The sequence below is a fragment of the Pleurodeles waltl genome, chromosome 11 (assembly GCF_031143425.1).
Source record: "Pleurodeles waltl isolate 20211129_DDA chromosome 11, aPleWal1.hap1.20221129, whole genome shotgun sequence".
NCBI lineage: Eukaryota > Metazoa > Chordata > Amphibia > Caudata > Salamandridae > Pleurodeles > Pleurodeles waltl.
This window is the reverse complement of record NC_090450.1, coordinates 137,354,448-137,642,805: the sequence shown is the minus strand read 5'-3', so window position 1 is coordinate 137,642,805 and position 288,358 is coordinate 137,354,448. Positions and strand designations below refer to the sequence as shown.

Here is a 288,358-nt window from a genome sequence, read left to right as displayed (position 1 = left end):
TTAGCATCATAAAAAATGGCGCTAATTCAATGCAAACTAAGTATAAATTTGCCCCTCAATGTCTCAAACGCCTATGGGGCATTTGAGACTTTATAAGCTCTGCAAATGAGCTTATGCATCATAAGCTTTGCAAAACAATAGCACATGCTCAATAGTTTCAATACTCCTCACATTGTACAAGTTGCAAATTGCAAATAGTATTTCTCAACCGGTCCAATTTTCCAGTATATGCCTTAATTTGCAGGATTTCAGACCGAAATTTAATGTAAAGTATTTTTGCACGCCTTGGATGTATTACATCTAGCCATTCTTCAAAGTTGGGTTTTGGTTTAATATTTAGAAACTGGGTGGTTAATCTTCCCAAATTCACATTTTGATGGAGGTTAGAAAGATAATGCTCCCAGTACACTCATTTCAGGAGAACCTTTGAATGCACAGTAAGAGTATAAGGATCGTCCCAGAAGGATTTAAACCCTAGTTTAAGAAACCAAAACCTCACATGGCGGAACCAAGGGAAGGATCCAGATCTAGCTAAATCGACTAGCTCCATTAGTGCTTCTCTGTAAGGAGCCAAATCTGGTACTGCCCAAAGCCTGCACCAATACAGCATAGGTCTTAATATTGCCAAATGATCAATTTGCTTTATATTCAGGAACATTGGGATCAGGGATGTTGAGGCAGGTAACCCTAATACACTTATCATAAAAACAGCAGGTGGGGTGATTGCAGTGGTTCCATATTAGCCACAAGATCAAGGATTCCAGTTCTCAAATCTGTAGCATTAAGCCAATCTTGGAATTTTCCTCTAGTTCCTTTGTCCTTTGAATCCATCCATCTTTCTTTTTCTTCTCAAAGTCTCAAAGTCGGTCTGTCAGAATGGAAGCTGAAATGTTGAAGCCCCAAAGAAAAGACCTTCCTTTACACCTTGCTAAAGCAATTCAGGCTCAACCTTGAAATCTTATTCTAGACTCTACCATTTTTAGGAATACTACAGTGAAGGGTTTTGGCTCCGCCCACATCTTGGTAGCCAGGAGTACGTTTTGATTGGACAGAAGATCTGTGCTTCCACAAAAGAGTACTTGCTATCTGCACAGCAATGATTATTATGTTTTATTTGTTTATAGAGTTGCCTAAACAAGCAGGAGTATGGCTGCCTAGAGAAGGCACACTAACAGGTATAAAGTATCAACCTTACAAAGGAAATGAGACTGATCTTTCAGAGGGCAGAGGTATGTCACTTTAATGCTGGTAAAGTGTCTTAGACAAGGACATAATTTATGTGCTGGTATTTCTCTTGCAGCGTCACAGAGGGAAGGAGGGCAGCCATGAGGAATGTATCGCTGTTTTTCAGTTCCAGCACGCATAGAAAAAGCAAAAAATGAGGAGGAATAAAAGTATTCCTTCTTGTTGTGCCCTGCTAATGCCACCCCTGGAGGTGGCGTTAGGTTTTGGCACTGCCTCAGGTTTATGAGATTTCATTAATCTGAGGCAGCGTCAAAATGCAATGGGTATTGCTGTGGCATGCCCACAGCAACACCCATTGCACGCCCATTCCACACACAGTGCTGTGTGGGAAGGGGCAGTATTTACAAGGTGGCCACCTTGTAAATACGGCGATGTGCTTAGCGTCACAGGAGCGTCGCTAGGGGCCTATAGATATGGTCCAATGTCTTTAAAATCCATGAATTGTGCTCAAGCATCAGAGAAAGGACTCATGTCTAATCAAACTGAGACGAGGAGCTATAGTGAGAACATTTGGTTGTCCATGTTGGTCTTTCCTATAGCATCATAAAGCACAGACGCAAAGGTAGTGGTAAAATATCCACACATATGTGATATGTCTTACCACTCTGAGCCATTACAATTAGTAACATCCCTTTCGCTCAAGGCCCTATTAAATAGAACAGCCTTGCGGCTTATCCACCGGAGGTGCTGGTAAGTAGCACATATTTTGCTCTGTTTCCAGACGTTCTGTTAAATAGCACATACTTTGCACTATCTATCCAGACGTTCTGTGAAATAGCACAGGTTGTGCAGTGTGTGTTTTTTGCAAATGTTCTCTTAAGCAGTGTAGATTCAAAATTAGTTGTGTGTTGCGTTAAATATCAAACATGCACAACATTGTTTATTGGCTTCCTTGTGAAATACATCGGATGCAGCACAATCCTGCCAGATAGCTGGTTATATAGCAGATTTTGCACTCAATACCCCGATGTTCCTTTAATTAGCACAAATTCACCTCTAACATTTTAGGCATTCGATTAAATGGGACAGATTCTGAACTAGTTTTCAAGTTACGCACGCTGATTCTGCACAGTTTACACACATAAGAATGCGTTTTTAATTTACCACACTTTTGGCATTGCAAATTGTAAATGACAGGTTTAACTATTACCCAGTTTATAGGAATTTGAGACGCTCCGTTAAAAACACAGATAATTTACCATGACTGAATACATATTATAATACCAGCAGTACAGACACCAATAGAGAAATGGAAAAATACTTTTTGAAAATTAATGCTTCAGCTGCTCGAGTGAAAATGCCATTACCACATATCCATGATAAAACTTAAAATATCACTGCCTACATTTCTGATCTACCCCAAACATATAATATCTTCCTATTCCTCCCTACATTTGGCGCTACAATAAAAAGTTGTTGGAATTTGCTGGAAAATGAACATTACATTTAATTTGTGAGTATTTGTCATGAAAAATGTATTTGTTACACAATTGTCTGGCATAATGTAGTAACGTAGGTTAGTATGTCTTAATAAATATGGTGCTGAAATTGTGTGGGAGCTGTAGGTCACACAGTGGCAAATGTACATTTATTTTGCATAGATGGAAGCAGTGATTAAGTTGTTCATTATGTCTTCCGAAATTGCCTATTCTAGTCCTTACTTGCCCACATGATCCTGGGCACATGACACTCAATTCTATCTTTCACAGTCCTGTCATAAATGTTGTTAAATTGTAAGCGCTCCACTACAAAGGCACTGCCTACGCACAACTGCTCGTTTTAAGGGTGGTTTTAGTTTTTTTTTTTTTTAAATGCAAACACCACTCAGTTATAGTAACATGGCAGTGCCTGCCTGGCATTTACTATTCATTTAGAATATTTAGTAGGCTGGAAGAAACGTTAGAGGCGATACGGGGGGTCCATACTGGGCGCAGCAACCAATAAGACACCGGGGAAGGATGGATTCCCAATTGAATTCTGCAAAGCATAAGAATACCTTTAACCCCGAAGTTGGTCTAATTCTACCAAGTTGCCCAAAGGGAGGGTCGGCTCCCGCCAACCCTCCGCAAATCTCTATTAGTGTTGCTTACCAAGCCGACAGAGGACCACATAGAGCTTGCCTCTTACTATCGGTTACCTATGTTAGGGTCTGATCCTGAGCAAGGGTAAAGTGGGCCTGCTGTATAAGCACATGCCACGCCTGGTACACCCAGACCAGAATGGAATTTGTGCCTGGGAGGACCACCACCTTGAATATATACCACTTTCATAAGGTATTGGAGCTCTCCTCGGTCCAGGGGCCTGGTTCTGGACTTGGAGAACGTTTTAATTACAGTGATTCGGGATTACCTGTTTTTGACCCTGACTGCCTGTGGCATCGAAGGACCACTACATAAGTTAATTTGTCTCCTGTATAGTGAACCCACAGCATGGGCGAAAATTGGCTAATGTATTTCTCCCTCTTCCCGAGTGAGCAGGGGGACGCTGTAAGGTTGCCTGCTGTCCCCATTACTATTTGCCCTCGCTATGGAACCTTCAACTCAGATGTTTCGACAACGAGGACAAGTCTTGGGTATCCCATTGTCCATGGAGAACCATGTCGTTTTGCTATATGTGAATAATGTGCTAGTCTACATCCGAGACATACGGGAGGGTATAACGGAATGTCCAGGATATAGTGCAAGAGTTTCCCACTGCTTCTGGCTTGGGGGGTGAGTTGAACCAAATCGAGCCTGTTCCCGCTGCATTCAGATTGTCCTCAGAAACATTTTTTTTATAGATTCACATTGTTGGACCTGGCTTTTTGACAGGGTCATCCCCAAAATTTTTGTCTCCTTCCTCCTATTTTTTCTGACCTGCTGTTGTTGGCTTTTGAACTCTGGGCACTTTACCACTGCTAACCAGTGCTAAAGTGCATATGCTCTCTGTGTAAATTGTACTGTTGATTGGTTTATCTGTGATTGGCTATCTGATTTACTTGTAAGACCCTAGTAGAGTGCACTATATGTGCCTAGGGCCTGTAGATTAAATGCTACTAGTGGGCCTGCAGCACTGGTTGTGCCACCCACTTAAGTAGCCCCTTAACCTTGTCTCAGGCCTGCCAATGGAATGCCTGTGTGTGCAGTTTCACTGCCACTTCGACTTGGCATTTAAAAGTACTTGCCAAGCCTAAAACTCCCCTCTTTCTACATATAAGTCACCCCTAATATGCGCCCTAGGTAACCCCTAGAGCAGGGTGCTGTGTGGGTAAAAGGCAGGACATGTACCTGTGTAGTTTATATGTCCTGGTAGTGTAAAACTCCTAAATTCGTTTTTACACTACTGTGAGGCCTGCTCCCTTCATAGGCTAACACTGGGGCTGCCCTCATACATTGTTGAAGTGGTAGCTGCTGATCTGAAAGGAGTAGGAAGGTCATATTTAGTATGGCCAGAATAGTAATACAAAATCCTGCTGACTGGTGAAGTTGGATTTAATATTACTATTTTAGAAATGCCACTTTTAGAAAGTGAGCATTTTTCTGCACTTAAATCTTTCTGTGCCTTTCAATCCACGTCTGGCTAGGTTTAGTTGACAGCTCCTTGTGCATCCACTCAGACACACCCCAAACCCAAGGTACTCAGCCTCACTTGCATACATCTGCATTTTGAATGGGTCTTCCTGGGCTGGTAGGGTGGAGGGCATGCCCTCACACAAAGGACTGCCACACCCCCCTACTGGGACTCTGGCAGATAGGATTGAACTGAAAGGGGACCTGGTGCACTTCTTAGCCACTCTTTGAAGTCTACCCCACTTCAAAGGCACATTTTAGTATAAAACAGGGCCTCTGCCCTACCACATCAGACACTTGCTGGAGAAGAAACCTGACCCAGAAGCTGCATCCTGCCAAGAAGAACTGCATGGTTGCTCAAAGGACTCACCTGACTGCTTTCTACAAAGGACTGCTGCCTTGCTGTTGGCCTGCTGCCTTGCTGAACTCTTGTCTGGCTGCAAAGGTGCTTTCCAAGGGCTTGGATAGAGCTTGCCTCCTGTTCCCTGAAGTCTCAGGACCAGAAAGACTTCTCTTTTTCAACTGGACTCCTTGTGCCCCAAACATTTTGACGCACAGCTTGCTCCACGGTGAGAAATTCACAGCACGCCGATCCAGAAAGACGGCGCTCGACGCGACGCCTGCGGTGCGACTGGAACTTCGACGCACGGCCTTGCATGGACAACGCCGCCCGACTTCCAGAGAGGAAATTGACGCGACGCCTGCCGTGGGAAAGAAAATTCCACGCACAGCTCCCCGGAACGACGCGCAGCCGGATAACAAGCCGAGGAATCCACGCACAGACCCTGGGACATCTGGTAATCCCGCGATCCACAGAAGGAGACGGTCTGCGTGCCGCAAAACGACGCACGTCTTCCCCGAGTGAAAAATAACGATGCAAGTCCGTGTGTGAAGGTGCGAAACCGACGCACACACCATTTTTCTTCCCATAGAACGACGCACGTCTCCCAGCGTGAAAAATAACGACGCAAGTCCGTGTGTGAAGGGGCGTAACCGACGCACACACCATTTTTCCACGCATCTCCTCTTCGACGGCCCTCTGCGGAGATTTTCCACTCCAAACCAGGTATTTTGTGCTTGAAAGAGACTTTGTTTACTTTTTAAAGACTTAAGACACTTCATATCACTTCTCAGTGATATCTTTACAAATTCATATTGCATCTTTGATCGTTTTGACCTGCAAATACCCAGATAAATATTACATATTTTTCTAAACACTGTGTGGTGTATTTTTGTGGTGCTATATTGTGTTATTGTATGATTTATTGCACAAATACTTTAAACATTGCCTTCTAAGTTAAGCCTGACTGCTCAGTGCCAAGCTACCAGAGGGTGGGTACAGGATAATTTGGATTGTGTGTGACTTACCATGACTAGAGTGAGGGTCCTTGCTTGGACAGGGGGTAACCTGACTGCCAACCAAAGACCCCATTTCTAACACACATCCACTGCATTCAGAGCCCTGCATGTTCTGCTACCTTGGCATCAACATCTACCATGAGGCGAAAGATTTAACAGATGGCAATCTTACATCACTGGATCCCCAAATGGCATTTTGGAACACTCTGCTGCTTACATTGCAAGGTAGAGTGTCCCTATCTAAGATAATAATGATTCACAGCTTACTCTATTTTTTTCAAAAACTCCTGGTCGACGTACCCATATCCACATTCTACACCCTGCACTCAGTCCTGGAATAAGGGGAGATGCTGAATTGCACCCTGCAAGCTGAAGCTGCCCGTAGACAAGGGAGGTTTGGGGGCTCCAAATTTTGAACGTTATTATTTAGCAGCACAGTAGTAGTGGCCCGTGAGCTGGCTGGCACGAAGCCTCACAGAGGAATTGGGATTGCCCACGTAGCCCAGGGCAATGTGGGGTTCAACAGACCTTTCTTCCCCATGCCAGGCTGCCACAATATGCTAATGGATTGTTGCAGATTTCAATTTAGAGTTTTACTCGCAGCTTGTGACTCATGGCGTGGATTTCACGCTTTTCCCATGAGATACACCTGAGTTTCATAACTTCATTCAACGACATGTTAGGGGAATGGGACAGAGGCAGGCATTAGCACATTAGGTGCTCTGTTTCAGGTGGGTGCACTCTTGCCCTATGACTGCCTACAGGAGGAACACAAACTTCAAGCAGGTCATTTCTTGGCATATAGACACTTGATGGCTGACCTGGAGAGGCTCTGGGGATTCACAGACACTGAGCCTGAACAACACTCTCTCATACACGCACTATACCTGGGCGGAGGTCATAAGTTTGTCACCTGGTTTGTTCGTGCACTTGTATGTCTTGCACAACCCCTTGAATACGGTTCACAGGGAGTAGGAGAGGAATTTGGGCCGTGCATTGGCAAAGGAGTGGGAGAAAGCACTTACATACCCTAGGAAGTTGTCACTGAATGTTAAATTCGAGTACATCTGGCATAATATCTTGCATAGAGCTTACCTCACACTCGCAACTCTGTCCTAAATGTTTGGGTCTTCCTCCAGCTGTCCGAGACACCAACAAGCTGGAACTGGCATGGTACACATGTTTGGGAGCTCCTCGGAGGCCGCAGTTTTATAGGCGGCAGCAACCGCTATGTTAGGGTAGGTGACTGGCCGCATAGATGTATGCAAGATGGAGGGTGCATTGCTGGAACTGTTTCAAAAAAGATAAAGCTGCAAACCTATTCATAGATTTGGCATTATTAATAGCCCACAGGCTTATAGCTATGCATTGTAAACGCCTAGGTGTTGCTAGATATAGGCCACTGGTGTGCAGTGATGCTGAAGAGGGGGTAGGTTGAAGCAGTGGCGCTAAGGGGGGAGGAGGTTTATGGGTTGCACAAATACCTCCATAGCGATGGACTGGGAAACTCTATTACTTGACTTGCAAACATACAAAGGAGAGTTGGGCGATCAACACTAGTATTTAAACCACTGGAATTGTGTCCCTCCATGTGGACCCCTCCTCTCCACCCCTGCCCCTCCCTGTTGTTATAAATCCCCCCAGTTCACCTATGTTTAAGTGGCAACACCCTCTCCTGACTACTGAGACGCCCCTCATGTAGCTTTCTAGTGACCACTCAAATGGCTTTAATGTCACTTTTGAGTTTCAATGTTTGCGCTATACACCTGAGATAGAAAGGTTATATCCCTACAGCACGAAATGAGTTAACACCTCAACATGACTTGTTCTCTGCTGTTGTTTGTTCTTGTCTGTATGGGCTGAACCAAGAACTCCTATTTCTATTTATGTGATAGTATGTTGTTAATGGCTGTCTGATGGGACTATTGATTTTGCTACTATAAGTGTAACTTGCATGGCCTAGCCGCCGACCGTAATGGTTCTGAAGCTCCGACGGTGAATCACCTAACATTGGCGATTGAAGGCACCCAGGACCTCCATCCGGGCAGATGACGCCCGCTTTGTGGTGTGGAGCATGGGGGGCACTAAGTGGGGGGCCACGGCAACACATTCGTCGGGCGCGGCTGTGGTATCCGTTGCAACCCTCATCTGTTGGCCTATGCACCTCCGAGGCCCCGAGGCGACAGGGGCCTCGGGTGAGCCAGAGGTGGCTGGCCGCCTGGTGGTGCAGTACCACCAGATGGATGACCAGCTGCAGGCCCCTTGCCTCCCCACCCCCCCTGAACAACACAACACTGGTAAGCTGATCCTGGCCGTCCTGCCTCTCGGCTGAGAGGATAACCATGTTGTTGGGGCCTGTTGAGGCCTACTTCAAGACTGGCTAATTTACCCTCCTCCATGTTGGAGAGTTGCCCTGCATACCGGGGCCAGCTTCCCCACTACTCTTCCCCGGCACCTTGCTGACCTCCTGCAGGGGTTATACCCCGGTTTGCACTGGGGCTTATGTGCATTTATGTGGACCGGCTAGAGGCATTATTGACACAGATTCCAGTGGACCAGACGGCCCGTGCTTTGTGCCTCCTGTGCATTGTACTATTGGGGTGCTGCCATATATGAGGGTTCACTGAAGCCCTTCCCCTTTGATCTGGTGGTGTCCGGCTGCTGTGGTGATAATTGCATCAACGGCCTTTTGAGGATACCGCCAGCTACAGCATGGGCATCACCGGATCTGTTGTGTGCTTGTTGGGTGGCCACTGGTGGCCATGGGCCGTGGCAACCCAAAACAATGGAGACTCCTGTTTGAGAAAAAACAGCAAGCAGACATGGCTACAGCTCTGCTACGAGACCCAGAGGATGGCTAGAGTGGTCAGATTAGTGATCCATCGTTAGGAGCGGCAGTCATATAGATGGAGGTGAGGGCTGGACTTCGCGCCATCCACAACAGATTTGAATCTCTGACCACCAGACTCGATAGTATGAGCGGTCGCCTGGACAAACAACAATCACACCTGGAGGCTGCGGAGGGTCAAATTTTCGCCATTGAGGATGACACAATGTCACTGCTTAAGCGTCTTGAGAAGGTGGAGGGCAGACTAAAGACTGTTGCCATAAAGAACAAAGATTTGGAGACCAGGGGGCACCACAACAACTTGCGCATTGCCGGAATTGCTGAATCTACTAACACCGGCCGGCTTGACCTATTTGTGGGGTAGTTGCTGTTGGATCTACTAGGGCACCAAGGCTTCACTTCAACCTTTGTGGCGGATAGAGCACACAGTACCTTGGGCCCAAGACCACCCCAGGGCTCCTGCCCACTTGATAATCACCTGTCTGCTGAATTTCAGGGACCAAGACACCGCCCTCTGACTTGCCGGAGAGAAATCTCCTTTATAGTATCAGGGTGCCACACTGTCCCTTTTCCCTGATTTTACGCCTGCGATGCAGGATGGCAAGCGGAAATTCACTGAGGTCAAAGCTTTGCTTCATAAAACTGGTGCACATTATGGCATGATCTATCCAGCCTGGTTGAGGGTTGAGGGCAACGGTAAAACGCGGTATTTTGACAATCCCAAGGAGGCCATGATGTTTTGTAAGCAACATCTACGGCCGACCTGCTCGCCCCATGACTCTCCACGAGGTAATAATGATCCAGATGTGGGCCCCACCTCGAGCATGGAGGTCTTCCCGTCTGACTAGACGAGTCTATTTGAATCCACTCTGTACCATTCTCATGACCATGCTATCTATCCTTTGATTGTTTTACCCCACTACTGCTTATGACTTCTCATTGGTTCATTAACATGTCCTGTTTGGGTCATTTTCACTCATATTGCACTGTCAAGTTTATCTGCGTTCTGGGAGATTCCTGTGGTTGCGTTGCCATGCTCACATGGTTTATACCATGATCCCTTTTCTTAGTCTTAATGTTCTTTGTTTAGGGTCCTGTGGATTTTGCCTGGTAATTGTAGCCCGGGTGTGGGAGGGGGAGGGGTGTTTTCTGTTCTCAATTTATGCACTGTAATGTAGTTTTGTTTTGCAATACAGTCCATTCTCATTCACGCAGTTTATGCAGATGACATCACATGATCCACACAGAGGAATGGCGGCCTCCTCACACACAAATGCCCTGGGACTTACTTCCATGTTCTGGAACGTACATGGTCTAAATAATCCTCGTAAATGCGGGATGGTGATGAAGTACCTTCGCAGGCATGCAGTGCAGGTTGCTTTCCTGCAGGAGAAGCATCTTGCAGCTGGTGTGGTGCCCCCATTTGCCACCACCTGGGCCCCCCACCAGTACTTTACGAGTTACAGCACCTACTCCCATGGGGTTTGTATTCTGGTCCACAAATCTGTGCCTTTTGACTGTTGACCAGGGTGGATTCCGCTGGAAGATATTTAATGGTTGCTGGGCTGCTAGAGAAGCACAGGATCTTGTTAGTAAATGTGTATGCACCCAATATTGAGGCTCTTGAATTTTCCCAAGACATTCATTCCCCTCTTGAACGCTTTGACATAGATCATATTAGATCCTGTCTTGGATACCAATTCTCATGGCCTGTCATCGAACCCTGCTCCCTTAAGGCGTTGAGGGATCTTTGTTCTGCTTTCGCTTTTCAGGACCTTGGCGGCCATATGACTATGGAGCGTTAGCATATACTTTCCGCTCTGCACCACAAGGCACCTGGTCCCGTATTGATTATTGGCTCCTTGTGGGTGCTGCCCACTGTGGGTCATGGCAGTTCAGCATCTCCCGCAGACACTATGGGCCTCATTACGACACTGGTGGCCGGCGGTAAGCTGGAGGTAACACCACCAACATGCTGGCGGTGTTCCGGCAGCTATTATGACCGCCGGCCCCTCCAACATACTGCCAGACTTCCGACTGGCGGTCATAATCCCCAGGGCAGCGGTGCAAGCACCGCTGCCCTGGGGATTATGACTCCCTGACAGACAGCTGGTCCACGGCGATAAACACCGCCATGGAAAGGCTGGCAGTAAGGGGAACTCGGGGTGTCCCTGGGGGCCCCTACACTGCCCATGCACAGCCCCATCGTGAATTTCGGGCAGTGAAATGTGTGGCGGGTGCTACTTCACCCGCTGATCATCAACATTGCCGCCAGCTCTATTATGAGCTTGCTGCAATGTTGATGTGACTTTTCCGCTGGGCCAGTGGACGGAAACACTGTTACCATCCACTGGCCCAGCGGAAAAGTCATAATAGGGAGCCAGATATACCGCCAGCACTGGCGGTATACTGGTGCCTGCAGCTTCGGCGGTCTTTGTGAAAGACCACCAAAGTTGTAATGAGGGCCTATGTGACCACACCCCGGTATTCTTAACTCTTTCTATACCGGTCTGCAGCAGCAGCAAATTTTGAAGGTTCACAGACATGGCTCTGTTGGATGCACCATTCTGTTCATCTTTGCATGAGTCAGTGCTCGACTTTTTTAAATTGAATGAAGGATCGATGGACACTTGGGCGGTGCTATGGGATGCCTTCAAGGCATGTATCAGAGGCGTTTGCATTTCAACATACGCTGGTGTTCTACTTGACATACGTAGTAGTCTTACATGGGTCAAGGTGCAGCTTGCTGACTTCGACCGTGAATCCACTGATGTCGAGGCTGCCTCCCATCTGGGTCCTCGCAGACTTCTGCTTGAGGAGTTTAATGACTTAGCAGAGTGAGAGGTAAAATACATGAGCAAGTATACTAAAGCCCATAGATATGGGGAGGGAGACATACCCGGGAGACTATTGCCAGATTAATCTGGCCATCTTGTCCTGCAGTATTGCTGCTGGCACCACTGAGGTTCTGGCAGAGTTTTTGAAATATTACTCCGGTCTTTATACTGCTAGAAATGAGCCTTTGGGATCAACATTACAGGACTATTTTGATGATATTGCCATGGTCTGGTTGTTGTCTGCCCAATTGCTACCCAATCTTTGGCACACCGCACTTTGTGCTTCCACCGTGTTCTGCGGTGACTCTCACTTGAACACTCTGGAACATTTCGACAGCTGGATCTCTACCACTCTGGATCTAGTACTGCCCACCAAACAAAGAATAAAAAAACCCTACCTTAAATCTAAGCCATGGTACTCTCCCTCACTATTAGAACTTAGAACTAACAGTAAAAAATTAGAAAGGACTTGGAGAAAGGACTACAGCTCTCTAGCCAAAGAAAACTACAAGCAAGCCATCAGAAACTATCATCAGAACATTAAGGCAGCTCAAACTAGCTATTATAGCAGGAGAATAGAGAACCCCTCCAATTCTCAGAAGGAAATATTCCAGATTTTTTAAGAGCTTACTACTATTCCTATGGCGGCCTCTCCGATGGAAGCTTCTGTTATACGTAGTAACTCTCTAGCAGCTCATTTCCAGGACAAGCTTATGAAGATTGATACTGATTTTTCGTTGTCCCCTTCCCAGAAGTAATCTGATGAGCTGGCAGTGAATCCCCTACCGGATGGTCCTTCACTAACTATGTTCTTACCGCTCACAGATGTGCAAACTCTTAAATTACTTAGTACTATTAAATCTGGCTCCCCTTTGGATCCTGCCCCTCCGGCTATTCTGGTAAAAACCGCAGACATTATTATCTCTCCTTTGACTAGAATACTTAATAATTATCTTATCTCGGGCTTCTTCTCTCAATCTCTTAAACACACCACTGTAAAACCCCTTCTTAAAAAGCCTAAACTTGACCCCTCTGTGCTGGATAATTACAGACCCATTGCTCTTCTCCCCATCCTAGCCAAGATACTAGAGAAACATGTAAATCTACAACTGATGGGCTATCTGGAGAGTAATATGCTCCTTCGCCCCACTCAAATGGGTTTTAGAGCACAACACAGCACTGAGTCTGCGCTTCTAACGGTGACCGAATCTGCCCGTCAACTATTAGACCAGTGAGGACATGCAGCCATTATTCTCCTGGATCTTAGCGCAGCCTTTGACACGGTTGACCACTCTCTTCTCTGCGACAGACTCTCCAAGGCAGGCGTAGGAGGCCTAGCGCTCTCCTGGTTTTCTTCCTTTCTCACAGGAAGAACCTTCCAAGTTCTGGACCGCTCTTTTCTTTCAGATATCGTTCCTCTAACTTGTGGAGTCCCCCAGGGTTCCTCTTTAAGTCCAACTCTTTTTAATATCTACCTATCCTCCTTGGCTAAAGTAGTTACTCCCTACAATCTTTCACTGGTCACCTACGCTGATGATACTCAATTAGTGGTTTCCCTCTCCAGTACTGGGAACTCTCCCTCCCTCAATCTAGCTGGCTGTACGAGGGATATCGGCGACTGGATGATTCAATCCAAACTCAAATTTAATTATGGGAAATCTGAAGTACTCATTTTAGGCAATGGCTCTCCTGCTTCCCCTTTAACAGGTTACTCAGAGGCCTTCACCAGTCTCCCTCCTCCTAAAGGACAGGTAAAAAGCCTAGGTTTTGTACTGGACTCCCGTCTCACGATGGAACTACAAGCTAAGAAAATTTCCTCAGTTTGTTTTGGTCTTATTAGATCTCTCAGGAAGATACTCAATCATCTTCCCGCCTTGTCCAGAAGGATCCTGGTCCAGGCACTGGTCCTTTCCCGCCTGGATTATGGGAATTCTCTTTATCTTAGTTCCCTGGAATACGTAGTAAGGAAGCTGCAGATTGTACAGAACACGGCAGCTAGGCTCCTTATGAACTGTCCCAGACATCTATCTGCCAAGCCGGCTCTTGCAGCACTCCATTGGCTGCCGGTCAAACAGCGCATACATTTTAAATCCATGTGCATCACCCACAGAGCCCTACATAACAAAGGTCCATCTTTCCTCAGAAAACACATTTCCATTCACGCTCCTTAGAGACACCTTAGATCTTCTTTTGCTCGGCAGATTCATATACCCCGCATCAATAGATCATGGGGTGGAAAATCCTTTATCATCAAGGCTGCTCATCTCTGGAATGCCCTACATCTTGAGCTCCGCCATGAACGCTCTGAATCTCTTTTAAGGAAGAGGTTGAAAACCATTCTCTTTAGTCACTAGCCTGTCCTTCCTGTTTTCTTCTGGAACTTTCCTGTACCTTCAGCGCTGGGATGCCCTAGGGTAGCTAGGCGCTTTACAAATGCATAAAAACTAAACTAAACTAATAGCAATTCCTGAGTGAGCCCTTCTTTGTTGAAGAGATATCACAAGCGATAGATTCTTTGGCCGGGATGTGCACTCCGGGGTTGGATGGGTTTACTGGAGCATTCTACAAGCAATTTCAGGACAATCTTAGCCCTCACTGCCTCTTGGTGTATGCCGAGGTTGTTAAGATTGGGGCCTTGCCGGAATCAATGAGAGAGGCGGTCATCGCTCTGTTGCCATAATCTGGTAAAGACCCTCTAAATTTCAGGTTCTGATGGCCTCTCTCCTTGATTAATTTTGACAACAAGACTTGAGCCAGTATGATAGCCACATGTCTATCCCTTTTGTTGGAAACAATCATCTCCCCCACTCAGTCTGGCTTTATCCCGCACTGCTCCACTCCCATTAACCTACGCACTCACTTGTCAGTGCTAAATATTGTGTCCCCTGAAGTTCTGGCTGCGGTTACCTTTTTAGACACTGATAAAGCTTTCGACTCGCTCGAGTGGCCTTTTCTGCACACAGTCCTTCGAAAGCTCAGGTTCCCCCTAGGGCTATACCAAATTGATCTCTCTGCTCTATTCGTGGCCCACGGCAGCTATACAGCTTAATGGCGAGTTATCTCCTTTTTTCCCTGTAACATGTGGTACACGGCAGGGTTGTCTCCTATACCCCTTGCTTTTCATTCTGGATGTGGACCCTTTAGTGCACCATTTGTGCAAGGGTCATGTGCACAGAGGGCTACGGTGGACTACAGGACCGCTGTTGGTGTCATTACACCTGGACGATATCTTGCTGTTCATCCCTCGTCCCAAGATCAACCTTGCGCCAATATAGGAATAGGTAACTCGTTTTGGTGCATTCACTGGGCTCCATATCAATTGGGCTAAAATAGAGCTTTTCCCATTGACTGATGCTACCCAACCGCCTGTTACAGGGTTCCCCTTGCGCTGGTGCCCTGACACACTATTCCCTTACACAGAGACAGGGAGCAGGTACTGTGGCTCAAATATGGGCCTGCGGTAAATAGACTTACTGCCCAAGTAGACAGATGGGTAAAACTACCGATATTCATGGCGGGCCGATTAGCACTCCTTGAAATGGTGGTTCTCCCACAATTTTTACATCTGTTTCTAAACATTCCAATCCCACTTACCATTCCTTTTTTGCAATGCTCCGTAGCCTGCTACCTGTCTGATGTGGGCTGATCGCCATCCACGCATTCATTGGGAGGTCTTGGCTATCCCGTATGAGTGCAGTGGATTCAGTGTTCTGCACTTCCAGCTCTACTACCAAGTGGCACAGTGTCACTACACATACCATTGGCATCATCCGAATGCTCGTCTCCCGTACTCTATCCCGATGAGAGATCTTTCTGCCCCTGTTTGGCTGAATGCCCTCCTGCCTGGGGGTGTCCGGTTACATAGCAGCAATATTCAAACTCACTCTACCACCAGCTGGCCATGGCGAAAGCTTGCTCGTGTGCTTCACTGTGACATGCTTTATTCTCCTGCCTTGACACTCATAAATAATCCATTTATATTGATCACTCAAGGGACACTTGTCCAGCACACACTATGCACTTTCCATCTGGATACCTTCGGGAATGTTGTCCCGGATGACCGCATATTCTCAAGCACCACAGACATTTGATTCAATGATGACACACACTTACAAAACTTTGTACTCTGCCGGCTGCAGCGTGCTGTGTGGGCACGCTTTGCCACGTATCCTTTGGCTCCTGCAGAGCTCGCTCCTCTTACCTTGGTAGTTACTGCGGACTCGGCAGCACACTTATCCAAACTTTATTTATCTTGTTTTATAGCTCTCCTGATACTGGACCCTTGACTCAGGGAATCATGGGAGAGGGATCTAGGTCGTCCATTGTCGCAGACGTTGTGAGACACGTGCTGCATGCAGACCAGATTTGTCTCATCCAATCAGCATCACAAATTAGTCCACTTTAAATTTCTTCGGAGAATATACATCACGCCCACAGATATTGCCTGTATTGACTCGAACTGCTCCTCTGCTTGTTCTAAATGCAGTGCCGATTTTATACATAAGGCCTGGACCTGTCCGGGGGTCAGTTCTTTTTGGGGCGAGGTGTATGAAAAATTGTCAGCTATTGTCAATTGGCCTATGTGACCCGACCCGCTGAAAAAAAAAAAGTAACTTTCATACCTGATAGTATGTATGACCATGATAATGAAAAACGAAATAAACATTGGTTAAAAAATTAGTAGGCTGGAAGAAAGGCTGCGTGGGTGCTGCAGCACCGTCAAAACACCCATGGTGGAGTTCAGAAGGTGATTGAGGATTAAATCTGCCTTTACTTTGTTATCTTTTGCTGTGTATTCAAAGACAGAGGTCAAATGTTAGGCTACTTCTTCTATCAAATTGCTGCCTGTTCTTTAGACGTGGAGATTATTATTTAATTATTCTTCATGGACTGCAAAGTGAGATGGTTTTTTAAATTCAACTAACTGGCAAACTTTCTGGGTTACACAGTGTAAAAAGAAATGCTGTGGGATGTTAGTTTTTTTCTAAAACAACAAATCTCTGCACACACATTCAAAAATATATCAGCAGTTAGAAGAAAACAAATGAAGCATTTTTTGTAATTGTGGAATTTGATTTCAGATTTCATGGAATCAAAACAAATTTAGACACTTCACTTAGTGATATTTAGGGGCATATTTATACTCTGTTTGCGCCGAATGTGCGTCAAATTTTTTGACGCACAATCGGCGCAAACCCTGCCCCATATTTATACTTTGACGTCCGACCCCGCGGGTGTCAAAGTTCCACCATGTGCGTAATTTTTTGGAAGGGGGAACCAGCCTTGCGTTAATTATATGCAAGGTAGGCGTTCCCTTCCAAAAAATGATTTTAAGGCCTGTGCCCCATATTTATACTCTGACGTCATTTTGACGCACAGGAGGGGGCAGGCCTTAAAAAACGGCGCCCAGCCTGATGGGTGCCGTTTTTTAACGCCTGGGTCAGGGCAGGCGTTAAGGGACCTGTGGGCTCAGAAGGAGCCCAGAGGTGCTCTCCCATGCCCCCAGGGACACCCCCTGCCACCCTTGCCCACCCCAGGAGGACACCCAAGGATGGAGGGACCCATCCCAGGGAAGTTGAGGTAAGTTGGGGTGAGTATTTTTTTTCGTTTTTTTTGTGGCATAGGGGGGCCAGATTTGGGCCCCCCTACATGCCACTATGCCCAATGACCATGCCCAGGGGACATAAGTCCCCTGGGCATGGCCATTGGGCAAGGGGGCATGACTCCTGTCTTTGCTAAGACAGGAATCATGTAAATGGAGGTTGAGCGTAAAAAAAAATGGCGCAAATCGGGTTGAGGCCTGAATTTTGCTTCAGACCTGACTTGCCCCATTTTTTGACGCCCAACCTCCATTTTCCCCTACGCCGGCGCTGCCTGGTGTGAGTCATTTTTTTTGACGCACACCAGTCCGCAGCGCCGGCTAAAGTCATTCAATAAATAAGGCGCCCGCATGGCGCTTTGGAATGGCGTTAGCCGGCGGTAAAATTTTTGATGCACAACTGCGTTGGCGCAGTTGTGCGTCAATAAGTATAAATATGGGCCTGAATTGGTAAATATTCGCTGAAAAACGATTACCACACGTTATTGTTTGGAGTTATATAGTTTTCCGAGTAAAACTTCACTTCATGCAAATTTAATATTAATTTCAATGGAAAACGTTCTATCTGTAATGGAGGGCGCGGTACCATACTGTGCTTTAAAAATATATTTGTGAAAATATGCTCTAAAACGTACCTCCTGCTACATTCCACACCCTGACTACTGAATGGGTGTGGCTCATTTGCTACGCTTATTCTTTGCAGTGATGCTGGATTTTACAGTTGACAAGCCCCTTTTCTGTTGTTTATTTCTAGATGTAGATGTTAAAGTACTAGTGAGGCCTCCCAATTCCCAGATAGTGTTTAACACGTGTAAAAATGACAATATATTAAAACATATTATCACAAGATGGGCTGCAATTTGCCTCATAATTTGCCTTTCCTTGTTGAATTATTTAGTCAACTCTGTCACATAATTTGTCCCCCTTCTGCAGCATAATTCCTGTGGCACTGAGTATTATAGCAGTAAATCACTGGAAACACATCTGCCTCTTTTATTGTGCTTATTATTTTGGGCCTCATTTTCATCTTGTGAAATACGTTTCTCATACAGTAATACTGTTTATGTAGTATAATTTGTGCACTTTTTATTTTATTTTATCTACATCACCAACATGCAATGATTGAACTTTTTATTTCAGCGCACCTTGTTCTGGTTGTAATTTGCGTCTTCTAAATTGAAGAGCACCTCTTTTTTTCTCACACGCTCAATGCAACAGTCTGAAAGGAGACTAGTGATGAAATAGAAATAATATATTAATGTGATTTTTATCGAGCAGAGAAAGTCACACTATCTGGAAGGGAATAGAGACCTGTTACTGAGTAGAGTGTGAGCCCTGTCTGTGCCAGGTGAGCGGTGCTTGAGTGCTATAGTAGCAATGCCTGATTACAGGGTGAGCAGTTTGTGAGTGTTCAGGTTGTGTGAAGTGTGAGTTTGTGCAGGATGAGAAGTTTGCGAGTGCAGTGCCAGAGGTGTGTGAGTGCAGAGTAAGTGGTCAGTGTTAGTGGTTTGTGAGTGTAGAATGAAATGGATGTGATCGGCATGACTGCAGAGGGCGAGGTGTGTAAATGATCTGTGAGTGCAGGGTGGGTGGTGTGCAGAAGAGGTGTTCATGTGAGCTGTATTTGGCGCAAGGTGAGCAATGTTGGTACAGCTTGATTTGTGTGTGAGTTGTGGCTTGAGAATTGTTCAGGATGTGGTGGTTGAGTGCAGTGCGAGAGGTGACTGAATGCTCGGTGAGTGTGAGTGAATGCTGGTTGAGAGTTACATGAGTAGTGTGTGAGTGCAAACTCAGATACATGTGAGCAGTGTGTGAGTGTACAATGAGTGTCCAGGATGAAAGGTGCCTTTATGAAGAGTCTGATTGGTGAGCAGTGTGAGTGAGCATGGTGAGCTGTGTGTGAGTGTGAAGGGCGAGAGGAATATGAGTACAGATTGAGCGGTCAATATTAGTGATGTTAGTAAGGTGAGTGAAACGTGAGAGGTGTTCGAGGAATGTGGGAGCAGGCTTACAGGTATATGCATGCAATGTAACAGGTGTGTCAGTGCTGGGGGAGAGGTGTGAGTGGTTCCTGAGTGTACAGTGAGTGTGCAGGGAGAGCAGTGAATGAATAAAGGGTGAGTGGAGTCAGTGCGGGGTGCATGGTGAGCACAGGGTAAACAGTGTTCGAATGTGTAGGGTGAGTGGTGTAAGGACTGGGTGAACAGTCAGCATGAGTGATGTGTTAGTGATGAAAGTGCAAACTGAGAAGTATGTGTGCAGTGTGATTGTAAGGTGATTATTGTGAGTGTGGGGAGAAGGATGTGTGAGTGCAGTTAGTGATTTGAGGTTGGAGTACGTGAGGTATGTGAATGTGCAGAGTAAGCAGTGTGTGAGGACAAGATGAGTGGTGTGTGTGATTAGCATGAGCAGCTGGAGGTAAGTATTATACACAATATATACACTAGCAACCAAAATTAGGTAAGTAAATAGTCATAGAATAGTGCAAACAGTACAAATACAATAGATTGCAATGGGCCTAGAGGCAACACAAACCATGTACTAAAATAGTGAAATGCGAATAACGAATTCCCCCCTAGGCAGGTGTAGTGTCAAGAGGGGCACTGGGAGTGAAGGAAAACACCAAAGGTAAGTAAAGTACCCCACCCCAGAGCCCAGGAAAGCAGGAGTGAAGTACAACAAGGTTCCTAAGGACACACTAGAAGTCGTGATAAGAGATTTTCTAAGAACCAAGCAAGACTGCAAGCAACAAACAATGGATTCTTAGACCTGAAGACCTGTGGAGAGAGGAGACCAAGTCCAGAAGTCGAAGAATAGTCCAGGAAGGACAGGAGCCCCCGCCAACCTAGAAGAAGGTGCAAAAGTGGATTTTCCGGCCAGAATAAAAGTACTGAAGAGCACCAAATAAGATGGCTGCGGGTTCCTGCGTGGTGAAGGATATGTCCCACGTCGAGTTGTTGGATGCAGGCTGTTTGCGTCGCTGGATTCCACCAAAAAGACTTGGTTCAAGCAAGACAGAGGGGGCTCTCAGCATTTCAGAGAGCCCCCAGAAGACCAGGCAGCACCCATGGGATTCCCAGAACACGGGAACAAAAAGATGCAAAGTGCGGTCGTCGTAGCACTACACTGGAAGGTCCCACGCCACCGGAGAATAACTCAGGGAGCTGTGCGTCGCAGGATGGAGTGCTGGGGACCTGGGCTACGCTGTGCATGAAGAATTCTTGGAAGAAGTGCACAGAAGCCGAAGGAGCTGCAGAAGACATGTGGTGCACAGGGGTACTGTCGCAGCACGGGGAGGCAAGCTCCTACCACCACCAAATTTAGACAGCTGGACCTTTGGACAGTCTGGGTCACTTCGGTCCACCACCTGTGTTCCAGGGAGCACGCTAGTTGTGAGGTGAGGAGTCCCAGAGTACTGGCTGTTGTTGTGGAAGGGTGCCTGCAGAAGCAGGAAAGTGACTCAGTCACTCAACGGGAGAATCCTTCGGTTCTTCTGTTGCAGGGCGAAGACAGGCAATCCTCAGAGCGTGCACACCTTGGAAACTGTTGCAAAAGCTGGCTGGAGCTGAAGTTGCATGTCACGGGAGTCATCCTGAATACTTTGTTGCAGTTACAGTGGTTCCTAGAGCCATCTGCAGTTGATCTGACTGTCAGAAGCTGAAGCAGAGGATGGAGAGAAGTCCTGGAGGAATCTTGCAAACCGAATCTGAGGAAACACCCAGAGGAGAGACCCTAAATAGCCGTGAGAGGGGGATTGGCTACCTAACCGGGGATGCACCTATCAGGAGGGGTCTCTGACGTCACCTACTAGCACTGGCCACTCAGAGGTCTCCAGAGGGTCCCCACACCTTGGAATCCAAGATGGCTAACACCCGGGACCCTCCCGGAGGAGCTCTGGGCACCACCCCTGGGGTGGTGATGGACAGGGGAGTGGTCACTCCCCTTTCCTTTGTCCAGTTTCGTGCCAGAGCGGGGACTGGGGATCCCTGAACCAGTATAGACTGGATTATGCAACGAAGGCACTGTCTGTGCCCTTCAAAGCATTTCCAGAGGCTCTTGGAGGCTACCCCTCTGAAGCCTATAATAACCTATTTCCAAAGGGAGACGGTGTAACACCCTCCTCCCAAAGGGAATGCATTATTCTGCCTTCCTGGGATTGAGCTGCTCAGTCCCAAGGAGGGCAGAAACCTGTCTGTGAGGTGGCAGCAGCTTGGGCTGCTGTGGAAACCTCAGAGAGCTGGTTTGGCAGTACTGGGGGTCCATGGTGGAGCCCCCAGGGTGCATTGGATTGGCCCTCTAATACCAGATTTGGATTGGCGGACAATTCCATGATCTTAGACACCTCACATGGTCATGTTCGGAGTTACCATTGTGAAGCTACATTTATGTATTGACATACATGTAGTGCACGCTTATGATGGTGTCCCCGCACTCACGAAGTCCGGGGTATAGGCCCTGGACAACATGGGGGCACCTTTGCTAGTGCAAGGGTGCCCTTACACACTGTAACTTTGCACCTAGCCTTCAGTAAATGAAGGTTAGACATATAGGTGACTTATCAGTTACCTTAGTCCATGGAAAATGGCTGTGAAATAGTGTGTGCACTATTTCACCCAGGCTGCAGTGGCTGTCCTGATGAAAGGTTTGTATGAGCTCCTTATGGATGGCAAAAGAAATGCTGCAGCCCATAAGGATCTCCTGGAACCCCAATGCCCTGGGTACCTAGGTACCATATCCTAGGTACTTATAAGGGGGGTCCAGTGTGGCAATTAGAATTGGAATATGGAGTCACTAAAGTGTGGTGACAAATTTGGTAAGTAGAGAGGGCATAAGCACTGGAGTTCTGGTTAGCAGAACTTCAGTGACACAGTTAAGCATACTGGCAACACACATAGGCCACAAACTATGAGCACTCGAGTCCTGGCTAGCAGGATCCCAGTGAGACAGGCAAAACACACTGACAAACAGGCAAAAATTGGGGGTAACATGCCAAGAAAGGTGGTACTTTCCTACATATGGTCATGCTGCAAAAGATATGGAAACGTTCAAAAATAACTTTAAGCAGATGATGAAAGACACTATCTTGCTGGACTACACCGAGCAACAGGAGCCAGCCACAGGCATTGTACAGGGACAATGGGAATGTCTGTATATCTGGCGGTGTTTCAGGGAATTCCCCTCCGTGAGATTTATAGAACTGGACCTTGAGACACTGACTCCTCAGTCATTATACTTTGTTGTCTCTGAACTATTGACAAAAGCTTTGGTTCAGAAGTTTTTTTTCAATCTATAGCAGAGTGTGTGATTTCTTGGTTTGAAACAGTCCTCTCTTTTACTAACTTGGGGTTGCATTCACCTAGATTAAATAGTATAGGAGTTAAATCATACGATGTATGACTTCTTTGAGATCAAAAGTCTGCCTTGCTTAGGTATACTTTGTGAAGAAATACCAAGGGACGCAGAGGCAAAGGCCTGATTACTTACAGGTAATCTTCATTCCTCTTACTCTTATTTAGCATCATCACAGTGATTACGGCCAACACCCCCCTATATTTCCAGGCCTTTGATAGGGCTTTTGGATACAAGAAGAGGTTGGGAATGCTATTTCCTTATATATCTCCCAGCTGAAGGTGAGCAGGTTATAAATTTAGCATTTCTGTCTTGTTTCCTCTCTTCAGAAATGGGTTTATCTCATGAAGTAATGACTGGGGCAAGGATGAGTAGGCAGAGACGTTTTAAGGCATGGGGAAAGTGGGCTCTGGCCCAGGGCCCCAGCCTTTCAGGGTCCCCCCGTACAGCCAGCTCTGTTCTGCAGAGCCTTGCCTTGGTGACCTTGAATAATCGTTAAACAGATTGTTTTAAATATTGGCTTCCTATAATTTATTTTTAATGTGGGTAATGTGTGAAAATATATTAAGGTAATTTTGCAGGTTTCATGCAACATCCACAAAAAGTTTCTTTTACATCAATACAGGACCTCCACTTAAGAGAAATGGGATGGTGCCACATAGACTATTTGCAGTAATATTAATGATCTGCTGTTGTATTACAATATTGAAAACAAGCCACTATCTCTGAATATTCGATGTAAACACATTTAGAATTTAGAGGAGTGTGTCTGTTCACTGACAGTGACTTGGCCCAAGAGGGCATGAAGCAGCTAGCTGAAATTAGATCATAAATTGAAAGCTGTTCAGAACAGGGGCCCCCAAAATACATTTGGCCCAGGGCCCCGGAAATCCTTAAGCTGTCTCTGTGAGTAGAATTAAGTGTAATGAAGACCACCAGTAAGTTTTTGGGCCATTCTTTTCTTTCAAGATTTAGGGACTGATTTAAAGTTTGGCAGAGGGGGTTCCTCCTCATAAACATGACTGCCATCGTGTCCGCCATATTACGATTCCATTATATCCTAAGGCCATCATAATACTGCGGCCAGGATATCTGTTTATGATGGAGTAACCTGTTCACCAAAGTCTAAATCAGGCCCTATGTCTCCAAGGGAGGTAGCGAATCCAGGTCCAAAGTGATGCTGAAGCTCACTGGGTGGAAAAGGAAGAGTGAATGTCCAATGAGTGCAGTGTTGGCAGAGAAATGCTTAGTGGCACTGCAGCTGCTGCTGAACTCTAAAACATCTCCCCGCTTGACCTGCAGCCTTTGGTGCAACTGCCTGCTCCGTGTAGCTGCAGTAATCAGGGGAATAGAGCTGGCTCAACCATCATGATGAGCAGGCGTCGAGGTAGCTGGACTGATGGCAGGTGTGCAGTCATACTGCACTCAGCGTGCAGAAGTGGCCAGTCCCAGGGCAGTGCCACACGTCTTGCATGTTGTGACTTGGGATCAGCAGCCCATCTTAAGGAAATAATTAAATTTGGTGCGGTTCTCAGCATGTGGAAAGAAAGAAAAGAACCTTAAGGACTTTTTCAGTGGTTTTGCCGCTTTCCATGTAGTTTGCTTCAGGATCGTCGGGACTGATACCCACAGGAGAGGCAGATAAAGACCAGCCCCCCCCCCCCTCGAAGAATATCAGCCAAGGGAGCCAATTGGCACAAATTAACCACTGAGAATGGCACTGCTGGAGGTTCTAAAGAGGGAACTGCCCAGAGTTTTTACCTGTTCATCTGTTAATAGTGTTGGATTATGACACGTTTGTGCTTCGCGGCTGGTTAAACACGCCAATGTGTAATGAACGCGTGAACCACAATCAATTTACTGTTAACAAAAAATACAACAAGCACCTTTTATTTTCTCAGTGAAAATTGCAGTTTTTCAATATAGCTATCAAATAGCACACGCTTATTTAAAAGTTTAACTTTCAGTTATGTTTACACAAACTATCCCCTTTAAATGTTGGAAACAGGTAAATCATAAGTGATTTACAAAAAGTAATAATAAAACACAAACATTCTTTTATATTTGAGTGATTATTTTTATTATTTACGTAAAGCATTTGTTAGAAATGGGGTCTTTGGATGGCAGTCAGGTCACCCCGTGTCCAAGCAAGGGCCCCCATTCTATCAGGGTAAAGGAGAATCCCCCTCAGTTAACCTACGCTCACCCCCTTGGTAGCTTGGCACGAGCAGGCAGGCTTAACTTCAGAAGCAATGTGTAAAGTATTTGTACCAACACACAAAGTAACTCAGTGAAAAAACTACAAAGTGACACAATACAGGTTTAGAAAAAAATGGTAGTATGTATCTAAACAAAACAAAACCAAAACAACAAACATCCAACATAGAGAAGTCACAAATAAAATTTTAAAAAGAATAAGGGTCTTAAACCTTAGAAAACAGTGAGAACGCTGTTAGCACACAAAAGTACCTGGGTAGCATCAAACCAAAGCAGCATGGGTGAGTGTGCGTCAGAAAAGGCCAGCGATGCATCGATTTCTCACTCGCAAGCGAGACCGTGCATCATTCCTCCTCCGGTCGGGTCGTTGTGCGTTGTTTCTTCTCTCCCGCAAGAGAGCGATATGTCGATCCCTGACGGGCACCTCGGGCCCAGGCAGGCTTTGTGTTGATTTTCCACGCCCAGCGATGTTGGTTGAAATCCGGTCGCATGGTGTCAAGAAACCGCGCTGCGTGGGGCTTGCGTCATTAACAGCCGCCGCTGCAGGTGCCGTGCGTCGTTTCTCCAGCTGCGTTGCATTGATCGATTTTAGCTGTGAGGCAGGCGGCACGTCGTTTATCAACCGTGAGGGTAGTGGTGCGTCAAAAGTTTCCCCGCACAGTGGTCTTTACGTGGATTTTTGTCTTTTTCCACCAGCTGCACCTTTCAAGGGCCCAGAGACAGGTTAGGGCACCACTTGGCAGGCAGGACTCAGCAGAAAGGCCAAGTGATGGCAGAGAGAAGTCTTTGTTGACCCTGAGAATTCAACAACAGGAGGCAAGCTCAGTTCAAGCCCTTGGAGATTCTTCACCAGTGGGAAGTCACACAAAAGTCAGTCTTTGTCCTCTCTCAGGTAGAAGCAGATACTGCAGGCCAACCCAGCAAAGCCTGTCACAGGCAAAGGAGGAGTACTCCTCCTCCAGCTTCTTCAGCTCTTCTCCCGGGCAGAGGTTTCTCTTGGTTCCCGAAGTAGTCTGATTTTCATGGGTTTTGGGTTCTCTTCTTATACCCTTTTCTGCCTTTAAAGTAGGACTTACTTCAAAGAAAAGTCTCTGTTGTTTTCAAGTTGCTGCTGTGCCCAGGCCTGGCCCCAGACACACACCAGGTGTAAGGGCACATTGTGTGAGGGCAGGCACAGTCCTTTCAGGTGTAAGTGACCACTCCTCCCCTCAGCCCAGATGGCCCATCAGGATATGCAGGCTACACCACAGCATCCTTTCTGTCACTGTCTAGAGGAGAGGTGCAAAAGCCCAACGGTCAAACTGACCCATACAGAGAATCCACAAACAAGCAGAGTCGCAGAATGGTTTGAGCAAAAAAAATCCTACTTTCTAAAAGTGGCATTTTCAAACGCACAATCTAAAAAACATTTTCACTAAAAGATGTATTTTTAAATTTTGAGTTCAGAGACCCCAAACTCTACATGTCTATCTGCTCCCAAAGGGAATCTGCGCTTAAATAATATTTAAAGGCAGCCCCCATGTTAACCTATGAGAGAAATAGGCCTTGCAACAGTGAAAACCGAATTTGGCAGTATTTCACTGTCGGGACATGTAAAACACATAAGTACATGTCCCACCTTTAACATACACTGCACCCTTCCCATGGGGCTACTTAGGACCTACCTTAGGGATGCATTACATGTATAAAAAGGGAAAGTTTAGGCATGGCAAGTCGGTACACTTCCCAATTCAAACTGGCAATTTAAAACTGCACTCACAGACACTGCAGTGGCAGGTCTGAGCCATGTTTACGGGGCTACTGATGTGGGTGGCACAACCAGTGCTGTAGGCCCACTAGTAGCATTTGATTTACAGGCCATGGGCATCTCTAGTGCAATTTACAAGGGACTTACTAGTAAATCAAATATGTCAAGCCTGGATAAGCCAATGTACACATATAATTTATACAGGTAACATTTACACTTTAGCACTGGTCAGCAGTGGTGAAGTGTTCAGAGCAAACAAAACTTCAAAAACAGAGTTCAGCACACAGAAGCAACCTGGGAAGTAGAGGCAAAAAGTTAGTGGAGACCATGGAAATGATGGCAAGTCTAACACTTGTCCCCCCAGCTGAAAGCGGGGTGAAACTACTGAGCCTCATGGGAGTTCTCATCACTAAAGAGGAAGAATCTGGACAGACCATCAGCATTGGCGTGGTTTGTGCCAGGGCGGTGTTCCACCGTAAAGTTCATTCCGTGTAGCGAGATGGACCACCTCAACAATTTGGGATTCTCGCCCCTCATCTGCATTAACCATCTGAGGGGCCTGTGGTCTGTCTGCACCGAGAAGTGAGTCCCAAAGAAGTAGGGTCTTAGCTTCTTTAGTGCCCACACCACAGCAAAAGCTTCACGCTCAATTGCACTCCACCTACGTTCCTGGGAAGTAACCTCCTGCTAATGAAGGCTACAGGTTGATCTAGGTCCTCTTCGTTAAGCTATGAGAGTATTGCTCCAGTGTCATGCTCTGAGCCATTTGTTTGCACAACAAATTCCTTTGAATAGCCAGGTGCCTTCAGCACAGGTGCTGTGCACATGGCAGCCTTCAGGGCATCAAACGCTGTCTGGCAAGACTCAGTCCAGATCACATTTCTGGGCTGCTTTTTGGAAGTTAATTCAGTAAAGGGAGCAACAATTGTGCCATACCCCTTGACAAACCTCCTATAGTATCCAGTGAGACCTAAAAAGGCTCTCACCTCAATCTGGGTCTTGGGGAGGCTCCCTAGCCAGAATGATTTCAATTAGTGGCTGTAGGGGGGCCACCTGGCCAACCCCCACCTGGTGTACACCACAGAACCCCTGCCCTATTTGGCACTTGCTCACCTTAATAGTGAGGCCTGCCTTCAGCAGGGCCTCCAACACTTTACAGAGGTGTTGCAAGTGTTTCTCCCATGTGGAACTAAAGACAGCAATGTCATTTAGGTAGGCATCACTAAAATCATCCAGTCTAGCCAACACCTGGTTGACTAACCTCTGAAAGGTGGCAGAGCATTCTTCGTCCCAAAGGGCATCACCCTAAACTGGGAGAGTCCATCTGGTGTGGGGAATGCAGACCTCTCCTTAGCACCCTCAGTTATAGAAATCTGCCAATAACCAGAGGTAAGATCAAACGTACTGAGGTATTTGGCAGCTCCCAACTAGTCAGTGAGCTCATCAGCTCGAGGATGGGGTGCACGTCTGTCTTGGTGACTGCATTAAGTCCCCGGTAATCCACACAGAACCTGATTAGTTGAGTGGCACCCGGAGCAACAGGCTTTGGGACCAAAACCACTGTGCTGGCCCAAGGGCTGCTGGAAAACTCAATAACCCCCAACGCTAACATTTTAGAAACTTTGCTGGGCATTATGAACATTGTGGGCCAACCAGCCACATAATGAACACCGTGAGTGCCACCATCGGCAGCCCTCACTCACCGGCAGGCTTCCTCAGTCAGGCAGCCTGGCGGCGGGTGGAAACATCATCCGACAAGGCAGCCGTGCTACCCTTCGGATAATGATTCAGAATCCTCCAGCCTTTCCCTGGTGGGTTTCCCCGCCAGGGAAAGGCTGGCGGAGGTGGTGCCTCGGGGCACCCCTGGGGGCCACTGCACTGTCCCTGCACTTTGCATGGGCAGTGCAGGGGCCCCGGTGCAGTGCCCCATTGCGCAGGTCACTGACCCAGTGATCTGTGCGACGGGTGCAGCTGCACCCACCGCACAGAGGCATTGGCAGCGGCTCCATGTGAAGCTGCCGTCAATGTCCCAGCCAGGCCTTTCTGTAGGCCGGTGTGTTTCCGCCCGCCAGCCCACAGGAAGGGTCATTATTTGTCCGGCGGGGATCCAGGGACGCTGGCGGTCAGTGTTTTGACCGCTAGCGTGAACACGGCAGTTGTTACCGCCGTGTTCATTATGAGGGCCTTTATCTTTAATGTTAGCCCTAACCCTGTTAGTCACTCTGTAAACTTTGTGTTTAACAGGAGAACTGTCTAGATCAGGGAGAACAGTGAGGCGAACTGACCCAACTCCTGGTGACAGTCCCTCTGCTGCTCTGGGGTCAGGGAGGGGGAGAGGATCACTCCCTCCACAGACCCATCTTTTTCTCCAGCAGACAGGAGATCAGGAATAAGCTCACTCTCTTGCTCCACCCCATCATCTGTTGCTAGGAGCATGGACAATTCAGTCCACTCAAAGTGTGGCTTGAGCCGGTTCACATGCAGGACCCTCACAGGGTTCCTGGGGGTCCACAAGTCCACCAGGTTGCTGACTTCACTCTTGCGCTCCACCATCTCAAAAGGGCCAGTCCACTTGTCCTGGAGAGCCCTAGGCTCCACTGGTGTCATCACCCACACTTTCTGATCAGGTTGAAACACAACCAGAGTGGTATTCTGGTCATATCAGTGTTTCTTGTCTTCCTGGCTTGCTTCCAGGTTCTCTTGTGTGAAAGCTCTGAAGCGGGCAGTTTGGTTTCTCAGAGCCAGCATGTAACTGAATACATCCTGGGGGGGGGCTTACTAGGGTCTTTCTTCAAAGCCTCCTTTACCAGACTCAAAGGCCCCCTCACAGGGTGGCCATACAACAGCTCAAAAGGACTAAAGCTAAGCCCTTTTTGAGCAACCTCCCTGTAAGCAAACAGAAGGCGTGGCAAGAGGACGTCCCACTTCTGCCTCAAGGGTTCTGGCACGCCCATTATCATGCTCTTCAAGGTTCGGTTGAATCTCTCAACCAGGCCATTACTTTGGGGGTGGTAGAGGGTGGTGAACTTGTACATTACCCCACACACATTCCACAGAGACTTCATCTAAGTTCATATGAAGTTCGTACCACTATCGGACTCCACCTCCTTGGGGAACCCCATGCGGTTAAAACCCCCATCAATGCCCTGCCCACCACAAGGGCAGTGATCGATCTCAAAGGAATGGCTTCCGGGTACCGGGTGGCATGGTCCACCAAGACCAGGATAAACTTGTTGCCCATGGCTGTCTTGGGATCCAGAGGCCCCACAATGTCAATACCAACCCTTTCAAAGGGGGTACTAACCACAGGGAAAGGTTGTAGGGGATCCTTGCATTTCCCCCCACTCTTGCCACTTGCCTGACAAGTTGGGCAAGACTTACCATGAGATTCTGAGCGCCTGCACATTAGGGGCCAGTAAAAGGGAGCGACAAGCCGTTCAAAGGTCTTGTCCTGCCCCAAATGTCCAGCTAAAGGCACATCATGAGCCAGAACCAGTAGGAAGGCTCTGAAGCACTGGGGTACCACCAGCACACAGGCAGACCCAGGATCAGGAACTTCAGGCTTGCTATATAGGAGTCCATCCTCCCAGTAAATCAAATGTGATCCAGGCTCCTTGCCAGACGCCTGTCCTGCAGCATGCCGCCCTAAACCCTCCAGAGTAGGGCATGTTTTCTGTGCCTCACAGACAGCTCTCCTGGTGGGTACCCCTTCCTGCTGCCACTGTGACAGCTCAGGGACCTCACCCAGTTCAGCCACCTGTTCCCTTATAGGCTCCAGGGCCTCTCCCTCAGGTTCAGCCTCCACCAGGACAGTGGGAACTTCTGGTGCCGGTTTCCCATGCCCCTTGCCCTTCCTCCTTCTGGCAGACACCTGGGCCACTCTTTCAGGCTCCAGGGTCACCTGATCATCCTGACGGGCTACCATAGACCGGGTAGACACACACGCCCACCCAGGCAGACCCAACATTTCCAAGTGTGACCTACGTTCCATCTCCAGCCAAGGGGAATCTTCCGGGTCATTGCCAAGAAACATTCTACAGGCATGGCTGGACACACAGCTACCATCAAGAAACCTGAGACCCCCCCCCTATTCAAAGGGAACCTGTCCCACTCTGCACAGGCGCTGAGTTGTCCACTGCAAATACTTGGTAAAGTACACAGGGATCTATCTGCTCTTCAGACACCAGGTAACTCCTCAATGTGGTCACGCTGACTCCTGTGTCTCTCAGAGTATACATCCTCTGTCTATTGATGGTCACCCACCACCTGTACTTCTTAGTGCTATCAAGCAAGAGGGTTCTCTGGACCATCTCACTGTTCCCTAGAGAGCCAAGGGTCATCTCAGTTGGCTCCTACCCACCTGGCACCAACTCCTCCCCAAGCGCTACACTGGCCAAACCCTGTGACTGAGCACCTGTGGGTGCCGGTGTCCACTTGGGACATTTGGGGTACCCCCTCATATGCCCTCCTGATCACATGCAAAGCACTTGAAGGATCCCCGGTTTCTTTTCTACTGGGGGCTGGGATTCTTTACCCTGGGAACTAGGTTGGGGCACTTTAGAGAACTCCCCCTGTTTACCCTTACCCTCCCACTTCTGATGGGAACCCTGCCCACCTTTGGCATGGTCTCCCCATACCTCTTTTGGACCCTGGTGCTCTCCCAACAGTCCGCTTCCTGCGCAAGCTTCAGTCTGCTTGCTGTCAATTAGGTGCTGGTGCAGCTCTGGGAAACATAAACTGTACAAGTGCTCCCAAGCAATCAAATTGTAAAACTCCTCATACATTGTTACCTTACTGTCTTTCACCCAACCATCCAGAGACCTGAAAAAAGAATCAACACATTCCAACCATGTTTGGGATTCCTTCTTCTTATAGGACCTAAACTTGTCCTTATACTGATAAGGGGTGAGACCATGCCTTGTGATCAGGGTGTCCTTCACAATAGGGTTGGTGAGCCTCTGGGGATCCCCTAACGATGTCAGAGTATCCCTCCCCTCTAACTCAAAGTGCTTCCACAGACCTGCACCCCAATTACCTTCAGGGACCAGAATCATATGGAGAGCAGACCCTTGAACCACAACAGTATGTCATCCTCCCTTTTGTAATCCTTGACAAGATCCTTAGGAATGTGCACCCTCCTCTCAGTCTGCACTGTGTTATTGCTGCCACCATCCCTACTAGACTGGCTTCTCTGATCCAGCTTCCTCAAGCTGAACTCATGAGCCAACAATAACTTTTTCTCTTCTATGGCCATGCTCATTTTCTCCAACTACTTCTGGTGAGCCCTCTCTGTCTGTCTGTCCTGCAACTCTTCAGGAGTTGAATGACACACTACTACCTGCCCTGGAGACCCTCTTCATGGACATAACAGGCCCACCTACTACACCATTGTGGATGGATTGCTCTTCCTCCTCCTCCTCCCCTTCTGTGTGCCCTTCAACTTCCTTGGCTGTTACCCAGGCCCTCAGTGCCTTTTGCAGCTCCTACTTCCTGGTGGAGCCCTTAATGGGACAAGCAATGTTTTTACAAAACTGCCTCACCTAGACAACTGTATAGCTCTCCAGTTTCCCTAAATCAAAATCACCTCCAACTGATGCATCTCCAGATTGAGACATGATGACGAGTTCAAAGTGCAAAGTTCCAAAGGCAGAAAAACAAGTTCACAAATGAAGTTGAAAAGTCAATAAAGGATTACCCCCAACTGGAAGTAAGGAAAAATCAAAAAAAGAGAAAAAAGTAAAAATCACAAAGACAAGGAGTATGTGGTCACGTAATGGTCTGCCCTGAAAACAGTAGTGTGCACTTAAGTACTGTATGTCAAGTACAAATACAAGTTAAAACCCAACCGCTGATCACCAATGTAAGAAATGGGGTCTTTGGTTGGCAGTCAGGTTGCACCCTGTCTAAGCAAGGACCCTCACTCTAGTCAGGGTACAGGAGATCACCATCAGTTAACCTCTGCACTCCCCCTTGGTAGCTTGGCATGAGCAGGCAGGCTTTACTTCAGCAGCAATGTGTAGGGTATTTGTACCAACACACAGTAACTCAGTGAAAACACTACAAAATGACACAACACAGGTTGAGAACAATAGGCAATATTTATCTAACAAAACAAAACAAAACCAAAATGACAAAAATCCAACATACACAAGCCAAGATATGAATTTAAAAAAGAATAAGAGTCTTAATCCTTAAAAAACAGTGAGAACGCTGTTAGAGCACAAAAATACCTTGGTAGTACCACAATAAAGCCGCATGGGCGAGAGTGTGTCGGAAAAGGCCAGCAATATGTTGATTTCTCACTTACAAGCAAGACCGTGAGTCGTTCCTCCTCTGGTCGGGTCGGCGTAATTGTTTCTTCTCTCCTGCAAGAGAGTGATGCATCAATCCCAGACTGGCACCTCGGGTCCGGGCACGCTTTGCATTGATTTTCCGTGTCCAGCGACGTTGTGTTGAAATCCGGTTGCACGGTGTCAAGAAACCGCGCTGCTTGGGGGCTTGCGTCATTAACAGCTGCCGCTGCAGGTTTTGCGCATCATTTCTCCAGCCGTATTGTGTTGATCTCCCGGCTGCGATGCAGGTGGAGCATCGATTTGAGCCGTGAGGCCGACAGTGCATTGTTTATCAGATGCAAGGCGGGTGGTGCATCGAAAGTTTCGCCGCACTGCAGTCTTTGCGTTGATTTCAGTCCTTTTCTACCAGTTGCACCTTTCACAGACCTAGAGACAGGTTAGGCCACCACGTGGCAGGCAGGACTCTCAGCAGAAAGCCCAAGTGCTGGCAGAGAGAAGTCTTTGTTGTCCCTGAGACTTCAACAACAGGAGGCAAGCTCAGTTCAAGCCCTTGGAGATTTTTCACCAGTAGGAAGTCACACAAAAGTCAGTCTTTGTCCTCTCTCAGGTAGAAACAGCTACTTTGGGCCAACCCAGCAAAGCACAGTCACAGGCAAAGGGGCAGTACTCCTCCTCCAGGTTCTCCAGCTCTTCTCCCGGGCAGAGGATCCTCTTGGTTCCAGAAGTGATCTGATTTTCAGGGGTTTTGGGTGCTTTTCTTATACCCCTTTCTGCCTTTGAAGTAGGTCTTACTTCAAAGAGAGGTCTCTGTTGTTTTCAAGATCCTGCCTTGCCCAGGCCAGGCCCCAGACCCACACCAGGGGGTTGGAGACTGCATTGTATGAGGGTAGGCACAGCCCTTTGAGGTGTAAGTGACTACTCCTCCCCTCCCCTCAGCCCTGATGGCCCATCAGGATATGCAGGCTACACCACAGCTCCCTTTGTGGCACTGTTTAAAGGAGAGGTGCAAACAGCCCAACTGTCAAACTGACCCAAAATGGGAATCCACAAACAAGAAGAATCACAGAATGGTTTGAGCAAGAAAATGCCTACTTTCTAAAAGTGCCATTTTCAAACGCACAATCTAAAAATAACTTCACTAAAAGATGTATTATTATATTGTGAATTCAGAGACCCCAAACTCCAAATGCCTATCTGCTCCCAAAGGGAACCTGCAGTTATATAATATTTAAAGGCAGCCCCCACGTTAACCTATGAGAGAGATAGGCCTTGCAACAGTGAAAACCGAATTTGGCATTATTTCACTGTCAGGACATATAAAACACATAAGTACATGTCCCACCTTTAACATACACTGCTCCCTGCCCATGAGGCTCCCTAGGGCCTACCTTAGGGTGCCTTACATGTATAAAAGTGAAGGTTTAGGCCTGGCAAGTGGGTACACTTGCCAAGTCAAATTGGCAATTTAAAACTGCACTCACAGACACTGCAGTAGCAGGTCTGAACCATGTTTACAGGGCTACTAATGTGGGTGGCACAACCAGTGCTCCAGGCCCACTAGTAGCATTTGATTGATGCCCTGGACACCTCTAGTGCACTTTACCAGGGACTTACTAGTAAATCAAATATGATAATCACGGATAAGCCAATGTACACATATAATTTATACAGGGAACACTTACACTTTAGCACTGGTCAGCAGTGGTAAAGTGTCCAGAGCAAACAGAACAGCAAAAAGAGTCCGGCACACAGAAGCAACCTGAGAATTAGAGGCAAAAAGTTAGGGGAGCCCATGCCAATGATGCCAAGTCTAACAGCATTTGTGCAGTAAACAGGCCAGTGCAAGCAATGCCAAAATATAGACATTATCACAATCCATATTGCACATTTTCAATGTATCTCAAATTGTTGTCTTTCATTTCATATGTCACCCTTGATGTCAACTCAATGAGTTCAAATAAAACCAATCATTCCAAGAGTGGATAGAGCTTTTTTAAGAAACATCTACATTACTTAACCCATATTTAATTTCATGGCAGGTATGTATGTTGTTAATTATATCATAAAATGCAAAAAACGTTTTGCAAATTCATGTATTAATCTTTAACCATAGGTATGTGTAGTGCTAAACATATTCACTCGTTCACATTCACAGATGACACATAGATTTTATATCCATATGTACATTCAAATATACTATTTAACAATCACTATATCTGAACTTTGATGGTAATATAAGTCCGTTTCGTTTACTGTGAGGAATAGGGTAGGACTGTCACATCACTTCCAGTGACATTACTGTACTTCATTGAACACTGCCTTCACTAATTAGTCACCCAACAATTTTTTAGGACCTGATTAGCAGTGACTTGCCTTTTACAGGTCTGATAGGCCATATTTAGGCAGCAAGAAATGAGTGGCAGGAGTATTAAGGAGAACTTAAAAAAGTGGTTTTCTACCGTCATTTCACCTCTGCAACAATTGCTCAAGGCTGGACCTGTCCTTGATCACACAGAGACGGGAATTCATTAAAGGAGGTATATGTTCCTGCTCAAACACCCCAAATGATGAAAGCTAATGGGAGTGTCATATTTCGAGGCAGGTAGCAAAAAATCAGTAAAAAAACGTAAATATATGTTCATAATTCATTCGCACACCAACACTGTGGTAATTTATTTGCCATAATAGGAGCCACCTCTGCAATGATTCCTGTGACGGCACTGAAGGTTAGGCCCCCTGCCATAACTGAAGGTAGATTTCTGATGGTTCAGCCAGCGAGGGCACCGCTGTTGAAAAACTGATGGACAACTGCTAGTTCATCAGACTCAAAATTAAGCGGGCAGACAGGGGGTTCGGTGGACAAAGTACTTTGTTCGCCTGCCTCTAAATCATACCTTAAGTATGTGACTGTCTCTTCATCAATATTGACAAAGATATTCAGGATGGTGCCTTCTGCTAGTAGAATCTTGAACTTTTTAAAAATGAATGGTTCTTCTTATGCATCAGCTCTTCCTGCTATTGCTGCCTTTGACATCTCTTAATAGGTTTACAGGTACTCTAAAATCATTTTCCAGGTTTTTAGACAAATGTATAGTACATTTTCATGCAAGACCATATCAGTTCCTAACTGAAGCTTCTAAAGTCTCTTTTGTACTCTTTCAGTCTAAGGATGCCTTACCGTGGGTCAATTCTCTTACATTAAGAAAACGTCTTAACCATTGTCAATGCATTTCTGATTCAAGTTCAGACTATCTTTGAAAGGAAAGAGACAAAACAAGAAGCTAAAACAGTATTATTGACACTTTGTCAAGGTTCTCAGAATATAATATGGTATACTGCCCACTTTCAAAGACCATTGTCAGAGACAGCTTGATCAGTTGAAGCTGCTGCTGTAGCTTTTCACCAAAGACTTTGTGAGTATTTGCAAGATGTTGTATCATTGGTTGCCAATAGACAATGACTACAACTGATCCAATTGATTTAGTATTACAGATTGATCAACAGCATGCTCAAAATAGAAGAGAAAAGCATCTGGCTGAAAATCTCCATCAAGATTATCTATTGCATCCTTCAGTGTAATCCAAACCTACTACGACTGAGCCTGAAGAGCACATGCAGATTAGCGGTTTAAAAAGGAAATTATCAGCCATTGAGATCAAAAGCAGATGAAAGGATAATTTAAGCTTATATTGTGGCATCCGTGACCATTTTGTAATATCATGATCGCATCTACTGGAAAACTCATTTCATTGAGTGCTGGGCAGTGGGCATACCCAAGCTTTAGGAGTTCTTTAGCTGCTGCAGAAAACACACATTTTTTCTTAGTATTCTTCCTGCTCTACCTTAAGAACTGTTTGTTAATTGAGCTTCACTGGATTATGGAGCCTCAGGTATCTTTATGGATACCCAATTAGCAAAACAAAAACAAACAAAACAAACAAAAAGAAGTCCTACTGTATGTGGTAGACAGTACTTGACACATCAAATACAACCTGTAATCATGGTCTCACTCAAGTGACACATCAAATCTTTGGTTTTTGATATAATAGATGTTCAATCATTTGTCTCAGTTTTGGTACCTCTTGGCTTAGGGAGCACAATCCTCCAATTGATTGGGCACAAAATACTATCCGTTTGTCATCAGGTTTTGGCAAAAACCATTGCTTCATGCAAAAAAACCATGAGTAGCAAGCCAGCGACAGTCAATTACGAAGCTCAACTGGTGACAACACCATAGAAATACTTCCACATTATCAAGAATTTGCTGATATTTTTTATGAAAAAGAGCACAAAGTTCTAACACCTCATAGTTGTAACTGTGCAACAGATTTTGTTCCTCCTGTCAAAATACATCATGCAAGAATCTATGATTTCACGAAAAAGAAGAAGCAGAATTGAGAAAAAATAAGATATTCAACCTCTTCATTTAGTGCTCTTGTATTTTTCATACCAAAATCCAATGAGGAATTAAGACTCTGTATTGATTATTGCAAATTAAATGTGATTAACTTTAATTTACTTTACATCTTAGTTCTGTTTTCTTAAACTAAATGAATGCAGTCCATTGATTCACCAAGTTCGATTTAAGAGGTGCTTACATTCCAATTTATATAATAGGAGGAGATGAGCGCAAGACTGCATTAAATGCTAAATAGGGTTACTTTGAGTTCTTAATGATGCCTTTTTGCTATGAAATATCCCTTTGCTGCCTTTCAACATCTGGGTAATCATGTTAGCCAAGGCATATTAGATAATTTGTTACAGTCTATCTTGATGACATGCTAATCTTTTATGAAACTTTACATTAACATCTTCAAAAGGTACATGAAGTACTTTCCCAGATGGCCCAAGAAGCAGGAAGTAGGTGGGGGAACATGGTGTAGCTGGGAGCTCTAAGGCAACCCTGCAGCACCGTACTGAGAAAGTGATGCTGATTGCTTACGAAGGCTCTCACCTGTAGCTGGTGGGAGCAGCGTGTAAGGTAAGCGGAGGAGACGCTGGTGGAGATGGCTTGGGGAGGAGGTCGGGACGGAGGGACGCAGGGAGGCTGGTGCGGCTCGGGAGGCGGCATGTGGGAGGACACTGCATGGAGCGTACACCGGGGGAGAACGTTCTCGGCCTGTTGGAACCTGGGAGGAGCAGGGGGCATGAGAGGCCTTCTCTCGCCGGTAGAGGAGACAAGTGGAGGCCGAGGGGTGATGCAGGTCTAGAGCTCGGCAGGCTTGGAGCCAATGACGCCGGTCTGTGGTCAGAGGAGTGCACACAGTGAGGAGGCTGATTCTGTCCCCCATTCCACCACACAGTGCCTACAGGAAGGTAAGGGGGCCTCTTTTAAGAAGGCAGGGATGAGAGGTCACCCACAAGTTCTCAAAAAGGGCAAAGGGGGGCGAAAGGCGGATTGAGGAGCAGAATGTCAAAAGGTCCTGTTTGCTCGGAAGAATGTCAACAAGTGACTGTTAATTTTGGAAAGATGCAGCCCATCAAAAGAAAGGGTACTGAGCTGCAGAAGAGACTGACAGGGGACAATAATACAATGCCACTAATGTCCTTGTTTAACACCCTCCCCAAGCCAAGTAGTGATATAGAGACGGTGAAAGCGGTCATAGAGGTCCCCATGTCTGGTTTGGAGGATCTTGGCTCGGAGGTGCGGAAATTAGAAATGAGCAGGAAATAGTCTCCTCTACCCCAAGATGACTTTAATTTCTCTGTTATACACCTAGAAACTGTTCTGCTGGCCTCCCCTGCGTCCTCTGTACCAATGTCGCAAGAGGTCCTTTTAAGACTGCATTACTCAGGAATTCAAAAGCTCCTGATCTCTCTAACAAAAGAGATCAGAGGAAAGTTTGAGGTCTCTGAAAACAATCAAGGGAAAATTAAAGAAGTGTGTGATGCAATGAAAAGTAAGATAAACTTGTTGACAAAGAGAATGTCTAGGATGGAAAATGGTGTGAATGAACAAGAGAGACAGGTATATGTTAATAGTCATGAAATCTCCCAGCTGAAAGCAGGAGCAAAAGCTATTCAAGACAAGCTAGAAGCATTGGAAAATCATTTGAGAAGAAATAACATTAGATTTTTTAATGTCCCTGAAGACTTGGCAGGGGATGATATCAAGAAGATTTGTAATTTAATTACTTTGAGATTATGGCCCTTTTTGGAGATTGGCGGTAAAAACGGCTGCCAAAAGACCATCGCCATGGCTACCAGCCGTCTGCCATATCATGGCCACAGCCGGATTTCCACCACAAGAAGGGCAGAAATCCGGCTATTGCCATGCCGAAGGATGGCGGTAAGGTGGCACTGCTGCCACCAGCAGCGGCACACCAGTAAACCGCCACCAGCCATAATATGACCAATAATACAGCCTGGCGGTGTTCTGCTGGCGGGCGCTGCTGGTGGCAGCAGTGCCCCGTCCCGACTCCTGCCAGAGGACCCTCTGAACACAGGTAAGTCGGGTCTCTAACAGGGAAGCGGGCTGGGGGGTGTTGTGTGTGTGTGTGTGTGTGGGGGTGTGTGAAAGTTTGTGAGTACGTGGATGGGGGTGTGTGTTGCGTGATGAATGCGTGTGAGCATGTATTGGGGTGTGAGTGCATGTATGTTGTGTTATGTGAATGCGTGCCTGCGTGTATGTGTGAAATTGTGTGCGGATGTGTGTGTGAATGGATGTATGCATGCGGGGATGCATGTGGGAATGGGTGTGTGTATGCATGTGTGTGTGTGTGAAGGGGGTGTGAATGTAGGGAGGTCGGGGTGCTCTGGAGAGGTAGGGAGGTGTGGGGGGCTAACTGGAGAGGGAGGGGGAGACCCCATCAGTCACAGGGAGGAAGCCACGGAAACCATGATAGTAGGCGGGATCATAATCCACCAGGTGGGACAATGACGGCCGCTGGGCTGGAGATGGATTTCTCCAGCCCAGCGGCTGTTACCGCCATGGCGGTCAGAGTGGTACATTGGCCAATGTCATAACATGGCGGTAAGTACTGCCAGCCTGTTGGCAGTACTTACTGCCATAATAACACCGAAAACTGGGGTCGTAATGACCCCCAATATTAAAAAAATTGGGCATCTCAGCCTTGAGGAGGACATTCAAAGAGTGCATCAAGATCCTTTTAAGAAAAACGCTGCTTGGAAAGCCCCCAGGAGAATTCTAGTTACTTTGGAACATATACTATATAAGAAATTATTCTTTCAGAAGCACTGAAAATTAGTAGCTTTTCAAAAGGGGACTGGCTTTTCGGTCTGATGTTTCCAGTTCCCTACAAGGAATTATACTACCATTTGTTAATGTCTGAATACCCAGTTATACTAGGTGGTGATTTTAATGTACTTCTAGACCCTAAGTTAGATAAATCCGCTTCTAGGAGCACTGTAAATCATAAAAAACTCGATTTTGGGTGAAGCAGGCTATCGAGGACCTGGGATTTGTCGATGTTTGGAGATCAAAAGGGGGCAAAGGTTCCAGATTCACCTTTTACAACAAGAAGTACGGTCACCACTCCAGGATTGACTTCTTCCTAGTGCATAAGGGTTTATGTGGAAGGGTAAAATTTGTGGGTCATGCCCCAGAACATCTTTCCGATCACTCGGCGGTAAAAATACATTTTGCTTCTGAAGCTCACATAGTTAGCCCTAGATGGATTGTGAATCTGTTTTTATTTTTAGATGAATTGGTAGTTGTGAGTTTAAAGCGGGACACTATGGAATATTTTTCAATAAACTATGGATCCACTTCCCTACAGGTGGTTTAGGATGCATACAAAGCATATATACGGGGCAGGTACATACAGGCATAAAGGCATAAAATGTACAGGCATAAAGCGGAGAAGGATCACATAGGCAGACTCAACTCCGCAATAGGCTTGTTACAAAAATCCCCATACTCCACCCGGATGTCGGACGATAATCAACTACAGATGTCTGTGGATTCCCAACTGAAAAGTGCTAGAGCAAATTTAGAGAAGTGTTTAGAAATTAAAAACAGAAGGTGGGAAAGTAGTCAGTTTTCACACTGAGTATGGAGAAGGGTGTAGTAAACGTTTAACGTAGAAAATAAAAACAGATCGGTCAAAGAACTACATTGCCTCTATCAGAAACACAATTACCGGTTTGAATTGCACGCAGGAATATGATATAGGGGACACTTTTACGTCTTTCTTCCAAAACTTTACACAGAAGACTTAAAAGCTTCAGAGGATCAGATCAGAGATTTTCTGAAGGGTATTCGTCTTCCAAGTTTAGACAGGATGCAACTACAGGAGCTGGGGGCAAGGATAGAATGGAAGAGGTGAATAAGACGATTAAGAGTCAGAAGAGGGGGAAAGCTCTGGGTCCCGACAGCCTGCCAAATGAGTTATATACTCAACTTCAGGATAAGCTGGCTCCATATATCTTAGAGTTATTCAACCAAATTTTTCTTGCGGCTATGGAGGCGCCAAAGTCGTGGGAAGAAGCTATAATGAGTTTGATCCTGAAGCCTAGGAAAGATCCGGCAGAGTGCGAATCATACAGACCCATCTCACTATTGAATTCAGATTACAAACTGTATACGCATATTCTGTCCAAAAGGCTGGAGAGGGTGGTTAGTACTCTGGTTCATGAAGATCACAAAGGCTTTGTTGAGGGAAGACAACTTCATGAACTTACACAGGCTCTATTAGGTGCAATTGACTTAGCACTTTTTTGAGAACACCTCTTTAGCGGTTCTTACCTTTGATGAGGCTAAGGCCTTTGACTGGATTAGCTGGCTTTTTCTGCAGAAGACGAAGGAGGCCTATAAGCTAGAGAATATCTTCATTAGAGCAATACAAGCCATATGTAAGAACCCTACTGCCAGAATCTTGATTAATGATAAACTATCGGGCGAGGGACCCGGTAGGGTTTACCGCTCTCACCCCTTCTTTTTGATCTATATATTGAACCTTTGGCTGTGCTGATTAGGAAGAATAGAAACATTTTGCCCTTTCAAAGTAATGGTTGGGAGAAGAAAGTGGCACTCTATGAGGGTGATTTAATGGTATATACTAGGGATATAGTGGGTTCCCTTCCTAGTATATTATTCTCTCTAGAGGAATTTGGCAGACTTGCAGGTTATTTGGTAAGTTGGGAGAAAACAGAAATCATTTGTTGGAACACCACTTACAACAGCCCATTAGTTAAGAAAGAAATAAGGTACCTGGGGTGCAGATAACAGCTAACTTGGAGGAGGTTGCTAAGGTCAATTTAAATAAAATATGGGCAGAAACAAGGAGGTTGTTAAAGACATAGTCAAGCCTCCCTTTATCTTTTATATGGAGCTCAAATATCATCAAGATGCCCATTATACCTAAATTAACTTTTTTGTTTAATACTATCCCCCTTGAATTTAAGTCGAGTTGGTTCAAAAAACTGCAGGGGTATTTTACCTCATTTGTGTGGGCCTCAAAGGGTGCACGCATCGCATGGAAAACACTGTGTAGGAAGGAGTAGGGGGTATTCAAACTCCAGATTTGTTTAAAAATTGTCTGGCCTTCCAATTGAAAAAAATGTAAGGCCCTTTTTAAATGATAGTTCAAATTATAGCCCTCTTGTTAGGGCAATGACTTATTTCTTAGCAAGAACAGGAGATACTTTTTGTTCAAGATTGACCACCCAAAATAATTCCAAAAGATCTGACTAAAAAGTTTGACTGCAGCCTCTAGAGTCAGTGGGCTTGTAGGGATTGCATACTACAGTAATATAGCTCCCATATGGGACTCACCAGGTACACCTGAGTGCCTTTTAGATAAACTAGCCGTCCCTCTCCGGGAGAGTGGGGTGGTAAAATGGGTTCAAATTATAGAAGACAGTTCATTGGTATCTTGATCTAGGTTTAAGGAGCTATCAGGGAACAGGACTTCTAAATGTAAGTATTACCAACTGGCAAGCTGGGTTAATTCCCTGAAGAAAGATCGGACAGGGAAGAATATCTGGAAGGCAAGATTACTGCAGAGTTCTGTTCATCAGAAGGAGGTGGCCCTGTGGTACTGGATGATAATTGAAGCAGGGGAAGAGTTTCCCCCCTTCTTGTGAGGAAGGGGGAGAAATAACTGCCTACTTTAGACATCTTTCATCTTTGGCAAGACTCAATGGCTACACTTTGGGATACAGTCAAATCAGCCCCCCTGAAGAAGACCCATTTGTTTACCCTGGATCGGGCATACTGGTTGCCGGAAAGGATAACAGCTGTGGGAAGGGTTAAAAAATGCTGCTCTCGATGTACTGAGGAGGAGGCGGACGATATTCACATGTTCTGGCAGTGCCAGAAACTGGGGTCTTTTTGGAACGTGGTAGAAAGGGTGTTAGAGAAGATATTCTGTTCTGAGCTGGAATTAAGCCTCCTAATGATATCTTTGGGAAGATGGACAGGGAAAGCCAAAACAAGTTGCTTACTAGGCATCAAAGTAATTTGCTGTTCGTTCTAATATTATTAGCTAGACGAGAAATCTGCTTAAAATGGGTCACTCCATCAGCCCCTACTGTACAGGAATGGTTGAGGTAATTTAATAAATTGAGCTGTTTAGAATGCAGTGGTCCACCAAATAAAAGAGATGAGTTTTGGCTCCTCTGGGAGAATAGTTGCCGAGAGAAAGGTTTTAGGGGTATTCGACAAAACGGAGTCCTATGATTATGAGAACCCACAAAAGATGTTACCAGTCTTTGAACTGTGTGGTGAGGTCTTAGGCTGGTGATGTTCTGAGGGGGTCTAGTAGAAACCGTAAATAACATCACCTTGGCTGAATATGGCAGGAGGGTGGGGGGGGGGGTTGCCCCGGGCAGGGGAGACTAACAGTGATACAGTGTGGTCTCCCCCTCTAGGCATAAACCTACGTCCCCCTTAGTGGAAATCTATGAGGACAAAACAAAATGAAGTACTTTCCCATTTACACAAACATGCCATGTGTTCCAAACTAGAAAATGTCAATTCAAAATCAATCAAGTCCTTTTTCTGGGATATGTCACTTCACCACATGAGGTCATTATGAACCAGTACAAAGTAAGGGCTATTTTTAGTGACCTAGTTGCAAGAATGTGAAAGATATCCAGGGATTTTTGGGCTTAGCCAACTTTTTAAACAATACATAGATGGCTTGTCCTCACTGACCTCTCCTATTTTGAAACTAACCAAGAAAGGGATATTTCAATGGGAAGAATAAGAACATGTATTTCCTCTCTAAAATATGCTTTTACTACTGTAACTATTTTACAACATCCTTATGTATGTCTGATTTTATCACAGAAACAAATGTTTCTGCTCTAAGTAGATGAGCAATACTCTTACAGTGGCATGCTAACACAAAAGACCTTCAGCTTGTTTCTTTCTATTCTCAAAGTCTCCCTCCAACTGAAAAACATTATACCACCTATAATCAAACATTACTAGCTGTTAACCAATCTTTTGCTCACTGGTGACATTACCTTGAAGGAGCAATACATGAAATTCTAGTTTGGTCTAATCATAAAAAATTGGGATCTTTGAGATCCACCAGGTGTGAAAACCCTAGACATGTACAATGGATGCTTTTAGTCTCCCATTTTTATTTTGAGATAAATTATACACCAGGAAATAGACATTGAAAAGCACATACTCTTTCAACATATAAAGAACATGTCTACAGCCTAATTCCTTCCACATATATTCTACCTTTGGCCGCTACTCCACACTCATTCAAAGATCTATACAGAATACATGTTTTGAAGACTCACCCAGAAGAATTTCAAGAATGATGGCAAGTTGAACACTCACAAGAGATGCAAGGATTTCAATTTGAAAATTGCATTTGTGTCATAACACACCTGCAGTTGGCCATCCTGGAACTCGATGTACTAAAGAGTAAATAATCAACTCTTGTTGGTGGCCTCAGTTTTTAAAAGACTTTGTGCATCATAATAAATCATGTCTGTAAGTAAAATAATCTCACTTGAAACCAAATGGCATTTTTACGACAATTACCCATTCCAAATCATTCTTGGTCAATGATATCCATTGATTTTACTGTAAATGTACCAAATGATGCACTATTATGCATTATTATAGACTCATTTATTAAATTAGGGTTTTTCACACCTTTTGCTAACATACCTAAAGTGACACAACTTGCAGATATCTTTACAAAAGAGATATTCGGATTACACACTTTATCAATAGATGAAATCATAAATAAAGAATATAGTTTATATACAAATTCTGTCCTGCAATGTTACTAATTCTGGGCATTCAAGAACAAAAGTGCAGCAGTTACCACCATCAGACAAATGGATGGACTTAGAGAGCAAACCAAACTTTTGAACAATATCTACAATACTTTCTAACTCAACATCCTCACGGATGAGTACGATGGCTTGCTTTTGTTGAGTTTGTTTATTATAATTCCTTGCACAGCTATCTTAGATCACATGGTTTCCATCCACACATGCTGTAAATTATAGTTCCTCACAGTCAAGTTCTTTCAACCTCTGTACTACTTTCAAATCTCAAAACCCATACACAAACATGTTTTATCGCATCTTATGGCTGTTAATGCTTCGAAAGATAAGCTGATACTTCAACCTGCTCCAGACTATAACACTAAGCATAAAGTGTGACTATCTTCCAAATCTTTATATTTAGCTGTGAACTATGGCAAATGTAAACTTCATTTTGTGGAGCCTTTTCAGGTTAAGGGCCTGATTTATATGCTGGTGGTAATGGTCCTGTCATCAGTTTTCTGACTGAAAACCTGTCTGCCGCCATGACTATCCGTCTGCCGGATTTAGATGTTGCCGGTCCCATAGATGATAACATGCCCAAGTCCCACCAACTCCGCAAAGGAATTCCATCAGCCGCAATGGCACCCTAAGAAACAGTGGCTGATGGCAGGACTCCAGCCACACCTAGCGTCAAGCAGATTTGGAGGTCCGAACTCCACTTCTGACATGGTGGGTTGGGGAGAGAGGGGTGAAAACTTACCTTTTCTCCTAATTAAACTTCCGCTTAAAGCTAGACACGACCCTCAGTTGCTGCTGCCATGAGACCACAGACTAAAACAGAACCCCCCATCACTGGACAGGAAGATAGATAATCCGCATTGGCTGTGTATGTTGGGGGACATGACATGCATATGTCAGGGACACAGGTGGGTCAGGCATGGACGGGGACACACTGATACTAAACACATATCACACACATACACAACTTTCATTATAGTGCCAGTATTCATTGCCAAATGAATGTTGGCACCCCAATAACAGTACATTAATGATTGTATACTGTGCTCATGTTTGAACATTGCGAGAGGACCTGTACCTGTCGTGTCATGTTGTGCTTCGAGTTTTGTGTGTGAGACTCAGTACATGTATATGTGTGTGATGCGAGTGTCTGGGTAAGGTGGATGGAGGTGTAGTGGGTGATGTGGTTGGGTCAGTAAGGGTGCCACTTGAATATGGCGTGGATGTTTTTGTGTATGTTTAGTTGTGTGTTGTGTTGCTGTGTGCCACATTCAGGTGCATGTTGTTGTGTGGCCGTCGCTTTTATTATGATGGGTGTAGTTGTGTGTGTGTGTGTGTTTGTGTACATGAGTGTGTAGTTGTGTTATTTGTGTTGTGCATGATGCGGGGCACGCATATGTGAAGAGTGGAGTGTGTGTGTGTGTGTGACTTACCCCTATTCCATAGCCACTGCCATTGTCTGATGTTCATTGGGTCCAGCGATGTCCTCCCTTCATCAGAAAACTGCCAGCAGGACACCTCCTTTTCAACTGTAACTTCTAAATATAAGTGGTGGGAATCTGCCTGGTTGAGGAAAGGAAGAGCACCCCATTGTGGTTGTCTGCGGCTCAGCAGCAATACATCTAAATACAGCGGGTGGAAGACCGCAGATGTGTTGGTCTTTTCAGGCGCACGTTTGATGTGGCTTGGCAGTGCGAACACTGACATCTAAATCAGGCCCTAAATCTGTTCTAAACCTCGTGGCTTTTAGTCTTCAATTATCAGATCACAGGCATGTATATCCCACCTTTCATGTTCCATTACTCCAACCATACCCTTCTGTACCTTTACGTTCATTAACCATTTCACCCCCCAGAAGAGGTGAATTAAAACCTAAAAGATGAGGTTGTGGAGATGTGTAATTCCTGTTTTTCCAGAGAGAAGCTTCAAATACTTTAGAATGGAAAGGCTATGGTCCTAAAGATTAATTTTGGAAATCTGCAACATTTATCCATCCTCGTTCAGTCAGGTCCATTTTGTAAATGTCACCCTAATAAACTAGTAGGTTCCTTTGTGGAGAGGGGTGCTGTCAGAACTTACTGATGACTTAGGGGTCTGCACACATCACAACAGACATAGACATAGAATGGAGAGTTCCAGTAATCAAAAGACACTGGGGAAACTGGAGGCCATCACATCTAGGACATGGTTGCAGCTTGGGTACACCTGGCCAGTTTTGATTCCAATCCAAGCTGTCGGACTTCCCTTTATGGTCACTAACTGTTACCAGATGCACAATCCAAGATGGCACCCATCATCACTTGTCATGACATTGCTTCCTCCTCTGGGTCATTCTAGGGTAGAGGCACTACAAAAGGCAGTAGGATGCAAACACTCATCACCTGGAAAAACTGCGTCTTGTTGGGTCTCTGACACAAACGATTTTGAACCCAGCCTTCACCCTTGCTGCACTTTTCTTGTTTTCTTGAGTCCTATTTAGTCCCCCTACATTGTACTTTGCTTTGCTGGAATTCTTGCTTTTTGTCTCTCTGCAAGCTTGGGTATTCTGACATTCCCAGTTTTCATGTAACCTCTGGGACAATATAGCCACACTTTGAGGTGCAAGAAAACTTATCAATATTCATATTGCAATAATACAATAGCAATGCAACTGTACATGTTGTAACCAATTCATCCATTAGATGGGATTGTTGTGTACAGTTGTAAGTCAATATCCATTCTACATTTCCTTGTTTTGTTACTCTGTGCCCGAGATAATTCTGCTAGAGCACGGAATTGTTATTAATGCTCTTGAGACTTAGGGTTCATGATTGCTGAAGGGGTTATGGCTGGAAGTCGATATTAGCACTGGTGGTCATGACAGCAACCTGTCAAGGGCTTGACAACGTAGAAAACAGCCTTTGTAACGCTGCTATTACCAAGCAATTCCTTACCACAAATCCTTTAACATGCAAAACTTTACCACATATGCCCTTACCACACAGATACCTTTGCCACACATATGCCTTTACCATACCTGTTAAGTATATTTAAGGTAAGTGTGGGAGTATGTAAGTATGCAAGACCGTCATAGTACGATTGATTTCGGAAATCCTCACGAAATCGGGTGGAATTCCGACACCAGTCATGCTGGTGGTTGGCGGTGAAGAGGCGGTTCCACCTTCAGCACCACCATGCCACAATGATACCATATGCCGTATTACAATCCGTAATATGGTGGGCGGTGTCCTGATGATGGGGCGCTGCTGGCGGTGGAAGCGCCGGGACCCATCCCCTCCCGGACGAACTCCTTGGCGGACGAGGTAAGTGGATCGTCTGACAGGGGAGAGTGTGTGTGTGTGTGTGCATATGTGAATGTAGTGAATGCGGGGGGCTGTTTGTTGGTGCATGTCTGCAAGTGTGAGTGATAGCTTGTGGACAGGGTGAGGGGTGTGTGTGAGTGTTTATGGATTGAGGATTGGGGTGCGTGTGTAAGTGGATTGGGGGTGGGGTGAGTGTGTGTGTGTGTACAGGTGAGAGCAATTGAAGGGGTGAGTGCGATTGAGTGGATGGAATGGGTGATTGCGTGTTTGTGGTGCAGGGGAGAGAGAGGGTGTGAGTGTATGTATTCGCTGGGGTAGAGGGGGAGTGAATGTTTGTATGCGCTGCAGAGGGGGACAGGGTAAAGTGGTGTGAATGTATGTTTGCGCTGAATGGGGTGGAGGACTGAACGCATGCGTGAGTGTGGTGTTTGTGTATGTATGTTAGTGTGAATTGAGGTGTATGACGCGAGTGCGTGGGTGAGTGGGGTGTGTTTTTCATGTGGGTGCATGTCTGCGAGTTTGTGGATGTGTGCAGGATTATCCCTTGACCAGAATGCACATTCCTGTCCCCGGGATACAAGACCGCCAGCTTTTTCTGGCGGTGCAACTTCCAGAAAAATGCTGGCATCTTCCATGTTATAATACCGCTAGTGGTCACCTTTAGCCCAGTGGACTACATTAAAGCAGTGGGATGGGCGGAGTATTGGCAGTTTGGCTCAGGCCAAACTTCCAAACTCATAATTTGGCAGTCTTCACCGCCGGCCCAGAGACAGTGATACCGCCACTGCGGCCGTTGTAATGAGAGCCTATGTGTGTAAGGCGGAGTTACATCTAAATTCCACCACCCGGTGCGTGGCACATGTGAGACTTGTTCTGCCACTTGCTGGCCAGTGCCACAATACTTTTCACCCACTAGTGAGGGATCGCAAGAACTGTTGCCTGCCAACACGCCTTACGGCTGAGTTGGTTCCTTTAAGTGCCTTATGGTGATACTGGAAATTGTGAGCCACCACGGCTACACCCAGAGGAGATACCTGACTTGAGAATCTACTCGAAAAGACATTTTTCAGATGATATTCTGCTCCAATGGACCCTTCAAGTTGTTTTTAGTGCGAGAAGTGTTTTTTTAATTTTTTTAAAAAAAATTCAACATGAAGGAAGGGCCCCAGAGACTCCAACTTCCTGTCCAACAGTCTCCTCCCAGTGCTCTGTCCATATCCTGGTCACTTTTTACTTTGAGGTAGAAGAATCACTCTCTTTGCCTGCTGCACATATACCATTGGGTTTAAGGTCTTTTGGCTTTGGGTGGGTCTCAGAATGTTATATCACAAAAAAGTTCAAATACTCTTGTAGAGGGCATACACTAGTATTTATTTGAACTAGTGGGTGGCCTGGAGTTTCAGTAGGGCCTAGTTACTTTTTTGCATTTAATTTTTTATCTTTTGTAAAGGAAAAATGTTGCACAGTTGACTACATTTTCTCCATGTTTGTTACATTTGCAATATTCATTTATTAGGGTTGAGCCTGCAAGTGCATTCGCTAGCGCTCACGTCTCGCTTGCAAGAACATGTTATATACTGAAAAGGGCTTGGAGCCCTCCCATCCTTACCATTTAGGTGCTGCAGCTCACTCTTCATTCCAGAATCCCTAATTGGCCAATTCAGCTGAAAAGTCACTACCTATGCTTGCAGCAGAGAACTAGCTAAGTTCAAATTGATTAACTCTAATCATTGCTTGTCTGCTGCTCCTGACACAATTGAGGTTCTACGGTGGTCAAAAAAAATTGCAATTACGACCGAGGCGGATACCACCAACAAAGACAGCCACTTTAACACTCCGACCGCCACGGCGGTACAAACAAACAGCTCGGCGGTCACCGCCAACAGACAGGTGGAGGACAATGTACCGCCCACAGTATCACATCCGCCACCTTTTCTGGGGCGGATTCACCATGGATAAAAACACGGCGGAAACAGGATTCCGAAGGGAAAATGCTCACCTCTACACACCCCACGAAGAACTAGGACACCATGGACCCGGAACTCCAAATTCTCCACCCAATAGTCTTCCTGCTGCTCTACCAGGAGCACGAACGGTGGGGGCGAAGACCATGGTGAGTACTGCACCTACGACACAGGGGAGGGGGAGGGAAAAAACAGGGACACACACACGCAACACGCAACACCCCCATCCCCACCCTCACCCACGACAACACACACACTAATACATATTTATACATCACAGTTACACCCCCCAACCCCTCGGAAGAATGCAAAGACAAAAGAAAATGAGTGTAACCATTGTAATAAATTAAAATCAAGTGGGCAAAAATATATATATACACCATTAACAAAATATACACCAACCATAGTAGTCCAGGTAGTGCTCCAATTAAGTCCGTGGAACACTGGGCCCACACGGTATGGGCGAGGCCCACACAAGATCCCCGACCATGACGGAGAGAACACTGCAGGGGCATCAGAGAGCAAGAAAACAGGCTCCTCAGGGGGAAGGAAAGGGGGAGCACCTCAGACGATCGAGTGCACAACGCCAAATCCACGAGAGGGCCACATGCCCACTGTTCAATTCTGGGGAGTGCAAAGCCACAGTCTCTCAAGTCTCACAAGTGGGTGGTCTGCCCACTGCCATATCCTGGGGAGTGCAAAGCCACAATCTCTCAAGTCTTTCCAGTGGGTGGGTTGCCCACTGCCATATCCTGGGGAGTGCAAAGCCACAGTCTCTCAAGTCTCTACAGTGGGTGGGTTGCCCACTGTTCCATCCTGGGGAGTGCAAAGCCACAGTCTCTCAAGTCTCACAAGTGGGTGGGTTTCCCACTGCTTTATCCTGGGGAGTGCAAAGCCACAGTCTCTCAAGTCTTTCCAGTGGGTGGGTTGCCCACTGCCATATCCTGGGGAGTGCAAAGCCACAGTCTCTCAAGTGTCTACAGTGGGTGGGTTGCCCACGGTTCCATCCTGGGGAGTGCAAAGCCGCAGTCTCTCAAGTGGATAACAGTCTCCACTGGTTCTGGAGGGGGCCTTGTGCCCAGAGTGTTTCATCCTGCTAAGGACAGAGGTAGTGGGTGGATCTCTCCACTGGTTCTGGAGTGCTTCATTCTGCCCGTGACGGACTCAGTAGCGTCAGTGCCCTTGGCGCTCATGGGCCAGCGGTGCTTGAGACGGCGGTTACCCTGTTCAACGGTGCTTGAGATGGCGGTGCCCTGTTCAGCGGTGCTTGGAGCGGCGGGCTCCTTTGCAGTGACTCAGCTGCTGGCGGTCCTTCATGGCCCAGCGGAGCTTGTGCTGGTGGTCCTCTCTAGCCCAGCGGGGCTTGTGCTGGCGGTCCTCTCTGTCCCAGCGGGACTTGTGCTGGCGGTCCTCTCTGTCCCAGCGGGGCTTGTGCTGGCAGTCCTTCATGGCCCAGCGGGGCTTATGCTGGCGGTCCTTCATGGCCCAGCGGGGCTTGTGCTGGCGGTCCTCTCTGTCCCAGCGGGGCTTGTGCTGGCGGTCCTTCATGGCCCAGCGGGGCTTGTGCTGGCGGTCTTCTCTGTTCCAGTGGGGATGACGGCTGTGGCCTCCTGGGCAGCAGGGCTGGTGGCGGTGGCCTCCTGGGCCGCAGGGCTGGTGGCGTTGGGCTCCTGGACAGCTGGGCTGGTGCTGGCGGCGGCCTCCTGGGCAGCAGGGATGATGGCGGTCTTCTCCGCCTTGCTGCTCTTCCCAGACTTGCTGAGTTTCTTGTGCCCCTTCCCCCCTTGGAAGATGTCGCAGCTGACTCCACACTCCCACCTGTACCCCTGGGAGCGGCTTTGGTGGCTGGAGTCTTCCCCCTCTCCCGTCGGGCACTGGCCAACTTCTGATGCTTCACAGGTGGGGGACTGTCTGCGCTGTGGCTCTGTGCCACACTGGCTGCCCTGGTGGCCGGTGCACTCCAGATTCCGGTGACTACAGGCACCACTGGTCCCGGAGATGTTGTGGCTGAGGTGCTAGTTTGGGACCTAGGAGACGGACGGGGTGGGGGAGGTGTGGGAAAGAGGTCAAGATTGGACAGGAAAAGTTTGTTGGGAGGCCATCCCCAGCTGAGCCTCCGCCGTCTTCTTGCTCCAGCGGCGAATGTCCTCCCATCTTTTCCGGCAGTGGGTGCTCCGTCTGTGGTAGACCCCCATGGTCCGTATGTCCTTGGCGATGACACGCCAAATATATTTTTTCTGGTGGGCGCTGACTTACATGAGTTGTACAGGGGGAAGAGAAACGTATTACCAACTGCACCGTCAAAGTGATTGGCCCCCATCCCTACCCTTGCCATGTGACACATGCACTCATCGTAGTTTCATGCACGCCGCACTCTCCCCCTTCCTTCTTACATTCACCCCTCTCCACACAGGTATAGCCCATACAGCATGCTCCCAGTGTACTTACCTGTTTGTCTGGAGGACCGTAGAGTACCGTGTACTGGGGGAGAACCCCATCCACGAGTTTCTCCAACTCCTCCGATGTGAAGGCAGGGGCCCTTTCCCCAGACACTCGAGCCATTGTCTCTTCCAGACCAAGGTCACAGCAGCACTTGCAGTGTAGGTCCTCTCCTGTCGAAGATCAGATATCAAGTGTTCGAACAGAACGAAAATGGCGGTCACGTCCTCGGCGGTGGGTACCGTCACCGCCGGCGTACATCGTCATTGGCTCCTGGGACCCATAGGGTCCAATGTTAACCAATGCAGCATTGCGCCGCGGTCTTCGACCGCCTACCGCAACGGTGCACAACCCCAGTGCAGTTACCTCACATCCCATTGTCCCACTTTACAGGTCAGGCAGCTGCCATTTCAGTGGCCCACATGGCTTCATTTTCAACTGCATCACACATACCTAGGCCTAGACTCAACACACATACAGGCCACTTTTTGGATTATGATTGGTGTTCTGTGTAAGCTGTGGGTACGTACCTCTGAGTTGTTTGACTCTGTGCTCGCTGTTGTCCTTCATAGGCACCGTCCGCTGGGACATGTGAGGAGATGGCGGCATCCTCTGGGTGTACCAACCGTTGGTGGACCTGTCGACAATGGAGGAAAGACATGTGATAATCACATACAGGCTTGACCGTGCCACAATCCAGGAACTGTGTACCCAGCCGGAGCCAGACCTGATGTCAGCTATCCGCCAACCCACAGGAATCCCCCCTCAAGTGCAGGTGCTGTCAGTGCTCCATTTCCTTGCAAGTGGGTCATTTCAAACAACAGTGGCCTTAGCATCAGGGATGTCCCAGCCCATGTTTTCCAACGTGTTGTCCAGAGTGTTGTCTGCCCTGCTGAAACACATGAGGAGCTACATCGTTTCCCTCAGGTGGAAGATTTGCCTACAGTGAAAGGTGACTTCTATGCCCTGGGACATATCCCCAACATCATAGGTGCCATTTATGGGACACATGTGGCTTTGGTCCCCCCCAACAGGAGTGAACAGGTGTACAGAAACCGGAAGAGTTATCATTCGATGAATGTACAGATGGTATGTTTGGCCGACCAGTACATCTCCCATGTTAATGCCAAATTCCCTGGCTCAGTGCATGAAGCGTACATCCTGCAGAATAGCAGCATCACTTATTTGATGGGTCAACTCCAGAGGCACTGTGTGTGGCTATTAGGTGAGCACCTGGAAGCTAGTCAGTGGGAATGGTTGTCTGGGTCTGGGGATATCCCTCCAGGTTAGTGTGTGTCTAACAGTTGTCCCTCGCCATTTGCAGGTGACTCTGGTTACCCCAACCTGTCATGGCTACTGACCTCAGTGGGCAATCCCAGGACAAGGGCAGAGGAACGCTACAATGAGGCCCATGGGCGAACTAGGAGGGTGATCGAGCGGACCTTCGGTCTCCTGAAGGCCAGGTTCAGGGGCCTCCATATCACAAGTGGATCCCTATTCTACTCACCAAAGAAGGTGTGCCAGATCATCGTGGCTTGCTGTATGCTTCACAACTTGGCTTTGCGACGACAGGTGCCTTTTCTGCAGGAGGATGGTCCAGATGGCGGTGTTGTTGCAGCTGTGGAGCCTGTGGACAGTGAAGACGAGGAAGCAGAGGAAGAATACATGGACAACAGGGACTCAGTGATCCAGCAATATTTCCAGTGAAACACAGGTAAGAATACAAACCTGCCTACTACATGTACTTTAACACTACTACCTCTGTACTGTCTGTTGTTTTCACCCAGTGTATGGTCACTGAGTTGTCACTTTCCCTTACGATTTCACAGATCTGGGTCCCACAGTGTGACATCTGCTTTGATTCCTCATGGACTAGAGCTGTGTGACATAGATATGTTGACATTACAAATGAAAGAGCTTTTTGCCACAGTAATTGCTAATACACTATTTCAAAATCCCAGACTGGCTCCAGATTGTTTTGTTCTTTAAGGGTGTTTATTTTAGTGCTCAAAATTGGAGGGGGTAGCAAAATGGTGAGGGGTGATGGCGGAGGAATGTCCATGGCAGAGTCCAGTCTATTAGTCTCACAGGTGCATTGCCCAAATGGGCATAGGAAGTGGAGCTGGGGCAGTTTAAGGATGGACAGGGTGACAAAGTGGGACAGTAGGATGACAATCAGGGTGGTCTCATTTCTTGGCGGGGTCTTGGCATCGTTCTCTGTCTTGTTCCTGGATCTCAGGGACCGTTTGCGAGGTAGTTCTTCCTCTGCAGTGGGTGGGGTGCTGGTGTGGTGGTTCTGTGGCAGTGCCTCCTGTCCACTAGCGCTGGCGGAGGTGGTGGGCAGTTCATCGTCCAGACTAGTGTCAGGGGCCCCTTGTAGCGCCACAGTGTCCCTCCTGCTGTTGAGTAGTTCCTTCAGCACCCCTACGATGGTGCCCAAGGTGGAATTGATGGTTCTGAGTTCCTCCCTGAAGCCCATATACTGTTCCTCCTGCAGGCGCTGGGTCTCCTGAAACTTGGCCAGTACCGTTGCCATCGTCCCCTGGGAGTGGTGGTAGGCTCCCATGATGGAGGAGAGGGCCTCGTGGAGAGTGGGTTCCCTGGGCCTGTCCGCCCCCTGTCGCACAGCAGCCCTCCCAGTTCCCCTGTGTTCCTGGGCCTCCGTCCCCTGGACCGTGTGCCCACTACCACTGCCCCCAGGTCCCTGTTGTTGTTGGGGTGGTGGGTTAGCCTGGGTTCCCTGTAGTGGTGGACACACAGCTGATTGACGTGTCCTGGGGACGGAGGTATGGGCCCGCTGGGTGGGTGCTGTGCTGGTGTTTCCAGAGGGGAGAAGCTCTGTGGTGGCCTGTGACTGGGTGTGGGGAACCGACTGTCCCGAGGTCCCCGATGGGCCGGGCTGGTCATCTAGATCCAGTTGGACAGAGGTGCTGTCATCACTGTGGGCCTCTTAGGTTGGTGGTGTGGACATGTGTGGACCCTCCTGTCCGGTGACATTGGGTAGGGGTCCGGCAGGGGTATAAAAGATTGCTTATTACACCTGTGTGTGGCATGGTGTGTAATGGGTGGGTGACCGTGTACCCCAGTGCTTGCATTCCTGTGTGAGACCTTGTGTGATGATGGTTTAGGGGGGTGTATGGGTATGTGCAGTGGGCATGCTTTAGTGATGGGTGTCCATGCTTTGTTGTTGCATGCAGGGCTTGGGGTTAGGATGTGTGGTTTGTGATGTTGGGACATTTGTGAGGAGTTAGAGTGATGGGGGTGAGGGTGAGGTTGGGGGTATGTGCTGGCATGCAGGTAGGGTGGGGGATGTAATAGTTAAGATTTGACTTACCAGAGTCCATTCCTCCAACCACTCCTGCGAGGCCCTCAGGATGCAGAATCGCCAAGACCTGCTCCTCCCATGTTGTTAGTTGTGGGGGAGGAGGTGGGGGCCCGCCGCCAGTCCGCTGAACCGCCAGGTGGTGTCTTGAGACCACGGAACGCACCTTCCCCCGTAGGTCGTTCCACCTCTTCCTAATATCCTCCAGATTTCTTGGGTGCTGTCCCACTGCGTTTACCCTGTCCACTATTCTTCGCCATAGCTCCATCTTCCTTGCAATTGAGGTGTGCTGCACCTATGATCTGAATAGCTATGGCTCTACCAGGATGATTTCCTCCACCATGACCCTGAGCTCCTCCTCCGAGAACCTGGGGTGTCTTTGCCGTGCCATGGGGTGGTGTAGGTGATGTGTGGGGTGCTAAATGTCCTGATATGTAGCGGTGTGTTGTGTGAGGTGCGTGGAAGTTATGTGGGTGATGGTGTTGTGTGCCTGTGGATGCTAGTATTGTTGATGGTGGTGTCTCTCTCTGTCCTTCGTTCGTGATTTTTGGTCGTAAGGGTTTGTGGGTAATGTGGGTGTGTGTTATATATTGTATTGGGTGTGTAGGAGTGGTGTGTGTATGTGTATCAGGTGTGTGTATTTCGAATTGTCCAACGTGGCTGTGTTTTGTAAATGTGTGTGTATTTTAAGCACAGCGGTGTGTACCGCCAATGGAATACCGCAGTTGAAAGACCGCCGAGTGGATTCGTGGGCCATGATAGTGTGGACGTATTTCTGTTGGCGTGATGGTGGATGTTTTGTTTTCGCCAGTTTATCACTGACCTTTGGTGTGGCGGACTTGTGTGGGTGTCTGAATTTTGGCGGATTCCGTGCTGTGGGTCATAATGGCTGTGGCGGTTTTCCGCGGCGGTGTGTTGGGGGTCTTCTGCACGGCGGTATGCAGCTTTTACCGCCAATGTTGTAATGACCGCCTATATCTTCTCCTCTCCTGCTACTCCCTCTTTAGCGTTTTGTTTCTTTTTATTGCAGTTTTTATATAGGTCAAACTTAACCCAGAGGTATTAAAGCGCTTTACATGAGCATCAGTTGAATTATACATTTTTGGAATGCACAGGAGATAATTTTTGGAATGCACAGGAGATTAAGGGGGTCATTCAGACCTTGGCGGACGGCGGAGGCCATCCGCCAAGGTACTGCCGACAAATGACCGCACCGCGGTCAAAAGACCGCGGCGGCCATTCAAACATTTCCGCTGGGCCGGCGGGCGCTCTCCAAAAGAGCGCCCGCCGGCCCAGCGGAAATGCCCCTGCAACGTGGACGCCGGCTCAGAATTGAGCCGGCGTAGTTGCAGGGGTGCGACGGGTGCAGTTGCACCCGTCACGTATTTCAGTGTCTGCAAAGCAGACACTGAAATACTTTGTGGGGCCCTCTTACGGGGGCCCCTGCAGTGCCCATGCCATTGGCATGGGCACTGCAGGGGCCCCCAGGGGCCCCACGGCACCCCCTACCGCCATCCTGTTCATGGCGGGTTTCCCGCCATGAACAGGATGGCGGTAGGGGGTGTCTGAATCCCCATGGCGGCGGAGCGCGCTCCGCCGCCATGGAGGATTCAATGGGGCAGCGGTAAACCGGTGGGAGACCGCCGGTTTACCCTTTCTGACCGCGGCTGAACCGCCGCGGTCAGAATGCCCTTGGGAGCACCGCCAGCCTGTTGGCGGTGCTCCCGTGGTCGGTGACCCTGGCGGTCACCGGCCGCCAGGGTCAGAATGACCCCCTAAGTGATCTGCCCAGAATCACAGGAGGTTGAGCCAACTCTGAGACTTGAACCTGGTTCCCCAGCTCCAAAGTCAGCAGCTCTGGCATTTACACCGCATCCTCTCCCAATCCCTTGATCATAGGTATTGATGCTATCACATACTCTTTCATGTCAGGTGCAATTCAAGCACTACAGCCCTCTGGAAATATAGCATGGTGCTCAATCCACTGACATTTGCTCGCTCTCCACCCAAACTCTCCCTATCTCTGCCTGACGCCTTTAATCACCACACTGTCTTCCAGTAAATGAGTGGGCATGTATACTGTCAAAAGCAATTTGAAACACTAGGTGCTCTTAGGAAATACACTCTAAATCAGCTCTGAGATACTCTGTGTGCACCTAACCTTCGAATTCCAAGGTGCAGTCACTCTGAGTGGCAAAGCAATAACCCAGGGCTGCGCCCTGACCAGTAAAGCTGTCAGGACAAGACATTGGCATGGCTCGAACAGACCCTGTCCCACAGTGAAGCAGGGCGGTAATGCAGGGACAAACGCTCTGTATCTTGGCTTAGCCACGCTTGTCGCGTATGGCCATACTAGGTCGGAATAAATTAGTCCCAGGTGCACAATGTTTGTGACTTACTTGAAAAACTCACTTTACTATATAGTCGGCTAATAAAATCGACATCTTGAAAAAACAATATTCTCACTTTAAAAAAACACTAAAGCAGGAACCGCACATACACTTAAATAGTTTTGAATCGGATTTAGACAATCATATTACAAATGTTTTATATGTATTAATCCGCATTTTGTGACTTATATCACATTTTTCATGCATACAACATGCCCAACACTAAACCATAAAAAGGGGATTCAAATAAATAGTTATAAAAAATATTGAAAAGGTTTGCTCTATAGTTTCTTGACCTGAACTTTACTGAGTTCTTTGACTGATTCTGTATTTGAACTGAGCTTTGCACTCTGATGCATTGAATACCTTACTAAATTCAAATTGTCATTTACAGTGCTTAAATAGACACTGGCTCAGTAGGTGCACCAAATTCTGATAATAGATTAACACTACTCCCTGTCTGTCAAGTCGCGTAAAACATAAAGATAGCGTGTCTTGGCAATGGCATGAGGTGATACAGTGTCAGAAGGAGTGAGTTCCAGATTCTTGTAGTGCTTCCCAAAAATGATTGGTTCATGTATCATTCTCGTTTGAAGATTGAAGGCTCCAGGTGAAGGGATTGTGAGTTTCTTGGCACTAAAGCAAGCAAGGAAATAACTGCCACTTCTAGTATGCGTACCTCTGAGGGCTGTGGTATTTTTTCTGATTGACCGCAAAGTAAAATAAAAAAAAACACACCTACTGCGAGAAAGCACAGAGGTTCTCCCTTTACACGGTACACAATATATTTCAGATCGTTGCTGTTGTCAGTACATTACGTGTATTTAGACTGCAGAGTCTGTTTCCACGCACAACCCTGACGTGTCCTGAGGAGTCCACAAGTTGTGAGGCTGAAAGGCGTCACCCATATGCAAGAAAAAGTCCACTTTGGATAGTCAAAAAATAAATTAATTTCTTGATAGCTATTAGAAAGCTAAGAGGAATAATTACTCATATAAATACAGCAATCTGTTGTGTTTTTGAACTATCTACAGGCAGACCGTGCTCAAGTTGTAGGACTGAATATCTTATTGTGTGCACTTATTGTGAACTGAACGTAATGTAGAATAAGTATTTATTAGATGAAATGCGTATAAATGTTTTGTTCTGACTTACATTCACTCAACCAATATGTGAATTTGAAAGGAGGACTATATATATGAAAGAAAAGTTTAGTCCAACAATAATTCATGTGTTATTAGTGACACTAGACCACATGCGTATTTGTCCCGCTAGAGTTCCTTTATTTTGTGTAATCGAAGTGGCTAAACTCTAGAGGGTTACATGGGCCTTCTCCACACCATACATACATGATGACAGTTTTACAGCATAGCCTGAGTGATTTTAGACGCTCGGATCTGCAGTCGCAGTCAGTATCAAAACAGTGTTTGTTTCAATTAGGGAACCTCACAAACATACATTTTAATTTTAAGTAGAGGGCTTTATGGATGTGATTTTTTATTAAGATTCTTAGCACATACATTTATATTAATCCGTAACACATAAAAATATATAATGTGTGATATTCGTGTTAAAGTTGACCAGCTAATGTACGCCTTAATTTAAAATTGCTTAAGTTAATTGCAATGTTTTCTGCCTGATGTGTATTTGTATTCTTTCTCCTGACAGGAGCTAAGCTGTACCAGCCAATGTATCATTTGTTTTAATTTTCATGTGAATGTTTATCTTTGTAAGTTCCTCAGAGATTGTTAGCCGTCGGACCTTAATAAGTAAACTTTAAGATGTTCTCACCATAGCTCTAGAGCAGAAATCATTTACTCAATAAGCAATAATCAACAATCATTAGCAATCAATAAAATCAATAATCAATGGAGTCAGTAAATATCACTCACCTTGATCTTTCAGTCATGAATAACCACACCTTCAGTAAAGTTTAGTAAGTTTATTTCCTTTATAATAACAATGCTAAAGTTGTGTAAATGAATCTCAGAATCAATTGAAACACATATATGAACATAACTGGTTGTCCAAAATGACAGAAGAAAATCAATTTAATCAAAGCTTGAATGACAACACATTCTAAAGTTACGGTATCTATTAAAAGCAGAGTCAGATGCAACAAAGTAATGACATACATAGAATTCAGCAAGATAACTCGTCAAACATTAGTCCCTGTAATTCATCAGTCATTACTTGAATTCCCTCATCTAACTTCAGATTAGCATCAGCATGTTGGGCTTGATGCAAAATAATTTAAATACAAAATTTGGAAAAACATTTAACTATGGATCTTGCCAAAACACAGCGCAGTTGGTACCTAGAAAGAAAGGCATAAAATGCATAAAAGTCACATTTCGTCATATCTACCTACCCATGGTATGGGTCATCAAGCAGAATCAGTCTTCGTCCTCAGGTCATCAATCGATCAGTGAAGCATCAGGCTCTCAGTCAGAGAGTATGAACCCAATGACAGAATGAATCTCGAATCTCTTCTTCTCCTAAAGTCACTCTAGATCTCTGGTCTCATCATCTGAATAATTCTCCTCTGTCTCGTTGGTATATCAAAGTCACCCAAACTATCCCCTAATTCCCTATTGGTCAGTCAATCGTACGTTTATACACCACCCAATAATATTTCCATACCAAATCTATGAATTCTAATATTTTGCTCTTCACATGAAGTTGATTGGTTCACTTTATGATGTCCTCATCATCCGAATTGTCAGGTAACAATTTTGTTGCATCTTCAGCTCCAGTCAGTGTCTTCATTGTTATCGTCCAGGGAAAATACATCTTACACACATTACACACAATTTGTTACACTGCTAGGAGCATCATCTCCTGTTAGTCAGTTCTCACGGAAAGCTTTGGTTAAGCACTTTTGACAAGACAATGGACATTTCACAGTTTAGTTCACTCTGACAGCATTTTATCAGCCGCTAAAAAATACAGCTTCTGCATGAGGCCTGGCAAACTAGGCCAAGACACTCGCTAAGTTAAGGCCTACAATTAATAAAGCTAAGACATACTTCATAACCCTTAACATGACATATTACTACATTAATCTAATAAATTTTCAATATTTCATAAGTATTAACCATTAATTAGTACATTTCATGAACATTGGTGGCCATTCTCCGAGGTTACGTTTTCCAAACGCATGCATTATTTTTCTACGTTATTTCATTTTTTACATAATTCAATTCAATTAATAATTTCTAGTTAAAACACCTGCTTCTTCTCCACACCATACATACAGTTTTTTAAAAACTTTGTTTCTTGGTTTTTTCATATAATTTAGTAATCATAAATACATGTGTACGTTCTTCTCTGCATGCCGTGTATTCAAACTTATTTTATGCAGACCGCAAGCACAGAGTGATTCATTGAGATATTCTGTTGGTCACTGTTGAGACCATCCACGTGTGCAGAACATTGACACGTCACACTTACTCTTGTTTTCAATTTCCATCCACGCACTCTGTGTCCCCAAATAAACTTTGAACTAATTCAACAACAAAATGGAAAATAAGGCAATTACTGAAAACAAAAAAGAAACAAACTATGCGCAGGTTAATATGTTGTGGCACGTTGGGATTAGGTCCTGCCAGTATATCTAAGTCGCTCTGCCGGTAGGGTCACCCCAAACGTCTTCCCGCCTCTTCTTCATTTGTAGGGTCTATCCTATTCCACTAGGGTCCCTCCGCCTCTCAAATATGGTCACATCTCTTATCTATGAATATTAGCATCTCTCATCCTGCCCCAGGAGCTGTCCACAACCATGGGGTAAGGAAGCCCCTTTGGCACATGGCCCATGATCCTCCTGTCCTCCCGTCCTCCACCTGCCCCATCATCTATCCCCTTGGTCCCCTTCCACCAGCGTCACTGCTTCTCCACATTCTGATGCCCCCTCTTCCCCCAGCTTCCGGTCTTCCCAAGCCTCCATTATTTCTGTCCATAGTGGGGCTATAGGTCTCGCCTGTATCCCCCTTGCATCTTCTCCCTGCAGCGTCTGCTGTTCGGCCTGAGCCCATCTCGAGACATCATTCCTCCAATCCTCCTGCCGTGGGCCTGTCTGAGACTTCCAGGTCATTGCAATGCGGCGCCTGAACAGGACAGAGCAAGATCCAGGAACCTGCTTCCCATACACTTGGATGCCGGTCTTTCATGTAAACCCACCAGGCACAGTAGAGGGTCTGGGTCTAACCGCACCCCCAAAGTCCCCCCCAAGTCCTTCAACACTCCCATCCAGCCTCTCTGTATGTTGGGGCATTCCAAGACCATATGACCAAAGTCCGGATCTGCCGTCTGACAGCTGGGACAATCCCTGGGCTCTCCCCTTCATATCACCCTAAGTCTGTGTGGAGTGAGATACGTTCTGTGAACATAGTTGAATTGGATATATATGAACCTTGTGTTTCTGGACACGTTCCGAGGATACACTAGCACTTTCTGCCACTTTGCATCTGTCAATTCTCTGTCCGCTGTCTCCTCCCATTTCGACCTCAGAATTTGTAAGGACTTTAATGTAGTATTGGTAAAGGCCTTGTAGAGTTTGGTGACCAGGTGGTTATCCTTTCTTCCCATTCATAGTAAATGTAGCATAGCATGTGTCTCTGGCTCTGCATTTACTGTGGGCCATAATCGTCGTACAGCAAGGACCAGAGTCTGGTATGTCAGAAACTGTCCCCCTGGGACTCCATCCTCTTCTACTAATCCCGCAAAGGTGCGCAGAACCCCCTCGCGAAAGAAGTCTCCCTGCGTCAACACACCAGCCTGTGTCCAAGCCCCCATCTGGTATCCAGCCAAAAGGCGGCCCTGTACTCCTAGCGGTATACCAGTCAATGGCAGCTCAGGGGAGTAGGGTACCGGAACCCCGGTGTGCCTCATGCAGTTTTTCCAGCAAGAGAGGGCCACCCTCAGTAACCCAGACCTCCCAGGCAGAAGGTTCGCAGCCACCACCAATCCTGCTATGAGGCGATCCGGCATTATTTTGTCACCAGCTATGCTCAATCCCGTTCGGTGTCTCCCCGATACCCAGCGAGCCACCCACTGGTGCTGGCATGAGAGGTAGAACAATTCAAAATCTGGGACCGCCAACCCCCTCTAGAGTAGGTCGGCATAGGGTGGAGAGAGACGTCCGCTGACGTCCCCCATCCCATAGCAGTCCCCTAAGGAGCACGTTCCGTTCCCTGAACCAGCTCTTCAAGATAGTCACAGGTAGATTGGTGAAGTAGTATAGGAGCCGTGGTAACATGACCATTTTAGACAGGGCCACTCAGGCCATCATTGGGAGTCTCAGCGAGCACCAGAACATCACAGAGGATCGTAGAGAACGAAGAGCTGTTCCAAGGTTCCCGTCGCGTAAGTCACTTAACTCATTGTAGATCTGAATACCCAAATACTTGAAGGAGCGAGGTGCCGATGAGAGATCCTCCGGGCATGTGGGTGGGCATCTAGTGCCCTCAACCAGCAGGAAGGAGTACGCTTTTCTCCTGTTAACCCTAAGACCCGACCGGACACCGAACCCCTCAAGTAGCACCAGCACCCAGGGAATCCCAGTCACGCCACTTCGTAAATAGATCAGCAGGTCATCTGCGTAGAGCGAGATAATGTGTTCCTCCCGACCCAATAACACCACCCACCCCGCCCTTCCATCTGAAACTGTGCTGCCAGGGGTTCAATAGCAATCGCAAACAGTAAGGGTGAGAGCGAGCAGCCCTGTCTAGTGCCACGGCATATGGGGTAGGAGTCCGACACCACTCCCCCCGCACGCACCCGAGCCACTGGGTGATGGTACAGCAACTCAACCCATTGTATCCAATTGTCTCCCAATCCCATTCTGGTCATCACTACACTGAGATAGTCCCACAGCACTGAGTCAAATGCCTTTTCTAGGTCTACAGATAGGAGCAAAGCCTCCGGGCTATGCTCCCCAAGTGGTCGATGTAATAACGTGAACAGCCACCTTAGGTTCAAGGAGGTGCTGCGTTCGGGTACAAAACCATTCTGGTCCTCTTGAATGAGGTGAGGGATATTTTGTAACAACCTATTAGCCAGTGCTTTACTTAGGATTTTGAAATCGCCATTCAGCATAAATAGGTGGCGGAAGTCAGTCACAGATGCCTCAGTTGACTTTGTCTTAGGTGGTGGGACCACCAACGCCTCCTGCAAGGTCCCCGGAAGGGCGCCCGTCTCAAAGGCCTCAGCATGTAGATCAACCAGCACCGGCGCCAGAATGCCCACATATGTTTTATAGAACTCCATAGGGTGTCCGTCTGTGCCCAGTGTTTTGCCCGCAGTCAATTGTGAAATAGCAGTTTTCACCCGCTCTAGGGAGATCGGTTCTCCCAAAGGTCCCCTGTCTTCTGCCCCGAGTGTGACCAACAGGAGAGATTCCAAATAGCTTCCCAATGACCGCGATAGATCATCTCCAGGGTGCCTATACAGGGACGTATAGTAGGATTTAAAAGCATTATTTATCTCAGACGGTGTGTAAACATGATTCCCAGTCACCCCCGCAAGCTTGTTATTGGAACCCTACCTCCCTCAGGCCGCACCAACCACGCCAGTAGTTTGCCCACTCTACCCTCTTCCGCCTGCAAAGATGTCACGTGCTTCCGGTAATCATGGCATGGCAGCCTCTCTAACGTCTGATTGAACGATTCTCTAACCTTGAGAAGCCTACACTGCGCATCTGGGTCTGCTCCCTGCTCAACCTCCCTATCATGAGTTCCCTCTCTATCTGATTCAGCTCATTAGTAAGAGTCCACCGATTGTCCCATAAAGTGACCCCTCGTCACCTCCTTAAGGGCCTCCCATTCCGAACTGCGTGACCCTGTGGAGTCCTTATTAATCCTGTTGTGCTCCACAAGGTGGGACCGGAGCTCCTCTCTGTTCACTGAATCTTCCTGGGCCCTCAGCTGGAGCCTCCATGTCAGGATCGGTGACCTCTCCCCAGACCCCTGCCAGGTGATGAGCAACGGGTTATGGTCCGACAACGTACGGCCCAAGTACTCAGAGTGGACCATCTCGTGGGCGACGATCCAGAACTCATCCTGCGGTCTATTCTGGTGTGTAAGTGGTGGAGTCCAGAGTAAAAGGAATAGTCGCTGATTTGTGGGTGCTGTAACTGCCATACATCTTCCAAACCCCAGTGTCTCGACCAGTCCCTGAGGTTCTCTGCCATTTTGTGCACTGCCGCCCCAGGCATGGGGGGAAGGGAGCAGTCAAACCCAGTGTCTAGCACGCAAGTAAAGTCTCCCCCTATTATGAAGTGACCCCGTGCGTGCCTGGCCATGCGCCCAGAGAGCGCCCGCCAAAAGGCAGTTTGTTCCTGGTTAGGTGCATACACACAACTCAGCACTATAGGCATGCCTTGCAACCTGCCCTCCACAATAACATATGGACCGTCTGGGTCCAAATCTGTGGAGAGGGTCTCGAACGGGACCCCAGCTCTAACCCAAATCAGTGCCCCCCTCGCAAACACCGAGTGCGTGGTGGTGAAGAGTTGCACCCTCCACCTGCACCTCAGTTTATCACCCTCCCCGGTGGTAAGGTGTGTTTCCTGGAGCAATGCTATTTGTACCCCCCCTTCTCTTTAGGTAGGACAAGATCTTATGACGTTTAGCAGGTGACCCCATCCTCCGGATTTTCCAGGTTATCAGCTTACAGTCCATCTGCATGTATAAATTAGAGCAGTCAAGATCACCACCCTCTCCCGGTGACCATCAGTTCTTGTCCCACTCCCCCACCTCATCTGTGCCTCTAGTGCGAATTCCATTATAACTGGTCTCCTGCGCATTATGTGTAACAAAAGCATCAACCCCTAACTCCCTCTTCCCAGGGCCATACCGCAACAAGCAGTTGCCCAGCATACGCTGAACAAACAAAACAATAGCGCTGAGTCATATAGTGTTCTCGCCATTTGGTGGTTTGTGGTCAGGAATCCGGACAGGAAAGCCATGTTCGCCTGCAGACCCCTGTCTAAATCGTGGCCCTGAGGTAAACTCATCTCCCTGCCCCCTATACTCCCTACAAGTCATCAGCTGTCTGTGGGGTCACTCTCGGAGCCTCGTCCGACTGGTGGGAATCCTAGTCCATGGAGTGAGTTTGGTGGTCCGAGTCCCCACCGCTGGCCTCCTCAGCCCTATTCCCCTGCCGCAGCAATGCCACAGCCTCTAGGGCCGATCGTCTATCAAGATCCCTCTGTTCTGGTGTTGGTTTGGTTCTCGGGCGAGATCTGTTCCAGCGCTTTCTCTCTTCCCTGTGCCTTCGTCTGCGATGCACTCCCAGTGGGGCACCGGAGCCTCCCTCTGATAACATGCGCTTACAGCCACTCCCAGGCCTCCTCCGGTGTCTGAAAGAACGTGCTGTGCCCCTCCTGCATTACTCTCATCCGGGCTGGAAATAAGAGCGAATATTGTATACCTGCATCCCTCATGGCCCTTTTCACCGCCATGTAGGATGCTCGCTTGGCCTGCACCTCAGCAGTAAAGTCTGGAAAGAGAGTGACCAATCCATTGTCCACCCTGAAGGGCCCATCCTCCCTGGCCCGTTGCAACAGAATGTCCCTGTTCCTATAGTGCAGCAGTTTAGCTACCACAGTCCGTGGGGGTCGTCCAGGTGCAGCTGGCTTGGCCGGTACTTGGTGGGCTCTCTCCAAAGCAAAGAATGGGGTGAGTAGGCCCGGGGCGACATCCTGCTGAATTCACCTTTCGAGGAAGGTTACCGCGTCCGTCCCCTCAGCCCCCTCTGGCAGACCAATGATACGCACATTGTTTCTCCGATTTCGGCCTTCAGCGTCTTCGGCCCGGCGCTCCAGTCTTTGTACCCGGTCTGTTAGTCGCGTGATTGTGGCCTGTATCTCTTGGTGTGCTGGAGCCAGGTCTGTAAGCGTTGTCTCTGCACTTCGGACTCTATCTGCCAGTTTCTGGTGGTCTGCTCGCAGTAGGCCTAGTTCAACTGATACCTGGCCAATTTCTCGTTGGAGAGTGGTTTTAGACTTCTCTATAGCCCCTAAAATTTTGTCCAAAGTTACTTGTAGGGTATGTGGCACCAATTTGGCCATTTCTGAAGCACTCTGATCGCCAACGCGGTCTTTCCCTTGTATCCGTCCCTTCTTGCATTTTTTGGCACACATGCAGCCGCAGGGGTCAAGGTGCCCCCCCCAAGCCAACAACAGTCGCAGCGTTCACCCACCTGTTCGCTTCTCCGCCAGGTCGGGGTAAATGCACTCTATGGAAGTTCACTCACCCGGTGGAGGTTCACTCCCAGCAGCACATCACCGTTGGTCGCTTCTTCCCCTTCTCCGGTTGGGCCCAGAAGCCCGGGTAGTACTATCAGCCTGTCAAAAGGGCTGGGTCCCATCAACGCGCCTTCTCTGCTGTATAACAGCCGTGGCCAACTCATCAGCCTGCCAATTGGGCCCTGCTCTGCTGCCAGATTCTGCGTTCTGTCAGTCTGCCGAATAGGTGAACTCGCCAGGTCCAGCGGGGTCGCTACGTCCCCCCTTCAGGTATGCCGCCTTTTTCTCCCGGCAGGGTCCCTTCCACACCATCTCCTAGGTTCCCAATGCTCACCTCGGCTCCAGTGCGGTTGGCACGGCACCACGGGGCAGGCGGCAGCGGGCCGAGAGCCTCCTCAGGTAGCCCCCGCCAGCTCACTCCCAGCAGTGTCCCCTCTCTGCCTACGAGCAGTCGTCCGCTGCCCGGGACCACCACCTCTCAGCCGCTCCTCTTCCAGCGTACTCTCTCTCCCTGCGGCACCGCCGCAGCCTCAGGGCCATCTACCAAGAGCTTGCTGTTACCAATCGGCCTCCGATCTGCACCGCCTGCCATGTGGCCCGTGCTTTCACCGTCTCAGCACCCCGTTCTTCAGGCCACCTCTTCCAGCGCACTCTCTCCCTGCAGCTCCGCCGCAGCCTCAGGGTCGTCTCCCAAGAGCTTTTCGCTACCAATTGGCCTCCGATCTGCACCGCCGGCCGCGTGGCCCGCGCTTTCACAGTCTCAGCATCCTGTTCTTCAGGCCACCTCTTCCAGTGCACTCTCTCCCTGCAGCACCGCTTCAGCCTCAGGGCCGTCTCCCAAGAGCTTGCTGTTACCAATCGGCCTCCAATCTGCACCGCCGGCTGCGTGGCCCACGCTTTCACTGTCTCAGCACCCCTTTCTTCAGGCCACCTCTTCTAGCGCACCCTCTCCCTGCAACACCGTCGCAGCCTCAGGGCCGTCTCCCAAGAGCTTGCCATTACCAATCGGCCTCCGATCTGCACTGTCGGGCGCCGGCCGAGTGGCCCGCGCTGTCACCGCACCCCGTTCTTCAGACCAGCCGCTGGTCGCGTTTTCCCACCAGGCCGCATTCCGAACTAGGCTGGCGGTCCCCCTGCGGCTCCCCGTTCAGGGCTCCAGGAGGTCGCCCACGAGCCTTCGGGCTTTCCCTCACTGCTCCGCCGTCCCCATTCCATTGCGGGATCCCTCCAGGGCCATAAAAGAAAGGATATCTAGTAGGCCTTGGCGGAGCAGCGCATTTACGCGTCTGCCATTGCTTCCGCTCAGGCCACACACCCCCACACCATAAATACATGATGACAGTTTTACAGCATAGCCTGAGTGATTTTGGACGCTCGGATCTGCAGTCACAGTCAGTATCAAAACAGTGTTTCTTTCAATGAGGCAAACTCACAAACATAAAGTTTAACTTTAAGTAGAGGGCTTTAAAGATGTGATTTTTTTATTAAGATTCGTAGCACATACACTGATATTAACCTGCAACACATAAAAATATATAATGTGAGATATTCGTGTTAAAGTTGACCAGCTAATGTAGGCCTTAATTTACAATTTCTCAAGTTAATTGCAATGTTTTCTGCCTGATGTGTATTTGTATTCTTTCTCTTGACAGGAGCTAAGCTGTACCAGCCAATGTATCATTTGTTTTAGTTTTCTTGTGAATGTTTATCTTTGTAAATTCCTTACAAATCGAATTAATAAACTTGCACCTGGGAATGAGAAGCTCCCAACCAAACTGTATCATCACGCTGTAGATATCTTGCTAAAGGTCATGCAACAGTATCTCTATTGTGCCCTAGCCCTGGAAAAGAACTGGAGATTTTATGGCAACATGCTCTATCATGATTGGCTCCCTGCATGGGAATCATGGGGATGAAGGTGGGCAAGTACAATACACTCCAATAAACAGAAGCACCATTGCATGCATGCACCTCCACGTTGCGAAGCCAAACTGCATACCAAGACGACAGAAATCCAAATGAAGCCATAGCGCAGCACGTGGGAGCGAATCTGCAGGCTTGAATCCCAGAAATGCTCAAAAAGCGTCCCAGAAGCCAGAGTGGGCATAATCGCTGATCGATTTCTAAATTTCTAATAAGGGTCCAGTTGCACCCCAGAAGCCATTGCAGCTGCGCCAGAAGACCAGAAAGATACACAAGATCTCGCAAGATTTTCTGGCCATCTTGAAGTCTGGCAAAGCCCTATTCAATGTAATCGGAGCAGCCATCTTGGAATCTGGCCATTCAGAGACTGCATAGAAAAAGAAGCCAGCCATCTTGAGGTCAGGAGAGCACAATCTTCCCATACAAGTCAATGGGAATTGCCATTTCAATGTCAGGGGACCCATTCTAACAACAAACAAAAGCACATAAGAGCCCAATAAAAGTGGACGCAAGCAGACTACAGAGCTACGAGCATTACCAGGTCTGTGGAAAATATCTCATCAACGTCCTCTGCCCTTTGGCCTCTCTGACTTTCAAAGGGCACTGTGTAGGAAAAGTAGATCAGGCCTTTTTAACATAATTTGAGGGCCACATGCATAAACTACTCAGATGATCTAGCCAGAGATCTGTTCCTCAACCTCATAGGCGATGACGTGGAGGATCTGCTTGTTAATTTCCCACATGAATCAATAACCAGTTACACAGCTTGATCAAACAGTCCTTATTTAAAATGGTATGCAAAAGAGTGGCAGAATCCCTTGACTATTTTGCAACCTGACAGCAAAAACTAATGACCTATTAAGAATTTGACAAATGTAATAACAAGGAAGCAATTAGACTACATATTGTTGAAGGGTGCTATTAAACTGCATTACGAATGAAGATCCTAAAAGAAATGTACATAATAGACAAGATACCAGCCATGGCGAGAACAGACACCAAAGCCACATCACATGTCATCAATATGGAAAGAGGCAGAACATAGGAGCAGGTCCACCTCATGGCAGGAAGCAGCAACAAACATGACAAGCAGACACTGACACTGACCAAGAATGAAAGAACATGCTATCATTGTGGACTACCTATGTGTTGCCACCAGCCCGGCCATTGAACAGAAGTGCTACAAGTGCGAAAGAAACAATCGTTTTGCAAATGTCTGTAGAGACGGGTCTATACAGCCAGAAAGAGGTAGGTCTGACAGACCAAGGACCAACTCCAGTTGTCATGTAAGACACATTGAAACATGCAATCGTAGCTGTTCCTTGGCTCCAACGCTACCTCGGTGTGAGAAACTAATGAACACCTGTATCTCATGATGGAAGGCGTGGTGCCAGAAAGACAATCAGAAAACAATCAGCTAGTAGACAAACAGGACATCAAGAAAACAGCAATGGTGAACCTCTGGGTAGGGGGTCACGTAGCGCGATTTGTGCTCAACAGCGGAGCCATATGCAACAGTATGTGTGTGTCGGAGTACGACAAAATGAACCCCAAACCACAACTGAGGGCCTTCAATGTTGAGGTCGTCACATGGGGTGCAAAATGCCCGGTAATGAACCTAAGAAAATTTGTGGAGATGCTGACATACAATGACACGTCGGTGCAGGAAGATATACACGTCCTACGAGGAGACATACCAGCACCATGCTTGCTAAGCAATGTCACAGGGATTTCTGCCCATTATGTATCATATGTCAGAGCATAACAGCATCTTGGAGCAATACCCAGCGCTTTCCAGAGTTCTTGGAAAGTTGAAACACTCGCAGGTTACTCTTCATATCAATGAAGCAGTTAAACTCTTAGAATCTTCTCCGAGTGCCAGTACATCTCCAACCGCAAGTGGAGGAAGAACTCAAGAGTTTACTGACACAAGACATCATTGAACCGGTCAAAGGGCCAACTCTGTGGGTGTTCCCCTTTGTTGCCATGCCAAAGAAAAGTACACAAAAAATACGTCATCATGTGTGTACCAAACAAGGCCATAGAAAGGGAAAGACACCCAGATCCCTACCTAAATGACATGTTCAGCTGCCTAAATGGAGCTTACATATTATCTAAACTAGACCTTTTCAAAGGTTACCACCAGTTGGAACTCCACACACTTGGGGCTGTTTTGCTACAAATGCCTAAGCTTTGGGGTGTGAACCACAGCCAACATTTTTGGGGAAATGGTGAGGAGAATATAAGGTCCATAAAAAATTGTCTGCGCTACAGTGACAACATTTTGGTATTCGGCCACACAAAAGAAAAGCACCACATAATACTAAAGGAAGTACGCAGTCTGCTGGAACAAGCTGGGCTGACGCTAAATGAAGACAAATGTGAGCTGGAGAAGGGGAAACTCATCTTGTTTTGACACATTTTTTCCCAGAACGGAATGCAGCAGGATAGGAGCAAAGTCGAAATACTGCACAAGACAATGACTCCCATGGATGTTGCTGCAGTGAGGTAATTTCTAGGGTTAGCAAGCCTCTGTTATTGTTACATCAAAGATTTTGTCACAATGAGCACCCCACTCTCGGAACTCAACAAACAGGGGCAACCATTCATGTGGACCCCTGAGTGTGAAAAAGCATTTGAGGACATGCGGCATACTGTCACAACTGTGGATCACTTTGCTTACTTTGACGCTTCCCTCTGCACTGACCTCACGGTGGATACTAGCCCAGTGGGGCTAGCAGATATTCTAGCCCACACAGCATGGTCGAGGTTCACTGAGGTGCATTGTTGTATATGCGAGCAGAAGCCCAACAGAAGCGGAAAGGGCATACTCTCAATCAGAGAAAGAGAGCCTAGACATGGTGTGGGCTTGTGACACACTCATGTACTGCACACAGCCACAGAGGCAAGAGGAGTATTGGGGTCTCCAGCATCCATGTACTGACCACGACCAGCCCACGCATAAAGAACCAGCATCCACATCCTCCCTGTCTCAGAGTGCTTCTTCTGGGCAAGGAATACCCTTGTATGTAGGTGCAATGGTTTGAATGAGAAATTATTTCAACCATGCAATGCTGAATTAGTTAGAGTAGAAGGTACTTTTCCACTGTACTTAGAGGAGATACTTTTCTTGCTCCTTTTAGAGATGATGTACTTTCTTTTCATCCAAAAGATTTAAGACTCCTGGACAAATTCACAAGTTCATATATGGAAAGCCATTCACAATTGTGACAGACCACCAGGCACTAGATACCATATATGGCAAACCGAGTGCACAAATTCCACCACTCATCGAGAGTCTGATGGACTATGACTTCAAAATTTATCACAAACCAGGGAAGGACCGCAACCCTGTTGATTACATGTTGTGACACCCACTGCTGAATACAAACCAGAAACCTTTCTTAGCTGAAGAATATATCAATTTTGTGTTGTGGCAAAATTCTCCAACACAGATTATGGTGGAGGACCTGTTACAAGAAACAATAAAAAATGTCACACTGGAAGCAGTTAAAAACATTATGAGGCAGCAGAGGTGGAGACACATGAACAATAACAGCTAGGTCAGTGAAAGAGTCAGCAGAGAGCCAGGTCTTGTGTTCAGGCATGTGCAGGAAGAACTGTCCGAAATGGAGCTAAGGACACTTCATTGAGGCACCAGAATAGTCATACCGCAGACTCTTCGTCGACAGTCAGCCTCGCACATGAGAGCCACAGTGGAGCGGTGGCCACAAAAAAGATGCTGAGGGAAAAGGTATGGTTCCCAGGTCTTTTACAAGTTCATGGCCTGTGTAGGAATATATCCTCAGAAAATAATGCCACTATGGCCAAAGGCCAATGGCATGGAGGAGTGTTTCATGGGCAACATAAAGAAAGCAGTTCAAAAGCCAAGATGATGCAAATTTCAGTTGGTCAAGCCCTGTACCAAGTACGTTGGGACTATTGCAAAACACCCCACACAGGTCCACGGGGCAATGCCCATCGGAACTGGTACTGGAAAGGAAAAGAAGAACTCTTTTGTCTCAGCTGGAGGACAAGGGCCCACCAGAACATAGCGCCATAGTTGCCCATGACCAGTAGGCCAAGGAAAAAAAAAAAGGTAGGCAAACACACAACGCCAAGCGATCACCTCCAGGATAAAGCCCAGAGACTCAGGCCCTCATTATGACCACCATCAGGCTACACGGGTGGCCTAAACCCCGCCGACCCTAATTTGAGTTCCCGTTGGGCTGGCGGGGAACAGGGCCTTAACATTGCAGCCGCCGGCAATGTGGCGGTGCAGCCCCATCCGTTGGGCATTACAATGCCCGTAATTCAGGCTGTGGAATGCATGATGGGGCTGTGCATGGGGGCCAAGTGTATGGGGGCCAAGTGCATGGGCAGTGCAGGGGCCCAAGGGGGCCCCCCATTCCGGTGGATCGAGACTCGTAATCTCCAGGGCAGAGCTGTTTGAAGCGCTGCCCATTGTGGATTACAATACAGGCTGTAGGCTGGCGGCAGCCTGGCGGTGTCGGCAGTGGGACCGTGGTGGCCCTGCCACGGTCATAATGTGGTGGTCGGACTGCCAAAACCGCGGAGGTTCGACTGCCACCATGACCCTGATAGTCTGGTGACCGCCAGGGTCATAATGACACCCTTAGTCTTCATGCGCCAGTGTCAGTCATGGAAGTTGGATGGTCCTTTCTCAAGCTAGCCACTGATGATAACGGATGTCCAAAGGGACAATGATCACAACAGTGGAAGGGCCCTATTCCATTAACAGAAATAGCTTGCATTTAAAAGAGTTTCTGATGTCGGAAGATGGTGAAGGAGGAGGGAACAAGGTTACTCGTATACAGACTAAGAGTGACACCACCCCAGGAGCGGAGGAATCGGCTCCGTTCAATGGTGAGGAACCATTTTGTGATGAGGAACCCGAAGATTGAACAGGCAGCCTGTGACGCCAGACTTGAGAGAGCTCACGCCCATCGCAAGTGATTCAGAAGCCCAAAAGACTAATTAAAGAAATAAAATGTGTAGTTATAAGGCACAGCCGGTTTTATTATTTGGCTACGACTCTCATTTATTTATCTCTTCCTCTCTCTTTCTTCTTCTCATTCACTTCCCTCTCACTTTTTATCCAAGGGAATGTGCTTATATGTTTACAAAGAGGGAAGATGTCGCAGTGACAGAATGTGGCAGTGCACTAGGACTTCGCACATACTGGACACTGCACTGGACACCGGATACTGATTCCCATCAGCAGGGGCAGAGCAGGATGAAGAGGGGTCACCCTCGAGGACACACACTTATAGTGCACGTAGACAAGGAGGCGAGAGGAGTATCAGGGTCCCCAGCATCCATGTACTGATCCCGACTAGCCCACAAATAAAGAACCATCATCCACAACTGACCTGTCTCTGAGTGCTTCTTCTGGGCAAGGGATGCAACACTGTGTAGTACAACAGTTTGAAAGCAAAATAATTTAACCCCTTCGCTGCCAGGCCTTTTCCCCTCTTGTGCCGAGCCTTTTTTAGGCTATTTGGGGCAGTTCTCGCTTAGGCCCTAATAACTTTTTGTTCACATAAGCTACCCACGCCAAATTTGTGTCCTTTTTTTTCAACATTTTAGGGATTCTAGAGGAACCCAGACTTTGTGGGTTCCCCTGAAGGAGACCAAGAAATTAGCCAAAATATAGCGAAAGTTTTGTTTTTTTTTAAACAAATTTGAAAAAAGGGCTGCAGAAGGCAGCTCGTGTTTTTTTTCCCTGAAAATGGCATCAACAAAGGGTTTGCGGTGGTAAGATCACCATCTTCCCAGCTTTCAGGAACAGGCAGACTTGAATTAGAAAACCCCAATTTCAACCCAATTTTGACATTTTACTAGGACATACCCCATTTTTACAATTTTTTGTGCTTTCAGCCTCCATCCAGTTAGTGGCCGAAATGGGTGAGAAACTAATGCTGGATTCCAGACAGCTAAACATTTCTGAAAAGTAGACACAATTCTGAATTCAGCAAGGGGTCATTTGTGTAGATCCTACAAGTGTTTCCTACAGAAAATAACAGCTGAAATAAAAAAAATATTTACTCTGTAACTTTTTCCTGTGATGTCAGATTTTTTAAAGCAATATACTGTTACGTCTGCTGGACTCTTCTGGTTGCAGGGATATATACGGCTTGTAGGTTCATCAAGAACCCTAGGTACCCAGAGCCAACAAATGAGCTGCACCTTGCAATGGGTTTTCATTCTATACCGGGTATATAGCAATTCATTTGCTGAAATATAAAAAGTGAAAAATAGGTATCAAGAAAACCTTTGTATTTACAAAATGGTAACAAGATAAGGTGTTGAGAAGCAGTGGTTATTTGCACATCTCTGAATCTTAGGGTGCCCATACTAGCATGTGAATTACAGGGCATTTCTCAAATAGACGTCTTTTTTACACACTGTCTTACATTTGGAAGGAAAAAATGTGGAGAAAGACAAGGGGCAATAACACTTGTTTTGCTATTCTGTGTTCCCCTATGTCTCCCGATAAAAATGGTAACTCACTTGCGTGGGTAGGCCTAGCGCCCGCGAAAGGAAATGCCCCAAAGAGGGGCTCTCACCAGGTTCTGTTACCCAGAATCTTTTGCAAACCTCAAAATTTGGGCAAAAAAACACTTTTTCCTCTCATTTCAGTGACAGAAAGTTCTGGAATCTGAGAGGAGCCACAAATTTCCTTTCACCCAGCGTTCCCCCAAGTCTCCCAATAAAAATGGTACCTCACTTTTGTGGGTAGGCCTACTGTCCGCAAAAGAAAATTTCCCAAAACGCTATCTGGACACATCAAAATTATCAAAAACAAAACTACCTGTTTTTGCGGCGGGACCTGCGTTTTTGGTCCTGGGCTCAGCAGCCATCTAGGGAATCCTACCAAGCCCAGACATTTCTGAAAACTAGACACCCGAGGGAGTCCAGGGAGGTGTGACTTGTGTGTCCCCCAATGTTTTCTTACCCAGAATCCTCAGCAAACCTCAAATTTAACTAAAAAAACAAATTTTTCCAACATTTCTGTGTGGGATTACTCCACTGGGACAAATTTTATACCACTCAACGTTCCCCTCAGTCTCCCGGTAAAAATTATACCTCATATGTGTAGGTGGGCCAAGTGCTTGTGAAAGGGAAGAGACAAAAACATGTCGATATTGAGGGGGAACCAAAGGAGGTCCAAATGGGCAGTTTGCAAACAAACAATTTTAGGCTGACAAGTGCAGCAGAATTTTTATCGGTATAGATGAGACAATGCTGGGTGGTAGGAATTTTGTGGATTCCTGCAGATTCCGGAAGGTTTCATCACAAAAACGTGGGAAAATGTGTGATTTCCAGCCAAGTTGGAGGTTTGCAGGGCATTGTGGGTACAAAAATGGTGCGGGTACATATGAAACACACCACCCTGGAATCACCCAGATGTTTAGTTTTCAGATGTGTCTAGGTCTTGTGGATTTTTCTACGTGGCAGCGTCCCAAAGTCCATAAAGTGTAGCCCTCACCATTCCAAGTGGGACGATTTTGAGGGTTAGCCAAGCACTCATGGGCCAAATGTAAAACCAAAACCCAAAATAATCAAAAGTCTTCTTGCTTGCTGTGGGATAAGATGTTTTAGAGTGAAGGGAGAGCTGAAAGACTGTTACCCCCTTCAGTTGGGGTGGGGGCATAACCAGGCCCATACTGGTTGGTAGCCACCACCCCAATATATATATTTTTTTTAATTCCCTGGCATCTAGTAGACTTTCTGCCCCCCCGGGTGTGGATCAGGGGTAATTGCCCCATCTGCCCACTGGTTGGCAGAACAACTTTGGCCCCATTTATTTGGGGTGGGGGTACGGCTTCCAGCGAAATGGGAGGAGGCCTCTGTGAGGTCAGCGCACTGACGTCACAGGGGGTGTGGGGGGGTCGGGGGGGTTGGCGGGGGTGGAAGGGGAAGGGCTTCCCCTTCCATCCCTGCCTTTGGGGGTTGGGAGGGAAGACCACAGAGGGAGCGCTAGCGTGCCCTCTGAGCTCTGTGCCCAGGTCGTAATGGTTACGTCCTGGGCACACGAGCACTGTGCCGCAGGACGTAACCGTTACGTCCATGGGACAGAAGCGGTTAAACTACACAATGCTGAGTTAGTTAGTGCAGAGGATACTTTCCCACACTACTTTGAAGAGATACTTTCCTTGCTTCCTTTGGAGATGAAGTCTTTGTTCAAATGTTTTAAGACTCGTGTACAAATTCCTTTCCTAGTGGCTTGACTGTATCTATATTTGATTCATGTGTTTCTGCCTTATGATGCTTTATATATGCTGACACCTTCTGTCTGACTTTTCCCCAACTCTTCCGACCTTTCCTTGGCTTAACTAATTAAGGATTCTCCCAATAACATAAGTTGAGGGTTGAGAAATAAAGCAAATAAAATTGGGACTTCTGAAATCTCAACCGCAAAGCTGCTGCAAAAGGTCGAGAGCTATCAGTAGTAGATGGCAGCTATAAACTGGGTGTAATGTACCCACTGGGCACTGGTGCCAGAGCACCTGCCGCACCATTGAAAGCTCCACCCGAGCAGGCACCACTCACTTGTGTCTTTATTTATTTACTTTTTTTACAAACTAGGCACTGCCTCACCCATTTCTCCCTCAGATTACCCACACCATTACAGCACGTGACCCACCCATTGCCACCACATCCTTTTCACACCGTCCTCAGTATCACTCTTGTAGAGATGACTTGGAAGTGGGTAAGTCTGTTTTAAGTATTTATTTGCAGAGAGCAAACCTCCAACAAACCTCTTACTCTCTACTCCAACAGTTTCTTCCCCATGTACCCATATCGAACGTGGTGTCCGGTCACTATGGAAATAGTAACCTAGACACCACATCTCCTCTCTTTAATAACATCAAAATTTTTAGACAAATCTCTTTTACACAAAGAAGATTCCGCTGATGATATTCATAATGAAAATAACTTATCCTTAAACCTTTGGCTAAAACATTGCATAAAACATAGCTGTAACATATGGCTAAAACATTGCATAAACTGTAGCTGTACGTTGCACAAAATCAACCCCATCCATTCCTTTCACATGACAAAAGCTTTGAATTTCTTTGGTAATATAACTTCCCTACCCTTACTGGTAGTTTTACAAGAATGAATGCCAAATTCATTAACAGATTGTTGTAAATTACCAGAGGTATCCACCTGAATACCTAAAGCTGTAATCCTGGATACAGATGTATAACATTGATGTGTGGTTTTGTTTATAATATCATCCCACAGCCATCCTGTGTTGTCATCATGTATCTTTCCCTTTTTTTGTAAATCCTGAATCATCGAATCATCACACTAAACATTCTTCTGAAATGCCCAATCTTTTTATCACTCAATAAGGCTGACAAATATCCCATTTAATATTTTCAAAATCCATTTGTAATTGCTCATCCCAAATGAAATCTTGCTTATTCTTTAATAATTGCCTCAATTTGTGTGTTTTCATAGCAAAATGTCCACAAACTTAGCATAGGATTCTGTAAGACCTAAAAAAGATCTCACAATATCCTTTGATGTAAGTGCTGGTGCATCCCTAATTGCCTTGATGATATCCTTCTTAGGTGTGGTGCCCTCACAGCTCACGTCATGGCCCAGATAAGTTACCTATTGCACTGCAAATTTACACTTCTTTAGTTCAGCTGTTAATCCAACCTCATTTAGATTCTCAAATACTTTATTGAGCTTATGGTCATTTTCCTCTCTACTGTGACCCATAATCAATATGTCATCTTGAAAGAAAACAACCTTACCAATTCCTCTGAAATGCTTAAACATCAGCCGCTGGAATACGGCTGCCGCTGACACCAACCCAAACGGCATTCTACCGAACCTGTAACACCCAAAGGAAGTGATGAACGCTGTTAAATCCTTGCTAGATTCATATAATTGAACTTAGTGGCATGCTGAAGTTAGATCTATCGTAGAGAACCATTTTGCGCCTTTGGATTGGGACAATAATTTATCAATTTTAGGTGGAGGAAACTTGTCAAATAGAATATTTTTATTAATTCCCTCAAATCAATGCAAAGACGCAACCGTCCATCTGATTTACGAGCAACCACCAATGGAGCCAACCATTCTGAACTTTCTATTGGTTCAATAATCCCTTTCAATTCCAATGCCTCCAATTCTTTCATGACATCATGTAAGGAAATGCCTCCTTGGCATGGTTGCCCCCTGACTTTTTGCCTTTGCTGATGCTATGTTTACAATTGAAAGTGTGCTGAGGCCTGCTAACCAGGCCCCAGCACCAGTGTTCTTTCCCTAACCTGTACTTTTGTATCCACAATTGGCAGACCCTGGCATCCAGATAAGTCCCTTGTAACTGGTACCTCTAGTACCAAGGGCCCTGATGCCAAGGAAGGTCTCTAAGGGCTGCAGCATGTCTTATGCCACCCTGGAGACCTCTCACTCAGCACAGACACACTGCTTGCCAGCTTGTGTGTGCTAGTGAGGACAAAACGAGTAAGTCGACATGGCACTCCCCTCAGGGTGCCATGCCAGCCTCTCACTGCCTATGCAGTATAGGTAAGACACCCCTCTAGCAGGCCTTACAGCCCTAAGGCAGGGTGCACTATACCATAGGTGAGGGTACCAGTGCATGAGCATGGTACCCCTACAGTGTCTAAACAAAACCTTAGACATTGTAAGTGCAGGGTAGCCACAAGAGTATATGGTCTGGGAGTCTGTCAAACACGAACTCCACAGCACCATAATGGCTACACTGAAAACTGGGAAGTTTGGTATCAAACTTCTCAGCACAATAAATGCACACTGATGCCAGTGTACATTTTATTGTAAAATACACCCCAGAGGGCACCTTAGAGGTGCCCCCTGAAACTTAACCGACTATCTGTGTAGGCTGACTAGTTTTAGCAGCCTGCCACAAACCGAGACATGTTGCTGGCCCCATGGGGAGAGTGCCTTTGTCACTCTGAGGCCAGTAACAAAGCCTGCACTGGGTGGAGATGCTAACACCTCCCCCAGGCAGGAATTGTCACACCTGGCGGTGAGCCTCAAAGGCTCACCTCCTTTGTGCCAACCCAGCAGGACACTCCAGCTAGTGGAGTTGCCCGCCCCCTCCGGCCAGGCCCCACTTTTGGCGGCAAGGCCGGAGAAGATAATGAGAAAAACAAGGAGGAGTCACTGGCCAGTCAGGACAGCCCCTAAGGTGTCCTGAGCTGAAGTGACTCTAACTTTTAGAAATCCTCCATCTTGCAGATGGAGGATTCCCCCAATAGGGTTAGGATTGTGACCCCCTCCCCTTGGGAGGAGGCACAAAGAGGGTGTACCCACCCTCAGGGCTAGTAGCCATTGGCTACTAACCCCCCAGACCTAAACACGCCCTTAAATTTAGTATTTAAGGGCTACCCTGAACCCTAGAAAAATTAGATTCCTGCAACTACCAGAAGAAGGACTGCCCAGCTGAAAACCCCTGCAGCGGAAGACCAGAAGACGACAACTGCCTTGGCTCCAGAAACTCACCGGCCTGTCTCCTGCCTTCCAAAGATCCTGCTCCAGCGACGCCTTCCAAAGGGACCAGCGACCTCGACATCCTCTGAGGACTGCCCCTGCTTCGAAAAGACAAGAAACTCCCGAGGACAGCGGACCTGCTCCAAGAAAAGCTGCAACTTTGTTTCCAGCAGCTTTAAAGAACCCTGCAAGCTCCCCGCAAGAAGCGTGAGACTTGCAACACTGCACCCGGCGACCCCGACTCGGCTGGTGGAGATCCAACACCTCAGGAGGGACCCCAGGACTACTCTGATACTGTGAGTACCAAAACCTGTCCCCCCTGAGCCCCAACAGCGCCGCCTGCAGAGGGAATCAAGGCTTCCCCTGACCGCGACTCTTTGAATCCAAAGTCCCGACACCTGGGAGAGACCCTGCACCCGCAGCCCCCAGGACCTGAAGGACCGGACTTTCACTGGAGGAGTGACCCCCAGGAGTCCCTCTCCCTTGATCAAGTGGAGGTTTCCCCGAGGAACCCCCCCCTTGCCTGCCTGCAGCGCTGAAGAGATCCCTAGATCTCCCATTGACTTCCATTACAAACCCGACGCTTGTTTCTACACTGCACCCGGCCGCCCCCGCGCTGCTGAGGGTGAAATTTCTGTGTGGGCTTGTGTCCCCCCCGGTGCCCTACAAAACCCCCCTGGTCTGCCCTCCGAAGACGCGGGTACTTACCTGCAAGCAGACCGGAACCGGGGCACCCCTTCTCTCCATTCTAGCCTATGCGTTTTGGGCACCACTTTGAACTCTGCACCTGACCGGCCCTGAGCTGCTGGTGTGGTGACTTTGGGGTTGCTCTGAACCCCCAACGGTGGGCTACCTTGGACCAAGAACTAAGCCCTGTAAGTGTCTTACTTACCTGGTTAACCTAACAAATACTTACCTCCCCTAGGAACTGTGAAAATTGCACTAAGTGTCCACTTTTAAAACAGCTATTTGTGAATAACTTGAAAAGTATACATGCAATTTTGATGATTGGAAGTTCCTAAAGTACTTACCTGCAATACCTTTCGAATGAGATATTACATGTAGAATTTGAACCTGTGGTTCTTAAAATAAACTAAGAAAAGATATTTTTCTATACAAAAACCTATTGGCTGGATTTGTCTCTGAGTGTGTGTACCTCATTTATTGTCTATGTGTATGTACAACAAATGCTTAACACTACTCCTTGGATAAGCCTACTGCTCGACCACACTACCACAAAATAGAGCATTAGTATTATCTATTTTTACCACTATTTTACCTCTAAGGGGAACCCTTGGACTCTGTGCATGCTATTCCTTACTTTGAAATAGCACATACAGAGCCAACTTCCTACATTGGTGGATCAGCGGTGGGGTACAAGACTTTGCATTTGCTGGACTACTCAGCCAATACCTGATCACACGACAAATTCCAAAATTGTCATTAGAAATTCATTTTTGCAATTAGAAATTTTTCTAAATTCTTAAAAGTCCTGCTAGGGCCTTGTGTGTTAAGTCCCTGTTTAGCATTGTCTTTTAGAGTTTAAAAGTTTGTTAAAAGTTTGAAATTAGATTCTAGAAACAGTTTTAGATTCTCTAAAAAGTCTTCCAACTTTTAGCAAAATAATGTCTGATACAGAGATGAATGTGGTGGAACTCGACACCACACCTTACCTCCATCTTAAGATGAGGGAGCTAAGGTCTCTCTGTAATATCAAAAAAATAACCATTGGCTCCAGACCTACCAAAATTCAGCTCCAGGAGCTGTTGGCAGAGTTTGAAAAAGCCAACCCCTCTGATGATGACCTCACAGAGGAAGAAATTAGTGACTTGGAGGCCAATGTCCCTCCTCCAGTCCTAAATAGGGAGAACAGGACCCCTCAAGTCCTGTCTCCAACTGTGTTAGTCAGAAATAGTGAGTCCCTCACAGGAGGGTCCCACATTTCTGAAATCACTGAGGATGCTCTCAGTGAAGATGACCTCCTGTTAGCCAGGATGGCCAAAAGATTGGCTTTAGAGAGACAGCTCCTAGCCATAGAAAGGGAAAGACAAGAGATGGGCCTAGGACCCATCAATGGTGGCAGCAATATAAATAGGGTCAGAGATTCTCCTGACATGTTAAAAATCCCCAAAGGGATTGTGACAAAATTTGAAGATGGTGATGACATCACCAAGTGGTTCACAGCTTTTGAGAGGGCTTGTGTAACCAGAAAAGTGAACAGATCTCACTGGGGTGCTCTCCTTTGGGAAATGTTCACTGGAAAGTGTAGGGATAGACTCCTCACACTCTCTGGAAAAGATGCAGAATCTTATGACCTCATGAAGGGTACCCTGATTGAGGGCTTTGGATTCTCCACTGAGGAGTACAGGATTAGGTTCAGGGGGGCTCAAAAATCCTCGAGCCAGACCTGGGTTGACTTTGTTGACTACTCAGTGAAAACACTAGATGGTTGGATTCAAGGCAGTGGTGTAAGTAATTATGATGGGCTGTACAATTTATTTGTGAAAGAACACCTGTTAAGTAATTGTTTCAATGATAAACTGCATCAGCATCTGGTAGACTAGGACCAATTTCTCCCCAAGAATTGGGAAAGAAGGCGGACCATTGGGTCAAGACAAGGGTGTCCAAGACTTCAACAGGGGGTGACCAAAAGAAAGGGGTCACAAAGACTCCCCAGGGGAAGGGTGATGAGACAACCAAAACTAAAAATAGTAAAGAGTCTTCTACAGGCCCCCAAAAACCTGCACAGGAGGGTGGGCCCAGAGCCTCTTCACAAAACAATGGGTACAAGGGTAAAAACTTTGATCCCAAAAAGGCCTGGTGTCATAGCTGTAAACAGCATGGGCACCAAACTGGAGACAAGGCCTGTCCCAAGAAAGGTTCCACTCCAAACTCCCATCCAGGTAACACTGGTATGGCTAGTCTCCAAGTGGGATCAACAGTGTGCCCAGAGCAAATCAGGGTCCACACTGAAGCTACTCTAGTTTCTGAGGGTGGGGTGGATTTAGCCACACTAGCTGTCTGGCCGCCTAACATGCAAAAATACAGACAGCAACTCTTAATTAATGGGACTAGGATAGAGGGCCTGAGGGATACAGGTGCCAGTGTCACCATGGTGACAGAGAAACTGGTTTCCCCTGGCCAATACCTGACTGGAAAAACTTACACAGTCACCAACGCTGACAATCAGAGAAAAGTACATCCCATGGCAATGGTTACTTTAGAATGGGGAGGGGTCAATGGCCTGAAACAGGTGGTGGTCTCCCCAAATATCCCAGTGGACTGTCTGCTTGGAAATGACCTGGAGTCCTCAGCATGGGCTGAGGTAGAACTAAAAACCCATGCAGCAATGCTGGGTATCCCTGAACTGGTGTGTGTGAAAACAAGAGCACAATGCAAGGCACAGGGTGAGCAAGTAGAGCTGGAGTCTGGAAGAATGGCCCAGCCTACCAAGAGAACAGGAAAGTCAGTTGGGAAACCAACTACAACACAGCAAAAGAAAGGGAACCTCTCTTCTCAGGAAGAAGTTCTGCCCTCTGAGGGAACTGAGCCTTTGGAGCTTGAACCTTATCAGGTTGAGCTCTTAGGCCCAGGGGGACCCTCAAGGGAGGAGCTGTGTAAGGGACAAGAAACCTGTCCCTCTCTTGAAGGCCTTAGGCAGCAAGCTGCTGAAGAGTCCAAAGGCAAGAAAAATGGAACGCATAGGGTCTATTGGGAAGATGGACTCCTGTACACTGAGGCCAGAGACCCCAAACCTGGTGCCACTAGGAGAGTGGTAGTGCCTCAGCTGTTCAGGAAGTTCATCCTAACATTGGCCCATGACATTCCCCTTGCTGGACATTTGGGACAAACCAAGACGTGGGAGAGGTTAGTCAACCACTTCTACTGGCCCAATATGTCCAACATGGTTAAGGAGTTTTGCCTCTCCTGCCCCACCTGTCAAGCCAGTGGTAAGACAGGTGGACATCCAAAGGCCCCCCTCATTCCACTTCCAGTGGTGGGGGTTCCCTTTGAAAGAGTGGGTGTGGACATAGTTGGTCCACTAGAACCTCCCACAGCCTCAGGAAATATGTATATCCTGGTAGTAGTGGATCATGCTACCAGGTATCCTGAAGCTATTCCCCTTAGGTCGACTACTGCCCCTGCAGTAGCCAAGGCCCTCATTGGTATCTTTACCAGAGTGGGTTTCCCTAAGGAGGTGGTGTCTGACAGAGGTACCAACTTCATGTCAGCATATCTAAAGCACATGTGGAATGAGTGTGGAGTGACTTATAAATTCACTACACCATACCACCCACAAACTAATGGCTTGGTTGAGAGATTCAACAAGACATTAAAAGGCATGATCATGGGGCTCCCAGAAAAGCTCAAAAGGAGATGGGATGTCCTCTTGCCATGTCTGCTTTTCGCTTACAGAGAGGTGCCACAGAAGGGAGTAGGATTCTCACCCTTTGAACTTCTGTTTGGTCATCCTGTAAGGGGACCACTTGCCCTTGTTAAAGAAGGCTGGGAGAGACCTCTCCATGAGCCTAAACAGGACATAGTGGACTATGTACTTGGCCTTCGCTCTAGAATGGCAGAGTACATGGAAAAGGCAACCAAAAACCTTGAGGCCAGCCAACAGCTCCAGAAGTTTTGGTATGACCAAAAGGCTGCACTGGTTGAGTTCCAACCAGGGCAGAAAGTCTGGGTTCTGGAGCCTGTGGCTCCCCGGGCACTCCAGGACAAATGGAGTGGCCCTTACCCAGTACTAGAAAGGAAGAGTCAGGTCACCTACCTGGTGGACCTGGGCACAAGCAGGAGCCCCAAGAGGGTGATCCATGTGAACCGCCTTAAGCTCTTCCATGACAGGGCTGATGTCAATCTGTTGATGGTAACAGATGAGGATCAGGAGGCAGAGAGTGAACCTCTCCCTGATCTTCTGTCATCAGACCCAAAAGATGGCACAGTAGATGGAGTGATCTACTCAGACACCCTCTCTGGCCAACAGCAAGCTGATTGTAGGAGAGTCCTACAACAGTTTCCTGAACTCTTCTCCTTAACCCCTGGTCAGACACACCTGTGTACCCATGATGTGGACACAGGAGACAGCATGCCTGTCAAGAACAAAATCTTTAGACAATCTGACCATGTTAAGGAAAGCATCAAGGTGGAAGTCCACAAGATGCTGGAATTGGGAGTAATTGAGCGCTCTGACAGCCCCTGGGCTAGCCCAGTGGTCTTAGTCCCCAAACCTCACACCAAAGATGGAAAGAAAGAGATGAGGTTTTGTGTGGACTACAGAGGGCTCAATTCTGTCACCAAGACAGATGCTCATCCAATTCCAAGAGCTGATGAGCTCATAGATAAATTAGGTGCTGCCAAATTCTTAAGTACCTTTGACTTGACAGCAGGGTACTGGCAAATAAAAATGGCACCTGGAGCAAAAGAGAAAACAGCATTCTCCACACCTGATGGGCATTATCAGTTTACTGTTATGCCCTTTGGTTTAAAGAATGCCCCTGCCACCTTCCAAAGGTTGGTGAATCAAGTCCTTGCTGGCTTGGAGTCCTTTAGCACAGCTTATCTTGATGATATTGCTGTCTTTAGCTCCACCTGGCAGGATCACCTGGTCCACCTGAAGAAGGTTTTGAAGGCTCTGCAATCTGCAGGCCTCTCTATCAAGGCATCCAAATGCCAGATAGGGCAGGGAACTGTGGTTTACTTGGGCCACCTTGTAGGTGGAGGCCAAGTTCAGCCACTCCAACCCAAGATCCAGACTATTCTGGACTGGGTAGCTCCAAAAACCCAGACTCAAGTCAGGGCATTCCTTGGCTTGACTGGGTATTACAGGAGGTTTGTGAAGGGATATGGATCCATTGTGACAGCCCTCACTGAACTCACCTCCAAGAAAATGCCCAAGAAAGTGAACTGGACTGTGGAATGCCAACAGGCCTTTGACACCCTGAAACAGGCAATGTGCTCAGCACCAGTTCTCAAAGCTCCAGATTATTCTAAGCAGTTCATTGTGCAAACTGATGCCTCTGAACATGGGATAGGGGCAGTTTTGTCCCAAACAAATGATGATGGCCTTGACCAGCCTGTTGCTTTCATTAGCAGGAGGTTACTCCCCAGGGAGCAGCGTTGGAGTGCCATTGAGAGGGAGGCCTTTGCTGTGGTTTGGTCCCTGAAGAAGCTGAGACCATACCTCTTTGGGACTCACTTCCTAGTTCAAACTGACCACAGACCTCTCAAATGGCTGATGCAAATGAAAGGTGAAAATCCTAAACTGTTGAGGTGGTCCATCTCCCTACAGGGAATGGACTTTATAGTGGAACACAGACCTGGGACTGCCCATGCCAATGCAGATGGCCTTTCCAGGTTCTTCCACTTAGAAAATGAAGACTCTCTTGGGAAAGGTTAGTCTCATCCTCTTTCGTTTGGGGGGGGGTTGTGTAAGGAAATGCCTCCTTGGCATGGTTGCCCCCTGACTTTTTGCCTTTGCTGATGCTATGTTTACAATTGAAAGTGTGCTGAGGCCTGCTAACCAGGCCCCAGCACCAGTGTTCTTTCCCTAACCTGTACTTTTGTATCCACAATTGGCAGACCCTGGCATCCAGATAAGTCCCTTGTAACTGGTACCTCTAGTACCAAGGGCCCTGATGCCAAGGAAGGTCTCTAAGGGCTGCAGCATGTCTTATGCCACCCTGGAGACCTCTCACTCAGCACAGACACACTGCTTGCCAGCTTGTGTGTGCTAGTGAGGACAAAACGAGTAAGTCGACATGGCACTCCCCTCAGGGTGCCATGCCAGCCTCTCACTGCCTATGCAGTATAGGTAAGACACCCCTCTAGCAGGCCTTACAGCCCTAAGGCAGGGTGCACTATACCATAGGTGAGGGTACCAGTGCATGAGCATGGTACCCCTACAGTGTCTAAACAAAACCTTAGACATTGTAAGTGCAGGGTAGCCACAAGAGTATATGGTCTGGGAGTCTGTCAAACACGAACTCCACAGCACCATAATGGCTACACTGAAAACTGGGAAGTTTGGTATCAAACTTCTCAGCACAATAAATGCACACTGATGCCAGTGTACATTTTATTGTAAAATACACCCCAGAGGGCACCTTAGAGGTGCCCCCTGAAACTTAACCCACTATCTGTGTAGGCTGACTAGTTTTAGCAGCCTGCCACAAACCGAGACATGTTGCTGGCCCCATGGGGAGAGTGCCTTTGTCACTCTGAGGCCAGTAACAAAGCCTGCACTGGGTGGAGATGCTAACACCTCCCCCAGGCAGGAATTGTCACACCTGGCGGTGAGCCTCAAAGGCTCACCTCCTTTGTGCCAACCCAGCAGGACACTCCAGCTAGTGGAGTTGCCCGCCCCCTCCGGCCAGGCCCCACTTTTGGCGGCAAGGCCGGAGAAGATAATGAGAAAAACAAGGAGGAGTCACTGGCCAGTCAGGACAGCCCCTAAGGTGTCCTGAGCTGAAGTGACTCTAACTTTTAGAAATCCTCCATCTTGCAGATGGAGGATTCCCCCAATAGGGTTAGGATTGTGACCCCCTCCCCTTGGGAGGAGGCACAAAGAGGGTGTACCCACCCTCAGGGCTAGTAGCCATTGGCTACTAACCCCCCAGACCTAAACACGCCCTTAAATTTAGTATTTAAGGGCTACCCTGAACCCTAGAAAAATGAGATTCCTGCAACTACCAGAAGAAGGACTGCCCAGCTGAAAACCCCTGCAGCGGAAGACCAGAAGACGACAACTGCCTTGGCTCCAGAAACTCACTGGCCTGTCTCCTGCCTTCCAAAGATCCTGCTCCAGCGACGCCTTCCAAAGGGACCAGCGACCTCGACATCCTCTGAGGACTGCCCCTGCTTCGAAAAGACAAGAAACTCCCGAGGACAGCGGACCTGCTCCAAGAAAAGCTGCAACTTTGTTTCCAGCAGCTTTAAAGAACCCTGCAAGCTCCCCGCAAGAAGCGTGAGACTTGCAACACTGCACCCGGCGACCCCGACTCGGCTGGTGGAGATCCAACACCTCAGGAGGGACCCCAGGACTACTCTGATACTGTGAGTACCAAAACCTGTCCCCCCTGAGCCCCAACAGCGCCGCCTGCAGAGGGAATCCCGAGGCTTCCCCTGACCGCGACTCTTTGAATCCAAAGTCCCGACACCTGGGAGAGACCCTGCACCCGCAGCCCCCAGGACCTGAAGGACCGGACTTTCACTGGAGGAGTGACCCCCAGGAGTCCCTCTCCCTTGATCAAGTGGAGGTTTCCCCGAGGAACCCCCCCCTTGCCTGCCTGCAGCGCTGAAGAGATCCCTAGATCTCCCATTGACTTCCATTACAAACCCAACGCTTGTTTCTACACTGCACCCGGCCGCCCCCGCGCTGCTGAGGGTGAAATTTCTGTGTGGGCTTGTGTCCCCCCCGGTGCCCTACAAAACCCCCCTGGTCTGCCCTCCGAAGACGCGGGTACTTACCTGCAAGCAGACCGGAACCGGGGCACCCCCTTCTCTCCATTCTAGCCTATGCGTTTTGGGCACCACTTTGAACTCTGCACCTGACCGGCCCTGAGCTGCTGGTGTGGTGACTTTGGGGTTGCTCTGAACCCCCAACGGTGGGCTACCTTGGACCAAGAACTAAGCCCTGTAAGTGTCTTACTTACCTGGTTAACCTAACAAATACTTACCTCCCCTAGGAACTGTGAAAATTGCACTGTGTCCACTTTTAAAACAGCTATTTGTGAATAACTTGAAAAGTATACATGCAATTTTGATGATTGGAAGTTCCTAAAGTACTTACCTGCAATACCTTTCGAATGAGATATTACATGTAGAATTTGAACCTGTGGTTCTTAAAATAAACTAAGAAAAGATATTTTTCTATACAAAAACCTATTGGCTGGATTTGTCTCTGAGTGTGTGTACCTCATTTATTGTCTATGTGTATGTACAACAAATGCTTAACACTACTCCTTGGATAAGCCTACTGCTCGACCACACTACCACAAAATAGAGCATTAGTATTATCTATTTTTACCACTATTTTACCTCTAAGGGGAACCCTTGGACTCTGTGCATGCTATTCCTTACTTTGAAATAGCACATACAGAGCCAACTTCCTACACATCATCTCTTATGCTCATAGGCATATTCCTAACCTTGTGAATTACTGGAATGGCGCCCTCTTTTAATTTGATCTTGTGTGTGAACCCCTTTAATTTCCCTACTGTGCCCAAAAAATACACTCAGAAATTGTTCCATTACCGTTCTTTCAAGGTTCGAAGTTGAATCCTTGAAAGCTAACACCTGGTCCCCACCATTAGGATCCAGCACAATACCCAAGGCTCAATCCACCCAAGAACTGATGGACCTTTCCCTGCAAAGTATAACTTCCTGTTGGTTACTCTATCCTTGAATTGAAAAACAACTCTTTTGAACCCCACCATGGGAATCTTTTCGTCTGTGAAGGTGACTGGATGTATGTCTGTGGGATGCAACTGATCTACAGACACACCTGCCAATTCTACCTCCCACACAGATCGCTGAATAATTGAGTAAGGAGACCCTGAGTCCGCTATGACCTGTATGTTAACTCCATTTATGCCTATGTCACACTTAGGGTTTTTGCTAGAATCACAAATAACATCCAAGATAGTATCACCTTCACCACTATTTAATACGTTTTCATTGCTCGTAGATTCTTGTTTATCAGTCCCATTCCCCTTCAGCACGCATTTTACCCTACAATTTTTGTATTTTCCTTTTTCTTGCACACTCTTTCATAATGTCCCACAAGTCCACAAAATGTGCATTTAGTTCTAAATGCAGGACAGCTCTTACCACGTGCAAAATGTCCCTTATTGCCACACCTAAAGCACACTGGACCTTTGTCTGGTTGTTTGTAACTACTCTTGATCACTCTCTCTTTTACGGACTAATTATCTCTCCGTTTTCCCTGATCTACGGGATGACTTGTCTTGCATACCGCCTCTTCTCCGTTCCTATTTTTCAAAACCACATTAGCGTATCTTTTGGACATTTCTGCTTTTTTGACAATTGCGACCACCTCAGTTAGAGATGATTCACCACACACCCACAATTTCTCTTGTATGCTAGTGTTATTAGAATGCATGACCACTTGATCTCTAATTAGATCATCATGTAGAACTCCGAATTTACAATTGATAGCAAGTTTTTTAAAGCAGAAACATAGGTCCCCATTACGACCCTGGCGGTGAGCGATAAAGTGGCGGTAATACCACCAACAGGCTGGCGGTAAGTACCGCCAAATTATGACCATGGACATAGACAGGTGGATCCGTGTGCTACTCCCCCGGTCTGTCAGATAGTAGTGGCATGCTGCATGTTGCACAACCTGGCCCTCAGACGCCATGTACCTTTTCTGCACGAGGAGGTGACTGGAGATGCCCCTGTGGCAGCATTGGACCCTGAGGACAGTGAGGATGAGGTGGCAGAGGATGAGGATGTAGACAACTAAACATCAGTTATCCGTCAGTACTTCCAATGACACACAGGTGAGACAGTGCAACTTCACATTACTATGACTATTGGTGTATTCTTTGTGGCAGTGACATGCTGGGATTACCCACTTGTTACCTCTACTTACTGTCACCTATGGATTATCATTTTGATGATGGAGGAAAGTCCAGGGTATTGTTCCAATCTGTTTGTAGCTCAGGTGCAGTGTCCAAGGGGCTATAGGAAGGGGAGCAATGGTAGTTCAAGGTGGACAAGGTGACTAAGTGGGACACAAGGGTTACAATAAGGAGAGTGTTATTTCCTGGCAGTGGTCTTGGCCAATGTCTCTGGCTTCTGTCTGGGTCGCAGGGAATGTTTGTGGTGTGGTTCACCTTCTGCAGGGGGATGGTGGCTGTGGGTCCTGTGGCGGGGCCTGCTGCCCACTAGCGGCAGCGGAAGTGGAGGGCTGGTCGATGGACTGGCTAGTGGTAGGGGCCCGCTGGTGTGCTGTTGCCTCCCTCATGATGTTGGCCATGTCTGCCAGCACACCCCTGCTAGGGTGATCAGAGTGTTGTTAATGGCCTGCAAGTCCTCCCTGATCCCCTGATACTGTCCTTCTTGCAGCCACCTGTTCTCCTGCACTTTGTCTAGGATCTGGCCCATCATGTCCTGAGAATGTTGGTAGGCTCCCAGGATCTCGGAGAGTGCCTCCTGGAGAGTTGGTTCCCTGGTCCTGTCCTCTCCCGGCACACAGAAGTCCTCCCAGTTTCCCTGTTGGCCTGTGCCCCTGTCCCCTGAACGGTGTGCCCACTGCCACTGACCCCAGGTCCTTGATTGTCTTGGGGGCGAGGTGTGGCCTGGGGACCCTGTACAGGTGGGCACACTGCTGTTAGACGTGTCCTGGGGACAGAGGTTTGGGAATGCTGGGTGGGTGCTGTGGTGTTGGTAACTGATGGGGGAGTCTCTGTGGTGGTCTGTGAGTGGGTGACCTGCTGTCCAGTGGTCCCTGATGGGTCATCCAGATCCAGAAGTCAAGAGTTACTGTCATCACTGGGGGCCTCTTCTATTGGGGGACTGGATAGTGGTGGCACCTGCTCTCCACTGACATTAGCTGGGGTACCTGTGGGGATATAAGTTATGTATTATGCTTCAAGTGTATGACATTTGTACTCCCCTAGCTTCCCCTCTATGGTTGGTGTTGCCCTGCCAGCTTTTGGTGGTGATGTATTGTGGGATTGTTAGTTTCCCTATGGAGTGCATGCTTTAGTGATGGGTGTCCACGCAGGGCTGGGAGGGTTGTCCATGCATTGGTATGGCATGCAGGGCTTGGCATTGGGGTTAGTGAGATGTGTAGGTGCAGTGTGAGGGATGGAGTGGAGTGGTGGGAGTGAGGGTGTGGGTGTAAGATGGCATGCAGGTATTGGGAGGGGTGATAGGTAGTAAATATTGACTTACCAGTGTCCAGTCCTCCTGCTACTCCAGCAAGTCCCTCAGGATGCAGTATTGCCAGTACCTGCTCCTCCCATGCTGTGAGCTGTGGGGAAGGAGGTGGTGGTGCACCGCCAGTCCTCTGTATGGCGAGCTGGTGTCTTGCTGTCATGGAATGTACCTTCCCCCGTAGGTCGATCCACCTATTCCTAATGTCGTCTCTTGTTCTTGGGTGCTGTCCCACGGCATTGACCCTGTCCATGATTCTCCATCAGAGCTCCATCTTCCTTGCAATGGATATCTGCTGTACCTGTGCTCCAAAGAGTTGTGGCTCTACCCTGACAATTTCCTCCATCATGACCCTTAACTCCTCCTCAGTGAAACGGGGGTGCCTTTGTGGTGCCATGGGTGTCATGTGAGGTGTGTTGGTTAGGGTGTGTTGGGTAATGTGGTAGGGTGTGTGATGTGGAGTGCATGAGGGGTGTATGGGTGTAAGTAGTGTGTGTGTCTAGTTGTCTCTGTGCTCTTCTTCTCAGTCTCCTGGTGGCAATTGTTGTTCGTAAGGGGTTGTGGGTAATGTAGGTGTGTCTTATAGTGGTGTAGGTGTGTGGGTGAGGTGTGTGTGGGTGTCAGGTCTGTGTATTTGGTATTGGCCAATGTTGTGTTGTTTTGTATGTGGGTGTCCATTCTGTGTGATATGGTATGTACTGCCAATGGTTTACCGCTGTTGAATGTCCGCCGTGGTGATTCGTCGGTCATTATGTGATGGGTGTTGTTTTGTTGGTGTAACTGTATGGGTTTTGGGACCCCCACTTTATCACTGACCTTTGGTCTGGCGGATTTATGTATGTGGCTGTATTCGGTTGGATTGGTGTGTGTGTCACAATATGGTGAACGGATATCCGCCACCGCGGCGGTATGTTGGCGGCCGTCAGTGTGGCAGTAAGCGGCCTTTACCGCCAATGTCATAATGAGGGCCATAGTCTTCCACAGACTCATTAGACAATTGTTTCTTTGAAAGAATGCATATCTGTCAATGGCTACACAGACCGTGGGATGATAATATGAGTCTAAATAATCCAATGCATCTTTGAATATATCCATTTCTCCAGATTGTCTATCCTTTTTCTCAATTTGATTATATATGCGTAAGCCTTCTGGACCCAGGCTGTGCAATAAATCTTCTTTTTCCTGGAAGGAGTGAACTGTTCATTGTTTATTCCTCTAATGCAGACAAGTAATTCAGAAAATACTCCTTCCAATCTGACCATTTAAGTAAAGGCTCTCCAGGCCTAGAAAGAAATGGTACTGGGGGAGCTAAACCACAGATTTGGGCACACATCTTCTGCTAATTATAATCTTCTGCACTTTTTTTCAATTGTGTGCGAACCAGTTGCAGCTGTATTGCACGTATTCCTATGCTGCTTGTCTTACTATTATAAATTAATTTCCAATTTTATATATATATATATATATATATATATATATATATATATATATATACTTTTAATAATCCTTCTCACTCTTTAAGGAAAATATTGCCACTGTAGTTATCCATGAATTGATTCGTAGAGCTGTACTGTTAGGTTCCTAGGAACGTAGGAACGACACTGCGCTGCACCTGAGCGGCGAATTTCCAACCTAAGATGGCTAGGACGTAAGTGTGTCATCGCATAGCCAATAGAGGACACGTAGCATGCAATGTAATTAGTGGAGCTGTGAGGAGTCTAGTGCAGTGCAGCACGCGCCACCAATGTAATCTGTTGAAAAGTGCGTCACGTGCGTACACGTGCATACGAAGGTAAACAACGGAGCAGTAGCAGTCTACGTGAGCTCCGTCTCCAAACGAAACAACAGGAAAACAGTCCGTACTTCCACAGCCTACCTTCACGGCTGACAGGCGAACAGCTGAAGGTGCTCCACGGCCGACTTGTAAGCTGAAGACACGTTCCTTTCCTCCCTCTTTTTTTTTTTGTTTTATATCCGCTCCACCTCGGTCTTTGGCGTGCTCTCCCATCCACGTCGCCATTCTGTAGAGATGACTCGGATGCGGGTAAGTCTGTTTTAAGTATTTATTTGGAGTGAGCAAACCTCAAACCTACCTCTTGCTCTCTACTCCAACTGTTCTCTCCCCTACATTCCCATATCGAACATGGTGTCCAGTCACTATGGAATAAAGTAACCTAGAAACCACAACTCTCATCCTTTGTATGTTGCCGGTCACTAGACTGCTACTCTACCGAGTGAAACTCTTGAGAAATTAAAAAACAAAGGTTTAAATCCTAGGGATATCAGTAAAAATGATTTGAGAATTAACAACTACTACATGGCAGCAAAAAAGACCATGTAGAACTGTGTTTCTTATGTGGCTGACATAAGAATTACAATAACAAACCTTGATACTGTTGAAGCACCTGACCTTGATAAGTAAACTTACAAGGGGACGTGAATAGGTCGATTAACTTTTTGACTGCGCTTAAGATGTTCCCACCATAACCCGCATGTACAAATCAATAATCAATTACGATCAGCAACATTGATAATCAATAATCAATAGGAGTCAGTAATTGTCACACACCGTGACCTTGCAGTCATGAATAACCACACATTTATGGAAATGTTTGAATATTTATTTCCTGAGATTAACAATGCTAATGTCACGTAAAATAGTCTCAAAATCAAATGATAAACATACAAAAACAATACTGGCTGACCAAAGCACCAAAAGAAACGCAATCTAATCAAGGCTTGAACAATTACATATTCTAAAGTCACTGTGCAAATTAATAATAACTGTGCAAACGATACTACATACATTTAGATTCAGCAAAGAAAATAAATCAAATGTTACTCCAACTATTGATTTTCATTTATGAGAATCCTAGCTAACACCAGATTAGAATTAGGAAGTTGGGCTTCATGCAAAACGATTTTAGTCAACACAAATTTAGAAAAAACATCCAACTATGGCTCTACCAAAATAGTGTGGTTGGTACCTAGAAAGAAAATCAAATAGACATAGCGAACAACATCATTGTCAATATACCTATCCTCAGTTCGGATCAGCAAGCTGTGACAGTCTTCACCTTTAGGACATTAGTCTGGTCAGCATGCATCAGGATTCAGCATCAAAGTTCAGAAAAGGCAAAGTCTTTTAAGCATTAAAGTCAAACGCGTCTCTAGAAGCTCAATAAAATAATGGCCTTTTGTCACAGTGTCCTTTCCTCGGGATCTGCACGTTGCTGAACAAAAGGCCCACCTCCCGGCGTCACCAACTCAGAAAGCTATTATAGCACAGAGTTATGATGAAGCCAGGTGGGGGGAAGGGAATTAGGGTAGGAAACTGCAGGGAGAAAGATCTGAAAAGAAAGGGTTAGAACAAATATGCATATACTCTTTTGTATCAGTATAAATCATCAATAGACCCTTGACTAAAGTTGTCTCTGTGATATCAGATTGAGACCCCTTTTGAATTGAGGGCGAAGACCCTTCTTTGAATCATGGAACAAGAACAAACTACAACCTTAGAACCAAGAGATGGCAAGTGTTTTAGACTATGATCATACACTGAATATCAATACTGTAACAATTGTGCATTTATAACATAAACGTTTTGATCACAGCTTAGAAGTTCTCAAAAGACTTAAATATGCTTTTCACATATTATGCTTTCCTATAAAACCATGAAACTATAATTTGCTTATATTAAAAAATGCTTTCACATTCACAACTGTAGGCCGGAAAGTTTTACTTATTGAACTTGATGCGCTTTGTTCCTTATGCCAGATAGCGCTTTCACTTGTTTCATCAGAAGCGCTACGCTCATTATGCTAAGGGGCACCATACTCATGTGGCTTGAATCACTTTGATTGTTGTGCCAAGGGCTTTTTACACATGTGGACTGAAGTGCTTTGATTGCTGCGCTAAGGGCGCTTTCCTAATGTGGACTGAAGCGCTTTGATTGCTGTGCCAAGGATGCTTTACTCATGTGGACTGAAGCGCTTTGATTGCTGTGCCAAGGGCGCTTTACTCATGTGGACTGAAGCGCTTTGATTATCGTGCCAAGGACGCTTTTCTCATGTGGGCTGAAGCGCTTTGATTGCTGTGACAAGAGCGTTCTACTCATGAGGACTGAAGCGCTTTGATTACCGTGCCAAGGACGCTTTCCTCATGTGGACTGAAGCGCTTTGATTGCTGTGCCAAGAGTGATTTACTCATGCGGCCTGAAGCGCTTTGAATTGCTGTGCCAAGGTTGCTTTACTCACGTGGACTGAAGCGCTTTGCTCGTTGTGCTAAGGGGCGCTTTACTTCTGTGCTCCGAAGCGATTTAATCGTCGGGCCAAGACTGCTTTACTCTGAAGACTGAGAACGCTTTGCTCGTTGTGCTAAGGGGCGCTTTACCTTTTGGAGATAACAACTCCCTTCAAGATTGGGTTCATCAAGACCTTACCACTACAAGTACGACCTACTTGTTTCTGAATTCACCATGGAAACAAGGATACTTCGATTTGTCGTCCATCTGCCATGCAGGAAATCTGATCTTCTTTAGAGGAACCCCCACGAGGTCTGACTGCATCGAAGTCTTCAAAATAGTGAACAGCCTGCTTGAGTGTTGCTGGGCTTTATAGGCCTGCCACACCCCAAGATGGCCAAAGCCTCTAAAAACATGGGAATTGTAGTCCCTTCATAGAATAACACTGATAAATTCATCTTGTCCACCAATGTCGTGAACCCGCAGCTACATGAGCTTTACCACAGGGCAGACGACGTTGGTGGCCACCTTTGGAATACGAGAGGGTCATAAGTGGTGCGCATAACACGCCGCAAATCCGCGCAGCGGAGTTTCGTGTGGGACCTGGACCGCGCACAGCCTTATTCCTGACACCTTTCGGCAAGAAAGAAAATGGACAAATGCAGTGTCTTCCCTCGGTGCAGTCTGGCTAAGTTAGATTTCCTAAAATTACTTCCCAAATCCCCATTGGTCAAGGGATCGCATGTTCCTACTTTGTCCAATAAAAAGAAAACTTCAAATCTGCAGTTTCTACTAGTTCACGGTTCACATATTGATGATTGGCTCCTTTTACAAGGTCCTCATCATTCGGCTCATTAGGTAACAATATAGTTGCACCTTATACTCCAGTCAGTGTCTCTTTTGTCTTTGCCTGAGAAAGTTAGGCTTACACACATTACGTCTACAATGTTACATTTAACAGGAACAGCATCTTCTAGCAAGCAGTTCTCATGAGAAAGACTTTCAGCTACGAACACATTGGGTCAGCACAGTGGAAAATCACTATTCAGTTCACTAAGCAGACATTTTATTAAACGTTTAAGAAATACAGCTTGACATGAGGCCATGCAACTAGGCCAAGACGTAAGGCTTTCAATTACTAAAGCTAATACATAATGCATAACCCTAAATATGATGTATTACTACATTAATCAAACATAAGCTCAATATTCCAATACTTCATTAACATTGGCGGCCGCTCACGTGGATCCATCTTCAAATGCATTATTTTCTCTAAATTATTACATTTTCTTCGCAAATCCATTACTCAAAATACATTAATATTCATTAATATTTTCAGTTGAAACTCCTACTCTGACAATCCCTCCTCTGATGACTACATGTATCATCTCACTAAAATCTCACAAATTTTCCATCAGCTAAAGTTCTATCATTTCTATCCCCTCAGCCACTTGTCCCCTTTTTGAATTTTCTCTAAACAATTTTTCCCTTTTCTTTTTTTCTCTCCTCTGCTTATTCTTTGACTTCTTCATTTGATCCTTTTACATGGTTTACATATCCCCCATATTCCAATTAGGCAAACCACAATAATTAATATTCCCTGTATTACTTTCAATAAAATCCCTTTCCCAATGTTGCTGAGCCAATTTCCCACTGAAGCAAATCCTTTGCCAATTCTTTCAAATCACTACTCCCATTAGTCAGATTAGTAAGTAAGCTTCTAATGTCTTTAATATTATCAGGAATGAATGAGCAACAATGCCTAGAATTAATCATTTTACAAACTCCAGGGTATAGGACCCTGAAAAATGTGTCAGCATGTTATCCACAATAGGAGACAACTTTCAAATCTTTATTGAATTCAGAACAACTCCCACTGAAGGAATTATTGCTCCAAATATATCTCCCACAATATCAGAAGGAGACTCCCTCCTCTGTCTAGTACAATTTAACTCTGCCACTTCGTAAATTTCTTTAGATTGTCAAGTTGAAAAATCTTTGGGGCAACTATTCCCAAATAGCAAGTACTAAACCATCCCATTAGAATGAGGTAATAACTATTAGGACCACAGATGTAATACATCCCAGGAACCGCTTGATCCTGTACATTCAACATAAATGTCCATTTACTCTGAAACAAAAACACATACCTACATTCACTCATTCCCACAAATAAAGTGTCAGTGCGAGATCTAGGCCTACATACACAAAGCTTCCCTACATGTTGCGCATCTAAAGCTAATTTCCCTTGTTTTGTTATTGCTCTGTAAGCATAATTATTTGCAGAAGTCCTCCTTTCTGAGCCTTTTTCTAATTTCTCCTTCAACGCCTTTCTCCTGTCATCTCTGTGATCTAAGAAGCTTTTCTCTAAAGGTGTAAGCAAGCATGTCAGGTTATTGCGGTGGGCATACACTGTGCCAAAAATCAATGTAGGCTCAAAGAAACCTCTAACACTATGGCCCTCATTATGACATTGATGGTAAATCCCACTTACTGCCACGCTGACGGCTGCCAACTTACCGCCACGGCGGTGAATATCCGTTCACCATATTGTGACACACACACACACACACACACCAATCCGACAGAATACAGCCACATACACAAATCCGCCAGCCGAAAGGTCAGTGATAAACTGGCGGTATCAAAACCCACACCGTTACCCCAACAGAACAACGCCCATCACATTATGACCCACGAATCACCACGGCGGACATTCAATGACGGTAAACCATTGGCGGTAAATACCGCTGCGCTCACAATGGACATCATCATACAAAACAACACCACATTGGCCAATTTAAACAACACACACCTGACACCCATACACACACCACACTCACACACCCACACCACTATAAAACACACACCCACATTACCTGCAACCCATTATGACTACAAAGCATTGCTACCAGAGAAACACCAAGACCACTGAGACAACTAGAGCCACAAACTACTCACACCTATACACTACTCACGCACTCCACATCACATCCCCCAACACATTACCCAACACACCCTCACCAACACACATCACATAACACCCACGACAAAGACACCCCCGTTTCACAGAGGAGGAGCTAAGGGTCATGGTGGAGGAAATTATCAGGGAGGAGCCACAGCTATTTGGAGAACAGGTACATCAGATGTCAATAGCCAGGAATATAAAGCTATGGCGGAGAATCGTGGACAGGGTCAACGGCGTGGGACAGTACCCCAGAACTCGGGATGAAATCATGAAGAGGTGGAACGACCTACGGGGGAAGGTACGTTCCATAGCAGCAAGACACCAGCTCGCTATCCAGAGGACTGGCGGAGGACCCCCTCCTCCTCCTCCACAACTCACAGCATGGGAGGAGCAAGTCTTGGCAATACTGCATCCTGAGGGCCTGGCCAGAGTCGAAGGAGGACTGGACTCTGGTAAGTCAACTCTCTACTATTATCACCCCCCCTACCTGCACGCCATCACATACCCTCACCCTCACTCCCATCACTCCACTACATCCCACACACTCCACCATCACATCTCACTTATCCCAATGCCAAGCCCTGCATGCGGTACCAATGCATGGACATCCCTCACAGCCCTGCATGGACAGTCATCACTAAAGCATGCACACCATAGAGAACTAACAATCCCACCATACACTAGCATACACAAGTGAAAGCTGCCAGGGCAAATCCAACCATACAGGGGAAGCCACAGATGTATAATATGTCAGACACATAAACCATAACACATCATCTACATCCCCACAGGAACCCCAGCCAATGTCAGCGGAGAGGAGGTGCCAGCACTATCCAGTCACCCAAGTGAAGAGGCCCACAGTGATGCCAGCAACTCTGGTTTTCAGGATCTGGGTGACCTACCTGGCCCATCAGGGACAACTGGACAGCCAGGTACCCAAGCCCAGTCAAACACTACCACAGAGCCTCCCCCATTTGGAAATGCCACCACAGCACCCGCCCAGCATACCCACACCTCTGTCCCCAGGATACATCAATCAGCAGTGTGTCCACCTCTACAGGGACCCCATGCCACACCTGGCACACAAGACAATCAGGAACCTGGGGTCAGTTGCAGTGGGCACATGATTCAGGGTACAGAGGCACAGGCAAACAGGGAAACTGAGAGGACTGCTGTGCGCCACGTGGAGGACAGGTCCGGGGATCCACCTCTCCAGGAGGCACTCGCCGAGATCCTGGGAGCCTATCAACAATCCCAGGACACGATGGGCCAGATCCTGGACAACGTGCAGGAGAACAGGTGGCTGCAGGAATGACAGTACCAGGGGATCAGGGAGGACTTGCAGGCCATCAACAACATCCTGATCACCATAGCAGGGGTGCTGGCAGACATGGGCAACATTATGAGGGAGGCAGTCTCACACCAGCGGACCCCTGCCATTAGCCAGACATCTGAAAAGCCTTCCACTTCTGCTGCCGCTAGTGGCCCCGCCACAGGACTCATAGGCCACCAGCACCTCTCCCCCTACAGAAGGTGAATCACCCCGCAAACGTTCCCTGTGATCCAGACAGAAGCCAGAGACACTTGCCAAGACCCCCACCAGGGAATGAGATTCTCCTGATTGTCCCCCTTGTGTCCCACTCAGTCACCCTGTCCACCGTGAAAGGCCATTGCTCCCCTTCCTATGTCCCCTTGGATAATGCACCTGTGCTACAAACAGGCTGGAACAATACCCTGGACTTTCTTCCATCATCACCCCATCCCATTTCACTGACCCCCCGTATGTTAGCACTTCAAATAAACACCCTTTGACAAAAATCCATTTGGAGTATGTCATGTATATCAAATATGTATTCTTTGAAACAGGTACAAACATTGCAAATTAACTGTACATAGAATGAGCATAGATTAATGACCTGTAGCTGGCTGTAGTGATCACACCAGGAGTATATGTCAAGTCACCAACATCTGCAAAATGAATTGCCAGAGGGAACAGTAAGTGGGCATAGAAGTGGGAAATAATAGCATGGCATTGCCACACAGATTACAACCAAAGTCATTGGTTTAACTGTCCTACCTGTGTGTCATTGGAAGTATTGTCGTATAACTGATGGTCTGTTGTCCTCATCCTCATACTCTGCCTCCTCATCCTCACTGTCCACAGGGTCTACTGCTGCCACACGGGCATCTCCAGTCTCCTCCACCTGCAGAAAAAGGACATGGCGTCAGGTTGTGCAACATGCAGCATGCCACTACTATCTGGCAGACCTTCTTAGTTGAGTAGCACAGGGATCCACCTGTTAGATGGAGGCACTGGAATCTGGCCCTCAGGAGGCCAAAGGTCCTTTCAATTATCCTTCTGGTTCGCCCATGTGCTTCATTATAACGTTCTTCTGCCCTTATCCTAGAATTCCTCACAGGGGTCAGCAGCCATGATAGGTTTGGGTAACCAGAGTCACCTGCAAATATTGAGGGATAACATTCAGCCAAACACTATCCAATATGGCCCACACCATACCCATACACTAACATCTACTGGGTGGGAACCAGGGCTCACCTATTAGCCACACTCTGTGACTCTATAGTTGGGCCATCACATTTGGGATGCTGCTATTCCTCAGGACAAAGGCATCATGCACCGACCCAGGATACTTAGCATTGACGTGGGAGATGTACTGGTCCACCAAGCACACCATCTGAACATTCATGGAGTGGAAACGCTTACGATTCATGAACACCTGTTCATTCTGCTGGGGGGGGGGAAATGCAATATGTGTACCATCAATCGCCCCAGTTATATTGGGGATATGTCCCATTGCATAAAACTCAGCCTTCACTGTGGCCAAATCCTCAACCTGGGGGAAAACAATGTAGCTGCACTTGTGTTTTATCAGGGCAGACAACACAATTATCAGCACTATTGAGAACATTGGCTGTGACATTCCTGCTGCCAAGCCCACTGTCACTTGCAAAGAACCAGTTGCCAGGAAATGGAGTACAGATAGCACTTGCACAAGAGGGGGGAACCCACTATGATGACGGATAGCTGATGTGATTGTGGCCCTGTCAAGTCTATAGGTGAGGATAATGTGCCTGTCCTCCAGTGTTGCCAAGTCCACCAGGGGTCTGTACACGGGGGTATGTCTCCATCTCCTATTCATCTGCAGCGGTAGGTATCTAAGGGACACAAGAGTGAGGAGGATGTCACAAACTTAACATTATAGCTTCAACAGGAGTTGGCAATCTGTAAACTTGTAATGGGTCTGTGTGATTTGACCAGTATGTCCCTTTTTCTCCTGTGATGCAGCATGAATCCGTAGGGAGGCCCCCACCCCCTGAAATGGCATCCGTCTGTCCTGTGTGGAGGGACAGGTGGAAGTGAAGTAATTCCACTGACGTTATGCGACGTGGCAGGTGGCAGTCGGGAACTGCCGTGAAACTTCACATTGGTTAATATTGGACCCTATGGGTTACAGTGGCCAATGGTGATCTAAGCCGGCGGTGACGGTACTTACCGCTGTGGACGTGACCGCCATTTTCCATTATATTTCTCACATGCTACCTGACCTTCCATAGGAGAGGGCCTACACTGCATGTGCTGCTGTGACCTGTGTCTGGAACCTACCATGGCCTGTGTGACCGGGGTAAGGGCCCCAGCCTTCACTTCAGAAGAGTTGGAGAGACTGGTGGATGTGGTCCTACCCCAGTACGGACTGCTGTATGGGCCTCCAGACCAACAGGTGAGTACACTGTGGGCACGGTGCATGTGGCATTAATGCATGGAGTTGTGTGTGAGAAGCCCTCGTGTAAGGGGGGTGGGTGGATGTACTCTTTGCGGTGTGCAGCTTGTGTGCTGGGCTATGTATGTGCCAATAGTGATGGACACGGGCATGGTGGGCCATATGTGTAACAGGCTGGACTGTTTGTCTAATGGTGTTTTCCTGTGTGTATTGCCTCTGCAGGTAAGTGCACATCTAAAGAAGGGTATATGGCATGCTGTCGCCAAGGAGGTGTGGACCCTGGAGGCCTATAGCAGGCAGAGAACCCACTGTCGGAAACAGTGGGAGGACCTGAGACGCTGAGCACGGAAGATGGGGGAGGCCCAGCTGGGGATGGCCTCACAACGAAGATGGGGTGCCCGTCGAACCCTGACCCCCCTAATGGCCCACATACTGGCAGTGGCCTATCAAGAGATGGATGGGCTCTTGAGGGCATCACAGCAGCCACAAGGGGATGAGTACAGTAGCTATCATTACAACTTACGCCTGGTGGGTGGTATCCCGGTGGTGGATGTGTGTTAGTGGGTGACCCTAGGCCAGGCCTGACATAGGAGAGTAGGTCCTCTGGTGGCTAGAGTTCTGAAGGGAGAATCCTGCCTACCTAGCTCGTAAGTATCCACTACTGGTCAGGGTTGGGTGGGTCCCAGGTGTGCAGCAGTTGGCGGTGTGTGCCCCTCCTCATGCCTTGGTGGCTAGTGATATCAGTGGTGGTGCAATGCATAGTGCGTAGGCCTGTTCCCTGTGTGTGACGGTGCTGTGTACGTCAATGGTGGTGTTGGTGCAGCCATTGACCCAGTGTATCCTTTGTCTATCTCCCCCCTTTCTTGTTTTGTCATCCTGTCCTTATGTGCATTAGCATCGTCTGGCGGAGGAGCAGAGGCACTGGTGACGAAGGGAGCTGCATCCCACAGGTCCCAGGAGGTAGGGTCCACCGACGCTGAAGGCACCAGTGGGACGGAGGGCAAGGGGAGCGCCACAGCGGAGACTGGAGGGGACAATTCAGACACATATACCTCCTCCGATGGAAGCTCCCTGGTGGTGGCGGACACTTCTGTGACCACCCCAGCTACAGATACAGCCTCCACCCCCATACCAGCACCGCCCTCCCAGTAGCCCCTCACCGAGTTGCCCGTGCCCGCTGACCCAGGAGGGTGGGCATCTCCTTCGCCCCACGCATCTCAGGCCCTGCCCCAGTTAGCCCTGCTGCCCTGAGTGAGATGGCTATTGACCTCCTGAGATCCATCTCTGTAGGGCAGTCAACCACACTGAATGCCATCCGGGGGCTGGCAGCCCAGATGCAACAATCTAATGCATTCCTGGAGGGCATTCACCCTGGATTGGTGGCCCAACAGAGATTGATCCAGCCACTGTCCCTGTTTTTACCGTCCCCCCTCCAACTACCACTTCCCAGTCCCAGTCTCCTCTAATATGTTAAACTGAATAGAATACCAAGGGGACTAAGATCACATATTTTCCCGACGTTTGATGATCTTGATCCAGACCTCTTGGACAGTTGGGAGCGTGAACTGGTCTCAAGCTCACTCAGACTAATGAATATACTGATAGAAAACTCTGAGAGGAAAGTGACTAGACTTCAAACAGAAATCTTGGAACTAGAAACAGAAATTAAGAATATGGGTCTGGAGGAACCAACTGCAAAAAACTTCAAAATTCTTAATGAAATCATAGAACAACATCAAAACGAGATCACACAGAGAAAAGCTCATAAACTTAGACGTGATGAGTTGGACTACAAAAATGGCAGAATCTTTACGTTTTCACGTAAATACGATCATTTAATTACAAGAAACGAACCCCCACATACTTTTGATATGGGCTCTTCATCCTCATTGAATAGTATCTCCACCAACAATAGTGACATAAGTGCTTCCTCAAGCGCTTCCAGACAGGATAGGGCAGCACAACAAGGTACTCCCTCTTTTTTAACAGAGGTCCAGAGGATAAGACAGGGACAATGGGAGACAAGTCGACGTACAGTAGATCCAGGAAAACCAGGAGGGGTGGGAGGAGCAGAACACACAGATGGAAAGAAAGGAATGAAAACAAGATCTTGGAACAAACCAAAATAGACATTTCTGACAGTGGTCTATTAACATTATCAATCTCTCCAAACTGGAACTCACTAGTCACGATATTTCACTTCTCAGTAAAGGTCTGGGGTTCTGCCCCGGTGATTTTGGAGATTTTCAGAGAACTAAAATTGATTTTTTTAAATTCATTAGACGCCTGAAAATAAAGAAACATTTTATGAACCAACCTAACACTAGTGATTCTGATATCTTTCTTAATGCTCACGATGGGGAACATCCTTTGTCCATCAAGGACATCCAGGATACAGCCACTTTACTGTCAATTGCTGACTGCGAGCAAGATCCGACTACTATATCACATATCCTATCAGATCTTGATATTCCATCTGACACACTCCCTAGTGGTTTAAGAAATAAATCAAGCTGGATACCAACTCTGGTGAGAGATAACTGTATTGATACTTTCTTTAAAGTAGTCTGGCGTGATCTTAATAGACTGGAACTGAAAAACGTTACTCAACAGCATGTTTGGCATCAGAACTTGAGCCAAGCAGAAAGCATTATTTTGAAACAACTACGTACTAATGGGGATATCACCATAAAAGAAGCAGACAAGGGAGGTAACATTGTGATTATGAATACGGCAGATTACGATCAGGAGTTATATAGACAACTAGGTGATGTTGCCTGTTATGAAAAGATCTCTTCAGATCCTATCCCTGCACTCACGAATAAAATCAACAAATTCTTGCATGAATGTTTGGGACGTTCACTTTTGAAAAAAGAAGAATTTTTGTACCTTCGTGTGCACAGACCCAGAAACCCTTGTATTTACATTTTACCTAAAATACATAAGAATCCTACCTCCCCACCGGGTAGACCTATTGTTTCAGGCATAGGTGGGCCTACTGAGAGACTTTCTGAGTATGTTGACATTTTCCTACAGCCATTTGTTGGGAACTTACCATCTTATATTAAGGATACTAAACATATTCTTAGCATATTAACTGACATTACTTGGGAACCAGGTATGATACTTGTTACACTAGACGTTACCTCCTTATACACTAGTATTAACCATGAACAAGGAAAGGAGGCCCTACGTCACTTCCTTTACAGGAGACCAGCTAACCTTTATGGCCATACCAATATGCTGATTGATATGGTGGATGTGATTCTGAATAACAATTTTTTCTTGTTTAAAAGTGACTGGTATTGCCAAAGACAAGGGGTTGCTATGGGTTCTAAATTTTCCCCATCTTATGCTAATCTTTTTATGGGTCTGTTCGAACACAACAAAATCTGGAGCAGTGAGGGAGGAGAATGGATTTCGGACATACTCTATTGGGGCAGATATATTGACGATTGTTTGATGATTTGGACTGGTGATTTACAGAAACTTAATGGATTTATAAACTATCTTAACATCAATGATTTTAATATCCATTTCACCTCAGAACATAGTGTGACAAACATTGCTTTCCTTGATGTGGAACTTATTATTATTTGCAACAACAAAATAGAGAGTCGACTGTACAGGAAAAGTACTTCCTGCAATTCTATTTTACATGCAAAGAGTGCGCATCCCACTCATCAAATCAATTCGATCCCATATGGTGAGATGGTGAGGGCCAGACGTAATTGTAGCCTTGATACAGACTTTGTACCATGCGTTGATGATATGAGCATTAGATTTAAGACACGGGGTTATTCGGCAAATGTTATTAACAAGGCTCGGACTAGGGTCATGCGACTTAAAAGATCAGATACATTGGTTCATAAAGCCAGACCTAGAGATAATGCCATTCGCTGTGTGGTCAACTACACGAAAACAGCTACTCTATTACGACAATGTATGAACAGATATTGGTATATCCTAACAGCTGATTCTAACTTGGCAAAGATACTCTCAAATACTCCAATCTTTACCTTTAGAAGAGGGAGAACTCTAAAGAACATTCTATGTACTAATTTTGACAATAGACAGACACATGACAACTAGCTTACGGTCCGCAGTAAGGGTTTCTTTAAATGTGGACACTGTGGCATGTGTAAATGGGCCAAATCGGGTATTTCTACATATATGAGCTCTACTGGGCTGCAGTTTAACATAAATCACAATATCACATGTGATAGTAAATTTGTCATCTACATGATCTTATGTGACTGTGGTTTGTACTATATTGGAAGCACTATCAGACCACTCAAAACTAGGGTAAGTGAGCATTTCAGAGCCCTGAGACAGGGGGATGACAGATACCCCATAGTAAACCATATGCGATACTGTCCAAAACGTATAAACTCGGTTGGATTTGAGTTCTTTGGATTTGACCTGGTTAATAGAGATCCTAGAGGGGGCAATAGAGAGCTAGCCCTCAGGAAAAAAGAATGCTACTGGATCCTCAAACTCAGAGGGGTTGAGGATGGTCTGAATACCAACTTTGAGATGGAGTATTACTTGGGAGATTGAGTTACATGTTGGTAACCGTTCTTAAATGTATGAAGTTTGACTCTCTATACAAATTCTGACTAATTAACTGCATTAACACAACTGATGGTAACTAATCACAATGTAAAAGTTGAATTTCTCATTACTCAGTCCCCTTTTTACTGTGACCAAAGTTGCTATATGTATTAGATCTGGTTCTCTGACTAGGGATCTAGTCATTTCTCTAATATTACTTTGGTTGTTGTGCTATTTCCTATGAAATTTTATATCCCATCACTCAGTTAAGTGATTATGATATCATTGCAGGTTTGGTTGTCTCTATAGACATTACATGTCGTTCTGTCACTTGAATTGTGAAAATATAATTTTTGCTTAACTACCACTGTCACAAACGCAACTTTATTATACTCAAAGGGTGGTATTTCCATCATATTATATATACTTTATCATCACGTATAAGCACACCAAAAAAACATGGGTTATAAACTATCAGACTAAGTGGTTATAATATTCACACAGATGGCATGATCTGCAATCGTGACACGCCTCATTTACTCTGTCTTTTCTATTCTCAATTTTATTTATTTTTTCTCTCGCTAATCCTTGGCTATATATTTATTTGCAATCGGGCTAGTGGAGTTGGTCAACGATGGGTTTTTTCACGGTCGTTTGATGTTTTTTTATTATCATGCTGGACTCGGTTCACTATTACTATCTAGCCCATTTCCCTGTGGATGGCTTTTGGGGATTTCCGTTTATGAGGGGCCTGACATCCCATAGTTAAGGCTCGCATTTTGAATATACTCCTCTTTGCAACCTACATTATTATCCCTCTAAGATGGCGCCCGCAGTCCTTAATCCAGTCCTCTTTCCATTGGTGTGACTTACGCGTACGCGCTGATGGTTTAAATAACATTTTCTCCAGCCGGTAGTTTCCGACGTTGAATCTTAGACTGGGAACGCCGCGTGACGATCGGTCCGCGTTCTCTCCCACTACTAATATTTGCAGCATCAGTTAGGTGAGTGAGCGTGTGTGCAAACCGGGTTTTAACTTTTCTTCTTGATTCTACTCTGACATATTATTTAGTTCCCTCGGGAAAGATTGAATTACCTTTTGTCACTTACCATACGCTCGATTTACTTTATCATAGATAAGGAATTGTGATCACTTCAATCACACTTCGATGATGTTGGACTAATATATGGTTTTGAAGGTCAGTGGAGGCTTACTGTCCTAAGCTTTACTTTACTGGGTGTTTTTCTTTTTGAATACGGATATTTAGTGATAGTTTTAATTATAGTTGTTGCTCTTTTGTTATTCCCGTAGACACTGCAGCTTTTCGCGCAAAGACTTTCCCTATTCAATGTATTTTATTATAAGCTAAGGTATGTCCTAACGAACTTGTTGACTTACCAGGGGCTTTCTCCCCCTCTTCCCCTTTCTGTTTATGTTTTTCTGCGGATTATCGTGACACTCCTTTCGACTCTCCTTATCACGTTGACACTCTGTACGGTTTGGTGCCGGTATTTGCCAACTTTATAGAGACGTGCACATCGGGTGTTGCATTGACCTTGGGCACTTTATAGCTGAATTTTGATATTTTAGTGGAGGGCTCTATTGCCCAAACTGACTTGGGCTTCCTCTATAATACATGTTGGCTTCTCATCTGTGTATGAGACTTTGAATTATTTCAATCTGATTGTAATTTTTTGGGCACAGAAGTCACATTTTACATGTTCGCCTATGCTCACCAATGTCACGTTTGGAAATTGGTCGTGCTCTGCTCTGACATATTCTGATTGACATACTTAATGTATAGTCATTGCTTTCATTTATTTTCAGCCCTGACGAAGTCCTTATGAGAACAAATTTTCTCGCAGGATGAAACACGTGTTGGCTGTGTTTGCTGCATGAACAGTTGCTGTACTTCTACATATTATGTATTTTCAATATTTTCAAGATTTGCTGCTTCAAGTATATAGGCTTTGATTGCCATATAAACTGTAAATACAAGAAGGACTATTGAACGGACTTGTTTTTCATATGTAACAACTGGCATTGTTCAAATGAAGATTATACACAATACCATGGATTCATGAGTGCCCTGACTTCTTTTCTCCTGCCCCAGTTAGCCCTGCTGCCCTGAGTGAGATGGCTATTGACCTCCTGAGATCCATCTCTGTAGGGCAGTCAACCACACTGAATGCCATCCGGGGGCTGGCAGCCCAGATGCAACAATCTAATGCATTCCTGGAGGGCATTCACCCTGGATTGGTGGCCCAACAGAGATTGATCCAGCCACTGTCCCTGTTTTTACCGTCCCCCCTCCAACTACCACTTCCCAGTCCCAGTCTCCTCTAACCCAACCCATCCCATCCCAAGCACACAGTCAGATGAGCATACACACAGGACAACACCCAAGAGTGTCACAGGCAAACACAAGCACCACACTTCATCCCACAAGCACTCACGCAAACACCGTACAGTTGCTTACACAACAACATCCACTGCCTCCACTGTCTCCCCCTCCACCACCTCCCTCCCAGTTACATCTACACTCACACCTGCATGCACTACCTCATAATCCACTACCAGCATCATCACCACACCAAGCAGAACACACACCTCACAGGCAGACACCTCCACAACATCCATGCATACGTCCCCTGTGTCCTCTCCCACTGTGTCTGTCCCCTCTCCTAAAGTACACAAACGCAAGCACACAAACACCCAACAGCCATCCACCTCACAACGGCATATAGCCCATGCACCTGCACCCAAATCCAGCAGAGAGACACCTGCAACAACCACTCCATCATCCTCCACTCCCATTCCTTCTCCCTCTTCCCGCCCCAATATCCCTAAGAAACTTTTCCTATGCACCATTGACCTCTTCCCTACCCCTCCCCCGTCCTGCACTTATGGCCAGGGTATCAGGAACCCAGCCAAGCACCTCAGCCACACCGTCCACAGGCCCAGTACCATCCGCACCTACTAGAGGTGGAAAGTATTCCAGGCCACATATACCGAAGGGGAAGGAGCCTGCACTAGCAATCATGGTTGTGCATCCATCCGAGGGTGCAGGGGATGTGCAGGAGCCTCCCACCACCATCAGCACCACCACAGTGCATCCATCTGAGGGTGCAGAAGCCTCCCACCACCACCACCACCAACACAGTGCATCCATTCGAGGGTACAGGAGCCTCCCACCACCACCAGCACCACCACAGTGCATCCATCCGAGGGTGCAGGGGATGTGCAGGAGCCTCCCACCACCACCAGCACAGTGCAGCCGGCACCGCCGGCGGATGCAATGTAATCCTGCCTCCATGGGCTGCTGTGCGGCCTGCCCATCCCCCGAGCAGTGGGCAAGTCACCCACTTGAGAAACTGTGGCCTTGCACTCCCTAGAACCAAGCACAGGGCATGTTGCCCCCTCCAGAACCAGTGGGCAAGTCACCCACTTGAGAGACTGTGGCCTTGCACTCCCCAGGACCAAGCACAGGGCACGTTGCCCCCTCCAAAACCAGTGGGCAAGTCACCCACTTGAGAGACTGTGGCCTTGCACTCCCCAGGACCAAGCACAGGGCATGTTGCCCCCTCCAGAACCAATGGTCTTGTTTCCGCTCCTGGCTGAGGTGCCCCCCCGAGGTTGCATATGCCCATTCAGGACCTGCGTATCTTCAACTTGCTATTCTCTTTCTTTTCAACTTTCGATCACCATTCAATTCTCCTTCACTTAGGCCTTGGTCTTCTTTCCTTGTTGTACTTCTTCCTCGATCGTTGAATCAACAACTACTTCCTTTCTCTTTGCTTGTGCCTCTGCCCACTTATCTCCTCTCAGTGGACCCTTGGTCAATGTTCTTTCCAGTGTTGTACTTGTAACTCTTCCTTCCTCTGTGGTGTTTTCTCTTGACGGACCTGCAACTGGTTCAGGAGGAGTCAGATACAATGGCTTTGATCCTCCTCAACTCCTTTCCCCTCGGAGACTGGCAACTGCTCTGTTTGTCTCTCAGATTCATCTGCTTCTGGGAAAGCCCTCCTCTGACTAAGCTCTCTTGTTGCCTCAATTGTGATAGGCTCACTATCACCCTCCTGGAGTTCTTCTCCTTCGTCTCTCACAGAAGGGACTGAACCGTCTTCAATGGGCTCAGATTCGGTCTCAGTTCCCCTTTGTTCTTCTTCCGGCCCTGAGACTGGTCCTATTGTTGTTGATGTCCTCAACGACTCTGCTCCTTCATCAGACTGACATACCACTTTCTTTGTGTGGCTGACATGCATCCAGTTCGGAACTTCAGCACACTTCACAGATATGGTAGTCATCAGAACTACCTGGTAAGGACCTTTCCAACGGGGTTCTAAACATGTTTTCTTTGCGTGTTTTCAGACCACAATCCAATCACCAGCTCTCAGGTTGTGCCCTGGGTCATGGATTGGTGGCAGTGTGGTGGCCTCCACCTGCTGAGAGAGAGAGCGAACCACATCAGCCAGACCTTTGCAGTAGTCCAACACCATATCACCTGTAATGTTGACAAGTGCATTTGCAGCCAACCCTGGCAACCTCATGGCTCGGCCCATAAGGATCTCATGAGGCGACAATCCTGTCTTCCTGTCAGATGTGTTTCTCATTGTCATCGGAACTAAAGGCAGTGCGTCAGGCCATTTCAAATTAGTGCACACGTCTTTGCAACTCTTGACTTAAAGGTACCATTCATCTGTTCCACTAGTCCTGATGCTGTAGGGTGGTAACTACAATGCAACTTCTGCTCAATGTCTAATGCTGCACAGAGCAATTTAATTACTTCATTGTTGAAGTAACTTCCCCTATCTGATTCTAAAGAGATAAAATCCAAAACGTGGTTTCAGTTCCTAAGCAGTAGTTTCGCTACTGTGAGTCTGTCATTTCTTTGTGTAGGGTACACTTCAATCCAGTGACTAAAGATGCACACAATCACCAACACGTATCTCACACCTCCACACACAGGTATCTCAACAAAATCCATTAGCATTCTGCTAAATGGACCTCCTGCTCTTCCAATGTGGCTCAAATTAACCACTGTTCCTTTTCCCGCGGTCATTTGCTGGCAAATGACGCAGCGATGGCAAATTGTTTCAGCAACCTGTCTAAACCTTGGCTTGAACCAATCGTGTTTGAACAAACGAGTCATCGCATCCCTCCCAACATGTGCTTGACCATGGTAATACCTAGCCATCTGAGACAACACACTATCAGCCAAGACCAATTGACTCTCTTCTTAAACCCGCAATTCATCTTGTCTCTGTACACATTTCATCTTGCTCCATGAATGTTTTTCCTCCCTGTCAACATTATTCTGAAATGTTTTCAGTTCTTCCAATGTATCAATTACTTTCAATGCAAAACTCAAGCATGTTTCATCTTCTTCAGGTAACAATTCCCATTTACCTTTGAACGATATACAGTTTAATGCACTTGATCCGCATATCCATTTCCCATTGATACATAGTCTTGGGACATCAAATGTGCACTGCATTTTACCACAACAATTTTCTGAGGCATTTGGATAGCATGAAACAGATCTTTAATTCTTTCACCATTTCTCACTGGTGAACCAGAAGAGGTCAGGAAACCTCTCTGGGACCACAACTGGCCAAAATCATGGACTATTCCAAATCCATACTGGCTGTCTGTATAGATCGTAACTTTCAGCTGAGCAGAAACATGGCATGCTCTACTAAGGGCTACCAGTTCCGCTACTTGTGCAGAACACACTCCTCAAAGTAAAGATGCTTCCAGGATACCACTAATTGTGCACATTGCATTTCCTGCTCTCAGTGTCCCTGGGTTGTCTCTTAGACAAGAACCATCAACAAAGATCATTTGGTCATTCTCTTACAATCAGGTGTCTCTAATGTCAGGTCTTGGTTTTGTGCACAAATCAAGTACCTTGAGACAATCATGCTCAACATCTTCCAAATTTTCAATTTCAACATTTTCACTCGGGAGTAAGGTTGCCGGGTTCAGCACTGTAATTCTTTTCAATGACAAATTTGGTGACCCTAGAATATTCGTCCCATATCTGGTCAATATTGCACCTGTCAAGTATTGGGTTTTCATCTTTGTGAGTAGGATATCAATGGAGTGAGGGACCATTATAGTTAAGGGATGCCCCATCACAATGCCTTCACACTATGTACGGCTCTGTCCAACCGCTGCAACTGCACATAGACAACCTGGTAAGGATGCTGCAACTGGGTCCAAAGTAGCTGAAAATATGCTATTGGGTGGTGTACACATCTATGGACCTGCGTCAAGACAGACAAAGAACGTGCATCACGCTCATGACAAAACAAAGTGAAGGCTTTTGTGTACTCATGCATACCCAAAGCCGGGGCTTTGCTCAGACTCTCTCTCAATTCAGTGAATGCCTTCATCCCAGCCTGGTCTAACATTCTGGGATCAGTGACTTCCTTATGAGATAGCTTCTGCATAGGCCTGGAAATGACTGAAAAATGTGGAATCCTCTGGCGAAAATTGCCTACAAACCCTAAGAACATCCTGACATCTCTCTGTGTGGTCGGGATTCATCTTCAATCTTGCTGTGACCCTTTCTCTGGATATTTTCCTTACTCCTTTCTCAATCTAGTGACACAAGTACTTCACTTCTTTCTGACAGTACTGCAATTTCAATGGTGACACTTTGTGGCCATTCATTACCAAACGGTTCAGTAAGGCAATCGTAACATATTTACACTTGTTCCTTGTTTTGGACACAGTCAATAGGTCATCAATGTACTGCACCAAGGTTGATTAGAAAGGCAATTCCAACTACTCCAAATTCTTTTTTCAAAATCTGATTAAATATGGAAGGTGACGCTGAAAACCCTTGAGGAATTCTACACCAACAGTAAGCTCAATCCAGGAATTTGAAACAAAAGAGATATTAGCTATCCTCATGAAGAGGCACGGAAAAGAAAGCTTGGGACAAATTAATGACAGTGAACGATTCAGCATCACATGGGATCTGGAACATTATCACAGCTAGATTGGGCACTACAGGGCAACATTTGACCACAATGTCTTTATTTTTCTGAAATCCTGGACAATTCAACTTTCCCACAGGGCTTTTTCAATCTCATTATAGGTAAATTACATGGGCTGCTCAACACCTCTTTCAAGACCCCCTGTTCTACAAAAATCTGCAATTATTTGGGCGACCTTCATAAGGACATCTTGTGGTATGTTGTACTGGGGAATTTGAGGAAAAAATGCATTCGGCTTTACAGTGACTATAAATGGCTCAACTCCCTTTATCAGACCTATTTCTTTCACTGTCAGGTTCCACACTTTCTCCTTAACTGTTCCCTGTAAGTCAGGGTGAAGCTCTTTTATTGTGAATACCAGAAAGAAATCAATCAGAGGGTATTCCTTATTTGTCATCTCACACTCGGTTTCTGGAGCTGAGTCCTCCTCATCATCACTATTTGTCTGTATCTCTATTCCATCGTTTGAACAGGTAAACGAGCACCTGGTTTCACACAGCAAGTAGGGATACTGGACTTGAATCACAGACTACAAATGTGTGCAATCCCTGGAAGTTGCCAAACTTAACCTGAACTGGATCTGTAATTGGGTTGGTCAGATACTTATTTGGTACTCCTACAATCTGAACTGTTTTTCCTGAAAGGGGCAAATTTGGAACTTCAGCAGATCTTACTGTAGAGAGTGTAGCACCTGTGTCAACCAAGAATGAAAATCTGTGACCCATTTCTTTTCCATTCTAATAGGGACCTCTCTGTTATACTTCTAAAGAAGCAGCAAGCACACATACCTCCTCATCCGAACTCGAACTCATCCAATCATCGTTTATTCCATTCTCACTGAGTAACAGGAATTGGTGAACTGTGTTATTAGCCCTTTGGCGTGTGACCTGTTGAGGAAGCATCACCTGCCGCTGTTCCATTGGGGCTCGAAGTATTTGGATTTGCTGCCTAGGTACCATGGGAACCTGCTATTGCATCGGCTGCAACTGTGTCATTTGCACATGTGTCATTTGCACCTGCTGCTTGGGCTGAAAATTCTGCATTTGATTCACATTATTCTGAAAATTCAGATTAGGACCTCTCATTCTCAGTCCTCTCATGTTTTGGAATGAATTGACATAATTAGTTTGCTGAATGACACCGTCCTGCACCATCATTGGACAATCCCGTTTCCAATGTCCAATGGCTCTGCAAGCATGACAAGGCAACAATTTCTTTATTCCCTGCACATCATTCTGAACCACTGCAGTATGCATGTCTGGACCACGATTCACATTACCTCCGTGACCTCTGACTCTCATCTGATTTTGGAATACCATGTTTCCCTGCTGTGGCTGCTGCTGTGGAAAATGCCCCTGCATTGCTGTCTGTGCAGCCTTAATTTGCATCACCATTGCTTTCTCTTTTCACTTTCTCTGCTTCAATTCAGTCTCATCACCACAGTACTTTGCATTCTGCAACACCTCATCAATCGGCTTTTCTTGCCAGCCAATCAAATTACTTTTAATCATCTGACTACTTTCAGGTCTTAATCCTTCCACAAATCTGAACACAAAATGAATCATGTCTTTCGGCTCAATTGTCTCGGTACCACTGTAATGTTTGAACGCCTGCAGCAATCTCTCATAGTATGCATGTATCAACTCCTTTGCTTCCTGAGCTGTCCTGTCAATTCTCTACCAGTCAATATTTTCTGGGTGAAATTCTTGTTTTCAAAACTTCAGTCACCTTGTAGTAGTATTTCACTACCTTAGGAGACAGTGCACCTGTAATTTTATCTCTCTCGGAATCTCTTGTCGGCCAATCTACACTCCAACCACAGATCAGCCGGAACCACTGTCTCTAGTAAAGTTTTCAAGTCCTCCCACAGGCACTTTGCAAGTTTCACAAACCTGTCTGTCTGCTGGTACCATTCCACTGGCTTCTCTCTCAAACAAGGGAAATCATTTGTAAATTACAGAATGTCACCTCTGCTCCAAGGGACATGAACAAATTTCCCTCCCAGAATCTCTTTCATTGGTATTTTCACTGGATCTTTGTCCTGCTGCACATTCACAGTCAGCTCCACAGAATCCTTTTTCTTTTTATCTCTTTTCTTTACCCACCTGCCTTCCCACTTGTCTAGTGCTCCCCAAGTCTGGGCAATTTGAAGTATCTCCCTAAGGTGTGCCTTCATTCCTACGGATCTCATGTGTTCAAAATCTTTAGCGTCAGAATCTAAGCTGTAGCTACTTTTCAAATGCTTTGTTTTCTCAATGTTTAAATTGTATTTCTCTGCCAGGTCTGCTAGCTTCTGAAAGACATTGCTCACTTCCCTTGTAATCTTTGGGCACAGGTATTTCAACTCTGTTTCTGTGTAGGACTCTAACGTATGCACACACATAGTTCCCTCAATAAGCTCACCAACTTCCATGCTTAGTCTAGTGTAGTTCAAGTACTCCTCTCCCTTCGGAGCACTCTGCAGGGTATTTCGCTTACCTAACCATTCGGTCAGTTGTGGAGCAGTCAAACCTTGCAACAACTGTATTCGGGGTCTGCGGTGTCAATAATTTCAAACTATGACTAATGTTCGACCCTATAGTAGTATCTAGAGGAACTGCAAATGGACTAAAGTCTAGCAGTGATCTTGACCCGTCAAAGGTCTGTCCCATATCCAGACATTCTCATTAAGTCCTCCTCTCATTAAATTCTGGCTCAGGACTCCCTATCCCCTTGCACTGGGTTTCTCTTGTGCGAACAATGGCACAATCGGACCTACAGTAACAGGTACAGATACGGCATCTGGGTTTGGTCTGATGCTCAAGTTCTGCAGTTGCATTGTTTCCATATTTTGACCCATCAATACAGACATATCTGTCTGGGGCTCTGTCATAGGAGAATATCTCGGCATTAGGAGAATATCTCGGCATTACCACATGGCTGCACTTGCAGCAGTAAAAGTGGAGTCGGCTCAGTCTGAACCAAAGTTGGTCTCTGGAAAACCTGTTCTGTAGACAGTATCAGATTTGTGGTACCCTCCACAAAAGGAACATCAGGATAAATTATATGAATATTTGGCAGTGGCACCTGAGTTGGTGCTACTGGAGTAGTAGGTGCATTAGGACTACTCTTAATCGGACTCTGTGTCGAGACAGGATAAACCTACACCAGACTCGCTGTCCCATTAAACTGTGTCGGAGCTGAAGGATCAGCACTGGTACTCGGACCACTCTCATGTGCTGCATATGGTGGCGGATGATTTCTCAGTAACTGAGTAAGAAACTCAGAATCATCTGAATCGTCCTCATATGTCGAAGACTTTCTAGTTTTCCTCCTCTCGGAAGGGCTTTTATTAGTCTTCTTAGTAACTTTCCTTGTTGGGCTTCATGCAAAACGATTTTAAAAAACATCTAACTATGACTATCAAAATAGAGTGGTTGGTAACTAGAAAGAAAATCAAATAGACATAGCAAACAACATAATTGTCAATATACCTTTCCTCAGTTTGGATCAGCAAGCTGTGACAGTGTTCTTCTTCAGGACATCAGTCTGGTCAGCAGGCATCAGGATTCAACATCAAAGTTCAGAAAAGGCAAAGTCTTTACAGCATTAAGGACAAACGCGTCTCTAGATGCTCAATAAAATAATGTCTTCCCTCGGTGCAGGCTGGCTAAGTTAGATTTCCTAAAACTACTTCCCAAATCCCCATTGGTCAAGGGATTGCATATTCCTACTTTGTCCAATAAAACTAAAACTTCAAATCTGCATTTTCTGATAGTTCACGGTTCACATGTCAACGATTGGCTGCTTTTGCAATGTTCTCATTATCCGGCTCGTCAGGTAACAATATTGTTGCAGCTTATACTCCAGTCAGTGTCTCTGTTGTCTTCACCTGAGAAAGTCACGCTTACGCACATTACGTCTACAATGTTACATTTAACAGGAACAGCAACTTCTAGCAAGCAGTTCTCATTAGAAAGACTTTCAGCTACAAATACATTAGGGCAGCCCAGTGGAAAATCACAATTCAGTTCATTAAACAGACATTTTATTAACAGTTTAAGAAATAAAGCTTGACATGAGGCTGTGCAACTAGGCCAAGACCTCTGCTAAGTTAAGGCTTTCAATTAGTAAAGCTAATACATAATGCATAACCCTAAATATGACGTATTACTACATTAATCAAACAAAAGCTCAATATTTTATACTAATATGGCATTAATAAATACATTTTGTAAACATTGGCAGCCACTCATGTGGATACATTTTAAAAACGTGCATTATTTTCTCTAAATTATTATTACATTTTATAGGCAAATCCATTACTCAAAATACATGAATATTCATTAATATTTTCTGTTAAAACTCCTGCTCGAACGCTAATATTGTAAAGAGGATATCTATTCCCACGCTACTACTGCTTGCCTTTAGGTCTTGTCATTGAGCCTGTTCCAGGCACACATTCCGAGACCAATAAAGATCATTATCAGAGATAGGCTTGGCCCACGTAGCCTATCAGCACAGGTTATTCTAAACCAATCAGGTTTAGCCTTACAAAAAGCTGTTTCCTGAATGGCTAGTCCTCTACGGGGATTTGTTTGAGATGCTTCTCCGTTCAGCTCTTTTGTAAAGCTGGCAGGATGAATGTATTTTGGACACTGATGTTTGTAGTAAAACAGGGGGGAAAGAGTCATGCGAAATAACAGAGGGGGCAAACGCCCCCCACCCCCTAGTTTCTGACCGTCTGCTACAGGCACATAAACTCTCTTTTGGAAGGGGGGCGTTCAGATTTTCGTAATGAACCAGCAGCTGCCGTCCGTTTTAAATGCCTCGCCAGTGGCTGCGAGTCGACTGTGCGTGAATGGAACTCCTTGGATCTGGCAGTTCTTCCAACAATGTGTGGAAAATTCGTGGGACTATTGCAGCGTTGTTGTGGGGCTAGTTTCCATCGCATGCTTCCTCTTTGCTGCGTTACCGTAAGTGTCAAACTTCCTAGCATTCTTTCACGCGCTTGACACTTCCTGGGTTGTCCGGTTTGCATTTTGTTAGTTGAATGTATGTGCCACGTCACTTAGGTGACTACAGTAAGGACTGGTGATTTAGTTTTCATGGTTTGAAGACAAAATATATGATTGTGGCAGCGTGTGCTTGTGAAGAGAGTCACGAGGTTGGTGTTTTATCGATTCGAATCTCCGTTTACTCATGAATTGCCTTTTTATCCATCTATGCGATTGTTTGTGAACGAACATAACTTGTACATAACCCAGTCGAGTCCATATTGTGGACTGTGCACAGGGCAACTGGAAGTGCCCGGAATTGGAGTAACTGAATTATGCTTTATGATTGAAAACAAATTATCCATCCCGTGCTGTATGGTTTTTATATCAAACTCATTGCTATTTTAATTCATTCATACAAAAGAGATGCCGAGCTAAAAAAAATAGATTGATTAAGAATGAATATTGGACATATACATCAAGTTCTATTGAAAATATTAATAATAGTAAAAATAGGTAAAACAGTCCTATTCAAACTGTTAAATCCGAAAAATGTGCTTGTCTTGCATCTTAGCCCACGAGTTCCATTTTGTTTTATTGTAATGGGCCACTGGAAGTTCATCAGCAAAGCAGAGAAAATATTGCACATTACACATTTAATATGGACACGTCTTTCTAGTAAGTGTTTTCATTTGAAGACGTCATAAATTATTAAAGAGAGGCAATAACTTCTGTTTTGTTTTAAGAATACTGTCTGTGATGTAAACAAACAAAAAAAGCAAAACATTTTGATTACATCGAAAATGTACTTTTTAATGCTCTGTTTGGCTACATAGGACTTTGTTTCTTGCTGCAGAGCAGTGCTTAATTTGTGCCTATTGTTTCCGGTGAGCGGCACCGACAGTTATTTTTTGAGGAGTGGCACTCATTTTTCTGCCTCAAGCACTTACTGAGAGTTAAAGACACATATCGGAAAGTCGGAGGAAGAGAAAAACGTTAAAGCGTCACAACAGTGGAAAGCAGAAAGCTGCAAGAGTGAGCTGAAGAGGCAGGGAGTGTCTGTACATGGATTGAAGAGGCCAGAGATGGCTTCAGGATTACGCTGCCTCAGTATTCCGTGTTCGCACATTTATTTGCAGCAGCCCCATGTTTAAGAGGAGGGCTTTGGGCACCAGCACGTTTTTATTTACAAATTAAGCACTTATGCAGATGAAAAAACGATGTGCCCTAGTGAATTTGTGATGCTAGCATTATTGGATTGTCGTATATATGTAGCACTTTAGAATCTTTGTGGGGCCCAAAGTGTGTTTAAGATGGGCAAGTAAGTAACTACTGTTATTCATGGTTGAAAGAACATTGTTTATGGTTTCCAGCATGAGATGCATGTATGGTGTTGTGAATGTGAGGAATGGAAGTGTGTTCCAATAGTGTTGCTGTAAGCCAGGCTGCTTCACCATATTGCGTGATTTAAGGCATGGCAAACTGAGAGAGCTAGCATCACAGTTTGAATATACTTTAAGGTCTAGCATAGTATCTCTCAAGCGCTGCTTTTCTGACGTGTTGGTATGTATGTGGGCTTTTAACCAAGCCCACTGCACGCCCATTACTGTCACTCGTTCATGGGCTTGCCTTTCAAAAATCCATTATCATTGGTAAATGCTTTGTTTGTCCCTCCTTGGGGCGGTTTTGGTACTGCCTTGGGAAATGACTTAGCTACATGGATAATTCCATTTTTGCCGATATGTTTGACTGCGAGCGAACTTCTTTTTCCTTTTGTGTCTCTTCTTGGCGCTCATGGCCATGGCTGCTGTGTTGCTTTGAACCAACTATATTATTTCAACTGTTTTACTTTTCATTTTCAATTTATCTGGCAAAGAAAGTCCAGTTAGGAATTTACAATGGGAAAAATTCTAACTCAAGCAAAAGCGAGACCCATTGCATTGTAAATGCTAGTTGTAAGTTGCAGCAGTTGACCTTAATGTTTTACGAAGGAGCAAGGTCTTTATTGGTCTTCTAAATTCTATTTGATTGCTATCTATACTTTTTTTTTTTTTTTCTTGGGGACCGTGTTCCAGAACCCTCATGTCTTTACAAAGAAGGATCCCCCATCTAGTTGAGTTATTTTAGAAGGGGCTGATCAACAAGGAGCCCAGTCTTGCTCTGAAATTCCTGTTATCAAAGTAGAGACATAGTTTCTATTGTAGAAATCGGGTTATGTCCTTTTGATTGCCTGAGAGTGCTTTTCATGAGATTCTTCTTGCGACAGGAAGGCAGAGCATGGTTTTGAATGTAGAGGTAGTGTGTTAATGTCAGCTCAGATTTAGCACTTGTCTGGCTGTGGAATTCTGGATTTGTTTGGGTTTGTTAAGTAATTAACTAAGGAGCCAAATTTAGAGTTCATTTCCATATCAGATGTGTAACGGAGCTTGCACTCGAGGCAGGGACTCTGAAGGAGACCCCAGTGAAGCACACTTTAGGATTGTTATGGCGAAGAAAGCTATTTTTGGTCTCTTGGTTAACCTGAAGTTGGAGTGAGAGGCTGGAATCTGTGATCATGGCCACATTCTTTCACGTGTAAATGTGTTTGGTGTAGGCCCAATTCCTTTTGTCAAACAGTGGGAGGTTCACATTTCTGCTACTTTGCATGTGAGGATCTCAGTTTTTGAAGAGTTGAGCTTCATTGATTCCGTATCTTCCAAGTGTCTAGTGCTTTTATACGTTTGTTGAATCAGCTCTGGAGGCTTTTCCAGCTCCAGAAGACTCTGGGCCTCAGTAGATTAATTGTAGCAAGTAAGCTTAAAAGAACAGACAAACTATGGGAATGGGGCCAGCTACTCATTAAGAAGCAGTGTAACGATCTTTAAGACATTAGGAACATCTATAGGATGTCTGAACGGCAGTGAGCAGAAATGAGGAAGCATGACAATTTGGATTCTGTCAGCCTTGTAGGACTTCATATTATTAAGGGTTGGACCTAGATTTTTTGCCTCTTATATTTGAAGTAGGAACTGATTCTTCATAGTCTTACAGTCTGAAGGTATGCCAATAAGAAACAGGGCAGCTATTCCATTCGAGTATTGGGTGTTCAAGATGTCATCTGGGAAAGAAGCCTACTTGGGTGGCAGGATGTTGTTTTGTTTGAAGAAATCCAATTTGAATAAACGTTGGCCTTTCTTTTAGATTCCTATATATGGGCTATTAGATTTGGCATGTCATTTTTCTGCCCTCTGTAACCAAACCCTTCACTGACACTAGTGAATAGCATGGCCTCAGGACCAATCAATCACTACAGCTTGAAATTCCAGATTCGAAAACCTGCCTTCCATTTAATTAATCTCTGCATGGGGCTGAGACTACTCCCCGAAACGCTCTTCTGCAGACTTTAAGAACTGTTATGCCATTAATTGTGTTTGACCATTGTCTTTGTGTTTCACCACTGCGCATATTAGTTGTTCAATGTTCATCAGTAGCACATTACATTCTGTATTCAGTTTAGCTGCCTATTGGCTTTAACGTGGAGTTCGACATTGCAGATGAGCTGTGTTTTTCCACATGGTTGACCAAGCTGTGTTTTTCGTATTTAATTCACACCAAACCCTAGCTGATAAGAGAGCGTATATTTTGTGTTCACCTCTCTATCCATCCTGGGAACGAGTGAAGTTTGGAGACTTGGCCACTCTCCAAACTTGTTCGGTTCCCCCACTGAGCCAGCATGTTTAGACTAAGGGGCCTGTTAGCAGGCTTTTTACGGTGGCCCTGGGCGGCAGCAAGGGGAAATTTTCCAGGACTTCAGTCATGAGCTGATGTCAGCTGCCTGGCCTCCCATTTGGGAGGAAAATCTCTTTCTCGCAGTTGAACAGGAGTCATCAACTTGCTGGCATGAGAAAGATGACAAGCCCTACGGTGATGCAATTTTGACTTTTATGCTTTACTTTGAAGTTATGCTATAATATAATCACATGTATTTGCTGTGTACATTGCAATTGAGAAGTACTTTGATATATTTTGCTTTCATTGCTGTGACTACTTTTAAACGTGTGCTTCCAACCTACTAATCTCGTCTTTCAGGAGCCTAGTGGTGAAGTAATAATAATAAATGTCTTCTTTAAACTAAGAAGTGCATTCCAGAGAAGTTTTGTCAGCTCGGTCATAAGATAAGGAAAGCAAAACAAGAACTGAACCAAAAATGCTGAAAACTTCCCCTTTAAAATCCACCTAAACTGAACCTGAAAAGTACATTTCCCCTCACTTATTTCTTGGTTTACTCTCATTAGATTTGTCATGTTTCAACCAGCACACAGTCTCCTCCTTTCCAATCTGTGCTATGCATCTTAGTGTATGAATGTGGCTCAACTGTAATTGCTGGAGACCATTCATTTTTCCCAGTTGCTTGTTTCTTATTCGTGTCCCAACTTGACAATCTTGTTTGGCACTGCCCATGGAGCATTGCCTTTTTACAGTCTCTTTGATGGCTGGCATCTTTCCTTCCACTGCTTTCTTTTTGAGCACTACTTTTTCTTTTGAGTTGAGTACTCCATTAGAATGTGTGTGTTTTTGAGCTGTCAACTTCATGCACATCTCTCTCTGTACACTCTGTGTTTCAGCCTGTTGCCACACTGCTTCACTCTCCCCTCCTTCTTCTTGCCTTCACTGTTGTGCTTTTCCCCACTGCTTCCCAGTTTGCCATCTGTGTAGCTTCCACTCTTCCCCCTCCCCCATCCATCCTATGTTGCTTTGCCATTAGAACCACACTCCTCCATGTTGATTTGCTGTTTGCTCCCACCCTCTCTTGTGTTTCTTCTGCTCACACCCCGACCCCAATGTTGGATTGATGTGTCATGAAATGTGTTATGACTAACAAGATTTTTTGTCTTTCCTCATAGGTGCTGTAAAAGTTGTGTACTGTTGCTGGAGCCAGTTTTTCTAGTCTTTAGTTATGCCTCTTGTCATTTTTTTCTAGGTTTCTAATGATGTGTTAATATATAGGGGTTTATTGTTGATCCAGCCACCCTTGTGATGCCTTTTTTGTGATACTTTGAAGAGAACCACTTCGTGAAAAGACTCTTGGAGGCATAGGTGCAATGGTTGAGTCACTCGAGCGACCATTGGTAATGAGGCAGACAGCTATTCCCTAATGCAATCTAGGTTGAATTTCTTCCATGCACTGATTAATATGTGTATTAATATTGGAGGCGGTTAAGAGAGGGAAGTGATATGAATTTGAAGATAAAGATGCCGATGCCCACTTCAGGTGATGGCATTGATTCCTGTAACTGAGGTCCATACTTTTATGGTTATAATTTGCATTCCGAATATGGCCAGCAGAGTATATGGGTCCACTCACCATTGAAGGTTGGAGATGAGCATGTCAGTATGGATTAGGTTAGGCTGAATGAACCAGATCTTGAGGTCACCTTAGATGCATAGCTTTGGGTACTCAGCTGTTATGTCCGAATCCAATTCCAGAAAATCATTTGGGAAAGCAGTGCCACGTTGGAGAAGGTCAGTAAAAGAGCAGGAATGTGTGGTGTATGTTAGGCTGGGTAAGGAGCTTCAAGTGAGGAGTCACAATCCAACGTTGTGTAATTTTTAGGGTCGAGCTTGCGAGTGCATGCGTTAGCGCATGCGTCCCGCTTGTGAGAGACTGTTGTATTCAACAGGGGCTTGGAGCCTGCCTGACGATCACCATTTATTGGGTTGCGTGACACTCTTCTTTACAGCCTCGTTATTCGTCAAGGCATGGCTGGCATCATTTCTGTTTCTTTGTGTGGAGCAGATTTCAAGAACTAATTGATTCAATGTAATTAGTGCCCGTTCACTGCTCCCGATGTGATCGAGGTACTAGTTGTCCTTTTTAACTTCGAGTGCCTTGCAAACGGAAGGCATGTGACTGGCAAATAGCATGCCCAGCAGGACAAACAAAATTGCAAAGTTTTATTTTTTAAAGATAACTTTCTTTTAATTTTACCAAGTTGTCTTTTTTTCAGTTTCCACTCATGTTTTCTTTTGTTTTTGCTCGTGGGTGCTGTTAACAAAAGATGACTATTAACTTGTTCTAAATATGCGAGACGTGTTGCGCTGCAAATGCTTGTTTATGTTGACAGTTGGTAATGGGCTGTTAGATATTTCTGTTCGTCACCGAGCACACTTCTTTTTAGGGTCGAGCCTGCGTTGCATGCGCTCACGCATGCGTATCGCAGCGAGACGCTTTTGTATTTAGAAAAGGGCTCGGAGCCCTGTCAACTTCACGTCAGTGTTTTTTATTGGTTCGTGGGCTTGCCTAATAAAATCTGCTTGCTTTCATTAGTCAAAGGCAAGCATACGTCATGCCTTTTCCGGTGGCTAGCCCTCCTCGAGCGCAGCGACCAAGTACAGAAAACATGCGAAGCTCGCTGTTTTCCATCAGGCTCGTGGACTTCTTTTTCTCTAATTTACAAGCGCGATATCGCTTGGCAGAAGTTGAGCGCTTTACATAGTTAATTTCACTTTTTTCGGGTTGTGTACACAAATGCACTTTTACCCGATAGGTGAAAAGTCGGGTTAGGAGTTTACAACACGATCAGCTCTAACATGAGCAAATGCGAGACCCGTTGCATTGTAAATGCTTGTTTTAAATGGGGTTAGTGTCCATTTTGTATGACCTTGTGTGAAATGTCAGCCTGGTTTCCGGATGAAGCCAAATATTGTGTCATATATTTGGATTCTATTCTTGCTTGAGGATTTTCACAGTTAAATTAGTTTGGGGTGGAGGGTGTCTCAGGGAGTCTTCTATTTTCCTATGCACTGGGTAGGATTAGTGCTCACTGTTGGAGTGGCCTAAGGAGATGGGAAAAATAGTACTATAGTGATTACATGGTCTGGAGTGTGGCTTTGCCAAGGGACAGCTAACCTCTTCAGCAAGTGTTTTTTCACATGTGGTGATACGTTACACAGTACTGCTAAGTTAATTCTGAGTTCTCTGTGCCAAACTACGAGAGGGTTGAGCACAGGTTAATTTAGCGCTTCCTTGCGACTCATCCTGAAAAGGAGTGTGGTTATTGCTTGACCAAAACTCCAATTTCGCACAATCTTAGAGATACAATCTCCTTGATCTTGTGCTTAGTACAGCTGAGATACTATTCGTAACACACAAAACAAGGTGTTGCCCCAGCTATGCACACGCTCACGGAAACTTGAGAAACGAACTAGCATAGCCCCTAGAGAGAACATAGTTGAGAATGTAATAATATTTAAATTTTTCTCTGTTGTATTCACTGTTAATGAAATGCTTAACTGCTTTTCATTTTTAGCTTCTGTGATGTTAACAAATTATTGTTTGCACTAGATTAAGGTGTTTTCATAAAATTATTTAAATAAACTATAAAATTAAACTATTTAAAATAAATGTCAAAATGCATTGTCAGTTTCTAGTGATTCTTGAGTGTGTAACTAATTATTAAAGAACATTTGGATTACCACTGCGTCCCTGAACCCCTTAAAGGACTATTGGTATCCCAGAAAGCAAAAACACAATGCCTGCAGGAATGCTAGTGTGGTTGTGTGGGATTACAGTAACTTGGACTTCCTCTGCTCGAGTGGTAGAGCACTGAACTCAGTCTATACAGCAGTGTTTTAGGAGTCCACAGCTTGAAGACCTAGGTTAGAGGCCCAGAGTACACAACATGAAGGGTACATCATAGTAGTTCTACGGGATCGAGTCTGGTGTGACAAAGGCACAATCTAAGTAATATTTATATGCATTCCACTTTAGAAACTCTGTGGGTCAACTCAAAAGTGCAGCTCAAGGAGGTTTCAAGATTAAACAGACCCCCACAGTATTGGATCTATAATGCCAACACAGGAGCAGGGGAAGGCACAAACCAACAAATATTTATTTAGACTTATAATAGGGTGGGTCAATGTTGTTAACCCAAAAGCTGAAAAGACGCTTCGCAAGGACTACACATCACTAAAATAGACCCCACACAGAGGCTCTATGGGATCAACTCACAAAGGATGAGGGTGCAGCTCAAGTTGTATGTGAATAAACACCACTTTAGAGGATCTGCATGGTCCAATCCAGTAGTTGCCAGGGCCCCCTTAAAGGCAAATAAACAGACCATTAGGGTGTCATTATGTTGAACCTAGTATGAAGGATGGGGCAAATAGTCACCTCATTGGTGGGTCTGTTGGTCAAGTGGTAGGTGGTCCATGGAGAGCCAAGTGCTTGGAGGTAGTAGAAAGATGATGTGATGTGGGCCAGTGGGTGTGATATTAGGAGGAAGAGGCAGAAAATATAAAGAAGAAAAGAAGAGGAAAAGGTAGAACATGTCAGTTTCTGGTAATAAGCCACAACTGGTCCAAACATGGGAAATGCCATAGGAACACCTTATAAACAAATTACCATTTACATGGGCAGTATTTTCAAATGTTAGCATCACACACTTGTGTAAAATAATGAAAAAGCTGGGGCCGAATTTTGATAGTCCGGATACAAATAAAAAAGTAGGATTAGGTAAAGTGAGATAATTTTCATCCATGGTGCTTCAACATAAGTTTGCCCTATTGGCTAGTCTGCCTTTCTTGAAAACTAGAAGTCTATAATATCACCTTGAACAATGTGATCATTAAAGCGCTCGTTACGAGTAAAACAGGTTCCGCCGCCAGAAAGATGAATTTTCATCTGTCTTCCTGAACACAGATATGCGTGCATAGAAGACAGATGAAAACATTACTACAGCAACCAGGGAGCTGGTACTGCGGGGGAGGCCGTGAGGCTCCCCCCGGGGTCCCAGGTAGCCTGTAAAGAGCAAAAAATAATAATAAAAAATCGTCAGGGACCGCATGGGAGGCCTTGAGGATTCCCCTACCGTCCCAGATAGCCCATAAAGGGCAATGGAAAGACAATAAAAAAAAAAATAGCCGAATGGTTAAGGTCCGAGAACTTCACACTGACAGTTGAGGGTTCGACTCCAGGTGTATATGGAGTCATTTCCCTCCTCTAATTGTTTTTTCATCTGCAAATATGTAAGGCTTATATTGAAAGGTGATCTCACTATTTTTAAATGGCAAACATATTTTTATTTTCAAATTATGCAGAAATATCTCTTCTAAGTATCTCAAACATCAAAGCCAAAAAAAAACTCTCTCTCCCTCTCCTCTCTCTCTTTCAATCTTTCTCCCACTCATACACCCACACAAACCTTCATGCACTCACTCACAGACCCACTCGGACTCTCACACACCCACTCACAGACCCATTGAAAACCACATGCACCCACTCACAGACTAACGCACACACTGACTTACCCCCTAAAACACTGATTTACTCACTCTCCCACCCAGACAGACACACTCACAACCACTCTCACCCCCAGATACACCTTCTCACATCTATTCTCGCACCCAGAGAGACCATGGCCAACGCCAGCCGTGCAGGGTCAGAGGGCTCTGCGCAGCTTGGGGTTGGCCAGGACTCTGGTTGGAGGCCAGGTTTTGAGGGCAACCTCTTCTGTGCATGGGTGAAGTCCATGTACGGTGGAAGGTAGGGTGCTTATAGGGGGTTGGCCTCAGGGCCTGGCTGCAGGCCAGTCCCTGTGGCCAACCGCCGCCACGCACTGCCAAGGCCATGTGCGGCGGTGGTTGGATTAACATATATAGTACTTTTCATTACTATATGTTAAAAAAACATAGAAATTCACCAGGAAAAAACAAAGGTTACAGGGATGTTGTAGTTAGGCTCACATTTTAAACGTACAAAACCATAGAAATTCGCCACTTATAGTTAGGTATCTCGAGTAACTATAAGTCGTGCCCGTGCCATGCACTGCTAAGTACCTCACAAATTACGGCACTCATGACATCTATGATAACATCACTGATAATATTAATGTAATATTTACAGTAACATGTTTTACTAACAAACTGCATGGCGGGGACACGAGTTATAATTACTTTAGGATGTGTGTGTATATATATATGTATATATATATATATGTGTGTGTGTGTGCGTGTGTGTGTGTGTGTGTATATATATATATATATATATAATAATACAGAAATGTACTTTTCCCCCTCTGCCATGTTGTCTGACATTTACATGTCTTTCCCCCTGATGAGCTCCAAAGAAAAGGGAAGCACAAGCCAGGTACGTTCAGGCTAAGAATGTGTGCATTTATTTAATTTCCGGTTTCTTATGATTAAAGGTGCAAGTGCTCAGAAAAATATGGTGACATGTTTCCACAACTATCTATCTATCTATCTATCTATCTATCTATCTATCTATCTATCTATCTATCTATCTATCTATCTATCTATCTATCTATCTATCTATCTATCTATCTATTCTATCTACACACACACATAGAGAAAATCTCCGGTTGTGCCTTATTGTGTGAGCAGGTAATTAGCCAATTTTGTTCCTTGTTTTCAGAGGACATGACCCAAAACTGCACTTTATAGTACGTTTTATAATAAGGTTTGTAGTACTAGACACATTACTACAAAGTATAATTTACGGAGTGCTTGCGGAGTTTTAGCACTCTGCTTGTTCTATGTTTTAATGCATGGAGATCTCCATATACATACGTGTGGGGAGACTTCGCAGTAGCTGCGAACACCACCACACATAAAAAGGTAGGTTCGCCAGATTCGTAACACTCCGCATATAAATTTGTGAATTGTACTTAAAATGTAAACTTACTCAGTGTAGGTTTTACCCTTGTGAATCAGGACCAAAGACTTTTACCCCTGGTAAAAGCAATACTACCAGAAAGTAAAGATAGTTAAAGCCAGAGCTGTAGGAGAAATTCACACCTAACATGGACCAACTTAATAACTCTAGTAATTAATAAAGGGGTTTAGGTAATATGACGCTTGCCCAGGTCCAACTATGGCACAGCACCTTCAGATATCCAACAAAATATATTCGATCGAGCTCCTTAGGCACACACAGCAGAGCGATGTGTAGGTGGCGTTCCTGATAATATGAACAGGTTGCATAGAAACCAGCCCTCATTGGGCTTTGATGGAGACCCAGATCTGTAGAAAATTTGTACCCAGACTACCAGAATCACTTTGAGGCCATAGACGCGGCAGGGTTCGTCACATATAAAAGCCAATAATATTCAGTAATATGAGTTGAGGAGGCTAAATGCCACATGCTTTATAAATGTCACCAACACCCCGTGATGGTACTAGAGCAGGGTGCACCTATATTCAAATAGGTATTTTCATATGACATGGTGTTTTCATTAAGAGAAGTTATGTTTTTTTCAATGGTCCTTTGGCTGTATTAGGTGTTTGAACTTATAATGACGCGTTGGTGTAGCTGGAGCGTGTTCCAGTAAATAGTTCAGGTGACGCTCTGCAAGAGGTGCCTACATTTGAAACTGAAAACCGATAAACCCAGAGTTTTTTCAAATGTTCTTGCTGGCTTTGACAAACAGGTTCCATTGAACCCCACCCATGTGAAGAAGTGATACTATTCAGTGCAACACTTTTTAACAGGTAATCAGGCTTACTCCCATGCCCACGTACATTTCTCTTTTATATGGCATGAGTTACTATAGATTGCAGCTTCATGGCATTGTAAATAACTGGAGTTATTATTACCCAACTAAATGGCACTACTGTTATCAAGCACAGAACAATGAAAAATATGTTGCTATCAACTTCATTACTGCAGGGGGAACAGTTGCTCTGTCGAGCTGTCCTACGTACTGTATTTGCTCGCTATGTGTATCTTCTGGTATAGGGACTAACTTGATTAAGGTTATTGTGTCAGATTTTATAGGGTAACCTATAAGTTACAGTTTTAATAATAGGGCGCATCTAGCACATTCACAGTCCTGCAGTACCCCAGTTTAATTAGAAAAATATGCAGTTACCCAGTTACTGGTCATTTTGCTCCTTACATGCTTTCTGAGTTTAGCTGTAACAATACCATGTTTTTTCTATTTTAAGTGCATGACGGGGATAAGTTAAAATCTTATTACACGCACAAACTAAATGTGCAGCAAGCATTAGCAAGGCCAATAGGTCTTGCCTTTTTGGTGTTTAGGCTTGGCAATTGCTTATTGTGCATGCATATCTGCAAAAAAGGAGGAGGAGCAATGAATTACTAAGCACAAAGTGGCATTGTTTGGGAAAACAGTGGACCAGCTCAGGGATGGGGGACAGGGAGCAACAGGGAGAGAGAACGAGAGAGAGAATATCGGGGGGGGAAGAGCAGCACATAAAAGAGAGAGCATAATAACACATGATGTTCACATTTGTTCGATCGCAGCCTACCAACTGTCTGGTTTTCTGAAGACACCTTTAGGGCGTTCAGAAAGCTGACCTAGGAATGCATTCTGCCCGTTGCTTACCATGGCTTTGTGATTTGTAACTCACACTTTCTGGCTTTTCATTTGCTGGCTTTATTTGTTTTAGGCTGTTCAGCTTTAGTTTGTACCTTTCCTTGCCCATACCTTATTTACCATACCCTTCTGAGTGCTCCCTTTCTGTAAACAGATCTGTAAATATTGTTCTTATCTCGTCACACATGCTGTGCATTCCAAAGTGGAGGTCAAATATCAATTGTCTTCTGAGGGCGCTTGTTAAACTTCTTTCTCTGACGTCAAAGTGAGTGGATTTATATGACAATCTTTTTGTATATATTGGGGGAGGAAAGAGTTTATTTCTAGCACGTGACAGAAAAACCCTTGGGTGCCCGGGATAAGATGGTTACGTCCTCGGCTCTGGCGCTCAGGTGCCAGGGGGTAACCACCCCGTCCTGCAACCAGCTCATGGGGGGAGCGCTAGTGCTCCCCCCCCCCCCCCCCCCCAAGAGCCTGGGCAGGGATAGAAGGGGAATCGCTTCCCACATAAGTGAGGTACCATTTTTATTGGGAGACTTTGGGGAATGCTGGGTGGAAGGAAATGTGTGGCTCCTCTCAGATTCCAGAACTTTCTGTCACCGAAATGTGAGGAAAAAGGTTATTTTCTTTTGCCATATTTTGAGGTTTGCAAAGGATTCTGCGTAACAGAACCTGGTGAGAGCCCCACAAGACACCCCATCCTGATTTCCCCTAGGTGTCTAGTTTTCACAAATGCACAGGTTTGGTAGGCTTCCCTAGGTGCCAGCTCCATGTTACGTAGAGTTATTGATGAACCTACAAGCCCTATATATCCCCACAACCAGAAGAGTCCATCAAACGTAACAGTATATTGCTTTCAAAAATCTGCCATAGCTTGGAAAAGTTATAGAAGAACATGTGGACAGAAATGTATTTTTTTTAATTTTTTTTTTATTTTACCTTAATTTCAGTATTGTTTTATTTTAGCTGTTAAGTTCTGTAGGAAAACCTTGAAGGATCTACACAATGACCCCTTGCTGAATTCAGATTCAGAAATGTTTAGCTGTTCGGGATCCAGCATTGGTTTCACACCCATTTCTGGCACTAACTGGAAGGAGGCTGAAAGCACAAAAAATAGTAAAAATGGGGTATGTCCCAGTAAAATGCCACAATTATGTTGAAAAATGTGTTTTTCTGATTTAAGTCTGCCTGTTCTTGAAAGCTGGGAAGATGGTGGTTTTAGCAGTGCAAACCCTTTGTTGATGCCATTTTCGGGGAAAAAACACAAGCTTTCTTCTGCAGCCCTTTTTCCCATTTGTTGAAAAAAAAAAAAAGAAATCACTGTATTTTGGCTAATTTCTTGGTCACCTCCAGGGGAACCCACAAACTCTGGGTACATCTAGAAATCTAGAATCCTAGGATGTGAAAAAAATGTTAGCTTATGTGGACAAATAGTTATGAGGGCCGAAGTGCGAACTCCCCCAATAGCTAAAAATGGCCTGGCACCTGAAGGGGGGAAAAGGCCTGGCAGCGAAGGGGTTAAAAGAACTGTGTAAGTATTTCAGAATATATCAGAATTAGGAACACAAACAAAGCGCATTTCTGAAGTGTAATATATTGGTCATTTTAATTGAAAATCGATTAAATTAAGTCACAGTAACACCTGTTATTTTACGGTGATGATTAATCACAAAATACAGTGTTAAGAACTTTATATTAAGGTAATTATTTTGCAACATTCATTTACAAGGCATAGGTTTCAAATCAGTGATATTTGGATGCACATTATAACTTCCGAGCTTCATGTTGGTTCGGATAGGTAAATCATGGGGATGATGTATTTTTTGGAACTTATGGAGAATAGTCCACAAGTAGAGCGTCATACTCACAAAATGTGATTTGAAACTATTGCTGTTTTGGCAGTCCATGCATGTAATCCCCTGTACTACTTTATTCCAGCATCAGCAGAACTGTGTTTTTTGTTTTTAAAGTAAATTTGTATTTCTTTTTACATTAAACATATGATAATAGAACAGGTGACCAGTGGCCACATTACCCCCCCCCCCCCCCCACACACACACACACTTTTTTTCTTCCTTCCTCTGCCCCTCCCTTTTCCTTGAGGTCATATGATACATTTGTAGCACAGTGTGGTGAGTTAATGTCTTTGTGTGTTGCAGGGGGATCTTCCCAGGCTTTGTGTCCAGAGGATCATCCCGTGTTTGTCTTGTCTTTAAACTGGTACTCTTCTGATTCCTGTCTCTTTCTCTCCTTCTTCTGCCCTCTGTACCTCTGGCCGACAGTGCCCATCTATCTAATATTTTTTTCAAATTTCTCAGGGCATCCTCTATACTTGTATATCATTTTGCCCCTGGCAACATACATTCATCTCCTGCTCCCAGTTTAGTGTAGTGGTGATGCTATTGCCCCATTTGAGCACTACTTCCTGCTTGCATGAAACCCAAATTGACTAGGAGCTGCTTATATGTGGCTGCATCTGAAACACTCCATATGCTCACTGGGCCCAGGTTATGCCCAAGCACGGACGGTCTTTGGGATTAACCTCAAATCTCATCCCATTTCTATGTTTAGTGCAAAATGTGTAGTTACCACTGTTGCAGTCACTGGCAGAGTGTTTGTTGGTATCTTACTGTGATAAAGTACATGAAGGTTTTTTTTTTCCCCCCCGTGCTGCTTGGTCTGGTCTAAAAGCTCTGCGCATATGCCCCGTTATTCAGTATACTAACATGTGCAGCTTCATAATGGTTGCGGGTATTTGAGAGTGCTATGCCTCAGTCACATGTGGAACATTGAAGGGTGGATAAAGGAAATCCGTGGCGGGCCATCTAACCATAGTAGGGGATCTTAATACCCTGTTTATTGCCTGGAAGAATGTTTTTAGGGATAGCGTATGAGTTGTTCTGATGTACATATGTGAATCTTGGCAGTGCAATCATTTTGAAGAGCGCTGTTCATCTCATAAGTGAGAGTGAAAGCCCTCTCTAGTGTTTCATGGCAGACTAGAGTCCCTGGAGTGAAGGTACCAAGTTGTCTTAGTATGATTTCCCTTACCATAGAGATCTGGAGCCCCAAATATTTGAAGTGTTGATTTACAACCATTAGTGGCATAGGAACGCGTCTTGTTACTACCCAACTGCCCATCAAGACCATCAAGGATTTTTCCCAGTTTATTCTCAGTCCTAAATGTTCCACATTTAGTGGGAAGATTTTGACTGTTCTTGCCAGGGAGATCTCGGGCTTCGACAGATACAGCAGGATATCATCTGTGTAGAGGGATATCCGCTTTCCCACGTGATTTCACAACCCCACCCCCATATTTGGACATCAACTCTGATTCATTTCCCTAAAGCCTTTAGCATCAGCACAAATAGCATCAGGTATAGTGGCGATCTCTGCCTTGTGCCTCTTTGTATAAGGAATTCCTTTTGGAGTATCCAATTGACTAATTCGTGCTATAACAATATAATCCATGCCAGGAATTTAGGCCCCAAGCCCATTGTACCCAGAATTGGGAATAGGAAGGACCATTCTATACAATCAAAAGTTTTTGTAGCCTCTAGTGAGGCTATCACCAATGGTGTGTGCATCCCCTTTGCTCCAGTTATGTTGTTGTATAGTCTGCGGGGATTCAATATAGCTGATCTGTGGAGCATGAACCCATTATGATCTGGGTTGACCTGGGCTAGGATCACTTCACTTAATCCATTCTTCAATGCCTTGGCCAGTATTTGGGTGTCTGAATCAAGAAATTATATTAGTCGGTATGACTCCCCTCTATCTACGGACATCCTTTCTTTGGGAATAGGTGTCACAATTGCTGTGCATAAGTCTCTGAGGAGTTCACCTCTTTTGTGTGCATCAGGATTTAGTCTGTGTAGTGGTTTAATGATCTGGCTTTGCATTTGCTTAATGAATTCTGCTGGGAGACCATTAGGGCCTTGGGTTTTCCTAGAATAAAGCTGCGAGAGTGCAAGTTGTATTTCGTCCTCTGTCAAGTATGCCTCTAGTGCTAGGGCTCTGGGTTTCTCCAGCTATCTGCAGGGGCAATCCTGGACAAAAGTTGTGCAGGTCATGTTTGTACAGGGACAGTTTTTCAGTGTAGAACTACTGCATGTAGTCTGCCATAACTGTTGGTATGGCAGACTACCTGTGAAGTTTTAATACTTTTGGATTTATGACCTCTCTCATATAAGTCTTATCTCAATCCCGGTCACTGATCTACGCCAGTAGTTTTCCTGCCTTATCCCCTGCTTTGTATATTCACCTTTGTTGGGTGTAGGTATATCTGTTTAACTTTGTTGCTAGTGAGTGGTATTCTTTCTTTTTTTTTAGGATTATGTGTGTTTTGATGGCCTTCGAAGCCGTTTGGGCTAGTTTTGCCTCTAGGTCTGGTAGCTCTCCCTCCACCTCTAAACAGGCTTTCTCCCTATTTTGTTTGTTTCCCACTCCTGATATTATCATCCCGCCGCATTTTAGCTTTATAAGCCTCCCATAGAGTCGATGCCTCCTGCACTGTATCAGTTTTTTCCTTAACGTAAAATATTGTGGTTTTCTGTAGACATTCTACTTTCCCTTGGTTTGTGAATCGCCAGGCAGCCCTTCTTCACTCCCTAGGCTCTTTGTTTCAGTGTTTCTAATGTAATGCTTAATGGGGAGTGGTCTAATATCCCCCTTGCTTTGTATTAAGCCTCTGTAATTCTAAGAGAGGAATGAAGAAATCTATATGAAAGTAGGTATTGGGTGCTCCCATATAATACGAGCATCCCTTGGTGCATGCCATGTTACATTCTCCAAATCTCTCCCATTCCCACCACATGTATATACATTTCCCTGTGTTAAGTTGGTGTGGCTGTCTCCTTTGGGCTCTGCCTGTGCATGTAGTGTCATGTTGAAGTTTCACCCCAATATTGGTTTGGTCCATTGTATTTCTGTAAGGCTGTGTCCCAGATATTGTAGTGTCTGTTTGTAGCCATGGATGGATGTAAACGTAGACGAAGGCCATTGTCTCCCTTTCCTAGTCACCTAATACCAGTGTGTCTTCCTAGTGTGTCCGTCCATACTCTGGTCACATGAAAAACTTTTGCCTTTTTGACTAGTCTTTCTACTCTCCTAGACCCATGCTGTCCCCGGAATGACTGAGTACAGTGTATTTTACTTTTTCTAGTATAACTCTAGTGGTAACTTTCTTGTATGTTTACTGTTGATAGACTGTGTCTGCCAAGTACCTCACCAGTGCCTTAGCCTTAAACACTAGGCCCCATTTAAGCATATTCCCCAGTCTGTTCACTTTCCATGTATGCTCTGCCATTGTCACTGTTGTCTACCCTTGCCTGCATAGTTCTCGTCCTCCCTGTTTTTGTGGGACCCCTTGCCATTACCTGTGTCATAGTTACATAATCAACTTATGACCAACTTCCCAACTCCCATTCCTCCCTACTGTACTTTGTCACAGTCTTTAAACAGACCCCCACCCCAGTTCAGGGTATGTGGCCCAAGTATTGTGCCTAGTGCATATTGAACATTCCTCGATGGGGTCATGGCCCCGCAGGTCAAAATCTGTTGTCCTCTGCATCCTATTGGAGTTGATTGTCTAGTGGTCCCCATTTGCCTTATCTCCAATGTGCTGTCCCCTGTTTTCAGCCTCTTGCCTATTTAGTCCACTGTCATAGGGGATGACCACTAGTGGTGTAGTTCCTCCAGTATCATCTCCTGGGTTCTCTTTGCTATCACTTGATTCAGGTGGTTCTATCACTAGCGATGACCATCTGTTGCCCGTCATCCATGGGTGTCTTTTCTGTACTTCCTGCACCATTTTTTACCATTCCCTTTGAGCTTGGCCACTCTACTCTTGTTTCTTGCTGCTGAAGAACCAGAACCTTATGGGCCTGGCGGCGCAGGGTACGCCTAAAATCTCCTTGGATTCACCTGCCTCAACTAACAGAGACACGGGACACTCTGTCAGGCGTAAAAGATCAGATTTTATTAGCTGCAGCTAGTACAGTTGTCCAAGAAGTACACAAGGTATGTTCTCAGGAGACTGCCACTTTACTTTGTGGCGCACAATCTTATATACCGTATAAAAACCATTTATTAACTACATACACTCCCAGAACACATAGAAAGGAGCCAGTAAGAATGATGTAAAGATAGAACAGAGTCAATAGAAATGTCGGAAAAACAAGACAGAACAAAGTATCAAGTGACTTAAGGTTGCCTCCCCTCCAGCTGTGTTTGTCACCCCTCCCTTGAACTAATTCATTAACCGATCCACAACGAAGTTTGCATGTGGTGCGATAAGTTTGTGTGCGTTTGGAAGACAGTTGTGAAATGAGAGGATACTAGCAAGGGACAGCGAAGGCCAGACGATAAGATAAGATTGGCGGAGAATAGTGTGAGCCTACAGATAGTTGAAACAAGGATTAGAAAACCAGACAGGGATTAGTGTACTCGGTCAGACCTTAATACCAGTCTTGTAAAGATAGAGGCAGAAGGCTGTTTTGAACACCATGTTGCAGAATAAGCAGAAAAGGCAGAATGGACTTCGTTCGCTGTGCCGCCTGAGTGAAGGCAACATAAAATGGCGGCGGGCCACAAAATGGCGGGTCGATACGATCGTATTAAAAATCGAATTTCCTCAGACCCTCCTTTTGCCAGAACTCAGGCAAGATACACAAACTCATGTTAATCTGAGTCGATGTCTATGGCCATGAGGTCATCAAGCTGTTGCTGTACCATCATTTTGATATTCTCTGCTCTTTGTGACTTGGGTTTGGGAATACATGCAGTAGCACATAGGTTGCAGATGGCAGGACCGCAGTGCATACAAAGACAACAAGAGAATATAAAAGCTAAAATTACTCCAAAGAATGTCAATACCTTCCAACCCCATTTGGACAGTAATCCCCAAAACCACTCTGAAAAGGACCAATCTCCTTCGTCCTGATGAATCGACTCGGAGATTATGTGTAACTTAGAGATAGCTTGGTATACTGTCGGAGCGTCATTAGGTATGAAAATACAGCAACTTGATCCGATCAATTTGCATACTCCACCACGGTCCGCAAGAACAAAGTCTAAGGCAACACGGTTCTGCAAGGTCATAAGACGATCAGCCTGTAGTTCAGCTGTAATGTTACTTAAAGCTCCTACAGTGATGTCTATGGTGGTTTCTACGACACGAACCAATTGCCTTCTATTTCTGCTGTTGGCCATTGGACCCCAGAAGGGAAGAAATCCTTTGAGGAAATCTCCTCCCTCTTGTCCTGCTGTGTCTTTCGAATCCACAATCCCTCTGCCATATCTATTTTTATGATGGTTCGCAGGAGCGGTGTATGTAGGGGGAAGAAGAAAGGCTATATAACAAGTACCAGAGAAATCAGCTGGCAACCATGTATAAGCCCTATCGTGGCAAACGAAGTATGTACCTTGAGATGGTACTAACGGCGGTGAATTCAGGGCTGAATAAACATATGTATGGGAACATAAACTTTCTCTTTGTCCGGTGTTTGGAGTTCTACCATTTATTTGCAGACAGAAATTTCCTTGTTGGGGTATGACCCGTATCGGAGGAGATTTTCCTTGCTCAATCTTATCATTGAGGCTGGAAATGTAATTAGTTATGTTCCAATTGGTATATGCTTTTCTTTCATCTATGGAAGCTTCACTTTTTTCCATGATTTTAGCCATAGCTACCATTCCCTTTATCAATAAACTATGACTGAAATCTGAACCAACACTATGTGAACTGACAGGTTGTTTAATTTTACTTTGATATGCATTATTGAAAATGACAAAATAAGCCCAAGCGGAACCTTCATAGGAGAATGGAAGAACTAAATATGGCATTCCTTTTTCTACCGTATGTGGTATGAGTCCACACACCCAACAGTCAGTTGTATTGATCACTAACTGATGTTGATGTAACAACTGGACGAAGGAATTGTTAAAGTATTCAGTTCTTCTGATGAGTTCATGCTGGGGAAGAGTGTGAAATAGGTGCGGAGAGATAGTAGAAGAAGATGTAGAGGTAGGAGAAGAGACAACTTTTTGCTGCAGAGTAATAATGATCCAGTTTACAGATGCCAAAAGAATACACAACAATATAATGACGCATAGAGCAATACTACAACGACTACATATTTCTTTACAATTATTCTTTACATTTTTACTTTCTCTTTTATCTAATGTAGCCTCCATCTTTCTAAGTGGATGCTCACGGCAATCTTCCTCAATCACTGTAGTCACGATTATCTACCGTCCTATGACACTGTGAGGTCCTGCAGGCCTATTGCCACTTACTCAGGTCGTGACTAAGACTCCTACCGTGACCCTGCAACCGGGATAGAGTACTACATAGGAGAGAAAGTTACAAGTTCTTTGGTCTTGGTCTCAAATTATAGCGTTCCTGTCCAGAGGCAGTCTGGTTTTGAAACAATGTTCCTGGATTTGTCGTGTTCAAGCGTCGATGCGATGGTATTGCTTCTTGAAGGATGTCGTTGTCCTCTTTCTCAGAAAGTGTTCCAATTAGACGCGCATCACTGAATGGTACAAATTGCGGAACTTTCTCACTTTCAGAGTCACTGATGCCTCTACGGACCCACTGATCGAAAGGCAAAGGCAAAGGCACTTTCTTGCAGTGCACGGCATGCACCCAGTTTTTCTTTCCTTCGACTTTAACTGCTGTTCTTGTGGTCAAAAGAACCAGGCGTGGCTCTCTCCATCGGGGCTCCAAATTTCTCTGTCGTTGGAAATTTTTCGTGCAGACCCAGTCACCTGGTCGGATGGAATGACCTGGGTCTGTGGAAGCCTCTGGTAGAGCACTCTGAACCTGTTGATGAAGAACACGCAATTTAGTTGTAAGGTCATGCAAGTAGTCAATCAACATCGGGTATGGCAAGTCTGAGTATTTCTTAGGGCGAGGAACTCCCCATACATTAGCTGGGCGACCAAATATCACTTCGTAAGGGCTAAGCCCCAAACGAGAGTGTACTGCTGTTCTGATGGACAGAAGAGCCAATGGTAAAGCATCAGGCCAATTAAGTCCTGTGCTAGCTTGCACCTTAGCAATTTTAAGCTTCAAGGTTCCATTGTAGCATTCTACTAAACCAGCCGACTGTGGGTGATTCGCCGCGTGGAACTTCTGTTTTATGCCAAGACCTGCACAAACTTTTTGCATGACTTGACCCACAAATTCGCTCCCATTGTCACTCCAGACAATGCGCGGCAAACCAAACCTAGGGAAGAATTCTTTCAAAAGTATTTTGGCAGTTGATAAAGCAGTATTGTCCTTCAGAGGGTAGGCTTCTACCCATCTAGAAAAAGCACATACTACCACCAGAACATATTTGAGGTTGTTGCATCGTTCCATGTGAATATAATCGATCTGCAACACCTCAAATGGATATGTTGGAGGAGCAAAATGACCTGCTGGAGTTGGGGTTCCCTTTCCCGGATTGTACATCAAGCAAACAATACAATGTTTTACTACATTATTTGCACACTTTGGGATCCCCTCATTTTGCCACACTGGAGCCAGAAGTTTACATATTCCTTTTGCACTTAGGTGAGCTGGACCATGTGCCATAGTAACTACAGGTAGTACATAAGCATCTGGTAACAGCCAACGTTGATGTTCTGATAATTCAACCCAACATCCCATCTCATCTAACATTCCTGTACTTTCCTTCCACTTTCTCAACTCATTCTCCGTAGCCTCTCCTTGAATTGATTTCACACTCTCTACTGTATCTTCACACATTCCCTTTTCTCTTACGCAGTTTGCGGGACCTACAACATACATTCGACTTGTGTTGTCTCTGGCTGTCTTTTTCGCTACCTCATCTGCAAATGCATTTCCTCGACCAACATCGTCCACAATCTTTTTGTGTGCACTACACTTCACGATCGCTATCTGAGTAGGCATTGTAAGTGACTCAAGAAGTTCAGTCACTAATTGACCATGTTGTATCTTAGTACCATGGGAAGTAAAGAATCCTCTTTCCTTCCATAAGCGCCCAAAGTTAAACGCTACACCAAAAGCGTATTGGCTATCAGTGTACACGTTTACTCTTTTTCCTTCGGATAACACACACGCTCTAGTTAAGGCTATCAATTCAGCTGCCTGAGCTGAATTATGTCTAATGCGTGCTGTCTCCACAATCGTATGCAAAGTAGTAATAGCGTAGGCTGAAACTGTATCTCCATTCGGGAGCTTGAAACAAGAACCATCTACCCATAGTGTTCCATCTGGATTCACTAATGGCGTGTCTTTTAGGTCAATTCTACCCTTAGTCTCCTTCAGTACGGAGAAAACAATCATGCTGTTCAGAGACATCTCTCTCTTCTGGAAGAGGCAACAAAGTAGCTGGATTCAGGGTATTACATCGTTTGATGTGTATGTGACTAGCCAAAAGCGTCAGCTCATATCCGGACAACCGAGCACTCGTAAGATGCTGCGTTTTTGTCCTATTTAGTAAAATATCCACTGCATGTGGCACCATAACAATGAGAGTATTATCTAGCACTACTCCAGCAGACTGTCGAATAGAAATTGCTGCTGCCGCTGTCGCCTTAAGACAACTAGGCAATGCTTTAGCTACTGGATCTAACGTAGCTGAGAAATATGCGCATGGTCGCTGTTGATCTCCAAAACGTTGCGTTAAGACTGACAATGCACAACCCTCTCTTTCGTGGACATAGAGCGTAAAGGGCTTACTGTAATCAGGAGTACCCAATACAGGAGCAGAACACAAAGCAATACGCAAATCAGTAAAACTCTTCTGACACTCGTCAGTCCACGGAAGAGGCTGAGGCGTATCTTTTAAAGTTAGCGCCAACAGCGGTTTAGCCAATAAAGAGAAACTCGGAATCCACTGTCTACAATAAGAAGTAATGCCCAAAAAGGCACGTACCTCTCTTTGTGTGGATGGCACTGACATTTGTGCAATTGCCTGAATTCGTTCGGGGGTCAATCGTCGTCCCTCCTTTGACAAGAGATGACCCAAATAAGTCACCTCGCGACAGACATATTGTAATTTAGAAGGAGAAACCTTGTGATTCAGATCAAACAAATGACGCAACAGTGCAACGGTCACGTTTTTGCAAATCTCCTCTGAATCAGCGGCAACTAATAAGTCATCCATGTACTGAATGAGAGCGGCACCGGACGGTAAGGAAAAGGCATCAAGATGACATTTTAGAGCTTGACTGTAAACAGAGGGACTTTCACAATAACCTTGAGGTGCGCGTTTAAACCGGAAGCTTCGGCCTCCGAGGGAAAAACCAAAAATATCTCTACTCTCTTCGGCGATGGGAATACTAAAGAAAGCATTCTTTAAATCGATAACTGAAAACCAAGTCGCTGTAGAAGGTATCATCGTCAACAGAGCAGTGATATCTGGGACTACAGGAAACTGCGGTACGACAATCTTGTTTACCTCCCGAAGATCAATTACAAAACGATAAACAGGAGGCTGAGAAGGATCAGTGCGTTTAAGAACCGGGAGAACAGGACTGTTACATATATTTCCTCTCGTTTCCTCAACCACACCCTTCTGAATCAAATCATGGACAATTTCCAGAAGTGCTTTCTCACCTTCAGTAGAGATTCTGTATTGCGGAATACGTGGCATTTCAGCATTGGGCTTGAGAGTAACAACATAGGGTGGGATCTCAAGACAACCAACGTCATTCGGACCCGTAGCCCAAAGCGTTTCGGGAAGAGAAAGCAATTCAGGTGGGAATTGATCTTTTGATAAGTACATTGGACTAGTCATTTTCTGTCCTAGAGTGAGGTATACACCAGAAGGTGAACAATATATCGTAGCATGCATTCTTTTTAATAGATCTAAACCCAACAGATTTTCACCACAACCATTCGTCAGAAGAAGCGGAGCTTCTAAATCATAAGGGCCTATTGAAACAGGCAAAGGGCAAGAAACTGGATTGCGAACAGGGGCGCCAGAAAATCCTACAGATACATTCGTTAAGCCAGACAAAGGTGCGCCAGGGAGTTTAGAATGAATGATAGAGCTTCTCATGGCACCAGTATCTAAAAGAAATGGCTCTGAAACACCCATTGTAGTGACATTAACATAAGGTCCATTCTGATCCACTGGAATTGACGTAACCCCCTTACTTTGTCCATGGCTGTCCTATTCAAAATGAAGACTTTCATTCCCTCCTTCAATATACTGATCCTCACTGTAATACTGTGTAGACCTAACATTTTGCTGGTCAAAGTAATTTCCGGAATTTGGAGGAACAAAAGAACGCTGCCCTTGGGTTAACACACCTCGACCTCTACCTCTATTTGCTGACTGAAGACCACCACGACCTCGTGAAGCAGATGTTGCTCCATTACGCTGCAACAATGCCGGACAACTGTTCTTAAAATGACCTTCCTCCCTACAATAAGCACATTGATTGGGACCTAGCAAAGGTCTTGGAATGAATGGTTCAGGCTTTTGATACAACCTCTGAAACTGCGGAGGCTGTTGAAACTGAGGCTGAACATAACGAGGAGGATAAGCCTGTTGCAAGAGAACTTTAGTTTTTAATTCTTTCGTCTTTTTCTCTTGTTTTTCCCTTTCTTCTTTGTCTCTATTTTCATGATATTGTGCAGTAGCCAATATCTGGGCGGAAGAAGAAACTGCCCATGAACTCTCGGAGTCTTTTAGCTTGTGTGATAGTTCAGGAAGCAAGTTATATACGAACTTATCCACAAATAATCGCTGTCCCCCTTCTGTAGCCATATCTTGACCACTGTGATCAATGAATGTCTCCTCGAATCGGGTAAAGAAATCGGAAACACTTTCATCTTTCTTTTGTTTACATGCTGCTAGCTTATCCCAATTAACTCTCAAAGCAGGCATCATTGTTTTCATTAATGTAATAATCCTACCAGGGAGTTCTGAGATCAAAGCATCGGGCTTTGCACCACCTACTTGACCTCTATCTGCGTCAATAATAGCGTTCCAATCGCCGCCTAATTCTTGAGCGTGATCCTCTCTACGAATTTTAGCCCATATTGTCTGTGGAACTACATTTCCCATCAACATGTCAATATCTGCTAGATTCATAGTACATGCATCAACTGTTTGCGACAACTCTTTATAGTAACCAGCAGGATTTTTGCGTGGATCTGGTAGTGACTGTTTAAGTGCTAAAACTTCAGACCTTTTCCAGGGGACATGTATCCATATGCGCTGAAAATGCGCAGGAATAGCTGGATTAGCACCTGCTGCTGCAACTTCTTCCTTCCATATTGGAGAAACCTCTCTCATGGGATAGTTTTTCAGTGCTGTCCTAACTGAAGGATCAGAATCAGGAAAAGTCTGTGAGAACAATAGGGATCTGAAAGAAATAAGTGTTCTGACAGCGTTTTCAACCTTAGGACCCACAATAAGTCCTTTGTCAAAGTCAGCCTGAACATCTAACAGATCCTGTGGGACCGAACCCAAATTCATATCCTCCCATTCTTTAGCGAGAGTATCGCACATAACTTTAAAAACATATCTCTGCGTAGGTGCATTCCATTGCAGAAAGGTGGACATAATATCAGACGTACTATATTGGGGACCCTTCTTGATCCATCTACAAGCAAGTGAGTCCAATTTTTCTCGCTCTTCGGAGTCTGGGAATTGACTACGAGACTGTCTTCGAGAAAAAGCTGGAGACACGTTTAAAGCTTCAAAGAAAGGTGATAAGAGACCAGAGACAGTATCGGTAAATCGCTTACGCGTAGATGGAGAATTTGACATAAGGATAGGGGACAAGGTATTAGGTGAATTAACTAAAGGAGCATTAGGAATTGCCAAAGGAGCAGAAGGCAAAGGAGTTAAAGGCAAAGCTGGCATAGGCAATACTTGAGGAGGCAAATGTGGAAAAGCTGGAGCAGGCGGAAGCACAACTGGCGGCTGAACAGGCTGTAACATCGGGGGTGCATTAGCACCTTGTACATAGGGCGGAGGCAATTTCAATAAGTGGGACATTAAGGAATCTTCCTCAAAATCTTTTCTTTTATCAAGGGAAGAGATAGGCAACGTCGGATAGCATTTATCTATTGCCATTCGATGCTGTCTGTCTGAAATTTCCATTGCATTATCTATTTCATCATCTTTGAATTGCTGAGCAGCCTCTATAATCGTCATTCCCTGTGTTTTCCTATCTCGTTTCGCTTGTTTAATTTCTCTCTGTTTGGCTTCTTTACGCCAAAGGCGGAAAGAGTCAAACATTGCCGGCCGGGCTTTTCTTTTAAATAACGTTGCTTCTAAATTATCTAGCACATCAGTTTCGAAACTACCATTTTCTGGCCATTTTAAAACACCATCTTTCTTTGTATATCGGGTCCATGTCTTATTAAAGGCAATAGGACCAACACCATGTTTAGAATAGAGCTCATATGTGGGAGTTCCAACCGAAGGAATCGGACAGGAGTCCTCAAGCTGGGAGTCCCTATTACAACCAAAGCAACAAAGTTTTCCAAACTTAGTCAGACCAGACATCTCACGATTTTTACTGGCTGTTCACAAACATCAAGGGGGTAAAACTTTCAGTTTACACAGCACAAATGCACTTACCCCTCGGCTTTGGCCACTGCAATGGCCAAATCTAAGAACCTAAGGACAAAACAAAGACCAAAATTTGTGGGCGCGACCCACCAAATACTTAACTAAGGATGTCTTCTTACACCAACAGAGGCCCGTCTATCGTCTCGCTTCACCATACATCATCAAAGAAAGGGCCAAGGCAGGGCGGCAGTCAGGGCAGCAGTCGTCAGTAGCCGTCAGGAAGGAGTAACCGCGCTGAAAAAGACCTTCGGACCACTTCGACATACAGGGGTCGCTTGACGTGGCTCGCGATTCCTCCAGAATTTTCTTGCGGGGTTCCTCACGACCTTCAGGCAGAACCGGTACTGCTGAAGCCGCCCCACGTTGGGCGCCAGTTGAAGAACCAGAACCTTATGGGCCTGGCGGCGCAGGGTACGCCTAAAATCTCCTTGGATTCACCTGCCTCAACTAACAGAGACACGGGACACTCTGTCAGGCGTAAAAGATCAGATTTTATTAGCTGCAGCTAGTACAGTTGTCCAAGAAGTACACAAGGTATGTTCTCAGGAGACTGCCACTTTACTTTGTGGCGCACAATCTTATATACCGTATAAAAACCATTTATTAACTACATACACTCCCAGAACACATAGAAAGGAGCCAGTAAGAATGATGTAAAGATAGAACAGAGTCAATAGAAATGTCGGAAAAACAAGACAGAACAAAGTATCAAGTGACTTAAGGTTGCCTCCCCTCCAGCTGTGTTTGTCACCCCTCCCTTGAACTAATTCATTAACCGATCCACAACGAAGTTTGCATGTGGTGCGATAAGTTTGTGTGCGTTTGGAAGACAGTTGTGAAATGAGAGGATACTAGCAAGGGACAGCGAAGGCCAGACGATAAGATAAGATCGGCGGAGAATAGTGTGAGCCTACAGATAGTTGAAACAAGGATTAGAAAACCAGACAGGGATTAGTGTACTCGGTCAGACCTTAATACCAGTCTTGTAAAGATAGAGGCAGAAGGCTGTTTTGAACACCATGTTGCAGAATAAGCAGAAAAGGCAGAATGGACTTCGTTCGCTGTGCCGCCTGAGTGAAGGCAACATAAAATGGCGGCGGGCCACAAAATGGCGGGTCGATACGATCGTATTAAAAATCGAATTTCCTCACTGCCCATTTCAATTTCCGTTCCTGCAATCCTGGGGATCTGGTTTGTTCTAGTAACGTTTATATTCCAGCTAATCCCAAATCTCCATAGCAGTAGTAAAAAAAACTGAGACCTCGGGTCTAAATATTCATTTTTTGCAAGGAGAAGCAAGACATACTTTAGATTTAAACTTTGCTAATGTCTTTTGACCTATAGAAAGATCTCTGTGTGTCTTTGAATCTCTGTGGTATAGTCTGGGTAGATGGTGACCTGATTGTCCCCCATTATTCCATGGTCCTTTGGCTTGTGCTCCCTGCAGTATGGGGTCTTCATCCATGAAGTTCAGTAATCTGGCAATTATCAGTCTTGATGGTGCCCCTGGTGGTGTTGGTGGTCTCTGGGGACCTCCAAGTACCTTCTGTAGCAGCCATTGTTCCACATATAGATTTGTGCTTGGGCTTTCCTTGTTTTCTGGGATTCCAATAATGCAGAGATTGTTGAGCAATGAGGTGCTACCATGTCCATCAGCTTTTTTATATCTGGCTGTAGCTGTCGTATTGGCGTGGAGAGATACTGCTCCAGGTTGGTTCTCTTTCCCTGACCTTAGCCGCCAGTTTTATATGGTCTACATGCAGCAAGGTAAATTCCAGTGCCATTGTCTTAATTTTATGTTGCCACACATTTCCTGCATCACTGCTAGGATTCATTCTTTGTGGATCTCCAGGGTAGTTTCTCTTCTGGTGGACCCCCTATGACCACCTTCATACACCGAGCTTTGGCTTCCTGCACCATTGTGTTGTGTTTGGGTTTTACCATTGCTCTGTGCAGTCCCCAGTTACTGTCCTGGAGCAAGCCTGCTGTGACTTGTTACGGCCTGTATTATTATTAACAAGACTGCCGGTGTCTTATTATGGTGATTAGCGGTGATAAGTCTGTTGTGAGATGTTGAGCTTAGGTGGTATTATCATTGGGTTATGATGCAGCTCGTAGAGTTGCTAGGCAGTGGGCTCTCGGCTAGTCTAGCAGACCGGAAAGTAGAGGTTAACAGGGATAGCACCTCCATTAGCCATTGCGCACCTCCGGTGGGTGGAGGACGCCCGGGTATTAACTGGAGGACCCACCACTAGAATGGGACAGTTCCACAGGCTTAGTGCAATGTATTCCAATGTGTACCTCTTGTGGTTATCTCTGTATCCGCTGTCTTCCAGGATCCTCACTGTATGGGGTACAATGCGCCTCCTTTGGGGTCATCTTACCCTTGTGGCTGCCACTCCGCTCCCTAGTTACTTACACTCTTCACCCAGAATAGAGTGCAAGGGTCCTATTATTCAGGGGGTTTGGCCCATCTCCCTGTGGTCACCAGATTGATCGCCTATGCTGGGCTCCCTCCGCCTCACCTTTGGCCATTTACAGCTTCCGATCCTTGTCAGGCCCACAGCCCACTCACTTGTGCAATCTTCCCAGCTCTCCAGTGCCGCTTGTGGCTTTCTTGGGCAGTGCGCCAGTATAGTTTGCTGAGTTTATCCAGAGGCTTGTCCATCGACAGCTTTGCTGCTCTCTTTCCCCGGTCTTTGGTCCCCATCGGGCCTGCAGGCTTTTAACCCATCTAGTCCTCCCAGCTTTCCCATACTTCTCGGGGCTTTATAGGGCGGGCTGTGGCTGCGCTGTCCTCTCATATGGCCTGTGTCAGTATCTATTCCTCAGTCTTCTTCCTGGCTGTTTCTGATGTGTCTGTTAGCCTCCCTCTTCTGTGTCGTGGAGGAGTGGGAAGCTGGTTGAAAGTACCCTGCTCCCAAGTTTCCTCTGTGTCTCAGGGGTCACTTGGATGATTTGACAAGGTGGATGCTGTGAGGATTGTTAAAATTGCGGGCCCTCTGGGACAGAGCTCAATAGTACACGACTGCTGCCATCGCTGTTCAGGCCACGCCCCTAACAGCAGCAGAATATATTGTGAACCTCCCAGTAAAGCCAAGGGAAGTCGACATTGTTTGTTAGCAAAGCAGAGGGTGACGCACATTCCTTGCTCAACTGTATTCTTTAAGCTCAGTGCATCTCTGGTTAAGGTCCACAAAGTGGCCCAGATAGCTCTCAGATGTGCTTTCACTTGAAACGGTGGATAAACAATAGTTCTCAAGCAAATATAATTCTGCTAAATCTATGGCCTGAATCACTGGGTACTAGGGACCCATTATTTGGTATAAGTACAAAATAACACTGACTTTGCTCTTTCTGTGTCCTGCTGTGTTTGTACCACCTCAATAGATTGGGATTGTCCAGACTACTTTACCATTCAAAGCAGGAAGCTCACCACTGGTCTGAAATAAAATTAAACGTAAGTCAGAGTAAGATTTGATTTCCAGTGTTAGAGTTACAATCAAAATGTATGTATAGTTATAGTGTATTCATTCCTGCATAGCCTTATACACGATCGTTCGGTTTACTTTGTGGTCAGATTTTAATTTTAAGAGCATCTCTGTATTTACACTAAGCATTCCCTCAGGCTTCATGTTCATTGTTCACATCTCAATATCATAACCTAATGGCTTGCCTGCTTACCGATTGGTTACTGCTTGTGTGTTTTTGCTTTGAAGGTGACTGTTGTTTTTACTTGGTAATAAGAAATATTTATATTGTAATTATTGTGAGAAAATTGAATATTAGGTGAGCAGCATGTACCAGATCCTGTTAGTTCATTTAAACATGAGCTCAACCCTTGGTAGTTATAGCACAGGGCAAACAGGCTTAACTTAGGAGAAATGTGTAAAGCATTTATTAGTACCAAAACACTTTAACAAAAAGTAAACCACACGATGCTCTAAAAATTCCACTCTTATTTATAAAGCTAGAGTAAAATGTAGGGAATAGAGACCAAAATGATAAAAATAAGATGTCTCTGAGAACCAGAGATATGAAATTTAGAAATTTCTATAATTGGAGCTGCTCAAGCCCCAGGAGGGCAGAAGCCTACCTGTAAGGTGGCAGCAAGCTGTGGCTGCAGTAAAAACCTCAGAAGACTGGTATGGCAGTACTAGGGCCCCATGGGGGGAGCCCCCAGGGTGCATGGAATTGCCCCCCCATACCAGAATTAGATTGGGGGTACAATTTCTCAATCCTAGACACCCCACATGGCCATATTCTGAGTTCCCATTGTGAAGCTACATATATGTGTTGACCTATATGTAGTGCACACTTAAAATGGTGTCCCCGCACTCACAAAGTCCGGGAAAATGGGCCTGGCCGACGAGAGGGTACCTCTGCTAGTGCAGGGGTGCCCTCACACAAAGGTACTATGCACCTAACCTTCAGGGTCTGAAGGTCAGATATATAGGTGACTTATAAGTGTCCAGGGCAGTGAAAAGTGCTGTGAAATGGTACTTTTACACTATTTCACTCAGGCTGCAATGGCAGTCCTGAAGAAGTGTTTGTATGGGTGGCAAAAGAAATAGTGCAGCCCATAAGGATCTCCTGTAACCCAAATGCCCTGGGTACCTAGGTACCATATACTAGGGACTTATAAGGGGGGTCCAGTATGCCAATTTGGAGTGGAATACTAGGTTACCAGTATGTAAGTACAAATCTGGAATCGGAGAGAGCATAAGCACTGGAGTTCTGGTTAGCAGGACTCCAATGATACAGTCAAGCATACTTGTCAAAACAGTAAAACATAATGACATGTAGGCCACAAACTATGAGTACTGGGGTCCTGACTAGCAGGATCCCAGTGAGACAGTAAAAACACACTGACAAACAGGCCAAAAATAGGGGTAACCATGCCAGAAAGAGGCTACTTTCTCACAAATGCATCGCCAACAAAGGTGTGTTTCTCTGAATTTATCCTGGTGAATTTGTCTGTGTTCGGACTTGAACATTTTCTGGAGGTCGAGATCATTGGAAAAACATGTTTGGGGCATTTTACACTGTAAGTACATTTAAAAACATTAAACTCATAAGTCCTACTTTTAAATACTATGCACCCTGCCTCAGGGTTGGTAATGCCTATGTTAGGCATGACTTACTACTATTTAAAAGGAAGGTTAAGGCCTGGCAAAAGGGTGATTTCAATAGGTCGAAATGGAAGTTTCAAATTGCTGAGCTAAAGTTGTGTTTTACATGGTCACTTTAGTGGTTGCGCAATCAATGCTGCAGTCCACTGGTGCCATTGAATTTCCCTGTCCTGGGTACATGGAGTACCAAATACTGCAGAATTGAAAGTATGTTAAATGTGCCAATCAGTGATATAAGCCAATTTGAGAAGATTCCTGATGTTAGATCATGTGAACTCGGTCCTAACTAGCAGAATTTGAATGCATCGAGTCCAATAAACAACTGCATCAGTCCAAAAAAAAACAGAGAAGGGGTGACCATTCAAAAAGAAGGCATTTTCTTACAATGATTTTAATTCAATTTGTCAAAATGTATTTTATGTAGTTATTGGATGTTGACTCATGTACCACAGTTCAGTCCACAGCAATAAATAGTTTTTTTTCTATACAGGGTCGAGCTGTAGACTCCAAGTTCAATGCAGCAGAATAGCTTTCAGTTGAATTTGGGAATATTCTTTGTAGATTTTCTTCATGGTCAAGTCTATGGTTTGCATATCCTATCCTTTGTTACACAGTTGCAAGTGCTAGGTCAGTTTGTCCAGAAATTAAACGTTTGCTGTATGGTTACGGCTGCCTTGTTACTGTTAGCTCATTCCTCCTTTGCAGATGTCTTCCTGACTTCCCTGGAGATGTCCTTTTTGTTACATTTTTTGGGCTTCTCCACAACACGTACTCTGTTGGGCTCTTGCGGTCAGTGCCCTTTATGTTGGCAGGAAAGGAGAAACATGGCAAACAGAATCTCCTGCTCGGCACACTCACTGAAAAGACACCCAGACACCTTGTAGGCAGTCCACAAGCCGGATGAACTTCATGGGCCATACTTATATACGCTTCTTCCAAATCGGTTTCAAAGAACTGTGGCCTTATATGGGTTTTTGAAGGTGTAGCAAACCTATACTACTGGTGGAAAAGCATACACAATCAACAGTTCATTTTCATGCTAAGACTGGAGCACGTAAGTGGTCTGAGCTTGGTAAGACTTGTGTTTTTAGTGCGACCTACCCCTAGTATGTGCCTTCTGGGGTGGACAACCTTTTAGAATTGTTTTTAGATGCAATGCGAAGGAGGAAGTGGAGTTAGTCTGTCTAGACTACCGAAGGGGGCATTTACCATGAAGCCAGCCAATTTAGAGTAATGAGATCACAGTAGAGCCTTTTGTGAAGATATCATTTAGTGTAGTGCTGGGCAGGGTCATTGTCCTTTAGGAAAGGGGGAAGTTGAGGGACCATTTTGGCAGTGTGGTAATCTTTGTGAAGATTAAAGTTACCTGAGTATATGAGACATGCAGCATGATTTGTTCAGAAGGTGGGGAGTAGTAAGCTTTATTTGAGGGCATTTGTGTTGCTGCCCAGATGATGATTTATGATATTAATTATGTACCACCATGAGTGAGTCGGCTTGATTTAATTCACCAGGCATTGGAAAGTCTTGAAGAAATCAGCATGTATGTTCCTGAATTCACAGCAGTTGCAATGGATGAAGATGAATGATAGAATAACAGCCGGTTTCAGTGAGAAACAGTTGGTTTGAACTTAGAGAGGCGGTGGTCTTGGTAGTCCCAGTACAGGGTGCTGTTGTGGTTCTGGAGTGGTTGGGAAGACAACACAGTCTGTAGGGCTCAGCTTTGGTGACAGTTGAGGTGGGTGTCTGGGGGTTAATTGAAGTTTGTTGAGGTGGGAAGGCTATGTCTATGAGGTGAGATGACCTGTACTTGTGGACCAAGTGAGATTTATAGGAGCACTGGGAATAGGGAGCTGTTAGTGTATTGAAGTGGTGGGGGATGGAGGGATGGAGTGGGTGATAGAGGTCAGACCCAGAAGAAATGCAGGAGATGGCTCGCACCCCCAAACGGGCAGAGGCTAGAAGACTCCTATCAAGAGTAGTGGGACTGAATGTTAACTGGAAAGTGTTGAGCTGTTTGATTATATGCTTTACAGTTGGCCTAGTGTCCTTGAATTTACTGGCGAGTTTTCAACGATTTACAAAACGGGTTCAAATATGTCAGAGAAGGATTCAGGAAGTGCTAGAAAGCCTCTATTGAAGGATTCCAGAAGACCTGTCTTTAATTTGGTAGGCATGGAATACGTTGTGCGCAAAGCTGCCGGAGATAACATTCGGACTACTGACTTCACTCAATTAGGCAACCAAGGAGTGGTGTGACAAAGGCATTTGTGGAGATACGTCATATAACCTGTACTTGAAGAGTGTAATATCGGTGGCTATATGATATTCCAGGCTTAGGTTGACTGCCAGAGGCTTGTGGTTAGTTGACTTGAAGATCTACAATGACGTGCAAAGTTCTGGGGTGGGGAAGAGGCTAAAGTTTGGTGCTGAGAGTGGAAAGTGTCTGTGGAGGATCGTGTAGTCAACAGGAGTAATGATATTGTTATGAATGAAAAAAGTTATTTGATATTTGACAGGTGTGGGTTCATGAGTAGAATGACAAGAGTAGGATAGGAATGTGGTTTATTGCACCCACTATTAAAAGAGAGGAAGAGAACAAAATAACTTAAGATTTTCGTAACTGACTTTAACCATGATCTTGCCTGTGATCTAAATGGCGATTGTAAAAGAAGCTTTGAACTGGGGAATGACTAAGGGGGTGAACCTGTGGCAGATTAGGATATAGTTACATAAGGTATAAGTTTTTAAGTAAAGCTATTTAAGTCTGAATGTTATTAATATAAAATTACAGGTGATTGTCAAGAATTCTTCTTTCCCTGATGTAGTCTAATGAAATCAGTGTTTCTTTTCAAGGCCAAAAGCTCCTATTTTTTAATGGTTTTCTCTGAAATATTGCTCAAGTAAGTAGTTTTAGAGGCAGTAATACAAGTAGGTCGGAGAGGATAATTTCTGGAGTGTAAATGGGCAGTGGTTGCCACGGTACAGGTGGAGGGTGGCACCAAGATTGAGCAGAGACGAAGGTTGTGCAGTACCCACACGAGAGGCACACTAAATCAAGCACATGTGACTGTCAATTTTGGAAGAAGCAGATCAATCTCCACAGAAATTCAACATGCAGTAAGGAGGGCCTACCAGAGAATGATCAGAATGGAAGAGGCACGATTATTTTTAGTAACATAAGTAGATGCAGAGAAACTAGAAATAAAAAGTTAACTGATTAACAACTGTCACTGTAATCAAGGAGGATTTGGTTCGGTAGAGGGTGTTAATTCAGGGACAATGAGAGAGGAGTGGTTACCTGACAGAAAGGTAAGGTAGGTGGCATAAAAAGAAGACGCTATTCAGGTGAGCGAGCATAAAAAATCAGCAAAAATAGAAACTGTAAGCAAGCAAAAATGCCCAAATTAAGGTCTAATACAACTTTTATGGAGCACAGTTTCAAGCTGGTAGTCAAATAAGAGATTTAACATGGAGGTCTGGGATAAGTGAAGTGTGAGGAGGGGAGGGTTTTGTGACTTTGGACATGAGTCCAGTGGCAACATGCACATCACTCTGTGCATCATGGTGCTCTAAAGTGGCCCTTGAATTAAAGGCACCAAAAGAGCCCTGAAGGATACTAGGGCTAATCTGAGAAGGCTGCCTTACTGTTGGAAATAAATGTGTAAGTTCTCAAACACCATGGCTCTTATTAATCGTATGAGGTGCCATCACTGACATTAGTGATGTCATTCAACATATCATGAGTGATGTAATATGTCAGGTTGTAAGGAGTGCATGGTGAGGGTACATGTTATAGTTGACTCAGTGAGCTAGTAAATTTCATCATTTTTATAGTTTTTAAACTTTGGTTTTTCTCTTATTTCAACACCTAAATATGCCATTTTAACTGTTGTATTTCACTGAATTTCTGGGTGTTTTTGACCTTAAGAAACTTGAGCAGATACCCAACCCTCCTTGGACAACGTGCATGGAGTGTCACTGCGGTGCATGGGCTTTGGCTGTTCTCCATGAGTTTGAACGCAAAGCCTGGCTTCTACCATGGAGAGTCGCCAAACAGCACTAAAGTAGTTAGTGAAACAAAAATACCCTTCAATGGAAACTCTGGCCGGTCTATGTATCTATGTTTTTGTTATATATGTATGTCCATATATAGAGTGAGAGCAATACTAGAAGTGTTATGAACACAAAGAAAATCTTGCCTGGATAGTGATACCTTATTGTGATTTTTACTGACATCTCTCACACACACACACACACGGAAATCTCTCACTCTCACTCTCTCTCATGACTCCTACATTTTGTTGTGGACAGATTCCCGTGAGTACTGATTTACTACCGCCTTGAAATTCCTCTCTTCTATTCTGCCCAGTGGCATCTGTAACTACATGTGTTGGGTAACCCATTCTGACGCAAACATATATATCATATTTTAGCAGTCTGTAAAAATACAATGATGTGTTTAACGACCCGATCAGAGAAACAACATGCTTCTGTCAGGAAGAGTTGTTTAAGGAGTAATTATTGCGTTTGCTTCTGTTTCCATGGTAAACACCACTTCTGAAGAGAGACATCATGCATAATGGAACTGTGGTTATTTTAGTGGCACAGAACCTCTTGTAGACAAGCATTCTAAGCACCACCCAGAAGTAATATTATGTTAAGCTCTCCGCACTGTACCAGATCCACTGGCCTTACCACTAGTGTTATGTTTCAGAAGTTAAGCCTTTGTCACCGGGAAACATTGTGAGAGATGAAAGGATTACGTTATGTTGTTTGCTTGTTATCACTGGAAAGTGAATAGGTTCTAGACGTGGCTTGTGAAGTGATCGCAAGAGAAAGACTAATGTGGAAAAATTGGGGTAGACATTAAGAAAACTATCCATGCTGTTAACGCGTTTGACCTTAATAAGTGAACGTACAAGGGGGTGCGAATAGGTCAATTAACCTTTTGACTCACAAATCAATAACAGTTGTAATCATTAGAGTCAGTAATTGACACGCACCATGACCTTTCAGTCATGAATAACCACACCTTTTAGTAAAAGTTAGAATAGTTATTTCCCTGTATTAACAATGCTAAGGTAATGTAGATTAATCTCAAAATCAAATGAAACACATACAGAAACAATACTGGCTGTCCAAAGTGGCAGAAAAAACGTAATCTCATCAAAGCTTGAACTACGACACATTCTAAGGTTATGGTACAAATTAATAACCAAGTCACCTGCGTCAGAGTGATTACATACATTCGAGTTCAGCAGAAAAATTCATCAAGCATCATTCCCTATTAGCATAATTTCATTAGTGAGGATCCTTGACTAACACCAGATTAGCATCAGCATGTTGGGCTTCATGCAGAACAATTTAGTAACACAAATTTGGAAAAACATCTAAGTATGGCTCTATCAAAACAGTGCAGTTGGTACCTAGAAAAGAAAAGGAAATGGACATAATAATCAACTGTCTAATTCATAATACCCATCCTCAGAGTGGATCAGCAAGCAGAGTCAGTCTTCATCCTCAGGACATCAGTCGATCAGCAAGGCATCAGAATTCAGCATCAAAGTTCAGAAAACAAAGTTTTTAAGCATTAAAGTGAAACATGTCTCTTGTCAAGACGCACAAGAAATTATTGACCTTTTGGCCAGCAACAAAATGGGCAATGAACCTGTCTTCCCTCAGTGCAGTTTCGTCAAATCAAAACCTGTAAAACTATTTCCCAAATCCATATTGGTCAAATAATCGCATATTCACACTTTGTCCAATAAAACTAAAACTCCAAATCTATGAATTCTACTATTACTCTGGTCGCATGTCCTTGATTGGCTGTCCTGCAATGTAATTATCATCCGGATTGTCAGGTATCAATATTATTGCTGCTTTTACTCCAGTCAGTATCTCTATTGTTCTCTTCCTGAGAAAGTCAATCTCACACACATTACACACAAAATGTTACATTAGCAAAAAGAGCGTCTTCTAGCAGTCGGTTCTCATGAGAAACTTCCAGTTATGAGCACATTTAAACAATGCAAATGGAAAATCACAGTTTAACTCTCTACAACTGCCATTTATTAAACGTTAAGAAATACAGCTTTGACGTTAAGAAATACGGCTTTGACATGAGGCCTGGCAAGACCTTCGCTATGTTAAGGCCTACAATTAATAAAGCTAGTACATAATGCACAACCCTTAATATGACATATTACTACATTAGTCAAACGTATATTCAACTTTTCACAGTATTTAGAATATTAATAAGTACACTTTGTGAACATTGGCGGCCAATCATCTTAATCACATTTTCAAAAGCATGCATTATTTTTCTACGTTATTATAATTTCTACACAAACCCATTACTCAGAATACATGAACACTTGTTAATAATTGATATTAATACACCTGCACTAGCAATCCCTCCTCTGATGACTAAATGTGTCATCACACTAACAACCACCTACAAATTTTTGCATCAGCTAAAATTCTGTCAAATTCAATCCCTTCATACTTTTGTTCCCTTTTTTTTAATTTTCCATATTCAATTTTCCCTTTTCTTCTCTTCCCTCCTCTGATTATTCTTTGACCTTTTCAATTTAATCCTTTTGCATAATTTACACAATCCCCAAATTCCAATTAGACAAACCACAATAATTAATATCCCCTGCAATTTTTTCAATAGTATCCATATGTTGCTGAGCCAATTTCCCACTGAAGCAAAACCTTTGCCTTTTTTTTTCCAAACACCTGGTTCTTTCAATTCTTTCAAATCAGCACTTTCATTAGTCAGATTAGTAATTAAGCTTCTAATTTCTCTACTATTAACAGGTATCTACGAACAACAATGCCTAGAATTAATCATTCTACAGACTCCACCATTCTTCGCTAAAAGAATGTCTAAAGCAAGACGATTCTGAAGAGTCGTAGCTCTATCAGCAGCTAATTCAGTATCTATCAGGAGTATGGCCCCCTGCAAAATTTGTCAGCATGTTATCCACAGCAGTAGACAACTTTCAAATCTTCATCGAATTCAGAATGACTCCTACTGAAGAAATCACTGCTCCCAAATATATCTCCCACTATACCAGAAGTGGTTTCCCTCCTCTGTCTCATATGATGTAATTCAGTCACTTTCGGAAACTTTTTCAAATCATCCATTTGTTAAATCTTTGGGAAAACTATCGCCAAATAACATGTCCCGTACCATCCTCTTGGATGACCGTAATAAGCATTAAGACCACAGATATAATAAATTCCAGGAATCACTGTGTCCTGTCCATTCAACATAAATGTCCATTTACTCTGAAACAAAAAAACATGCTTAAATTCACTCGTTCCCACAAATTAGTCGTCGGTGCGTGATTTAGGCCTGTATATACAAAGTTTCCCTACATGTTGCGCATCTAGAGCTAATTTCCCTTGCGTTTTAATTGCACTATAAGCATAATCATTCCTGAAAGTCCTTTTCTCTAAGACTTTTTCTAACTTCTCTTTCAATGCTTTTCTCGTGCCATCTGTGTGATCTAAGAAGCTTTTCTCTAAAGGTGTAAGCAAGCATGTCAGTTTATTCCTGTGAGCATTAGCTGTGCCAAACGTCAATGTAGGTTCAAAGAAACTTCTATTACTATATCATTATCCCTAGCTACTCTACTCCATTACCTAATTATAGGGCCAAACGAAAACACCATATCTTAATTTGAATAAAAGTACTGAATGTACTCCTGGTTATAGAATCTTGTTAGTAGTAGACTAGAACTTATTCCTTATGTTAGTGGCAAGCTATGATACGTAATTCCTTCCTCAACTGATGAAGGAATCTATGAACACACAACAATTCCTCGCATCCATCGTCTCAAAATACTTACTCAGCAAGCGATAGAAGACATTAGAAGAAAATTTCCCTTGCACATTAGCATCCCCATGCAAATACTTCTCATCTAATCTAAACCTCTCTGTTGCCGTTAGTGCAGTACTTGTCTCAAAAGCAGAAGTATGGTTGGCTTCACTCTTCTCAAGAATAGACATACCCACAATCAACACCACAAACAATATCCCACACATGATCGCCAAACCAATAGTCATATATTTACAGCACCTAGTATTCCTACCCTGCTGGTTAAGCTTACTCATGATCTGTAAAGAATCAGAAAGCAAAAGAAAATTTAGAAAAACTGCAGTAAAAATAAAAAACGAACAACTTTTCTTTCAGCAGTTATTTACAGCTTCCAGTTTCACTTCCAGGATCCCTTGTCAAAATCGGTAAGCAGCTTGTCAAAATCAAGTTTCAAAAGACAAATCAGGTTATCAATGTCTCTTCCGGTTACTTTCAACAGTATTTTTCAAATACATTTTCTCAGTTTGTTTCAACAGTTCAGCTCATCAGCTACCTTCAAGTGCCAAAATACTGACCCGAAATGTCTCTCAAAACAAAAATATGAAAACTATTTTTCCCACTCACTTGTAGTTGCACACGCTCATTCGACTTGCTATTCTCTTTCTTTTCAACTCTCGATCACCATTCAATTCTCCTTCACTTAGATCTTCTCTCCTTGTTGTATCTAGTTCTTCCTCGATTGTTGTCTCAACAACCACCTCCTTTTCTCTTTCTACTTCTGACTTCGGCCACTTATCTCCTTTCAGTGGACCTTTTGTCAGTATTCTCTTCAGTCGAAATTGAACCTTCTCCTTGTCCTGCGGTCTTTTCTTTTTACGGTCCTGCAATCAGTTCAGGAGGAGTCAGATCACAATGGCTTTAATCCACCTCAACTCCTTTCCCCTCTCGATCTGGCGATTGCTCTGTTTGTCTCTCAAGATCATCTGTTTCTGGGAAAGCCCTCCTCTGACTAGTCTCTCCTGCTGCCTCAATTGAGAAAGGCTCTCCGTCACCCTCCTGGAGTGACTGAACGTCCTCAACGGGCTCAGATCTGGTCTCCGTTCCCCTTTGTTCCTTTTCTGGCCCTGTTTCGCTGTTGTTGGTACTCTCAGCAACTCTTCTTTCACACGATCCAGTGGACATGCAACTTTCTTTGTGTGGCTGGCATGATTCCAGTTCAGAATTCCAGCGCACTTCACTGCTGTGGAAGTTGTCAGAACTACCTGATAAGGTCCCTTCCAACGAAGCTTCAAACACGTTTTCCTCGCGTGTTTCCAGACCACAACCCAGTCTCCAGCTCTCAGATTGTGCCCTGGGTCATGGATTGGTGGCAGTGGGGTGGCTTCCACCTACTGAGAGAAAGAACAAACCACATCAGCTAGACCTTTGCAGTAGTCCAACACCATATCATCTGTAATGTTGACAAGTACATTTGCAGGCACCGCTGGCACCCGAATGGCTCGTCCCATGATGATCTCACACGGCGACAATCTTGTCTTGCTGTCGCATGTGCTTCTTATTGACATCAAAACTAAAGGCAATGCGTCAAATTTGTGGACGCACACATCTTTGCAACTCTTGACTTTAAGGTACCATTCATCTATTCCACTAGTCCTGATGCTTCAGGATGGTAACTACAATGCAACTTCTGCTCAATGTTCAATGCTGCACACAGTAATTTAATTACTTCATTGTTGAAGTGACTTCCCCTATCCGATTCTAAAGAGATCGGAAACCCAAAACGTGGTATCAGTTCCCTAAGCAGTAGTTTAGTTCCTGTGAGACTATCATTTCTTCGTGTTGGGTAAGCTTCAATCCAGTGACTAAAAATGCAAACAATCACCAACACATATCTCAAACCTCCACACACAGCCATCTCAATAAAAATCCATCTGCATTCTGCTGAATGGACCTCCCGCTCTTCCAATATGGCTCAAATTAACCACTGCCTCTTTCCCCGCGTTTAACTGTTGGCAAATGACACGACGATGGCAAACTGCTTCAGCAACCTGTCTAAACCTTGGGTTAAACCAATCATGTTTGAACAATCTAATCATTGCTACCTTCCCAATATGTGCTTGACCTTGATAGTACCTTGCCATTTGAGACAACAGACTATTTGGCAAAACCAGTTGACCCTCTTCTGAAACCCACAATTCATCTTGTCTTTGCACACATTTCATTTTGCTGCATGAACGTTTTTCCTCCCTGTCGGCATTATTTTGCAACATTTTCAATTCCTCCAAGGTGTCAATTATTTTCAACGCATATCTTGGACAGGTTTTGTCTTCTTCAGATAACAGTTCCCACTTGTCTTTGAATGATATACAGTTCAATGCGCAAATCCTTGTGACTTGATCCGCATATCCATTTCCCAATGATACAAAGTCCTGCGACTTCAGATGTGCACCTTATTTCACCACGGCAATCTTTTCAGACTTTTGAATAGCATGTAACATTTCATTAATCCTTTCACCGTTTCTCAGTAGTGAACCAGAAGAGGTCATGAAACCTCTCTGTGACCACAACTGGCCAAAATCATGGACTATTCCAAATCCATACTGGCTATCCGTATAGATTGTGACTTTCAGCTGAGCAGAAACATGGCACACTCTAGTAAGGGCTACCAGTTCTGCTACTTGTGCAGAACACACTCCTCGAAGCCAAGATGCTTCTAAAATACCGGTAATTGTGCACACAGCATATCCTTCTCTTAGTGTACCATCACAATGCCTTCACACTGTGTAAGGCTTTGACCAACTGCTGCAACTGCACACAAACAACCTGGTAAGGCTGCTGCAACTGGGTCCAAAGTAGCTGAAAAATATGCTACTGGGTGGTTTACACCTCCAAGGACCTGTGTCAAGACGGACAAAGAACATGCATCACGCTCATGACAAAACAATGTGAAAGGCTTTGTTTAATCAGGCATACCCAAAGCTGGAGACTTGCGCAGACGCTCTCTCAATTCAGTGAATGCTTTCATTCCAGCCTGGTCTAACACTATAGGATCAGTGACTTCCTTATGAGTCAGCTTCTGCGATGGTCTCGAAATGACTGAAAAATGTGGAATCCATTGACGACAATAGCCTACCATCCCTAAATACATCCTGACATCTCTCTGTATGGTTGGGGGATTTATCTGCGATATGGCTGTAATTCTTTCTCTGGATAGCTTTCTTGAACCCTTCTCAATCTGATGTCCTAAGTATTTCACTACTTTTTGACAGTTCTGCAATTTAAGCGTAGACACTTTGTGACCATTCTTTCCTAAATGGTTCAGTAAGGGAATCGTATCATACTTGCACTCGTCCCTTGTTTTGGACGCAATCAGCAAGTCCTCAATGTACTGAACCAAGGTCGATTGGTAAGGCAATTCCAACTACTCCAAATTATTTTTCAAGATCTGATTGAATATGGAAGGTGACTATAAAAACCCTTGAGTAATTCTGCACCAGCAGTAAACTCAATACAGAAATTTGAAACAAAAGAGAAATTGACCATCCTCATGAAGAGGCACAGAAAAGACAGCCTGTGACAAGTCAATGACAGTGACCCACTCAGCATCACATGGAATCTGAAACATTAGCTGGATTTGGCACCACAGGACAACATTTGACCACAATCTTATTTATTTTTCTCCAATCCTGAACAATTTGAACTTTCCCACAGGGCTTTTGCAAACCCATTATAGGTGAATTACATGGACTGCTCAATACTTCCTTCAAAACCCCTTGCTTTACAAAGTCTGCAATTATCTAGGCATCCCTCAAAAGGACATCTTGCAGCATATGGTACTGCGGAAGTTGAGGAAAAACTTCATTCGACTTTACAGTAACTTTAACTGGCTCAACTCCCTTTATCAGACCTATTTCTTTTCCTGTGAAATCCCACACTTTCACCTTAACCGCTCCCTGCAAATCAGGATGAAGCTCTTTCACAGTGAACATCGGAAAAAATTCAATCAGATGGTAGTCCTCATTTATAGTTTCCCCCTCTATCTCTGGGGCTTGGTCATCTTCGTTGTCACTATTTGTCTGAATCTCAATTCCATCATTTGAACAAGTAATCGAACATTTCGTTTTACACAGCAAGTCTCTTCCCATTTGGGATAGCGGACTTGAATCGCAGACTGTGAGTTTTTGCAATCCCTAAAAGTTGCCAATTTTAAACTGAACCGGTTCTGTAATCAGGTTGGTCAAATATTGATGCGCCACTTCTACAATCTAAACTGTTCTACCTGAAAGGGGTAAATTTGGAACTTCTGCACTTCTCACTGTAGAGTGTGTAGCTCCCGTGTCAATCAAGAATGAAACTCTGTGACCCATAACTTTTCCCTTTACATAGGGACCTCTTTGATCTACTTCTAAGGAAGCTGCAGGCACACATGGCTCCTCATCTGAACTGTTGCTCATCCAATCATCATTTATTCCATTCTCACTGTCTAACGGGAATTGGTGCACTGTGTTACTACTTAGGTTTAGCCTCTGACTGTGACCTGTTGGGAAAGCATCATCTGTTGCTGTTCCATTGGGGCTTGAGGTATTTGAATTTGCTGCCTAGCTACCATGGGAGCCTGCTGTTGCATTGGCTGCAACTGAAGCATTTGTACAACTGGCATTTGCACCTGCTGCATGGGTTGAAAGTTCTGCATTTGATTCACATTATTTTGAAAATTGGATTAGTACCTCTCATTCTTGGCCCTTTCATGTTTTGGAATGAATTGATGTAATTAGTCGCTGAATTACACCTTTGTGCACCATCATTGGACACTCCTGTTTACAATGTCCAACAGCTATGCAAACGTGATATTACATAATTTTTCATTCCCTGCACATCATTCCGAACCCCTACAGTACCCAAGTCTGGACCACAAGTCATATTTCCTCCAAGACCTCTACCTCTCATCTGGGGCACATCATGTTCCCCTGCTGCTGCTGCGGTAACTGCTGCAGAAAAGTACCTTGCATTCCTGTTTGAGCTGCTTTAATCTGCATCACCATCACCATCGCCTTCGCTTTCAACTTTTTCTGCTTCAGCTCAATCTCATCACTACAGTATTTTGCAAACTGCAACACCTTATCAATCAGCTTTGCTTGCCAGCAAATCAAATGACTCTTAATCATCTGGCCAATTTCAGGTATCCATCCGTCCACAAATCTAAACACAAAATGAATCGTGTCTCTTGCCTCAATTGACTCTGTACCACTGTAATGCTTGAATGACTGCAACAATCTCTCATAATACGCATATATTGACTCATTTGCTTCCTGACCTGTCCTGTCAGTCCTCTGCCAATCAATATTCTTGGACGAAATTCTCGTTTTCAAAAACTCAGCCACCTTATAGTAATATTTCATTACCTCAGGAGATAGTGCACCTGTATTCTTGTCTCTCTCTGGTTCTCTTGTTGGCCAGTCTACACACCTCCTACACTCAATTCACAGATCAGCTGGAACCACTATCTCCAGTAATGCGTTCAAGTCTTCCCACAGGCACTTCGCAAGTTTCACAAACCGGTCTCTCTGCTGATACCACTCTACTGGCTTTTCTCTCAATCTTGGATAATTATTTGTAAACAATAGAATGTCACTTCTGCTCCAAGGGACATGAACAAAGTTCTCTCCTGGAATCTCTCTCATTGGTAAAAGTTTCACTGGATCTTTATCCTGCTGCACATTTGTAGTCCGTTCCACAGAATCCCTTTTTCTCTTGTCTCTTTTCTTTACCCATCTGGCTTCCCACTTATCTAATGCTCCCCAAGTCTGGGCACTTTGAAGCAATTCCTTAAGGTGTGCCTTCATTCCGGCAGATCTCATGTGTTTAAAATCTAATCTGTAACTTCTTTTCAAATGCTTTGTTTCTCTACTACTATGCTGTAATTCTCTGCCAGGTCTGCTAGTTTATGACGCACATTGCTCACTTCCATGGTAATCTTCGGGCACAAATATCTCAATTCTGCCTCTGTGTAGGATTCTAACCTATTCACCCCCATAGTTCCCTCAATGAGGTCACTTGCTTCTGTGATCAGCCTAGCATAATTCAAACACTCCTCTCCTTTGGGAACACTCTTCTGTGGGGTATTCAGCTTGTCTAAACATTCAATCAACTGCTGAGCTATCAATCCTTGCAGCAAAATGTTACTTGCTTGGACTGGTGGCACCTGTTTTGTAATTGCATTCGGGATCTGCGGGTCATCAATTTCAAACTCTGGCAAACGTTTGACCCTGCAATGGTATCTGGAAGTGCTACAAATGCACTAAGGTCTGACAATGATCTTGACACGTCAAAAGTCTGTCCCACAGGAGAGACTACACAAGCATTTTCATTATGTCCTCCCTTCATTATACTCTGAGACATTGCTCCCTGTAAACCTACAATTGTTTTTTTTTCAGTGCAAACAAGGGTATGGCTGCACCAACAGTGATAGGTAGCAATATAGCATCTGGGGCTGTTCTGGCATTTATGCTCTGTGGGAGAGTAACTCCCACATTCTGATTCATCATCAGAGTCATATCTGACTGTGTCCCGGTTACTGGAGTAAATCTTGGCATTACCTGCAGCTACACTTGGGGCAGTAACAGTGGAGTTGGTTCAGTCTGAATCAACATCGGTCTCGGGTAAATCTGTTGCGCAGGCACCATTAAATTTGAAGTAGTTTCCATAATGGATACATCAGGATAAATTCTCTGAACCTGTGGCGGTTGCATCTGATTTTGCACTACAGGACTAGTAGGCACATTAAGACTACTCTGCATTGCATTCTGTGTCAGGCTGGCTTTAACCTGCATCAGACTCATTGTCCCTTTAACCTGTGTCGGAGCTGTCGGATCACCACTGGTACTCAAACCACTCTCATGTGCTGTATATGGGGGTGGTCGATTTCTCAATAGCTGTGTAATAAACTCACCATCATCATCTGATTCCTCCTCCCCGGCTGAAGACTTTCTAGCCTCCCTACTCTGACAGACTTCTGTTAGTCTTCCTAGTAACTTTCCTTCGTTCCTTCTCATTGTCCTTAGGACTTGCCAAATCTCAGCTGAAATTTTCTTTTACTCACTTTGACTCACACTCTGACTTGTCGACCACGCCCGATCAGCCTACTAAACCAGACAGATTACAACATAAAACCCAAGTGTCTCATACACTTTTCAATATACTCCGGAGTCTTAGACCACACAGGGTCTGTACATCAACAGCCACGTGGACAATATTTTAGCACAAAGCGCCACACACACATATGAAGTTCGACAACTTCCCTACTCTCACACTACGGAGTATGCACACTCCTTCTACAACATCATTTGGGGTACGCAAACACCCTAAACCCTCACAATTCACCTGCAAAATCATTTCTGGGCCTAAGGGAACATTGTCTCTCCAATTAGCATAATTGAAGAACAAACTCCAAATCTCAATGATAATGGACCTTCACCGTCTGTTACTATCTCTGGCCAATATGATGGGCTCTTAAGGAGACAAACCTTCACCTCTCTTTACCAACACTGTTAAAACCTGTTATCCTGTAACGGACGTCTATGATAAGCTCTTAAGGAGACTAACCATTACCTCTGTTACCATCTCTGTTAACGCGTCTGACCTTAATAAGTAAACTTACAAGGGGACGCAAATAGGTTGATGAACCTTTTGACTTGCAATTAAGATGTTCTTACCATAGCTCCAGTACATGCAAATCAGTAATCAATAACCAATACATAATAACAACAATCAATAACTGTAATTAGAGTCAGTAATTGAAAAGAACCATGACCTTTCAATCATGAATAACCACACCTTTTAGTAAAAGTTAGAATATTTATTTCCCTATATTAACAATGCTAAGGTCATGTAGATTAATCTCAAAATCAAATGAAACACACACAGAAACAATACTGGCTGTCCAAAGCGGCGGAAGAAACGTAATCTGATCAAAGTTTGAACTACAACACATTCTAGGGTTATGGTACAAATGAATAAGAAAGTGATTACATACATTCGAGTTCAGCAGAGAAATTCATCAAGCATCATTCCCTATTAGCATAATTTCATTTGTTAGGATCCTTGACTAACACCAGATTAGCACCAGCATCTTGGACTTCATGCAAAACAATTTAGTAACACAAATTTGGAAAAACATCCAAGTATGGGTCCATCAAAACAGTGCAGTTGGTACCTAGAAAGAAAAAGCAAATAGACATAATAATCAACCATCTAATTCATTATACCTATCCTCCGTGTGGATCAGCAAGCAGAGTCAGTCTTCGTCCTCAGGACATCAGTCGATCATCAAGGCATCAGGATTCAGCATCAAAGTTCAGAAAACGCAAAGTCTTGAAGCATTAAAGTTAAGCAAGTCTCTTGTCAAGACGCCCAAGAAATTATTGACCTTTCAGCCAGCAAGAAAATGGGGAGTGAACAGGTCTTCCCTCCGTGCAGTTTCGTTAAATCAAAACTAGTAAAACTATTTCCCAAGTCCCTATTGGTCAAATAATCGCATGTTCATACTTTCTCCAATAAAACTAGAACTCCAAATCTATTAATTTTACTGTTACTCTGGTCCCATGTTGTTGATTGGTTGTCCTTGTCGGGTAACAATATTGTTGCAGCTTCTACTCCAGTCAGTATCTCCATTGTTCTCTTCCTGAGAAAATCAATCTCACACACATTACACACAAAATGTTATTTTAGCAAGGACAGCATCTTCTAGCAGTCGGTTTTCATGAGCAACTTTCAGTTATGAGCACATTTAAACCATGCACATGGAAAATCACAGTTTAACTCTCTAGGACAGCCATTTATTAAACTTTAAGAAATACAGCTTTGATATGAGGCCTGGCAAGTAGGCCAAGACCTTTGCTAAGTTAAGGCCTACAATTAATAAAGCTAGTACACAATGCATAACCCTTAATATGACCTATTACTACAATAGTCAAACATATATTAAACTTTTCACAGCATTAGAATATTAATAAGTACACTTTGTGAACATTGGCGGCCAATCATCTTAATCACATTTTCAAATGCGTGCATTATTTTTCTATGTTACTATATTTTCTACACAAACCCATTACTCAGAATACATGAACACTTGTTACTAATTTGTATTAATACACCTTCCCTAGCAATGCCTTTTAGTGAAAACCTAGAGAACTGCCCCACAGATCCCATGCCTAGCACAACCTTTACAAACGGGACCACCTGCAGATGTTTTCCCATGCAAAGCCTTGAGCTGAAATCAAATGGGTAGCGGCAGGGGAGTTGAAACTGAAAAGTTACTTAATATACATCTAATTTTTATAAAAGCACAAGTGATGGGGAAGCAGAAAGTCTCATGTTTTAGTGTAACCCCAAAACACACAGACCCAGACTTCAGTTTGCTTTGGAAGAGCAGATTCAGTCAGTTTGTTGTCTGATTCTTCATTCTGGCATGCCCATCCACAACCGTATAGACGCAGAATTATTGGAGGGCATTTGGAGCGCCCATTGTGAAAGAATTCCTGTTTTACGCGGTCTGATGCTCCCAGACTCAATGAATCAGGGGGTAGAAATCTCAACATTGAACTGATGGATGATGTTCCCCCACCAATAAGGCTGTAGGCAATGCATGTGAAGGGCTTCAGTGAGGCACATTGGTCGCTAAATTGGCTCAACAAACTTGAAAGCATAAATTATAGGAGTGTAGCCTGGCTCTAACAAACATGCACTTCATTTACTAAATAAAACTCCTTACAGAGCCAAATGTCCAGAAATCACTCCCCTTACATCCCATAAACCTGCTTTCCCTCATCCACAGCATGTGTCAAAGTGTATCCTCATTGGTGAAGGATTTATTGGATCTGCATTTATTTGATGTGTTCCTGATCATTGAGATACTGTATTGATTGGTGCAAACTCGCTGACGTAGAGCAAAACAAAGGAACTGTGGGTTTGTGTTTCCACTGATAGCTGACAGTTTATAAAACCATGTAGAAATGTTTGGACCAACAGGAGAAATGTGTGCCATTTTCATGATAAACTTGTGGGATCAGGTCTTAGCAAGCCCATATGTGATAGGTTGTTGGTGGTCCTTGTATAGATCCAGCAATCTCTGAGATGTGAGGGGATGGCCCAACTGAAAACCAAAAACCTGACCCTAAGATGTAACACACGGCATCAATATTTACATTCTGGGTCAAGAACATCTCAACATTATTGGACTTGTGCCGCTATGAGGTGTTGCAACATGCATTATTTAATGGTGGACCTTAAAAGTGCAGATTTGTCGATGCCCTTTGTAAGTTTAAGCAGGAAGCACAGGATAAGTCTGGTTATTAATCACAAAAAAACAACATATAAATAGTGGGTTATTCCCATTAACCCCATTGCTGCCAGGCCATTTCCCCCTCCTGTGCCAAGCCTTTTTTTGGCTATTTGGGGCAGTTCGCGCTTAGGCCCTCATAACTTTTTGTTCACATAAGCTACCCACGCCAATTTGCGTCCTTTTTTTCCAACATCCTATGGATTCTAGAGGTACCCAGACTTTGTGGGTTCCCCTGAAGGAGACCAAGAAATTAGCCAAAATACAGTGAACATTTTTTTTTTTTTTTTTTTTTAAACGAGAAAAAAGGGCTGCAGAAGGCGGCTCGTGATTTTTTTCCTGAAAATGGCATCAACAAAGGGTTTGCGGTGGCAAGATCACCATCTTCACAGCTTTCAGGAACAGGCAGACTTGAATTAGAAAACCCAATTTTTCAATACAATTTTGACATTTTACAGGGACATACCCCATTTTTACTATTTTTTGTGCTTTCAGCCTCCTTCCAGTTAGTGACCGAAATGGGTGAGAAACCAATGCTGGATCCCAGAAAGCTAAACATTTCTGAAAAGTAGACAAAAATCTGCATTCAGCAAGGGGTCATTTGTGTAGATCCTACAGGTGTTTCCTGCAGAAAATAACAGCTGAAATAAAAATATATTGAAATTGAGGTGAAAAAAACAGCCATTTTTCTCCACGTTTTTCCTGCGATGTCAGATTTTTAAAAGCAATATACCGTTACATCCACTGGACTCTTCTGGTTGCGGGGATATATAGGGCTTGTAGGTTCATCAAGAACCCTAGGTACCCAGAGCCAATAAAATGAGCTGCACCTTGCAATGGGTTTTTATTCTATAACGGGTATACAGCAATTCTTTTGCTGAAATATAAAGAGTGAAAAATAGGTATCAAGGAAATCTTTGCATCTCCAAAATGGGCACAAGATAAGGTGTTGACAAGCAGTGGTTATTTGCACATCTCTGAATTCCGGGGTGCTCATACTAGCATGTGAATTACAGGCCATTTCTCAAATAGACATCTTTCTTACACACTGTCTTACATTTTGAAGGAAAAAATGTAGAGAAAGACGGGGCAATAACACTTGTTTTGCCATTCTGTGTTCCCCCAAGTCTCCCGATAAAAAATGGTTCCTCACGTGGGTTGGCCTAATGCTCGAGACAGGAAACGCAACACGGACACATCACATTTTTACATTGAAATCTGACGTGTTTTTTAAAAAGTGCCTAGCTGTGGACTTTGGCCTCTAGCTCAGCCAGCACCTAAGGAAACCTACCAAACCTGTTCATTTTTTAAAACTAGACACCTAGGGGAATCTGAGATGGGGTGACTCACCAGGTTCTGTTATCCAGAATCCTTTGCAAACCTCAAACTTGGGGCAAAAACAAAAAAAAACACTTTCCTCACATTTCAGTGACGGAAAGTTCTGCAATCTGAGAGGAGCCACAAGTTTCCTTCAACCCAGTGTTTCCCCCAAGTCTCCTGATAAAAATGGTACCTCACTTGTGTGGGTAGGCCTAGTGTACCTGAAAGGAAATGCCCCAAACACTATCTGGCGACATCAAAATTATAAATACAACACTACCTGTTTTTGCAGGGGGGGGCACATGTGTTTTTTGGTCCTGTGCTCAGTAGCCATCTAGGGAAACCTATCAAACCCAGACATTTCTGAAAACTAGACACCCAATTGAGTCCGGTGAGGTGTGACTTGCGTGGATCTCCCAGTGTTTTCTTACCCAGAATCCTCAGCAAAGTTCAAATTTAGCAAAAGAAAATCTAATTTTTCCCACATTTCTGTGTAGGATCACCCCACTGGGACAAATTTCCTACCACCCAACACTCCCCTCAGTCGCCTGGTAAAAATAATATCTCACTTGTGTAGGTGTGCCAAGTGCCTGTGAAGGGAAGAGCCAAAAACATGTCGAAATTGAGGGGGAACCAAAACGGGTTCAAAAGGGCGGTTTGAAAGGAAAAAAAAAAAACATTTTTAGGATGTCAAGTGGGGCAGAATTTTTATAGGTATAGATGAGACAATGCTGGGTGGTAGGAATTTTGTGGATTCTGGAAGGTTCCCTCATAAAAATGTGGAAAAAATGTGTAATTTCCAGCAAAGTTGGAGGTTTGCAGGGCATTGTGGGTAAGAAGATGGTGCAGGGTGCATGTGCAGCACACCACCCTGGACTCACCCAGATGTTTCGTTTTTAGATGCGTCTAGGTCTTGTGGATTTTTCTACATGGCAGCGTCCCAAAGTCCAAAAAGTGCAGCCCTCACAATTCCAAGTGGGCCGATTTTGAGAGCCAAGCTCTCATGGCCCAAATGTAAAACCAAAACCCAAAATAATCAAATGTCCTCTTGCTTGCCATGGGATATGATGTTTTAGTGTGCGGGGGGAGAGCAGAAAAACTGTTAACCCCTTTAGTTGGGGTGGGGGCATAACTATGCCCATACTGGTTGGGAGCCACCACTACACTATTTTTTTAAATCCCTGGCATCTAGTAGACTTTCTGCCCTCCTGGGTTGTGGATCGGGGGTAATTGCCCCCATCTCCCCAATTGGCCCCATTTATTTGGGGTGGGGGTATGGCCATACTCCCACCCTCTTATTTAGAAAAAAAAATAATCTCTGGTGGGCTTTCTGCCTCCCCCCCTTGGGGGCAGGTGGGCCTTCCAAAAATAGGCCGATCTGCCACCAATGGGGCAGATATGGTCAATAGTAATGTTCCCCCATGGAGAGAGACCCTTGTTCATGGGGCTGCCCCCCAAAAGAAAACACACACATACACACACACACACCAATCTCTGGTGCCTAAGTGGTTTCTGCCCTCTCACCCCCGGGGCAGATCGGCCTGATAGAAATAGGCCGATCTACCCTCAAGGCAGAAATGGCCTAAAACAAATTATCGCATCGCGATCAGGCAGCAGAAATGCTGAGAGAGACATCAAAGGAAAGGAAAGACCTTTCTTTTCCTTTGATTCCTCTCTCGGCCCCTCCACGTGATCGGAGGAGAAATACTTTTGCATTTCTCCTCAGATCGGAGGGGTAGGCCTCTGATGGGAAGCGATTCCCCTTCTATCTTGGGGGTGCTGAGGCTCATGGGGAGAGCACCATGAGCCGGTCCAAGGACGGAACGTTGCATCCTTTGCACCTGAGCGCCCCAGCCAAGGACGTAAACGTTACATCCTTGGTTGCCAGCGGGTTAAACCTGAGAGAAATTGCGACATCACCAGATGTCAGAGTGTGCAGCCTCAGAGATGGTACAAAAAAACATAGCTGCAGGTTTAGAACTTATAAACCAGTGGTTTTAGTTTATGGGCGACTTTGTTCAGCAGTCAGCACAACTATGGACAACTATAGTATCCCACCCTTGAGCACACAATGCAGCAATTCTGCCCCCTCTACTTAGGTGGTCAGTTTAGCTGTCTGTACTTTACGGCAAAGTTTAAATTACTGTTTTATGCAGTATTACAGATCAACATTTTTTAAATTTATAAAACCAGCTTCAAGAGTGTTTCAACACAGTGAGCGGAAGGGGCATGCAAACCATTCTGGCAGTTGACTTTTAAATGTTTGTTGCGTTTTATAAGTCACATTATGCACCACATGGTGACGTCACTGAGGTTTGACTTGCTGAGAGCATTTGGTCACCCAAGTAGGGAACAAAACTGCAAGATTGCTTACAGGCAGTAGTTTTCTGTGTGCCCGTTGTTTTTAGGTCTCGCCTGCCATCAATTGTGAGAGAGATTGTGTTCAGTAAGGGGCTTGTAGCCAGTCCATAGTATTTATTGGCTTCATTATCACTCTTATTTGCTGCCTTTCAATTGGCCAGCACATGCTGGCTTCACCTACTCTTCTTTCGACTGGAGCAAGGACTGAGTACTGATTGCTTAAGCTTGAAAAACACCCTTCAAAGAAGCCCTTTTCTCCATTGAAATTGAAGTTTTTGTGTGACAGCAGCTGTGATCCCCTCTCAAAACAAGGACAAAATGACAAAACAAGGACAAAATGACATCCCTAATGTGATAAGCTTTTTGTTAAGTTCCGTTACTTTTTGGTTCCATACATGGGGACATATTCTGATTTTCTCAAATTCACCAAGACCTATTAAACATTGACAAAGCCAGTAGGTGTCCCCTTTGGAACAATTGGCTGTGCCGTTGCCTTTGTTGTATAGCATGGGCAGCCGAGCATTTGGCAATGATTCGTAGTTACGCCGGATAGCAGCTTGCCTTCTGTGCAGCACGGCTTAAAATGATAATTAAAAAAAGGACCATGATGCATCCAGCAATATTGCACTTAAAAAAATATATATATTTATATATTTTTAAGCACATTAGCCATATCACTGTTTTTCAATTAGTCTTCCTTACACTGCAAAGCATCTGCACTGCTATACAGCATGGCTGCAAAAGCCAGTAGGTCTCAAGGGCAAAACCTATTGGCTTTGTCAGTGCTTGTTTCTGTTGGCATTGAAGGTGCAGGGGGTATGCTCAGGACAGCTGTGGTGACCAGGTGTGATTCTTAGAATAGACAAAGGCCCTCATTTTCACTTTGGCAGTCCTTTTCCAAGACCGCCAAAGCCACGGGTGCCAGAAGACCGCCGGTGCTGGCAGTCTTCCAACTACCAGATCACGAGAACTGAAGGTTTTCCGCCACATTTTGGGCTGAAATCCTCCCATAGTCGCACTGGTGGTCGGAGGCGCAAGGACTCCACCAGCCTTATTCCGAGCAGTAATGTGGCCTGGCGGTGTCCTGATGGCGGGGTACTGCTTGCGGTGGAAGCGCCTGTTCCCGTTCCCTGCCGGACGACCTCCTCGCCAGACAAGGTATTTCAATCGTCTGACAGGGAAGGGGGGTGGGAGAGTGGTGTGGTGTTGCGTGTGTGAATGTATGCGTGGTTGAATGCGTTTATGAATGTTGAAGTGAGTGCGTGTATGGATGCTTGTGAGTGTATGTGTGTATGGATGCTTGTGAGTGAATGCGTGTATGCCAGTGTTGGTGAATGGGTGTATGTGGGGTGCGTGTGGGTGTCTCTGCATGTATGTGGGGTGGAGGAAGGGCCGCTGTACTAGAAGGGGGAAGGGGGCTCTGTACTAGAAGAGGGTGGGAGGCACTGTTCTGGTAGAAGGGGTGAAGGGTTCGGTTATGGAGGGGTTTGGGAAGTCGTCTGCCGGTGACAAGAAAGAAATTTCCTATCACCAGTAGCCTTTCCGTCGGGGTTTTCATGGCTCCAAATACCACTGGCGGTCTTCATTGAACTGCCAGTCGGAGATGCTGATCTCCGGCCTGGCGGGTCCAACCGCCCTGGCAGTACAGTCAAAAACAGTGTGACCACAGCACACAGAAATGTGCAGTCCAATCACGTAATGAGGATATGTATCCATGGTAATACAGTCGAGGATGAAGAGAACAAAACGTGAAGATCCCAAGTTGGTAATGAGCAGTGTCTTTATTCATAGGCACAGTTTGCCTCAGGATTATGCAGTCTTCAAGGTACAGCCAACACGTGTTTCGTCACTCAGGTGACTTCATCAAGGCTGCAAAACAGTAATAAATGCAAACTTGTATGTAATAGTACCCATAATTGGGAGAGGCCTAATGAGTGTCTATATTAGATTAATATCTGTGTTTGCTGAAGAAAAGTAATGGGAAACGTGCAAGAAGAAGATGGGCATGGCAATAAGAAATGGTAAAATGGGAACCCTTAGTTGATCGTGCAAAGGAAAGAGAAAGTGAGAGAGAAAAAGAAGAAAGGAGAAGGAAAAAGACACCCCGCCATGGACGCGTGAAAAAGTGTAAAAGTGGAAAATCCATGCTCTAGGTGTCACACACGTGAAAAAAAGTGTTCCATAGAATCAGAGTCGGGCCTACCTATAAGGTAAGGCACAAAGTATTAAGGAGTGAGCATAGGAGAAGAAAGGATTGAACATAGAGAGAGTAACCAAATACGAACCGTGGTAGAGACATAGTAGAGCATATAGAGAGAGCAACAGAAAAGGAGACAAAGAAAAGGAAAAAGAGAAAAAAGAAAAAGGAGGGGGTTGTATTAGTCATACCTGGGCCGTCCGGCCAGGGAAACGAAACTCGAAAGAAACTTATGATAAGGTAAGTGGGCCTTATGCAGTAGGTGGAAATCTGAAACAATTGAACCAAAGGGAAATAAGTGGCCAGCCGTGACAAGTAAGAGTAATCATGTAAAGAGAAAAATCATTAAACTGCACAATAAGAAATGCAAGTCACGATTGACATTACCTTGTAGTATATAGTGTGTATATATGAGGTGATAACCTCACGGCAATAGGTGTAGAGGGTCCCAGTGGTGACGAGGTAGAGTTGAGGAAGGCCTTGATAAGCTTTAAATCACAATCCTGCGTAAGTAAAAAGCTTGAATTAGGAAAGCGTACCATGAAAGTTGAGGCGGTAAGCGTTGGGATTAAGAAAAATGAGCTGTGGAGAGTGGGTGGAAGAAAACCCAAAAATTAAGAGGGCAGCCTGTATGTGTTAAGGCAGTACGCGTAAAGACGGGGAATAGTTAATAGAAATAAAGGCTGAAGAGAGGAAGGCAGTCCCAAACTAAAATAGCTGGCACAAGTCAGTAAATTAGTGTAAACACGTATCTGAACTCCACTTAAGAGCATGTACATATGGGAAACCTCGGCATGTATAGAAGTCTTGTAAAAAAAGGTGACAGCGTGCCACAAATAAGTGAATCCAAAACGTACATAGGCAAGTCCATAAAAGATAAGGTGGTAAGCGTTGGGGTTAAGAAAAACTAGCTATGGAAAGTGAGTGGAAGAAAACCCAGAATATACATGGCAACCTGTTAATGTAAAAATGGTATGCTTTAAAAAAGGGAATAGTTGATGGGAATAAAGACTGAAGAAAGGGAGGCAGTCCCCATCTGAAATAGCTGGAAAAAGTCAATAAACTGATGTAAAAGGTGAAAGCCCCGGCATTTAAAAGTATCGTGAGTCAGTAATAGCGTACAAGAAAAAAAAACGCGAGTCCAAAACGTACCACCGTACGGGGCCGGGGCACTGGAGCAGTCGATCGAAAGCGCTTCTATGGGTCCCGAGGCCCCACGCTTGTTGTACTAAATATACCGTCGAGAAAAAACGTAAACAGATGACTGCACTTCGTTACGGGAGCGTCTGTAGACGTTCCCTGATAGTTAGGGAAATGTGGCGGCCATCTTGGGATGGCAAGCTAAGGGAAGGTATACGTGATGGAAGGGGAACAACTAGAGCAGAGGTCTTCAAACTGGGGGGCGAGCCCCCCTTGGGGGGCCTCAAGTGATCCCAGGGGGGGCGCCAAACTCTGGCCAAAAGAAATATTATGCAGATAACATGCCTTTGTTTGAAGCAGAAGCATGTAATTGCAGTTTTAAAAAGGTAACAGTACTTAACTGCAATGTTTAAATAGGTCTAGACCTATTTAAACATTGCCATCCTTCTAAAATAATTGTTAAAATTTATGAGGTGGGGGGCCTAATGATTTTTATTTTTCAACTGGGGGGGCGCGGCATTAAAAATTTTGAAGACCACTGAACTAGAGGGAGGGTGGGAGAAAGGTAAAAGGATTTTTTTTTTTATTATTAGAGAGCAGGAACAGGAGTAGGATCGGAAAGGGGGCAAGTGGGGTGATCAGAACTGGAGGATTGAGCGCTAGTAAGGGAACGTGCTTTTCTGCTTTTGGCCCTGGCAGTACAGGGAGGGATGTGGCGGGTAGGCAGAGGCCAACCAGCCGTACTCATTATGTGGTGGTCTTCGCTGCCAGCCTGTCGGCGGTGAAACCGCCACTGTTGCTCAGGTGGTCAGAATACCGACAGGGTCATAATGAGGGCCAAAGTGTGCATAGATTGTGTTTACCACTATCATTTCAACACATTTAGAATTGGACAAGCTCAAGAGTAGGTGTAGATGTGTTGACCTCATTCCCAATCTCTGAAAATCCCTGAATTACAAGAATGAATAGATAAAAAAATGTGCAGATTTATGATTTTTTTTTTTTAAATGTGTGTTTTCTAAATACTTGAACAGAGCATGACTCTGATATCAGTGAGCAATTCAGTAAAATGACAAGGCGATTTTTGAGAAATGGAAACCCCTCGTAGGAAGATAAAATGAAATGTGCAGAAGTGGAGGTTGCTGTGGACGAGGGGTGGGGTATGCATGTTGCTTCTCTCAAGTTATTTTTCAGACATTTCAGTTTGTTTTTATCCATATTTATTTTGTGGTTTATTTGCAAAAAAAATATATAATAATAATTGCCTTGGTGGGCGGTGCCGCCCAAGATTGCCAATAAGAAGCATTCCTGTGGGGCTCTCCCGGGCCCTCCTGAATATCCTACTTTATCCTGATTTACCGGAGCTAATTAGCCTTGCAACCTGGAGGATTTACTGGGCACACACTGTCCACTCCCCTCCCACCCACCCCTTCTATGATGCACTCAGTTGATTCTGTTCTGTAAAGGCACATCACGGCCTACCCAGTTGTTGCTCAGGGCCTATCCTGCCTCAGGGGACCTACCTCGCCTGGGAAGGGCCTGCAGTGGAGGCAGAAACAATTTGGCTGCCAATGAGACACAGGAGAATTGGCTGGCTATGCCAGATGGCCAAGTAGACATCGGGAACAGTTGCTTTGCTCTTAGTGCCGGCAGGGATACCTCTGAGAGAGGTAGTGTGAACTTGTTGCAGGGGCCCTTGAGAGGAGTGTGTCTGGGCTTGCCTGTGAGTCATACCGAGCAGCCCCCAGAGAAATTGGCTTGCACCCCATAGCAGGTGCGGACCTCTGTGTGGCCTTTTACGTCCTGCCCCTTGCAGAGGTTACCAGTGGAAGCATAAAACACCACGAGGGGAGAGCCACTTACCTGTCAGTATCACAGGTGATCTGTCTCCCTCGGAGCCCCCTGGCCCGTTGTGGCTGTTCTGTTAGTTGGAGGGTGCTGTGGGGTTCTTCCTCCCTCTGGGGGACTCTTTGGAGATAGGTGTTGATGGGCAGCATCACCCTCCTTCATGGGTAAAGGCAAACCTCAGGGGCCGTGTCAGAGCAGAATAATGGAGCTCAGACAGACATGTCAAGGCAGCTTCTGCCGTTAACGGAGACCAGAATAGTCAGCTGGCCAAGCATAGAGAGTGGAACTTTTGGCGGTCATCCAGCGATCTAAAGTCGCATTGGAAGGGAAAATAGAATCCGTATCTATTGAGGACAATCTGTTCCGCACAGACTTAACGCGAAGTTTCAGAGAAAGTACATAAGACTGAGGAGAGACCATTAACAGTCTCAAATTGAAGATGGCCTCTCTGCAAAAGCAAATGACGGGTCCGCTCCAGGACCGGTATATTTGAGGATCGGACAGAAGACGCGCGGAGCGGGGGTCGAGACGTAATAACATTAGACTTCTGTAGAAAATGTGGGTGGGGTGTTTCTCGCCTGCCTTTGCTGCGGGCTAGACATGCTTAGGAGAGAGAGCTAGCTTACTCCTTCTCAGATGAGGACTGGGAGCTACCTCGTTCATTGGTTTGTAAGGTCTTCAGAAACAGCTGGTTTAAGGTTACACATTTCATTTACCTACATTGGATTAATATTAGTCCTTAAGTCCTCTGCAAGATATATCCGATACAAGAGGCTAGGTGTCCCAGATGCAGGGAAGATATGGCCTCATTCTTACACTTGGCGTGGATCTGCAGGGACGTGATATCATTTTTGGTAAAGGTAGTCCTGCGGATCGAAGCTGCAGGTGAGTTTCCACTCCCGGACACACCGCAGGTTCGCATGTTGGGAATTGTGGAGCATCCTGGGGTCGTAAAATGTCATGCAAATTTATGCAACTGCCTCTTTTACTCACACAGTGGCTATTGGTTGGATGGGCACTAGTACCCTTTTGGTGGTTCTGTGGGTTAAGGGTGTCGTGAGATGGCCAGTGGCTTAAGAGCAACATTACAACATGGGTGGAGGTGCTAGATATTTACAGGACTATGGGAATAGCGAGGCTGGCTCAAATGTAGACACTAGCACCTCACTGAGATTTTCTGTGCAGAGTTCCAGACTCCAGGAATTGTAATTGTATGGTGAAAATAGATATGTATTGATACAACTGAATCATGGGACGTAGGGGATGCTGAGGTGATATGTAGCGGGCAACAAGTTGGTATGTTTCATTATGTTTCGGGTGTTACTCATCGTACTAACTGTGAAAGATTCAGAAATAAAGGTGTAAAAATATCTTAAACAGGTATATTTCCACACTTATCTTACTATTGAATTTACCTCCACAATTGGTTGTGTGAAGGGTTTTAGGGACATGAAAAACAATACACAGTGCATTACTCATAGGGAACACATTTATGACTTTGACATGCATTTCCATACAAACGTGCACATCTGCACCTGTTTAATGCTCCAGTAGAAAAAACTGTCCCTTAAATTTTTGTTAACCTCATTATGTGCCAACCTGCACAGTTATTGAATGAAAGCATCAAAGTTCACTCCAAAGAAAACACCTATTTCTTTTTCCATATTATAAAATAAAGAAAGACAGAAATATATAGTATAGTTTTCTCAGTGTATTTATCTGGAAGCCTTAATTGTAATCGAGAGCCTCACACAACTCTCTTTAATTATCTGACTCTTTGTAAAAAACAAAAGTGTAAAAGGTGATGTAAAATAAAGAGTTTGCACCATTTTATGTGACATAATAAAGTAAAAAACATGATTATATTCTCAGAAAGTTGCCTGTTTTAATAACAGACACATGTTATCGATGGATTAATGTACGTGTTGCAGAGTTCTGACTTTCAGTACCCGGAATCCCGAACTTAATTTACCAGGTGTTCACCATTTACAATCACTCACCTAAAGCACACCTCGCTAAAAACAGTGTTGCCCCTGCTGAACATTTGCCTAGCTTGTTCTTGAAAAGTCACAAACTGGTCACATTCTTATTTTTTTACAAGTATTATTCTCCTGAAAGGAACCCTAAAGCTGGAGGTGAAATCGCAATTCCTCAAAAAGCCCACTTTGATCCATAATCTCTCTGATATTTTTGGAAATTGTACAAACTGGCTGAGGCTCCAGCCCCACCTTAAAATGTTCCTACAGTCATTGGTTTTAAACTCCTCCCACCACCTTGAAACTCTTCCTGTCTTTTCGCATCCTTCTGTTACAAGGCTCTGATTTCTGACGTTATCGTATCCATCTAAAATACTGCAAAATGCTCTTTGTAAGATTGTATTGTATTCCGTAGCGGCACCAGGCTTGAGGGGAATTCTTTCTTCTATCGTCAGTTACAAAAACTGCAATCCCTAACCTGAAATTACAGAGCTGTCGCCCAGAAACTATTGTACCAATTGTAAAGACAATAATCACAAACCAGCATTGGCACAGCCCTTAGGTCTTTCCCTAGCAAGAGCTATTGGTTTTGCCAGTATTTTTCAGCCATGTTGTACATCAGCTTGGCAGCTGCTCAGCATGGCTAGAAGTTAGTGGCATAAAGGATAGTGGCGTGGAGTGTCATAAATAGAGTGTAGTGGGGAAACGTAGGATGTTGGGGAGTGGCGTGGAGAGCTGTGGAGTGGTGTAGAGTTGAATAGAGTGGATACTTTGGATACAAGTCATTGTCTTTTCTATGGCATTTTAGAGGAGTTACAGCAAGCCTTCTGACATTTTCTTTTACGTGCCAAGTGAAAAAATACAGGCATTAATTTGGTGTCAACTATTATTGCTGCCAGGACAAATCTGTTTCGAGACTTTTTTTGGGTAGCATTGTCTTCCATTGGCAACACGAGACATATTATGCGGCACTAACCATAAATGACATAACGTTGGTAGGACCAGTATGTTCATCTCCGTGCCTTAGCCCTTCCACAAAAGAAGAATACACTTAAAATTGTAATACCAAACGTCTGCCTCCCCTGGACTCCTACACAGGAGCTTTTTGTAAAGCTGAAGACAGGACATCACAACTTCTGCAAACTTTTCTCTTGCACACATCAGCGACCACTAAAAAGTCAAAAGTGCCTCCAAATTAAGTGATTAAATAAAGGCTTTTTGCATATCTCGGCTTCTGGTTATGCTTCATCTAAGGTTGGAGCCAACTGTTGCTTGGATGTTATTTTTTTGTTTTTTACAGACCAATAGCATCTTGTTGGGCCCAGTGACAGTTGCATATCTTTGTTTGGACACCCAGGTAAGAATCTGCGACTTGGTTGTTCTCCTACTAAATATACAACATTCTAAAATAGCTTTGTTAAAATGTTAATCACTTTTCAAAATTTTTGAAAAATTAAAATAATTATTGCATACATTGTGATGTTAGGAAAACTGAATCGTCTTTTTGTATTAGTGCCATTTTCATTTTATGATGGAGGTACATTCCCTACCCACTGGAATCTTATGGTTATAGTCTGTTCTTTTGAATGGGGGCGTCTTCTCCTGCTGTTCCATTCACTCTTCTTAGATGCTTATTTTTTTTAAGTGAAGTTTGAAGGGTACAATTTTTACCGCTCCAACTTAGCTGTCGTATTAAGCTTCTTCCTGAAATTGTCTAGGCCTTCAAACATGAGCTACTGGCTGTGCAGCTCCGCCACCTGCTATATGCAGCATTTCTTACTTACACCTGAAAGCCACCCTGTGTGTCTCAGTGAGTCACTGTGCCTTCTGGGTTATGCCCTGGTCCGAATAACCAGCAGATTGGTAGCTAAAAGATGGTTCATGGCAGGATGGCACATCGAATAAAATAAAAAAATACAACAAAAATGCAATGTAAACAATTCTATAGTATTCTTCATTTTCAAGTTGTTAGTTTCATAGGATTGACTCTTCATCATCCTTCAGTATAAGGTACTTTTTGGAACATTCTCTTCACTTAGAAGGAATCCTGAAGGCCTCTGTCAGGGGAAAAGCAGCAGGAGGATCAGCGCCGGGGAAGGTGCTGTTGTCCGACCGCTGCTTGCCTTTATCACACTCTTGCTGAAGCAGATGTCTTAATTAGAAAGTTTTAATGAGTGTTTACATATTTTGAATAATGACTTATGTAGAAAAATGAATAACGTAGAGAAATAATGTGCATGTTTGAAAATGTGACTTCGAAGAATGGCCACCAGTGTTCACGAAATGTACTAAAATATGATTTATCCACATGAAAAATTGAAACTGTATTAATGTAGTAATATGCCATATTTAGAGTTATGAATTATGTTATTTCTTATTAATTGTAGGCCTTAACTTAGCGAGTGTCTTGGCCTAGTTTGCCAGGGTTCATGCAGAAGCTGTATTCCTTACCGTTTATTGAAAAATGCTGACAGAGTGAACAACTGTGAAATGCTCATTGTTTTAATAAAATGCTTAGCAGAAACTTTTCTATGGGAACCAACGGACAGGAGATGAAGACTCCAGTAATGTATCTAATCGTGTGTAATGTGCATGAGATGCACTTTCCCAGGATGCGAACAATGAAGACACTGACTGGAGACGAAGATGCAAGAAAATTGATACCTGACCAGTCGGATTATGAGAACATCGTAAAGCAGACCAATCAACGACATGTGAACTGTGAAATATTAGAATTCATAGATATGGTATATGGACATCATTGGACAGAGTAATAGCATACGATTAATTGACCAATTGGAAATTGGGGGAGAGTTTGGGGAACTTTGATTAAACAACGTGACAGAGAGAGACTTATTCAGATTTACTGCGATATTGAGAAGAAAGAGATTTGAGATTCTGTCATTGGGCTCCTACTTTCTGACTGAGAGCCTGATGTTTTGCTGATCGATTGATGACCTGAGGACGAAGACTGATTATGCTGCTGACCCGTACTGTGGATAGGTAGAATATGACAATGACTGAATTTCATTTTTATGCCTTTTCTTTCTAGGTACCAACTGCGCTATCTAAATACTTTCTTTAGGTAGATGTTTTGCCACAATTTGTGTTTTAAATTGTTTTGCATGAAGCCCCACATGCTGATGCTAATTTGTGTTAGTTGGGGTTACTCACATGACGACTGACTAATTACAGAGACAAATGTTTGACAAACTTTTTTATGAACTTCCATGCAGGAACACCATAGTTTTGCTGAATTGGGTTTTACTAATGTTTTGTGTTGATGCCTTAGAATGTCTTTTTGATTCAAGCTCTGATTAGATCACGTCTTCTGCGACTTGCTGATTAACAAGCATTATTAGATTTGTTTTGATTTGAGTTGATGATTCAGATTCATGACTTAGTATTGTTAATTTAAGGAAAATAAACTTACTAAACTTATAATCAAAAGTGTGGTTATTCATGGCTAAAGAGTCATGGTGTCTGAAATTTACTGACTCCATTGATTGTTGATTTGACTAATAGTTATTGATTATTGTGTGTTGATTATTGATTCTGTGTCAAAACTATGGTAAGAACACCCTATACGAATCAAAAGGTTCATTGACCTTTACGCGTCACCTTATAAGTTTACTAATGAAGGACCGACGCGCTAACACTCTCAACCCTTGTTTCATGTTTGGCTGCATAATGCCTTATTACAATAGTCTGTTTTTAGTTTTCATGACCCTTCCTTATGACACAGCTTGCAAAGCGACTTAGACTAACTTGCTGACTCTCTCCGTGCATAAATGATCTGGCTAACTGAAGGATTGGTCATTTAGCCAACCAGGTATGAGAATGATGGGCTCGTACCTCACTGCACTCCAATGGGAGCCAGAAGTGGACGGGCCCAAGTGTGATGCCGTGATGCAGATGGAAAACTTATACTTCAAAGCACAGGTAGTAATATAGTAGTTGTGGATAGTGCTTACACATCGACTTAAACTTCCTTCAAAAGTTCAAAGTTGCTCTGAATCCTACAAAAATAAAGCTTGTCCCCTCCATCACAGTGAGTGTTAATTGTGGCTTTTCATTCAGTTGATAGCGTTTTACTTAGTTCTCCGGTGTTGTCATGTAACTTTCTTAGTCTGACAGGGGGTGCAGTGTCATGCTATTTCTCGTGTGTCTATTTTGCTACGTACACCATCCACTCCTACCCCACACACGTTTGGCAGTTTATAATATGCACACTCCCTGTTTTATTTACATATAGCTTCTTGCACTGACATCATTGTGTTTTCTAAATGCACCCAATATTGGAAGGCAAGGGCTCTTGGGCATAAGAGGTAGTGGTTTGCCAACACTGGACACAGCGGTGGAGTTTTTCCATCACTCCGACTTTCGTTTATGCAAATTGGACTGTAAATATTGCGGTAGCGTGTGTGTTTTTTGAGGCTGCATGCATTGTATTTTTTCAGCACTTCATGCTTCAGCCACACACCTAACTTTGTTCTGTACGTAGTGCCTGGTTTTCTTTTCCATTTTTATGGGCGAGCCGGACCTTGCTCCATGTGGGAAACGCCACCTTTCCTTAATCCCACATAGCGTCATGAGAGGGTGTGTTTAGGCCATCGTTTTCCTTGAAAGTCAGTGGAGGAGCAGCAGGAGGATCAGCGCTGGGGTAACTAAATTAAGATACAAATCTGCTTTATTTTTCTAAATTGGTGTTGGATTTCTTTCCAGTCGCATCAATTACTTACCGTCCATGTGAATGTAGTGAAATGCTTTACACAATTTTCCTCTAAGTAGCCTGACTGCTCTTTGCCACTCTACCAAGACTGAGCTAAGGTTTACTGGTGTGAACCTGATGTCCACTTCTGGGTAATGTGCTACTATTACATGGTAAGACTCCCCAGTCCTACCACGTAATACTGCCACCTTGCTACATAGGTGACATCCATCCATCCCCTCCTCTCATCCATCCAACATCTGTACATCCCTCCATTCCATCCATCATTGACCTCCTCTCTTCTTCATACATCCATCCATCATCTCTGTTCTCTTCCCCCACCCCCAACACCAAAAACACAATGAGGACACAGCACATGATAGATAAAATGGTTCCATAAATGCATTAAACTAAAGAATTTCTGACTCGTTTGAGCTGGGAGTTTCACCTGTTGCATATTGCACACTTTCTATATGTTTTGTTGCCCCTATTTTGACTGGACTTGAGAGCACGCCCTGTCTCTGATCTCCTGTGTTGGTACATTCTGCACACACACACACACACACTCTTGCTTGAACCTCAGGCAAGGAGAAACCCAAGACCATATGGGCTCCTTTCCTATTTCCATGAGACTTAAATACAGAGAAATTGTGCTTTCCTCAGCCAATTGTAATGTGGTGGTATTGAGATACCACTGCCCTAACCCTTACCTCAGAAGCATCTGTCTGAACTATGAGCTACTTGGAGTAGTCAGGGCTTCTTAAAATAGGTGCAGAGCACATGGCCTGTTTTAGATCCTCAAAGGCTTTTTGACCGCTAGCTGTTCATAAGACTTTCTTGAGCATTCGCTTTGAGGTGAGGTCATTAAGAGGGGCTACAATAGAGGCATAATTCTTAATGAACCTCCTGTAATACCCAGTGGAGCCTAAAAAGGTTGTCATCTGAGTTTGAACAAGGAGAAGCCCGCAGAGGAAGGAGTGCTGGGGGCTGGGGCTACACGAAGCCTGAAGATCCCTTGAAGGAGATACCAACAAGCCTTGGTTGCAGCAAGAGAGGCAGTGCATGTGGGTACTGTCCTACATGGGAAGGCAAGGGCTTATCTCCACCAAAGTTGGACAGCTGGCAGAGAGGACCAAGACGACTACTCCGGACCACCACCCGTGATGCTGGACCCATGCAGCTCAAGATGAGAGGAGATCTATGCAGCGGGTCGTCGTTGGTGACTGCGGATGCAGGGGAGTGACTTCTTCACTCCAAGGGAAATTCCTTCCTCCTTCTTGTGCAGACTGAAGACTTACCGTCTCAGAGGATGCACAGCCGGGGGAAATGTTGTAGAAGCTGGAAGAAGGCGTAGAAACAATGTTGCAAGCAGAGTCTTCACCATAGATGCAGATTGTTGGTTCCTGGAGGGTCCAGTTCCAGTTCCAGTGGCTAGAAGTCGAAGTAGAGGTTGCAGAGGAGTCCTGCTGGAATCTTTCAAGCTGAAACTGAGGACCCACCAAAGAGAAACCTTAAATAGCCCTGAAAGGGGAATTGGTCACCTAGTCAGGTGACCACCTATCAGAAGGGGGCTCTGACGTCACCCGCCTCACCTGGCCACTCAGATGCTTCAAGAGGTCCCTGCCAACCTTGGATTCAAGATGGCAGAAACCAGGGACCCTCTGGATGAGCTCTGAGCACTCCTGTTTCCATTGTTCAGTTTCTGCACCAAAACAGGGACTGGAGGTCCCTGAACTGGTGTAGACTGGATTATGCATGGAAGGCATCAAATGTGCCCTTCAGAGCATACCTTTGGCTTGGGGAGGCTATCCCTCCCAAATCATATAACCCTCATTTCCACAGGGAGAGGGTGTTACCCAGCCCCCCAAAAAAGGAAATCCTTTGCTCTGCCTTCCTGGGCTTGAGCTGTTCAAGCAGAAGGAGGGCAGAATCCTGTCTGAGGGGTGGCAGCAGCTTGAGCTACCAGGAAAACCCCAAAGGTCTGGTAGGAGCAAGGCTGGGTGTCCTCTTAGGACCCCTCCAGAGTGCTTGAAATCATATTTCCTATACTGGCAATAATATTGGGGTATGATTCTGACATGTTTGATACCAAACATGCCTAGGTTCGGAGTTACCATTATGTAGCTGGACATAAGTAGTGACCTATTTCTAGTGCATGCATATAATTGCGTCCCCACACTCACAGCCAGAAAAATTGAACTGGAGTTCGTGGAGGCGCCTCTGCTAGTGCAGGGGTACCCTCACACACAAGTACTTGCACCCTGACCTCTGGGCTAGGAGGGTCTGCCATAGGGGTGACGTACACTGACTTGGTGTAGTGACCTGTAGTGAAAAGGGTGCATTCCCTTTCACGCAGGCTGCAATGGCAGACCTGCAGATACACTTTGTATGGGCTCCTCGTGTGGCATAATACATGCTGCAGCCCATGGGGTGGATCCCCTGGTACCCCAATGCCCTGACTAGGGACTTACATAGGGGCACCATTATGCCAATTGTGGAGTGTAAGTACCTAGGTTAGAAGGGAGAGAGCATAATCACTGGGTCCTGGTTAGCAGGATCCCAGTGAGCACAGGCAAACACACTGACAACAGGCACAAAATGGGGTGTAATCATGCCAAGAAAGAGGGTACTTTCCTATACAGGTGCTCCCTCGCCTGTGGCCTGCTCCCTTCCCTTCTTTCTCTCTTTCTCTCACACACTTTCTGTTCCTCTGTCTACAGTTCGGTCACCACTTCTGCGCAAACTACGTATCCCTTTCTATCTATGCTGTGCAGCTCTCATCCATATCTATTCACCATGCCAGACAATTACACTACACAAATACATTCCACACCACACAATTCCACCTCACACAATTCCACAACTAACAATTCCAATACAACCCCCATAATTCCACTTCACACCACAAACATCCACTACACTCTAAACCAACACAAAGGTAAAAGACATTGTCATTTACAACTCCAAGAGCTCTAACTTTTGCAAATACGAGACCTATTGCATTGCAAATGCCTGTTTTAAATGTGTCTGCTATCTCCTTCTTGCTGGGTCCTCTGCCAAGATTTCCTGACCACAGGCCTGGGTTCCATCACCAATAGAACCTGGGAAATCCTTACTACCTCCTTGGTTTGGAGATAGTCACATTAACTCCCCCTTCCTGCTTCACGAGCAGTACCCCAGTGGAAGTTAGATGACTCTGTTAGGTCAGGGTGCCTGGACTCAACTTCATGCACAGCACTGGCCAGCTCCTTCAGAGGTGCCGTGAAGTTGCCCTTGCTCTTAAAGTAATGGGATGAGAAGAAACTTAGGAGAGACAAATTGATGTTACTGCTCGGGCATCGGGAGCTACCAGCAATGATGGTCTGTGGATGAGACTTGAAGTGCCAGAAATGACCCCAGCACAGGTGACAGAAACACCTGAACCAGAATGTGCTGGATGGAATTTAACTGAACAAGTTCTGAAGCAAATTGTCTTTCACCCCCCTATCCCCTAACGCAGTGAATCCCAACCTTTTTATCACCGGGGACCGGTAAATGTTTGATAATTTTTCCGTGGCCCGCTTGTTTTGATTTAATAATTTTAATTTCATTGTATTTAAACATGCCTTCAAGATTTGAAGACCTCGGGCGGCCCGGTGCCGATTGATCTGCGGACCGGCACCGGTCCGCAGCCCGGGGTTTGGGGAACACTGCCCTAACGGACACAGCAGCAGACACATCCTGCTCACAAATAACTGCATGCAGAGTTGTACTGTGACATTAAACCCATATGAGGGGTGCAAAAGTGATCTACTGTGGAGTGACTATGAGTGAACCGAGCTAGAGATTCTCCCCCCCCCCCCCCCCCCAAGATTCCACTTTGTAGTGTCAGTGGTCAATGCACTTTACAAATTTAGACTGTCTTCAAGGATACTGTGAGTAGTGCTCCCTTTAGCACCTGGAAGCAAATGTCTGCTGATAATGCTCACTTTATTTTAATTATGGTAGTACTAATAAAGTACTTTTATTTTTATTAACCAGATAACTGGTTGGACTGTCGTTTATTGTGGCTGTTTGACTCTTATTAAACGTTGAGCTTCTAGCCACATACCACCTTCCTGAGTAAGTCTGCACTTGGTACCATGCTTACGGGTGGGGGGGCGTGGCATTCAAAAGGGAGGATAGAACAGATAGGTCAAGCAAGACAAGAGCAGTCTGCAGAGATCTTTGTGTGTCTAGTAATTTACAGGGGATAATAACAGCAAAATAACTGTGGTACTTGATGTACTTGCTGGAGAGTTCTATGTTTTGTCTTGTCACGATTTTGACTCCTCATAAAACAGCAGAGGGTTAGTGTGCCTGCTGCAAAACACAAAATGTAACCTGTAGATCACAAATTTGTATTTAATTTAAATAGGTCAGTGGGTTACTGCTTTTGCCATAGAGATACTTTTGTTACTTGTGTTTCACAATTTACAATCCCTTGAAATATAGCACAGTGAGCAATGAGTCCTCATTAAAGAGCTGAATACAAAGTGCAAGGCATAGTTTTACAAACCTATTTTTTACTCACTCTTTCTTTACTCCAAGGTTCCTAAAAAGACTACTTTGGGTAGCAGTAAATTCTTATTTGCAACATATAATGCCTACTATTATGGTTGCTATGTGACTCCTACGCGTTGTAACCCCCATTATCTTATTTACATTCTTGTATGGTTCATTGTCTCTGTGTTGTGTGTCTGTGATGTAAGGCAGTCCTACTCCTTCTATTGGGATGCGTAGCACTGAAAAGGAATTAAATGCATGTTAGAGAGGTTTTATGCAGAAAATGAGGGTCAGTGATAGTGAAGGAACCATGGAGGAGGAGGTCATGGAGAGGCTTTGTGAGAAAGTGGATTACTGAGGTGGATGGTAATCAATCACAAGTAATAATGCTACTGTACTTGTTAAGTTCAGTAAAGATTTCAGTAATTTAAACCTGAGATTAACCCCTGGTAGCTATGGCACAGATCAGACATGCTTAACGTAAAATGTGGAAAGCACTTATAATTACCAAAACAGTTCAAACGTTGAAAACACTATAAACATACCACTCCAGTTTATAAAAATAGAGAGCATTTTAATGAACAATAGTACCACAAAGCACTAACTGCAGGCAGCCGGTGGCATTGAAATGGAACAAGGGTAAGGTTTTTGGCCAACCATGATAAGCGTGGGATGGATGCACTTATTAGGTTTGTCCTGGTCAAAGAGTTACCTTCTAACTTAGAAACCTTTATGGATAAAAAGCCTGAGTCATCAGCGGGGCAAACTGGATCCAAATCGGGGCTTAATGATCCAAATTGAGGCTTGGTGGCAGTGGTGGGGTCCTGATGTAGTCGTTAACGAAGGTGGGAAAGCTCCATGCAGGCAAAAACGGAATTCCGTGCCCAGGAAGACCACAATCTCTATTGGATGCTGTTTTGTCGCTGTCATAGCAAAAACTCCATATTTGGCCTTGGATACTTGTGTGAAAGTCAGAGTTCTTTCCACTGGGCTAACCACTAAGTTGAAGAAGACTGGCGATATGATGGCTACAGCTTTGCTGGCTACCTTGCAGTCCGTCAGTTCTCCAAGCAGAAAGTTGGCAACAATTTTGGACAGAAAGAATACATTCTAACACCAGCCAACAGTTCCGGGACCTGAGCAACAGCACTCAGAGGGAGGATGGACAGGGGGGAAGTGAAGTGGGGCTGGAGGACGGACTCACTCCAACAGAAGACACCAGAAGGGTCCAGGGCATGTCCAGTTGGAATTGGCCAGCAAGCTCTTTCAGCCAAGTGGTCCTCTTGCATCTTTTGTGTCCCTGTAGCTTACAAGCCAACTCACCCTTGGAGTCCACTTCTTTGTACTCTGTGCAAGTGGCAGTGGAATCTCCTAACAGTTCACTACAGCAGGCGCAGTCCTTCTTCTGTCCTCTACAGATCCAGTAGTATTCTGAAGAGGGTATCCCGGGGTTCCACTTATAAGCCTGACACTAGCATGTGGAAGGGGAGGAATGCTGCCCCCCCCCTAAACAAACAATAAGAAAAAAAAGTTCCCATGGGTAACCCTCCCCAATTTTGCAGCAGTTCATGTGTGCCCTACTGCATACAGTACCATAGTGCAGTTTCTTGTGAACAGCTTTTGTACCCACCCTACAGGTGTGGCCAGGGGAATGAGAAAACCTTCCTTTTTGGTCACTCAAAACCAGGTCTGGGTGCAGCTCCTCTACCCTTGGATTGTTGCCTTCTGGCTAGAAAGACAATATTAGCGGAACTCCCAGGTGTGAGCTACATCTTCCTGTGACAGGGTAGGCCCCTTTTAAGATCATTAAGTTCCTGGTCACTGCCCAGGTGGTCATCCTGTCAGAGGAATATGACACCTGCTCACACCCAAGCCCCTTGTCTCAGCTCTGAAACCTAATTCACACCTAATAAAGGAGCTATTCCGGTCTTGGTTGGCAGACGAAAGCTCAGGCAGATGGGCTTTCAGAGGCTTTAGGCAGGTAAAGGTGACTTTTTAAAAGTACTTTTTGAATTTGTTTTGTTACTAATCCATTTAACTTTACCAATGAATTGGATCTGTAATAAGTATTTTAAAAAGTCCAAGAATTAACATTTTACTTGGCGCCTGGGTGGAGATAACTTGATTAGCTTTAATAATGTAGCCCAATGTTTCCTATGGAATGGCTAACCCTGCTACAGAGAAAAAAGCTTTTATGACATGAACACTGTAGGGGCATGTTTAGCATTAACTTTTATATATCTTATTTTTAAATATCATGTGTCCTGCCTTATGGGCATTCAAGGCTTACTTAGGAATAACATACTAATATCTAAAAGGAGAGTTTAGGGCTGTCAAAAGTGGTTATTTTGATGGATAAAATTTTCAGTTTAAACGTACACAGCCAGATTACTGGTGGCAGTCCTGCAGACATTGTTTTGCATTGTCACTCTACTGGTGGCACAATGTGTGCTGCAGTCCACATTTGACTTACAGGCCACGGGTACACTTTGTACCATATACTAGGGATTTATAGATATGTTAAATATGCTAATTAGGCTTACAGCCAGTTCGATATGTTTTTAGCACATATACTGCGCACTGGACCGAAGTGCTCAAGTGTGCAGAATCCAGAAACAAACTAGCAAAAAATAGGGGTGATGATGCAAAAAGGGACACTTTCCTACAGACAGCAACAAAAATGTTTTCCTGATCACCACCAGTGTTAAAGCCCCCCTGGACGTTATCGTATATTTCATGTAGCGTGCCATAGATCTGCTTCTTTTCTTTTCTTTTTGAAAAAGTAAAAGCAGCTAATTCTGGATAAGGGTTGAATAGTAAGTATTGGAACACTGTATGACAATACACGGCAATTCAGTCGCACAGAAAGGGTATGAGCGTCTGACGATCACTATTAATGTCCATAGTGTAAAGTAGTTTCCATGTTACAAGCTCAATATTGCTTCATTGTTATTGTAGTGATGAGGGTCTTATAGACCCACAGAACACCAGGGAAGCCTCAGTCTTGGGATAACTGTGCTCATGTACACAGTATAACCCAGTCACCAGTCACTGTTGTAATTCAGAGTTTATACTGAATACAGTCCATGTGGGTCGTGCTTTCTGGACTTTAGCTTGCCAGTTTAGCTCCTCTTTAGCTAAGGAGTTTGCACCACCCGCTGACACACAGGGTGAATTGTGTTGCACTCTATAGCTGGTGTGGTGTCAGTGCCTGCGTGTTTTCTCCAGTCGGATTATTTGTGCCATCATTGTACGTTCAGGCATTCATCACCAGTACGTTGTGTGTGCTCTGTCTTTCAGCATGTGTAGGTGCCCAGGGTGGCCACTGCTATCTGCATGTGGCTTAGTCCTTCTTTAGTGTTTGCTTAGCTGCTGGAACACCGAGGTTGGCCTACTACCCGTCACCCTACTTCACTCTGTGCTCCGGGCTTACCTTCTAACGCGCTTTAACGCTCTTCCATCCATCCTCGGCCTTATCATTGAACGTCTCCTCACCATCCAATGTTTTGTCTTCACGAGCGGTTCTTCTGGTGACATCTGCTGGCGCCTGTTGTAAGGGGGCTCTAGTGGTGGTGCTAGGCCACGATATCGGTGTCCATCTGCAGGGGCTCGGCTCTAAACTCATTCCTGCTACTCTCATGTCCTTATTGGGTGTTAGTTAGTAGAGCTCAGTTAGCGAGCTGCCATCTTCGGTAGCGTTGCCTGGCTTTGATTCTCTATTTGTCTGTTAACCGTTTTGTAAGTTCTTCATTATCTCTTCTGTTGTCAAGATTTGCCGTTCGATGGACTACCAAGAGTACCCTTGAGTGCACTGAATTACCTGGGGTATGGCAGAAGCAAGATGATTGCAAGTAGGAGTTGTTACTCTATTCTAAACCTGGCTGGCCAGAGACCTTTTCACACATGATTGTTAAAAACGCGCCAGGGCACATTTCAGATCACTTTGCTAAATTCGGTGCTCAAAACAAGCATTACATGCAAAACGAGAAGAGCCAAACTAAAGAGAATAAAAAGAACATTTTCGTACAAGTTCTGAAAGCACAAATCAAATTGACGTTTTTCCAGCGAACACTTGACTACAATGATAGACATTTGGGAAATGTAAGAATTGAGAAGGGAGATTATACACACACTGTTATCCAAAAAATGACCCAGAAAGGCAAGCATCTTTTCTCATAGTCCTCACACTCAGAAGTAATCATTTTGCCTCCCAAGTGGGTGCACAACAGCTAATAATTTTGGGGATTAAGGAGAATGATTAACGTGTAATACATTTTCTAAAGGAACAGACAACGGAGATGTATTAGCATTAAAGGTTAAATTTAGCCTTCAATGCACTATTAAGGGCAATGTCATTCTGGACCACCTGTATCATTAAAACATTTTTTTCTGCTATTGCTTTCACTGAAACAGCGCCTTGCTCTAATCAGGATTACAGAGCAAGAACATTAGATGTTAAGTCTTTGGTTTGGATAATAAGTTTTAGGCTTATTTGAAGTGTTGTTAAAAATTACATGATCGTGACCTCGATAATACCAGCCTACTTCTTTATAATAGTAGCAGTGCTCTGCTTCAAGTCATGCACTGAAGCAACAATCTCCTCCCTTTGAGCACTTGCTGCAGACTTTTTTGCCTATCTCTTCTTTCACTTCTTTTGAGGCATGGATAGGTCAGTCAAATGAAAGCAGGCACACATCTGCTTAATTCTTTTGCCACCAATTTTCTTTGTTGGTTGAATTCCCTAGTGTTGTTTATTTTTCTTAATACATAATTAAATTTATAATATTTGCAGTTGTATTCATACAATATGTGAACTTGTTTGTTAAATTAGACTATGATCACATATAACATTTGAAAAACGTTATCAAAGTACACACCAAAAGTACTTTACTTAATGTTCTTAACAACATTAACTCTATAGGACGTTGCCAAATTAATATTGAGGTTCTGGATACCTCCGTGTAAGTTGGATAATAGAGACATCTCAGGAGTAAGAACAGATTATCCTGACCTTTTTGCTGTCCCTTTTTACCATCCTTATTTTGTTTCTTACTTAGATCAAAGGTTAGGACGTTTCAGTTTATCCGAGCGTGACTACTGAAGTCATTCTCCTCTCCCAACTCCTTGTCTCCTTTTATGTCTTGGCTGAAGGTTTGCTTATAAGAAAATGTCATCCCTATTTAGTTTCATCACAAGCGTATGTAATGCACCAATTCCAGCATTCAGTTACCCTTTTATATTCTGGATCTTGACAGGCGAACCACCGTGAGACTCATTGAAAACAGTCATCTCTGTGCAGGGATGTGGAATTTATTAAAAGATCTACTTGCTTTACAAATGTGCTTGTCTACTTGTCTCTTTGGTGCCATGTAGAGTAGCGACAAATTGCTGCAGAAATCTCATTATATGAGCTCTGATATAGCCTCTCCGGTTATGCCAGGGCTCATAATATAGTAGGGTTTGATTACTAGCAATTCTCTTAGGGGCATATTAGGAAAACATGCAGTGCAGCACAGCAAGTTACCTTGCTACACTGCATGATAAGGAAAGGGCAGGAATGCGCCATATTTAAAATATCTACGGCGCATTCCTGTCTTTTTTTCTGCGCCGGCGCACAGTGTGCTGCCTAGCACCAATGCAGACATCCTTGCACCATGGTGCAAGGGTGCATGTGTTGTAAGTAGGATTGTTTGTTTTTGTGTAGGAAGGTGCTCCTTCCTACACAAAAACAATCCTGAGAGGCATTTTCTTCTTTCTGTGTGTGCTGCAGAATGTAACAAGGAGAAATAAAGATTTTTCTCCTTGTTACGCCTTACCTGGAGAGCTTAGGATTTTGTCACATTCCCAGGTCTACCAGTAATGGAAAATCTGGGAATGCGCCAAAATCCATGGGTGGATGCATGGGAAAACCCACGCTCCACCCATGGAATGCTTTCCCAGGGCAGAGAAACGCAATGCTGCGATTTGCGCTGCATTATATTTCTCTAGATCAGTGGTTCCCAACCTGTGGTCCGGGGACCCCTGGGGGTCCGCGAAGCCTTCTCAGGGGGTCCGCAAGAGCCTAGAAAATGAAAAAATATAAAAAAAAATTGACAAATTAGGTCCCAAGCTTCCAGTAATGACTCAGGCGGGGGTCCCCGGATTCCCATGATGATTCAGTGGGGGTCCTTGGGTTCCATTAATGTTAAAGTGGGGGTCCACAGAAATCAAAAGGTTGGGAACCACTGCTCTAGATTTATCAAGCCAGAGAAGGCCATGCAAGATTGCCTTGCGTGACTTTGCAAGTTCACTCTTAAGTTATATTTATAAAGTCTCAACAGATTTGCATATGTGCAATCTACAGAAGCATGTTTGCTTGTGCTAAAATGCATTTCACAAATATGTTCTAGGATTTTGATTTTGTGGCTTACTTCTGTACATTTTTGTGAATCCATGGAAGCCGTAAATCTGTACTAATGCATGAACATATAACATAGGTACATTTTTTTTACTTTCTTTACGAATTGGGTCCCTAATTAGGTCTGGTGTTTAGCAAAACCTTTTGTTTTTATTAAATTCTGTCTCTCACTATCTGTCGGTCAGCTGGCTTCACTGTGAATGGCGCATTCTGCTCCGTCGCCTGGAGCATATTGGCACACACAATCAAAGTAGTTTTGTTCAGTGCCAGGGAATACTGTGGCAATGTGAGCTTTTTGAGACCAAAATATATTTTTGTCAATGTTTATTATAATGGTAAGGGCTCAACAGTTCCTACAAAAATAAAGTTTTACAAAAACCATGTCACAACAAGATACATGTCGACAAAACCAAACGTTTGACCACCAATATTACACCTATTGACTTTACCAATGCTTTATTATTTTCATGTTTCCCATAGTCTTGTGGAAACTTGCTACACAGATTTTCCATTATGAATATTTCTGGAAATACTAACATGCATCAACACATTTTACTAGAAATGGTATCTAAATTTAGCAAAAGTTTATTTAGGAAAACACTTTTTTTTCTAGTTGCATTTTTTTGTGAACATTTTATTGTGAAATCAAAGAATAGTCAATCTTGCTTTAAAGCTTCGTCAAATATTTGCATCTTACCAGACCATTTTGGGAGCATTATACGTAGCATCGTAGTGGTAAACTTTACAAACGTGCATACACATTTTTATGCTGGAACTACTGTCTGTAGTGCAGTCCGAGCTTACAACATTTCCTTGGTGTGCTCACATTAATAATAAGGGCTTTGCAGTTATGAACCATTAAAACAAGTTTGAACAGCATTAACATCGGAGCACAAGAATTACCTAAACACAGACAGTGCTCTTCCCTGATCCATGATGTGGTTTTGTAAACTGGCAGCCAAAGGGTTTGTGCTACTGGGAGCTGGGCCTACTTGCCCCAAGGACAAACAAAAAATGAGAACTTAACCTTGACCCCAAACAAAATGTCCTGGGCATCGGACTTTAAAAATTCCACATCCATGTCTGTGTAGGAATTCATGTGACCTGTTAAAGGAAAAAGACTACCCCATCGAAATTCCATGGGTTTGTGCTAGAAAGAGCATGAACTTTTTTATATCAAAGAGCCAGCCTTGAACTGAGATTCTGCATTTGGTACACACGTGGGAAATGTCCTGGAAAGAAGCAGAAGAAGCAGGCCTCTGTAACATCAAACTCTCTCTTGCCGTCACCCGTCTCTTGTCCTAAATTGAGCAATGAACATTACAGTATTGTTGAACTCTGAACTCTGTAAGAAATTGAATTATTTTAAGTGGGTGACTACACACCACAATGAAAAATCACAGCCTTTATTGGGGTGTGTTAGAAATGGGGTTTTTGGTTGGCAGTCAGGTTACCCCCTGTCCAAGCAAAAGCCCTCACTCTAGTCAGGGTAAGTCACACACAATCCAAGATTATCCTGTGCCCACCCTCTGGTAGCTTGGCACGAGCAGTCAGGCTTAACTTAGAAGGCAATGTGTAAAGTATTTGTGCAATAAATCATACAATACCACCATATAACACCACAAAAATACACCACACAGTGTTTAGAAAAATATATATAATATTTATCAGGATAATTGTAGGTCAAAAAGAATAAAGTTGCAATGGGAAATTGTAGAGATATCACTGAAAAGTGATATAAAGTGTCTTAAGTCTTTAGAAGATAAACAAAGTCTCTTTCAAGCACAAGTACCTGGTTTGGAGTGGAAAAATCTCCTCAGAGGGCCACAAAGGAAGAGGTGCGTGGAAAAAGGGTGTGTGCGTCGATTTCTCCCCAGCAAACACGGACTCGCGTCGTTATTTTCCACGCGGGGAAGTCGTGCGTCGTTTTCCGGTGCGCGGACAGTCTCTTTCTGTGGATCCCAGGGATTACCAGATGTCCCGGGTCTGTGCGTGGATTTTCCTGCTTGTTCTCCGGCTGCGCGTCGGTCTGCGGGGCTGCGCGTCGAAATTACGATCTCACGGCAGGCGTCGCGTCGATTTCTCCTCTAGACGTCGGTCTGCGGGGCTGCACGTTGAAATTACGATCTCACGGCAGGCGTCGCGGCGATTTCTCCTCTAGAGGTCGGGCGGCGTTATCCTTGCGAAGCCGTGCGTCGGATTTTCGATCGTCCCCAGAGCGTCGCGTCGGTCAGCTTCGGTGTGCGGCGTTTTTCTCACCGCGGAACAAGCTGTGCGTCTAAATTTTCGGCGCCCGGAGCGTCCAAGTGAAAAAGAGAAGTCTTTTTGGTCCTGAGACTTCAGGGAACAGGAGGCAAGCTCTATCCAAGCCCTTGGAGAGCACTTTCACAGCCAGACAAGAGTTCAGCAAGGCAGCAGGGCAACAGCAAGGCAGCAGTCCTTTGTAGAAAGCAGGCAGGTGAGTCCTTTGAGCAGCCAGGCAGTTCTTCTTGGCAGGATGTAGTTTCTGGTTCAGGTTTCTTCTCCAGCAAGTGTCTGATGAGGTAGGGCAGAGGCCCTGTTTTATACCCAAATGTGCCTTTGAAGTGGGGGAGACTTCAAAGAGTGGCTAAGAAGTGCACCAGGTCCCCATCCAGTTCAATCCTGTCTGCCAGGGTCCCAGTAGGGGGTGTGGCAGTCCTTTGTGTGAGAGCAGGCCCTCCACCCTCCTAGCCCAGGAAGACCCATTCAAAATGCAGATGTATGCAAGTGAGGCTGAGTACCCTGTGTTTGGGGTGTGTCTGAGTGAATGCATAAAGGGCTGTCAACCAAGCCCAGCCAGACGTGGATTGTAAGGCACAGAAAGATGTAAGTGCAAAGAAATGCTCACTTTCTAAAAGTGGCATTTCTAGAATAGTAATATTAAATCCGACTTCACCAGTCAGCAGGATTTTGTATTACCATTCTGGCCATACTAAATATGACCTTCCTGCTCCTTTCAGATCAGCAGCTGCCACTTCAACAGTGTATGAGGGCAGCCCCAATGGTAGCCTATGAAGGGAGCAGGCCTCACAGTAGTGTAAAAACGAATTTAGGAGTTTTACACTTCCAGGACATATAATTACATAGGTACATGTCCTGCCTTTTACCTACACAGCACCCTGCTCTAGGGGTTACCTAGGGCACACATTATGGGTGACTTATATGTAGAAAAAGGGGAGTTCTAGGCTTGGCAAGTACTTTTAAATGCCAAGTCGGGATGGCAGTGAAACTGCACACACAGGTCTTGCAATGGCAAGCCTGAGACAAGGGTAAGGGCGCTACTTGAGTGGGTGGCACAACCAGTGCTGCAGATCCACTAGTAGCATTTAATCTACAGGCCCTAGGCACCTGTAGTGCACATTACTAGGGTCTTATAAGTAGATTAAATAGTTCAATCAGGTATGATCCAAAGTTACCATGTTTAAAGGGAGAGAGCATATGCACTTTATCACTGGTTAGCAGTGGTAAAGTGCGCATAGTCTAAAAACCAGCAAAAACAGTATCCCAAAAGTGGAGGGAGGCAGGCAAAAAGTTAGGGGTGACTACCCTAAGGCTGTCAGGTCTAACATGTGTCCCCCCCCACCTGAAAGTGGGGAGAGCTACCCGACCTCCTGGGAGCTCTCATCGCTAAGGCAGAAGTACCTGGAGAGACCATCAGCATTGGCGTGGTCAACCCCTGGGAGATGTTCCACCGTAAAGTCCATCCCCTGTAGGGAAATGGACCACCTCAAGAGTTTTGGATTCTCACCCCTCATCTGCATGAGCCATCTGAGGGGCCTGTGGTCTGTCTGAACCCGGAAGTGAGTCCCAAATAGGTAGGGTCTTAGCTTCTTCAGTGCCCAGACCACAGCAAAAGCTTCTCTCTCAATAGCACTCCACCTCTGTTCCCGTGGTAATAGCCTTCTGCTAATAAAGACTACCGGTTGGTCTAGGCCCTCCTCATTTAGCTGTGCTAGAACTGCCCCTATGCCATGCTCTGAAGCGTCCGTCTGCACGATAAATTCCTGGCAGTAGTCAGGGGCCTTGAGCACGGGGGCCATGCACATGGCTTCCTTCAGGACGTCAAAGGCTTTCTGACAAGCCTCTGTCCAATTCACCAACCTAGGTTGTTTCTTGGACGTGAGTTCTGTCAAGGGTGACACAATGGTACCATAGCCCTTGACAAACCTGGGGTAATATCCGGTGAGGCCTAAAAAGGCTCTCACCTCAGTCTGCGTTCGAGGTGGTTGCCAGGCCTTGATAGTTTCAATCTTGGCCTGGAGTGGCTGCACCTTGCCACCACCCACTAGGTGTCCCAAGTACAACACGGAACCCTGCCCAATCTGGCACTTACTAGCCTTGATGGTCAGGCCTGCCTGTTGCAGGGCCTGAAGCACCTCCTTGAGGTGAAGCAGGTGTTCCTCCCAGCTGGAACTGTAGACAGCTATGTCATCCAGGTAGGCTGCACAGAAGGCATCCTTGCCAGCTAGGACCCCGTTAACCAACCGTTGGAAGGTAGCGGGGGCATTTTTCAATCCAAATGGCATCACCCGGAACTGGTAATGGCCATCAGGGGTTGAAAATGCGGATCTTTCCTTAGCCCCCTCAGTCAGGGCGATCTGCCAGTACCCTGAAGTAAGATCAAACGTACTCAGGAATTTGGCAGCGCCAAGCCTGTCAACGAGCTCATCAGCTCGGGGGATGGGGTGAGCATCAGTCCGTGTGACTGAGTTGAGACCCCGGTAGTCCACACAGAACCGGAGTTCTGGCTTCGCACCTGGGGCAGTAGCCTTAGGGACCAACACCACAGGGCTGGCCCAGGGACTACTGGATTTCTCGATAACCCCTAGAGTCAACATCTTGGAGACCTCGTCCTTGATGCTGGCCTTCACCTTATCTGACAACCTGTAAATTTTGTTCTTCACAGGGAGACTGTCACCCGTGTCAATATCATGAACACAGAGGTGGGTCAGTCCAGGAGTAAGGGAGAACAGGGGGGATAACTGCTCCAACAGCTCATAGCAGTCTCCTTTCTGGTTTAGAGTCAGGGAGTCAGGTAGAATGACCCCGCTTACTGACCCATCACCTTCTTGGGCAGAGAGGAGGTCGGGGAGAGGTTCACTCTCCTCTTCCATTCCTTCATCTGTGACCAGAAGCATGTTTATCTCTGACCTCTCAAAATGAGCTTTTAGTCGGTTCACATGGAGCACCCTTAGGGGGTTCCTAGGGGTTTGGAGGTCCACTAGGTAAGTGGCCTCCCCTTTCCGCTCCTTTATTTCAAATGGGCCAGACCAGCGGTCCTGGAGAGCTCTGGGCTCTACTGGCTCCATTACCCACACTTTGTCTCCAGGTTGAAACTCTACCAGGGTGGCCTTCTGGTCATACCAGTGTTTCATTACCTCTTGACTGGCCTCAAGGTTACTGTGGGCCTCTTTCCAGAAGCGGGTCATCTGGTTGCGGAGGGCCAACATGTAGCTGACCACGTCCTGAGGGGGTGTCTTTGGAGCTTTCTCCAATCCCTCCTTGACAATGCTTAAGGGTCCCCTGACAGGGTACCCATAGAGAAGCTCAAAGGTACTGAACCCTACCCCCCTCTGGGGGACCTCTCTGTAAGCAAAGAGAAGGCATGGTAAGAGGACGTCCCACTTACGCCTCATGGCCTCAGGGAGGCCACCAATCATGCCTTTCAGGGTCTTGTTGAATCTCTCCACAAGACCATTAGACTGGGGGTGATAGGGTGTGGTGAACTTGTAGGTTACACCACACGCATTCCACAGAGACTTCATGTATGCAGACATGAAGTTAGTGCCTCTGTCAGACACTATCTCCTTGGGGAATCCCACACGGGTAAATATCCCCATCAGAGTTCTGGTCACCACCGGTGCAGTTACGGTCCTCAGAGGGATTGCCTCTGGGTAACGGGTGGCAGGGTCCACCAAAACCAGGATGAACCTGTTGCCTAAGGCAGTTTTGGGGTCCAAGGGACCAACAATGTCGATGCCCACCCTTTCAAAGGGGGTGCCAACGACAGGAAGTGGAATCAGGGGGGTTTTAACCCTTTTTCCTGCTTTACCACTGGCCTGGCAGGTAGGACAAGATCTGCAGAACTTATCTGAGTGTGTCCTCATTTTGGGCCAATAAAAGTGGGTGACAAGCCTGTTAAAGGTCTTGCCTTGCCCCAAATGTCCTGCCAGGGGAATGTCGTGAGCCAGACCCAGTAGGAAGGTTCGGTAACATTGGGGGACCACCAGCGTACGTGCTGCCCCAAAGGCCGGAACCTTAAGCTCACTGTAGAGGAGATCATTCTCCCAATATAGGTGGTGATCGCCAGAGGCGTCACCTGCTGCCTGGTTTGAGGCTTGTTTCCTTAGACCTTCCAGAGTGGGACATTCTTTCTGCGCCTTGCAGAATTCCTCCCTGGTGGGTCCACCCTCAACTTGCCAGCCAGCAAGCTCAGGTAAGTCACCTAGGGTGGCAATGTCTTCCCCAGTTGGCTCGGGAGCCTCCTCCTCAGGAGCCCCGTCAGCCACTGCGGGAATTTCTAGGGCCGGTTTCCCGCGCCCCTTGTCCCTCCTCTTGGCAGCTCTCTGGGCCATCGTTCCAGGCTCCAGATGCCCTTGACTTCCCTCTCGGTCAGCCATGGACCGTGTGGTCATGCAGACCCACTCAGGTAACCCTAACATCTCCAGGTGAGACTTGAGCTCCACTTCTTTCCAAGCAGTATGCTCAAGATCATTGCCTAACAGACAATCTACAGGCATGGCAGGACTCCCAGCTACTTTCAGAGTACCAGAGACCCCCCCCCCCCCACTCAAAGAGAACCAGAGCCACTGGTAGGTGACTCTTGCGATTGTCAGCGACTATGACCTGGTGGAATGTATTAGGGACTATCTGCTCTGTTGACACCAGCTGACTCTTGATAGTAGTCATACTGGCTCCTGTGTCACGCAGAGCCTCCACCTTCTGCCCATCAACGGTGACCCACTGCCGGTACTTGGAAGTATTTTTGGGCATGTGGGCCTTGGGCACCATTTCTCCTTCTCCCAGGGACACTAGGGAAATCTCTACCTGTCCCCAAAGCTATCTGGGTCCATCTCCCCCCCCCCGAGCGCTACACTAGTCAACCCAGGTGCCTGTCCGGTAGTGGACGGTGCCCTCTTGGGGCACTGGGGATCGCCTTTATAGTGACCATACTGGTAACACTCCATGCATTTGGGGTTAGATTTCCCTGACTTGTCATATGTCCCTGGCTTCTTCCCAAATCTGGAAAAGGAAGGGTTGCCACCCCCTCCTTGGGAATTCTTTTGGGGGCCTTTGGAGAGTTCCTTATCTGCCAGTTTATCTCCCCCCTCTTTCTTCTGTTGGGAACCCTGACCACCTTTGTGGGAGTCCCCCCCAGGTACCTTCTTGGACACTCTGGTGCTAACCCAGAGGTCCGCCTCCTCAGCAAGCTTCCTGGGATCAGTCAGCTTACTATCCACTAAGTGCTGGCGCAACTCTGTATAAGTAGTATTAAGCATATGCTCTCTCAGAATCAAGTCATATAAACCTTTATAATCAGCTACTTTGTTGCCCCGCACCCATCCATTCAGTGCCTTACTGGAGAAATCAAAGAAATCTACCCATGTTTGTGTGGTTTGTTTGGTGCTGTCCCTGAACCTCTAACGGTATCCCTCAGGGGTCAGCCCAAACTTGGCAAGTAAAGTGGCTTTCTGAAGTGGGTATGTGTTTTGATCAGGTGGATCTAATGTGAGGAGTGTATCCTTCCCCAATGGCGGTACATAACCCCACATAGCTACCCCCCATTGCCCTTCAGGAACCTCATGAGCCCTTAGTGCAACTTCATAAGCAGCTAACCATTTATCTATGTCCTCTCCCACCACAAAACTGGGCACCACATTTTTGGGTATACAAACCTTCTTTTCTCCAGCAGGTCCTGTCAGTATGCTGCCACCATTATTGCTGGATTCAGACTGTCTCGCCTTGATCTCCAGCTCCTTGAGACTCAGTTCATGAGCCAACAATAGTTTCTTTTCAGCCAAAGCTCTCTCAGCCTCCACCTGTTTGGTTGCTCTTTCAGCTTCAGCTTGTTTGGCTTCTCTTTCAGCTTCAATTTGTTTGGCTGCTCTTTCAGCCTCAGCTTGCTTGGCTTCTCTTTCTGCCCTCCTCTCCTCCTGTTGAGCCTCAATTTTCAGTTTTGCCATTTGCAATTGGAACTCCCTCTCTTCTCTCCTTTCCTCTGCGGTCAGGCTTTGCACAGAGACACTGCTCCCTGGTCTGGAAGGGGGCACAATTGCAGTGGTAACACCATCCATAGATAGTGAAAATCCTTCTGAGGGGCCATTTTCTGGCTCCTCTTCCTCATCATCCTCTAAATGGGCTTCTGCCCAGGCCCTCAGCGCCACTTGAAAGTCCTCCTTTCTGGAGGCCCCTTGGGTGGGTACCCTCAATGCCCTGCAGAATCCTCTTAGTTGTTTGACCGTATATGTATCCAACTGGACTAGGTCAAAGTCCCCTGTCTGAGACCCAGTCAGAGACATGTTGAGTGAGGATTTAGTTTTTGAAAATTGTCAGAAAAAACGGATTTGCAAAAAGAGATAAAAACCAAGTTGACCTTCAAATGTGGGTAGGTAGTGAAATACTTAGATACTGTATGTCACTGCACAAATACAAGTCCTATCCTCACCGCTGATCACCAATGTTAGAAATGGGGTTTTTGGTTGGCAGTCAGGTTACCCCCTGTCCAAGCAAAAGCCCTCACTCTAGTCAGGGTAAGTCACACACAATCCAAGATTATCCTGTGCCCACCCTCTGGTAGCTTGGCACGAGCAGTCAGGCGTAACTTAGAAGGCAATGTGTAAAGTATTTGTGCAATAAATCATACAATACCACCATATAACACCACAAAAATACACCACACAGTGTTTAGAAAAAAATATATAATATTTATCAGGATAATTGTAGGTCAAAAAGAATAAAGTTGCAATGGGAAATTGTAGAGATATCACTGAAAAGTGATATAAAGTGTCTTAAGTCTTTAGAAGATAAACAAAGTCTCTTTCAAGCACAAGTACCTGGTTTGGAGTGGAAAAATCTCCTCAGAATGCCACAAAGGAAGAGGTGCGTGGAAAAAGGGTGTGTGCGGCGATTTCTCCCCAGCACACACGGACTCACGTCGTTATTTTCCACGTGGGAAGTCGTGCGTCGTTTTCCGGCGCGCGGACAGTCTCTTTCTGTGGATCGCGGGGATTACCAGATGTCCCAGGTCTGTGCGTGGATTTTCCTGCTTGTTCTCCGGCTGCGCGTCGGTCTGCGGGGCTGTGCGTCGAAATTACGATCTCACGGCAGGCGTCGCGTCAATTTCTCCTCTAGACGTCGGTCAGCGGGGCTGCGCGTTAAAATTACGATCTCACGGCAGGCGTCGCGTCGAATTCTCCTCTAGAGGTCGGGCGGCGTTATCCTTGCGAAGCCATGCGTCGGATTTTCGATCGTCCCCAGAGCGTCGCGTCGGTCAGCTTCGGTGTGCGGCGTTTTTCTCGCCGCGGAACAAGCTGTGCGTCGAAATGTTCGGTGCACGGACCGTCCAAGTGAAAAAGAGAAGTCTTTTTGGTCCTGAGACTTCAGGGAACAGGAGGCAAGCTCTATCCAAGCCCTTGGAGAGCACTTTCACAGCCAGACAAGAGTTCAGCAAGGCAGCAGGGCAACAGCAAGGCAGCAGTCCTTTGTAGAAAGCAGGCAGGTGAGTCCTTTGAGCAGCCAGGCAGTTCTTCTTGGCAGGATGTAGTTTCTGGTTCAGGTTTCTTCTCCAGCAAGTGTCTGATGAGGTAGGGCAGAGGCCCTGTTTTATACCCAAATGTGCCTTTGAAGTGGGGGAGACTTCAAAGAGTGGCTAAGAAGTGCACCAGGTCCCCATCCAGTTCAATTCTGTCTGCCAGGGTCCCAGTAGGGGGTGTGGCAGTCCTTTGTGTGAGAGCAGCCCCACCACCCTCCCAGCCCAGGAAGACCCATTCAAAATGCAGATGTATGCAAGTGAGGCTGAGTACCCTGTGTTTGGGGTGTGTCTGAGTGAATGCACAAGGGGCTGTCAACCAAGCCCAGCCAGACGTGGATTGTAAGGCACAGAAAGATGTAAGTGCAAAGAAATGCTCACTTTCTAAAAGTGGCATTTCTAGAATAGTAATATTAAATCCGACTTCACCAGTCAGCAGGATTTTGTATTACCATTCTGGCCATACTAAATATGACCTTCCTGCTCCTTTCAGATCAGCAGCTGCCACTTCAACAGTGTATGAGGGCAACCCCAATGGTAGCCTATGAAGGGAGCAGGCCTCACAGTAGTGTAAAGACGTATTTAGGAGTTTTACACTACCAGGACATATAATTACATAGGTACATGTCCTGCCTTTTACCTACACAGCACCCTGCTCTAGGGGTTACCTAGGGCACACATTATGGGTGACTTATATGTAGAAAAAGGGGAGTTCTAGGCTTGGCAAGTACTTTTAAATGCCAAGTCGGGATGGCAGTGAAACTGCACACACAGGTCTTGCAATGGCAAGCCTAAGACAATGGTAAGGGCGCTACTTGAGTGGGTGGCACAACCAGTGCTGCAGATCCACTAGTAGCATTTAATCTACAGGCCCTAGGCACCTGTAGTGCACATTACTAGGGTCTTTTAAGTAGATTAAATAGTTCAATCAGGTATGATCCAAAGTTACCATGTTTAAAGGGAGAGAGCATATGCACTTTATCACTGGTTAGCAGTGGTAAAGTGCGCATAGTCTAAAAACCAGCAAAAACAGTATCCCAAAAGTGGAGGGAGGCAGGCAAAAAGTTAGGGGTGACTACCCTAAGGCTGTCAGGTCTAACAGGGTGGAACCCTCAATGTTACAAAGTAAACCCGAGTTACATGCCCTAGTAGCTGCAGCACAGAGCTGACAGGCTGAACTTACTGCAATATTTAAAGTATTTAAGCCATACCAAAACACTAAAGTCAAAATTCAAAGTAATAAAAATCCTACACTGAATTAGAAAAATAGAGTACAGTTTAATAAACAAAATATGACCAATGTTACAAAGGAGAACCAGAGAAATGGTGACTGTAGAGCGCGACCAAGGCACAAGAAGGAACATACCCAGTCTTTAAGGGCTTCTTTCTGGTCAAAGAGAATAGGTCCAATCCTCTTCTGATCTTTTGCAGGTTGTGTATGTGTTCTGAAATGGGTGTCTGTCTGTGCCAGATTTCTGCCTGGCACTAGCTAGTACATGAGGATGATCCCTGAGCATGTCCTAACCGTTAGGTAAATGGTCCCCTGGCCAACCCTACACACATTTCCTCTTTTTGGTGTTATATGTGTCCTCAGCATACCTACCAAGCAGAATTTGACATTCAAGCACGATTTGACACTGTAGTGACAAAAAAGATGCCCACAACACCCACTGTGCATATTCATGGGAGTAATACTGGTCCATTCAGGTTAGCCTGTTATCTGATCCTGGGAGGCACTTCACACACATTCACCTGTTCAAGACTAATTGCTGGCTGGGAGAGGCTAGAGAGCCAATACAAATTAACCTTCGGAAACTCCAGGCAAGGAAAAGGTAACTTTCAAAAAAATAGTGTTCCTTAATGTTCATTAAAAATCTATCTTCATCATTGAATTGTATTTTTAATAACTAATAACGAAAAGTTGTTTATTTTTCTAGCTGTTCCTGCTCATGAGATACAGTATTAATATTTTAATCTGTACTTTGTTTTTGTATATAGGACAGCTATGCTTGCCCCAATGAAAATAGGTTAAAGTGGGTGCTAGTCACTGTAAGGATATGTCCTACTTTTACCTTTAATTCACCCTGCTTTGTGGGCTCATCTCTCTACCCAGAGTTTGCCTATTAATTTTTAAAAGGGAAGGTTTACTTATCAAAAGGGTTTATTTTGACAGGTCTAATTGCACTTTTTACACTGCTTACTGCATTGGTAGACTTTAAGCCATGTTTGCACTACCACTTTAGCAGATAACACAAAAGGTTCTGCAGTCTGCTAATGGCATTTAACTTTAGGCCCTGGGTACATTTTGGTTTGTATACTAAGGACCTATGTGCAAGTTCCATATACCAATTAGCAGAACTCCAATTTGAGCATTTTTAAAGAGGGAGTACAGGCGCTTTACTACTACTACTGGTTAACAAGGTTGAAGTGTACAGAGTTCTAAAGCCAGCAATATGTAGGGTCAAACAAAAGGCTAAAAAAGTCCAGAGTGAGCACACACTAAAGACGGATTTACTACAAATACTTTAAATGTGAATTCCATTCTTTTCAATTTGAGTTTCATAACAACACGTGAGGTGTTTCAAACACATGAGAACAGAAGATATTTCCATGGTGATATCTGATTGTTTTGAAGCTTGCATGGTCTAGACCTGAGCACACAATCAATCATTTCCATTATGAACATCATTATTATGTAACATTTCTGTGGCACCATTACCTGCCCTAAGTGAACGGATGAGACACTAAAGAGGCCTAGAAACATTCCTCTCAAACAGTTTGTTCGGAATTCAACAGTATAATTGGATGAAAATATCACATGTCGCATTGAGGTTACTCTAACCTGGTGGCCAGAAATGGTCATACCTGATGATCTCTAGTCAAAACTGTACTAGCTCATGTCTTGTTGAATGATCGGTCCTATTGTGATTTGCTACACAAAATGTGAAAATCGTCTCACTACCTCTAGTATATTTTATTTTAAATAAAGGCTTTTGCATGCACAGTGAATCTATTTACAAAAACACACAGAAATCTATGAAAAATGACTGCAGCTGTTCGATTTGACATGCCCTTACCATTCCGCCTTGGCCTACAAAAACATGAAAACCTTTGCATCCAGTTCTTTCTGTGGGACCCATCTAGCCTAAGAAAAGCAGGATGTGCAAAGAAAAACGAGGTGAGCTCCGAATGAAGCGACTGCCAACAAAGGCTCGCAGTTGGGATGTTTGTACTCTGACTGTTTCTGGGTGAATTGACATGTTTCACCCTAGAAGATCTCACAGGAAGAAAATCTCCTTGTTTCCACATCGAGTAAGAGTTGCTCACTGCTCGCTTCGGTCACTGCCATTGTACTCACACAAAGCACAGACATCTTGAATTAGTAGTCACACTGTCGAAACACATATTCTAAGATGACTGGCACCATCATTCAGTTCATCCGTTAGATGATACTTTTACAGACTTGAAGCCGATTCACTTACTCCTTATTCACAATGGCCAGTGACATCACACATCACACACCTGGCTGAACATTTCTACATAGACACACTTCATTTACTGTATATTGTAATGTAGATTTTGCATAGTGTTTTTCTTCCCTCATCCATACCCCTACTTTCTGGATAAATGGTTGGAGGTGTATTGGTTGAGGTGTATTACATGACTAGTATGTTTTGGTCCTGGGTATGATGAAGACCAGAGGAGTGATCCACTCATGTCACAGGAGGCATCTGTTATATCATGAAGTGAGAGGCAAATGTGTGAGAAATAGAAATCATAAGGGTCTTATAAAAACTGGTATATTCTGTAGTCTGAAACCAGATACATTGTAGTAGTAGTTAGGTATTTGTTCCTTTTCTGAATTATTGTTGATAATCCTTCTTCTTTTCTGGTGGGTGTTCCAGAGCTTGGATCTCTGTACAGGAAAGGCACTCCCTCCAAATTAGCTGAATGGAGAAAATGTGGGGACGTTCTGGGTCTTAAGATCCCCAGTTTGGTGGAGAATTTGTTTATGAATTGCAAGAAGATTAGGACTGTCACAAGGATCACCTGGTGAGCAGTGTAGAGGGCTTTGAAATAGATTCTTCTTCTGATTGTGGTTAGTGGAGGGCTTTGAGGGTATTGGTAATGTGATTTCATTGACTTCAATTTGGAACTTGCCTTGAAGGAGCATTTGGATTATTGTACTCTGCTGATGAAGGACGTTTAATAAGTGTTTGCTGGTGGCCCACCCATCTGCTATAGTTAGAGACTCCACCTTCCAGGCAAAGATCACTGTGCATTGAGGGGAGCTGCTGCCACAACCTCTGCTCTAAAGACACTGGAAGTTTGCCAAGGGGCCGCTATGTTTAATGTTGCTGCCCAGTAAACTTTTTTGTTTTTCAGAATCAAACTTCCTAAGTTGGAATTTGTTTTAGAAAAAAAAAACAAAAAAAAACTAATAGTCCTAAAACCTTGGGAGTTTTCTCCCAAGGTGTCGGGGGCATTTTTTAGGTCAAAGCCTATCAAACAGCTCAGCTGTCCAATTGCAAAGAAGACATATTGGGGAAATGCTGAGAAACTTACTTCCTAACAATACATTCCGCCCATTACTTACCATTGACTTTGTGCTTTGTAACTCACAGTTTCGTGCATATATTTGCTGGCTTTATTAGTTTTAGGCCACCCACAGGTTTTTATCCCTTTTGTGGAGCATAGTGTGTTTACTACCTCTTGGACTGCCTCCTTTTATTCTTCCAGGATCGCTCACTTTCTGGGAACTTTTTTTTCTTTTTCCAAAAGGCACCCCCACAAGATTGTTCAGATGTTTTCCTTGTATGCTAGTTCAAGTAAAAGTAAATCAGATTTATTTATTTGAAAAGGTTTCCTGCCTCCTGTCTTTCTGTTTGATTGATTCTGCTAATCACTGCCACTACCAGTTCTTCAGTCTCACATGCCTGTAATTAGCAATGGTCTGTCTAAGAGCTTGTTTACTATAGTCCGATCTCTTTAATAATAGCAGACCTTAAATGGTCCTCTTTCTCAATTTCACACACTTTCCCTAGGCCTGGAAGTAGGGCAGTGTGTGTGTGTTGAAGCACCAACATAGTAAGCATGGTGGAGTTCAGAAGTAGAATAAGCAGTAAAGAGGCTTTCAAAGTTTCTTTTTATCTTGGCACATTTTTGTGCATTCAAAGACAAAGGTCACATACCAGGCTCTGTATTCTGACAAATTTCATTTTTTTTTTTCTTTTTTGAAGAAACTTGGTGTTAACTTTTCTTTCTGTGACTGAAAAGTCAGATCATATATGTGACAATCTTGCTGAGTAGTGGGAGACCTTGCTGGATACTGGATGTGAGAGAGGAAATCCTCTGGACTGCAGGATGTCACTTTATACTAGCCCACAAATTAAATTTAAATGATTTAAATTAACTTTACAAATATTTCAAAATATATCATACGTAGGAACCAAAAATAAAGCATGTTTTCTTTTTGTAATTTTGAACTGTCGTGCAAAAAAAGTTAATATGATCAAAATAAATCCATACACTGGTGATGCCCATTTCCACACATCACTTGTGTGTTGTATAGTTTTATCAGTAAAACTGTATGTCTGAGTAAATTTAGCGGTTATTTCAATTTGAAATGTGCTCTCTGTAGTGACAGTGAGCTACCACACCATTTTCTAGTAATAAATTTGTGGCAGTGTACTCTAAAATGTGCTACATACAACATATTGCAACACTTTTTTTTTGTGTGACAAATTGATTTTTCATGATTCCCCCCCGCCCCATTGTTTCATGTGGTGTTACATTAATAGCAGCACACCCTCTTTGCAAATTGTTACAGCACCACTGGTGCATTCCAATTGAGAAATGTAAACTTCATGCAGGAGCCCTTACTGGTACACACCTTTTCAACTATCCTCTTTCTATGCAGGTCTCAAGTGATGTAGCATAGTGTAATTTGAATAGCAGTTGCTGAAATATCTAGCAGTCACTTCTCAGCTTTTTCTTCAGTACTAAGGGTTAAACCACAAGTGCTGAAAAAGAGCAGTCTTCATCAATGAAGTGTATGTACTGTGTTATTTGTAATTCACATTTCAGCAAAACATTGTTACAAATTTTAATAGGATCCATTCTAAACATTTCAGGGACATATTCAGCGGACTTTCCACAAGTATCTAAAACTAAATAGTAATATAATCCATAGGAATTTAGGATTTGTGTGCATGGAATTCCATAAGACAATTAGAAGAACCACTCAATATACTCCTTTTATCAGCAACGCTTATAGTTCAAGTCTCAGCAAAGAGGGTGGGCTCTTTGTCAGAGTTTTTATAGCACTTTAATGCCTTAATGGAGCCTGTTTCTAAGCATTCTTAGTGTTTACAGATGTTAGATCAAAGGAATAAGGGGGTCATTCTGAGTTTGGCGGGTGGCGGTCGCCGCCCGCCAAACTTACCCCACCGAATGACCGCTCCGTGGTCATAAGACCGCGGGGGCCATTCAGACTTTCCCGCTGGGCCGGCGGGCGCCCGCCATGGGAGCGCCCGCCGGCCCAGCGGGAAAGGCCCTGCAACATTGAAGCCGGCTCCGAATGGAGCCGGCGGTGTTGCAGGGGTGCGACGGGTGCAGTTGCACCCGTCGCGATTTTCACTGTCTGCAATGCAGACAGTGAAAATCTTGCTGGGGCCCTGTTAGGGGGCCCCTGCACTGCCCATGCCAGTGGCATGGGCAGTGCAGTGGCCCCCAGGGGCCCCACGACACCTGTTCCCGCCATCCTGTTTCTGGCGGTGAAAACCGCCAGAAACAGGCTGGCGGAAAGGGGGTCGGAATCCCCATGGCGGCGCTGCTTGCAGCGCCACCATGGAGGATTCTCCCAGCCGGGGGTAATACGGCGGGAAACCGCCGGATCCGGCTGGGCGACCGCGGCTTTACAGCCGCGGTCGGAATGCCATATGAAGCACCGCCAGCCTGTTGGCGGGGCTTCCGGCGACCTCCACCCTGGCGGTCATAGACCGCCAGGGTTGGAATGAGGCCCTAAGACTATTGTGAGACCTAAGATTCAATTTAATTCCAGTTCTATAACCAGTTTACTTAATTTGTACACTTGTGTTGCCATAGGTAGTGATGGCAGAGTGTAGCTCCCAGGGCTTTTCTGGCATGGTGGCTGACCACCAGGGGGTAAGCAGGGATGTGGTTAGAGGCTAAAGATTATGGAGGCCGAAATGTATGGGAGTGATATCTGCATGCTTCACAGATGCCCCAGGAGCTCTCCTTGGATGACCTAAGTAATAGTTCAGGTTTGTGACAAAGCTTCCTTTAAGCGATACTATTTTCCATTTTTCACTGCCTTTGCGAATTTTACCTTTGTGCATACAGGAGCCTCAGGTCTGAAGCATTGTCAAACCGGCTTGGTTTTATAGAGGTTCCAATCCTCTGGAGCTTGCTCAACTTACTGTATCTAAATTCTTCAGCTTTTCCTTAGAATGTGCAGATTGTGGTGTTTGTGGTCTCAGAATCAGTTTGTTAAAGAGATCTCCACTGTATACACATAGTTAATATGTCCTCTCAGTGAGGCTTTCGATATTTATTTTTCTGTACCTTTTTGTTTCAATAAAACAATAAGTTACAAAGTCCTTGCAAGAGTAATCTCTATGATCTGTTTCAGGTCTGTATGTCTATTTTTAGATTTTGAGCAAGGTTAATTGTCTTTAGCTTTCTGGAGACTAGTTGATCCATCATGTCATGAAGTTAATTGAATCAAGTAGTGGTGATTGATAAGTGCCATTTTTCCATTCTCCTTTTGTAATCAATAAGGTATACAAGCCAAATTGGTGTCCTTTTTTCCCCCCATCTTGGAGATTGCAAAGGTACCTATGTTTCGTTGAAAAACTAGGTTGCACATCATACAGTAAATGGATCCATCTTGGTGAGGTGAGGAGATTGAGAGGTGTAGTATACAGGCACTGAGGTAAGAAGACTGTGGCTCCGTGGTAGGATTGAGGGGGTCTGTCAGGGGTGGGTGTTCTGTACAATGATCAGCCCAAAGGACAGGGGTGCAGGAAGCCCTGGAGGCAGTGCACAGGAAGTCTTTTGGAACAAGGTCAGAGCCTTGTCGTGCTGTGCATGGACGGGTAAGGGATTGTGGTCGGAATCTCTGGTGCTGATTCCACACGGCTGGCCAGCTCTGTTCTACATCGAGCTGCAGCTCTTCAGGTGTGATACTTTTGTTTTGGGATTCTCATCCCTTCCCTTCTGGAGCCCAGCACTGGGGTACACTTTCCGATCCCTTGGTTGGGTGGCCTGGAATTAAACGGTGTATGCTATTCCAATTTACTTATGGATGAGACCCTCGTTTGTCACTTTTTTTGTCCCCACTGATATGGATTTTCTGCCCAGGTCCCAGCACGCAAAATTGCACTCTTTGGGAGTATACATGGTGTTCTCAGTTGCCACAGGAGAGGCTACACTCCTATACTTGACTGATCCACAAGGGGTTTGTTTACTGTGACCCTGCCAGTGTTTCCTGGGTTTTCCACTGACCATCCATCCTGTCGGAGCCCCACTAAGCTAACATTCCTCTCAGTCCCAGGTATTGAATGCAGAGCGTAGCTTTCCCCCTTGACACCTGACCTTATAAAGAGGGAAAAGAGTGGAAGGTATATTAAACGAGCATTAGCAAAACCAATAGGTTCGCCTATGAGAGACCTATTGGTGTTGTCAATGTTTTAAAGCTAATACACAGCAGTGTGAGCATGGCTCAAAGTAAATAAAACAGTGCTAAAGCACGGGCAGTGTTGACTGCGCTATAGTGCTTTGTTTTTAGTTACTGTAAGCCGTGTTGAACAGCAGCTCATGCGACTATGCAGCATCTTAAAAAACAAAAAAAACACACAAAAAAACACATTAACAAAGCCAAATAGCTCTGCGCAAGCTATTTGGCTTTATTCATATTTTTCAAGATAGCTTACAGTGAATAAAAACAAAGCGCTGTAGCAACACCAGGACTGGCGGTCATAATGCTTTTTATTCCAAGGCTTTTTATTCCAAGGCAGGGGGTAGTAAAACAGGATTAACCAGGTTGTGGGAGAGACAGGGCAAACAATGAGGACATGGGAGGGATGGTTGGGGTAAGGGGGAGTTGCAAGCACCAATGGGAAAAGCAGTGAGAGGGTCGGAGGACCTGAAGATGGAGCAAGCCATGAGGTCAGAGGGGGCAAGCAGTGACCGGACAGAGGTAGTGGGTGGGAACAGGGCAAAAAGCAACGAACGCGGGCGATGTCCGACAGGTGATCAGAGACCATGTAAAATGATGCACTCTGATGTAGTGCTACACTACAAAATAAAATAAAAAGTATCTCTGCAGGCGAACAAGTACAGACAGGAAGCAGTACTTGATCCAGGCTCCACAGCAGATACTTGCACAAAGCCACATTTGGAGGCATGAGACAAAGAAGAGGAGCTGTCCAATAAGAAGGAGGAAAACGAGACTGCTGTGGGTGACAATCCGTGGTAAGTTTAGGTTACAAATGGGTGAGCCCTAAGTCCCTTTATAGGTGGAGCGCACAAGCGCTTTGACCTGTTATAATTTTTGTGGGATTTTAACCAGACCCACCTCATGCTCATCACTTTTAACTCGTTTGTGGGCTTGCCTTTCAAAAATCACTTGATGCCATTGGTAATTGCTTTACATTTGTCCCACCTTGAGGCTGTTTTTGTCACGCCTTGCAGACTCCCCCTTTACATGAAGAATTATTGCACGGTTGCCAATATACTTCAGAATGAGAGAACTATTTCTTTGGTCTCTCCCCTTCATGCTGCATGGCAGCCATGGCGCGCACAGTGCGAACAGGCACAACAGTGTCAACTCGATTGGCGGTATTAGAGCACTGGCACATTGTTCACAGTTATCTAATCGGAGCCTTATCTTGTGGCTCTTCCCTTAAAATGCTTGAAATTGGGGAATGCTTTACTAAAACAGAAATCCTCAAAGCGAAAGCGGTTCTCCCGGCACAGCGGGAGAGCCAATACTACAATATTCACTGCACTTGGGAAACTCGTCCCATAATGCTTTGCAAGCACTCTTTTACGAAACATGTTTGCTCATAACTCAGCCTGTAGTGGTCCTAGGACAAAGGGAAGACCACCAAAATATTCTGTCTGTATCATCTTTTGGTACCCCCTCCAGGTTAGTGGGGACCCTAAAATAATAACCCGTCACACCATTCAGTGTCTTTTTAACCGTTCATGTGGCTGGAATTTTAGTTTTACAGTTGAGAATAGATTGTGTTTTAAGGGCCTTTTTTGTAATATCTTTGTTGTAGGCCTGTTAGCCCTGAATTTGTGTAATGTACTTTGCCCTTAAGAAGCTGAATATGGTTGCATTGCATTACTTTCTGCCATTTTTATTTGTGTGGTTATGCTCTCTAAGGGCTAACTACACAGTTACACAACCATGTTTTTAACAAATGCTATTTTCATTGTGGGGTCCTCTAGGGGCTGTTCTAAGCATTACAGTCATATTAACATATTAAAACATTTGTGGCAGGGAAACTTGTCCCACAATGCTTTGCAGGGCTTTAATTTTACAAAATATTGTGGCTTGTCACTCAGCCTGTGGTGGTCCCAGGACAATGGAACTACCTTCAAAACATTGACTACAATGTGCTCTTTCCGTCCACATCATCTCTAGGTCCCCACTGAATGATAGCGGGGACTACAAAAAATAACTGCTTTCTTTTTAAGCTTTTTAAGCTTTCTCATGGCTGGAACTTTTGTTTTACAGTTGGGAGAAGTTATATTTTATGAGCCTTGTTTGTAATTTCCTTGTAATAGTTCTGCTGTCCTTAAACATGTGTACTGTGCTGTGCCTTGTAGGGGCTAAATATATAATTATACTGCATTACTTTCTACCAATCTTTTTTCATGAGGTTATGCTCTCTCAGGGCTGATTGCATGACCACGTTTCTTTCAAATTCTATTTTTATTGTGGTGTCTTCTAGGGGCTGTTCTGAGAATTGCAATCAACATACTATAATATTTGCGGCACAAAATCTTGCCCCATAATGCTTTGCAGGGCATTACTTTTACAAAACATTTTTGTTCATAATTCAGCTTGCGGTGGTCATAGAACAATGGGACCGCATTCAAAATGCTCTTTGTCTACATCATCTCTGGGTCCCCACACTAGTTTGGGGGGGGCAAAATAATAACCCCTCCCACCATTCAGTATTTGTTTCACAGCTGGGAAATGTTTTGTTTTAAAGGCCTTGTTTGTGTGAACATTGCAGTAGGCCTGCTAGCCCTAAAAATGTTCTCTAGGGGCTACGTATATGGTTACCCTGCATTACTTTCTTTTGTATTTTTTCATGGGGTTATCCCTTTTGGGGCTAACAATATGGTTACCTAACCATGTTTCTTACAAATGATATTTTTTATGGTCTCCTTTAGGGGCTTTTTTGAGCATTACAGTCTAATGCTAAAAGTTTTTTTCTGTTGGTTACATGATAATTGTATTTGTTTTAATAATCTTTCTTTATTATAATTACGACCATAATTCAGGCCAATTTCACATCCTTATTACACCGAGACTGTTTGAACACTCATGATATGTTTGGGTGACCCTTTTGGTTTTTTTCTCCTCTGTGGCTGTTTTATGTCTTTTTTTGTGGGGGGGGGGGATTCTGTTATCCAGCCAGTAACTCTGATGGTGTTGTGGTGAAAGTGGTATTCTATAGGAATTAGCACGGCAGATTTAAATTGGGATGCTAAATATCAACATTTTCATTTTTTCCTGCTGTAGATAGAGGATGAAAGTAAATTGAAGTGCTTTAGTTGCATGCAGGACCATTGTAATTATATGGCAGGAAAAGACGAAATTACGGGCAGGGTTGACCAATTTATGTGGCAACAAAAGTCCAGTTATGAATTTACAATGCCAATAGCTCTAACTCAGCAAATGTGAGACCTATTGGATTGCATTGCATTGCATTATTGTTAGTTTTCTTTTTTTTCTTTCATTCCAAGACATTTTGTGAGCACAGCCAAAGCGCTGTGTGTGAAACCTAAGGGAGGCCTACCCGGGCTCTCCTAAGTGAACACAATTGTGTGGCTCGAGAGGGATATTTGGAGCCAGAACGGTGCAAGGTAGAAACTGAAACCGCATCCTGGGGGCATAAGTGTGGTCCAGTGCCACTTTCCTTTCCCAGCTCAATTTTCCGTTTTCTACAGCTCTGTTTTTTTTATTATTATTGTTTGAAAACCTACATTATCCCATCCCACTTCATTAATTTCCTGCTTAAAATGGTGCTTAGGAAATAAACTTGTGTAAGGTGCGCATTGTCATCATTTCCTTTTCAATCACATCACTGCTTTACTTGGCTAAGAGCTGTGCTGCTCCGTGAAACAGCGCCCGCTTCGCCATTCGTACGTTTAGAAATATGAGGGAAGGGTTGGGGTCTCAGATAAGTTTTATCCCACCGATTGTGAGTGCACCGGGTGCAGGTCATGTTTTGTTTTTGTTGTGACGGTCAATTCTGCTAAATAGATACAAGTAACTTGCTTCTTTCCCTCCCCTGTCCTTGAAATGCTTCACATGCGCCACCTGATTACTTGCTTTTATTAATTAGTCTCGATTTAATCCCTAGGTTTCTACCTCACTTCCACTGTTGGCTGAAAATGACTTTTCTGTTTTTTTTGTTTTTGTTTTTTTGTTGTTGTTTTTGCGATATAACTATTTGCCCATGCATACAGGCGCGAGATTAAGGTGTTGGCAAAGCGCTGGGTGGGAGTAGAGGAGGAGATTAATATTCCTTTCCTTTTAAAAGGGAGAAAAAATATAAGAATTACCGAGCAAAAATTATTTCTCTATTTCCTTACAGGACAGATGGGCTTGCATGATCTATTCTACAATTTTAGATTTTTATGTGAACTCAGTTAGCCAGCCTGGTCTATTACTTCCTATAGTCCAGTAGGTTTGAAAACAGACATACATATGCAACAACACAATACTGCGTTACTAGGGGTGCATTTGTCTTTGTTTATTTCATCTGCTGAGCTGAGAAGTCCATCGGGCGCCGAGGAGGCACGGCTGAACATTAATTCAAATGTGTGGACGTTTATGCCCATATAGTGATAAATCCGTTCTTCAGATAATGTGCGAATAGAACCTTGAACTTATACTTAACAAACCTGAGTTAGTATTTCATAAAGTATGTGCACTGTTGGACATAGTTATATTTCAGATGCACAGAACTAGTTTGGGACTGGCTTCTATTTATTTCCAAGACCCTCTCCATGCTGTTCTGCAAGCACAGCCTTTCATGCTCCTCATAACCCAAAAGTTTCCTGCCAGGAGTTCCCACAACAGAGGCACAAAGAGGTGTGAGCTATCTGCATCGAAGTAAGAAGATCACAAAGTTAGTGTTAAGGAAAGAGAGAAAAGTGTGGTTTCACCTAATGCACCCTTCTCATTTTGAATAATAGAGGCAGCAGTCCCCCTTTTACTGAATAGCAGTGCTCCAGAAAGACTAATCGTCAGTTCCTCTCCAATATAGGACCTAATGGGATTTGTATAGGAGCAGCCTCCTTTGTCCCCTCTCGATTGTCTTCAGTGTCTAGGCCTCCTTCCTTCTGCTTTTCCCCTGATAAAAAAACATGACCCCTATCTTGTGCAAAAGAAAAAGGTAGTGTCTTCCAAAATGGAGCACGCAGGCCTCTATTAATCTGCTTCAGTGATGTTTACAATGCATATACTCCACTGGCCACATACACGTACAAGCACAGTGTACACATGTGATGCTAGCTGTAAGTATCTTTTTGTATCCGCTGTTGCTCTGCTGTACCATAGAAACAACCTAGAAGAATGGGATAAGGTGACAAAACAATGTATAACTATAACTGTGCATTGACGAAAGACACTCTGCCGGTGCCAAAGAACTTACTTCTAGTGAAGTGGGAAAAAAATGAATACAGAATAATGATGGAAGATTGTTAAATAAAACCCTTCTCTTTTCTGTGCCAACTCCTCTTGTGCAGCGCACAGTCCCTGTATTTAGATTGGGATACCGCAGACTATGTTTAAATAGGCTGTCAGGCTTGGCTCACAGCAGTTTATGGCTCTTACTATTTAAATGATGTGTACACTTGGTTTCTCGTGTTAAGGCTTGTCTGGTTGCATCTGAAAAAAGTTGTCTCTCCATAAGCACACTTGGTTATTCAAAATATTGTTTCGCATACGTGCAAATGCTTCTTGGGAAGCATCCCAAGTTCCAAATTCCCCTTGAGGAGCATCCTAGTTTATCAAAAACATGTTGCCCAACATGACTGAACAAAATATTTACTTTTCTTGGTTCATCAAACTTTTCAGCATCAGTTGCCACAGAATAATTCTCAAAGAACATTATCCAATATTCCACTTAATTGGCTGACTATTAAGTGTACATACAAATAGTGGTGGCAACAAAACTTTGTGTACCCTGATAATTTCACAAACCATGTCTAAATTGAAGTGAAGGCCTGAACAGAAAAATGCACCACAGGTTATATTTTGCCACTGTATTTCTTACAGAAAAACGAAAAAGTAGTATTGGTGCTCCTCTTATAACTGATGTGACAACTGTGGTGTTAGCAAACCTCAAACCTTCCTAGGAAAGTACACTTCCTTGTAAGCAGGTCATAGCTTAAACCAAAATATAGCTACAAAGGTTAATGTCATATTCACACAATCAAAATGATTCCAATGAAGAATGAGTGCAAAACAGGAGCAGCGCAGGCACAGAGAAATGCTCCCAAAGCACAAGTGTTCTCATGTATCGCGTGGGGTACACTCTTGCAAAGCTTCAGTCGACCGCTGAAGCAATCTCATTTGAAGCAAGTTAGGTTATTCCTTGAGTGGGACTCTCACCCTTCTCATCCAATAAACACAATCCTTGTCAGGGTGAACAACAAATGTAATTAAATAAACATCTGCTTAATCATGTAGTAGCTTGGCACAAAAATACAGTCTTGACCTAGAGATAATGTGTAGAGTATTTATGCAGCGCTCAACCAGTAATAAACTAAAAACACAGCACAAATAAAATCCTAAACAAATTTAGAAAAATAGAGAAAGTTTTATTAAATTAAACCACATTTTTTATTTGTTTCAAGTAAACATAGCACCTCAAAAGCATGAAGCGCCAATCGCCGTGATCAGGTTGCGCTGGACAGGGTCAAAGTCACAAGGTCAGGCCAACTGTGATGGAACGTGGGTCAGATACAAGGACCAAGTGCATTCTGGTGGACATTTTACCTTCTAATCAGTTCAGTTGCATGCAAGGAGCCTCAGTCGGAGCTTTGCGTTTCTGGGAACCTCAAAGAAATTGGTGTCGCTGCGAGGACCAGGTCTCTGTCGGAACTTCACATATGCTGGAGATTATGGTGGTTGCTCTTGATGCAAAAGAGCTTGTGTGCAGTCACAAAGAGATAAGAACTTCTGGATTTTCACCTGTTGTCCAGTTCTTATAGTTTGTAGGCCGAGGAGTACCCTCTGACACCAACCAATACCTGGTGGTGCACCTATTGTGGGTCAGGACTTACTACAGCAGAGACCAGCAGCAGGGTCCAAGCAGGTCCATTTGGTTCTGATTAGTTGGACATTTTCAGGAAAGGCGTCTGGAAGCTTGTAGTCTCACTGTATTTCAAACAGGAGGCAAACTAACTGACCAGTGGAGTCACTTCTGGGATCCTAGGTTCCAGGCAAGCTGGTCCAGTCTTCCTTCTTCAGACAGTAGTTTGAGAAGAAGGATTAATCTCCTCCACTGGTCCAAAGGTTTTCTGATGAGAGGTTCTGAAGGTGCCACTTATATTCACAGTCCCAGCCTCTGTGTGAGAGTCACTCTCTTCGTCTAACCCTAACAGGTTATAGTCAGTTCTTCCCTTTCTCCTGGGTTTGGCCCCCAAACTGTTTGGGGTGAAAAAAAGTCAGGTAGGTGTAAGTGTGAACTGCATTTGCTAGTGATTAGGCAGGCTGCTTCACAGGTCATGGGAGCGGTGGGCACAGCCCTCAGGCTCTTTTTTTGAAGTTCAGGAAGGTTGAGTACAACCCCTCAGACCATCCTGCTTAGGAGAGGAGCTCCCTTCCTCATAACCACTGCCTTTTTGTCCCGTCGGAAAGGAATACACATCACACCAAGGAGATCCATTTACAGTTCTGTGACTCAGGACACAGGTAGAAAGTCACATTTGGTCTAGGCATTAAAGGTCCAACCCTCCTAAAAGTGTAATTTTAACAGGAGTAACTTCAAAACTGACTTTACTTTTTAAGAGGATTTCAAACTGCATTCCAAATGAGTAGAAAAACTATTTCTCAATCTGCTTCCAAACTGAAGTTAACGCTTATTAAGTGTAATGAGGTAACCCAATATTAGTGTATGGTAGAGGAAGCCTTGCTACAGTGAAAAAACAACTTTGCTCTGGGAGTTTTTCACAGTCAGGACATGTAAAATTTAAATACACATGTCCTATGTTTTCATTAGCACGCACCCTGCCCTGTGAGCTGTTGGGGCCTACCTTAGAGTTGATTTATGTGTTAACACGGAAAGTAAAGGCCTGTCAAACGTTTAGTTTGCCAGATGGAAATGGCAGTTTTAAACTGCACTACAGGCAGCTGTGGCAGGGCTGAGACATGATTTACAATGCTAATTTAGTTGGTGGCACAAGGAGTGCTGTAGCCCACTTGTGGCATTTAATTTACAGTGCTGGGTACGTTTTGTACTTTACACTAGGTAGTTTAAACTGAATTTACCAATCAAGTGTAAGCCAGTTTTACCATGTTTACATGAGAGAGCTTGTGTGATCTGAGCAGTGTGGGGACTCAATCCGCTCAGACAAGAAGCATTGGGTTGAGACGAGTCACAAAGTGCAGAGGCTAACGACTGCTGGTCATAGATCGTGGTCTTTCAGGTCCCTGAGATGTCCTGACAGGGAGGGCAGACCAACAAGCACTTATGGACACACTGTGTTCCAGGGAGATGGTTTTGAGTCCTTGGGGTGCAGGGCAGAGATCAGCAGGGCAAAATAGTAGGGCAGAGCAGCAGTTCCTGGGAACAGTCAGATCTGGCAGAGTGACAATCCTGGCACACAGCAGTCTTTACTCCAGCAGAGTTTCCTTGAGTTCAGAAGTGTGCTGATTTGAGTGGCTGAGAGACCCACTAGTTATACTAGAAAGTGCCTTTGGTGGAGGGAAGGACTTCAAAAGGTTTCTGTGGAGTGCACAGGTCCCCCTTTCAACTCAGCCTCGACTCCAGACTATCAGTGAGAGGTAATCAGCCCCTTTGTGTGGACTCTGGTCACTACCCTTTGAAGTGTAAGTGTGAGCCCTTACCAACCTCCTCCCCAGGAAGGACCCATCAGTATGCAGATGAATGCAGATATATCCAATGTTGTGGGTGTCTGGAGAGAATACACAAGTGTATCTGTTGCCCAGATCAGACGTGTCCTGGAGGGAGGCTGTAGACATACAGGACAGTGGGAGCAGAGAAATGTCCACTTTCTTTAAAAAAATTGCATTTCCAAAATAGTAAAAATAAATCTGACAGTACAACTAAAAATGATTTATCATGACCATTCTTGAAATACTAAACATAACGCAGCTACTCCTCTCAGATATGGAATTACATCTTAAAAGTATTGTAAAGTATTCCCCCGTGCTGGCCTATGAGAGGGGCAGGCCACTCAGTAATGAAAAACGACTTTGGGAGTTTTTTTATTATGAGGACATAAAAACTTAAAAGTACATGTTCTGCCTTTTGTTTACATAGCACCCTGCCCAATGTGCTACCTAGGGCCTACTTTAGGGGTGACTTAAGTGTAAGAAAAGGGGAGTTTAAGGCTTGGCAATAGGCTTCACATGCAAAGTCAGGGTGGCAGTGAGGCTGCACACCCAGGCTGTGCAGTGACAGGCTGACACATGTTTACAGGGCTCCTTAAGGGGGAGGCCCAATCAGTGTTGCAGGCCCACTAGTAGTGTTTCATTTACAGGCGCTGGTCATATGGTATACCACTTTACAAGTGACTTATATGTAAACTAAATATTCAGATTGTGGACACATCAATGCTTATTATGGTTAGAAGAGAAGCACATACACTTCAGCACTGGTTAGCAGTGGTAAAGTGCTCAAGGTACCAACGCCAACAAAATGATACAACAGCAAACAGGAGGTAAAGGCAAAAAGTACGGGGTAAGACAACCCTAACGATGACAGGTCTAACAACCACTGAAAGCTTTGTTAAAGAAACATTATCGTTATCTGCTATGATTATGAACTAATAGTATTTATGAAGAAGTACATACCAGTTGAAGGGAAAATATGTTTGACACAACACTTGATAAGCAAAGATGCTCCCAATATACAACAATGTCCCCCTATCACCCTCCTGTGATCTCACACATGACATCACAAATTAAATGTTATCTCGCTAGTAGCAGTGCAACTGATGCATACTGAGTTGGTGGGACGTGCATTAGGCTTACCAGCTCTTTAATCAGAGCCTCGCTCACTGTATCAACGTGATTTTTTTTTTTTACTTCATTCATCTGAAACAGAAAGCACACCTGGATTCAGAAATATGATCGACCAGTTAAATTGTAGTATACTTAACATTTTCCACATGGTTTTTAAACAGTTAGAAGCCTTTGCACGAAGCCAAAACAGCTATTAAGACCAATATTACTCTGTTTGGTATAAATATGTTCAGGCATTTTACTCTTTAGTGGTAAGAATGTGTTTCTATAGGACTTTGAATAGCGACTTTAACTTCTAATTTTTAAACGCACTGACAAACGGAGTGACAACTGTTCATAATCTCGGACCTTAAGATTGGTGAATTATGTGACCATCTCATAAAATAAATGAATTCGTAATTAAGTTCTGGATTAAAAAAAATAAGTATGATGTCTAGAAAGTATACGTATTCAATGTAATGTTTCTGTTTTTTACTAAAAAGAAATGTAGTTTGCTTAAAAGAAATAAATGAGCTGGACTAAAACAAGGACAAAGATAGTTTGTGTATAAAGACTGCGTGTTCACAGGGAAAAACATTTATTTATATGTACTGTTCTTGTGGTTCATGTACTTAAACAATATTCAAATTACTTGGTTGAAGTGCCTCTCTTCTTTACTCTCTAGTCAGCTTTATGTTGCCTACAAGAAAGGAAATGTTGACCAAGCCCTTTCACTGGGTTTTCTCCTCTGCTGGCTGTCCGGTGATGTCACAAATTTTGTTGGCTGCTATTTGACAAATCAACTGCCAATTCAGGTAAAAAAAATGCAAATTTGCTTTATTGTCCTTAAAATTACAATTAAGCTCTGTTTGTAACGTACTTAATTTTTGACACTAGTGTGTTCTCTTTTTTTAGAGTGTTTTTCACTTAGTCTGTTTGTAAGATTATGCACAGCTGCCAGATTTTAATTGATTTGATTCTGCAGAGTTCAGTAAAATTCTATTAACAGTCAAATCTCTTTGCAGTTTCCTTAAAAGCGAGCTCAGTGGAAACAAGAGCGTTCATGCTGTCATTAGCACGTGCTTCACTTTTTCTGTAATACGATGTCGTGTGTGAGATATGTGTTTCTTTGTTAAGTCCACCTTTTATTTTGGCGGCCGCATTAAATGAAGTGTAAATTAGGGATGTCGTCTTACTTTTGTATTGAAGGCTCATAAAACCAGTGGTGAGTGAGTTTTTTTTTTAGCACTTCAAGTTACAAAAGCGTTCCCGTATTTGCCAATGTAGAGAAAAAGCATTGCTCAACTTCGGTAGGGTTCATGTGACTGGATTTATTTTGAGGCCCTGGGCCATTAGAGCCTCAGGAAATATACAAAGCATCAGGCAAACATTTGCTTATTCATGGAACAAGACATGGCATGCAGTATATTTCAGTCCTTGAATTCATCCATTCCCACACAAATCTAATCTGAGTAAGCTGGAAGTTAAATCCCTTTTTTCTTTGACAGCCTTAATAGTTTGGTCACAACAAAAAATTGTGTATCAGTGCATTTCCCAATAGAAACGGAATGGGTAAAACCCCGTAATCACGAGGCCTTGAAGATTTGATCGTATTTATTATGCAAGTTAGATGTAGCGAGTGGCGCAGGAAAAGTCTGAATAAAGGATAGGGTCAAGATTTAATACTTCTATCCAGCCACATAATAAATGGCTTTCTCAAATTCCTTAAATGTATTTGTAATTCTGTGAAACGTTTAGGGTAATGTGGAGGACCTCAATGTTTCTCATTGTAGCAATTTCTAGGTACCTTAGACACCTCTATTTAATCCAGTCCCTGAGAGGTCCTGAGACGCTTTGACTTTATTCTTCATTAGCATCCATTTTATTATTTTGCTTGTAATGAGTACATTTAAACCAGAGACACCTACAAGCTTTTCCAGTTTACACATTTTTTTAGAGAAAAATGCTTTGGTCCTCGAGAGACAAAGACAAAGACATGCCATCAATTTTACTTGACCTGAACTAAAAGCCAAATGTACGTAGCAGTGGTTGCAAAATACTGGTCGCAGTTTGCGACCAGTGTGGTAATTTGTGAACAGACCTGTGAACTAATAGGTGTGTTCCCGAATTACAGATTCCTAATGGGTCGCAAATTAAGCCTTACTAAAAACTAAAACTTTAAGAATTTTTTAAAAGTAGGCATCAGTCCCTGGGACCATTGCCTACTCTCAAAAAATATTTTTTTTAACATTCTTAGCGCGAAAGGGATCTTGTGGCGAGAGCCCCCTTTCCATTTGCGAATGCCTTACCACTACCTTTAAGTAGTATGTGAAAGATTTATGTTTTGCGATTAGAAGTTGTTGCAAAAAATTAATACATACCAATCTGAGTTGGTATTTAGGAGACCCGCCCTGCACACAGCTCTTCCAAACACCGAATGCCTAACCACTACCTTTCAGTAGTCGGTAAAAGATTAATGTTTTGCAACCTGAATTTGTTCCAAAACATTCACACATGCCAATCAGATTCGGTATATGGAAGGGAAGTCATAAACATGCCCTTCCAAATACCGAATGGGTAGTTGAACCCAACCTAAATTGCAATCTAATTACAGGTTACTGAATAGCAGTTTGTATTGTACATAAGAAGAGGTATTTTTGAGATCGCAAAAGCCCTATTGTGTGACTTAACACAAAAGCACTTTGACACATCTGACCCAAACTCTCCTCTGTCCCTCACATCCTTTGACAGAAAAAAGTCCACTAAATGCTGTATGGCACATGTGTGGATTCCAAAGATACAAAGATCACTGCTACTGGCTTTGGCAATGAAAAGTTTCAATTTAAAGTGCACAAAATTGCATTGTAATTTGTAATAGAAAATCGCAATGCAACAATTATGGACCGCTGTGATTCACAAGGGAAACAAGGCGATCAGCGGACTTTGTAATCCTTAGTTGAAGACATAAATGATTGCAGCAGTTTTTACTGGTGCAAAGTATAAATGTGTAGAACTTTCCTAGAGCAGGCAGCAACCATTTGGAAAGTGTAAGCTGTCAAAGTTCCACAGCTTAAGCTCTGCTTGTTGAAGTAGCAGACATTAGGAGGTGTGGACAGTGGACCCATGGACCACTGCATGTACTTCCCAGTGATTCATTCAGTGTGCCAGCAAAAAGGTTGTATCGCAAAAGTGAATACTGGGATCTAGGTCTGCTGGCCCATGCCTGCCTTTGATAGTTTTTGCAGGAGTCTCAATCAGACTGCCTCAAAGGACGTGTGAGAGCTTTGAGCACCCTTAACACCACAAGAGGATCGACTAACTTATTCTTCCAATATTCTTATGTTGTGGACGACATGAAATTTCCTACTGGCGTTATTGAAAGTTGATTTATAATAAAGTCCCTCCCTTCTGGTTCAAACAGCAGCAAGCATGCATAACTATCTGGCCAAGATCACACTTAACATATATATATAAACATCTATGTATGTAGAGCTGGGGGTGTGTGGCCAAGAGCGCACACCTGGCTCAGAGCTCTGCTTTCAGCCAGGCGTTTATCCTACTAAATCCAACCCATCCAGTTCCCCAGCGGAGTCTGGCAATGCCCATGAGGACCGTTCAGTGCGCAGACACCTGATGACGCTCTCGCGCCAGGGACAAGGAACACGGTGCCGATAAGCACCATCCTGTTGAAGTCGGAGGCTGGCCTACTATTGAGACTGCAGCTCCAGCCGGAAACCTCCAGGGGAGAAAACCGTGCTCCCAGCCTTGCGCACAAGGCAGCGACCATTGTGACACGGCCTGATCCCAAAGCGGCCCGCGGGCCTGTGAGGTGAGAGGCGCCATATCTGGTGGCTCACAAAGACTGCGACGTGCCATGCATCATGGAGGCCTGAGCGCGCAGACCTCCCGTGACCACCAGAGAGAAAAGCAGAGCTACTCACCCGAAACCAAACCAACATCACAGGAGGTAGGCCACTGCCACGCAAGCATAGTGGCCCAGCGTAAGCATGGTCTTCTGCGAGATGCAGGGAGACCGGTCCGGGCTGCCTTACCACCGGATGTTGCGCACACAACCTTTCTGAAGACACTTCCTGTTGGCGGGGACCAGGTGAACGCTATCGGCATAGCAAATATAAACTGCCACTAGCCAGAATAAGGCAACTTGCAATCCGAAAATCAAGCCTGGGCCCCTATTCCTTCTCGCCCATCACGGGCACTTTGGTTGGCAGGCCACTTGTGTGGGTGTCGCTGTTGATGCAAGTGGACAGTGCCAACTAAGCACAACAACCTCTGTGGCGCCCGGGGACCCCAGCTATTTCCCCCTACAACAGCACATCAATAGCACTGTTGGGACTGCGCACAAACCATTGGCCTATCACCAGAGGCCCACCCTTAAATGGGGCACAGAGATCAGCACTTTACCTTTGGGAGTGGTTGAGCCACAGGTCTGAGTGTGTCCCCACTACAAATACTTCAGTCTTGCTGTGCGGGGAGATGGAGAGTTTCCGCACCCGGGGCGGGTGGCACCCAGAGCCCGTGTGAACTGTGACTCACGGCCTTGACGAGGTGCGCTCCTGGTTCCCTCTCACAAATGGAGAGTCCTAAAAACTGTGCTGCCATTATTCCTTTCTCTGTGGTCACATCACCCAGGGCTTAAGACACCATCCAGTGGTGCGAAAATACCAACAAGAAGTGCTTGAGGCCACCTAAACTACTCCAGCCTACACTGAGGACTCCGGTAAAGAACAATTGGTAGCACTGATACCAGCACCAAGGGCGCACTACACCTTAGAGCAACCAACAGTCAGACAACAAAATTGTAAAGCCAAACCCCACAAAACCCCAGAGTCCCACCCCACATCCTTCATCACCACCGCCTCTGCCCTCCAACAATTTGATGCCACACTTCATAAACACTCCGCTCAATTTGAAAGGGTTCTACAAGCCATATTAGACACTAAAACCTCCCTGGAGTGAAAATTGACGCGGTAGCACAAGACTTCAACTAACTACTAGCGGATCACCAAAAGTTGTCTGAACGAGTAGAAGAATCTGAATCAGGACGTGCAGATGAAAAGTCTGAGTGCAGAGTTGGCTTCACTACATCGCAGAGCGAAGGATGCAGAGGGACGCTCAAGGCGTAACAATGTCAGTTTCATGGGAATCCTCGGAATAGCAGAAGGTCCGAGTGCAAAACTCTCTAGAGAAATGGCTTATCGACACTGTACTCTGGGACAGAGATTCCAAATTCTTCTCGATCGAAAGAGTGCATAGAGTCCCAGGCATGCCACCTCCACCCAGCGCCCCACCATTACCACCTGCCCCCCACTACACACACACACTTAAAGCCCACCTTCCAATTATTGTCCTCGCGACCTAGGGCTCCAGCACTTCAGAGCCAAAAGGCCGTGGAAATTTGAGGATGCTTCCATCACTGCCTACCCCGACTTCACTGTAGAAGTAGCTGATATGTACAAGTCAGAATACATTCATATTCTTGGCTTTATATAAAACGTAGCAGTACTGATCACACATTTACATGTAGTTGGACTTACTTAAGGATTAAAAGAAAATTAGCAGTCATATATACACGCACATCAGAATTGGTCAGCTAGCATCAGTGACCCTACACAAGTCTACCCCGTACCAGGATTCATAGTGCCAGAAGCAATGTTCTGTTGCCGAAAGCGGACTTAGAGTTGATCAGATGTAGGACTACCAGTTTGGATTTGCTTTTTGAAGGCGTACTGGCAGATTTAAGAAGCTCCTTGTTCCTAAGAGCAAATGAATAGAAGTCTGAGCAAGAATATTTCAAATGAACCTGCATCTAAGGTTCCATGCTAACATATTTGAAATTACACATTTTGTACATCAGTCCTGGTGAATTTAATTTGGGGAAATCCTTCTGGTTGTTGCATTGTTGCTATGCATGGAAAGTTTAAAAAAAGAAAAAAAAAAAAATGCTTTTTGTTTTTTTAAATTGGTATCCTCACCAGGCAACTTTTAAAAAAACTAGTTCGAGCAAAGCAAAAAAATGTATATGTTGTGCAGGTACTAAAGTTCCGGATGACTGGTAATGTTAGCCTTATCAGAAGCTTTTCAGAGTTGCTGGAAGGCTCAGAGAAGTCAAAGAAGCATATACATATTGGTCCAGTTGCACACTGGTGTTAATGCCATCAGCTGCCTTACATCTCCCCGGCAAATAACCACCAAGATTTTAACATATGTGTTTTGCTAGGGCATAGTCACGATGTTGGAAAGTGGATTATTGGTAAGTATCTACACACTTAGCAATAGACCACAAACCCCCCACTAGGTCCAGTCAGGATCTCAATAAATTAATCCTGGCTCAACCCCTTGGAGGCTTGGAAACGAACAGTTAGGCTTAACATAGGAGACAGGTGTGTAAAGCATTTAATAACAAAACAGTCAATAAGTAAAACACAATAAAAATCACACATCAATTTATAAAAATAGATTATATTTTTTTCTTTAAAATAACACTAAGACAACAAAACTCCAATAAAGGGAACCAGAAAATGATTTTTTAAATATTAAATGTTTTCTAGCGTGTAGAAATCAAAAGCGTCAATATGGACATCTGATCCCACTCGACTGGGGCAAAGTCAACAGTTGAGGCCAACTGCGATGAAGCCCTGCTCGGCTGGCTACACAGAGCGGGAGGCCTCGGTTAAAGTTTTACCTTCACACTTAGATGTTTTCTTGAAGGTTTTTCCCCGACCGGGACGAAGTCACAAGTTAAGGCCGACCTTGCTTGGAGCCCTCTTCAGATACACTTCGTGGGAGGCCTCAGTCCTGGTTCCTAAGTTGTGACTTTTTTTCGGGATGGACATTTTTGCCCTGGTTCAAGTCAGAAGTTGAAACCGAGCTTGATGGAGCTCTCCTTGGATACACTGCGCGGGAAGCCTCGGTCAAACATTTACCTTCAGACTTAGAAACGTTCTGGGAGCTTTTTTTCCTAGACGTCAGACGACCCTCCTCAGCAAGCTGACATCGTGGGATTGCCTTTCCACAAGCCTCCGGTGAAATCCAGGAAGTCCGGGGCTCCAGAGCGTTTGGATGAACCTGCAGGTCAGGTCGGGTCTCAGTCGACTTTGGCCGGCGTGACTCAGGACCTCAGGTTGGTCCACTTATGGAGCATTTTTTTCCAAAGTTGCTCCAAACTTCTGGATCTTTTTCCAGAAGTACTTTTAAGGTCCTGTAGGTGTCCACAACTCACCCAGAGAGGTTCCAGAAGCTCTGAGTTGCTCTTTGGGGTGGTAGGACTCCAACTCCCAGAATGCACCTGTTTCAAATCCTCAAATGGCCACTGGTCAGCTGGTCAATTTTTGCAGGGCTTAATGCAGGGGACTCTGGTCAGCTCTTTTCTACCTGTAGCTTACCTTCTTGGAGGAGTAGAAGCCAAGCAAAGTCCTTTTTCTTGGTGAAGCCCAAAATGTGCAGCTGGTGCAGTCCATCTGAGTGCAGTGTCCAGGTGCAGGCCAGGGGTCCAGCGGGGAGTCTAACTTTTTTCTTGTTTTGTTCCCGTAGGGATCTGAAGTGTGGGGCAGCTCTGACATATTTATCCTTGCTGCTGGGGTGCCAAGCGGGGGGTGCTCCTGTCCAGTCATATGCAGGCCACAACCCTATTAAGTGACCATTTCCTGGGAAGTGTGGTAAAAATCCATCCAGGAAGCAACATTTTTCCAAAATCCAAGATGGCAGAAATTAAATCTTATAGTTTAGATCTGGATGAGTCCACCCACTGATGTGGCTAAATTTCCCTCAACACTTCCTTTTCCAGCCCTCTCTTGATCTAATCAGGAGGCATCTTGTTGTCTGGGGCTGCAGGAAATGGGGGAGGTACAGTTGCTGTCCCAAATGTTCTTCCCTCCTTTGACGTCCAATTTTCTGCTCTCCCTCCCGCCCCACCCCAACCTCCATCCTGTTCTACCATCTGCTGAGGCAGATCTTAACTCACCAGATGCTTCCTTTGTTTTAGCCCAGGCCACTTCACACCTCATCAAGGCAGCTTGACTTAGGCTGACCAATCAGGGAAGGGCATTACAGGGCTGAAGTTGGTAACTTTTAGCAAGAGTTCTAAAACTCTTTCTAGGTACAAGTTATATTACATTCAACAGTGGCAAGTTGTTGGATTTATTATAATGTTTAATTTTATACTAAACTTGCTATATTTAGCTCCTTCCTATGGAAAATTAGACTTAAGTATTTTAAAATAAAGTATCTCCCTGTTAGCCCATGGATCCCGTTCACTACAATGGGGAAAAATGAATTTGGCTATTTTTCCCTCACCAGGTCTTATAAAACATCTTTTTTAAAGTCCCTGATTATAGTTACATTGCACCCACCCTGGGGGGCACTTAGGGTATTCCTTAGGGGTGACGTTTATGTTCAAATAAGGTAGTTTAGGACTTTATAAGTACTTTTAATTCCGAAGTCAAATTTGTGGTTAACTTAAAAGCAGCCAGCAAGTCAGGCATTCTTTTAAAATTACACTGGGCACCACAGCAGTGCACCGATGGGTGTACTATCTATGCTGGGGGTCCCTAAACCTACATGCCCTACCATATACTAGGGATTAATAGGTAGGTTAGTACAGCCAATTATAATTAGCCTTATTTGCATAATATATTTTACACAGAGCACTGGCCCTAGGACTGGTTAACAGTGCCCAGGGCACAGGCAGAGTCAGTACCCACCAATATTGGACAAAAAGTTTGGGGGTGACCAGGGAAAAAAGGATGACTTTACTACACACAATCATTGGAATTCTTCAGCAGTGAATGACCACATAATGTGGTAGCGTTGACTAACGTATGCAGTGGAAAAAGCAAATTGTATGATTACTATAACATATTCTGTGGCAATATTCTACATGTGGACGTTTTAGGGCCTTTATAGGGTTTGGATAATGTTTCCTTCTCAGTACCAGTGTTGCACCGGGATAGAGCAAAGGTATAGAGCAATCAACAGCTAAAAGTTGACCCTTCAACCTTGCCACAAGTGCTACTGAGAAGGCATTGATACATCAGGACTGTAAGTTTTGATCTACAAATGTTCCATTGAAATCATCACCTTAAGCAGCAGATGGTGGTTTATTTAGCGTGTGTCCTAAACTCATGATTAATATAGAATGTGCCTGCACAGAGAATCACTGAATTGTATTGGCCCTCAGCATAGGGAGAGCAGAAACACTGATGTGTAAAACTATTCATCAGCTAATCTTTCTACTTGCTTTCTAGACAGGCTCAGTCTCATCAGTAAAATGTCAGGGGAAAGAGTAAACACAACACAGATCACAAGGGCTCCCCAACACAGCCAAGAGGGTGCGAGATTAATATAAAGCCCACAAATTACAATGCAGCAGCAGATTGGTTAGAGGAGAGAGCTGTTGCTTTGTTCTTTGGGCTTGGTAGATATTAAAACAGATATTTCTGATGGATACAACTACCTGTGGATTCCTCACTCATTGAATTTTCCCCCTGCGCCAGCTTCCGACGGAAATTTTCTTCCTAGCTTCTGCACATCGACGAGGACGTCACAATTGCCCACGCGACACCGTCTGACGTCATAAAGGCAATAAGAGGTCCTCGTCGACGTGCCGACGTCAGTTCCCTTTTTTCCGTGCCTTCAAACGACGGTTATTCTTCGAGGGAGCTACTGTTTCTACTCTGCATAGTTACAGTTACTGTTGCTTTCGTCGAGATATCTCAACGAAAGTCGGGATTTAAGCCCTGCAGGGAGAGCGGATGCAAGATGTCGGTGACAGACCCACATGTAGACTGCTTGTGGTGTCTCAGCTCCGACCACGACGTGGAGAAATGTGACTCCTGTCAACGTATGAACCCAAAGGCGTTGAAGGAGAACGAGGCGAAGCTCTTTTTGGCGAAATCCAAAAAGGAGAAGCGGCACGGGCACAGATCATCATCGCCTAAGTGCCACCGGCGTCACTGTGACTCCCGCCGCCGTCGTGAATCTCGGCGCTGGTCGAGTAGGGAGCGGTCACGCTCAAGGTCGCCTTCGGTTCGGCGCCGAAAGACATGGGAGGTTAGTCCCACCATCACTCCTCAGCCGCAGACGCCTCCTGCATCACCGACTTCGCCTACGACTCCACCATCTGATTTCGAAGTTCCTCAACATCAGGAGTTCTCACCTGCTTCTCAGACGCTGGGACCGGCGCCGTTGTCACCTCGAGCTCAGGCTCCGCAGTATCCGGCTTTCCCGGCTCCAGGTGCTGACAGTTCCGCATTTCTAAATGCAATGTTTGCCATTTTCCAACAAATGGCTCCAGGTGGTGGACCGGCTGGTCCTTCGGGGCCACTGGCCTTTAATATGGGTGCTCCGGCTCCTTTACGTCCGGCACCTTTCATGCCCTTCCTTCCTTTGGGAGGTGCTGGTTCGATGCCGGTTCCTTTGGCGTCGACTTCACAGCCTGCGACGCCCAGTGGATCTGCTGTTCTGGCGCCGGAGAGTTCTTCTCCGGTTCATCCTTTGCCTCGGTCGGCGCTGAAGAAGACCACGGCGCCGATAGATCCGGCGTCAGATGGATCAGAGGATCGGCGTCAGGCATCGACGTCGGCTGACGCCCTGTCGACGCCGAGGATTGAAACCAGACTTCATTCAAGGAGGCCAACTCTTCGCCTCCTTGAGGAGCAAGAGTATCGGAAGCAGGCCCTGGAGGAGGGGGCGATTGAAGAACCTCTGGGAGATCTCCAGGGTTTGGATACGGCAAGTGGATTAGACACCTCTCCAGAGTGGGACTGAACATCTCCTGGAGAATATACAGAGGAGGCTGCTTCTTTCCACTCTGGTATAAGAAAAGAAGCTGACTTTTTGGACCTTCCTTTGCCGGTGTCTGAATCAAAACCCAATATATTGACGGAGGTGTTACATCCTGCTTCAACAGTGGCAGAGCCACTTCTGCCATTTAATGAGGCTCTTCTGGACCCAATTTTAGAGATCTGGAAAAAGCTGGTGTCATCTTCGGCTGTTAATAGAACAGTGGCACGCAGGTATCGTGTGGCTCCTGCGGATCCAAGCTTTTTGTCGAGCCACCCGACTCCAGAGAGCCTGGTTGTACAGGCTTCATGTTCATATAGCACTGCCCCAGGCTCTTTTCCGGGTGTTCCTTCGGACAGGGACTCTAAAAAGATGGACCAGTCTTCCAAGAAAGCGTTTTCATCTTGCAGTATGGCTCTCAAGTCTACCAATGCCACATGCATTTTGGGCAGGTACATCTACGCCCTTATGGAAGTGATAAAGTCGTCCCATTCGGAGGTGTCTCAGGAGGTGTTGAGCCTTGTTTCTGATGCTCAGGCTGCGGCGACCCAAGTAATCCAGTCAGGGCTGGACATGACTGATTCTGTGGCCAGAGCTATGGGCACTGCTGTTGCTACAAGGAGACCGGCCTGGCTTTGTTCTTCTCGATTTTCATCTGATGTTCAGTCAGCCCTGCTGGATCTTCCCTTTGATGGGGATAAACTTTTTGGATTCAAGGCGGACTCAGCCCTTGAAAGATTTAAGGAGAGTAGAGCCACAGCAAAATCCTTAGGCTTGCAAGCCTCCTCTTCTGCTTCTTCTAGGCTGTTCAGAAGATTTAGGGGGTTTGGTCGTGGCTCCTCCTCCTCCTTTCGGGGCAGATTTCAGCAGCAGGCCGCCACTGCCCTCCCCTATAGGTCATACAGGGGGAGGGGTAGGGTCCGAACCAGAGGAGCCGTCCAGCTGCACTCTGCCTCTTCCTCTTACTCTGGAGGGGTGCAGAATGGGAAGCAGCCTTAGTCATCCACCAATTCCTTTACATACCACTCCTGTAGGGGGGGAGATTAATGAACTTTCTCCACCTGTGGGAGGCAATAACATCGGACTCCTGGGTCACCAGTATTGTGGGGATAGGCTATGCCCTTCCCTTTCGGGAGTTTCCACCCCCCATCCTGCCCCGCCCATCCTACTGTTCAGAAGAGCATCTCCTGTTACTAGAACAGGAGGTTCTAGTCCTCCTTTCAAAGGGTGCAGTGGAGTTGGTTCCAGAGCAGGAAAGGGGTCAGGGTTGTTATTCAAGATACTTCCTGATCCCCAAGAAGGATGGTCGGTTGAGACCAATCCTGGACCTGAGGATTTTGAATTGGTTCCTCAAACAGGAAAAGTTCAAGATGCTGACCCTAGCTCAGGTGCTTTTGGCGTTGAACGAAGGAGATTGGATGGTGTCTGTCGACTTGCAGGATGCTTACTTTCATATCCCAATACTCAAGTCGCACAGGAAGTATCTCTGGTTTATGGTGGGATCGCAGCACTATCAGTTTGCGGTCCTTCCGTTTGGTCTTACTTCAGCACCTCGAGTCTTCACAAAGGTGATGGCGGTGGTTGCAGCAGAGCTCAGAAGGAAGGGGATAGCAGTATATCCTTACCTAGACGATTGGTTGATCAAAGCCAAGTCTCCTGAGCTCGTGCTGCGTCACCTGCAGTCGACAACCCAGTTGTTGTTCGATCTGGGTTTTTTGGTGAACGTGCCCAAATCTTACCTGGAGCCCTCTCAGCGCCTCCTGTTCATAGGGGCAGTACTGGACACAACATTGAATCGTGCCTTTCCTCCGCCTCAGCGGATTCAGGACATTCAGGCGTTGGTTCCAATGTTTCAAAGTGGAGCGGTCATTCCAGTCCTCACGGTCCTTCGTCTGCCCGGTCTGTTCGCTTCTTGCATTCTGTTGGTCACTAATGCTCGCTGGCACATGAGGGCTCTTCAGTGGTGCCTCTGAAAGCAGCGGTCTCAGCACAAGGGAGATCTCGAGGGATCGGTAAAGATCTCCAGAGACTCTGCAGTGGATCTAAGATGGTGGGTTGCGGACGGCAATCTTTCCCAAGGAAGGCCGTTCTCGCTGCCTCCCCCAGTGACCACAGTGATAATGGATGCCCCCACTCTAGGGTGGGGAGCTCATCTGGGGGACCTGGAGGTCAAAGGTCATTGGTCTCCAGTGGAACAGATGTTTCACATAAATCTGTTGGAATTGCGGGCGATACGTCTGGCTCTCAAGGCCTTCCTCCCTTTCCTTCCCAACACTACTGCGATGTGGTATATAAACAAGAAGGGAGGAGTAGGGTCGTACCTTCTCTGCAGAGAAGCTCTGCGACTATGGTCCTGGGCAAGGGACCATTGGATTCGCTGGGTAGGTCTTGAACGTGCGTGCAGACAGTCTCAGTCGGCACTTCTCGACCGATCACGAGTGGCGTCTTCATCCAGATCTAGGCCGGCAAATCTTCCAGATGTGAGGAATCCCGCGGGTAGAGCTTTTTGCCACTCGGGAGAATACACACTGCCCGTTGTTCTGCAGCCTCCAGTATCCGGTGCAAGGAACGTTGGGGGACGCATTTCAGATGTCCTGGTGCGACCAGTTGCTTTACGCGTTTCCCCCCATACCTTTGATTCTTCGGGTTCTGAGGAAAATTCGCCAAGCCCGGGCTCAAGTCATCTTAATAGCTCCGGATTGGCCAAGGAGGGTATGGTATTCGGATCTTCTCCAACTCTCTCTGTACCCCCCGCTCTGTCTCCCTCACAGGGCAGACCTCCTCTCGCAATCGCAGGGGCAGGTTTTACACCCCCACGTCCAGAGCCTGCACCTTCATGCCTGGAGATTGAACGGGGCAACCTGAGTTCCTTACCTCTCCCACCCGAGGTAGTGGATGTTATTTTATCGGCCAGGTGACACTCCACTAAATCTTTCTACGCTAGCAGGTGGGCTAAATTTTGAAATTGGTGTGGAGAGAAGCAAATTGATCCCTTACGTGCCCACTTATCGGATATCTTGTCTTTTGCGTTGTCCCTGGCACAGAGGGGTTGTGCAGTTGCTACAGTTAAGGGCTATTTGTCGGCTCTGTCAGCTTTTCTGTGTCTGCCAGACCAGCCTTCTTTATTTAAATCTCCTTTAGTATTGAGGTTTTTAAAAGGCCTCACTAATAGATATCCTCCCACTCCTTTCATAATGCCTCAGTGGGATTTGAACCTAGTCTTAACGTTTCTTATGGGCTCACCGTTTGAGCCGATGCATCCTTGCCCCATAAGGTTATTGGTTTTAAAGACTGTTTTCCTTTTTGCGATTACTTCTGCTAGAAGAGTGAGTGAGCTGCAGGCTCTTTCTGTTAAGCCCCCGTATACATCCTTCTATGGGGATAAGGTGGTGTTGAGGACCAAGGCTGCTTTCTTGCCGAAGGTTGTTTCACCCTTCCATATAGGTCAGTCTATTACTCTCTCCTCTTTTTTATCCTCCACCTCATCCTTCGAAAGAGGAAGAAAGACTGCATCGTTTGGACCCGAGAAGAGCGCTGAGCTTCTTCGTAGACAGAACAAAGGAGTTTAGATTGGAGGATCAACTCTTCATTGGGTACGTGGGAAAGAGGAGAGGAAGGGTAGTCCACAAGAGAACACTCTCCAGGTGGGTCATTCTTTGCATTAAGCTGTGTTATTCTCTGGCAAAGAAAGAACCCCCTGATGGAATAAGAGCTCATTCCACCAGAGCTAAGTCGGCCTCTTCGGCCTTGGCTAGGGGTGTTCCTGTGGTTGACACCTGCAAGGCCGCAACTTGGTCATCCCTCCACACTTTTGTAAAACATTATTGCTTGGATTCGGAGATTAGGAGGGATGGCCATTTTGCACGGTCAGTGCTGCAGGATTTCTTGGTTTGACCATTCAGGCACCCTCCACCGAGTGCGGTACTGCTTTGGGACTCTATTCAATGAGTGAGGAATCCACAGGTAGTTGTATCCATCAGAAGAACGAGTTACTTACCTTGGGTAATGCCTTTTCTGGTGGATACACTAGCTACCTGTGGATTCCTCACGGTCCCACACGCCTCCCCGTTGCCTGTCTGGTCTTACCAAGTTATCCTTGGGTGAGCTCCTGTTGGTATTATGTTATTTTCATATGTATATGTGTATATATTTATGTATATATGTACATATACTTAAAAAAAAAAAAATAATAATTTGTGAAGATGCTATACATAGTCTATATGTATATATTTTTGCGTATTTACATATTTAAGCTGATGTTTTATCCATTTGATTTAATTAAATATTGTTGTATAAGTATTTGTTTCAATTGTATATATATTTTGCTGGTATTTGCCTGTTCGTCTCAGAGGCACGTAAAAAATGTTGGTACTGACGTCGGCGAGGACCTCTTATTGCCTGTATGACGTCAGACGGCGTCGCATGGGCAATTGTGACGTCCTAGTCGACGTGCAGAAGCTAGGAAGAACATTTCCGTCGGAAGCTGGTGCAGGGGAAAATTCAATGAGTGAGGAATCCACAGGTAGCTAGTGTATCCACCAGAAAAGGCGTTACCGAAGATAAGTAACTCGCTCTTCTAGACATAGTGCCAATTACATTTTTTTACTTTTACATAAACCTACTATTGTCCCAATAACAAACAAACTTTTTCACATATCAGTATAATTTGACAAGAATTATCTATATATTGATCGAATCTTCACAACGTTCTTTCCAAATGGATCGGAACTTTAAGCAGATACTTGTTCAGGGTGACTGATGGATTTGAAATTATAACATTTAGATTGCACTTTAGACTGTGCTATATTCTGTAACTATTAAGTCACAACCAGCACTCTATTTTTCGAAGTGCTTTACCTTTAATGTTTAAAAACCTGACAGAAAACCAAATTGTTTTTTGTTGCAGCCTTTTATTTCAGTGCGCAGTCCCCGCAGTAATAATTTTTTATATTACGTTGTGCCTTCCTTGTGCCTGATTCAGAAAGTTAACATACACTTTTGAGTAAGTCTGCTAGTTTTCAGTAGTAAATTACACTTTTGTAGTAAATAAAGCATTACTTATGACCAACCACTGGTACTGCAACACAGTTCCATAGAAAATAATTGGCAGTGGGGCTTACAATAAAACTGCATAGGAAATAGTGTTAAAGTAAAATATTTACACTAGTTAAAAATATAAATAAACATAATGTAATGTTAATATATTTAAAAAACGTACATATTTATTATTGAATTATAAAATATTTAATAGCCTATTTTTAATTTAAAGCATAACACTAAATGTAATTAAAAATAATGACATTAATATAAATTAATTCTATACATTACTTTTGCTTCTTTCTAGCAGAGGCTACTTTTTTCTTCTACTTACAGCACTTTCTGTCTCACCTCACTAAGTGTGCTTGTGCCGCCTCCTCCCCTGTCCTGCTCTGTGCAGTTGCTTAACTCATCCCTGCCCCCCTCTAGCATTGTTACTTGACCATTCCCCCCCACACACCTCACCTATCCTTGCTTTCTGTCTCTCTCTCTCTCTCCCTCTCCCCATCAACCTCCACCACTGTCATTGCTTCCCGGACTACCTCCTGCATTGTTGCACTATTGACTTGTTTTGCCCCGTTCCCCTCCTCCCTGCTGCGTTGTTGCTTGACCCACTCTCCCTTTCCTTTGCCCCTTATTTGTTGCTGCCTTTCCCCGTCATAGCTTGCCACGTACCCGCGGCCACTCGTTGTTGTTGCTTTCCCCATCTCTCCTCTCCAGTTGTTGCTTGCCCGTGCCCTCACACCGTCCCACCAGAAAAAAAATGTTTTTGTTTTGTTTTTAAAACTACCATTTAGTCAGGCTGCTGTACAGCATGGCTAAAACACATTGACAGAGGCAATACCTCTAGCATAGGTATTGCCAATGCTTGTTCGTTGCATTTTTCACTCCAGTATCGAGAGCCCCTACCTACCCTGACATATTTTTTATTTTGAGTTTTTAAAGCTTTGACTTTGGTAAGTGCTAGAAAGGGAGGAAGGCTAACTAGTTGTTATTCCTTTCGGACCTTTTTGCAAACTATATTGGCATCTATATCTGCCCTTCTTGTCCTATTATGCAAAGGCTGTATTCTAATAAATACTGTTATCATGAACACATTTTCGGAGAACTTGAGCTAAGGTTATAAAACTGTGCTGTTCAAGTTTGTGGCAGTGTTTATGGTAAGACATTCCTCTTAACCCTCAGGAATGCCACAGGTAGTGATAATAACTATTTAATGCTATGTGGTGTAAACACTTCACACAGATCACACCAGGATGCTGTACGCACGCAAATAGAGAGTGATGATAAACCTGGACACAGATCACAGTTTGTGTAATATTGGGAGAAATATGAATTCAGTTGGAAATGTTGTAAGTTGCACGTCTTTCTGAAATACGTTTTGATATTGTTGTTTCAGACGGTCACAGCTATATTTTACATTGACATGGACATGATTGTGATTTCACAGTTTGCCTACTACAAGATAAAGCATCAGAAGATCAAATGTGAGTAATTTATTTGATCAGGATGTTTTATTTAAGTTGTCTTGCTTAGTTTTTATTTCACATTTATGAATACTTTTTTAAAATTTGAAGTGTGTAATATTGGTAAAACATCATCATCATGCCAAATAATAAAAAATTGCAACAGTTTGGCTCCCCTGCAAAAATATATTCATTTGGACAGCATCACTGTACCTCCCGAGTGCGTTTGCAGCCTGCTTACCTATATTCAGATTAACATTTGATGAACCAACAGCAAATTTAGGAGAACGATAATGCAACTACTGAAAGGCAAAGCAAAGGAATGTTGATGGGAATAACTCGTATTGTGTAGTCTTTGAATAATAAATATTATCAGATTTGTTTTCTTTCGTGATTGATTATAGTTGTGCTGAATCATATATTGATTCTGCTGCAGGACATTTGGACACATTTACATTCCATGAGATTACTTTTTATTTCCTGAAGCATTATTATTCTGATAATATTCAAATATTATGAGTGCACCTGGCATCTTCCTGTTTTCCTAAATCCTTGACAAATCTTCTCCTCCTTCGGGATCAACATTTCTGAAAATTATGAACAATTATGTAAAGTAAATTTCATCCCGCTTATTCAAAGGATAAAGTCCGTCCTAAATAGAAGGGAATACTCGCCTATATCAATTGTAGGCAGAGATGCTATAGTCTAAATGCATATAGTGCCATTTATTAAGGGACTGCGGTAAAAAGAAAATTAACTAGCTTGTTTTTATAAAAAGTACTCAAAAATCAGCAGTTTTGTTTGGAACAAGCACAGGTCAGGTTTAAGCCAAAGAAGATAAAATATTCTGTGAGAAGAAGATTGTATGGCCCTTACAAACAACGATTGACATCGCATAAACAGTTCCTATTTGTATCACCTCCTTTTCACCAACGGTCCGCACCATCTCTAGATGTCTCCTCTAGGACTCCCTCTTCCTTTTCAGTGTGAAGTCCCCCAAGGCATTTTTAAATCCCCTCTGTAAGATTGTTATTTGTATTTGTTGGTGCTTGAATGAGTTTCTCCTTGCTGGTTGGCTTAAACAGAGCAGCTGTTCCAGGAGTTAGACAAAAGTCGGAGTCAAGGGTTGTGCTCTACATATTTATTATGTTTTGAAGGTGAGACCGGAGAAGGAAGTCATCTGGTAAAGAGACGATTATTTGTAACTTAGCCCTTAAATACCATGGGCGAAATTTTACGATGTAAAACCCATCAAATCTCCAGATCCTAAAGAAACGTGGAGAAGATTTCAGAAAAAGGTTATTACGGGCAGGCGGCTATTGTTCAGAGCTGGTCAAAACAGCATACCAGAGAGAGAGAGAAAGAGGGAGAAAGAGAGAGAGAGCGAAAAAAAAGAGAGAGAGAGAGAGAGAGAGATATCTCTATAAGTTTTTATTAAGTGGTGTGCAATTGAAAAGGTCCTTAACTCTCAAATGCTTTCAACGTCTGTAGAAGTTTCTATGGTAGGTGGACATCAAGAGGAAGAAGGTATCAATAAGGAGAAGAATCTGCGGTTGTCTGCCGATGTCTGGTTTCACTGCTGTACTCCTCGGTTAACTTCAATGAACAACACTTTTCAGTGTTCAAAATTCTGCCAGCTGTTTCATCTACATCATTATCTCCTAACTCTGGTAAACATATGTGCCACACCATTTAGTTGTTTGAGCCAGTGGCTTAGCTGACATGGTTTGTTTTGTGAAATGTTCCTACTCCACAACGTGGTCCCCTGGCGATGGACTGAATTGATTACAGGTCACAGCAAGCTAATGGAAAGAAGCTATCCTAAACCACACCCCCAGGTGCAACAAGGTCCTTCTTGGCTGCAGAAATAAGTCATGATATGTTGCTGTGCCGGCGGACCCTTAAAAGGGTCATAGACATTGTCCTAGCACCTGGCTGCCCATTATTCCTACTTGGGCGAACCATGATTGTCTAACTGCAGCACACCAGTGAAATCCAACTCCCCTTTCCCCACGGCACACCTGGACCATGTGAATAATCCCTAGAACAACTGACATCAAGGTAAATTGAAAATATTACTGCAAATACAGTCAATCATCTTGCTTTAAAACTCTTATTAAAGAAACTCTCCTACTTATAGCAATAGGAGCAGAGGGTGTATAGTGCACTAATATGTACGAGGAAGTGAATCTCTCTGAAGTACCTAGGTAAAAGGATACAAGATGTAATGGGGTTTGGTAATGTTGTATTTGCCTTAACCACCCTTAAATTTCATATTTAAAAAAAAAACAAAAGTATCCTGTCCTTTATTTTATCTTTTATTAGTGAATTCCAGCTTGAAGACAGTCTGCTTTTCCTGGCTTACAGTATTCATCATATTGTCTGTCATTCTTCCCGGTCAGCTGTTTCTTGGAGTAGAACACAACTTGGAGCTAAATGCAGACCAGGTAGTTTTTGTATTTATTGTTCTAAGATTGTATTTTCTAATGTCTTCGTGTACAGTTTGTGTGTGAATGTGATTGTAACCTTTTTTGACACTACAAAATTGGTACCTCACTTCTCTTACTGTGCACACTTGTGCTCTCACTGGCTTCTGATAACATTGCTAAAAAATGTAAACTATGTTGCAGGTAAGATTGGCCAACAATCTCACTACTGGGTGTAACCTGTCTGTCAATCATTCACGGGTATAAATCCAGGGAGAGGCAATAATCAGGCTTTTATCCAAGATCAGTAAATTGACTACTATTAAGTTTGTGTGTGTGTCAGTCTCCAGTAGATATAGTTAGAGCCACGTTCCCATAGAAAAAGCATTTTTTGACTTTCCTATATCTTTGTCACCTTTTGACGAACCTTGACAACATTTTCCAAAAAAGTGTGCCAGTGATTCCTGTTGGGCATGCAAAGTTTGGGGTGATCCATCAAGCTGGGATTGATTTAAAAAGAGGCTTGTCAAAAAACATGTGTTTCCCACAGTATTTCCAATAGGAGTTTTCAACATGACTACAGGCTAAATCGGTGGATGGTACCACATTTGGCAGAAAGGTAGCTTTGGTATGCAGATCACGCTTTTGTTATTTGGTGTAAATCTGTTCAGAAGTTTAAGTGAAATTAAAGGTAAGACAATTTTGTATATCTAGGGCTGCTGATCCTCCCCGATGGCTTCGCAAATAAGAGCTCATGCAGAGATCTGCAGAGCTCTGACTTGCTGCTAACACTTCAACCAGGAAGTGTTGTACGTCAGCATGAGACTCTGCTTCGGTACAGTTCCCCATCCATTTAATGAAGGCGAGGCCCTGAGGGGATGGGGTCCCTGGGAGCTGAGATTGGCCTACGAAAGGGATCCGCATGCCCCCACCTTTGAAATGTAGTCAGCCCCAGGGATGGGGTCCCCAGGGCTGAAATCAGCTGGGTAAGGGGAGCCACATGTTGCCCCTCCCCACACTGGACCTTCAACCAATAAGGTAGTACTTACTAACTAACCGATAGAAAGTGCTCCAGTTGAATAGACTTTTTATGCAAAACTGTGGACTCTTGTTGGATAAACAAGCAGGTGAGTTTCCGTTCTGGCTATGATGCTCATTTCACAAAAATTAAACCTCCACAAGAAGCACTTAAAATGTAAACGTAGCAGGTGCCCCTGTTGAAGCTCCACTTCTGGAACGGACAAATGGTCCTAACTCATGTGCTTGGCAAAGCAAGTGTGTTTACTCTGTGATTCCATATTGATAAATGATCTGAAATACTATATTTAGGTGAATGCATCTTTCATCTTTTGGAGCACAATCAGGCACTCTCACACCCACATAGACCCTCTCACGCCCAGATAGATACTCTCACAACCATTCTCCCACCCAGAGGTGCCCCTTCACACATATTCTCACATCCAAAGAGACAGGCCCTGCAACCAGTTACTGCCGTGCATGGCCAAAGGCCGTGCACAGCATGGGGTTGGATGGTTAGGGTGGTTGGCTGCAGGGAATGGCCGAAGGTCATGCGTGGAATAGGGTGGTTATAGGGGGTTGGCCGCACCACCACTACCACCTCCACAATTACCACTGTCTCAACAACACCTCCCTACAACCACCACCCTAACCACCATCACCCTTCCCTAACTACCATGACCAAGCTAATTACCATTGCCGTACCCTAACCACCACCTTAACCACTACCACTCTAATCACCACCGCTATCCTAAACACTACCACCTCCATGCTCATCACCAATACTCCCATAACACCACCCTACCCACTACCGCCCTAACCAACCCCCTAACCACCACCATAATCACACCACTCTAACCACTAACACCGCTGTACCCTAGTCACCACCACCCTAGCCACCACCACTTTAACCACCACTCTCCCCATCCTCCCAGCCTATCCTCCACATTAATCACTACTACATAACCACCACCACCACCCTCCCTACCACTGCTACCCTAAACACTCCCACCACTACCCTCAACAGCACCTCCCTAACCCCCACCACTATCCTCACCACTGCCACTCTATCCTAACCATCACCCTACCCCCACACCATAACTACCACCACTAGATATCCTCGCCACCAAGACCACCCTGCCCTAACTACCACCTTCATCACCACCACTCTAACCATCACCCTACCCATCACGTTCACCATCCTGGCACCATAACCACTCTAACCACTACCATCTTAACCAGCTTATCACCACCACCCTCATATATGACCACCACTACCACCCTACCTGCTACCACCCTAACCACCACCACCAGCACCCCCACAACTATCACCACACCAACCATCAACACCCTATCAACACTACCCTTCTGACCACCCTAACCACCACCACCAACCATCATGACAACCACCCTAACCTACCCACCACCACCACCAAAATCACCACTCCCTTACTTAACCACCACCATCTAAATCAATCACCATCACCACCCCTCACCAACACAACCAGGCCACTAACCATCTCCTCAACCCTCAAAACTCCACCACCACTACCTTTTCACTCTTTTTTTTAGTTACCATTTTCAACTCATTACTTGCTTTCTTCATGGAAAGTTGTGGTCTGTGCTTGTGTTTTTCACCCTTGAGTAAGTTGTTCTCACACAAAGCTGTGCATCTAGGTATCTAGTAAATCCAAGGCAAACAAAAGATTAGGAAATGTTTACCTGCCTTCGGTAGCTATCTATCAATCTGTAGGTCTATTCTATGGCGATAAACATGAACTTTGAGAAGGAACTCAGTGGTAGGGCTTGCTAGGCAGATTAATATTTGCATAAACTCGATTGCCTTGCTTTTTTTATTTGATGTGGAGTGAGAATAAGAAAACAGTGTTCATCACACAATATGGCTTTAAAAAAAAAAAGAAAATCAACCCATCAGTACAGTCACTTCTGCTTCAGAGGCCTTTTGTGTGGGCTTTGCTTCTTCTTCTTCCGCTTTGTCCCTCACATGGACCAGGGACTCATTACTTGTGTCCTTCCATTGCTAACTTTACAGTCATTCCTATTTTTATTTTTGGTTAATTACTCCATGAGAGTGCATGTGTTTTCTGGCTGTCTACCTTGTGTACTTCTCTTCGCCTTTCCGCTGCGCTCCGTGTTGCTCACTACCTATTGCTCACTTCCGTGTGCTTCTCTCCCAACCCTCCCATGTTGTGATTGCCCTTGTGTGGTTCACCCCACAGCATTTTATGTTTTTCCCCTATTCCACATTGTGCTTTTCTCATCCGTGTACATCTGTTCCTCAGTACTCCATGTTGCTCTCTTCTGTCCATGTTATGCATTTCTTCTACCACCCTCCATGCTGCTTCTACTTCCGTGATTTTTTTTCCCCATAAGTGCCCGCCAGGCTTCTTCCACCCCGCTCTCCATGTTGCTTCCCCACCCACTTTTTGGAAGAAAAATAATTATGCATTATGTTTTTTTTAAATGTAATTCCAGTCCAATTTGGAACAGTAAGTAAAAAGAAAACAAAATGCACCTGTGCATTGTGATACACGCAAATACAAAATGACAAGGCTGCAACCGCTGCATCATAGCGCTTTTTTTATTTTCTTCTTTAGCCATACTGCACAGCATTGCTAAAAAAACATTGGCAATGCCAATACGTTGCAAAGGTGAGATCAGTTGTCTTTGCAGATACTTGGTCACTGTGTGCTCACTATGTTACAGTTTATGTTTTAAAATCTAGTGCTTTTGAAGTGGGGGTGACTTCAAAGCAGCTCCATGAAGTGCACAGGTTCCCACTTTTCATCCTAGTCCTGGCTCCCAACTATCAGTAGGGGGTAATTAGCCCTTTGTGTGGGGAAAGGCACTTCCATATTGAAGTGTAAGTGTGAGCTCCCCTCCACCCTTTCAGCCCAGGAAGACTATTCAGAATGCAGATGAGTAATTTGTCACACCCTACCTTCCTGTGTTTGTGGCTGTCTGGTGGAAAGTGCAAAAAGTGTAGCTGTCACCTAGCCCAGATGTGTATTAGAGACAGGCTGCAAGGCACACAGCAGTAAGAGCAGAGAAATGCCCAATTTCTAAAAGTGGCATTTCTAGCATTTAATTTACAGGCCATGGGAACATAAGGTACCACTTTATTAGGGACTTAGAGGTAAATTGAATGTGTCATTTGGGTATAAGCCAATTCTACCATAGAGTGCTCACTATGTTACAGTTTATGTTGTAAAATCTAGTGAATTAAAAATGAGTATAAATCTATGCATTTTTTAAAAATATGCCCAAGATACGGAGTTTAAGAACAGTGGTTATTTTTTCACTTCTGAATTTGAGGTTACCCATATTATTGTATGGTTCAGAAAGCATTGTGTAAAATCTTTCTTGCATACACTTGAAATCCAACACTGGAGAGAAATTACCTTGATAATTACAGTCAATTTTTGGTGCAAAGAGGTAACTTTACAGTCATGAGGAGCCCAAATCTTCTGTATCTTCAACTTTTCTCAGAAGATTTCACTCTGATGCGAGCCACGGGTCCAGAACCTTGGGGCACCTATTGGGGATCACGGATTTACTCTGGGAGAGGCCAGCAGCAGGGGCTATGACAGGTCTGCTTGCTGCTAGTCAGCTGGGGAATTGCAGGGAGTCTTCTGGAAACTTGTTTTCCTTATAGCCTGTACAGGAGGTCATTCAACTGACCCTTGGAATCACTATGGGTAAAGTGGTGTCAAGGCATGGAGATCCAATCTTCCTTCTCCGACAGCAAGGCATTCCCTCTTCTCCAGACAGCAGGCAGTCCTTCTTCTGAATCTTCCACAGGTCCAGAAGCGTGTTGTTGGGAGTTTCTGAAATTGGTTCTGGTCAGTTCTTCCCCTTCCTCCGGCTCAAACTCCAAACTGCTTAGGGCAACAAAGGCAGGGTAAGCCTGGTATCAGGTTTGTGCTTGTGTGCTGCAGATATGGCCTTTTGAAGTGTAATCTGTACAAGGCACATCACCCACCCTGCCATCCTGTTAGGAAGACCCTCTTTCCCTCAGAACCAGGCTTCCTTTGTCTCAATGTCTGGGTGGAATACACGACTCACAACACGAGTCTTTCATGGTCAGATGACTCAGGAAAAGGTAGAAAGACACAGTTTGGTCAGAAAAATGGCACCTTTCTAAAAGTGATACTTTCAGATTTGTATCTTAAAATCCGTCTTTCCCAATTAAGAGGTGTAAGAAATTGAGTTACTGGTTGAGGAGGGTGAAACCCTCCTCAAGCAGCAACCAGAAACCTTGTCAAGGGAAAGTGTTAGAAATAGGGTCGCTAAGTGGCAGAGGTACACACCCTGTCCAAGTACGGCCCACAGTCCTAGTCGGGGTAAGTCAGTTACGCAGCCTAAATTAACCTGTGCTCACCCTCTGGTAGTGCAACTCCCATACACACAGTAACACAATGAAAACACCACAAAAAGACTCCACACCATGTTAGACAAATAGAGAATATTTCTCTGAGTAAAACAGGACCAAAACGACAAAACAGTCCAATCTGTATAAGTCGAGATAATGAATTTTTAAGGATTGACTGGAAAATAGTGCTTAAAGTCACTTGCAGTCAAAAGGTTACTTGAGGTCACAAGGGACCGGTGCAAATCCAAAGTTCAGGCCAACCATGATGGAGGGAAGGCTGGCTACAGAACCTATGCAGGGTCTGCTGAAACAGTTCCATTTGATGTGGCAAAGCGTCAACAGCAAGGGCATGATGCGTCAGTTCCAATCTGTGCATTTGGGTCCCACTTCGTTGTCTAACTCCTTTGAAGTGAATGGGATGCATTGAGCTTCGCAGAGCGTCTTCGTCAGGCCTCACTGGCTGCGAGTCTGCAGTTGTCGAACAGCCTCAACGTTGGCATCCAGTGAACAATGCATCATAATTTCTCTCTCAGTCAAGGCAATGCATCAGGTTTGCAGAATTCAGCTGCAGAATCCACTTTTGAGGCCCAGCACTGGTGAGGGGCACCTCAGGGGAGGGTAGTACTCCCAGATGGCAGAGTCAAGCAGCACCATGGGAATTGCAAGCAGTCTTTAATGTCCCTGGGACTGCAGAAGAATGGGGGGGGGGGCAATCAAGCAAGGACTTGGAGGCACTCTGGGGCAGCATGAGAGGGTCAGTCATTGTCCTCAACAGGGCAGCTCAACAGTGCAGAGAAACAGTTCCTTGGAACAGTCAGTCCAAGCAGAGTGTTAATCCTTATAGCACAGCAGTCCTTACTCAGCAGACTTCTACCGGAGTCAAGTAGTGATCTTATTTCAGGGGTCAGAGCCCCTGTACTTATATCTCAAAAGTGCTTTTGAAGTGGGGGTGACTTCAAAGCAGCTCCATGAAGTGCACAGGTTCCCACTTTTCATCCTAGTCCTGGCTCCCAACTATCAGTAGGGGGTAATTAGCCCTTTGTGTGGGGAAAGGCACTTCCCTATTGAAGTGTATGTGTGAGCTCCCCTCCACCCGTTCAGCCCAGGAACACTATTTAGAATGCAGATGAGTAATTTGTCACACCCAACCTTCCTGTGTTTGTGGCTGTCTGGTGGAAAGTGCACAAAGTGTAGCTGTCACCTAGCCCAGATGTGTATTCGAGACAGGCTGCAAGGCACACAGCAGTAAGGGCAGAGAAATGCCCAATTTCTAAAAGTGGCATTTCTAAAATAGTAATTTTAAATCTGACTTACCCATTAAAGAGGATTTATCATTGCCGTTCCAATAATATGAAATGTAATGTAGCTATTCCTTACTGATCAGGCACTTCAGCTTAAAAGTATTTTAAGGAATTACCAGTGCTGGTCTATGAGAAGAGTGGGCCTCACAGTAATGGAAAAAATCTTTGGGAGTTTATTACCAGGACATGAAAATTTTTAAAGTACATGCCCTACCTTTTACCTACATAGCACCCTGACCTATAATCTTACCTAGAGCCAAACTTAGTGGTCACTTAGATGTAATAAAAAGGGATTTTAATGCTTGGCAAGAGGTTTTAAATGCCAAGTCGAGGTAGCAGTGATCTGCACACACAAGCACTGTTGTGGCAGGCCTGAGACAGGTTTGAAAGGCCATCTGTGTGGGTGGCACAATCAGTGTTTCAAGCTCACTAGTAGCATTTAATTTACAAGCCCTGGGTATATGGTATACAGTTTTTTCAAGTGACTTACAAGTATATTAAATATGCCAAACACGTCTAAACCAATGTTACCATATTTAGAGAAGAGAGCACATGCACTTTAGCACTGGTTAGCAATGGTAAAGTGCTTGGAGTCCTAAAAGCCAACAAAAAGATGCTCAGAAAAAGAGGAGGACGAAGGCAAAATGTTTTGGGTCACCCTGCAAAAAGGGCCAGGCACAACAGGATGTCACATGCAAATCCCAAATTATTCTATGCTTACCTGTCCTGTGGCTTGGCACAGCACAGTCAACCCTAACTTAGAGGCAATGTGTAACGTATTTATGGAGCAATACAAAAAGTAGTAAAGTGAAACATAAGAAATCCCACACCAATTTAGACAGATCAAATGCATAGAACCGGAGTTATGCAATTTTAAAGAATTAGATGAAAATATAGCCAGAAAACAGAGAGCAAAGACCGTGGTTATCAGGTCTGCAAAGGAGCTCAGGCCGGCTACAGGGACCCACTTAGGCATGCTGAATAAAGTACCCTAAATCCTGCTTGCAGAGCAATGCAGATTCCCTGGTCAAGGATGTGGCGTGCAGCAGAAGTGATGCGAGGTGAGGGCATGGAAATGTGTAGCACAGTGGCAATTCCGGGAAGCTGCGACCTGTGAAGGGAGGTCCTTGCCTGGAGATGCCACACATCAGAGATTCCGAGGAGCTGGTAGGCTATGCATGGTCCTTGCATGGAGATGTCATGCAGCAGAAGTTCTGTTGAGCTGTGGACTGCAGTGCAAAGTCCTGCATCAAAGAAGCGTCACACTGTGGTTCGATGCAGTCTTGTGAGGTGGTGCATGTCCTGCATCGGTTTTGCTGGGACCACTGCTGGGTTGGCAGAACACCTTCAGGCCCACTTCCAAGGGTCCTAGATTGGGGTGGCAACACTCTGGAAGTGCAGGACGCACACTTAGCAGAGTTCAGGTGCTGTGTTCAAGGTTGTTGGAGCCTGTTCTGTCACTGAGGCTCTGATCAGGAGAACCACCCTAGAGGCAGGTCCAGTCCTTCTTACTCAGGAAGGAGGGCAGCAGAGTGGCAGTCATTCTTGCAGCAAAGAAGCTCAGCAGTCCTTCTGAGTCTTCCACAGGTCCTGATATGTACTGACACTGTATGAAGTAGGCAAAGGTTCTGGAGGTTTCCAGCACCTTGAGGTATCGGGCATCCCCTTCCAACCTTCCCTTGCCTCTAAACAAGTGACAAACCCTTTGTAAGGGTGTTCAGGCAGGGTCTTTGTCATGTGCAAGTGTGGTAGGTGACAGCTCCGACCCTCATCAAGTCAGACTAGCCCACCCTGCCAGCATATATCCTCCCTTTGTGTCACTGTCTGGGAGCAATACATATGGACCAGCTGCCAGATTTACCTAGTCAAGTGACCCTGTGACAGGCTGCAGACACCAAATGGTTGGCACTTTAAAAATGCTAACTTTCTAAAAGTGGCATTTTCAGAATTCCAACTTAAAATCCATCTTCACCATTAAAGAGGGCTTTAAATTACAATTATTTTGACCCCATACTTAACCTCCCTTCCTGCTCCCAATTGAAAGCTATCACTTAATAAATGTAATAAGGAAATCCAATGTTATTCTAAGCAAGAGGTAGTCCTTGCAGTAGTGACAAATAAATGTAAGTGTTTTTCACTACCAAGACATATCATACTTAAACATATGTGCCAAAGGTTTTAAATACACTGCACTTTGACCTCTGGGCAGTTCAGGGCCTTCCCAGGGATGACTTATATGTATGTATGTATGTATTGAGTATTTATAAAGCGCATTCCGGCCCAAGGGCATCGAAGCGCTAACTGGGTGAGGCGAGTCGACTTAACAAGGAGACTACCAGACTTATTGCGAAAAAAGCCAGGTCTTGACCAGTCTCCTAAATATTAGATAGCTATGTTCTTGCCTTATGTCCAATGGTAAAGAGTTCCAGATTTTGCAATGGTAAATGCTCTGTCTCCCCATTTTACTTTCTTGGTGCAGGATGTTTGAATTCGATAGGCACAGGCCGAACGCAACAGCCGATTAGGCCTGTACCATTGCAGCTTGGTGGTTAAAGCCTTAGGCCCAATCCCATGGACAGCCTTGAGGGTGATGCAGAGAGCCTTAAAAGAGAGCCGCTGGATTACCGGAAGCCAGTGTAGATCTCTAAGGCACCTCTTAGCAGAGGCCCCGCGAGGCAATTTTAATAAAAGCCTAGCAGCAGTGTTCTGCATCAACTGTAGCTTGTTCAAAGATTCTTTATCCAGATTGAGCAAAAGCGCATTCCCATAGTCCAATCTGGAAATGACTAAAGCCAAAATGGCGGTAGTTCTGCAGGTTTGTGGAATAAAAGGAAATATTTTTTTTAATTTCTTCATAGTCCACATACAGGTCTTGATTATCTGATTGACCTGCGGTTTGAATGACAATTGATCGTCAAACACTAATCCTAAGTTTCTTGAGGTAGACCGTGGTACAGGAAGAGTTCCACATTCTTCAGGCCACCAGCTAGAAGACCAATGTTCCCTTCCAATTCCAAAGCACAAAATCTCAGTTTTTTCACAATTGAGTTTCAACCAGTTGGTCTTCATCCAATGATTCACTGCTGTCATACAGGCGTTGAAGCGGATGGCCACTTCTTCCAGATCTTTATTAATAGGGATGATAATTTGAGTATCGTCTGCATATGAAGTAGGAATAAAGCCGAAAGAGCGAACCAGCTCTGCCAGCGGTGCCACGTACACGTTAAATAGCGTCGGGCTTAACGAAGAACCCTGAGGGACCCCACACGGCAAAAGATAGGCAGGGGATCTAAAGTCGCCACTACTAACTGTGGCCCACCTGTCTGATAGAAAAGATTCAATCAGCTTAAGAGCCTGGTCTCTAATGCCTACCTGATAAAGACGGTCTAGCAGGATGTGAGGAGCAATGGTGTCAAAAGCTGCCGACAGGTCCAATAGCACCAGAAAGACCCCCTGGCCCTTATCCACCAATCTGCGTATGGTGTCAGATGATGCAATGAGAGCTGATTCAGTGCTGTGGGATTTCCGAAAACCATGTTGCGAGCTGTCTAAGCCCTTAGAGGCAGACAGGAAATCAACCAATTCTTTATTAAGATGTTTTTCCAGGATTTTGGCCGCACAGGGGAGAAGGGCTATTGGGCGTAAATTCATCAGGTCATCGGGTTTACCAGCTGCCTTCTTTTTTAGCGGAATAATAGTGGTTTCTTTCCATGCCCTAGGATACAAGCCCGTTGTGAGAGCTTCCTGAAAAATAGGGGCCAGCATAGATACTGCTAGCTCTGGTACTAATTGGAGGATAGCAGGGGGGCAGGGATCCATAGGGGAACCTGATTTACCTTCCAAGAGTAGTTTACACAAAACCTCTTGAGATGGCATCTTAAACCTTGAGAGTAAGAGTGGCTTGTCTGGCAACCCGTTTACTGTCACCACAGGGTGCAGATGTGTAGCTGACCAGGGGGAAAAGTTGGCTTGTTCCTTGTCCATCCTAAAGCTGGAGTAGATGTCAAGAACTTTACATTCAAAGAATTTAGCTACTTTATTGCAGAAGTCTTGGGAATTTTCTACTTTAGGAGTGCCTAAGGGAGTGGTGAGAACATTGATGGTTCTAAATAGCTCTCTAGAAGAGTTGGCTGCCTCGCTAATTTTACGTGTAAAATAGTCCGATTTGGCTGCCCGACAGGCTTCTTTGTAAATGTTTAGTGCGAGCTTTAGCTCCACCCTCTCGGCTTCTCGAGAGCTGAGTTTCCAGCAGCGCTCCTTCTGCCGGTATTTTCTCTGTAGAATTTTGAGGTCTTGAGAGAACCATGGTTGATTAGGTTTTTTCCTAGTGCGGGGAACAGAGATCCTCGCCGGAGCTAGCGAGCCCATTGCCTGTGTAATTCCCAGATTGAATCTAGCGAGCGGTGATAACGTGGACGCCTTTAGATCATTCCAATTATGTATTAATGTTATTTTCAGTGGTTCTGCTTCAATATTTCTCCAGGATCTTATCAGTTTTTTCTGGGGAATGGGTATTATAGGCTGCTGCCTGGCCAGAAATTTAAATGTCAGGAGAGCATGATCCGTCCACTCTAACGGGGTCGTTGAAAGATACAATTCTTTCTCGGGGTGGGTGAAAATCCCATCTAGGGTATGGCCAGCTCTGAGTGGCCATCCCGTCCTTTAGGACCCAATCCAGAGCCACCATAAGGATGAGAAATTCCGCAACCAGCAAATCACTCGTGTTATCAAAATGGATGTTAAAATCTCCCAAGATGATTGCTTTAGGGGCCATGATTAAAGGTTCCAATAATGAAGTCCATATCGAGAGGAACTTAGAAACGGGGCCGGGGGGCCGATAAATTAACAGGCCTTCAAAGACCAGAGATTTGTCAAGGAGGAGTTTAAAGGCCATAGCTTCACAGACCTCTGGCATGTGGCTAGCACTATTCCAAGTGCAAGTAAACTCAGACCTGCAAATAATGGCCAAGCCTCCTCCTCTGCCTGTATTCCTGTCAACCCTGTAGAAGGAGAAGCCAGTAGGGGCCGCCTCAATAAAATCGGGGTCCGAATCGGGCCTCGCCCACGTTTCTGTTAGGAAGAGACAATCTATGTTGAGAGTAAGAATAAGTTCATTGATTTCAAATTTGTGTTTTGGGAGGGATCTAACATTTATAAGAGCAAAAGAGCCCACAGCTCTACAGTCCCTTGCAACTCCATCCAAAGCATGTTCTGAATTGTTCCCTCCTGCTCCCCGAACTCCCTGGGTTTTCTGCTTTCCCATCATAGATGGTGTAGGCACCGTCCAGTTACACTGCGCACACCTCCAGGCATGAGTAATGTCAGGGATAAGTGTGTGTGTGCACCGGGGGCCCGCCAGATTCTTAAGTTCTGCTATGGTGTATCTATTTTTTCCAGTGCAAAATGCAGTGTTCCTGGCCCTCTGACCCGTCCTGGCGCGGACGGGCGCAGACGGGCTTGCCAGCGGCGCGCCCGCTGCGCGCGTCCGCTGCGCGGCCGTGTTTGAGCCGTCATTTAACCCCCCTTGATGAGGCAGATCCACTAGACCGCAAACCGCGGTTTCTGCCCAGAAACAGGAAGTGGGCTCTAACCGGCCCAACTTCCTGCACCAAATGACACCGGAGCCTCAGAACACCATCAGTGAAAATATCCCTTCCTCAAACGAGTATTATTCAGGTAAGGAGGGAAGGTGCTTTTCCCAAGATTTAAAAATTTAGGCACATTTAAATAAATCCAATTAATAAAAGAACTTCTAAAAACGAGCATGCAGTAATTCTCTTTCCTATTAAAAAGTAGACAGATTAATGAATGCAATAATAAGTATTAAAAAGGAGGGATTGGGCCTGGCAAAAGAATTATGTTGCCTGATCCAAATGGCAGTTTAAAACTGCACTCACAGGCTATAATGGCAGGCCTGGGACATGTTTTACAGGACTACATAAGCAGGTGGCACAGTCAGTACTACAGGCCCACCAGTAGCATTTCATTTACAGGCCCTGGGAACATAAGGTACCACTTTACTAGGGACTTAGAGGTAAATTAAATGTGTCATTTGGGTATAAGCCAAGTCTACCATGTTTAAGGGAGAGATCACAAGCACTTTAGTACTGGTTATCGTTTGCAGTGTGCACAGAGCTGTAAGGCCAACAAAAATGAGATCAGCACAAATTGAAGCAGTGTAGACAACATGTTTTGGAGACCACCCCATGACTGGCAGCTTTAACAAGGATTTTAAATTACAAATCATTTGAGTGAAAATATTATACCTTTATCTGGTTAAATGTAATATGAGAACCTAGTGTTGGGTAATGGGAGAGAGAGAGGACCTGCAACATTGAAAAGCAACTTTAGGAATTTTTCAGTGTCACAACATGTAATACTTAAGTACTCATATTCCAACATTTTAAAAATCATGCACTCTGCCCTATGAGCCTTTAGGTCCTATCTTGGGGGTAACTTGCAAGCGGTAAAAAAGGAAGGTTTAGGCACTGCAAATGGTTTACTTTGCCAGGCCAAAATGGCAGTTTAAAACTGCACTACAGCCTGCAGGCAGTGGTAGGCTTGAGACACATTTTACAGTGCTACTTTAGTTTGTGACACAATAGGTGCTGCAGTTTACTTGTTGAATTTAATTTACAGGCCCTTGGTATAGGTAGTACCACTTACTAGGACTTAAAAGTAAATTAAAGGTGCAGGCCAATTTTACCATGTTTTAAAGAGTGAACACAACCTCTTTATCACTGATTAGCTGGGGTAAAGTACATAGTCCTAATTTCAACAAAATTGAGTACAGCACAATGTCTGGGGGAATACAACACCAGGGATATCAGTTCTAACAGCCTTCCACACACACAAATGTTTGTTTTCTCCCTACCGTCACAGCCTGTATTACCCCTTCTATGTGATACTTGCTGCCACCCTTTCCATCCTCCTCCCAAACCCACTGTTTTTGTTTTAGGTGTTTTTAAAATTGTTTTTTTAATGATTGCTGGCAGGTATAAAAAGGCTTTCAGACCTTTTTGGCACCCTGCATGCACGTTTGATTTCTATTTTTCACCAAATTCATTTACCATTCTAACATGGCCTCTACCATGTTAGAATGGTAAATTAAAATGGCTGTGGGCCTCATGACGCAAGCATGTTGCAACAAGTGTTGTGATGATACCATCTCATTGCAGCCATATCGCAATTGATTTCCCTTGATAGAATGGATTGCTGATGTCTGCATCAACTCAGTTTTGTCCTCATTTAGCTTGAGGCAAGATTTATTCTTTCAGCTGGCAACTCTTTCCAAACATGGACCCAAAGAGAACATTTGGGGTTCATGTTTGGGAGAAAGAGAGATAGCCAGTTTGGTATCATCAGCGTATGAGACTATGGAGATCCTGAATGGTAATAGAATGTCTGCCAACAGGCACATATATATGTTGCATAGCGCAGGGCTAAGTGACTAGCCCTGAGGCACTCCACAGCTCACGGAGAAGATATCAGAAATGCATCATCCCTCAAAGATCTGGAGGGTCCTGTCTCTCAAAATGGAGCAAAGCCATTTCGGGCCAAACTCTTGAGCTCTTTCAATCAAATCTCATAGTTAAAGGCGTCAAAGGCAGCACTTAGGCCAAGAAGGGTTATAGCTGTGTAGTATCCCTGATTCAGCAGCATCTTAGCTTTCGCCACAACCACCAAGAGGGCAGTTTCTGTACTGTGTCTAAGTCGTAAACCTGCTTGAGTTACATAAAGCAGGGTATTGAATTCTAAAAATTCTGAAAGGGTCCAGGAAGCAGCAAGATAGGCCTGTAGTTTTCAGGGTGGAGAGTACCTAGAGCCAGCATTTTTAATGAGGCTTTATGCATAGCTTGTTTCAATGCCGGCAGAACAATTCCTTTTATTAGTGAAAGATTAAACGCTTCTGTCAAAATTGGAAAGATGTGTTCAGCTGCACTTTTTTTTAAAAGGTTTGCAAATCGGTCAGGTGTAAGGTTACAGAAAGCTGGTCAGCTAGGCTTGCCTTCTTTCTTCAAATTTCCTTAGGGGAGGGAGAAATATCCTTAACTGATTCTTGAAAAGTTAGATATATATCAGCAACTTTTTGGGAAAAAAACTTGGCCATATGATTACATCTAGATGCTTAAGGTTCTGACATGGAGCTAATGGAGGAAGGATCTAATAGTACCTTCACAGTCTAAAATATTTCATGTGGAGAATTCGAGGCTTAACTAATTTTGCAAACAAAGTAGGGCGTTTGAGCCCTTTAATTCCAGAACGATACCTCCTTATTAGTATACAGTAGTTTAATTTGTTAGTTTCGCTAAAGTCTTTCCTTCATTTCCTCTCTGCCGTTTTGCATTCTTGTTTTAGAGATTGTAGTTGGTGGTTATACCGGGGAGCACAGAGTTTGCTTTGGCACTCGAATTTAGCGATACAATGATCGACTGATAGTGTGATCTTCTGTGGTACCTTAGTGCTTGCAGTTGAGGGGACAAAGCCCAAGTCACGGCTTGTAGTATTAAATACCTTCTACCAGGTTTGGCTATCTAATTTAGCACATCTGCGGTCTCTCCAAGCATATGGAGTAGGGGCAGCGGAATGGATTTGGTCTCTAAGGACCATAGGGATCAAACAAATTATCCTTCCAAATTACCGGGAGTGGGTCCAAGACGTGTAAAGACAGGTCATTCATAAAAATTGAGACATTGACATTTTTCATGAGTGGGACGAGTTATCAATTTGATTAATTGAATATCAGATAGATCTTGTGAAAGTCCGGCTGCTTTTGTACCTATTGGCTCTTCCATATGAATATTTAGGTCTTCCAGTGCGGTAAATTAGGTTTATTGCTTTCCAGATTGGCAATGGTATTGGGGGGAGGGCCTGGGTAAAGGCTCTGCTTTCAGGAGGCTGGTAGAGAAGAGACCCTGAGAAGGTATGTACAGTGGACATTTGAAATAGCGAATATTTAGCTTCACAGTTCGGAAGATAAAGGGGGTCCAGGAGACATCGGAGAGGTTCTCTGAGTATTATTACAAGCCCCCTTCTTATTTTCTGTTTTTCCAGAAAATGTAGTAGCCCGAAGGCAGAGCTTGGGCGAGGTCAGGACCTGACTCCACATGGAGCCAGGTTCTGTTAAGCAGACCATGTCAGTTTTTTCTTCCTCTAGAACAGAGAAGATTTCCAATTTGTAGCAGGGTAAAGACCGGCAGTTAATCAAAAACATTCACCAGCTAGTCCCATTCACGTTAAGGGTCTTGGGACTGCCAGTAGATTTGAGGAGCAAGAGGCAGTTTTTGCAGTGCAAATCTCCTTTAGCCAGATTAACTGAGTGAAGGCATTTTTCCTTAATGGATCCCCGAAGAGCCAATATTTGTGCTGGGGAGTAAGTTACCTTATTTGATTGAGAAAGTGCAGGGGTCCTGGCCCTACTTCCTTTTCAGGCGCCGACGAGCTTGCCTTTGACATGCCAGTGGTGCACTGCACAATGGGCTTCCGTTATGAAGCCAGCAAAGAAACTACATCGACCAGGATGGCGTCTTAAGCATGGCACCTCCCCAGAGACCCCTCCCTTATCTAACGTGCCGGTTCAGATTAAATACAGTCAATTCATACCATAAAATCAAGGAATTACTTTTTTTTTTTTATTATTATATTTAAAAGTGCAGCATAAAAAGAAATAGACCTCCGAAGCACACAGTGGCAACGCATCGCACTAATCAAGCAACCGCTCCCTGGGTTTAATTTATTGAGCTAGCAAAGAAACAACTAGAGCGCCGACCACGACGTCTTCTGTAGTGTGGTGCCCCTTCCGCCCCATAACACCATCTTCCGCCCCTAAGGTGCCGATGCAGATCAAATACAGTACATTCACACCATAAAATCAAATAATTTTTGTTGTTTTTTTTTTTTAACAAAGGTTTGTTAAGAAGATTTTTAAAAGTGCAGCATAAAAAATAGATCCCGCACACTCTGGCAGCACGTCACGCTAATGATATAGCATGAACTACTACAACGCGAGGATGGCCGCAAAGTCTTGAATGCTCATCTTGTAAAAAGGTCTCTTTATATCCTCACCCTCTCATTAAATTATTCAACGGTCCTATTTGAAGTGTCTGAGTACTATTCCTAAGAAATTGGATATTTACTCCTGTAAGTTTAGGCATACATTTGGAATACATTTCAGAACCATTTGGAAATTTGTAGATGAATCCATGAGTAATCCTGTAAAGCTGTGTCTTGTAACTTTCCAGGATTAGTTCTGGAATTCGTTGTAATTCCCATTTTACTTCCATACAAAGGCAATTTTACATGTGTAAACGTAATGGTGCATATTTGTGCATGCATGTACAAATGTGTTACCATGCTAGCAGATTTTGAGTATGTTCTCTGAATAGAGATTTACTTCTGCCTTGACATCCAGGATGAGAATATGCCCACCAAAATTTGCGAATACTCCAGACATGCACACATTTGGGGATTCACCTTCTTTAACGGGTTTCTGCACTCTGAAAACCTCAACACCAACACCAGTCAATACACCACTCATAAATGGATGTGTGGGTGCACTTGTGTTCAACTTAGATTCTTAAGTACCTTTGTGACTGTGTTTGGATTTTCCTAGATATGGTTTTGGGGGTGGTGTTTGGTGAATTAATCAGATGTACATGATGAAAAGCATGCCGCTCATGATTTATTTTTTTGCCTTAAGTATATTTTATCATTCATTCACTAATCTGTTTCATCTATGGCAACATGGGCCTGTTGTGTATTCTAATCACATTGACGTATTATTTCCAATTTATTTTTGTGCTTGTACCATAAATGTGTGTTCTTTGGGTAAACCAAAGACAGTCGATTCAGCAGAATTGCTATTATTTTATTATACAACACTTAACACTAGCTTTTGCAAAATGTACCCAATTGGTCCTACTGTGATTCAAATTTGTGACCAGCAGGCCAAAAACAGATGATAACTAATATTCAGCTCGCTGACTAAGTGTGGCAACTTTGTCATAAGAGTGTACTTTTGATATCAAACTCTGTTTACATTTTCAGAAATCTCTTGGAATAAGTGAAATGTCTGGATTTATATGCGGCTACGTATCTTCCATGTTTTATTTAGGATCTCGATTTCCTCAACTGCATAAAAATGTAAGCCTTTCTCCATTTTTATATATTCAGTGTTGTCAAAATTTCATAACAATTGTCTGTCTGTTTGTCTACTTGTCTGTCTTGTCTGCCCCTCTGAGTCTATCTGTATGTGTGTCTCTCTCACTCTGTCTCTGTTTGTCTTTGTCTCTCTATCTCTGAGTGTTCCTGTCTCTCTGTCCGTTCGTCTTTCTGCATTTCTGTTCCTCTATAAATCTTAGTTGATAGAAGATATTTTACCTGTAGATTTTAAGTCCCTTGTTTCTTTCATCTAAACGTGATTTAAAGTGTATTTGTGTTTTTTTTTTTAATTCACAAAAAACATCCCTTTAGCAGTCTTACAGGGGCTATTTATTTTATGGTTTGATGAGTTCCCAATGATCTTTCAAAGGTGCCCTGATGATGTTTCTCTCTGGAGGTGGATCTAGGGCTACCTCAATTTTTTTATTTTTTTTATTAAAAAGTATGACTTATGGACACTGTGATTCTATGAACTCTTCTCCTCTGTCTCTAAGAGAATGAGTGTGATGTCAGGCTGTGGAAAGAAGTCTGTCCGCTCAAGGAGCTGTTTTGAAGTTGGTTGGTGTGTCATTTCAGATAATGCCCAGATGTCTAACCGGCGTGGCATCGAGATATCATCTTTATCCGTCACTTGCGTACTGCTGTTTGTCAATCTGCTGTCTTAAAACAAAGGAGGGAAATGAGGGTTGAGTTTACGATCTTAATTGCATTTGTTATCATAACCCAAATATCCCATTGTGGTCTATGACAATGGAGATGAAAAGAGCAATCAACCATATTGGTACCCAAAAACTGCATCAATGTGAGTTCAGTCATGATGAGAAAGGGGCACTCATATTGAATGAAAATGTCCTTTGAGAATAAATGCCATTTACTTGAGGATGAGCATTTGTAAAGAAGGCTACTCCCTGTAACAAAGAGAGAACATATTTATGAAGTGTTCTGTTTACATCTCATGTTATGTTGTATTGTGTTGCTTTGTAGAGCGCACTACATCCTGGGAGGGTATTCTGACACTGAGCAGGTATGAGTCTAGGCACACCTAGGGCCTAGTGGGACTAATAGAAAATCCAGGTCTACACCTTCCTGCAGAATTCAAGAAGTGAGGAAGAGGCTCTTATGTGCAGCAGCAGGTCGCTCCACGTTTTAGGAGCGGTGTTGGAGAATGCTCGACTGTATGGAAGTCATTCAGATGTCGCAGCTGTGAGCACTGTCATGTCCTTTGCAACCCCTAGTGCTGTCTTTGTGACCCCTGGCTTCAGGTAGAAAAATTAGTGCCAAGAATACAGTGGAGGCTCATCCTTTCGGACATTGATTGGGGCCCCACTCTTTTGTTTCTCTGTTTTTCTTTTATTAGATTAATAGTGAATGTTTCATAATTAGTGTAAGAATAAATGGAGTACAGTACTCGCTCAGCGTCCGTACACGGAGACGCTGGTTTTTCCAATGCCTATTTGGTGACGATTTGAACCAAAATATCTGGATCTGGACTTCTATTTTCTATATTAGACACGTTTGGAGCACATATTCATTTAGCCCTGAAGAAGTCGTAGGGGATGTAATATTTCCCAAGACGAAACACGTGTTGGCTGGAATTGCAATTGTCTTTGGACCTCTGACTATTTGATGTGAAGACACATTTTGAATAAATTGTGACTCATCGGATGATTTTACAGCCTATTTGGTGTGATATGGACTGATTTATGAAAATTGTTATTCATAAGACTTGCATACATAATATTCTTTTTATATCTATAAGAGGGAAACCTCAGTGTGTGTTTTCTTAGTTTTTGAGGTTTCTATACCTCTAAGGGTGGGGTGTTTCCCTTGTGGGGTTACCCCGTTGTAATACATAGGTTGGATGGCTTCCTGAGCGCCATATACCCTCATTTTACACCCCATTTTATTATATACAGTTGGAATATGACCTTTCCTCGTAACTGAGCTTAGTAATAAAAATAAATGCTTTTAAATGTGCATTGTGCTCGCATGCTCGCGGGTGTGTATTTACCTGATAGAGAGTGTGTGTGAATATGTAAGAATGTGTATGAAAGTGAAATTGAACGTCAAAGGGCACGTGACATCACTATGACTACACCTGGCATTTTGTTGAGATTACATTTATGCTAGACCCCCAGATCTGGCTTTCTGTATGTGTGTGATTTGTGCAAGGAGCAGTCTGGCTGAGGTGAGGTATCTGGACATTTGTGAAAGCAGATGCAATTGTTGAGGTATGCTGGGACAGTGTTGTGTAGTGCCTTGTAAGTGTGGGTGAGGAGTGTGAATTGTGCTCGTCTGTGAATGGAGAGCCAGTGGAGCTGCTTCAGGTGTGGTGTGATATGAGTGCAATGTGGAAGGTTGGGAGTGATTCTAGCCGCCGAGTTCTGAATGTTCTACAACCTTCTGGTGAGCTTTTTATTGGTCCTTGTGTTCATTTCGTAGTTACAATATATTAAGATATTTAACTGTTACAAAATATTGATGTCTGACTCAGTGGATCGTACAAATAGACTGCCTTCATTATTTAAAGTATGTCTTTTGTTAGCATTTGCTTACCACATGTGTGCAAATAATTGGGCTCGTTAGGCTGTTGTTAACTGGCTTACTTGTTTCCTCAACTGGATGTTTGTGCTAATCGTTAAGTGCTGGTCCGTATCAGTAAGCAATTATGACTTTGCTAGTTTCCTTGAGCAGATGTGTATCTTGCTTAGTTTTCTTCTTACTGTTTCTATTGTTGTTATTTTTTTAATTAGTTCAAAAGAAAATCCACAGAGGGCACTTCTTATATGCTTTTTGCCTTGGCTATGATGGGTAACTGCACATATGGACTGAGTCTTGTGATAAAACTCCCAGCCATTCGACATCACAAGGAGCTCTACCTTGTACATCATCTGCCTTGGCTGATTGGAAGCTTCGGCGTTCTCCTGCTTGACTTTTGTGTATCCTTTTATGGGAAGTATATAGCAATTGTCTTATTGCTAAGTAACAGCGACCAGTGCTTGGTTTGCTCTAGTGAAAATCAGTGATCTAGAATTGTAGTTAGAAAATCTAGAGCCTTGGAATGGCAAAGCCATCTTTTGAAATGTTGCCAAGTTTATCATCGAGTTGGATTCTAGCAATTTCGCCTGAGGAGCACGTTTGATCAAATTAGAAATGGGTGGTAAATGGTCCAAGGAAGAGCAATCACTACACATAAACTGTTTAGAGATGTTAGCTGTTTTGAACAAATTGATGAGCTTCAGGGATTTATTAGAGAACAGTGTGACTTAAAAAGTTTTGCAGCCGTTTCAAACATTAATCAATTGAGCAGCTCAAAATGATTGGCAGAATTGGCAAAACAGAAATTCTGAAAACGAGAACTGGCATGACTTTAACAGACACAAGAGATGAACTCTTTATGGCCAAGGGTGGAGGAAAGTCGTTCACATGCTTTTTGATGTCTCAACAGCATAAAATACAACGGGCCTCTCGGTCTGAAAGGCCTAAAATAAAGAGAATCAAAAGGTGCTACTTGAAATGTACCTTTGCCTTCCTAGCTGACTGAAGCAAACCTGGGGACGTTAACTTAAGCATGATCCACTTATGTGACTTGAAAGGTTTTGCTGGACCACGTCCGGATACTGAAACTGCACCTCCTTACACTGATAAATTTCAAGGTGCAGCTATGTACAATACCAGGGCAACCACTGGACACATTCGTTTTGTAATGCAGCCTTTACACATAATGTTTGCTGCTGTCAGATTTCATTACAAGACCGGAGGCTAACATTATGCAATAACCTTTTACTGCTGCCCCAACATGCAGCTCTTTAAAGAACCTAACAAATACAACATAAAGCACTAAATCCATTTTAGAATGTAAAAACAGTATATATGTCCAAGACACACAATCATATTTCTCTTTTATTAGCTGCTCCTTACAGATAAGTACCATGTATGCTTTTTATTCAAACTAAAACAATGCCTTTATTGTATTGCAACTTAATACTGTATTGATTTTTTGTTAGGAATTAACCTTTTCAATTTATGGATTAGTCTCATTCATCAAAATGTGTAAGTTATAACCTTATTGCACTGACGGATGTGGTTCCTAACCTGTGCATACTTGTAAAATACCTTTGTTTCTGGTGAGTATGAAATGTTGCCAAGTTTATCATCGAGTTGGATTCTAGCAATTTCGGCTGAGGAGCACCTTTGAACAAATTTGAAATGGGTGGTAGATGGTCCAAGGAAGAGCAATCACTACACATAAACTGTTTAGAGATGTTAGCTGTTTTGAACAAGTTGATGAGCTTCAGGGATTTATTAGAGAACAGTGTGACTTTGATTAGTTTAAAAAGTTTTGCAGCCGCTTCATACATTAATCAGTTGAGCGGCTCAAAATGATTGGCAGATTTGGCAAAACGGACATGGTATTTTTGTTGATAATACAAAGTCCTTTTAATAGCAGATTATATTCCAGTTCAGGAGAATGTGAGAGTGGATTGAAATTTCAGATACCTTGGGGATTTCAGCGACTGGAAGTTCAATCCAGTAATTTTCAGTTTGGTTCAAAGGTTATGGGTACCAATTCAGGTGGACTTGTTCTGGAGCAGACTGACACACCAAGTACCCAGATTACCTCATTTGGAGACCGGTTCCTGGGGCAACAGCAATAGATGCCGTTTTCCAGGATTAGGGAAGAGTAGGAGGATATGCTCACCCCTCCTTTTCAATTAGCCATAGTGTGTTCATGAAGGTCCCATCAGAGAGATGCAGAATCATTCTAAAAACTCCTTTTTGGAAGTCTCAGGTTTGATTTCCAAGTGTGATGGAACTTGCAATAGAGATACCCCATCTAGTTCTGGTTATTTTAGGTCTTCTGGTGGATTTAGAGGGAGCGGAACACTCTTCGGTTTTAGAACGGGAGTATGAACCTTCTTATTCTGAAGATTTCAGGGGCTCCAGTGGATATTCAGGGCTTTCAGGAAAAGCTAAAGATTTATTGAATGAGTCCTGGGCTCCGGCACCAGAAAAATATTTACGAAAGTATGGAAGAAATTCTGTAGTTGATGCATGGAAAGGGGTATGGATCCAGTGGAGGCTCCTATAGCTGAAGTAGCAAACTATTTGGCAGACTTGTTCAACTCTGGTCTTTCTTACAGGACAATTAACTGTTGTAGATCAGCAATATCAGCAGGACATGCTGTGATTAACAATTTTGCATTAGGGAGTGATCCCCTGAGTCTGCTAGAAATGAAAGGAATTAGGTTTAGGAGACCTCTTAAGGCTCATTACAATTCATTGTGGGATGTTGGATTAGTATTTAGATTATTCACTTCATGGCCAAGCAATAATTATCTTTCCCATTAACAGATATCTCTGAAGCTAGCAACTTTACTTTGCTTAATTTCCTTAACAAGGGATGATAAGGCCTTGTAGATTTCTAATAGATATTATTCTCCAGAAGGGGTTTACTTTGATGTGTGGAAAAGAACTGATACAAGGTCGGCGACCATTATGTTTTTTTTTTACTCCTATTTTCATGAATATGTCAGGTTATGTGTTGTAAATTGTATAAGCATGTATGAAAACGAATTGTTAGAATTTAGAGCAGATGGAGAGGTACAGTAATCACTGTTATTTCAACAGCTACGTTGTCTAGGTGGGTAAGAACGGTTTTGAAAGAAGTGGGAGTAGGCATTTCAAGATTTGGAGCTCACTCTTTTTTTAACAGATAATTTGTAATAGATGTTTTGGCAGAAGATGAAGAAAATAGTTTGTTTCCTCACAGCTTATAAGAAGAAGATGATGAGTGTCTTGGACACATTTATATTGTTTGAGCATTCTAAAATGGGCTTGGTGCTTTATGATGCAGTTGTAAGATCTTTAGAGGGGTGAATGTTGGTGCAGGAATAAAAGGTTATTGCATAGTGTTAGCCTCCATTGTTTTTAATGAAATCAAGATTCTCTCTGCATGTTAATTGGAGAATCGCCATTTTTATCTGTCTAGGGAATACCTTGCTCTGTCAACAAAACTTTACCACAAGGTCCAACTACAGTAAACAGTTGAGGAAAGAGGTTTTGCTGCCTATACACATAACTAAGACAGAAACTGTGGTCTTAAGTGGAACTGCATTAGAATACCGCCAATATGAATGGACGGTTAGTCTAGGATTACCTATGGAGATATTTAGGAGTATTGGGCCCCAGACTGTGGATTGATCTGAATCCTGCCTTCAGTTTGTTTCCCAAACAACATGGGATTCAAGAAATATCTGACGACAGAGCTATTCAGGCAGTATTTAACTTAGTCTTCCTCTAAGTGCCTCATTACAAGTTCCATGGACATAGGTGTGGGGATACTGGAGTCTTATATACTCTTGCCCTGATTACGGTAACTCCCTGTATCTGGGGAGGCCGAAATATGTGATCAAAAACATCCAAGTGGTCAAAATGGTGCAGCTAGAACTCTTCATAAAATTCCAAAACATCAGCCAGCCAGACCAACTTTTGCAGCTCTGCACTGGCTTCCAGTTAAAAACAAATCACTTTAATTCTCTCTGCTTAGTGTATCGGGCCATTTATAGGAAAGGCCCTCCAAATATCTGATCCCTGCTCTCTCCCTGTTCTCTGGGATGAGCCCTGCGTTTGAGTAATCAGAGACTTCTGGTGGTGCTGAAGATCAAAACAGCAAGGAGTGGAGGTTGTTCTGTCACTTCTCTCACCTCCAGGCTCTGGAATGCTCTCCTGGTTTTCCTCAGAAGGCAACAGTCATAAGCCTGTTTCAGAAAAATGTTAAAAACCCACCTTTTCTAAACGTGAACTGGGAAAAATGATTCAGCGTGGTTTTGTGGAAGGGTTGTCTTGCATTTAGTGCTCGGAAGCCTGGTTGGGTAGCTATGGCTGTACAAGTACAATTGAAATGAAATATTTAATATGTGTGAAGAAGCATGTTTAAAGAACGTTGATGTACAGGAGTTACGCCAATGGGCGCTGGGAGCAGTGTATTTGTTGGGTATTCCAATGCAGGCCTCTATGTCAAATGGTGGAAAAGCATCCTCATGAAAATAGATCCAATATTTTCTGAATTAGCTAGTAAAAAGTCAGGGCCAGAGGCCAACAGTGTACTCTTTGGAGGGGAAATTGTTAAAGACATGGCAAGATATGTTGGTACCTTTAATTCCATTCAAAAGGTACAGAAGGATATTAGGAAGGTTTTTGGAGGGACCAGGAAAATGTAGGGGCCGATTTATTTATTTTATGTTTTTTTTGTTTTTTTTCCCCGTCTGAGGTTTTGATAGAAGAGATAGAGAATGACAACATAGGTTTGGAAAGAGACACTTTGTGTATCCATATAAAGCTGGGTGGCACACTTCTCCACTTTTTAAAAAGCCGAATGGCGATTACAACAGACCCTTGGGTTTTTGGAAACAGTACAGAGTTATCATATACACTTTGTAAAAGTACTAGTGCAAATGAGAACGCTGAGGCCTTTGAGGTTCACAAAAGAGCAAACAAAATTGGTGAGTCAGAAAATAAAAGAGCTTTTAAGGAAGGGAGCCATTGAAAGATCTCAGAAACATCCAGGTAGATTTGTCAGCAGTATATTTTTGGTGGAGAAAAAAAAAGAAAAGAGAATGATACTGGTAATAAACTTGAGGAAACTGAACAATTGGGTGCAATACAATGATTTCAAGTTGAAAGGTATCCATTTACTCAGTCTGTTAAACAAGGAAGATAGGCTGACGTGTCTAGATAAAAAAGACGCATATTTGACAGTCCTGATACGTCAGGAGCACAGGGATTTTCTGAGGTTTCAGTGGGAAGGTAAACCTTGGATTGACATCAGCTCCATGGTGTTTTATGAAAATGATGAGGATGATTATGATTTCGCTGAGATCAAGAGGCTTGATTGTTTTGTTTGGATGACATACATATGATGGCAGCAAACAAAGAACAGGCACAAGAGCAGACCAATCTAGTGGTTTGTGTATTGGAAGAGCTAGGTTTCATTGTGGGGCCAAGTCAGGAGATGGTATTTTTAGGTTTTCAGATACAGACATTGGAATGTGTGTTGAAGTTACCTGCAGAGAAGGCGAAGAAGATTTGCAGAGAGATCAGGAGAATGTTTGGATGCAGTTTGGTATTGCTTCGGCAGATAGCGAGGATTTTAGGTTTGTTGTCGGTGTCAGTTCAGGCAATTTTAAAGCCCATTTACATTACATGGCATTGCAAAGGTAGAAGACAATGGTTCTTCACAGGGGGGTGAGATATTCACAGAGGGTTCAGATAGATGTGGAAACAAAAGTAGAATTAGAATGGTGGATAAAGAATCTAGAGGCATGGAAAGAAAGAGCTATTTTTGGCAATGCCCCCGACATGGTAATAGAATCGGATGCCAGTCCATGAGGTTGGAGGTCAAGATGTGATTCTCTAACAACAGGGGGACAAGTGGTCTTCAGAGGAGAAGGATAAGTATATCAGTTACCTAGAGTTATTGGCAGGACCTTTTGCTGTGAGAAGCGTTGTCAAGGACTGTGCAAAAAGATGTGTTGTTAAGGATGGACAGGGTGTCAGCTGTAAGATATGTGAAGAAGTTAGGGGGTCCAGGATCAAAGGTGTTGGCAGATTTATCAAAGGATTTTTGGCATTTTTGTCTCAGCCAGAATGTCATGGTGCAGGCACAGCACATTCCAGGCTTGCGCAGATTGGAACATGAGGAATCTGAGGGACTTGAGCGATTGGATGTTGAACTGGGAAGTGTTCATGCTTCACAGAGCAGATGGGGCCCATTCAAGGTGAATTTGTTTGCGTGCAGATTGACTGCTCAAATTCAGCAGTTTTACAGTTGGAAACCAGATCTAGAGACAGTAGATACATTCCTTCAGCATTAGAGATCAGCATGCAATTATGCTTTTCCACCTTTTGCTATGATTCAGAGGCTAGTGGTCAAAGTGAGGGGAGAGCAAGCATAGTGGATGCTGGTAGCACTTTTTTGGCCATCCCAAGTGTGGTTTCTGGATTTTATGGAGTTGTTGATAGACAAGCCAGTGCTTCTGACAGGATTCTGAAACTGATACTGAATCCTCTGGGAGAATTTCATGAACTGGTGTTGCAGGGTCAATTGTAGTTGATGATATGGATGAATTCAGGTGAGTTTGGCAAGTATCAGGCTTATCGTGGGAGGCTGCAAAGCTTATTAAGGATTCTTGGGGACCAGGTACAACAAAGGCATACAAATTGGCATGGAAGATGTTGGTGTTCTGAGAGGGATCTGGATCCCCTGTCAGCATTTGTGGTAAGTGTGGTCAACTTTTTGACAGCTATTTGTAGGGGGTAAGTTCCTATAGTTCAGTGAATCTAATCAGGTCAGCAATTCCAACAGGGCACGAGTTAGTAAACGGCTTACCTGTTGGTCAACACCATGTAGTGAAAAGGTTAATAAGAAGTGTGTGGACGAAGATACCTCCTGGATCGAAGTATTCTTCTCCTTGGGATGTTAATTTGGCATTGAGGGTGTTGGCAAGTTGGAGTGAAAATTAGTTCTTGAATTTGAGACAATTATGGTTAAAATTGTCTGCTTTATTTTATTTATTTATTTTTTAAGACGAGTTTCGGACATTCGGGCTTTGGATGTTTCTTCCCAGAGTGATTTACCAGGAGAGTGTTTTTATACTAGACAAAGAGCTAAGACCATGTACATAACATGTTTTACCCTAACCTGGAGGAAAATAGTAGTTATGTATAGGGAGGGGTCTGATGGACTATGAGAAAAGAACAGAGTGTAAGGAGTCCGGGAGATTTTCAACTGTTACTTTCATTCAGGTATCCTCTTAAGCCTGTTTCCAGTCCCACTCTAGCTAGGTGGGTTAAAGAAGTTGTGAAAAAAGCAGGAATTGGTATTTCTAAAGTCGGGGTGCATTTGGCAAAAGGTGATATGGCTTTTAAAGCTTTTTAAGTAGGAGGAAGTTAAGGAAGTATTCTAGCTGCGCAGATTGGACTAAAGATTCAGTGTTTAAAAATACTATTTCAAACCAGTGGAGTGCGCTGTGAGGCATGTTACGGTAAGACTTTGAATATGCATAATATTGGCACCGTGCCTTGCCATAAAATTCAGCTTTTCCACAGCAGGGGTGGGTAGAAAATTGTGATTTTAATAAAAATACGTTCAAGTTCACTTGAATGACATGGAGGCTAATATTAACCCACGCAGTATGTACCCATGCATAAAAGGTGTATTTTATGATTGTAGGATAATAATGAGAAGATTGGGGCATGTTTTTGATAACATTACAGGAGCAAAACTATTTTGGATCCGAAACAGAGAAAGGTTTTGGTTTTATCGCCGCAAAAAAGAAGAAAATGGCTTCCAGGTTGTGAATTTTATATTTGAATGGAATGATGTTAAGATTCCTATTCTAATTTAAAGTTATAGTTGCAGCGGTGTGTAGCAATAAAGAATTAATGCATAATATTAGCCTCTGTGACTCTAATAAAATCATGATTTTCTACTCACCCCTGCTGTGGAAAATCTGAACTATCACATCACGATTTCAGATTTGGGCTTCTGCTTTACATCTAGAATAATACATTAACTGATGCAAATAATTGTGTTTAAAATGTTCTCCTTAACAGTATGACAGATAACTGCACAGTTTGTCCTGTACAGAAAGCGCAAGAAGCCAGATTCTCACTCCACATCTTTTGAAGTAGAACCTCTTTTGCTGGATGAAGATGAATCATAGCTTTTATTGCACATTTCAAAGTCCATTACATTATGGAGGAAAAGTTTACATTTAATTTAACTTGGCACTTATATTAACATTATAAATAAGAAATAGTTAATCTATTGACACACTCATTTGTAACAGCTGGTCAACAACCAATCAGTCCTATCCTTCTGACAGTGGAATGAATCAGCCATCTACTCCAAGGGTGATTCAGGGTGATTACAAAGTAACAAATATTTTATATTGATGAACAAAAGATGACATTTTTACATTTGAAATGCATCTTTTAATGACTGCTCTGAATACTGTTTAAAGAGGTGACTAAAATGAGGGTCATTTCAGAGTACTGTTTATCAGGCTTTGGTAAGTGTTCAGTATATTTGGAAAAGAAAACGAAAAGCTAATTCATCGAGCTACTCAATGGTTACTGAAGAAGTGATAATAAGTCCTCAGCTTACAGACACTAAGCATCCAGGGTGTGAAAAGATATGGAGTTAATTAATTATTTGGAACTACAGGCAATAAGCATGTTATGTTAAATGTTTAGGAATAGAGCAATCCTCTCGAAGATCGTCCTAATATGGCAAAATAAAGCAGGATTCAAATAAATTGTATTTGTTCATCAATTTTTATTTTTTTATTTTATAGAAATCAAATTTGGACTCTATAGTTGATGTCAAAGGTTTCCGAGTTATATTGATACTATTTGACTGTGTTCCCTTTCTTGCTTTTGCAGGAAACAATGTAATGTTGATGCGGGAAGGATTTCGGTTGCAGAAACGGCTTTTGGGAGATGTGGTTTCTGCATGTTGCCGTAATCTGCAACATGAAGCTTAGTAATTAAAAAGATCCCAGTTATGGAGTGTTTTTTTTGGGTCATCAACATGCATGCTTTCCTAGACAGGTAGTACTGTTACTCACAACTAAGCTTATATTTCATGTGAAACCGGGCCACTGACCATAGTGCAAACTTTGTGGTGAAAATGTTTTAGTTTTTATGTTGTTATCAAAAGTGAACCAAAGTGTGGCCAAAATAAAGGCCATGTACAGGATCCAAAAAGGTAATTGTTGAGCTAATTGTGGGAGTTATGTACACAACTATCAAAAGGAATAAAATGTTTTTCTTAAATACAATGTACTTTCTGATGGATACAACTACCTGTGGATTCCTCATCTATTGAATTCTCCCAATGCGCCAGCATTCGACTTAAATTTTCTTCCCAGTTCTGCACGTCGACGAGGACGTCACAATTGCCTGACTCCCACGTGACGCTGTCTGACGTCACTGAGGCAATAAGAGGTCCTCGCCGTCGTGCTGACGTCAGTTCCCTTTTTTCCGTGCCTTCGAATAACGGTTTTTCTTCAGGCTCTAGGGAGCAACTGTTGCTTTGATTGCTACTTTGTTAAAACATGTCTCCTCCATGGAAATCCAGTTTTAAATCGTGTAGGGAATGCGGGGGCCGTATGTCTATTACGGATCCGCACAAAGATTGTTTGTGGTGTCTCAGTTCCGACCATGATGTGGAGGAATGCAGTTCATGTCAGCAAATGAACCCTAAGGCGCTGAAAGAGCGTGAAGCGTAGCTGTTCTTGGCGAAGTCCAAGAAAAAGGAAAAGAGACCGCATCGGAGATCCTCTTCGAAATCTTCGAGGAGCCATAGGAAGCGACGCCATCATGACTCCCAGCGCTGACACGAGTCACGACGTCGGTCGGAGCAGGGCCGGTCTCGATCAAGGTCGCCTTCAGCTCGGCGTCGAAAGTCCTGGGAGGTCAGCCCAACAGTGACGCCTCAGCCACAGAGCCCTTCGGATTCACCAGCACCGTCGGTGTATGAAGTTGAGCCACGTCAGAGCCCTTATGTCTCACTGGCTTTTTCGGAGGCAAACCCATCTCCGGTGCCGCAGGAGTATACGGAGCCGGCGCCGCAAGGGTATCCAGCGCCGACGCCGCAGTATCCTGAGTTCCCGGCTCCAGGGGCGGATCCGGCAGCGTTCTTGAACGCAATGTTCAATATCTTTTCCTCCATGGTTCCTGGCGGTGCACTGGCTGGTCATTCAGGCCCCTTGGCATTTGATTTGGGCGTTCCTGCTCCATGCAGACGGACGCCGTTCATGCCTTTTTGTCCGATTGGAGGTGCAGCTCCGGCACCGATGTCATCGCCGAGAAGATCTGCGACTCCGGTGGCACCGTCTTCTTCCCCCCAGCTTCAGTCGACACCGGTAAAGACGGCCCGCCTGTCTACGGCGCCGATGGATCCGGTGTCGGGCGAATCGGAAGATCAGCATCAACTGAGGTAGTCGACGTCAGCAAATTCCTTGTCGACTCCAAGGATAGAGGCCAGGTTGCGTTCCAGGAGAAAGGCCCTGAGACTGTTGGAAGAACAGGAATACAGAAGGCAACTCCTGGAAGGATAGATTGAGGAGCCCCTGGAAGATTTCCAGGGTTTGGACTCCGCTAGTGGGCTGGACACTTCCCAAAGTGGTATTTGGCATCTCCTGGGGAGTAAACTCAGGAGGCTGCCTCGTTTCACTCAGTGGTTAGGAAGGCAGCAGACTTTTTAGATCTCCCACTGCCTGCTGCTGCGATAAAGACTATTATCCTCACAGAGGTTTTGCATCCTGCAGCAGTTGCGGCAGAGCCACTCCTCCCCTTTAATGAGGCCCTTACAGATCCCATCATGGAAGTTTGGAAGAAGCCGGTGTCTTCATCTGCGGTGAATTTAACTGTGACCAGAAGATACAGGGTGGCTCCTGGGGATCCAGGGTTCCTATCCAAGCATCTGACTCCGGAGAGTCTGGTGGTGCAGGCCTTGTGCCCTTCACGTACAGCACCTGGATCCTTCTCTGGGGCCCCGTCGGACAGAGAGTCCAAAAAGATTTAACAGTCGGCGAAGAAAACCTTTTCGTCTTGCAGTATGCCCTTGAAGTCGGCCAACAAAACCTGTGTCTTGGGCAGGTACATCTAGGCCTTGATGGACGCGGCCAAGGCTGCGCAGTCTGATATGCCTCAGGAAGTGATGCGTCTTCTGGCGGATGCGCAGGCAGAGGCAACTCAGATCATCCAGACAGGACTGGATACTTCTGACTCGGTAGCCCGGGCAATGGGTACATCAATAGCAACCAGGAGGCATGCCTGGTTGAGGTCGTCTGGTTTTTCAGCTGATGTACAATCGACCTTGTTAGACTTTCCCTTTGATGGGGACAAGCTGTTTGGCCTGAAGGCTTACTCTACCTTAGAACGATTTAAAGAAAGCAGGGCTACCGCTAAGTCGCTTTGGTTGCAGGCTTCTTCCACCACCCCGTTTAGATCCTTTAGGAGGTTCAGGGGGTTTGGGCGTGGTTCTTCAATTCGGGGTAGACTCGGGCCAGCAGGCCAGAAACCTGCTACTCTCCCCTATAGGACCTATAGAGGGTGGGGTAGGGTTAGGAGGAGAGGGGCCACCCAGCAGTACCCTGCCTCTTCCTCCGGAGGGGTGCAACAGGGGAAGCAGCCTTAGTCCTCTATCCATTCCATCCCATTCTTCTCCTGTGGGGGAAAGGCTAATTCGTTTTCTCCGTATGTGGGAGTCAGTTACATTAGACTCCTGGGTCATCAACATTGTGAGGAAAGGGTATGCCCTTCCCTTTCGGGAGTTCCCTCTCCTATACCTCCCCATCCATCCTTCTGTGCAGAAGACCATCTCATGTTGTTGCAGCAGGAGGTTCTAGTGCTTTTATCAAAAGGTGCAGTGGAGTTGGTTCCAGAGCAGGAGAGGGGTCAGGGTTGTTATTCAAGATATTTCCTGATCCCCAAGAAGGATGGTCGGTTGAGACCTATCCTGGACCTGAGGGTTTTGAATTGGTTCTTCAAACAGTAGAAATTCAAGATGCTGACCCTAGCGCTGGTGCTTTTGCCGTTGAATGAAGGAGATTGGATGGTGTCTGTTGACTTGCAGGATGCTTACTTTCATATCCCCATTCTCAAGTCTCACAGGAAGTATCTCCGGTTTGTGGTGGGGTCGCAACACTACCAGTTTGCGGTCCTTCCTTTTGGTCTTACTTCCGCAACTCGAGTTTTCACAAAGGTGATGGCGGTGGTTGCAGCAAGTCTCAGGAGGAAGGGAATAGCGGTGTTCCCTTACCTGGACGATTGGTTGATCGAAGCCAATTCTCCGGAGCTCGTGCGGCATCATCTGCGGATGACAACCCAGTTTTTGTTCGATCTGGGGTTTTCGGTGAGCGAGCCCAAATCTCCCCTGGAGCCCTCTCAGCACCTCCTGTTCATAGGGGCAGTACTGGACACGACATTGAATCGGGCCTTTCCTCTGCCTCAGCGGATTCAGGACATTCAGGCGTTGATTCCAATGTTTCAAAGTGGAGTGGTAGTTCCGGTCCTCCAGGTCCTTCGTCTGTTCGCTTCATGCATTCTGTTGGTCACTCATGCACGCTGACACATGAGGGCTCTTCAGTGGTGTCTCTGCAGGCAGTGGTTTCAACACAAAGGGGATCTCGGAGTTGATAAAGATCTCCAGAGACACTGCAGCGGATCTACGATGGTGGGCTGCGGGCGGCAACCTTTCCCAAGGACGCCCGTTTTCGCTGCCTCCTCCAGTGGCCACGGTGATAACAGATGCTTCCACTCCAGGGTGTGGAGCTCATTTTGGGGACCTGGAGATCAAAGGTCATTGGTCTCCAGTGGAATAGATGTTTCACATCAATCTGTTGGAATTGCTGGCAATACGTCTGGCTCTCAAGGCCTTCCTCCCCTCCCTTCGCGGTCAGTTGGTCCATGTCCTGACAGACAATACTACCGTGATGTGGTATACAAACAAGCAGGGAGGAGTAGGGTCATACCTTCTCTGCAGAGAGGCTCTGGTCCTGGGCTCAGGACCATCGGATTTGCTTGGTGGTAAACAATCTGGCCGGAGCTCTGAATGTACGTGCGGACAGTCTCAGTCGGCACTTCTCGGCTGATCACGAGTGGCGTCTCCATCCAGACCTGATCCTTTACTTCTTCTGGATGTGGGGGTTTCCTCAGGTGGACCTGTTTGCCATTCGGGAGAATGCGCACTGCCTGTTGTTCTGCAGCCTCCAGTATCCAGTGCAAGGAGCGTTAGGGGACACGTTTCAGATGTCCTGGTTCGTCCAGTTGCTTTATGCGTTTTCCCCTGTACCCTTGATCCCTCGGGTTCTGAGGAAGATTCGCCGAGACCGGGCCCAAGTTTTCTTGATAGCTCCGGATTGGCCAAGAAGGGTGTGGTATAGAGATCTTCTCCAACTCTCACCGTGACCTCCGCTCCATCTCCCTCACAGGGCAGACCTCCTCTCGCATTCACAGGGGCAGGTTTTACACCCCAGCTCCAGAGCCTGCACCTTCATGCCTGGAGATTGAACGGGGCAATCTGAGTTCCTTTTCTCTCACCCTAGTGGTGGATGTTATTTTATCGGCCAGGCTACACTCTACCAAATCTTGCTAGCAGGTGGGCTAAATTTGTGACTTGGTGTGGAGAGAAGCAAATTAATCCCTTGCATGCCCACTTGTCTGACATTTTATTATTTGTGTTATCCTTGGCGCAGGGGGGGTTGTGCAGTTTTGACTGTCAGCCTTTCTGTACCTTCCTAACCAACTCTCTTTATTTAAGTCCCCCATAGTTTTAAGGTTCTTAAAGGGCCTAACTAATAGGTTTCCTCCCACTGCCTTTATTATGCCTCAGTGGGATTTAAATTTAGTGCTAACATTTCAGATGGGTTCGCCATTTGAACCGATGCATTCATGCCCCTTAAGGTTGTTAGTATTGAAAACTGTTTTCCTGTTTGCCATTACATCTGCCAGGCGGGTGAGTCGGCTTCAGGTGCTTTGTGTGAAGCCCCTGTTCACTTTCTTTTATGTGGACAAGGTGGTGTTGAGGGCCACCTTACCGGCTTTCTTATCGAAGGTTGTTACACCCTTTCATGTAGGGCAGTCTATAACACTCTCGTCCTTCTATCCTCCTCCTCATCCATCAAAGGAGGAAGAGAGGCTGCACCAACTAAATCCTAAAAGAGCGTTGAGCCTTTGCATCAACAGGACGAAAGAGTTTCGACTGGAGGATCAGCTCTTCGTCGGTTACATGGGGAAGAGGAAAGGCAAGGCTGTCCACAAGAGAACACTATCCAGGTGGTCATTCTTTGCATTAAAATCTGTTATTCTTTGGCAAAGAAGCTTCCTCCTGTTGGAATTAGAGCCCATTCCACCAGGGCTAAGTTGGCCTCTTCGGCCTTAGCTAGACTTGTTCCTGTGGTTGACATCTGTAAGGCTGCAACTTGGGCGTCCCGCCACACTTTTGCGAAGCATTATTGCTTAGATTCAGAGGTTAGGAGGGATGGCCATTTTGCACGGTTCGTGCTGCAGGATTTCATGGTTAGACCATTCAGGCACCCACCACCGTGTGCGGTACTGCTTTGGGACTCTATTCATTAGGTGAGGAATCCACAGGTAGTTGTATCCATGAGAAGAACAAGTTACTTACCTTCGGTAACGCCTTTCCTGGTGGATACACTAGCTACCTGTGGATTCCTCATGCCTCCCCGTTGCCTGTATGGTCATACCAAGATTTCCTTGGGTGTGCATCTGTATATTGTAGATATGTATATATCAATGCAATTGTATATTTATATGGGTATGTGTGTGTGTGTGTGTGTGTGTGTGTGTGTGTGTGTGTGTGTGTGTGTGTGTGTGTGTGTGTGTATATATATATATATATATATATATATATATATTGGAAGATGCAGGATCACAAGAAAACAACAGCCAGCCAGGGCAAAAATCTGGATCCCAAAGGATACAAAGAGCCACAAGAAAATGTAATATCCAAGAAAGAAGTGACTCAAACAGATGATCTCATTAAAGCACAGCTGTGCAGCCACTGAGCAAACCATCTTGTACTACCTGAGGAAGGCCGAAGCTGAAACGTTGTAGTAGAAATATATTTTTGTTCTTTAATGAGATCATCTGTTTGAGTCACTTCTTTCTTGGATATATATATATATATTTTTTTTTTTCCTCAAAAAGCAGTGCAACGTACTTCAACACCAAATGGCTGCACAATATCCAGGAGATCGTGGAAAGTAGATAATGAAAACAGTTCAAAATTGATTTATGTGAAAAATAGTCGACTCCATTTATTGAAGAAAAAATTCATAAAGGTAAATCTGAATAAATTTCAAAAAATCACTCAAAAAATATCTATAATAATAACCAAATTAATGCAAAAAAACAACAAACACACGCTGTCCCGGCCAAATGTCAACGCGTTTCAGCAAACGCCTTCAACTGGACATTGGCAGACATTTTTGCACATACCTATTTAAATCTTATAGTCCTTCTTTGGTTTCAGCAACATTACTAAGATGTTAGAAAACACGGCGGCCATATTGTAACGTGGTTATCTTCAATCCAAACTGCTAATAAACATCCATATAATTGAATCAGGATCATACATACTAATGTTGTATGTCTACCATGGCACAGTTTGTCATCCTATTGTAGAGACAATTGATTTTCAACATCTAGTCTTCCAATACATAGGGAAAATATGTTCTCAAATAGATATTATGAATCACTTTCAGCACCTATTTAAGGATAAATTTATACATAAATTAATAAATATTAATCACTTCATCAATAGAAAAATATGTTCTTTAGATAAATATTACAAATAATTTCAACACATACATATGAAGTACTTATATAAATCAATAAATATTAATATCCTCATCAATAATGCAAAAAATGAAATTTCCCAATTCATCTCAACAATATCAAATTCATATATAGATTATATAATCATTAAAAATCAATTGATTCCCAATAAAAACTGTAACCATGCTCTATATTCATCTAGTGCCAGTAGAGAACATCATATTCTAATATTAATCATATAGATCCATCAGATGGTCCCTATATATAGAGTAAAAGACAATTTAATATGAATATGTGGACAGAAACCCGACCGCCTATCACCCTAAAGTGCTAATAAAATTTGTTACTGATAATATACAAAATACTAATCTAAATGTGCAAAAAGGCAATTAAAAATACTAAAAAACAACTATGTTCTAAAGTCAGGTTCTAGTACTCACGGTCAAGAATGAAAGATATCATTTACAATGTCTGTTACACTTAGTCTGTGCAAAAAATCCATTACATATAGGTCAAAAGTAGATGAGGTTCAGATTCTCTCAAATGTACATAAAGTTCTGCATCTAGATTATGTCCCCACAGATTTTCAGAACCTATTGATAAAATCATTCTGGATTCTGTTTGTCTTAACAGTGCAGTTCTATTCCCACCCCGGGGAATAGAACTGCAATTGCCTTCATGGACATCCCAGAAATGTTTGGCTAAAGGATATGATTGATCCTGATTTTTAATTGCTCTAAGATGTTGAGGTAACCTCACCTTTAATTTATGGATAGTGCTGTCCACATTTTTTGTGGCAGCCACATTCTATCACATATACAACATACTCAGTGTCACAGGAAATACAATCAGTTATTTCACAGACCCTGCCCTCAAATGTTGTGTATGAATGTGTGTTGTACGCATATTTACAATATTTACAATGACCACATTTCCAGAAGCTCAGACTTTTCTTAGATAACCAGGATTGATTAACCTTGGAACAAAATAAACTCCTAGTGTGAAGATCTCCTAATGACCGGGTTTTACAATATGTAATCTGGGGTTGTAAACCCACACTCTTTAATGCAGGAGTCATGTCGCAAAACATGGCAATTTTTTTTTGTATAATATTATTCAATTCAGAATGTTGTAGATTGAATTCAAGAAACAGCCTCGGAGGAAATCTATTATCTTGGGAGATATCCTCTCTGCCTCCCGATTTAAAGAGCAATTTTTCTCTGGACATGTCCAATACTCTCAGATGGGCATCATTTAGGATCTTTCAAGGATAACCTCTGTCTAAAAATCTTAGAATCATATTGGCAATTTCAATGTTAAAGCATTCATCAGCAGAACAAATTCTACGAGCCCGCAAAAATTTACTATAAGGAATGCTCCATTTTAGAGCTTTAGGATGACCACTATTCTCATGCAGAATGGAATTGCATGCAGTTGGTTTGCGAAATATAGTCTGCAAAGTCTCATTATGGACAGTTATCTGAACATCCAAGAATTCAATGGTACAGGCGCTATATTTTAAATCCAAATGAATGTTAAACTCATTATTATTGAGTATATTAACATATTGTACCAAGGAATGTTCATTACCATCCCAAATGAGAAAAAGGTCATCAATATATCTGACCCACAGAACAACTCGTTCCATATGGTCCTTATTGGAATCTGACCAAGTTATCGCCTTTTCCCACCGACCCATGTACAGGTTCGCGTAAGTGGGAGTAAAAGAAGCTCCCATTGCTGTCCCCTGTTTCTGAAGATAATATTTATTATCAAATAGAAAAACATTATGGGTAAGGCAGAATCTCAGCATGGTCAGAAGCATGTTAGTGTGTTGGAAAAATTCAATTTTGCGGGTACCTAGGAAATGTCTACAGGCCTGAATGCCATACTTGTGCATGATGGAAGTGTAGAGAGAGGTTACATCCATAGTAACCAATAAAAAACTAGGTTGCCACGCAACATTGTGTATTTTAGATAGGAAGTCATATGTATCCCGCAAATATGAAGGCAATTCAGTTACATAGAGACATAGAAAAAGATCCTAATAACGTGAGGTGTTCTCTAGGAGGGAGGAGTTCATACTCACAATTGGTCGACCTGGGGGATGTTTCTTATTTTTATGAATTTTTGGTAAGAAATAAATGCATGGGATTTTAGGAAATGCAACTTTTAAGTACAGATACACATTTTGATCAATGAGGCCATTTGTACGCCATATATCCAACATCTCCCAATATATAGCTTGATATTCAATGGTGGGATTAGCACCTAATTTCTCATATTGGATAATTGGCGGTAAGCCTCCTTGGTATAACTCTCTACGTCCATAATCACAATATTGCCTCCATTATCAGAGGGCTTGATGATGATAGTACAATTAGATTTCAAATCATTCAAATCTTTCCAATCCATAGCTGGAAAATTGGTTCTCTTCAATTTTTTTAATTTTTTACAATTCCAATTATTGCAAAAATTATCAATGTCATCAACTACCAATTCATAACAAGTGTCAATTAGGTTGCCACTAGTTAGCTGTAGATTGAATCTACTGGAAGGTTTCAATGCACTGGTGATAGTATGATCTACTGTAAATCCCATAGTTTTCAAAATTTCATTATCACTACCTCTGTTAACACCAATAGCATCATCTGTACTGATTAAATCACCAATCTCAACAAGATCAGGAACATCATCAATATGAAACCCAGAGAAATCAACCACATTATTATGTGACACTGACTGGTTTGCCTGTGCCTTGTTGGAAAATGCTTCATTAAACGCAATTTACGTGTGAATTTGTATAATTCTATTTGTGTATCAACATAGTCCCAATGCACATTCAGACAAAAACTCAACCCTAAATTGGGAATACGTTCTTGATTCTGAGTCAGATTAACCTTGGAAATATTCACAATGATATTGGAATTGGCAAACTTAGAACCCCCCCCTCTAATCTTGATGTTTGTAATTTCTTCCATTTCCCCCTCCGCGTCTTGTGCCTCCTCGACGTCGTCCCCTGTTCCTGTTTGATTGTGGTGTGATTAGTTGCAATAGTTGCATTTCCCTGTGAAAATCCAATTTGTTGGAAGAAGCTTCATCTGCCGATGAGCTCAAGTCCAAACTCTCATCTACAGAATTTGATTGCACATTTAAACTTTCTGTTGTATTGATCTTATCTTGCGCTCTGAGAGTATTATATTTTCGAGCAAAAGTGTATATTCTTCCTAATTCATAATCTTTTTTATCTCTATAAAATTGTATGGCTTTACGAGTTTTAATTTTATCTTCTTTCTTTGTAATGCGTTCTTCCATTTCACCAATAATTGTTGTGTTTCTTGTGAGTTATCCATTCTTTCCAGTTCTTTCATTAACTGCTCAAACTTCTGTGTCTGTTCCTCCATACGTCGTTTGGCTTGAATAATCAAGGTATCCATCAATTTAACAGAGCAGTCAGATTTATGCAATCTCCATTGCTCAAGTAAATCGGGATCTATATCACCAAGGGTGGGCAATATTAAGATCCTTAGACCTCGTGGTACTCGACCATTCTCTATATATTTGGTCAACGAGGTCATCTCCCACCATTTTTTCAACTCTAGGATCCGTGCCTTTTCCAATTCGAAAATAATGTTGGATACAGTACGAGTTTGAGGATTTGTGACAGTCGATGTCCCTGGAGCATTATCAAATAGGGTAACAGCTGCTTGTTCCCATAATGCCCTTCGATTGGCCATATTGAACTGTATTAGTCAAAATATTGTGATTTAGGGCCACACAAGAAAGAAGAACAACAACCATAAATTGGAGTCCTCAATGTCAAGACATATGCATGTACTCAACTTACTGTAGGAGCAACTATCTTAAAATGCAAAAACTCCAAAAGGAAAAAAGGAAGAAAAAACAGACAAAACTCCATAAATATAGAATTCAAAAAATTCAAAAGAGTCTCTGCTCCTCCAAAAAGATCATATATTCAGGAGCATAAAGAATATATATGGCATAGACAAAATGTGTGATTAAATCCTTCACAAAACGACCGGAGCTATGAACCACGGGACAGCGTGTGAAAATATTGTTTAAAGAGCCGACGTAGGTGTTCAATCATTATCTACAAAAAGTTCACACGAACTCACAGCATAATAAACTGGATTTCCAATGGATATTTCAAATAAATGACAGCAATAGTCCATCTGAGCCGTACGCCAGTATATTAGCGATCGGTCCCATTTAACCACCCCTGTGGGAAATCCTTCTTACCTCGGAAGTCCTCCGACTCCCTTCAGCAGCTCCGATTATCCCACAGGAGGGAAAACACTGTAACACAATGGCGTGGTGCAGCGTGAACGTCCTCTTCAAAGCAGGTCCGGTTACAATGTATCAAACGCACTCCAAACAGCGTGCTAGCCAAACCGCGAACCGAACGAACACGGAACAATAAATTTCAAAAAGGGGTGCGACGTGTTTCAACACCAAATGGCTGCACAATATCCAGGAGATCGTGGAAAGTAGATAATTAACACAGTTCAAAATTGATTTATGTGAAAAATTGTCAACTCCATTTATTGAAGAAAAAATTCATAAAGGCAAATCTGAATAAATTTCAAAAAATCACTCAAAAAATATATATAATAACCAAATTAATGCCAAAAAACAACAAACACACGCTGTCCCGGCCAAATGTCAACGCGTTTCGGCAAACACCTTAAACTGGGCATTGGCAGACATTTTATCACATACCTATTTAAATCTTATAGTCCTTCTTTGGTTTCAGCAACATAACTAAGATGTTAGAAAAGACGGCAGCCATATTGTAACGTGGTTATCTTCAATCCAAACTGCTAAATAACATCCATATAATTGAATCAGGATCTTATATACTAATGTTGTATGTCTACCATGGCACAGTATGTCATCCTATTGTAGAGACAATTGATTTTCAACATCTATTCGTCCAATACATAGGGAAAATATGTTCTCAAATAGATATTATGAATCACTTTTGCACCTATTTAAGGATAATTTATAAATAAATTAATATATAAATTAATAAATATTAATCACTTCATCAATAGAAAATATATATATATATATATGTAAATATATGTCTATTTGCGTATGGTTATTTTTTAATTGATATTTTGCAAATGTTTTTGATTTAATGATGATCCTAAATATTTGGTTGAGGTATTCATGTCAAATATATGTTGTTGGTTGTCACCGTTTTGTCTCAAATGCACGTAAAAAATGGTGAAAACTGACGTCAGCACAACGGCGAGGACCTCTTATTGCCTCAGTGACGTCAGATGGCGTCGCGTGGGAGCCAGGCAATTGTGACGTCCTTGTCGACGTGCAGAGCTGTGAAGAAAATTTCCATTGAATGCTGGCGCATTGGGAGAATTCATTAGGTGAGTAATCCACTGCTAGCTAGTGTATCCACCAGAAAAGGCGTCACCGAAGGTAAGTAACTTGTTCGCTTAGAAGAATGGGCATTTTTAACAGGTTATATATATGTGTTTATTGAATATTTTAATGTATTTTGAATTCAGAACTTTTCTAAAGGTTGCTGTCCCTTAAACCAGAACTTTGCAGAATGCAATATAGTCCAGGGTAATGCAACACACTATTTCAATTTGTGTCATAATGTTTCTGATGCATGCCCTGGAAATAGAAGCCAATGTTCTACAGCAGTGGTTCTTAACCTTTTAACTTTCTGAACCACCACTTAATCATTATTGGAACTGAAGACCCCCAATGAAACAAAGCCTAAGACATCAGCCTAAACATTTTCGATAAGATTGAACTATAAAACAATACATACAAATACAGGACAATTAATAAAACAAATATACAAATGATTACATATTTTATTTAATTCATAAATATAAAAAATAATACTTTTTATTTTAATAGGAAGGTTGGGGCTTTCCTAAATCAAATTGAGGATGTTCATCGTCCATACTATATTCTGTTTGACGCGCGTGCACTGCTTTCATGAATTAACCTGACAATACTGACTTACTTTTAGCCTTCAACTTCAAATGCTTTAACATTTACAGAACATTTTTAAGTTCTCAGTTATTTTCAGTTTATTTACAAAGGCTCCATTAATCTTTTAATATTACTTTTCCAAACCGTGGCGGACCTTCTGTGTAGACTTTGTGGACTCCCAGGGGTTCCCGTACCACAGGTTAAGAAACACTGTTCTACTGGGTCTCAATCAATCAGTCAAATCAAAGAATATTAGCTCTTATACTCTACCCAGGTTGTCTTACTTTGATAATTACAGTGAGGTTAATATGGATTGACTGAACGAAGTGGATTTGGATTTTGTCAATACTTTTCATCTTGGACAACATGATAACGCAATGTCTCAAGTCAGTGTTAGCAGGCAAAAGCAGCTGTATGTTTTATTTTCATTGTAAGGGTATCTAAATAGCTATTATTTCAGCAGAGGAACATGTTTATCTGCTGATGTATATGCAACAAAAGCGTATTTATCACATAAGATAATTAAAGTGCTTCCATAAACTGTGAACAATGTTTTACGTAGCAATTGTAGCAACTGCAAACCATATTCGGGTGCGTTCTTACCTGGAGCTACAAAATCCAATTGATATTGTATCGGGAGACTAGCTGTTTAAACTTATTTTGAAATCAGTTTTACGAGCCATATTACTTAAATGAAATGTTGTTT

General features: G+C 44.5%; 1 protein-coding gene across 1 annotated transcript; it reads left to right on the top strand.

The window, feature by feature from the left end:
• The first annotated feature begins 120,380 nt into the window (after nucleotides 1-120,380).
• Nucleotides 120,381-274,610, top strand: LOC138265500 (lysosomal amino acid transporter 1 homolog). The gene is made up of 7 exons (XM_069213276.1): nucleotides 120,381-120,749; nucleotides 226,375-226,504; nucleotides 242,926-243,013; nucleotides 245,318-245,439; nucleotides 263,176-263,271; nucleotides 266,043-266,228; nucleotides 273,915-274,610. The coding sequence occupies exons 1-7, from the start codon at nucleotides 120,571-120,573 to the stop codon at nucleotides 274,014-274,016; spliced, it is 903 nt and encodes a 300-aa protein (XP_069069377.1). The 5' UTR covers nucleotides 120,381-120,570; the 3' UTR covers nucleotides 274,017-274,610.
• The last annotated feature ends 13,748 nt before the right edge of the window (nucleotides 274,611-288,358 follow it).

Coding starts and splice junctions, on each gene's coding strand:
- LOC138265500 (XM_069213276.1), top strand. CDS start 120,571: ATGAACCAGCAGCTGCCGTCCGTTTTAAATGCCTCGCCAGTGGCTGCG. Junction 120,750..226,374: donor TTCCTCTTTGCTGCGTTACC/GTAAGTGTCAAA, acceptor TTTACTCTCTAG/TCAGCTTTATGTTGCCTACA. Junction 226,505..242,925: donor CAAATCAACTGCCAATTCAG/GTAAAAAAAATG, acceptor TTGTTGTTTCAG/ACGGTCACAGCTATATTTTA.